Below are 214,080 nucleotides of genomic sequence, written 5' to 3' on the forward strand. Positions count from 1 at the left end.
AAAAGCCAACTGTGGAGATGATGTTTTTTTGCGTGGAGGGTGTGTTTGGCGTTGTTAGTACAAAGCACTGCTGTTATTAAATGACACCGCTGATACTTAATAAAGTGTTATAAGCTACCTCTTAAGATCTGCTGGGGACAAGAAACTGGAAGAGAAAACTCTAGCACTCCCTAGCTCCATTACCCAAAGCCCAGCCTGCTGAGAAAAACTAATAAAAGCATCACCCGATCCGACAAAGGGACGTGTCACCCAGTTCCACACCTTGCTGGACGGAAAGGGGCCCTTTATTGCAGCTCTTTGGGAGACAATTCAAAAACTCTCTGAAGCTGAAATGTGCACTTGATAGTCGGTCATGACATCTGCTCCTCTGGTCTGCAGCAGAAACTGGCTGTCCATGCTGCACCTGCAACCCGGTGTTACCAAAGCTTCATTTCCAGAGAAGTCACGATTTAGTCTATTGCTGCCTCAGGTGTAAATCTTGTGTTTTCAAATCCCTGTCGGGGTGGCTGCATTTTTAACCATATGAGTAACAGTGGATGAGCTTTGTTTCCTGGAGAAAAACAAATCCAGGGCCAGTGAAAAGGTACAGTTCTTTCTTGGCTTTCTGGTATGTTCTGAGGTATGAGCTGGTGGTCCTTGGTAACCAGATACTTTGCTGAGGAAGGATGGTCTAAGCAAGTAAGTGTTCAGAAACCTAGGACTTTCTGGGGAATGGTTAGAACTTCTCTTTCCTCAGTGGAGGCATCAAGAATTCCTCACCTGTTAAATGATCAAAGCACCTTTTTCTCTCACCCGTCTTGCCCCCCGGACAAGAATTCGTTTTTTTTCCTTTCTCCTTCTCTCTCTTTTGAGATGATTGTAAATGGATGTCCAGTTGTAAAAAATAACCAAGATCCTGTCCACACTTTGCCCACCTTCCCCCTCTGGAAACATTTTGCAAGACCAAAGCACCAGATCAAAACCACAACATTGAAGGGACAGTCAAGATAAAGAACATTTCCAGGCCTGCAAGAATCCCTCCGTTCTCCCCTCTCCACCCCACCCCCTCCTACCATTATAGTCAGGTCCCCAAGTCAATAACTTTATCAATTTCTAGAATGTTCTATACATGGACTCAAGTGGCCTGGGAATTTTGGGATGGACTTTCTTCACGCAGCATAACTCATCCCAGGTATGTTGTGCCTCCGTTGTTCATTCTGTTGTATTACTGTGTTGTATCCCCTGGTTTGTCCCTGAGTGTATGTCCACGTAGAAGGACATCTGGGCTGTTTCTAGTTTGGGATTAATATGAATTAAGCCTCTATGAATGTTCTCATACAGGTTTGGTTCTCATACAGATTTTTATTTCTCTGGGGTGAATGCCCAAGAGTCCTGTGTGATAATTCCCTGTTTAATTTGTAAGAAACTGCCAATTGTTTTCCAGAGTGTCTGCACAATTTTACATCGCCACCTACGAGTGACCGAGTGACATGTTTCTGCGAATCCTCGCCACCATTTGGACACTATTTTTTATGTTAGCGCTCCTGGGAGGGGGCGACATCATCGCTCTGTGGTTTTCAGTTGTATTTCCCTCATGAATAACGAGGCTGGACGCCCTCGTATCTACTCATTCTCCATCTGTGCATCCTCTGCTGAAATGTCTGTTCATGTCTACTGCCCATTTTCTAAGTGGATTGTTTGTGTTTTACTGTTGAGTTTAGCTTTCCATTTTCATAACATGGATCTATGGCAGATTGCAGTTTGGAGCCCTGGGAGATTTCCAAAATTCAGCCATTATCCTGTCGCCTGTGGCTCATTCCTTAGGTCGGGATGGGGCTGGGGGATCCTTGTTTTCTGCTGTGAATGGGACGCGGGTGTCTGCAGGAGGAGAATCTGGCCTGTGTGTATTTACAGCACTAAGAAGCAGAGGTGAAAGTCTTTCCTTCAACCTGCTATCTGAGGGAAGGAGATGAAGCAAGTTTCGTGTCCATTTCCTCAGGTCCAGGTCAGGAGAACCAGCACCGGCTCCTTCCGTGTCATCCTTCCCTGCCCCTGATAGCTTTAGTGTCATTTTGAGAGAGAGGCTGGTAACAGCTCACAGTGAGACAGAAAAAGGATTTAGCAAAACGAGCATTTTTTAACAACACTTGAGACACATTTATACAATTCGTGTGTCTTATATATAGCCTCCAAAGCTGTAAGAGGACAAATTTCTGTTGCTTTAAGTAGGCTTTATGGGAAGAGCCACGATAGATTAAAAAGGTGAACCTTCGCAATCTAAGGGGGGCGGCAGCCAGGGATGCAGGTAATTAACAAACAAGTAATCCGAGAAGAGCAGTGACTGAGCTCAACCTTCCCAAGGCCCCACCTTTTAAGGCCTTTTTTTTTTTTTAAAGATTTTTATTTTTATTTATAGAGGAGCTGGGGTACAGGCCAGAGTCATGGGAGGGTGAGAGGATTCACCAGAGACAGAGTGGGGAACAGAACAGGCAGACGGACCGAAGGCACTGCTGAGAGGAGCAGCGGGCAAAATAGGAGAGGTCTGCCGCGCCATGTGGGTATCTCCTTGGCTGGCCAGGAATCGAACCAGCACTGCAGAGTCTGTGGACAGCTTCACAGCATGGCGCTCAACCCACTGCACCACTGGGGAGGCCCTTAAGGCCTTTTTACTTTGCCTGGATTCCCCATCCTTGAAGCTCTTCCAAAGCTTCTGTGCGTTATCCCAAGCAGCTTTTGCGCAAAGGAATAATTGTTGGCACAAGCTGTTTCCATGGAAGGCAGATCCTCCCATCTGGGCTTGGATATTCTAACTCATAGGTAGATCAGTTAATACACTTTGGGGGGTGGGGGCAATATGGGCTTGATTAGGGAAAAGAAAAAGGTAAAGGGTCCTGGGTAGATGTTATGAATTGACTATGTCCCCCTCCCACAAAAATATGTTGCTATCCTAACCCCCAGAACCTCAGAACATGGTCTTTTTTTTTTTTTTAATAGAGGCATGTTTTTTTTATCCATTCATTCATTTATTTGTCTGTTCATTTTTGTTCACACATGCACTGGGTACAGTCAGAAGCGCGGGAGGGTGAGAGAATTCACCAGAGCCAGAGCGGGGAGCAGAGCAGGCAGAGGGACCGAAGTACACTGCTGAGGGGAGCAGCGGGCGGCAGGAGAGGTCTGCGCGCCATGTGGGACCCTCCTCCGGTGACCGGGGAGCAGCCAGGGATCGAACCGGCGCCGCAGAGGCAGCGGGCAGCTTCGCAACCCAGCGCTCAACCGCTGCGCCACCGGGGAGGCCCCAGAACATGGTCTTATTTGGAATAGGGTCTCTGCCAGTGTGAGTAGTGAAGATGAGGTCAGAATGGAGTGGGCTGGGTTCTAAGCCAGCATGACCGGTGTCCTCATAAGAAGAGAAGGTCACGTGAAGACAAGGACCCAGGGAGGCCATATGATGACTAAGAAGAGACCACCGGGCTGCAGCTGCAAGCCAAGGATGCCAAGGATGGCCAGGAGACCAGGGGAGGCTGGGACAGGCAAGGAAGGATCCTTCCTGTGGGGTTCAGGGAGCCCAGCCCTGCTGACACCTTGATTTTGGCCTTCTAGTCTCTAGAACTGTAAGAGAACAAATTTCTGTTGTTCTAAGTTACCTAGTTTGTAGTTTTTTTTATGACTGTCCTAGAAACTCACAGGGGAGGCAACCAATACATCCTTTGGGCACAGGGAAATCATCTGTGCCCCTCTGGGTCCTTCTAGGCTGGCAAAACAAGCATCACACGATTGATAAGAGAAGAAGCCAAAAGAAGGTGGATAATAACAAGTCTACCTCCTGTGTACGTGGGAGGGCCCCAGTGTGCTAAATAGCTGACCCACGTGACTCCAGACGCCATCTTAAATCGCTTAGCTAAGACCAGGCACGTTGGGACAAGAAAGAAGAGGCTCAGTTGGGGAGTTTCCCAGGGAAGGCACAGCAAGCAAAAGCATGTAGATTTGAATTCTGCCTTCTCCACTGAACAGAGACAAGGAGACAGGTCTTCCTGGGACAGGCCCTTACAGAGAGACGTTTATTTATAAGTATCTTTTCCAAAGCAACCTCCTTCCAGTCTTCAGATCCCCTCCCATATAATCAAATTTTACCAAAGGCATATTTTGGGATGACAGAGTTTTGCTCCCCTACAGTCCCCTAGGCAGCAAGTAGTGAAACGTGCTGTAAAGTGGGGGCAGAATTGAAATAAAAATATCCATCTGAGGGAGCTCTCGAGCTTCACTTCCCTGGTTCTAACAGAGGTCGGGGCTGATGCACAAATAACAGCTGTCTCCAAGAGGCAAGTCTCTCAACCACCATTGAGAGTGATTTTGATTATTTTTAGTCTCTGTCCTATTGAGATGCAGATCCCAACCAGGATGGCCTTTATTACTCTGAATGCCTTGGCCTGAGGTGGGTTTGTTTTGTTTTTTTTTTAAGATTTATTTATTTATGCATACAAGAATTGGGGTATAAGGGGTATAGGTGCAGGGGGTGAGAGGATTCACCAGAGACAGGGTGGGGAGCAGAACAGGTGGATGGACTGAAATCCACTGCTGAGGGGAGCAGCGGGGAGACAGGAGAGGTCTGCTGTGCCATGTGGGTCAGCTCCCTGCCCGGGACTGAACTCATGTTGCAGTGGCTGGTGCTAGCTTGATAGCGCTGTGTCTTTAACCCCTGCGACACTAGGGCCTGAGGTGGATTTTGGCTGGAGGTGCAGGAATCCAAAGTAAGGCCTCTGGCTGTCTAGACATGGCTGGGGGCTGGGCATCATGACAGCTTTCACTAAGAGGACCCACCCAAGCTTCCAGCAACTTCTGACAATAGGGTATTCCCAGGGGACTGGAATGATGATTTTTTTTTTTTTGGTGTTTTTTTCAGAGGACAGGAAGCAGCAAAATCTGCTATTCTCTGAAAATTGACAACAGAGAAATTTGTGCAATCTGTCCATTACTTCGTGCCAAGCTTCTGAGGTATTTGATTTTTTCAGCTCCCCACTCCTTGAAACTCTGCTGCCTCTGTTGTTCCCACATCAGCAGCATCTGTATCACCTGAGGACCTGTTAGAAATGCAGATTCTCAGGCTCCATTCCAGCCCTTCTGGGTCAGAAACTCCACAGGTGGGGCCCAGCAAGCTGATCTTTAACAAGCCAGAACTGCCCCTTGAATCTACTGCGCCTGTGCCAAGGCTCTGTCTTACCTGTCTTTCTAGGTGCTTTTCACTGTGTCCCATATTTATTCTGACCTCCTTTGTCCTCCTGCTTGTGTGCCTGGTGCACGCGCATGTGCATGTGTGCATCCATCATTCAGTCTTGCATTAGACACACCTTCCTGCATTCATTCACACTTGCAGGGGACGACAGCCTGTAACCGATTAGATGGGTCTAGATGGGTCTGCAACATGGATGTTGGTTAAGCTCCTTCAGGGTGTAAGGAGCAAAGACCCTTTCAGGTGTTTCCAGGTGACAGTTCTGGCCGTTCATACAAGCTCCCCTCTGTCTCACGTTCAGAGAGCTCACAGAGAGCCTTATGGGGTCTCCAGTGTCCCTTGTCAGTATTGAGCTCCCCCTTGGGGTGGGACCGGGCCACAGCCTGTCTAGAGGTGACTGTTCTGACCACAGCCCCAGTCCCTGGTGGGTGCACTGTGGCCAGGACAGGTGGGGCCGCAGAGGGGGTGACCGGGTGTGACGGGCGTGCAGGCGATGGTTAGAAGAGACATCTAGGGGAAGATACCGATGGCAAAGGCATGACCCTGGAAGAGTAGGTGTTGGTAAGGCCTGGTGGATGGTGGCATTGCCCAAGGAAGGTGCTAGAAAGAAAGTGGGACGGGGGGCCTCCCTGGTGGCGCAGCAGTTGAGCGCTGGGTTGCGAAGCTGCCTGCAGCCTCTGCGGCGCCGGTTCGATCCCCGGCTGCTCCCCGGCCACAGGAGGAGGGTCCCACATGGCGCGCAGACCTCTCCTGCCGCCCGCTGCTCCCCTCAGCAGTGTACTTCGGTCCTTCTGCCTGCTCTGCTCCCCGCTCTGGCTCTGGTGAATTCTCTCACCCTCCCGCGCTTCTGACTGTGCCCAGTGCTTGTATAAACAAAACAAACAAACAAACAAATAAATAAATAAAACATGCCTCTATTAAAAAAAAAAAAAGAAAGAAAAGAAAAGAAAGCTGGACGGGAGCCCAAGGTCAGCAGCAGCTGCCCAAGGGTAGGCGGAGCACCGAGCACGGTTGGGATGTCAGAGCTAGCATTTGTTGAGCACCTACTGTGTGCCGGGTTCTGTGCTAAATAAGGTCCTAAGTTACCTTATTTATTCTTTAAAACAATCCTTCCAGCTAGGCAGTGTCCCGGTCATTGCAGACTCCCAGTTGACAGAGGAGGGTCGCAAAGGTCAAGGTCGCATCGAAGCTTGCGGAAGGCAGAGCTGGGGGTTCCGGCTGGGCTGGTCCCACCGCAGCGTCTCCTCTGGAACTGGCTTCCAAAGGATTAGTCTGCGAGCTGGGAAGGGGACCCGCGAGAGGGTTTTCAGGAGCAAGCGATTCAGAGAGAAGAGCGCTGAAGCGCCCGGCGCCAGGTGGGACCAGGTGGCGCCAGGTGGGAGCTCCTGGGTGAGGCTCCAGGGTCAGTTGGGCGGCGCTGGGTCAAGACCGGCTGAGGAGCCGGTGAGGTCGCCGCTGTCTGTCGGGACGGCCCCGCCAGGAGACGGCAGCCCCCCCAGTCGCTGTTCAGAGTCGCCCCCAGGAAGGGAGATGCTGGCCTTGGGCACCCACGGACTCCAGGGGGCTCCGCTCAGCTGCCCTCCAGAGACAGCCTGTCCCCACCCCATCCAGTGATTGTGGGGTCAGATCTAAGGGCTCAGACGACATGATTGTGACTCCTCCCTCTCCCTTTCCCTGTCCCCATCTCCTCTTCCCGCCCTGCTTCTCTCTGCACCTCAGCTGACTTGCAGTCTCTCCCCCAAGCAGCCTAGATGGAAACACCATCAGGCTCTGGGCGTCCTTCTTAGTCTCGTATCACAAGAGGAAAAGACCCCTTTTTCATCAAACCTCCACATCGATCACCCCAAAGCGGACTTTGACTGGGTCACCTGCCGTGTCTGAGCCAATCCTGGTGGCAGAGAAGGGGGTCCCGTCAACGACAGCCACCCCAGCTAGTGGAGGGGCATTCCCGAAAGATGCTGGGCAGACCCCTCGGACGTCGCCTCCACGTCTACCTACCGGACGCTCCCCCCCGCCCCCCGCCCCTGAGTTCCATACAGGGAGACACCGAGGCCCCAGGGTCTATGCTACTTGGAAGAACCTCACCACTTGCAGGAGGCCAAGCCAGGACCAGCGACGGGTTCTACGTCAGAGCAAAGCTCGTCCGGCTCCAGCAGGCTGCGGCAGATCTTACCGCGGCTCCTTCAGAGCCTCCTGGGCGCAAAGTGAGCTCGTCATTTTTTATTTTTTTTATTTTTTAAAATAAATTTTATTTTTATATTCCCCATACAATCGCAACCCCCTTATTTGGACCCCAATCCCTCCCCTCCCGCCCCCCACCCCCCATAGAGTGTCTCTGGTTCATAGTGGTTTGTCGATTTTGATATTTTCTTTCTTATAGTTGTTCTTTTTCCTGGTCCCTTATTTAGGTTTTCTAGATTCCTGCTATGAGTGAGACCATCCGGTATTTTTCTTTTTCTTTCTGGCTTATTTCGCTGAGCATGATCCCTTCCAGCGCCATCCATGTTGCTGCAAATGGCATGTGTTTATCTTTTTTGAATGCTGAGTAATATTCCATGGCGTATATGGACCACATCTTCTTGATCCAGTCATCTATTTTTGGGCATTTGGGCTGTTTCCAAAGCTTAGCTATTGTAAATTGTGCTGCTATAAACATAGGGGTGCAGGTGTTCTTTGGAATGGATGTTTCTGTGTCCTTTGGGTAAATACCTAGGAGTGGAATTGCTGGATCCTGTGGAAGCTCTATGTTTAGTAGGTCCAGAAATCTCAAGCTCATCATTTTTCCTAAAATTATGTTCAAAGCTCAAAATCTCCCAGGTGTGAGGATTTGCCACCCTCTCCCACTGATTCAACCTTTTCTTCCACCCTCACGTGCACCCTCCGTCCATCTCTCCCCATTTCTTCTCACACCTGCTCTCATACATCATTCACAGGCTGATCTCTGACGTCTGGGCTGCAGAAGTGTCCCCCCTTCAGTCTGCCGTGGACACAGCCACATATTAGCAGGGTTTTTAAAAATTACGATTCTTTTTTTACTTAAAAATGTGTATCAATTTGTGTATCTGTAATAATAGGGCACAGCCAAGCACACCACGACTGGGCCTTAGAACAGTGGTTATCTTTCTGAGGTTAAGAGAGATGGAGGGGCCTCCCTGCTGGTGCAAGGGGTTAAGGCGCAGCACTGTGACGCTATCCACAGTCACTGCAGCCCAAGTTTGATCCCCAGCCAGGGAGCTGCCCACATGGTCTCCCCGCTGCTCCCCTCAGCAGTGTATTTCAGTCGATCTGCCTGTTCTGCTCCCCACTCTGTCTCTGGTGAATCCTCTCACCCCCCACACCTCTGGCCTGTACCCCAATTCTTGAATGCATAAATAAATAAATATTTATAAAAAGGGAGACATGCAGGTGGGAGAAAAGGCTCAGAGGGGTACAAGAGATGGGTGGGGGGAGAGCAGGAAACACTAGAAAAACAATAGAGGAGACAGGTAGAGAATATTCGGTGATGGCCAGTGTCCAGGGGCTGCTGGGACTTGGTTGATCTGGTTAGGCTGCAGGCTCTGCCCCGTGTCTGACCCCAGGCCCGCAGGCAGCTCTGTTCTATGGGCCTCTCCCCTTCCACGGTTTGGTGGGCTTTGCCAGGATGTGCTTCTCAGGTGCTGGCAACAGTGCCAAGAGCCACCAGCAGCAAGTGAGGCCTCTGAAGAACTGGAACTGACCTCGGCACACAGTCACTAGCCAAGCTCACAGTCAAGATGTACCCCACAGAGCCAAGGCAAGGGCTGGGTTGCCGAGGAGGGAGAATCCGCGTCATTCATTCAATCCGCCACGCAGACGCCAAGTCTACACCCCACTACCTGCGTTTCACTCCAACCTTGCCTCGCTTCGGCTGCTCCTGCGGGACATAGTTCATGGACCTGGGGATGTTTGGGAAGCTGGACGGGACTGGGTGATTCCAGGCAGCAAACCAGAGTCCAGCTGTGTATTCCCAACATCGCCCTCCCCCTGCTTTCCCACCGCACACGACAAGGAGGAATTTTATGGGCTCATTTGTGATTGGTAGTTTTCACAAAATAAATAAATGTTCAACAAAATTTTCCTCTAGGAAATAAAGCCAGTCAGAGATCTTCTTTATAACTTTTTTTTTTTTTTTTTAGCTCTTGGGGGAAAACATCTTAAGGAATTATTTTCTCAATAAACAATGACAACGGTTTATTTTTGTTGGATTGACTTGGTTCTACCCCCACTTTCTGTTTTGGGATGGAGAGCTTGACTACAGAAATGAGAAAAAGATCATTTTTTTGTTCTTTTTTTGTGTGTGGTTTCTCTGGCTAGAAAATAAAAGCTCTGCATTCTTTCTGTATTCAGTGCACTTCAAAGATATAAAAATTTAGATAAAGTACATCAGGGTTATGGTTGTTCTAGATTCTAGTCTATTTATAACTTCCTCATATTTCACATTTGCTTGACCTGAGGTTAAAAGAATGCTTTTGAAAAGTATAATGATTTGATCCTAGCAATAGATGTAGCAAAAATACTGGGGTCAAAAAGTTAAATTAAAAGGCTTACAATAAAAAAAGAAAAAAGAAGCAGCAAAAACTAGATTTTGCAAACTTTAGGCTAAGGACTGCATGACAATAGAATTTCCCAACTGTATTCATATAAAAAATTTATCATGTGAAAAACATTTTTCAAAGTTGACCAAAGTAAAAAAGTTTGAATTTCAAGAAACTAATTTCCAATACTCTGAACCCATTTTCATAGCTTATATAGGTCCTTCCATGGGTTTCTCTTTAGTATTTTCAATATATATTTTGAGGTTTTAAATATGTATCTAGTTTCATTTTCCACAAAAGTTTGAATGTCTCCATGTGTCTTAGAGTTTTCCAGTAATATATAAAATAAATGCTTGTGAGATTTATTGAGAGGAGAAAAGTAAATTTTAAGACAGTATGCATATGTGATGTCATTTTTCTTGAGACATGTATGAATGGTGAATTGATGTATATCTGTCATTTATATCTCTACCTACCTATCTGTGGAGAGAGAAAAAAATGTAAGAACATGTCTACAAAGGAGACATCAGAATATTAATATTACATTTGAGTGTTGACTTTTCCCCCCTTCCCTAGTTGTTTTCATATGTTTCAATTTGTCCATAATGAACATATGTCATTAGCTATATAACACCAAATTAGATTTTTTAAGAGACAGACATTTAGTGATTTGCACTTTCCCTTAAGAATCCTAAAAAACTCCTCGAATTTTAAGCAAACTAGTAACAAAGCCTTCTGTTGAGGACTGGTTTGAACGCTGGAAATTATATGGCCAGATGTAGTCACATTAAGTAGAAAAATTAGAATGAAGAAAAATGGAAATGGGAAAATTGGAAATCCTAGCAGTTGTCTTTTTTACCAGCAGGTCCCCATTGTAGCCAGGGAAGTGTGGAAGAGGGGGTACCCCAGAGTTTCCTATGAGTCTGGCTTGTGTGACAGAATTCCATCTGCAACTCACAGAGGCAAGTGGTCATAAGGCCAAGGGCCGACAGATCTTGCTAAGTGAGATATGAGTTTGGGCTAGAAAATTTCTTCTGGTGTTGGAGAAAGCATCACAGTCATAGTGATGTGATGGGTAAGATTAAATGCCAATGCTAAGCCCAGGTTTAGGATATGGCAGATGGCATTTTACTTCTTAAAAATCAAAGGAATCAAAAGGAATTACAGATTTAATCTATATTGATATTTGTGTTTCCAAAGGTAATCTGCTTCCATTTAGATACCTGAGAACATCTCATTGGAGAAATGATGAGTTTATGAACAAGGCAATCCCACAACCAATTTTGAGAATATACTGTGTGTTAGTTCCTCTACCTGTTGCTGGGGATACAGAGATGAAGAAAGGAATGGGCTTTGCATTCAAGGTGCACATGTGTTCACAGCAACAAGTTCAAGACTTGCTTTGTTGTTTTATCTGAAATAATTTGTAGGGGATTCTACGAAGCGACGTTAGCCAGAAAGATAAAAACAAATATTGTATGATTTCACATATAGAGATAATGTAAGGAAAGAAAGTGGATGAACTGACAAAGCTAAATAAAAACAAGTTAGTGGACATGGATAACAGAACTAAGGTTACCAGAGGTGAAGAGGTGGGAAACAGGTGACGGGGGGGATAAGGATTGTGTGGGTATTTATTTAGTTTTTGCTTTGTCAGTAACAAGGCTGGTTAATAGTCTTCTTGTCTGGTGCATTAAAGATTAGTCCACAAAGCCCAGAGGAGCTGAAGTCACCACATTTTTGATGTGATTTTGCTTTTATTTTCCTTGAAAAATATATATAGAAGGGATAAATAGATAGATAGACAGATAGGTAGGTAGGTAGGTAGGTAGATAGATAGATAGATAGGTAGATAGATAGATAGATAGATAGATAGATAGATAGATAGATCTTAGAATAAATAAACACATGGAAGAAGGGTGATTGGAGAATCTCTGCATCATGAGCAATTATGAGGCCTCTTTCCTGGATGGGCCATTTTGTTGTACTGGATCAAGGCTGCAGGGCCCATTGTGGGCAGGGGTGCAAGGGTTAGCAAATGGCTAACCCTGCAAGAACAGCCTAGAGCAGTGAGCTCACATAAAGTCCCAAATGTCTAGTTTATCAGGATGAATCCAAGTTTGGTTCCTGTTGCTAAAAGAAAAAAATAAAAAGCAATGCCTGTGTCACTTACAAGCAGACCTGAGGGCATGTCATCTATTATCAGCTATAAACAGATTTGAGTCTTTTGTAAATGAGATTGACAGGGCCTGGGGGATTTGTCAGCACCAGGATAATCCTCAAATCATCTGCCTGCCCTGCCACTGTAACAGGAAATTGTCAGTAATAAGGCTGGTTAACAGTCTCCTTATCTGGTGCATTAAAGATTAGTCCACAAAACCCAGAGGGTTTGAAGCCACCAGGCTTATTGCTGCGGTTCAGCAGGACTCGGCTTCCCAAGCATCCTGGCCGCGAGGCTACGAAGAACCAGGACTGTCCTGGCTGTGGGTCACCAGGTCCTCACTTCCAGCACAGGCAGAACCTTGGGAGCTTTTGATCCAGCGTGGAGTATGGAAAACAGACAGAATGAAGATACCCAGATGCTGTGTCGCCCCAGCCCCACCTCCCAAGTCTGTGCTGGGGTCTTGGGTCAGCTAGGGACCCACAGCTTCATGAAGGTGAGGCTGCGGTTTCTCTTTTCTCCTTTCACCTTATTGTTCATAGGATGTAAATTTAGTGTTTTACAAAAGTCACATACATGCAGCTCCAAGGATTTTAAGTTGAACCTGGGATACTGTGGACATCTCCTTCCCTTCTCTACCTACTCTGCACCTCCCTTCCTGACAGGGTACCCCTGGTCACAAGCAGCTTTATTTGATCCTTTCAGAGTTTTTAAATAATGGGCTACAAAAAATATGAAATACATTGTTTTATTTTGCTCTTTTTTAATGCAAAATGTAAGATCTAATACAATTGATCTGTGCCATGTCTTTTTTCCTAGCAATATAACTTCTCTCATACGTAACAAAATATTTTCAGAGTGAGTATACGAAAATAGCCTTTTTTCCTTTTATAGTGGCATACTGTTCTGTAGTTTATGTACCATACTTTTAAAAATTAAAAAATCGGGCCTCCCTGGTGGTGCAGGGGTTAAAGTCTTAGCGCTCTCAAGCTATTGCCAGCCACTGTGGCCTGAGTTCAATCCCCAGCCAGGATGCTGACCCACATGGCACGGCAGACCCCTCCTGTCTTGCCCACTGCTCCCCTCAGCAGTGTATTTCATCAGTCTGCCTGTTCTGTTCCCCGCTCTGTCTCTGGTGAATCCTCTCACCCACCGTACCTCTGGCCTACACCCAGTTCTTCCATGCATGAATTCTTTTAAAAAATTAAGAATCATGTTCTCTGGCTGATAGACATTTAGATTCCCCCCCCCAATATTTTGTAATAACAAGCAATGAATGCTGCCATGAATAGCCTTGCAAATCAATCCTTTGACAGTTCATGATGATTTAATTTTCATAGGGCTGCCCAGGAGTGGCCAAGACAGGGACTTTCCTCCCTGGTGTCATAAGCTAATAGCCAAATTCCTATTGAAGTCATGTAATAGGCAAGCATCTGTTTTTATTTCCCAACACTAGACTGGTTTTAACTCCCATGTCTGTTTCACCCTCACCCAACTAATCTTCATCAATTCTCGCTCACAGCTAACAACCTCAATTGCTTGGTTATTTGTTTGTTTTTAATTTTATCCTTTTATTTATTTTTTTATTTATTTGTTTGTTTGTTTGTTTTTGTTTATACATGCACTGGGCACAGTCAGAAGCACGGGAGGGTGAGAGAATTCACCAGAGCCAGAGCGGGGAGCAGAGCAGGCAGAAGGACCAAAGTACACTGCTGAGGGGAGCAGTGGGCGGCAGGAGAGGTCTGCGTGCCATGTGAGACCCTCCTTAGGTGGCCGGGGAGCAGCCGGGGATCGAACCGGCGCTGCAGAGGCTGCGGGCAGCTTCGCAACCCAGCACTCAACCGCTGTGCCACGGGGGAGGCCCTAATTTTATCCTTTTAAACTGCATTTGAATTGCCTTCACTTATTTCTTCTGAGAATTAGGACAAAATGTGGCTAAGAGACTTCTTGCCTCTTCTTAACAATCAACTTCTCAGTCATTCACGCAACAAATGTTGATTTAGCATCTGCTGTCTCTCAGGCTTGGAAAACATAGCAGCAAACAAATTTCATTCCCACCCTCAGGAAGTTTACATTCTAACGGAAGCAACACACTATAAATAAACAAAGTTACAGTAATAGCAGGTAATAAGTAAATAAATGTGTAATATAATTTCTAGTGATAAGTGTTCTCAGTCTCTAACTCAGTTCTAGAGTGAAGAATCAGGCCTCCCCAGTGGCGCAGCGGTTGAGCACTGGGTTGTGAAGCTGCCCGCAGCCTCTGCGGCGCCGGTTCGATCCCCGGCTGCTCCCCGGCCACCCGAGGAGGGTCCCACATGGTGCGCAGACCTCTCCTGCCGCCCGCTGCTCCCCTCAGCAGTGTACTTCGGTCCTTCTGCCTGCTCTGCTCCCCGCTCGGGCTCTGGTGAATTCTCTCACCCTCCCGCACTTCTGACTGTGCCCAGTGCATGTATAAACAAAAACAAACAAACAAATAAATAAATAAATAAAGCATGCCTCTATAAAAAAAAAAAAGAATCCTTTCACAGCAACATACAGAAAAAAATTCCAGTTCTACCTGGAAAAATTGCTGAAGTGAAACTCTTTAGAAACTCATACTCAAGGATCTGGATTTGTCTTAAAAAACTAAAAGTGGGGCCTCCCTGGTGGTGCAAGGGGTTAAGACGCAACCCATGAAGCAATTCGTAGCCTCAGCAACACGAGTTTGATCCCCGACCAGGGAGAAACGCACATGGCACAGCAGACCTCTCCTGTCTCGCCTGCTGCTCCCCTCAGCAGTGTATTTCAGTCAGTCTGCCTGTTCTGCTCCCCACTCTGTCTCTGGTGAATCCTCTCAACCCCCGCATCTCTGGCCTGCACCCCAGTGATTGTATGCATAAATAAATAAATATTAAAAAAAAAACTATAAGTGGAACTACTGCGTGGCCCAGCAATCCCACACTCGGGCATCCATCCAAAGAACATAAAACCATCAACACAAAAAACTATATGCTCTACCATGTCTATTGCAGCACTATTTACAACAGCCAGGACATGGGAGCAGCCTGTGTCTATCCATGGAGAACTGGGTCAAGAAGATGGGGTCTGTCCACACTGTGGGATAGTATTCGGCCATAAGGAAAGATGAAATGCAGCCATTAATAGCAATATGGCAGGAGTTTGCGGGATTGGCATGAAGTGAAGCAGGTCAAAGTAACAAGTACTGGACATTTACATAGCAGATGATGGGACAAAGTAAAATTCTTACAAAACTAGACATTAGTAAGCACAGTGAGGGCTCGGAGGTTAAGGGAGGAGAGTTAAAAAGGAACAAGTGGACACAGAGGGTGGGGACTAAAAATAAAATAAAAATAAAATCACCCAAACAAATAAAAGACAATTCTTATTTCTGCCCCCGCCCCCAACAAAAAAAGAAGAAAGAAAAGAAGCTTCATACTCAAGGGGACTCTGGCCAGAGCGAAACTTGTCCATTTCCGCGTGGAGGCCTCTGAACTATGCCAATCACCTTGGACTTACACATGGCTTTTAAAATGCTCTTTAACAGCCCTCTTGTGTGTAGGGTGTTCTGGGGAGGTTTTCCTTTTCTAGAGGTATCACTTTCTTAGTGCTTCTCTGATAAATGATCACAATCTTGGCGGCTTCCCACAACCAGTTTCATTATGTTACAGTTCTTGAGGCCACAAGTCTGGGAGAAAGTCAAAGTGTCGGCAAGGCTGTGTTCCCTCTGGGGACTGGAGGGAGAAGCCTGGGGTCATCTGTGTAGCTTCTAGAGAGACTCGCCGGTGGCTTATGGCCCCTCATGGCTGTAATCTTGATCTGCGGTCACCGTTCCCTGTTCTGACTTTGGCCCTCTTGCATCCCTCTCCTAAGAACCCTGTAATTCCCTGAGTATAATCCAAGATAATCCCCCATCTGAAGATCCTTATTTAATCTCACCTGCAAAGTAACATATTCATAGGTGCCTGAGATTAGCATGAGGAATGGGGCAGGAGGGCTTGATTCCATCCAGCACACAAGCAATTTAGGAGCAACAGCTGGGGAGCAAGACAGTGATGAGCCTACAAAGCAAATTAAAATAACAGGGGGCATTATATAAAGAATAACCTGCAGAGCTCAAGATTCAACTCTGAATTTACACAAACATGTTTTCAGCATTACCATGTGCTAGCCATTGTGCCAGGCTTGGGATAGATCAGTGAAGAAAGTAGGCAAAAATCCCTGCCCTCGCGGGGCTTGCCTTCAACAAAGACATCACCAAGGAGGCCAGGATCCCCCGATTTCAGACCTGGATTAAGAAGTATGGGGGGGTGAAAGAAGAGAGGGTCAGAAAAAGCGAGCGGTGAAGCGCACCCTCGCCTGCAGGCACTGGGGGGAGCTGCAGCATAGTGTTGGGAGCTGAGATTGGAAAAAAAGCTTCTGAACAAGCAGCAGCTGGGCCCAGAAGAATCGGAGAGGTCAGCTGTTCTAACTTCCTCAGTTTAGAAAGAGAAAGCCAAGGCTCAGAGAGCCCACAATGTGGTTGCTAGTTATTCTGCATTTGGCCTAAATTTGAGAGACATTCTCCTCCTCTCTCCCCAAGAAGGCCAGACATAGTCATCACGCTATCAAAGGCAGCACCGGCCAGGAGGCGAGGCCGGGAGGGTTTTGTATCAGAGCAGCGGGAGGCAGGGATGAGCTCAGAGTATAGTTCTATCTATGCCACCGTTGGAAAATCACTCCATGGAACTTCTGTTATGCCTCTTTCTAAGTGCAGCATTCTGAAGTCTTAAATCAGTGACACTGGCCCTTCAGCCTTTGAGACTCAACTTTGGTGAAAATAACCTACATCGGCAGCCACGGAAAGGCAGGGGAAAATGGAGCGTCATAAAAGCTGCTGGTGTTTGTAACAAAAGGATAATGCAGCTTCATTTTCCTGTGATGCTTTCGGTGGTTATTTAAACTTTAGGTTATTTGAGTTACTTAAGCTTTGCATGGTTAGAGTTAAGCCATAAGTTGATTCAATATTTTTATCCATTTCCTCCTTGGGCGGGACCGTTGGCCAGAGGTGGTGTTGAATCAAGACGACAGCAGAGGGTGGCCCCTGGTGGAGGATGCTGGGGGCGCTGGTGGTGGGCGGGGTGTGAAAGCACAGGTGTGTGGAGGTTGAAGCTGTAACCCCGGAGCAGATACAAAGCTATAAACCTACTTTAGCTCAATAAACATGATTTGGAGAACTAAAAAAGCACCGTGAGTTATTTGAGTTTCATGAATTACGAGGCCAAGGGGGAGCGATGTAACATGTTTCCATTCAGGTTCATTTTTTTCACATTGAGTGAGATTTGAGCATTTAGGTGGTTTACAGTCTGGCCCCCAAAGTCATCACACTTTTCCCTGCGTGTTCTCTTGGCTTGTTCTACTCTTCCCGTTCCCTGCAGACTCACTTCCCACGTCCCCGGTGGTGACCCCGTTCTCTGCAAAGCCCCTCTGGTTTCCCTGGCCCTCTCACAAAGAAGGAATTGCACCATCCTTTCCACCTCCTTGTTCGGGAAGGATTCATCTCCCCCAGATATTCAGGAAGGTCCCCCGGGGGGAACAGAACAGGCCTCCCTAAGTTGTGTCACTTGGGCATGTGGATTATCTTGCAGGCTGGTGAGAAACTCAAACCACTCTCTTAACTACCTAGAAGAATGAAAATTCTTGGGTATTACTCAGATTTTGTTTTGTTTTGTTTTTAATCAGAAATAATGCTTCTGTGAGAGAAACCTCTTTATGTAGCAGGGCCAGTATCTAGTATCTGGCCTAAGTCCTGTGACTCACCCTCTCTTCGTCAGGTGAGTCCCCCTCCTTGAAGGCCCAGGACCCTTTTCCATTTCTTAGTCGCCATATATCCCCTCCGTGGCTTTGGAATCTTTCTATGTAGATCCCGCATACATATGCAATTTTAAAATCCTACTACTTGATGTTAATTTGATTGCTTGCCTAGCCCAGAAGAAACCTCCCAGTCATCTGTCACTCCTTTCCACATATCCCAGCAGACCTCGGGACCCACTGTTCACCTGCCTGTCTTTTTCAGTAGACTGATAGCTTCTTCTTTAAATCTTTTTTCTTAACAACATAGAACCTGCCACTTTACTCGTGGGGCGTGAACAGTTCCACAGGATCCGGTGCCTTCACATGGCCGTGCCGCCATCCCCAACCTGAACCTGGAGAACTTTCTCATCTTCCCAAATGGAAACTGTTTCATTATATGCAAACTCCCCACCCCCCAACCCCTGGTGACCCCCATTCTCCTTCAGTCTTCGTGAATTTGACAACTTTGGGCTCCTCGTAGAAATGGATTCACATGGTATTTGCCTTTTTGAGCCTGGCTTACGCCACTGAGCACGATGTCCTCAGGGTGCATTCAACAGCTTCTCCAGGCCAGGAATCACGTCAGTAATTGTTTAAGTTCGTTTCAATTGGGAAAAAAAGGTGAACGTGAGTGTAAAGTCATGAGACCTCTGGACTATCTCTAAGGGAGGAAATTAGCCCTGCCTGCCCCTGTCAATAGGTGAGCCCACAGATCAGCAGCTGCACACCTGACACCCCATTTTTTTCAAACGCCATTCGCTGCTTTATATCTATTGCTCAGAACTCCTGACCAGAACCACAGGGGCAAGGACCCATGGGAGACATGGTTCCAGGTGAGCTGGTTCCACCTGGAACCACCATGATGCTGCTAGGGTGCCCCAGCGAGGGGGGGCGCTGTGGTATTGAGCAAAGATAAGAACCAAAGCCTCTGTTTGCAGCTTCACCATACATTTCAAACTGTTTCTTTTCTGCCACACACATATCTGGTGCAGAGGGCCTAGGGGCACATTCTGGCTGGGATATGACTCCTCCCCTTGCACCTTTATGCAGGTGGGACAACACAGCAGGCAAGAGCATTCCTGGAAGCCGTTCCTAAACTAGGACAGCTAATAATAACGAAACATGGAGGACTGCAAATCACATAAACAGATAGATACCAAATATATACATCCAAATATATCCCAGCTCAATTTCTCCTTAGCTGAACTCCCCAAATGGCTACAGCTTTTCCAATGTCACCCAACACAAGGGAAGTTCCAGAGAGGGGATCAGGGCATGAAGGAAATCATCCCCTAATTCCCTGGATTTTTCTAGGCTGGCAAATAATCAAAGAGTCATCAGACATATTGATAAAAAAACAGAAAAGTTTAACAACAACATATATACCTCTTATGTACATGGGAGGGGGCCTCCCTGGTGGCACAAGGGGTTGAACACCACAGCACCGCACTGTGGGCCTGTCCACAGCCTCTACAGCATGAGTTCGATCCCCGGTGGGCCAAGGAGGAGCCCACATGGCACAGCAGACCTCTCCTGACTTGCCCGCTGCTCCCCTCAGCAGTGTACTTCGGTTGATCTGCCTGTTCTGTTCCCCACTCTGTCTCTGGTGCTTTTCACTGCCTGCATCTCTGGCCTGTACCCCAGCTCTTGTATGCATGGATGAATAAATCTTTAAAAAAAATAATAATATACATGGGAGAAACCCAGCATGCTGACTAAGTCACCCATGTGGTTTAGACGCCTTCTTAAATAGAGAGGGCAAGGGAGGTTGGGTGAAGAAAGAGGAAGTCAGAGAGTTTATGGGGGAAGGCACATTAGACAAAGACATGCAATTTAATTTCTACCTTCTCCACTCATAAGAAAAAAGGAGATTAGGTTCCAGGAAGAGGGGAGGAGACAACTTTAAGGGAGAGAACTTCTCCTTTATACTTATGTCTTTCACAAAACTATACCCAAACTTCCGCCTCCCTAAATCAACCTTTTAAAACAATGTTTTTTGGGGGTGGCAGGTTTTTGCTCCCTTGCAAAGGAAAGTTGAGGGGGACTAAGAAAGTGTCTTAATCAATGACAGCTAACATAGCTTACATTTGTACAGTTTATAAAAACAAATGGCCTGTTATTGCATTGGTGGGGACTTGCCAGGGGCCAGTGCAAATCAAGGACCCAGGGGCTTAATCTGTGGCTTTAGGTAAATTTGCCTCTGGCACTTTCTGTGCAAACATTAGTTGAATTGATTTTTGTTTCTAATTTTTTTAAAAAAGAGTATTTTCCTACATACAGATAAGCCAAGGAACACATGAACCCCAATCCCTTGCCATGTACCTGCCATCAATCATCCACAGTTATCAGTTTTGCTTGATAATTCTAGTTGCCCCCAAAGCAGCCCTAAGCCGCTATGCCCTAGAGGTGTGATGTTTCTGGTTCCTGTCCTTTCTCAGATCTCTGCCAGGCTCTTACCCCCACACCAGACTGTTTAGCTCAACAGGATAATAGGTCTCAGAATTATTCACCCTGCTAAATTTCATATTTTTTTTAAAAAATGCCCTTGGGGCAAACATGTACTTTTATTTTTAGTTTAGAAGCTGTGAGTAAAGACAGATTGGACTAGTATCAAAGGAAGAACTCTGCATCCCTTTCTCTGTTATATCTGGAAATCTGTTCTACATAAATACCTATGCTATGTAGGAAAGTTAACCAAACTTCATTTTAAATTATACCAACACCGGGAAACAGTTCTTGAGGGGGAATAGGAGGGATTACAGTCAAAATAAGGGGGGTGGGAATTGAATGGGGGCTATAACCAAGATGAAAATGCATACATTGTGCAGAAATGAAAAATGATGTAAAAATATATATAATTAAATTAAATTAAATTAAATTAAATTAAATTAAAAGAAAACAGTTCTTAAAACCTATACACTAAAATCTGGTGGAGATGCTCCGCAAAACCAGCACAGCCCAGGCAAGCATGGGCACAGCTACAATTTCTTCAAACACAATGTGAAAGAAATTGAACCAGTACGTAAGTCAAGGAAGGTACAACTTCACCTGAAGTCATAAGGTGCAGGGCGTTTCTAATAAGGCTATGTGCCAGTTCTCAGGGTATAGGGAGGTGGGACACGGATGTTAGGGCAGGTGCAGAGGGAGAGGTCACCTGGTGGGACCAGGCCCGGTGTGGAGAAACAGGGGGCGTGGCCCGGGCCTAGGGGCGTGGCCTGTATGAGGGGCGTGTCCTGGTCGAGGGGCGTGATCCGGTCGAGGGGCGTGGCCTGGATGGGGGGCGTGACCGGGCTGAGGGCCGTGGCTGGGCCGAGGGGCGTGGCCGGGCCGAGGGGCGTGACCTGGACGAGGGGCGTGGCCGGGCCGAGGGGCGTGGCCGGGCCGAGGGGCGTGGCCAAGAGCGCTGCGGGTGGCGCGCGAGTCGGCAAGATGGCGCCGTGCGTGCTGCGCAGTGTGGCGTGTGGAGCGGCGGCGGTGCTGCCCAGGCTGTGAGTGCAGGTCCCCAGCCCCTCGTCGTCCCGCCCGGGCTCGCCCGGGGTCGGCTCGCCCCCGCGGTCCGGCGCCGTCTCCCCGACCCCCAGCGGGCGCCCTGGCGGCCGGGGGCACCGCGCGACCTCGGCCAAGGTCGCGCACCCGGGGGGTCGCCCCTCGCCGGTGCGTCTCTGCGCGGGGACCCTGGCGGGGGCCGGCGAAATGGGCACAAGCCCGCGATCTGTCAGTCCCCGAAACAGAACTGGCCGCCCCCACAGGCGGGAACCGCGGGCGCGCGTGGAGGTCCCGGGGTGCGCCTGTGGGGGCGCCTCTCCACCCAGGCTCCCGCGCCTTTGCTCGGCACCGCCGTCCCCGAAGTGTTGGTCCCCGGACCCCGTTCCAAGCCGAAAAGTTGAGGGCCTTGGAAAGCTTCTGCTCACACTTACTAATTTTTACGGAATTAAAACACAATTTTTAATGTTTTTTTCACTTAAAAATAATGAGCCCATTGTATTTGAACACAAAAGACATTAAAAAAAAAGATTTTATGCATACAAGAGCTGGGGTACAGGCCAGAGAAGCAGGGGCCGGGTGAGAGGATTCACCAGAGACAGAGCGAGGAGTAGAACAGGCAGATCTACTGAAATGCACTGCTGAGGGGAGCAGCGGGCCAGACAGGAGAGGTCTGCAGTGCCATGTGGGTGGCTCCCTGGTGGGTTGGGGATGAAACTCGTGCTGCAGAGGCTGTGGATAGCTTCATAATGCGGTGCTCAACCCCTTGTGCCACCAGGGAGGCCCCCACAAACGACATCTTTAATGAGAAATAACTCTCACACCCCCCTAAATAGAAGAATGGCATGGTTTTATACTTGTGAAAATCTTTGAATAAAGGACAACTGGAGTCTCATACCAGCTATTGGCAAAGGCAACACAAATAACTGCGGCCTACACATGCAGATACTAGTTGGAAAAGGCAGGACCTCATACACTCCGAGAGGGTCTCAGGACCCCCAGGTGTCCCCGGACCACACTTTGAGAACGCTGGTTTAGCTAGCACTAGCTCACTTGCCAGCTGCCTTGGCATATGTATGTCTCCTTTGATTCCCTGACCACCAGAGGGAAAAGTGAGGTGACTTGTTTGTGAAAAGGAACTGAGGCTCAGATTGACTAGTAACTCTCAAAGGCCTGTGGCCAATAGTGGCAGTTTGGTTTGAAATTCAAGTCCAAATTCCTCCTTCCTGACAAATCAATACCCCCTGCAGCCCCCACCTGTTGGTGTGCTTCCCATTTCCTAAATGACGTAGCTGGTACAGGGCTCTGGGCTCAGGAGATCACCCCTGGAAATCCAGAAGATTCCTTTTCTGGGCTGTGACGGGTCCAGCCTCTGTGTGGCCTGCAGGTTGAGTGGCCACATGCAGTCGCCAGCTTCTAAGTACTCAAAACGCTCTTCACCTCCCCGAGCACAAAGACTTTTGCAACAAGCCACACACTGCATACCCTGCCAGGGCCATGGCAGCGGGTTTTCATGCTTCACGGACTCAGCTCTTCACGAGCTCTGCTCCCGACGCTTTCAGAACACAGCCATGGGAGAAGGACTAGAGCCAAATGTCAGCTTAGAAATCTGCTTGGAGATGCCTTAATCTCAACCCAAGTTGGGTTGCACATCAGCCTCAAGCCAGCGGGCCTGCTGCTAGGGGCATTTTCCTTGCATTTTTCACCATTACTGATAGGCAAGGGCCATTTCTGACCCCTCTTCCCAGCTGTTCCTGTTACAGTGCTGCCCACTGCTTTCCTGAGGTCTGGTCTCCCGCCCTGCTGCTCTCTGTGGCCGCTGCTCTGTTTCTGTAAATACCCTGCTTTCAAGTTGGGGAGCATAACTCCCCACTCCTGTGTGTGCTAGGGCTATCTTTTAGGTTCTGTCAGAAGACAGCAAAGAAATATAGGTTGAATAGTAAGCCCTGTGTATGTGCACACATCTATAAATCTTTGTGTAGGCATCTGTATATAAGCTAAACATGAGTTCATCCTGATATCTGCAACTTTAGTCCTTCACCACATGGATCATTCTAGATGCCTCCCTTATTTGTAAATTTTCACTCAAACCGTGAGAAGCCTAGCTCCCACCATCTGCCATCCCTGTACTTAATTGTTCAGTTTCAGCATCCATAGAGAGCATGAACTATCAGACCAAGCTCCACAGAGAGAACATGATCAGCCAGAGCACAGCGCTGTTGCGTTCTTTCCCCTTCGGTCCCGCAGGCGCCGCTCATTCCCAGAGTTACGTAGCTTACTGTCTTTGTCGCTCAACCCCTTCAGTGAGGCTGTTTCCTGATTTGTAATACAGTTAGATTCTCTTGTCACACTATGTATTTTTTTCCCCTGAAATCCTTCAACCTCGCAAATTATTTTTGTTTTATTTATTTATTTATATTATTTTTGTTTTAAAGTGCATATATTAGGGTTCACTCTTTTTGCGATGAAGTTCTGTGGCTTTTGACAAATGCGTCATGTCATGTATCTATCATAACAGTATCACATGAACAGTTTTTCTTCTAAAACCCTTTATGCTTCACCTATTCATCCTTCCCTCTTCTTCCCAAACTCCTGGCCAGCACTGATCATTTTATTGTCTATAAATGCCTTTTCCAGAGTGTCATATAATTCGAATCATATATGTGCCTTTTTATATTATGTTCTTTCATTCAGCAATTTGTGTTAAGGTTCCTCTGCGTTTTTTATGGTCTCATAACTGATTTCCTTTTATGCTGAATAATATTCCACTGTACTGATAAACTGTAGTTTATTCATTTCTCTATTGAAGGACATTTGATTGCTTGTAGTTTTGTTGTTGTTGATTATGAGTAAAACTGCTGTAAACATTCATATGTTGGTATGTAGGGACATACGTTTTCAATCAATTGGATAAATACCTAGGAGTATAGTTGCTGGGTTATATGGTAAGATTATGTTTAGCTCTGTAAGAAACCAGCAAACCATCTTCCAAAGTGGCTGTACCTTTTGCATTCTCACCATCAATGAATGAGCATTTCTGTTGTTCCACATCCTTGTCAGCTTTCAGTAGTGTCAGTTTTTTAAAATTTTTAGTCATTCTATTAGTGTGTAGTGGTATCGTTTTAATATGTTAATATTTTTAACTTGAAATTCTCTCATGCCAGCTGATATGCTTATTTGACATGTGTATATCTTTTTTTGTAAGATGTGTATTCAAATCTTCTGCCTCTAAATTGGGCTGTTTGGTTTTTTATTGTTGCATTTTTAAGTATTGTTTGCATATTTTTTAAAGATTTTTAAAAATTTATTTATGCATACAAGAAACTGGGGTGTAGGCCAGAGGTGCAGAGGGTGAGAGGACAGAGTGGGGAGCAGAACAGGTGGATCCACTGAAATCCACTGCTGAGGGGAGCAGTGGGGAGACAGGAGAGGTCTGCTGTGCCATGTGGGTAGCTCCCTGGCTGGGGATTGAACTTGTGCTGCAGTGGCTGCAGAGAGCTTCATAGTGCTGTGTCTTAACTCCTTTCGCCACCAGAGAGGCCCCCTTTCTACTCTTTTGGTGAAAGCACTTTATAATAAATTTTCCTCTTACTCTTATTTTAGCTTCCGCTGTCATTTATGAGATTTCTAATACCTATAATTTCATTTCACATCTTGAAACTCTCTTTTCTTTTTTTTTAAGTGTTTTTTTTTAAGATTTATTTATGCATACAAGAACTGGGGTACAGGCCAGAGGTGTGGGGGTGAGAGGACTCACCAGAGACAGATTGGGGAACAGAACAGGCAGACTGACCGAAGTACACTGCTGAGGGGAGCAGTGGGGAGTCAGGAGAGGTCTGCTGAGCCATGTGGGTTGCTCCCTGGTTGGCTGGGGATCGAACTCGTGCTGCAGAGGCTGCGGATTGCTTCATAGGTTATGTCTAACCTCTTGCGCCACCAGGGAGGCCCTTGACATTCTCTTTTCTGAAGTAATTAGTAGTGACCCTCTGAAAGGGAAAGCAGAGGGGCGGGAAGGGTTGGATGGGGAGCTGTCTCTTGCCCTGTGGTGCCCAGTGCCTGGTGTGGGGGAACCAGGCAAAGACAGCTTAAGAGGCTAAGCAAGAAGGGACGGTGTGTGAGAAGCGACAGGGCTGCGGTGAGTGGCCTGAAGGGTTGCCTGTCGCAGGTCCTAGCAGACCTTTTTATAGTGCTGGCCTCCTTTTGGAAACCTTCTGAGATGCTGCTGCAGTCTCTGCTGTCCCTCTGTACCCCGGGGCCTATTAAGGGAAGAGGGAGAGAAGGGACCCAAAGGGGGGAGCAGGGGAGGCATCAGGGAGAGAATGTAGGACAGAGAAGAATGGAAGCAGCGAGAGAAACGGGAGAAACCTTTAGAAAACTGTAGAAAGAGAGTGCTTAAAGGGAGAGGCAAGTATAAAAAGGACTGAGACATTTAAAAATGATCATTTCCAAAAGAACTCGTTTAGAATAAGAATGAAGGTGTGTGCTTGTCCCTTGATCTGGGGTTAAAATGTCGGTGTGAAGTGTTAGGGACTTAAAAATGTTGTGACATCATTAGAGGTGGACTCTAATTGCCCAAACCCATGGTGAGATGCTGAAAGTGGGTGCAATGAACAAAAGTGGGGTTTTGGGATGTGAGGCAGCAAGTAACTGAGTCATCCAGGGACCAACCATCTCAGTTTGCCCAGCATGTCCCGGTTTTCACAGCAAAAGTCCCCCATTCCAGGAAGCCCCTGTGGTCCTTGCAAAGCAGGACCGTTATTCACCCTGAGCCTGGGAAATGCAGGGCTGGACGATGTAGAAGTGGGGTCGAGTTTAGGGCTTAGAGAGGAAAAGAAAGTGCAGACGGAATACACAGCCCAGAAAGAAAGGACCTGATCGCAGAAGGCAAGAGGAGACTGGGGAGACAGATGACAGAAGATGGTGGACCCGGGGTTCAAGAATTGGAGCTAGAACCTTCTCTATGGCTGTCTCAAAGATCAGGCTATGCTTTTCAGGATGCCTTAATAAAGGTTTCTGTTAGAAGCAGGCTGAAGAGCAGAGAAAGGAGGGTGGGTGTCTACTTCGGGATCTGCTCTAGCTCAGGGGCCTGTTTCCTGCTGACTGGAACCGTTGCTGTGCGCAGACTAGGAGGAAGGACATCAGGCAGCCCTCAGGGTGTGTCTGGGCAGGAGACCATGGAGTCAGGAGGAAAGGCTCGGACCTACAGGTGAACGCCTCCCCCTCCATCCCTCTTCCCTGTAGATCCAGAGAAGAGTTGAGTTTCATCTCGTTCTTTTCTCGAATACCTGTGGCCACTGAAGAGTCTGACCTCATAAGGAACTCTTCCAAGTGTCCCTGTTCTGCAAGTGTTGGAGTAGCGTAAGCACGTCATGCTTCCAGAAACACTCCTCAGTGGTGTGTTGCTAGTCACAGGGAATCTGAGGATGGAGATTCTCCAGAGAGATTAGCAGCGCAGAAGGTGAGCGTGTATGTTGGTGGTGGGTGGCCCGAGGACGGCGTCAGACGTGGCGGGTGAGGTCCTCTCCGCTGCCGCTTTGCTGAGGTGGTTATTTCCCCAGCGATGGCTTTGCAGAAGCCCAGGTCTGATGGACATGTGTGGGTGTAGCGTCCAAGGCTCCTTTCAGATTAGACTACGTAGGACGCTTGATCGCCCTGGGGCAATAGGCCTACATGCCCAGGTGTGACCGGGAATGACTGGGGGGGCCTTGCCTAGTGTGTTTTGCACCCCAAGGACTGATCAGTGGAACACCTTGTTAATAAGGTGGGAGCCATGGATGAGGGCTGGGAGTATATCAGCAGACTCACCCTCCCAAGAGCCCCAAATCCAGTATTCACTTTGATCCACCCTTTTCTCTGTCAATGAAAAGAGCAGGATCTTGCTCTTGAACAGCATGCTGTGTCCTACAGCCCGCTCCACACTCCTGTTTCTTTGCTTTATCAGTGCGGTATTGCTGACACAACACATGTGATTTCTGGAAACCGCCTCTGGCCAGTTTCTTTACTAGGTGATGCATCAAGTGCTCTGTGGGACCTGCCATCTCGGGGTCTCCTGCGGGGCTCCCTGTAGGTGGGTCTGCAGGTGGGGTGGCTACAATTTTAGGGAGCCAGGGAGGAGAATGCTGGGCTCGCTGGGGAAGGGTTATCGGCAGATCTGATGACTATTCTTGAGACTGGAAGAGCTGTTAATTGTAAGAACAGTGTGCTCTCCTGGCCCTGGCGGCAGCAGGAGCTCTGTTCTGGTGCCACACATGCTGCTCTGTCCCTCTGTGCTCTGCGCATACTCCTGACAGGTTCTGTTCTGAATTTTATTAGGCAATAAAGACAATATGAAGGGATTTGTGTTTTCATACAGCTTACTTGGATATGAATTTAAATTCATTGTAATTCAAACAGGTTTAATTTATTTCATGCCGTTATTGATACTTGAATGTTTTATAGCTTATCAACTAAATAACTCACTGGAGTGATGTAGGTAATAAATGGGCCCCAGAGTTGCATTCTCTCTCCCACACCCCTCCTGCCTTCCCTCCCTCCCTCCTTATAGGAGTTCCTTCCCAACTACACGCCAGGTTAAGATCGTTTTTTACTTAGTTGCTTTGATTTGATGTTTCACTTTTAGGATGGTGATCTGATCACAGAGCAGCAAGATCCACTGTTCCATGACCCTCTTGGGTATATATGTAGGTGTTGGGCCACAATTATTCATTTAGTCCATTACCATGTTTTCTTTGTTGGGAAATGTGGAGATAAATATCTGTGTACCCAGATCTCTGTGGGTACCCTTAAGTTCTTGCAGGTAAATTTCTGGATGTGAGCTCACTGGGATCATGAGTATAGAGACTTTTAAATTCTTTAGGTGCTTGTTGTCAAATCACCCTCCAGAAAGGGTGTGCAGCACCCTGGGTGCCTGTGGAGCTGTCTGCCCTTTTACCTCAGCCTTACAGGCCATGCAAGGAAACGTCAGCACAGACTGTCTCGGTGACCACACAGCTGGCAGCACCAGACTGAGAAGGAACCCCATCCCCTGGTGGGCAGCTCCAGCGACTCTTCTTTCCTCTTTGACCTTGGCCATCTCACAGGTCCAGCCTAGAGGGCTTTCTACCAGTGGCCATGAAGTTTTACCTCTCCAGCTGGTCCTCGTCAGAACTACGCCCTAGGTCACGTCTCCCTCTTGCTTAGGCTTTTGAGAGAAAATTGACAAGATGCCTGATCTCATAGGAGAAGAGTCAGAATCCATCTCCATGAGCAAGTAAAGATTCTGCTGGAACAGCAGTGAGGCCTGGGCCGGCCTGGTTTCCAGGCTCTGGGTTCTGACAGTAAGGCAGAGTGATTGCTCTGTGGGCATCGGCAGGACATGCTTCAAGGATCAACATCAGATCCCAATATTGAAAATTTTAAAGGTAACACTTTCTACTTTATTGTTCTGCTCGCCACCCCCAGTGAAATGAGGGTCACAATTTAATGGAAGACTATTCATTGTTTAATGGAAGTTCTACATTATTAAAAAAAAGTGGTATATTTTGAAAATGCACCCCTCCATTGACCTCTAGCAACCTTTAAAAGTTTGCACAGCCCTCTCCAGGGGTCTGCACGCCTGTGCCACGCCGCACCCCTGGACTGTTGGTGCTGGCTTATCTGAAAGCTCTTGCACTTGACTTGTTTTCTTGCCGTTTCTCCCAGTATTCTTGGTGAGAAGGATAATATGCCCACTTTATTTTTAGGTCAAATGCAAAAGTTTAGGAAATTCAAAAGAAAGAAATTCCATGCCAGATGCTGCTCTCCTAGGGAGGCACTGGAGGGCGCTCTAGCAATGGGAGATGCGAACTGTCCCTGCACACTTGCTCTTCAGAGAAGATGGGGAGTGGGCTTTCCTGTCTTTTTAAGACAAATAAAAGACACATAGATAATAGGAAAATATTTCTATACTCACCTCTAAATGGTCCCTTGAGAAATTGGTAGGGAACTTAAGAAGGAACGCTGTGCCCCAGGCCTCCTCCTTCCTGCCACACAGGCCTCACTGGCAGAGAGTGTCCCAGCCTGGGGCACTCTGCCCTTCAGAGTCCGCTCAGATGTCACCCGTGGGAGAGCCACCCTGCACCGTGCAGCACCCGCCCCCGACTAGCCCCTGCCCTCTGTCCCCTCACTCTGCCTCGTGATTTTCACACCTGACTGATTGTGCATTTGTCCGTCTGGTGTCTGTGTGCACCATCCACCCCCACCCCCCTCCCCCGCCTCCCTGTCTTCTTGAGAGCAGGGACTTGGTCTCTTCGTCCCATCACTGCTGTCCTGACTCTAAAACAGTGACTGGCGCCTAGTAAGCATCCAGCACAAACCTGCTGAAAGAAAAAAGAACAGATTTAGTTGGGAAATGACATTTTTAAGATAGTATTTCTGGAAATAATGTCTTTCTTGTTGTGGTAAAATACAAGTAAATTTGCTGTTTGAGCCACCTGTAGTGGCCAGGCCAGCGGCGGCCAGCACACCCGCGCTGCTGTGCCGCCCCAAGCGCCAGCACCTCCAGGCCTGTCGTCAGCTCAGACTGAAACTCTGTCCCCATCAAACACTCACTGCCCAGCGGCACCACCTCACGCCCTGTCCCCACTCTCTTACTTTGCCTCTACGCATTTGACTGTTCCGTAAGCTCATTTAAGTGAAATCATGCAGTATTTGTCTTTTGTGGCCAGCTAATGTATTTGACATCATGATGTCCCCAGGCTTTATCCACATGGAAGCGCCTATCAGAAATTTCTTTTTAAGGCTGAGCAACGTCTCATCGTGTGTCTGTACCACATGGTGCTTATCCGGTCACCCGTCTGTGTGCGTTGGGGTTGTTTCCGCCCTTTGGTATTGTTGGTGCGTGTTCCATGCAGAGCATGGGAGTGTGGTGTGAAAGTATTGAGCCTGGAGAGCCTTTCTTAGAAACGATAATGTCTTTAAATTATACCAGTGACTCACGGGTCACCCTTGGGTGATTTTTACCTTCAGGAAAATACTTTTATGTCAGCTAACAGTAGAAGCGTATTCAAGTTCCTAAAAATCAGGCTTGGTTTAATATCCCCGTGGATGCTATTCAGGTTTTTCTTACAAATATAAAAAAAAAAAAATCACAAAACCAAATTACTGGCCCCTCGCTGTAAGCAGGAGGGTCCTGGGCAGGTGCTCTGGGGGTCTAGGCGGTGTGGCCTCCAGCTCTCCCTTGACCTCGTTCAAGGACTTCAAGGCCCTGGTCCAGACTGAGCCTCCTTCTCACAGTTAAAACAAGGACGTCGGACTCCATGCCTCCTGCCGTCGACGTTCCGTAATCTAGAAAGGAATGTGACCTAAAGGAAGAAGACTTTGGAGAATTCAGAAATATGAAATATATGGTTTTGTAAGCTTTGAGCTATTTTGGTCCGTTTCAGCTCAATTTGAGCAGAGGTTGAAGAGAATGAAAGCTCTGCCTCCCCCGCGTTTACGGGGACAGTCTGCACTCACTTGATCTCCACTCCTACCATCTTGGGAGACGTTTTTGTTCCGCGTTGTTCAGCCTCGTCCTTCAGATCCTCAGAACAGGCGGTGTCGTCGTGGCTTTGCTGTCTGCAGCGGGAGCAGCCACCAGGTGCCGTGCTCAGACCCTGTTCCCGAGGCCGCTGCTGCTGCTGCTGCTCGGCGGCTGTGATTTTGAAGTGAGTCAGGCGCCAGCCATGCAGACCGGGAAGGCAGGAGTGAGGAGAGGCGAAGGCCCTGCACTCAGCCTGTTTCCCAGGGTAGACTCAGAAAAGCCGAGACTGGCTTCTGCCTACGCCCTGTCCCCTGCTGGCATTCTCCTGCCCTCCTCGGGCCCTCCTGCAGACCTGCAAGTGTCCCTCCTGTCCCCATACCCAGCAGACCCCCTGGGGTGCCCGGGGAGCCTGAGGAAGCCGGCACCTACTCATGTCGCCTGTGGGGTCCCTCCCAGATTTCGTGGGCTTTAACGAGCACCTTCCCGAGTGCCCCCTGCAGGAGTTGGCCAGTAAAGAGTTTCCTCTGCCAGGGAAGCACACTGCACCCAGGAGAGGCTGAGGCGCCACCTCCCACCCCAGCCCCTAGGCCAGGTCCAGGCTGGGAGTTCAGGTCATTGGTGTCCCCCTGTGTTATATGCCAGGTGACCTGGGGACAGGCCTGAGGTGAAGCTCCTGATCGCCTGCAACTGTGCAGCAAGTCGGGGCCCTCGGTGTGGCGTGCCCCCCCTCAGGCCTCATCCCTCTGGTTGCTCCCATTCTTCTCCTGCCCCTCCTGCTCCTCCTTCAGGGCCACTTCTTCCTAGAAACCCCAGGGGGTCTTCCTAGAAACCGTTTGTCCTTCTTGCTGAAGCCCCGGTCCCTCGATCAGCTCTTCTACCTCCTTCACCTTGGTCCAGGTTGATGGCTTCCTCTCCCTTTCCCACCTGCTGCTCTGGTGCCAGGTCTGTTATTTCCCCTTCTCAGCTCTTCCCACCGTGTTTGTTTCTAGGGCTGCTGCGGCAGGCCACTCCATGCTTAGAGGCCCGCCTTGCACAAAGCTATTACCCTACGCGGTAGGGGTCTCTGGAGGCGCCCTCCACTCTCCCAGCCCCCAGAGGCCGCCCACATTCTCTGCTCATGGTCGCAGCCTCCTTGTTCGGCGCCAACAGCAGTGGGTTGAATGCTTCTCCCTGGTTCTCTCTCTTCTGCCTCCCTCTCCACTTGGCAGAAAGCTTGTGGTTACGCTGAGCACAGGGGACATGCCAGCTCTCCCTGCACCGCCAACGACTTGGCACTGTGATCCCACTGAGGTCTTCCCAGGTGCTGGACGAGGGCGTCGCTGCTCTGCTTACCACCCCTACTCCCAGAGCGTGGCGGAGCTGGCTGGGGCTGCCCGCTCGCCCAGGTCACCTGCGTGAACATCAAGACGTCTGTTCTGTAGCAGCTCGGTGCTCTGTCTCCAGCCTCATCTCTGGGGCCTGGCCCTCTCTCTTGTCATTACTTTCGCCCTCCCAGTGGTTGTCTGCCCTCCGGACACCTCTGTAAGTAAAGGTCTTTGACATCTCCTTGCACACTTTCAAGCTGTTTTTTTTTTTTTAATTGAGGTGAAATTCAATTAACATGAAATTCGCCATTTTGAAGCACACAGTCGGGGCATTGAGTGCATTTGTAGCCCCTATCTAGTTCAGAAAGTTTTCGTCGCACGTAAGGAAAAGCCTGTGCCCATTGCAGTCACTCCCACCCCCAGGTCCCCCAGCCCCGGCAGCCGCAGTCTGCTGTCTCGCTGCTTCTGCCTGTTACGGATATTTCATATGAATGGACTCACCCACTGTGTGGCCTTTGGGGCTGACTTCTTTCACTTAGCCCAATGTTTTCAAGGTTCGTCCACACAGTAGCATGTATCACAATTCACCGCTTTTTATGACTGAGTAATATTCCACTGCAGTTATGGACTGTTTTGTTTGTCCATTCCACAGCTGGTGGACATTGTTCCCCTTCCACAGTCCACGGGTCGTTCCCACCTTTTGGTGATCATGAGTGCTGCTGTTATGTGCATTGTCCAGATGTTTGCACACCTGTCTTGACCTCTCACCTCTCATCTTCCTCCACCCACATCACCCACACCGCCAGCATCGTGAGAGAAGACCCCAGTCTCCTCTTGTTTCCTCAAGTGAGGAAGGCAAAGGCCTGGGCTTTGAGGCCACAGGGGTTCAGACATGACCCTGAGGTCACACAGACCTGAGCCGGAGCGCTGGCCCTGCCACTCACTGGCCTCTAGATCCTTGTCTGTCCAGGGCCCAGGATAGTTACTGCATCAGGTGGTCAGAATTAAATGAGATGCTGCATCGAATGCTGAGCACACACCTGGCTCATGAGAACCCCAGTGACCTCTGGACATACAAAACAAGGCAGTAAAACCACCTCTGGGGGGGATGCCAGCTACATTGCTCCCCCTAACCCCCCACTGTGTTTCCCTCCTCAGAGCGTCCTGTTCTTCATCACATGGGGTAACCCGGTGACACGACTGCTGTGTGTGGTTGCCCTCACCAGATGGAAACCCCACGCACACCCCTTTGTGCCTGACACATAGTAGGCACTCACTAAAAAATTCTCGAATGCGAAGAGTCATCATATGGCCACAGTAAACAGGATTCATTCCTAATTATCCACTTGACATGAGAGGGTGGAAAGGCAAACTTCTCGTGTAAGAGTGTGGGTGTGTGTATGTTTTCCTAGATTATAGATTTGTCTAAACATTCCTGCTAATTTAAGATGTCAAATCTGAAGGTTCTCGCTTGGCTTGGGTTTTTGAACACAGTCCAGGGCTTTTTTCAGATTCCACAATAATCTCATTTTTTCCCCCAAAAGTTTTTGAAAGCGTAAGGGGGGCGTCTTCTGTACGGTATTTTTTCTACATTATTAGTTTGCACCAGTGAGTTGTGGGTCACAGGGGGGCTGTACTCCAGCTCTGAGGAGTCACCAGGGGAACCTGGTCAGCCACCTTTGAGGTCGAAAGCTGGTCCCAGCCCAGTTCACTCCAGGTGCAATCTGCTTATTCCAGAATTTCTCGTCTGGGGAGCACACGTCTTTCCCTCGACTCAGTGTCCTGAAGGTGTGTTTAAAAATGTTGTGGTGTTGACCCAAAAGGTAAAAGTCAAGTATTGGCTGATTTCACATATATGGGGAGCACAGGGTAACAGCCGAAGAGCCGACACAGCAAAGTGGACTTGGATGACGGAACCGAGCTTACTGGAGGCGAAGAGGTGGGGGTGGGAGCAAGGGCCAAGGGGCGATAAGGGGAGGGGGGTGTAGGGGCAGGAAGGACACAAGGCAGGTTTTCTGATCCAGCAGACCGGGCAAAGGAGGAGTCAGAGGCCTGGAGCCCTCAGTGGCTTTTGCAGGCCCCTATTGGGATTACCAGGTACGCGGCAGGCTGGCCGGCCTCCCGGACCCCAGCAAATCCTCACTGTATCTGGGCTCTCCGGTGTTCTCTCACGTTCTCTCTGCTCTTCTCATGGCTCTGCTTCTCTCTCTGCTTCTCCTCGTCCGTTTGTCCCCATGACGCCGCCCTTAAAAGTCCAGTCTCAGCCCAGGTGAATCCCATCTCCATGTGCCCACACCCCACTGCAGGTGCCGCCATCAGGCATGCATTCAGGACCGCAGGGTTCTGGCATCTAACCTGATGGCGGGAGGGCAGAAAAGCCTGATACTTTTTACCTTACCCTACAGGGGGGTATATATATTTTGAACTACTTAAAAATAAGTCACTGACTTTCAGTTCAGGAATCTTAGCAGGATCCAAGCAATCTCCACTTTCACTCTGAAAATCTCCGTTCTGTGTTTGTTCACGCCTGACTCTCTCCTTCCCCAGAAACCCTAGACTTTACTAGAATGAGGGTGGCCGGACGCTGCACGTTGGTTGTGGGCCTCTCATGGCCATCACTGGTGTGCGCACCGTTGGAGAAGACCCCTCTCCCCTTGGCATTCAGTCCTGACCCTGCAGTGACTCGGGACAGAGATCTGCTGATGGGCTGAGGCCGCCAGCCAGACGCTCCTTGAGAGCAGAGCCCCCCCCCTTCTGCTGCCTGTCCGCCTGGAGGGCTGCTGACTAGCCAGCTCCTGAACCAGCTGGCGGCCACTCTTCTGCTGTGGGCACCTCCAAGCACCAGCAGCTCGCTGGTGACCAGCACTGGCCAGCTGGTTCAGCTGGTTTCAGGAGATCACGTGCTCCATGAGGATGCCGGCCTCAGCCAGAGAAGCGTCTTTTAAAGATGGACGCCTTGACGCAGGTGCGTCTCATCAGTGAGTGCGCTGTGCTGAGGAATTCACCACGTTACCGTTCCGGGATCATCGTGAAGAAGGGGTAGGAAACTTCTCTTCTTTGTCTTCACAGCCGCCTGCCCTAACTGCTTAGTGTGCCTTTTCTCTTTCAAGCATTTGTACATTTGGTTTTTATTTTAAAAGGACAAAACTTTTCTTGCTGGACTCACCGTTGATTTCACGATGCAGGCAGGTGGGGAAATAGAACATAGAACAGTGTTGTCCAGGCTTCGAGAAGGCTGGTGGTGTGCTTTCAAGCAAGACGCGCCTGTCATGCACTTCTTTTTGTTGTTCATTTGCTTGCACCGCCTTCTGAGCAGAAGGAGCTCATGTACCCGCTCAGTCTCAGTCGGGCAGCTGCTGGGAGGAGGGGAGAAGACTGTCTGGAGGCGCTTCTGTGTGGCCCGTCCAGCATAAGGTGCGGACTCTGCTGTCTGAGCTGTGCCCTCAAGGGGCCGGCCGGGGCAGAGGCCTTGAGAGGAGTGACTTGTTCTTGGAGAAGCCACCCGGTGCCGTGGCCCGTCCGAGGCGGCCAGCAGCACTGACTAGGGCCTGCCGTGGGAAGTGGCAGAACGGAGGTGGGCTGGCTTTCGGAGGACCTGGACTGTTCCCAGGGAAGCCGGCCACTGAGCAGCGCTGCAAGGGTGACAGGAGAGTGAGGGGCATTCCTGGCCGGGCCTCTGCAGCCCAGAGGTGCACAGTGCAGAGTGGGCAGTGCTTCGTGGCAGAGGTCCCTGCGGGAAGCTGAGGGGGTCGTGGAGGGCTGCTAAGGCCAGCCGGGGCTTCCCATGCACATCCTGGTGGCAGCGGGAGGCAGCAGAGATGGTTAATCTGCTCCAGCCTCCGTCTCGCGCGTTCTGCACTCTGCTCGGGTCTGGGTGGTTGTCCCACGTCACTTAACCTCTTGCCTTCCTCTTTGCTTTTAATTACATTCCAAATGTGCTGGGAAAACTAATTAGGGAAAAAGTGATGGAACTCTGTCCCCGACGGGGCAGGACGGCTCACCCGCTCCTTCCAGAGCACTCACTGCGGTGAATACTTCAGTTCCAGGGAGCCTTCAGGTGACTCCGCTGCTCTGCGTGCGTGCACTTAGCTCCCTACATCTGCAGTTAATTTCTTTAGAGACCTTAATGAGAAACTTCAAACAGTTTAAATGTCAATTACCCAAAAAGTGAGGTTTTCAAGTTCCAGTAATCTGCCCATATTGGTCATCGGAACGTAATCCCAGGTGGAGGTAATTTAAGACAGATGACATTCCAGAGCTTTGGGTACAAAGAACTTATATATTTGCAGGACTAACAAGCCCGCCTGTGGCAGGACTGTCTCCATGACGACTTGTGCGGGACCAGCTCCCAGCCCGCTGCCCTCGCCGGCCCGCATTTGGGGTGATGCCTCCCAATCTGAAAAGACCCCAAGGCTGCTGTGCACGTACGGCTAGGGGGAGACTGTAATACGTGCCGTAATGACAGCGGGGCCTCGCCCTCCGCTCCCGAGAGGAAATAAGTATTCCTGATGTGTTTATGAGAGGGTTGTCCTGGAAGAGAGGGTTAATCCTGAATTTCCGCTCTGGCCGCTCCTGCTTTCTTTCCTGTGTTACTTCCTTTGCCGCTACTTTGGATTATGACAAAACGCACGAAGGAAGAGTAGAGTATGGTGATGAGGTGGTGGTGGTTTTTGTTTTTTGTTTTTTTAACAGAAAGTCAAACTGAAAGCCTGCTCCCGGAATTAACCTTGCATTTTCTCTCAGGTCACTTAGTGGTCGTTTGTGCTGCAAAGTAAATAATTTCTGGCAGCTGGTTTAGTTTTCACCACTTCTAAGACTATGACAAATGATCTTAGAAGATGTTTGGTCTTAAAGAGGACAACTTTTTATGTGCGTTTTGTTGTTTTATATGTAAGCCATGTATGTGGAATTTCGTTTTATTTGAATTTGAAATTTTAAAGTTTGAAAAGTAGAGTCTGCCATATTGAGCTGTTTCTCACATGTTTGACATTTAGTTAATTTGGCCTTTTTATTTTTAAAAGATACTGAGAAAATAGTTTTCCCCAGCAAGCGTTCATTACAAGCGTTCATTACTTGTCAACTGCTTTTGCAAATGGAGAAATCATCTTTCGTTGCCATGGTTTTAGGTTCCTCCCCTCCCCCCAGTTACGTTGCTAAATACTTTTAGACCTACTGTCTGCCCATTTTTCCATTTGGCCCGCCTCAGGTCCCTTTCAAAGGTGAGCAAATAGTCATACAAAGTTAAATATATCCGAGCATGTGAATTCCACGTATTTTCTGGCGATCGGCGCGGGTTTAAGGATTTCTAGGCGTTCTTTCCAAAGCAGCTCCTGGGCGCTATGCTTGGCGCCTCGAGTGTTGTTGAAAGTACCTGTAGATGCAGAGATGTGGCCCCTCCTGTTTGCGGAACCCTGAGGGTGTTTTCTTGTCCTGCTAACAGGGTCACCTGTGTGAGCACAGTCATCCTTGTGAGATCCATGTCCTCTCTGTCAAGTATGCACAACTGTGTCTTATCTGAAATGTGAAAGTTAACACTTTCACGAGTGACTTCCAATATGCAAATCGGCAGATACCCACCCAACGTATAGTTAACTCAAAATAGAAAGAAAGGCTCAGTTGCTTGATCAGCTTTACAGGTGTAAAGTTAGGGTGGGAATTCTTGTCCCCTGTCTCCAGGGAGTTCTTGATTACTTATCCTGCTTTCTCCAAGGCACCTGGCAGAGCCCATAGGGCCTGATCAACATCTTGGGCGTGGGAGCCGTTATTGGAACCATTGTGCAGAAAAGTCCCTTGTACTTGGAAAGTCAGGAGGCCAGGAGTGAGAGACGTGTCCTCATCTTTCCCCTGGTGGCCCCTCACCTGTGAATTCGCACCAGGATGGTAATAAAATTGTAGGAGCTCATTTTATGTGAAACCATTAGCAGCCTGAGAATTTGGGACTAGCTGCCTCTCATGCTTTAAGACATTGGAAGGTGCCATTTATAAGCATGGAGGGCCTGAAGGAAGGCAGAACAGGCTTGTAAATCTTAGTTTTAGGCTCTGGACGGTAATCAGTTTGTAATATAGTTTTAAAAAGTCTTAAGTTATCAGAATCACAAATGTGCTCAGTATCGTGGGCAGATCCCATGATCCAGCTGCCTAAATGCGGAGCCAGTGGCCGTCGTGTCTACTCATTCTGGCGATGTTATGTTCTTGTTCAGCCTTTGTAGCTGAGGGTGGGGGGCACAGGGAGCTCACTGCAAGGAGAACAAGTCCAACCGTGAATATTTTTGTTAGTTTAAGGCGGGGGGGGGGGGGCTGTGATGATGGCTGTGTCACCATGAATATGGAGGTTTTGCCTCGAAACAGCTACTCCTGCACACGTCCTGTTTCTTTGTGTGCTGCCTGGACTCAGCCTGGGGTACGCGGGGGGCGTGGGACAGGCAGAGCCCAGGGCTGGGGAGGTGTTGGGGCTGGAAGACGGTTTCCAGCCTCCTCTTGGCTGAAAAAGTGGAGGGCCCTTGAGGTGGGGGGGGGGGCATGGAGGCTGGACTCGGATTCCAAGCCCCCCCGGGAGTGACAGACGACCCTCTGGGAGCCTGCCCTTTCCGTGCTTCTGCTGCTCATCCCGAGTGTGGCTCTAACTTAACACAGTGAAAAAAACAGGCTAGGGGAGAGGCCAAGAACCCGTTCCGTAGAGGAGAGTGGTCTGCAGAAGGGGCAGGCACGGTGGCGGGTGCCATGTACACCGGCCGCCCCGGCTGTGCCTCCTGATCAGCGCAGACGCGGCTGTTTGTCTCTGCGCCCCAAGGGGCCCGCCGGCCCTGCTCCAGGACTTAGCGGTCTCACCTGAAATGCTCCTAACTGGTCCCCCTTTGGGTCAGAGCTGTGCCCACCACGTCAGGGTGACCTATGTCCGAGGTCCTCTTGGGGCGAGAGGAACTAGTTCATCTGCAGCTCTCTCACTGGCCTCTTTCTCGAGCCGGTAGGAAGTACCCCTTCTGATTCTCATGGCAACTCAAAGGGTCTCCCACAGAGGAAATTGTAGCGTTCAGTAATATTTCCGTTCTTCACACCAGTGGCCTCTAGCTCCTTCCAGAGGGCACCGAGAGGGTGGTCCCATGCCAAGAGATCAGTATTATCTCGGAGAAATCACTGCTCCCTCCAGGCCCTGGGTTCTTGTTGGCACAGGGGTCTCTTTAAAATGCCTTCCTTTCCCAAAGAGACCGTGGGCTGGGCCTCTGCTGACATCAGCACAGTCCCGTGTGCCCCTTTCTGCTCACAGCGTTCTTGCTTGACTGCCATTTCTGTTGATGCCCCTGTGGAGCTTCCCCAGGCAGTGTCTCCTCCAGCCGTGTGGTTGCCCCCGCTGCTCTCAGAGGCGCCCGGAGCTGGTTGGGGGTGGCGCCTTCCTCGCATCCCTTGCTTGATGCCTCCATGCCCCACGCCCCGACCAGGTGCACAAGTGTCCCTGGATGTGGCTCCACCTCCATTCTCTCCTGCAGAAGCAGCTCAGGGCGTCCTCCCATCATTTATGTCTGCCCCCCACCCCTTTCTTTACTCTGGAACCCCTGTAGAGCAAGTGTGGGTGTGCTCGGGACAATGAGGTTGAGGGAGGTCTGGGGGGGGGGCTGCTGGGGAGTACAGTCCCTGAGAAGAGCCCGTGCTTCTAGCACGGGCTGCTGGGCACCAGCAGGTGCAGAGAAGTGCTCAAAGTGGAAGGGTTGGTGGCAGGGACTGGCAGGGACTGTGCCTGCTCACAAGTGTTGGCCAGAGCACTTCTGAAGGAGAAGCGCTTTGGATGCCGTCTCACCTCCTGCAAAAACACGTTATTTTTGGCCTCTCTTTTTCTTCTCTCCTTTCTTCTTTCCCCTCACCTGGTGACCTCCCATTCCAGCTGAGCCTCCTGTCCCCAGTTGCCCTGTTCTGTCATCTTCACCCCAGCTCTGCTGTCTCCCGGGACAGGTTCTGATTCTTGGGGAGGGCTACACTCTGGGGAGCTCTTTCCAGCGCCAAGCACTGTGCCTTTATATGCTCATGTTAGCCGGAGAGAAGTCTTCTTTTGCCTGCCTTTCAGAGTAGGAAAGTGACATGCAGGGGAGTTAGGTGACTTACCCACAATTGCATGCCTACCTTGGAGTAGAGCAGGAGCCAAAACCCCTATTTCTGAGGCCTATTTGTTACATCATTGCGTTTAGTCCTCCAGCCTGGACACTTCTGGAATGGAGAATTCTTTTACTGTTACCAAAAGAGTTACTAATATAAAATTCCCTACATTGCAGATTTGTTAAATAAACTACAATATAGTCATACCATAGGAAGATGTAGCAATTAGAAATAATGAGGCAGCTTCCGTGAGTGATGGAGCAGTTTGATTACACTAACCTCCCTGTAATAGATAGCGTTGTTAGAATCTGCACAAAATATTTTTTTAAACCAACTATTTTAAGGTGCTAAAACCCAGCAAAGGCATGCAGAAATTGGAGCAGACTCTACCTTGAAAGGCAAACTACAGTGGGTAAGGTCTGAAAGTTTGTGGCTTTTTACCCGAAGACAAGTCCCAAATTCATTTAACTTAAGAAAGCCACAGCCTTTCTGCAGTGACGTGTTAGAAGGTAGAAGCGGAGACTGACTGAGGAGCCACAAAATTAGAGAAATTCCTGAGGGAAGGGAGCTACACAGAGGGTAAAGCCCAAAATCTGTACACAGAGTGACACAAATCCTTGAGGGCCACTGAAATGTGTGGGAAGACCCTGGAAGGACTGGTCAAATGCAGCAGCTGGGAGCTGAGAAGATTAAGAAGTGATGTTAGCTGTTCACTAGAGCAAAAGTAATTCTTTAGAGAGATCTTCGGAATCTACAACATGAAGTCATGATGTCCAATGTGCTGTCAAAAATTGTTATATAACATCTATCAAGATATGATGTCATATACCCTAAATGAATATAGTGTTGTATGTCAATTATATCTGTAAAACTGGGGGGAAATCACAATGTCGATGACATAACGGGGGTTGGGTGGGTGGGAGGAGAGGCCTGGCTCTCTTCTCTTACTCTTTACTCTTGTACCCTCACCTTCACATAGAAACTTGTTGTCACCTCAGAAATACCTTGTCCTAGAAGCACACCTGTTCCTTACCAAGCTGGACACAAGGTTCCTCTTCTCTGTCCCTGACTCTTGTGCGTGCTTCTAGCCTGCCCCTCCAGAGATGGTGCAGGCTGATGGAAGATGACAGGGGTAGGAGCTGGAGAGATTTGGTTCCAGTTCCAGTTCTTCAACCCACTGGCTATATGAACTCAGGCAACTTAGTCTCCCCCTGCCTCAGTTTTTTCATCTGTACTCATTTTGCCATGACTAAGGCATGACTAAGGTACTCATTTTGCCATGACTAAGGATACTATAGAAAAAGTGCGTAGCTTGGCATCTGATCAGCTGTTATTCTTACAGTACTTTCAAGGTTATATCGAATCTTCCTGGTTAAATGTCCTTCTTGCTTGCTAGATTCTAGATTCCTTAAGGCCAGCGTTGAACTCTTGACAAAGTTTAGATTTTAAGAGAATAGACCTGCTAAGTTAAAAGGAGTGATGGTCATTAATTTTAGCTGTGGGATTTCATGTCACACAAAATGCAGAGTTTTATGGATATTTTCAGCAGAAACTCCTCAAATTTTATTTTTAAAGAAGTGACTTAATCTCCCCAAGCAAATGCTAACCCCTCCTTTCACACTTTATTGTAGATATCTTAACCTGTCACCCAGTGCTCCCCTTTGCTGCAGGTCATTAGCTGTCTGGATAAATAGGAATCTCAGATTTTACAAGGCCCAAGTCTTGGTAAGAGAATGCTGATGGAGTAGTCTTAAGTGAATGATCTCCTGTCATTCGAGATGTGTGAAAGCAGGGATAGGACTTGCTGGCTGAGCTTCAGCTGATGCAGTGTCAACAAACTTCTGAACAAGGTGAGTTGACCGGCAATGCCTGGCCAGTGAGAGCTGCCCCCATGCACCTGGACACCCTGTGCCTGAACCCATTCCTCTTAACAGAGTTGTTTGGGTACCCATCCTCACACTTTTGAGAGAAATGTCCAACTCTAAGGGTTTAAAATGTAAAAGAAGGGGCCTTCCTGGTGGTGCAAGGGGTTATGGGTCAGTCAGCACTATGAAGCTATCTGCAGCCACTGCAGCACCCCCCCAACCCCGGAGCTACCCACATGGTGCAACAGACCTCTCCTGTCTCGCCCCCCTGCTCCCCTCAGCAGTGTATGCCATTAGATCTGCCTGTTCTACCCCCCACTCTGTCTCTGGTGACTCTTCTCACCCCCGCACCTCTGGCCTACACCCCTGTTCTTGTGTGCATAAATAAATAAAAAATAAATCTTTAAAAAAATACAAAATGTCCAGAATGGATACGGCCCAGCTGATAGTTTTAGCCTATTTAAAAAAAAATGTAGGGGCCTCCCTGGTGGCTCAAGGTGTTAAGACGCAACCTATGAAACTATCTGCAACCTCTGCAGCATGAGTTCGATCCCCCAGCTGGCCAGGGAGCAACCCACATGGTGAAGCAGACCTCTCCTGACTCGCCCGCTGCTCCCCTCAGCAGTGTACTTCAGTCAGTGTGCCTGTTCTGTTCCCCATTCTTGTCTCTGGTGAATCCTCTCACCCTCCACACCTCTGGCCTGTGCCCCAGCTCTTGTGTGCATAAAATAGAATAAATCTTAAAAAATAAAAAATAAAAATAATTTAAAAAATTAAAAATGTAAAAAGAAGGCATTTTATGGGTGGCAACAGGTGTGGGTCACTCTGTAGTGCAGGGCATGTCTTGGGTCTTGCTTCTTGGCTAGTGTACAGAAAAAAACGATGGTTCTACTGGCAAATAAGGAAACAAGTGGTTTCGGATTCTCTCCATTACCATCCTAGTGGTAATCTGGAGCATTCTTAGCAAGTCAGGTCCTTTGTCTCATTTAAACCTTTCATCTTTGAAGTGCCAGGGCTGTGGAGGCTCCCCAGGTTGCCAGTGTGTTCACCTGAATGGGAAGGTACCACACGTGAGTGGAAGAAATCCCAAGCAGTAAGTGGCTCCTCTCTGGGTTGGAAGGACTCCATGAAAACCCCCGCTTTGGAGTGGAGTGGGTCAAGCACTGTCATCTTGGCTCTGTGCCATTTCTGCCAAACCTGGTGTTTCTTATGGGCTGTGTGATATCTTGCCAATAAGATATGATAAAAAAGAAACAGAGCTGGGGCCTCCCCGGTGGCGCAGCGGTTGAGCGCTGGGTTGCGAAGCTGCCCGCAGCCTCTGCGGCGCCGGTTCGATCCCCGGCTGCTCCCCGGCCACCAGAGGAGGGTCCCACATGGCGCGCAGACCTCTCCTGCCGCCCGCTGCTCCCCTCAGCAGTGTACTTCGGTCCTTCTGCCTGCTCTGCTCCCCGCTCTGGCTCTGGTGAATTCTCTCACCCTCCCACGCTTCTGACTGTACCCAGTGCATGTATAAACAAAACAAACACACAAACAAATAAATAAAGCATGCCTCTATTAAAAAATTAAATAAATAAAAAAAGAAAGAAAGAAACAGAGCTGGCACAAAAATGTCATGCAAAATCTATACAGTTCCCAGAGTGTGTATGTGTATCTGTGAATGTGTACACACACCTTCATTCATATTTCTGAGAAACTTCAGACAGTTTTTAAGTCTAGCAGATAATTGCACACAGAGAAAGCTCGTTACAGATCCTCTCTCTTTGGTGTTAAAGTCAGTAACACCAGTAACCTTCTACTTGCTCCACCTGGTTCAGAAGTAACTGTCAGGGCATTTCTTTCAAGCCTTTTACTACTTCAAAGAAGGTTCTTTTTCCTTATTCCAAATTATTGAGCATTTTATTAATACATACACACACACACACACACACACACAATATACATGAGTGAGTGCACGCCTTGCTCATTTCCTAAGATCATCTGAACAAGTGTTGCTTCACCACCACTGTGTTCCAGACTCCGCTGATTGGAGGGTTTAATATGATCAAGGGGGGCTGCCTGCTTGCCCCTGAGACAACACAGCTCTCTTGAGACAGTCCCTTGACTACAGCAGGTCAAGGGAGAACAAGTCGGCAGGTCTGGGCTGGAGGAGTGTCACTCCCGAGCCTGGAGGAGAGCAGCCTCTCATCCAAGCCTCCGTGTGCCGCCCTGGCCCTGGCTCCTTGTGTTGATCAGGACTTTTTCTGTAGTCCAGCCTGTCTATTTGCTGTCTCAAGGCTGCGATGTATTTTCCTAGCGGTTTGGTTTTTAAAAATAAATAAGGCTTAAATTTTTTTCTCCAAAAAATGACAGAGCCCTTGCTGTCAGGGAGCCCATGTCCACCACAGACGGGAAGGAGGAGGTCGGCACCCTGTGTGTGCTTCGGGGAGCGAGCTTGCTCTAACACGGTCAGCAGTATTTCCTCGGTGTTCTCAGCAACCTGCGGGCTAAATTTTGCTCACTGCTACTTTTCTTAGGAGGAAACTGAGGCACAGCGAGGCCAAGTTCCCTGCCCAGGGTTACTCAGCAACTGAGCGGTGGAGGCAGGATTTGAAGCAGCGCTGGAACGCATGGTGTCCTGTTGGTTAGCCCCCACCCCTGCCCACTCTCATTGCTAGACCCATGAACCCAGGGGCATCAGGGGAAATAACTCCCCCAATAGCCAAGTGAGAGGCAGAGCCGGGCCCCAAGCTCAGTGTGTTCCAACAAGGCAGGTCTTTGCCGTTCACTCTGTCACCCGAGGCTAAATTTTAGTTGACGACCTATTGAATTTTGAAAAATCACCTACATGAGCACCCTGGTGATGATAGTGATAAATGCTAGTAAGCGGCCAGCTGCAAATCTTCGCATGGATGAACAGGGTCTAGAAGTCCTTATCCACACCCAGACAATTCTGAGTGAGAAGGAGCGATTCATAGGGGTGCTAGGACATTCCAGACTCGGCCAGGACCATAGGCAAGCCAGGGCTTGTATCTCTCTAGAGACACAGCATGTTAGTTAGGGCCCGTGTGTGTGTGTGTGTGTGTGTGTGTGTGTGTGTGTTGATTTGTAAATTCCATTACCTTCTGGAAGATAAGCCTCTTAAATGGCAGAAATGACATGGTGATGCTTTCACCATACACAGTTTCATAAATGTTGGTAACCATAACAATAAATACTTGGCCAAATCCAGTTCTAGAACAGAAGCCTTTGTAATCCTACATGAAGTGTTCCACTGGCTTAGCAGTCATATAAATGAATTTACACATAGCAAATGAAAGCCAAAACCAAAAATCAGAATCAAAAATAAAACATCCTTATAAGCCTACACAAGGTAACTGTATTTTTAGAACCACAAGTTGGTGTACACCATCTGAGCACAAGATTTAGTACAATTATGGAAATGGATAATTGGACAGAATATTTTTTTTAAATAATAAATTTTATTTTTATATTCCCCATACAATTGCAACCCCCCCATTCTGACCCCAATCCCTCCCCTCCCGCCCCCCACTCCCCAAAAAGTGTCTCTGGTTCATAGTTTTTTGTTGATTTTGATTTTCACTTTCTTCTAGTTATTCATTTTCCTGGTCCCTTATTTAAGTTTTCTAGATTCCTGCTATGAGTGAGACCATCCGGTATTTTTCTTTTTCTTTCTGACTTATTTCTCTGAGCATGATCCCTTCCAGCGCCATCCCTGTTGCTGCAAATTGATGAGTTTATCTTTTTTGAATGCTGAGTAATATTCCATGGTGTATATGGACCACATCTTCTTGATCCAGTCATCTATTTTTGGGCATTTGGGCTGTTTCCAAAGCTTAGTTATTGTAAATAGAGCTGCTATAAACATAGGGGTGCAGGTGTTCTTTGGAATTGATGTTTCTGGACAGAATATTTGAAAATGAAATTGGGAAAATTTCAAGCATGATTCCTACATGTGTAGTTGAAAATGAAAATTTCTCTGCATAGCGTAGAGTTAAAGAGATAACCTGATTTTAATCTCTTATAAGTTTTGAATTTATTTTTTTCATCATGAAAATGAATGCTTAATCACCTATCAACTTAAAAGATTTATTATTTCATAATAAATATTTCATTTATTATTTAATAAAGTGGACAGTTGAATGCTTAGGTATTTAATTTTTTTTCTAGTCTCATTGTGTATTTTATTTTATTTTTATTTTTTTAAAGATTTATTTATGCATACAAGAACTGGGGTACAGACCAGAGGTGTGGGGGTGAGAGGATTCACCAGAGACAGAGTGGGGAGCACAACAGGCAGATCTACGGAAATACACTGGTGAAGGGAGCAGCGGGGATTCAGGAGAGGTATGCGCCATGTGGGTAGCTCCCTGGCCAGGGATCAAGCTCGTGCTGCAGTGGCTGCAGGTAGCTTCATAGGTTGTCTTTACCCCTTGAGCCACCAGGGAGGCATCATTGTGTATTTTAAAAATCGTTTAGCGTGGAGCCAAATACGTTTCACAGTGGTTCTCGTGCGTTAGCTCGCATCGGCTGTCAGCTTCCACTAGCTTCACCTTACTAAGCTGAAGCTATTTTTTGTTGTTGTAGCAAATACCCCTTTGTGTCTTACTTAAATCCATATTTACTTGCTCTGTATAGCTAGAATTAGGGTTAAGGCTAGCGGAAAACATCTTAAGATAAAAATGTGGGGTTTTTTTCCTGCAATGTTCTTTTGAGTAGCTGATAAATGTGAAAAGCATTTAGCGGGTCCCCCCTTTCCATCCTCTATTAAGCTGTGCTTCTGAAGAAACAGTCTGAGTAGAACACGCTCCAGTGTGGCAGAAGCTGTACCGCTGTGTTACAGATGCACAGCATCGAAGAGGAAAAATGGAGTGTAGGTTTGAAGTTGACAAGTGATGAAAGTATCCTTGAAGTTGTCAATTAGAAAGTGAAGGCCTGGAACCGATAATTTAATGGGCAGTGCCCCCTGCTATTTTGTCTTAAGGCCTATGGGATTTTTACGGCTCTGGAAATACATATCACGTGCCCGATACAGACATGTACATAAATACACATGTATGAGGATGTGTGGTGGGTGGTGCAAGTTCAAACTGCTTGTGCTGATCCATTTCCTAAAAACATTCCCTTTGCGGGTGGACTTAACAAACAAAATCAGTACCCAGTTTTGCTTTATTTCACATTTATTGTTTTTCTAACATAGAACTTCCTTCGGTCGGTTTTATGAACTCTGTTGCCATGTGCAGATGTGAAAAAAATGTAAATTGTTTTCTATAGAGTTTTCTCTGAAAGAAAGTCTCGCCTGCAAGCCTACTGGGAATCTTTTCTCAGGTCATCTGTGTAAGCCTACAATCAAAAGTTGGTTGCAGTTGGTACTACCCCAATAGACATAATGTGCTTCTTGCTGATTTTAAATATAAGTGATTAGTCATTGCTAGCCTATATGTTAGAATTAAGTGTAAGTGTAGAAAGCTATGAACCAGATGAGCCAAAGCTATTTCTGTCATGGCACTGACATTGTGTACATATTCCCTTTATTCGTTTTTAAAAAAACAGTAATCTACCCCATTTTATTTATTTATTTAAATTTTTTAAAGATTTATTTATTTTTATACAAGAGCTGGGGTACAGTCCAGATGCGCGGGAGGGTGAGAGGAGTCACCAGAGACAGAGCGGGGAACAGAATAGGCAGACTGACAAAATACACTGCTGAGGGGAGCAGCGGGCACGACAGGAGAGGTCTTCCGCGCCATGTGGAACCCTCGCTGGCCAGCCAGGAATGAACCGGTGCTGCAGAGGCTGCGGACAGCTTCACAGCGCGGTGCTTAAACTGCCTGCGCCACCAGGGGAGGCCGCCATTTTATTTCTTATAAATAGTCCTACACAAGAAAAAAAAAATGAAAGCCCAGAAATGAAAAGGCCAAGTTGAAGTCGGGTGGGTGGATATTTCTGAGGTGTGTACACTTTTCTTTTTGAAAAGACACCTTTAAAAATTGAACTAGGAAGTAATGTTGCCCAATCTTTTGAACACAGTTTTAAAATAAATGTAGCTGAACAAACAAGTGCATACCTTGATATAGTGGTGGTGAGAACCCATGGCACACATGTCAAGGAGCTCCTTAGAAAGACTCATCATTTTACAACCTCTGACCAGACTAGGTTTGGGGAGGGGTTCTTTGAAGAAAAGGGTTCAGTCCATAGGCAATCTGACGCCCAGGATTACAGCCTTGACTAATGTGCACCTCTGTGAGGCTGCCCAGTTTTGGGCACTGTCAACCGAAGTCCCATGTGGGAGTGTGGCAGTGGCCATGGCTGGTTGCTAGAATCTGCCTGGAGATAAAAACAGAGTATGGACTCATCTCTAATCTACACCAGTGTCCCTGGGCTTGGCCTCCCTGAGGACTCTGCCCTTGGGTCCACAGGTTCTTCCAAGGAACTTAGTTGTCCTTCAGTCACCAGAGTCACCTCCACCAGGAGTCTTTCTCCAGAAAGAAGATGCTTTAGGTCTGTCCCAGGGGGCTGCGAGGCTGGGGGCACTGTGCCCCCTCTGCTTGGTGACAGCAGCCCCTGGATAGCAGTGACTGGTTCCCACTCCTGGCGGCTGTTCACAGGTTACTCTGGGGGTAAAAAGGCATCATTGAACAACATCCCAGCATTCTGAAGAGCCAAGAATGCTTTTTAAAGTTTAGGAATCTGGGCCTCCCTGGTGGTGCAGGGGATTAAGTCGCAGCACTATGAAGCTGTCACCAGCCACTGCAGCATGAGTTCGATCCCCAGCCAGGGAGCTACCCACATGGTACAGCAGACCTCTCCTGTCTCAACTGCTGCTCCCCTCAGCAGTGTATTTCAATAGATCTGCCTGTTCTGCTCCCCACTCTGTCTCTGGTGAGTCCTCTCACCCCCTGCACCTCTGGCCTGTACCCCAGCTCTCGTATGCATAAATAAGTAAATCTTTAAAAAAGTAAAGTTTAGGAATCTTCAGGCTTTTCATCAACATGGTTTGCAGTCTTTGTCTTTGTTATCTAGTATCTATAATTATCTGTATCCTCAGCTTCTCTGCCAACACCTACATCTTTAACAAGATAGAATACAAAGGAAGAAATTACTTAGGTGGCAGCCCCAACTGAGGGACACGCATGTTTCTGACACACTTGCAGGCAATCAGCTCATGTGCACCTTTTTATTCATCATCGTATTAAGATCTTGTCGAGTGGTGTAAGCAGGAGAGGGGTGCCTATCACCAGCCCCACTTCCTGCCCTGGGCTCCTCAACCTTGGCTGTTCATTACTGGGGTCCCACCCAAGTTATGACCTCAAAATTAATGTATTGGGTCATGAGAAGCATTTAAAAAGTGAACTATATCAGAACAGCAACTGCGCTATTCAGGATAAATCACATGTTAAGTTTCCTTTTATAAAACCGCTTCTCTTACTGTATGGTGTGTGTGTGTGTGTGTGGCCTCTGAGCATAAAATATGTTTCTTCCTGTGGGTGGCAGTAAAGCATTTTTGAGAAAGGCTGCCTTCAGGAAATTTCTGGTCCAGGGAAGTGGTTTCTTTGAGGTGTGAGCCATTCAGAAGCTGCCACTAGTGCCCTGGGTATCTTTCCCCTGTGCCCAGGAGTAGGCTGTGACAAAGAGGGCTGGGGGGAAGTGACCAGGACTCTGGGGCATTGTGGGGTGCAGAGGATTTCCTGAGCCCTCCTGAGGGCCTAGCCCTCATTTGTGTGACATCTTTTCCATTGGGGGAAAAATCACTTTCCGTTCCAAAGAAACAGCCTTTCTCGGTGAATGTTTTTGAGCAGAACCCGGTCATAAACGAGGCACTGCTTTTATACCCTTTGTTTTATTTCATAGGAAAAATTGTTTGCACCCTAAGTGGGCAGTCGCGCCCCTTTAGCCGCTTTTCTTTCTTTTTTTTAAAGATTTATTTATGTATACAAGAAGTGGGGTACAGGCCAGAGCTGTGGGGGGTGAGAGGATTCACCAGAGATGGAGTGGGGAATAAAACAGGCAGATTGAAATCCGCTGCTGAGGGGAGCCGTGGGTGAGGCAGGAGAGGTCTGCTGCACCATGTGGGAAGCTCCCTGCCCGGGGATTGAACCCATACTGCAGTGGCTGCTGATAGCTTCATAGGTTGTGTCTTAACCCCTTGTGCCACCAGGGAGGGCCCTATCCTGTTTTCATTTCTGGCAGAGAGGAGGCCTTGGGAGCTGAGGGGCCAGGGGTAGAGGATACTACTGGCCACTGCCCTTCTGGGGGCAAGGCAGGCAGCCCCTGGTCAGACGGCTGGCGCCCTTTTCAGGCCTTCACGGGGTGGAGAGGGACAGGCTGAGGTCTTCAGAGAAGGCTGGTCCTCAGGGTGCAAGAGTGTGCCTGCTGTGGGGCCTCCACGCACTGGGCCCTTTGCTGCCCCAGGAGTGGGGCCAAGCTGGGCGACAGCTTTAACCTTCCTAAGTCCCCACTGGGCCTGGACACTTTGTCCTCCAAGTGGAGCTGGTGTTGTGTGTGGAAGACTTGCAAGAGAAGGGCATTCCTTCATGAGAAAAATGCTATAGGTTCTTTCAAGACACAAACTAAAGTGAGATTTTGAGATATCCCTCCCCCGCAAAGGCAATAGTTGGGGTGAAAGCTTGCTCATAGACAGCAGTCAGGGAGGACAGCGTGTATCGCATCAAGATCCACAGCTCTGGGCTCTGAAAACCTTCTGGGGTTTGTAAGGAAACACCTACCCCCACCTCTAGCCTCCCAACCCCGTGGTCTCCATACCCTGCAGAATCTATCCCTGTTCCCCGGCCACCCCACCCCCTTCAGCACCACCCCAGAGTAGGAAGAACTTGTTTCACTGCCTATTTTTCCCGAGGTTGGAAAAAACCAAAATGTGTGAAGGAAATGTATGCTGATTCTCTTGGGACTAATTAAACAAACAGATTCAGGCAAAGAAAGCAGAGAAGATTTAGGATAGTTCAGATGTAAAAAACGCAATTTTCGGGATAACAGCCGTCACTTTCTCCACTCAAGCATTTTTCCAGAGGGCAGAGGGCAAGAAGCATCTTACGTCCTCTCAAAGCTGAGACACATTTCAACATGGAGATATTAGAAGCAAATTTGGTGCCCAAGACAGGTGCCAGATTTTAATTACACTTGGCATTTCTGAGCACGCTTTTGGCAGAGGTGGCCATCTTGTTGGAAAAGCCATAGATTTTGACACTAGCAGTATGGGTGCCCAGTTGAATATGATTGAAAATAATTTCCCTCCTATTTTCATCATGTTTGAGAAAACTTCCATGGTTAATATTTAAACAAGATAGTCTCTGTTCAGAGAAAACAGTTGCTCATTGGAATTGTCTTAGTGGTTTGGTGTGTTAGCTCTGAGGGTAATAATTTCTATCTGAGAGCCTTTGAAAAACCCAGTTAAAACAATAAAATAGGATGTTTCATTACAAGAAATGAAGTTGGCATACACCAGGTTTTCCATTAAGTTCCAGGTCACAGACAAATAAAGAAAGTATGTTAGGGGGAAAAAATCCTTTTTAAAAATAATTAGGGAGCTGTCTGTTTTGTTCACCAGATGGAAAATCCGTGGTTGTGGGTGGTCTGTGTTGGAGAGGGCATCTCACAATTGGCAGGACATGCCTTTAACTTTTCAAGTTCGAGGACAGAAATCTGAACGCCACGGACTGTTCAGAAGGCTCCATGCGAATATGGATTAGCCCCTAGGTGCTGCTTCCTGAATTTTACCAGTTTTCTAAAAGAGCGTGTAGGTAAAATGGCTGTGGCGTGCCAAAATAAGCAGTCCATTGTTCTTTAAATATCGGGACAATCTTCCTGTCAGTGCTTGTTTTCTGTGATTTCTCTCACTGTCAATCCATTAGGATGATAATGTGATTAGTGGGACTGACTGTTACTCTTAGGAGCCCTTTTTATTCCATTCATGTATTCCGGAACAGGTAGGGTGGACAGACAGACGTGCTTGAGAAATCGCCCTGAAGTAGTTATTGAAGAATGATATTGTGCTGAAGTCAATGTTTAAGGCCTTCTTATAAACTTGCTTTGATAGCCTGATAAAATTAATTCATTCAAAAGAGAATGCTTTTCTTACTCCTTGGGAAGACAATGGAGCTCACCGTCAAGCCTCGCTGGTAGTTTTTAAATATAGTTTTTTTACATACCCTAAATACCATTTTTTTATCCCAATCTTACGTGTTACATGTAAGATTTTAGATCTGCACATTGGACTTTGAAATGAATGTTTCACATTTGAATATAAGGATATGTGTTTGTATTAATATTTCATTGGTAAATTAACCTCCCCCCCCACAAAAAAAAAAAAAAACCAAACCATTAATGGTTTCAGGAGAGTCAAATTAATAGCATCATTTCAGATGCCTACATGCATAAACTTTCGAATCAAGTGACAAAAAGCCCTGGAACGTAAATCGTTTTTCTCGGACAGCAAATGTTTGGCTCTGGCTGTGCTCTGCTACCCTGCCTGCGCGTAGTGAAATGGCAATGCCTTACCAGTTCCATACCCCCGGCACAGATGCTGCGCAGTCTGTCCCTTTTCTGGGCACTAAACAGTGGGTTTTCAAAAACATAATTTCACCCAAGTTTTCCGCTTGCGTTCTGTGTTGGACTATTAATAGCATCCCTTTGTTGTCCGTGCCAGCTCGCTTGAGCAGACAATGGTGTGCGGGGACCGCTTCTAACTACAGCGCTTCTTCTCGCTGGCCCCGCTCCCCACACGGTGGCCCAGGTGCAGTTCTGTGGAGACGGCAAGACCCTTCCAAACGGTGTCACGAGGTAAAAAGTTGCCAGGGGCGGGACGGAGACTTCCAGGGGCTGGGCCTTCGGCCTTTGCACTGTGGCGCTTTCTTTGAGGAGTCGTGCTGGTCTGCTGTGACGAGGGGATGAGGAGTGAGGGAAATTCGAGGCCGAGAGGAAGGACTTATAAGCTGAATGTTCTGTGATTCTTCATAAGGAGCTTTTCAAGTGGTAATAAAAGGACAGAGCTAGAAACCTCAGCTGTGTCCCCCTGTCTGTTGGCGTCTGGCTGGGGTGGGGTGAGGGGTGTCCCGACTTGGCCCGGGTCGTGGATGAGCTCTTCGGAGGGGCGAGGTGAGTGGGGAGGTGTGTGCCTTCAGCGTGTGCTCTGCTCCTTGACAACTCAATGCCACATTTCCACCTTTCGTGGCTCATCTTTGGAGTTAGTTCTGCGCCATCCAACCCTCCGAGTCCGCGCAGCTCCACCGTGGCGCCCACCTTCCCTCCTGTTGCTGTCTCCTCTCTCGTGCTGGTCCTGCCTTCCTCTTGTCCAGCTTCCATCTGAACACACATCTCACTGCTCCACTTCCCAAAAGTTTCAATGGTTCCCAGTATAGGAGAATGACCATTCCACGGCCGTACAATGTTCTTTACACCCTGACCCCAAATTACCTTTCCAGAATCTTCTCCTTACCACCCATGGACTTGACCCTCCTCCAGTCCATTAACATTCTTGTGATGAGATCCTCCTGGCTCTTGCCTGTCTCCTCACGTTGCTCATGCTCCTCCTGCCTGGAGTGCCCTGCTGCCCACTTCCCACCTGGTGAGGTCCCGCTGGCTAGACGTCACTTCCTCTCACGGCGTCTCACCCACGCTGGCAAACAAGTGTCCATCCCCAGCACCCTGCCCAGCCTTGCAAGTGTGTGATGATTGTTCTGTGCACCCTGTTCTATCCCCCACTTAGATGAACTCTCCCGAAGGTTGGTGCAGTTCCAAAGCCGTGACTTGTCTTGCTTCTGAGCACCTACTGAGAACTGAATAAGCAGCCTCTGAGTGCAGTGGCATCCTGGCTGTGGCTGTCGGGTAGGATTCTAGGTCAAGTGCAGCCACCACACCGAAGCTGGCCCTTTTAGACAAATTGAGATGCACTGCAAGGACCTGGCTTACTCTGTGATTGGGCAGGCGGGCAGCAGCTCCAGCCTCTGCATCGCTGCTCCATCTTGTCCTGGCTCAGCCGCTGGCTGCCAGCACGTTGGGTCCTCAGCTCTGCTCAGGGTGGCACTCCAGGAAGGCACACCTCACTGTGTCCAGGGCCCCGCCGCGGCTGTGGGGGAGCCTGGCCTGAAGACTGTCCCAGTGGTCTGTGGGTAGGGGGGCGCTCTCCAGGCAGGGGAGTGGGTCAGGGCAGTCAGCAGCCCACGAGGGCACCCTGGAGCCGGGTCTTCTATTTGGAGCCCCTGAGCACACCTCGTTAGGGGTTCTGAGCCAGCTTTCAGACCCTGAAGAGTTGATTCATGGGCAGGGCTGTTGACAGCTCAGCATCCGGTTGCCAAGGGTAGACCCCGCGGCTGCTGGAAACAGGCGGATGGAGACAGGTGACGTGAGTGCCAGCAGTGGCACCTCCTCTGTGGGGTCACTCCTCTTCCACCTCCACACTCATGGCACAGGCCACTCGGGGGCCTTTGTGTTGAGAAGACCACTCTGGGTCTTAGCCAGGCCCTGGACCCAGGCACCCCAGAAACTGATGTCTCTCTATAAATCCACCAACAAATTTCGTAAACGGCTCTGCCAAGTGGAAAGGATTGAACCGCCCCCTCCTTCCCAGCACGGATGGAAGGTGGGAGAAGCCGCTGTCACGAGCTGGGGGGACACACCTCATGAGCAGGTGGCCAGCAAGTAGCATTTGCACGATGAGTAGGTTTTTATCATGTGAGTGGGAGGTGGAGGACGGGCGGGGGGACTAAAAGGAGGAAATTGTGTGAGCAAAATCAGGTGGGGGCAGGGAAGTGTGCAGCATGTTGGGAAAAGACCAGTCAGCCACCAGAAGGCAGCGCTTGTGGCAGGGAAAGTGGCCTGAAGGCTCTGGACTTGCAGCTGAGGTGGCTTTGTTGGCGGGTCCTGCAGGAACGCCCGTGGTGTGCAGTGGGGCCCCCACACATGTGGGACTGAGCCGTAGCACAAAGCAGAGGGGCAGCCGGGGTGGACTGTCCAGGCCAAGTCTTGCCCCGCCCACTGTGATAGCTGCTTCCCACCCCAGTCTCCTAAGCAGTCCCATCAGAGCAAGGGATGAGAGTGAGCCTGGGGCCTCCAGTCGCAAAGCCAGTAAAGAGCCACGCTGAGGAGGGTCATGATTATTAGCTCGGGTTGTAGCAACATGAGACTATCCGGGTCCTCCCTGCCTGCTCCCTGTCAGGGAAACCTATGTGCAGAAGCCTGTCTCAGTGATAAGAGAAAATGGTGCGACACTCATCCTGCAGGGCAAGGCGGTGCTGCTGTCTCCCAGGCGCTGTACTGGGCGCCTTGCCTACTTTCATGCCTTTTACCTGTAAGCTTGGTTCTGTCTTCAACCCATTTTACAGATTAAGGAACCTGTTCACTGAGGTTAAGAAACTTGGCGAGTTACTGAGAGACCAGCTATACCTGTGTGCCTGGGTCTGTGGCCTCCAGAACCTGTGTTCTTAGCACTAAGCTCTGCCCAGCTGTTCCCCTGCACGTGGGCAGGGGGCGTGCAGCAAGTGGCACGGAGGCCTCAGGGTGGCCAGAGGGTGGTGCGCACCCCCTCCCAGACATTCCCTGCAACCTTCTCCACCTCCTCTCTGTCAGCTAAGGAATGTGCTTGCAACCTCAGCCCGGCTCTGAGCTTGGTGAGTACATGGCCTCACTGCACTTTGAGGCCAGGCCATAGAAGGGGGGGTCACGCTCCCTCTTTCTCATGTTGGGTGAGCCCCTGACCCGGAGAGTTAAGCTTTATCTTGCTAGGACTGCACACTGATGCAGCGCAGCGGAAGCAGGATTCTGGCCCAGTCTGTCCTGAGAACCCCCTCCCCGCCAGGCCTAAGTAGAGCTTCCATGTTATCAACACACACACACACACACACACACACAAATGGTAATTATGTGAGGAAACAGATGTGTAACTGACGGTTGTGGTAATCATCTCATACCTGCATGTCATGTTGCGTCATACACCCTCAGTGACGCTGGGGGGCGCTGTGGGAGTATGTCCTCTGGTGCTGGAATAGTGCAGGCTCTTTGGGGTTCTTTGAGTGACACTGGCAGTGCAGGCCAGCCGGCTCTGTGCGTCCTGGGGCTTAGCCGGAACCCACTTGCGTCCCCTCGGGGCTGAGTCTTGACAGAGCAGGTTCACACAGATGATCTTGTTGCACTTGAGGCTGGTATTTGGTCCCCCTTACAGAGGGACACCCTGCTGCCCTGCGTCCCGAGGCTCCCCCGGGGCAGCATAGTGTAGACCAGTACCCACAACTTGGCCTCTTGCCCTGCATCTGAGAGGCGCCCCCCCAGGTCCCTGGACACGGTCAGCTTTCGGTGCCTGTGCCCACAGTCCAGACGTGCTCCCTGGCCACCAGGCACTAGCTGCCCCCGCTGTCGCTGGTGTTCTTGTCCGTCTCATCTGTGAACTGGGGTGATGGTAACAGTACCCCCTCAGTTTCTGTGTGGATTTTCCGATATGAAAGTGAAAGCGTGTGGACACAGCGTGATGTCACCATGCACTGTTAGTAAAGTGAAAGGGGCGGCGGGGGGGCCATGATCTGAGGAAAATCAGTCTTTACCAGTCAGAAGACCCGGTGCCCCCCTCCCCCGCGGCCTGTGACGAGCCCCCTGTCCCATGCGCCCCAGGAAGGGACGCTGCAGCAGTGTCTGCAGAGCTGCCCTGATCATTCTCAGGGAGCCGTCCACCCTCCCCTCAGGGCTCCCTCTAGAAGCCGGAGGGAGTGGTGAGTCGGTCCCACTGCGTCAGCCAGGAGGAGCCCTCATGGTTCTCAGTCACTGGAGCTGGAGAGTGAGCTGGACAGACACTTTGCCTCTGGCAGACACCCCCTCAGCCTCTCAGCACCCACTGAGGACTTTTGAGGCCCAGTCATGGCACTAACTGCTTCCTCTAGAAAGATGAACGTTCCCCAGAGTGGGTGCATGTGGGCCCCTGGGCTCCCTGTTTGTTCATCTGACCCTTCAGGTGCGCTCAGGTGCGCTGATTTAGGTCAGCCTCTTGGAGCTTCACCCCATGACGGAGAGGCAGCCCTCCCTGGGGAGACCTGTGCTGGGGAACCTGCCCCTGTTTTTCGGATCACCCCCCCCCGTATTGTTTTGTTTTCTGAGACTTTTACTTTTGCAGTGAGGGCATAAAAGCGGCAGTTATTGGGCATTTAGTGGGGTGTGCTGGAAAGAGCCAAATGGAAATGGGGGTGGGGAAACCACAGTTCCCAGGAGGCAGCGTTTCTGGGTGTTGCTAGACGAGGGTGCAGTTCCAGGAAGGCCACTAGATGGCACTCACACACTGGTGTTCGCACCGTTCCACACTTGCCACTTTGGCTTTGTGAGATCGCTCAGGGACTGACCAAACCTTTGTATCTGCCATCTCCATCCATCCGTCCGTCCATCCATCCATCCGTCCGCCCATCCATCCGTCCATCTATCCATCCATCTGTCCATCCATCCATCCGTCCATCCACCCGTCCATCCGTCCATCCACCCGTCCGTCCATCCATCCACCCACCCGTCCATCCGTCCATCCATCCATCCTCCCTCCCTCCCTCCTCATAATCTCTTGTCTGCAGATAGGGAGCTATACCTGCCCGCCCACCTCTGCTTAGTGACCTTAAAATCTGGCAAAAATGCCATCCCCTATCAGCTTCAGTGCTCTTTCTACTCTGCTAAGCAAATGTTTATGTGGCAGTAAATCCATTTTTAGAGCGGGTAGCAGGGAAGCTTCGTGCTCTCTTCATTCATCCCGAGGGGTGTTCAGTAAATGGGATGGAGTTGAGGGGAAGGAGTTATATTCAAAGAAAATAGACACTGAGGTATTTAAAACCATCTCCATCCACAACGATGGGCTAGTGACTTGTCATGACATAAAAAGCACTGAGGGTTAATGAGTCATTTTAGCAAATCTCTTTCCATGGTTCGAGAATTTTCCGGAAGCCGGGATGCAGAGGTGAGGTGTCCCATGGAACACTGCTGGGGAGGGGCGTGGGGGGGGGCAGGAGCCACAGCTGATCGTATTGTTCATCAGTGTGCATGTTATGTCCAGGCAAGACCATCTTAAATTCATAAGCTCTCCCCGTATTTCCAAAAGATAAAAATATTTTTTGTTACTCCACTGCGGCCTGGCCTGGCTGGCTGCGCTCTCTTGGCTGCGGGGACATCTTGCGAGGAGCTCGGTGTTGAGCTCTCTGCGCTCCAGCCCTACTGCCTTGTTAACCTGTGTGCCGCAGAAGGGCAACCCGTGGAAATTCTGGTTCGCAGTCACTGCAGAAAAATAAAAACATGTTCCAAAGGGAAAAGGATCTTGTATTTCTGCGTTTGAACCTTTGATCCGCGCTCACATCTGAAGGGAAGGCTGGACCTTTTGGTGGAGACACATGGCCCCGCATCTGTGAAAACACAGCTGTATATGGCCAAACAAAACGGGTGGAAACACAATGGTTTTGCTGTGTCAGGCGAGCTGCTAATGCTCAAATTCTGTACAAATATTGTCTTTTGATAGCACCTTCAGAAACCCTTCTTGACTCTGTGTCACTGTTTGATAATGTTTATTCTTTTAAATTCAGATTTTGAGTATCTTAGAATGGAGGCACTTGGATCTCTTTCTCCTTAGAAAGAAGCAGTGAAATGAATGGCTTGCCTTTACAGAATAAGAGTGTTGCCAAATTCTGACCTCATGGGGGGGTGGCGGGGGGAGTGGAGGAGGAAATGGAATTCTGGAAAAAAAGATTAAGGTAAAGTTCTGACTTGGTCCTTGAGCCTGAAAATCTTTTTTTAAAGCAACTATTGCTGCTGTTGTGCTGCAGGGTCTGTTCTGAAAGGCCTCCAGGCGCACCCAGCTTCTGGGCAGTTGAGATCTGTCATGCGGGAGGGAGGCAGCCCTGCCTGCCTTGTCTTGAAATAGTCCTTTTCAGATGGGGCTGCCCGGTCACCTCAGCCAGCCTGTTCCTGAGGAGGCTTTCACCTTGACCCTCCACCTTTCCTCCAGTCCCGGACCCAGAGCCCAGTGGCCTCCCGTCCTGCCCACAGGGTCGGCTTCCTGCTGTAGGGTTGGCCACCTTTGTCCGGCCCTCCCCTTCCCATGGAAGCTCTGGCCCCAGGTCCTCCCCACCCCCATGGCGCCCCATGGCAGGAGTGGGTGCAGGGAGCCGGTGGAGAAAACGTGGGGGGGCGGTGGAGAAAACGTGGGGGGGCGGGTGCTGGTTTGTTGCTCAAGCCCCCCCTCCCCCCTTGTTCCTGACATTCTGAAAGGGCCCAGTGCAGAGAAGGCTTTTGTGCTGTCAGCCCTCCCCGCCCCCACCCGACAGCTTCATTGGCAGGCCCCTCGGGAGATGAGAAGTGGCTTTCTGCGAGAGGGATCATTTTATTTTTATCAATAATAACAGCCACCTTTAGGGCTCACGGGCCGATGGGCCAGCGAGCTAACAAGTCCTTCCACGCAGCCAGCCCCGAGAAAGTTGCCCCTTTGAAGTGCTGGGTCCCTCCTCTCCCTTCCAGGAGGAAAGCAGGGGAAGGAAAACAAGTGTGAAGATCTGAGGCCACGGAGGAATGCCGAACTGATGTCTTTGCTGCCCCTCCAAGGTCCTCCCCTCCTTTCAACTCTCTGCCCTTTGAGACGGCGGGGCTGGGGTGGCCGGCAGGGCCTGGTAGCTGCGCCCGAGCCACGGGCCTTCTGTGGGGCAGGCGCGGGGAAGGAGGCTGGAGAAGAGGAGGAGGAGCGGAGGAAGCCCAGGAAGGTGGCCGAGAAGCCTCCACCTAAGGCTGTGTCCGCTGTGGGGCAAGACAAGCAAAGGCCCCAAACCCCCACACAAACAAAAAAAAGCCCTCCCCCCACCCCGGCCCCCGGCACAGCTGCATTTTGTGCCTGGAACTGTTGGTGTCACTAGAGCCTCTTTTTTTGCTCTTCTCAAAGATTGTCAGGGACTTGTCAAGCCTATTAATTTTTCAGGCAGAACAGATCAAGCCTGCCTTTGATGCCGCTGTTTCCTAATTTAGCATTCAAAGGTAAAGAATCCTACCTTCTCTCCGCTCTTTACGTAATTAAAAGAGGTGGGTTTTTTTTTCCTCCAGTGTCAAAGAGCTAGTCATGTGTAGTATTTTTTTGAAGTGAAAGGTCTAACTTTTTCTGTAACATCTGTTCTTTCGCTCTTTCTGAAATAAAACCAATATTTGCTTTTCTGCTTTTTTCTTAGTTGCATATCCTTCCTCCCGATTTTAATTTTCAACAGATGGGGTTATAAACAGTGTCTTCCTCCTGCAGCCCGTAACCCTGCTTTTCAAGGTGGTTGTTTCTGTTCTGACACGCTCACTAATATCACAAACCCGGCTCAGAATCGTCCTTCGTCTTCACCACTCGTGCTTCCCTCTCGATTTTATTTTGTGCAGGCGCGTTCTGAAGTTCCCTCAAGTGGACTTGCGCATGTTTCCATCTGCCGTGTTTACCAGCAAATTGTGACCCCCCCCAAAGCCACTTCAGAGCCTTTTGTGTTCTTATCTGCGCATTTCAGTACCTTCTGGGAAGTGCCTTCGGTTTCACCTCATATGCAAAAGACCCGGCTGGAATTTTTCGACACCCCCCTCTCCATTTGTCCGCGGAGTCCTGTTTTCCATTGTTTAGTTGTTGATGTTGGCAAAAGTCATTTATTTAACCATGCCAGGGCTACCCATACCTCATTCTTTGTTGGAACAAACTCTGAAAATATCCCAGAGTATTTAAAAAGCCCACGCCTGCCGCTGGAGCCGGCCTATTTTCGCAGTTTTCCCATCGTAAGGTGGATAATATTTTGAAGGGACTAGGAAGTCAGAGTCACCAGAAGCCAATTAAAGCTGCTAGGATTGTACCCAAAACCTGTTTGACGGCATAAATAATTGATACCTGGAAAGAAAGCAGCGGCCGTGGGCGCAGGGGCCTGCTGTAGGCGACCGGGCAGCGGTGGCTGCCCTGAGCTTGCAGGGACCAGGAGACAGTCCCAGGCAGCATCTCGTCGCAATAATAAGGCCACATGCAAACAAATTAAACAACAAAATAATCTCCTTTGCTGGTGGCTAGAAAGCAATTGTGACATTATTTTCAGGTGTTTGAGCTTTTTAGAGAAAAGGAACAAATACCCAGACTCCTCCCGAGCTAGGTGTGAACGGAATAAATTGAGGCATGGTAGCTTTTTTTAAAAAATGATGTGATTAAAAAGGACATCTGAGAACACATTTATGAAGTTGTTATGGCAACTGAAACACTGGGATTGAAATGTGTGTATCTGGAACAGGAAGGATTGTAGGAAGCTGGAGAAATAAGCAGTGCATTGTATTTAGGCAAGGCGACCGAGCCGTGTGGCCAAAGACCATCCCTCTGTCGGTCATCACGCAGGTTCCTGCCTCGACTTCCACTCTTTAAAACGCACGGTGAGGGATGCTGCTTGGAGTGGCCTCCCTGGTGCCTGCCTTCGCTCACTGTCGCTGGACCTGTTGAGAACCTGCTTGTGTGTGTGCAGGAGGGAGGTTGCCTCAGCATGTACCCAGAAATTACATGTCTGTGTCCTCACCCTGATGTCCATGTCTGGGGGTCATCTCCGTAGTCTCCGCATTCACCCTTTTCTCTCAACGGCCACACTCAGGACTCAGAGTATTTCAGTATTTCATGAGTTCTCTGCTCACTTCTCACAGCCAGCTGCATGTCCTTTCTACACAATTTGATTCTGTCTTAATCTCTCAGACTTAAATTTTCCTCTCCAGTACTGGCAAGAGTATTAAGTCTTACCTTTAAATCACAGGCCCAGGACATTTAAAACGAACACCTACAAATTAAGCAAATATGTGTTTATTGTGTTGGAAAATCAGCGTCTTAGCCATGCCCGCCAAGCTACAAATGTTTCACTCACTAGATTTTCCTGTCAACAGTGTCCAGAAAATTGCTTGAAAAAAGATTATTATAAACTCTGCAATATATTTTTGTCCTTTTTTGCATTAAAGGAGAATACATAGCCATCCTAATAATTTTAGTAGACTATTCCACAGACATAGGCTATGTTCATTGAAAAGGAAAAAAAAAAACTTCACACTAAAATATATATTTACACGGAAAAAAATCAAATGAAAATCTCTTCCTTTGCAAAACCTTGCTGAATGTTACTGGTTATGTGCAGCTCCTGGACTAGTAGCAAAATACTTTGGACTTGGAATAATGTTAATCCCTGAAAGTAAGCTAAGTGACGCAAAAGAAAAAACCGTAAAGGAATTTTTAGAAGACTTAATTTTCCTTAGGACACACATTGGAACCTTTCACTCTTCGTGATATTACTCAACACATTTTTCGTTGGTTGTGAGGGTACAATACAAAAACTCCCCTTACATAATGAAGTGTTTTCCCAATTCTTTGAAGACTGGGATCAACACATTTTCCTATCCTATTGCAAAATGAACTTTCAGAGAAACACTTCATTTTACATATTTGATCAGTCCCGCGCAGTTTTGTTTTTCAATCCCTGTTTGCACTTGCACAGGGAAGCGATTCTATTTTGATATCCCTGCCTTATTTCAAAAACTGAAAGATGATGTCAGAGTAAAAGAGAATGTTTTCAAACTATTCAACCTAAAAAACTTGGGGTCTTTACATACAGTTTATTGATAGATTTCTGTTTTCCTTTCTTTAGTCTTTTGATTTTAAGGATTAAAAAACAAAGTATGATTTTGATGCTTCCCAAGTGGATACTATTTTATTTCAGGTGGGTCGTTGAATAGTTTGTTGCTGTTTTCAAGGTCTCTAAACAAAGTCTGATGTGTTAACAGTCTTATTAACGATGTTAAAATAGAATTAACAGCTTGTGGATGCCTCCTGAGCACAATGGCCTGTCAGCCTCCCCTGCCCCCTTATAAATTGTACCCCTGCTGTCTTCCCTTTGTTTCATGCCCAATCAGCAAACTAAACTTTTGTGGCGAGAGAAGGCAGTTCAAGTGTTTCTGCTGCAGCTGAAGGGAGGAGCTAATGTGGAATTTATTGGAGACCAATCAGTGCTGGGAGGGAGAATGACCCCGAGTTGGGAAGAGGGATTTTGTGGACCTGCTTGGCTCCCTGACCTCTCCTGGCTCTTTGGTCTCTTTAAAGAGCTTTATTCTGGTTGTCATGTACTGTAGGATGCTTTTACTAAAGCCCCCGAAGTTTTAGAAGTTTGGGATTATTTATCTTTCGGTGCAGATATAATCAGGCTGTGTAATTTTTAGTCATTTGATTAGATGTTAGCACTCAACTTCATTAGGAGGAAATCTGACATAGCTGTTGGTTTGTTGTTGTTGGTGGTGGTGGTGGTGTGTGTGTGTGGTGTGTGTGCGCGTGTGTGTGTGTGTGTGTGTGTCAAAGAGATCATAGAACTTCATCGATTATCTTGAGTCAAAGCAGATTTTAATTCTCTCCTGGTATCTCTTCCTTGTCGTTGCCACTTTGATGGAGAGAATCAGATCAGCTACTGAAGTTACATCCTAGGTCCTATTTTGTCGAATTTCTGCTTTGAACAATTAGGTTTATAACTTCTGAGTCTTTGAAACATTTTCATGCAATAGTTGTAATGAGTCAAAAGGAAAGATTTTTAAGAGAAGGCTTATTTTTCTCATTACTATTGCTGATTGACAAATCGTCATATTTTAAAAAGTGGTTGAAGGGATAACCTGACAAATGGGAGATGCCATTTTATCTTTGCCACCATCTGATTTAATAACTCATAAAACACAGCACAGTGATAAATATTTCCCAGCTCCCCGAGCGTTACTGCAGCTTTGTTAAGGGAGGAGACATCATTGAGAATTAAGTTCTCTTTTGACTGCACAAGCAAGCGTTTTCCTTCTTCATTTATTGGCGTTGTTCTCTCTTGTAATGTGGGGATTATTTGTTTATATTTACTCTTTAATGGGCCACTGTTCAGTGTCAAAATAGACTGTGAGATCTGAGGTAGTTAGTGGGGGTACAAAGAGAAACACCTCAGGCTGGAGCAGGGTCCTGGACATTTTCTTTTAAGCTGGATGACTCAGATGCTTCTTGACACGGGAATGAGATCCAGTTAAGTAAACTCTGGTTTCAAAATCTGATTATTTAGTCAAGGAACAGGCCAGAACTAGGACGGGCAGGTCAGGCTCATCACTTCTCGCTCAGGTTGGGCTCCTTAGCTGAGCTCAAGGGGAGTATTTCTTCCACTTGATCACCCCGAGAGTCAGGCGCCTGTGGATGGGACATTGTTGGCAACTGCAGCGAGCACAGCCGCTTTTGACATGAGCTGAGGTCTCGGGAAAAACGGCTAGGATTTCTGGGGCACGTGCGCATGGGCACCCTCGCCAGGTCGTTGTGCATGGCCGAGAAAGTATCCCCTGGTAGATCTCCCACAGCTGGGAACGTTTGTCATTCCCTGGAGGATGCACCCCCAGCCCGCTGCCCTGTGTGGCCCCACTTTCCTCTGCTGGGCAGCAGGCCTAGCTCATCACCAGGTATGTCCACCCTATAGGCTGTTGGGCCCCGGGATGGGCATGTATTCACCTGGGGCTGAGGAGACCGCACTGTCATGGAGCCCAAACCTCAATACAGTGTCCAGGGTGTGTCTGTCTGACTTGGGGGGACCAAAGAAAGCCAAAGGGATGAACAGCCAACAAGGAGAGCTCGTCACCTTTGTGCAGAGGCCAGCTGGCACCTCCCAGGGACAGTCTGAGCTGCTCACCTGTCACTGACGCTGGGTTTGGTTCCCCCTGTAGGGGCCCAGGCCAGGTGAGCCAGGCGGGGCGGGCGCCCACTGCGGCTATTGCAGGGAGGCTAAGTCTGCAGAGGCAGTGAAATTTGAACAATCGGTACATTTGGCTCCCTAAGGATTACAAATAATAGCATTTATCCTCTGAAAGTTCTCTCTCTGATTTACTTTGTAAACTTGAAGGGAAAGGAGAAAAAGTCCCTGGCCCCTGGCGTTTGCCTCAGTCCCTGACCTAAATGGATTGTAACTCTTGCCACTGACATTTACTGCGATAATCAGGCGCGTAGGCAGCCAGCTGCCACCCCCTTCGGCTCTGGCCGCTCCCCACCAAACCCAAGATTTCACCCCCCGTACGCCTAGTGTTCTGAATTATCCACAGCAAATAAAGGATGTAAATAATGTTTCTGACCCATGGGCTGTTGGCTTCTGCTTTCTATAGGGGTGAGGTTATCAGCCCTGGAAAAGGTGAGATGATCTTCCTCTGAATTTCTGTTTTTCCCTGAAACTGACACCTGAACGCCGTAGGGAGAGGCCGTTTAAGGAAGAGCCCCCGCAATCGGGCGTCTTCGGTCACCGGGCACGTGTGAGGAAGGATGTTTGACCTTCCCTTCGTTTTTTATTCCAGAAGAACTTGAAATTACTTGTTATTTATGCCTGTTGGCGCCGTATGTTTGAGCAGCACTTTACAATTTTTAATGCACTTTTATAAACATTCTAAATAAGCCTTGAAGGAGCGCTACAGGACGGTACGATTGCCCTGGTTTTATAGAAGAGGAAACAAGTCAGGCACTTCCTCCTTCCATCCCCGCCGTGCCAGATTTGTGTGACCAGACAACTCTGTGTTTTAGGAAATATGTTTGGTATGTAAAATGGCTAGAAAATGCAGACCTAGGACTGAAGAAATTATTTTGGTTCCACATCATATCTATTAAAGCCGACTGGCAACAGCTACAGACTCATGTGACACAGCAATCCCCGTATTAATGCAGCGACTGGAGTCTTGGTTTTATGATTGCTTTGTGTTCGTGTGTTTGTAAAATGCTGTCATTTGCTATCTAATTGTAGCATGACCATAAAATAGGAAAATTATCCCCCTTTGTATTATTAAAGACAGAAATGATCGTCACAATATCATAGTAGAAGAATGTGGTTCCTAACAATTAAAGGACAGTCTGGTTTATAATGAGGTTTTTCTTATGAAATCTCAAAATGGTTAAAGTATATTAACTCTTAAAAATCATATTGGCCCTCCCTCCCCCACCTTGTTAAAGACCAGGTAGCCAGGATTTATTTTGGGGTGATTTGCTGTAACTGTTTAGAAACAGAACTTTATTATTGAGTACCAGGAACATCTGATTAGTGTTTCTAAGAATGACTCCAGCACAGCAAGACAGGGAAGCCGTCCAAAACGCTAAAGGTTAAAGGCAATGTATAAAAGCTAGGGTGAAATTCTATTTATTTAAAAGAACAAAACAAGAAGAAACAATGCTTCTTAAGAATAACTGAAATCGTCTAAGTGATATTCTGGACTACTTTTCATTATAATACCTAAATTTTTTCTAAAATGTTTCAGAGGAGGGGAGCAGAGGAGGAAGGATTCAAATGAGAAAGAAGACCCTCCCCTCCCCAAGTCCTCTTTAGTAGGATCTAAAATCTTACCAACAGAGTTTTTACCAATCCGTGTTGGGGAGAACATAAATCAGACATAAATGGATCCGAAGAAAAGTCTTAACATAGGGCCCCAAAGATTTTTAAAAAGTAAAACTCTGGGGAAACCATCATTTTAGGTAAAGTCATTTTAGAATTCTGGAAACTGGGCCACTGTGAGAATTAAGTCACGCTTAATCTCTACCTGTCATCGTGATCCTCCAGCGCACATTTTATTTTGCATCCTAGAAGTTTGGTGGGGGGGGGGTGATTGGTATTTCTGTGTCCCGGGTTTTCTTTAAGCAACTCTAACATCAAAATGGCCAAACGGTCGGACTGATTCATGTTGGAGAAAACAGATGGGATCCCCAGATCGTGCTCCGTTCAGCCGTTTGATGGAATTCGCGCCACTCTGACCAGCGAGCCCAGATGGCGCTTAAATCTGTCACTCTTTAACGACCCGACTGTTTTTAAAAAATATTTTTATATTTGAGCCCATCCAGTTAATCTGAGAGATTAATCATTTCCAAGATACGTCTGGGGAGGGATGCCTGCGGGTTCCTTCCGAGGAGCTGAAGGGGAAGAGAGGGGAGAAACCACTCATACGTGGGTTGAACCTGGGGGAGAGGCCCGGTGGGCTGTGGGTACTGGGACATTTTCTAGGGGCCAAGACTGGGCGGGCGACTGAGAGTCACAGGGGCCGGAAGTATGGGAAGAGCCTGGGGGTTGGGGTGGTGGTTGCATTGCCACCATCAGGCCCACAGGGACCTTGGCTGCTGCGGCTGCCCAGGCTGGCTTCAAGCAGCCTGAAGCTTGGGCCACTCTGGGTTTGCCACCTGGAGCAGCCCCCCAAGACTGGTTCCAACATGGTGATCAGCCTCCCCAAGATGGTCTTAGAAAGAACCTGTTCTGCATCTGAACGCTAATATATCTCATGGGGATTTTCCCTGAAGGTTTGTTTTTTTCCTTTTTCCTTAAATTATCATTTTGAGTGGGTCGTTGTACGGAAATGCTTCAGTGATTTGGGGCAGGCGAAGGCTGGCTGGCTCCTCCCTCCCAAATCTCCAACCTTGGACACATTTGCAGAACGACTTGGAATGACTTTCTGTTCCTGCTGGGATGGGGAAGGGAAAGATGAATGGTTCCTCATTACTCAGACTCCATTTGTTTTTTGGTTGTTTTTTTTTTTTTCAATTTCAATCAGATGTAGCAGGTGTTAAAATATAGTGCAGAATATACACCGCTGATGTGACAAATTCCACCTCCCTGAAAGGCCACCAGAGAAAGGCAAGCCCACCTACAGCAACAAAACTGAACATCCCGCAGCCATCTTTGAGGGGTTCTGGGCAGAAGCCGGGCTGCCTGGTGGTGGTTTCCTGTTTGCCACGTGTGGCAGCCTGGACTTGGCAGTGTCCCAGAAGGCACACCGATGCTTCTTGCCCCTTGGATGTGTCAAGGAGCACAGGGAAGGGCTCCCCATGGCCTGGCCCCACCTGAGTAGATCTGTGTACCAAAGACACGTTAGAATCCAGCCTCACAGCATTTCCAAAGTCAGTGAAGCCCCCTTCAGGTAGACCCCAAGGGATGAGGGGGGCTACTTGTATTCAGATGTTCTTTTGGAACCTTTAGCATTCTGGGGGGTCTCAGGGAATTGGGGCCTGTCAGAAGTCACTGCTTCTCCAGAAGTTGGCAGGAGTTGACATTTGTAACTGATCCCTGTGGGTCACATCCCCTGGGGCCAGACCTGGCAGGTATTGAAAGGAGAGGGAGAACTGGGAGCACACCTGAAACCTTCTGTTAGCACGCAGGCCTTGGACCCAGCCCCTGGACCCGGCCCCCGACATGGACGTGCACGCCCGCAGCCAGATGCGGGAAGGACTGCTGCGGGGGCCTGCGAAAGGATGTTGCTTTCATGGACAGTAAACTCGCTAGGAGAGGGGCCTCCCCGCAACTAATTTTAATCAGTAAGACACAGTTTTGTGTGTTAACCTCGATGTCCTCGCTGGTCTTTGGGTGCTCACCAGGACATTTTAGTGGAAGCAACTAATCCCCACACTTAAAAATTACTTTCATGAAGTCGTATGATGTATCTGGTATTAACTTAAAAACTAATTCTTACTTAAAAAAAAAAAATAGATATTTAGGGCCTCCCCTGGTGGCGCAGGCGGTTGAGTGCTGCGCTGTGAAGCTGTCCGCAGCCTCTGCAGCGCGGGTTCAATCCCCGCCGGCCAGCGAGGGTCCCACATGGCGTGGCAGAGCTCTCCTGTCTTTCCCGCTGCTCCCCTCAGCAGTGTATTTCGTCAGTCTGCCTGTTCTGCTCCCCGCTCTGTCTCTGGTGAATCCTCTCACCCTCCCTGTACCCTGGTTCTTGTATAAATAAATAAATAAAATCTTTAAAAAAATATTTATTTCGTAGAACTGGGGTGTAGGCCAGAGGTGTGTATGGGGGGGGGGTAACAAGATTTACCAGAGACAGTGGGGAGCCAAGCAGGGGGATTTACTGAAATACACTGCTGAGGGGAGCAGTAGGCAAGACAGGAGAGGTCTGCTGTGCCATAAGTGGGTCAGCTCCCGGGCCGGGGATCGAACTCAGGGTGTAGCTGTGATAGCGCTGAGACTTAACCCCTAGGCCACCAGGGAGGCCCTAATTTCTTACCTTTTGACCAGAGTAGTCATTCTAATTGTCAGAGTGAACATCCTATCTCTTAAAGCTTACCAGTGAGCTCACTCCACACTCGCCTGATTCCCTCAAAAACTGAAATTTCCCTAACATTCCAGTTGGCAAGCAATCTGTTTTGGAACAAAAGGATATATATTTGAAGAATTCTGTGGTTGCCTCAGAAATAAGGTTTTTGGCCTTAATGTTTCATTAAATACTTGTCAAATAATTGTGAAAAAATGAGGAACAAAAACAAAGCTTCAGTGTTAATGAGCTGTCAGTCCTGTGGACTGGACGACTGTGTGTCTGGGAACACGGGTAAAAGGAGAACACACATTCCTCATTGCCTGTGTGCGAACTTCTGCCTGTGTGTGGGGGGCCTGGCCACTCCGGGGCAGGGAGCTGGGAGAACTGGTTCAGAGTGGAAGACACGAGTGGAGCCCCCAGAGGTGTCCCCAGCTTCTGGGAAGAGCCCCATGCTTTTATAGGGCCTCGACTTTGAATAGGGACAGAGGCATCAGGGCCCCTGTACAGCGAAGGGCATGAGAGTTGCCCTCTCCTGGCAGAGCCTTTGTGCCATTTACAAAAATCCCACACGCCCTCTTCACAGTGTCCTATAAGAATCGGAAGGAAAAGGAACCCTGGTTTTCCAGCTGGAACTGTAGGACTGGACGGGGGCTTCAGGTGAGCGTTGCGTTTTCTTTCCCTCTGAAAGATTTCCTCCCTGAGAGCCTGCCTTCCGTGGCGTGGCTGCTATGAAGTCTCTTTCTCTTCCCCAGCCAGATCCCTATATTTAGCTTTTAAGAGCCGTTACCACTGAGATATAAATGGTAGCCTGCACCCCACGCAGCGCATGCGTCGGCGTCAGAGGATCCCCAGGACGACAAGACAAGTTTGGTCTTAGTCAGCCTGTTAGTTTCCTTACAGGCGAATGTTCGCCTCCTATTACTTTATCTTAGGGAATTTCACTTCTGTTCTGAAATATCCAAGTGTGTAAAGGAGACTTGTGAAGGTCTCACTGCCCGAAGTACTCAGTGTGGAATTCCCCACTGCTCTCTGCTCTTCCTGCCGGCAGTTTCATGGCCAGATCCTGGTTCTAGAAACAGGCATTCTTCTGCCCCACCATTAATGGGATCTGTACCCTGCCTGCTCCTGCTTGCAGCTATTCCACTACAACATAGGGATGTTTGAACCTTTCGCGTTGGTGAAAATTCCCTGTTAGTGACTTTGGGGAACTATGGTTTGTTTTGGTCCAAAACAACAACAAAAGCAAACACTGGCTGATTGCAAACTTAACCCACTGCCCCCAAACTTAACCCTGCGTTACCCCCATGGGAATTCAGTGTCTCCACTCGCTGGGATGCTGGACCATGAAAATCTCAACAATGTTAGTGTTCTTCTTCTTGGTCTTGCTTCCCTCAGCCAGTTCTTCAAACAGCAAACCAGGGTCAGATCATGCCACTTCTCTGCTTAGAGTCTGTCAAAAGCTTCTGGTTGAACTTGGAATGAAATCCACAATCCATACCCTGTCCAGCAAGACCCGCATTTCTGGCTCCTGCACCTCTCCAAGTTTATCTTTTGTGGTTTGCTGCCTTGGTTGCCTTGCAACCCCCAGCAATCCTTAAGCCACACGGCTCCTTTCAGCATCTCTGATAGCTGGCAAAGCGTTCCCAGCCTCAGGATCTTTGCACAAGCTGGCCCCTCTTCCTGTTTCTGACCCCTTCTTCTCTACCATCCTATTTTTAGTACTCTTCCTTGCCCCTCTCCCAGTCTCTGTCACAGCATCCCACTCTTTTCTTCCTAGAATTTATCACAATCTGTTAATTTTTTTGTGTTGTCATTGGCCCATTTACTTTCTTATGGTTCTCTTCTCCACTGTCACATAAACTCTCAGAGACTCGGGGCATGTCTGTCCTGTTCTATGAAAATATCTGGCACATAATAGGTGCTCAGTAAATAGTTACCGAGTGAATAAATGCAGTGGCCATGGAAAAAAACCCTGTGCTGCATGTGACCCCGGGAGCCCCTCGGGGAGTGGACCTCCAAGGATGCTGGGAGCCACTGCATGCTGAGCTCATGGGCAGCTGGTGGATATTATGTAATGGGCATTAGGGGAAAATATAATTAGCACCTCAAATCCAGGATTTCCTATAGATTATTGCTGAGACAAGGCTAAAAGAATCTATGTCTTTTAAGAAGTGAGTTGCTTGAAAGGAAGACGGTGCAGCAACAGCACAAGTATCTATGATGATGGTAGACGCTGCCAAGCGTGGTGAGTCTGGATTGACCGGAGGTAGGTGGGGACCAGGTTCTGAGGGGCTTTGGACAACTAAGCAAGGAGCCTCTGAGAGTTTTTAAACAGGAGGGATATGATTGTGCTTTAGGAAGATTAATCCAGAGTAGTGGGCAGGATAGATGCAAGGCTTGTTGGAGGCCAAGAAGAGACTGGAAGCAGGAAAACTGAAGCTCATAAATGATTGCAAAAGACCGCGATGACAGAGACCCACACTTGCAGGTGGAAGCAACGTGTGAGACTTCCCTTCCACTGGACTCACTTCCCTTCCGCTGGACTCACTTCCCCAGGTCTGACCCAAACCCACCCTCGCAGCCTCACCTTCTTCCTCCACCTTCACTTGTCAGCTCCTGTCCTCAGGGCTGGGCTGCCCTTTGGGAGACCAGGATTTGTGTCTTACTCTAGCCTTCTCATAAAATAGCTGGCACAGAGTTGATGCGCAAGGGATGCTTCTGAAGCAAATCTGAAAGCAACTTACTGTGCAGACTTTTAGTAATTTACATTGTGACCTGGAGCAGTTCATGCACATTCCTTTGCTTCCTGGTTTTGTTTGCTGGCAGGAGAGTGTAATAATTTCAAGTTATCCTAGGGCCTGGAGGTTGAAATCTGTTGCCTTGCAACCCCAAGCAACCTCTTCAACTTTGCTGAGTCTCAGTCCTGTCCTTTGAAAAATGAGGGTGATGTCATAATTATCAAATGAGGTGGTGATTCTAGACTTCTAAGGTCGTGGGCCTTCACATAGACAGAACTCACTGATGTAGCGATTCCTCATTTATTATCTTTGTAATTAGCATTGATCGCAGTCATTTATAAAGAAATGTTTCAATGCATTTAGATTTTGGATACAAAGTTTAGTGATAGTGAAACTTGTGGACAGCCATTAAAGTTTGCCTGACATGTATTATAAAGATCATATTGAATATATTAAAGGCTTTATAATGAGCTAGTGCGGAGCTCAAAAATGTTCACTCATGGGCCAATTTTAGCCGACACAAACTCCTGTGGTTTCAGAGTAGTCTGGGCCAGTTCTGGCTCTGCTCCTGACCTAGTTAGTATGGGGACAGGATGTGGGCTTTTTTGTAATGATGCTTAGATGCAAACCAGAGGGTCTACAGGTATAAATCATAATCGATCTCTAATATTTTAGATTTTTTAAAAAATATTTATTTATATATAGATGAGCTGGGTGTAGGCCAGATGTGTGGAAGGTGGGGTGAGAGGATTCACCAGAGACAGAGTGGGGAGCAGAACAGGCAGATCCACTGAAATACACTGCTGAGGGGAGCAGTGGGGAGACAGGAGAGGTCTGCTGCGCCATGTGGGTAGTCCCTGACCCACAGGCCGGGGATCAAACTCGTGCTGCAGTGACTGCAGATAGCTTGATCATGCTGTCTCTAACCCCTGTACTACCAGGGAGGCCCTCAGATCTTTTTCTTTGGGAATTTTTTTTTTTTTTAATTTTTATCAGAGTAACATCGGCTGACAACTATGTCTGCGTTTCGGGTAGACAGCATTACAGTCTGGTGTCTGTGTATTCTACATGGTGCTCTCTGCCAAGAGCCTAGGATTTCTCTCACCTTGCTCAGAAAGTAGCATATCAATAAGTTTTGAGTATATGCAGTTTTGATCAGGTTATATCAGTTTTGATCAGTAGCGTTTCTACCTCATCAATGGGAAATCTCATGCAGTCTGAAATTGCTAATCGTGAATGAGATCCATGTGTGGAAGTTTCTAAACTTGGCAGAGCATTTTGCTTACAAGACCAGCATTAGGCTGGCCACTTTAACTCCCTTCCAGGCATGGGCTGTTTTATGCCCAGTCCGGCTCCCTTGTTTAAAGCCACCTCCCATATCGCTGCCTCGGGAGCTCTGAACACCTGGAGGACCGCTCCAGTCTGCTGGACATCTCCGGCCCTGCCTTTTGCTCTCTGCTGCAGATGTGGCCGCTGAAGCTCCTGGGACATCTAGAGCGTGTTCTTTCCCTTTTCCTGCCAATTTCATTTGCCAGGCAAGTATAAATACCTCAACATCCACAATTTCATTGTAAGATCCGTGGGGTCAAGAATATCTCTGTGTCACCTCGTGTGACTCAGGGCTCCAGTAAATATTAAACTGCAGCGCTAACACTTTACCTCAATTTTCTCCATTGTTCATTTTGTTTAAAAATCTGTGCTGCGAAATTTTATGCCCTGTACTTACGGTCGCCATGAAGCAAATACTGGCAGCTGATGGGTCCCGGGGGTCCCTGCAGTCTTCCGTTCACCCAGCAAATCTGCGCTGAGGCGCGGCCCCGGCCCCCGCACTCCGCTCCATCAGTGGACACAAGAGAGATCCCCCCTCCCTCTGGGCGCTTACATGTTAGCAGCCTGACAACGAACAATAGAGATGGTAGATGTTAGGTCAACAGGATTTTAGAGGATGGTGAAAGAAAAGGGGCGGCAGGGCAAAGGCAGTGGGAGGAGGGTTGATTGCCATTTTTAAAACATAAGTGGAGGGGGCCTCCCTGGTGGTGCAGGGTTAAGGTCTCAGCACTGTGAAGCTGTCCACAGCCTCTGCAGCATGAGTTTGATCCCCGGCCAGGGAGCTACCCACATGGCCCAGCAGACCTCTCCTGTCTCCCCGCTGCTCCCCTCAGCAGTGTGTTTCAGTCAGTCTGCCTGTTCTGTTCCCTGTTCTGTCTCTGGTGGATCCTCTCATCTCCTGCACCTCCGGCCTACACCCTAGCTCTTGTATGCATAAGTAAAATAAATCTTTAAAAAATAATAATAAAATAAATAAAAAACCGGATGGGGAGGATAAACCCTCAGCGGAGGTGGAACACAAGCAGAGGAGTGAAGCAGCAAGGGACTCAGCCCTGCTGAGGGGAAGAAGGTTACCTGGGGGAAGAAGGTTCTAGGCAGAGGGCACAGCCCTGCAGTCCAAGCATAGAAAGGAAACTGAGTGGGGGGGCTGGTATGGAGTGAGAGAGAGGTGCTAAGCCATAGGGGATGAGATGAGAGAGGTAACGGACATCAAGGATTTGGCTTTTCCTCCAAGTGAAGTGAACAGTTTTGAGCAAAGGAGAGACATGTTGGGCTCGTGTTTCAAAGCCGTCCCTCTGGAGGCTGGACTGAGGGCGGACTGCAGGGGACAAGGGTGGAAGTAGGGACCAGTCTGGAGGGGGTGGCCCTGAGCCAGCTGACAGCCGGTGGCGCCACCAGCCCAGGTGGGAAGTGGTGGGTCTGTTCTGAGGCAGAGCCCACCACGAGACCAGTGGCCTGGCTGTTTCTTTGCTGGAAATAGGAGCTGGGTGACCGGAAGGAAAGCATTGGCTTTCAGAGAGGGCGCCAGGCTGTAGTGGAGTGTGGTTTTTCTGCGTGTTGAGGGGAGGGGAGGGGTTCTATTTGTGGCATGTGAATTTGAGTTTATCTGTTAGCAATCTAAGTGGGGTGCCAAAGAGGCAGTGGACTCTGACTGCATAAGCATCTGGGAGGGGTGTCTGCATGTGAAAGGGGTCAGTGGAGCAGCCGGACGGGTGGGACCCCTTCCAGATCTCAGGGCCAGGGCCACCTGTGGGCCATTCCCGCCTGGGGGGGGGGTGAGGTGGGAGGGCAGAGCCAGCAGAGGAGATGGAGAGCGAGCGTAAGACAGGATGCTCTCCCCAGGCTGGTGTGTCCTGGAAATCCAGTGACAACAGCATATCCAGGTAGGGGCGTGGGGGTGGTCGTGCCTGGTGCTGCTGGTGCAGAGATGGGGAGCTGAGCAACTGGATTAGTGGTCTCAACAAGGCAGATCTGGAGGAAGTATGGGTTTTTTTCCTGTCCCCTCTTCAGAGGACAAAATGTAAATAAAACTGTATTTGGAACAATTGTCAATCTTTATGGTGGACACGAAGCTGCCACTATAACACATATTAAAAGGGACTCAAAATCACAAGTGATGTCTACCTTTTAAAAGGTGTCTGCGTGGACTTACGAGGTGTGTCCATGTGTCCGCGTGTGTAAGGGTCACTTCTCTCACGGCTGGATGATGGCCGTGTGTGGATACGGCACTTCTGCTTGTCTGTCTGTGGGCTGCTGGACATTCCGGCGGTGTCCACTCCGTAGCTATTATGGGTAACGCTGCTACACACCTTGTATACAAACCTTTGTGTGATGGCTACACTTAGGCATAGAATTAGATTCCTACTTTCTGGCTTATACCATCAAGTAGCCTCTCTCAATATTGCTGCAGCTTCTGGGCTGGAGAGATGGCACCCAGGAGCACACGTTGTCCTCTTTCCTCGGTCTGGGATTCCTCCAGCAGCATCAAGCATGGCCACTGGGGAGTGACAGCCATGTTGAGTGGGTGGCTAGCTCCCTTTTTTCTGTTTAGCATCATGATGCTCTTGAGGGCCATATCCAGAAGGGCAGAGATGAGGGTACGAACTCACCTGCATCAGCCTGTTAGAAAAACACGTTGCTTTCGGAATCCAGATCATTGTTTACTTTTAGCCGCATCCAAATCTTCAAGTAGATTTTCATACAGTATCTCCAAAATAAAGATGCCAGGAAAGGCAGCCAAATACATTGGCTTCAAATACATTTCCTCTTGGTCCTTGGATTTACTTTTAGGGGAGCACCAATTAAAACCCTCAAACATGTGGCTTTTGACATGTAGAATTATATCATTATGAAAGGGTTGCATCAAATATGAGTACATGTGTGCATGTGTATGCGTGTGCACGTGTGTGTGTGTGTGTGTGTGTGTGTATGGTTTGAAACGTTTCCATAATGAGTTCCCAAGTGCTTTTTTGGCCGTGGTTATTAAAGCTTGTGTGTTTGCGATTTATTTGGCAAAATGCCTTTGGTGAAGAAAGGATATAGTGTTCTCTTGGTTCTTTGCCCAAAGTAATTTTGGAGAAGTCTGTGACTGTGTTTAGTTCATGTCATTCATTGGAGACAAGTTGTTGTAATTACACTTGATCACAATCAGTTTACAGTTGTTTTATCATGTTTTCATGCTGAATATCTACTCAGACATCATAGCAAAACTTAATGGCTACTGTTTTATTTATACATAAAATGTTTTATAGCCTTTTTTTTTTTGCGGTACACATCGGGTTTCAATCATCACTGCTGCATGGTGAGAGGAAAGCAATGGATAAAGAACTATCAAAAATCTTTTAACTACATAAAATTTTATTTCGGGTCACCTTGCCATAAAAGATATTGAATATATTTTGTGGCTTTTTCTCCTGACATGTTAACCATTGTAGATGGCTTACAATATTGGGAGGAAATCATATGAAATGTGGAATTTAACTCAACTAAGATGGTGGATATTTGCATGCTGTTACCCAGTATTTTCAATGACTCCCTAGGTCCGGGGGTAAAAGGCAGCCGGTCGTCATTCGTGGGATGGGAAGGGAGTGAGCTCGTGACCTGCAAAGCTGAGCATTTTGTCCTTGTTTCAGAAAACCTGCCCCCACATGTGCACACCGTGGCGGGTTGCCTTACAGGATGTTATTAGAGCCACCAAATGCTGGGGGCCTCCTGCATGGGACTGTCCTTGGTTTGCTAATTGGGGAAGTTTTGCTTCACCAAGTGTACGTGGGCGAATTCACTAGTTACCTCTCAAGTGTCAATTCGCACCATTCCTTATTTTCCCCCTTCTGAAAACTGCTGTTGATTTATGTTTGTGTCTAAGTGGTTGAAGAAGCTCCTGTTAGAAAAGTGTAATTAATGGGAAACTTTGACATCCAGCTGAGAAAATTAGTTTGCATCAAAAAAGGCAAGATAGAGGATTAAAGAAATTTTAGTCCTAATCTAATTAACACCAATTAAAAGATGCAGATGAATTTGCACCAACAAATTGTTAATTATGCACCAATTTGCCTTTTCTAGTATGACCAAACCAAAATTAGGAGAGTATTATTACCTTTTTTTGTTTTAGGAGACTTCCAGAGTGGGTTTGTTACAATCTTTTGTATAATTAAAGAAAAAGGTAGGCGGGTAAGAGTTAGTGTGATATTTTTAATGTAGGTTAACTCTTCAAAAACGAGAACACAGGATAATTCTCCTCGCATCCTTTCACTTCTCAGACATGTACCGAGGACCTACTACGTGCTGAACCCTTGCTCCCTGCAGTGAAGATCCTAGCATGGGTGAGCAGCAGTTAGATTTTCTCATTAATTCATTAATATTTTAACTGTTTGCTGACACACCGCTCCCCAGGACAAGGTCTGTGACGTCAACTGTACAGCTAATTAACCTCCTCCCTGGCACATGTCATAAAGAGAGAGCTGAACTTTCAGGCCTCAGGAAATAATCTTTAATAACAAAATAAAGGGACAGAAAAACTAAACCAAAACAAACCGTAGAAATCTGACAGCAGCATTGAAGTTGGGGGAGGGGGAGAAGCCGGTGGTGGAGAAGGATGTGAGTGCTTTGGTGGAGGGGCGGTGTGGTGGTCTGAAGAGGGAGAGCAGGGAGGGAAATGTCTAGTAGAAACCAGAAGAAAGCCAGCCACAGTGCATCTGCCCTTGATCACCTACAAAGTTCAACCACCACCATCAGCTCTCCAGGTGAGGCTGTTACCTTCCTCCAAACAAAACGTTTGGCCAGCCAGGCCCTGAGGATTCTCGGGAAACAGGATTCCGAAGAGCCATGTGTGCTTACCTCGGGTGGGCGCTGAGGATAGCACCCACTTTGTTTTATTCTTGGGGTGGTGGTTAATACAAACATTTAGGGCGCTTGGTTTGCATTTTGCATTCAGGGCTTTGGCTGGAAGCAAGCTGCTATCAAGTAGCTTTTGCTGCTGGGTGTTTCTGTGGGTAGTGGCAGTTTGAAGTTGGTCTACGAAGGAGAATGTCAATATGGCGTCGCCTGGGCCCACCCAGGGGAGCAGTCTTTGCCAAGGTCTCCGGTCACACTTCAGGAGGGAATGGCGACCGACTTCTAGAGTACCCCTTTTACTTCTCTGCTGTCAGGACTGCGGACTCTGAGGATGTGGGGCACCCTTCCATAAAAGATATGGCCCCGTTTCATAGATTCCGCATGAAATGCTCTGTGAATCAAGTTAGAGGGTGAGTGGGGTTAGGAGAGCAGTTGCCTGGCAGATGTTGTGTTGCACTGAAATAAAAGCTTGAGGCCTGTGTGGACCAAGCCTGACAAAAAGGTCGTTTTGGATGAGGCCTCCAAAAGTAACCGGTCAGCTAACAAACCTCTCACTGCTAATTCAAAGCCTGAGGTCGTCGCCACTCGGGTTAGGGTGGGATGGGAGTGCGGAGTGCGTTCCTTGTGCTGCTGATGCTGCAGGTTTGAGGCAGCCTGGGCCTAAGATCTGGCCTCCACCCTAACCAGCAGCGCAGATGTGGGGTGCCCTTGGGACAGGCCTCTTTTTCCTCTCCCAGGCCTGAAACCTTGGCATCCTTCTGAACCAAATAAGCAGCTTAGTTGTGAAAATGAGTCACATTTTTCATGATTTTTTTGCTCTGGCCTCTCTTACATGTTCTCTCCTATCCATTGGGGGGGGGGAATAGAATTTTTTTCCTAAAAATTTTAACTTTTCCTTGATGATTATTTTGGACCAGTGCTCCAGCAGCAGATTATGAGAGGAATCCTTTGTCCGTGAACAAAATCTTTAGGAAGGATGTCATATTGCATTTAAGCGACTAAAGAATCGTGAAAACTAAACGAGCCAAGTGACATGTGACAGATTATGGATCACGGCCCCCCAATTGCACACCAGCCACCTGATTGGAACACTGGCATAGAATACACAGCAGTGTAGCATCAGCGGTCCAGTTCCTGGTTTTCAACATGGTCATGTGGGTGGTATACCTATTATTGCACTTGGCTTTGCTGCATTTTGCAGATTCTGTGTTTTTCAGAGTGGATTTTTGTGGTGATCCTGTGTCCAGCTGTCTGTGAGCGCCACTTCCCACCAAGCAGGTGTTCACTTTCTGTCCATGTCACTTTTTTTTAAAAGATTTATTTATTTATGCATGCAAGAACTGGAGTACAGGCCAGAGGTGTGGGGTGTGAGGATTCACCAGAGACAGAGTGGGGAACAGAACAGGCAGACTGACTGAAATACACTGCTGAGAGGAGCAGGGGGTGAGTCAGGAGAGGTCTGCTGCGCCATGTGGGTTGCTCCCTGGCTGGCTGGGGATCGAACTCATTCTGCAGTGACTGCGGATAGCTTCATAGGTTGTTTCTTAACCCCTTGCACCACCAAGGAGGCCCCTGTCCATGTTACATTTAATGAAAGCATGTACACTGCCTTTTTTTTTAGAAGATGTATTTATTTATGCATACAAGAATTGGGGTACAAGATAGAGGTGTGTGTGGGAGAATGAGAGGGTTTACCAGAGACAGAGTATGGAGTAGAACAGGCAGATCTACTGAAATACACTGCTGAGGGGAAGTGTACTTCGGTCCTTCTGCCTGCTCTGCTCCCCGCTCTGGCTCTGGTGAATTCTCTCACTCTCCCGCGCTTCTGACTGTACCCAGTGCATGTAGAAACAAATAAACAAACAAATAAATAAATAAATAAATAAAAATACGTACTTCTTAAAAAAAAAAAAAAGAAAAAGAAATACACTGCTGAGGGGAGCAGTGGGGGGACTGGAGAGGTTTGCTGTGCCATGTGAGTCAGCTCCCCGGCCAGGGATAGAACTCGTACTGCAGTGGCTGACGATTGCTTCATGGTGCTGCGTCTTAACCCCTTGCCCCACCAGGGAGGCCCCTACGCTGCCTTTTTTTATGACATAATACTAATGCTTTTGCACACTTAATACACTACAGTGTGGTGTGAACAGAACCTTTGTATGCACCGGGGACCTCAAACGTATGAGTTGCTCACTGTATCACACTACTTGCTCTGTGTGATGGTCTGGAACTAGACCTCCAGAGTCTCCAAGTTATGCCCATATCCTCTGTCTGGGGGAGTATTTAAGGGTTCAAGGGGGCACAGTGAATACAACTTATGAATGGTTCAGGGAAAAAATGGGCATCAATAAATAGATTTGATCTCGCATACGGCAAAGTATTAACAGCTGGTGAATCTGGCTAAGAGGCAGTCAAGGTATTCAGAAGTTTTTTGTGCTATGCTTGCAGTTTTTCTATTGGTTGTAAAAATTTTTTAATTAAAGTAATGCTGGGTTCTTCCCCTAAATTAATAAACCTTCTGGTGCATGATTCTGGAAAGAAGTCAGAGGTTTTAATAGGACGGGGATCTCCACGCTGCACTGCATCAAGCCGGAGGGCCAGTCAGAACGCATTCTTGGGAGAAGTGTTCACCAGGGCAGATTGGTTATTTTCAACAGTTTAATGTATTTCTTCAAACTCTACCAGCCTGACAGGGCAGCAAGCTAAATGATCCCTTCTGAGACTACAAATAACAAGATAAAATGTCCCGAGTCCATTTATTTCTCCCTGCAAGATTGAGCCAGGGGTTTAAGTGAACTCTAGACATGAAGTTCACTGTATTGTATGTCCCCTTTCAGGCAGGCCTTCACAAAGACCCTCTTTATAAAGAAAACAACCAGCCAATAAAACAGTATTAGAGTACATTATATATGTGACCATCCATTTTATAAAATCTGATGCAAGCCTTCAGGCATAATTGGAGTTCTTAGCAAAATACTTTGGTTTTTAATATTTCTATGACCCTCTAAGGGGGACTTAGCAATTACTCTTAAATTTTCAAAGTGGTGCATGGAGTTTTAGCTGTGTGACTTCCATTAAAGCCCATAGGAGTCTTGTAGCTAAAACACCACACAACTCATGAAAATGTGCTCCTCCTTGTGAAATTGTTAGAAGTAATGGCTATGGAGCTAGAGCCCAGGATTTCTGGTACATTTACAGGCTTTCTGCACTTGTTTCAAATTTTATACTTTTATAAAAACGCAACAGTTTTATAGGAATTCAAAAAAAAAGAGCCTATTATGTGAAGTCTAAAAGTAAAGGGTAGAAAAATATAGAACTGATAAAAAATCTAAAATAATTCAAGTAAATGCAAATATTTAAAAATATTTATCATCTTCCAAAAGTAATATGTCAGCTCCCAGATTTTTAAAAGTCGGCCTTTAAATAATACCATTCTCTTTTTCAAAAAAAAAAAAAAAAAGACATTTAATGACAGACTTTCACTATAACCACATACAAGGTGTTTGGGTTTTCAGCCACCTCTTTTATAGAAACCTACATAACATCAGCTTTATCTGAGCAAAAATTCACTCTTCAGGTGGGGGGTCTGCCCAGGAGATAAGCCTTAAGGTTTGCTGAGACCCCCCCTCTGCCGGGAGTCTTCCACGTAGCCGGGCTCAGCATCAGCTTTCAGGGGGTGCTCCAGGCCCTCGTAAGGCAGGAACATCTTCAGAGTCCTGTTTCCTCAGCCCTTTGGGGGATACTTGAGACCAGGAACTGGCCTCAGACAGGGGAGTGTTTGTTTCAGTACATTCAGAAGGGTGGGGGGGGGGACACTCAGCGACTGCTTGAGTTAATTATTGCTGGCTGAGTTTCAGAGGCGCGCTCTCACTGTAGGTTCTTTTACTAGCAGCACTGAGTGATAATGTTGATTCATGATTGAATCTCGGGAAGACCCCGCAGGCATTACTTTCTCCTGAAACCACTAGTAGTGCCTGTCTGGTCGACTTTAGGGTAGGTTCTGAAAATGGACTTTTCAGCGTCACGGCATTGAAGAAGCAGCACCAGTGAGGCTGAGCTCTCCCACCCATCTGAAGTGCCCCAGTGGGCGGTCAGAATTAGGGACTGTGGAAATCAGGACATTTCAGAAAGACCCCAGGGGACTGCAGGTACACAAGGGGAGTGTGGGGCAGAAGCCATTGTTCCTTTTAAAAACATAGTAACCTCGATAATGAGAGCCTATGAAATAGTTCTTTTTATAACAGTGACTTCTTTAACTTCACAGCCCTAAGAGCTCCCCGGGGTCACTGGCAGAGAGCCCCAGGGCCACACCTGCCTTGCATAGATTAGGGCCTGCCCAGCTGTCTTCATTTGCAAGACTAAGGTATAGCCGTGGAGGTTGGTGGGTCTCTGCGGGGAGCACCCCCCCTCCATCTCCAAGGGCCGGTGTTTCAGATTAACATGGCCTTTGCTCGTTGGGCTCAGAAACCGCAAGAGGAGGCTGATGACTGTTTCCTGGGTTTTATGTATCAGAGCTGGGTGGTGTGAAGCAGCTTCCATCTATACGGCTCCCTCGGCGCCGGCATGCCTTCCCCAGCAGCCCCGCCGAGGGGCAGCTGCCTAAACTATCCAGCAGACCCAGGAGCCCACAAACTTCTTTGTAAGGAGCCCGCGGATGTATAGGATGATCTCTTGGTGAGGACAAAAGGAACCCACACCCGTTAGTGTCGGCCCGTGGGTTGGAGACGCTTTCTCTGTAATGTGCATTCGTTTCACAGAAATACAATTAGGATCATTCTTGTGTGTTCTCTACAGGAAGGAAGTAGTATACTGCTTGGGAATGGTAGGCTAAATGAGGGAATCATTAAAGGGATTTTAATAGACTTTTGAACCAAAAGACATCAGGGACTACAGTTATGTTGCCTTAATTGAGAAATATTTTGCAGGATGAGGAGACTTAATCAAATTTTCATTACATACCTGGTCAGGGACTAGGCTGAATGTTTCTTGAAGCAATTTGATGAAACGCACATGGAAGACTGGTTAGTTCTGTGAGAATCGTGTGAAGGGCTGATCATCGCTCCTGTGGGTGCCCGAGTGTCAGATATTTGGTTTACTGTGTTGGGTTGAATGCTTCTGTTCTAATTTCTAATGAACTTTACCACCAGACGACTTGATCATGACTAAACCCAGGAACAATGCAAATGGAATTGCCCCCTGGTGGGGAGGAATGGGCCCAGATGGCCCTTAAAAGGTGATAATTAGGAAATATAGCATATCTGAGTAGCTAGAGAGAGAGAAACTTGTTAAAGACAGTCAATCTGTTTGAAGCGATGGTCTTTCCCTTAATTATATGCATTTTCATTTAGAGTTGCTTTAAAGTAAAAATTTTCCCAGGAACATTTTTTTATTAGTGACTAAATCCCAGAAACCACGCGCACACATTCTGGGTAGAGGGGCTACTTTGTTTCGGATTTCTGGAAAAAATCTTTCCTTCGTATATTTTTTGTTTTCTAGATCTGTGTAACAGACTTGCTGCGTGTGTTTTAGGGGATCGTTTTAGGTGATTTTAGCTCTTATGCTAAAACAGTGGGGGAGTGATTAAAAGTGAGAAAAATATTGGTATATATTTGTAAACTGAGCTTTTAAAATTAAAATAGTTGCGGGGTATTACAGTCTGTGATTTCATACACTTTGTAGGATTGCCTTAAATGTATCGCCTTCCTGGCAGCCTAAGCTTCAGAGTCTTCTTGAATATGTCATTAAAATGACTTTACATGTGACAGGTTAGACTTTGTGAGCGTTATATGTTTATCTGAATTAGCATGTTTGCACTTGCTAATGATATTCTTCCTTTGGCTTTGCTTGAGCCACATTTTTTTTTGAAGTGTGTGCTCACTTGACATTACTAGAGGAAGAACAAGTGAACTGGGAAATAAAGTGGTGACATAAAGAAAGAAAAAAATAGGCTCCCTAGATCTCTCCCAGTTTGTGCATGGAACGAAGATGGAGAACACAGCTGTCCCCGAGAATTCAAGCATAGAGCAAAACCTGTAATGGCCAGAAGGCAACTTTTTCCTTCTTTGTAAAATCAGAAAGCAAAATTACATTGAAGTGCTAAATCACATCACTCCAAATACCTTGGCAGTCACATTTTGGCAGAGTTGCTTCCCTGAAATTACTCGACACCATCATTCATCCTGACAAAAGCCGCTGTTTACAGATGCACCTTTGGGGCTGAGGCCAAGGGAAGACCTGCTTTTCCCAGGTCGCCCACTCAGGTTTTGAGGGGCTGTCCATAAACCAAGCTTCACACCCCAAGCTTGCCTCCCCACCCCCATCGTTAGCAAGCAGTCTGGCTGAAGACTTGGGGTCCTAGAATCTAGTCTTGTGGCTTAATACCATTTCATAAAGTATCTTTTCCACCAAACTCCTAGTCTTTGACATTTTAAGTCTAGTTATTGAGAAATGCAAAGAGTTCACTCTTGATTTCAGGGCTCCAGAAGCACATATTAAGAGGGGGTGGGGAGGCATTATGCTCATCTCCAGCAAGCTTGGGGGGCTGGGGAAAGGGATGAAGAATGAGCCATGAGCACACTCTGTAGGATGGTCTGAATTGTCTCCTTGCCATCACTGAGAGGTTGTTCCAAAGGAAATAATCTGGCTTGAACTTCTCTTGTTATCAGTGAAAAACCAAAACTTATTCAGTGCAGGCATGCTTAAGGGAACAGAAAGTCAAGGGGGAAATGAGATAAAAATCATCACTATCTTAAATTCCATGGTTCACAGCAAGGAAAGCGCTCCGCTTCATACCATGCCAGGGATGGTGACACAGAGATCCCGCACTGTTTACTGAAGCTACATATATTTACTGTTGCCTTCTACTGCACACTTGACTAGACATCTTTATAGCTGTGTGACATTTGTATCCATCCTAACAAGCTAAGGAGAAAAGCAGCTTCAACTTTCCTAGTGCCTTTTAAAGGGGGTAACACTTGATCAAAACCTAACTTGCCTTTTCTTATGACAAGTAAAATACAGCTATAACAATTTTTAGAATTTAAAGGCAACAGTAAAAAACTGAGTTGAAACAGCCCAGGAGATAGATGGCAATTAACTCTGCTTTCTTTTTTAGACGGTTTTATTAATTAGCTCTCTAGACTCAAATAGGTTACTTCGTCTGAGCAGTAAATTGCATTGCCTTTGCTAGCTCTGTGGATGAAATTTGCATGTGGCCTAAATGCTATCCACATTGTTGTGTTAAGTAGCATTTTCTCTCTCTGGACCCTCCTCTTCGCTCCTAGTGGAGAGCTTCATCCACTTCTCTTGCTGGAAGAGAAGGTCGCCTGTAGTTTGGTCCTTTGGCGCCATCTTCTTTTTTATTGTTAAATCCACTAAAGCTGGTCGTGCCTGGCAGTACCCAGCAAGCTCTTTCCGGTGTTCTGGTCTGCTAAGCATTTGGAGTTCTTTGCTGTTTATTTACAGGGAATGTTTTCAGCTTCTGTCTTTGCTTTAAGAGCTGATTAAAAGGAACCTTTAAAAAAATGAAAAAGAATGTGATTTTTTAGTGTAGCTTTTCCTTTCTGAAATCTTCTCCTCCTACCCTCCCCCCCAACCCCCATCACCTGCTTCCCCTAGCTCAAATAGTGTGCACTTAAAAAAATGCATCGATATTTTCAGGACGCATATTAATACTGCACAGCTTGGAGGATAAGCGAGAACTGGATGAAGTATCAGTTGATCAAATGATCAGTGTCTCAGTTCTATTTATCATTATGATCTGAGAATGTGCCTGAACAGCTGCCCTTCGAGGGTGTTGGTACTTAGATCCTCCTGTCATCTAGCTGACTGCCAGGCACAACTCTTTTGAAAGAATTCATATCAAACTTATGTACGAGAATCTACCATTTAATGGGATGAATTCCTTTTCAACACATACTTTTCAATTCAGTGGGGGAGGGGTGTGTGGAGTCCCATCTATTTAAAAAATCATTAATCACATACTTCTGACATTTTCTCTTTGAATTTCCGTAGGGGGAAAGGTTATTTGAATAACAAACAAATAAACAAAAACCTCTCATCACAAATAGCTGTCAACCTCCTACTTCAACAAAGGCTTTCTGCCATACTGAGACCTATGGGGTCCTGTTTGGCTAGAGGCAGCGGGGGTACAGACAGGCTGCAGAAAGGCTTGGGTTAATAAGCACTTTCTGGGTTTAGTGTCTCTTGATTAACTCTTGGATTACTGCTTTGAGTTTCTAACCCACTGTCACTGCCCCAGCCAGAATCTCCAACATGGCAGCCTCCTCCTCGGTGCCTCCTCCTTGATGCCTCTCCTCGGTACCTCTCCTAGCTGCCCTGCTGGAAAACAGCATTTTCATTTGTAAGCGCGATGGTTTTCAAATGAACTGAAAACAAAAAGCTTAAACATTTCTTCTGTGTCCTTGACCTAAGGAACATTTTCTTAATGAACTCCTGAGTTGATCTAGAGTTGTCATTTCAGGGTACAAACTGATTTCCTTTCATTCAAACCACACTCCTCTGTAGAAACTTGGGTGGTTAATTTTTTTGGAGGAGGTAGCTGAAGATCAGAAACGCTGCCTTGGTTCCCAATTGGTGTTCCCTGAAAGAGTTTCCTGGGCCCCCAGTTTGAAACACATTTTGTGTAATGAAGTAGTACCAACACTGTTCTTCCTTGCGATTATGTAGTAGAGTGAGCCATGTGAAATTGCCACCATCCAGTTCATTCTGATCTGTAAAAATGGCACGAGAGTAGCAAAGTTATTTTGGTGTAATAATACTTCTTGATAAGGAAACAGAAATAAGAAAGCTTAAAGAATTAGACTGTAGGGCCTCCCTGGTAGCGCAGGGGTTAAAGACACAGCTCTATCAAGCTACCGCCAGGAGCTGACCCACAGGGCTCAGCAGACCTCTCCTGCCTCTCCACTGCTCCCCTCAGCAGTGTATTTCAGTGGATCTCTCTGTTCTCCCTACTGTCTCTGGTGAATCCTCTAAATGCCCCCCATCCCGCCTACACCCCAGTTCTTATATACATAAATAAATCTTAAAAAAAAAAAAAGAATTAGACTGTAAGTTCATTATAAGCCAAAAGTAACTTCCGCCCTTCCTTCCCCACCCTCTTCCACTGTCACCTTTTGAGTCCCTTCTTTGTGCTGCTGGTTCTGGGGATAGAGATAAAAGGGATGGTCACTACCCCCAAACCACTTCAAGGACAGATTAGTCCCCGTGATGGTGCAACAGTCCAGGGACTGGGGGGAGCACAGCAGAAGTTACTAGAAATCTCCAGAACCTGAAACCCCCCTGTACAGAGCTCCACGTCCCTATGTTTCTAGAATGAAAATGTTATTGCTGTGCACTGTAAGGCAGTGAGAGTCGCTCAGAAATTGAGACACAGTGTCCACACCTCCTAGTCAAGAGGTGTTGGAGTGTACAAGGAACCCTTCCCCCTCTTTAAGAAAGTGCTGAGCATACTGGCTGTTCTTCCAGGGACCACATACCCCACCCCTGCCCCCATAGTCACGATGCTTCCCTCAGCATCCATGGCTAGCTTCATAAAGGACGTTTTTCTTGAGCCACCATTTACCTAACATAAAATTCACAACAAAGCTGTGCAGTGGTCACTGCTAATTCCAAAACATTTTCTGCTGCAGGAGGCCTTGTTGCTCCAGCCAGATAGGATACTGACAAGCATTACAATACAATAATTATAATAGGTCCTTCTATTTTGTTTTCTCTTGAAGTTTCTTGGAAAAGTTTTTAATATAAAGCTATTTGAGTTAAGGAATTTCTAGGTAGAAAAAGTTCTGATAGCTAAGCAATAGCTGGTCTCCGGCTGAAGGTCATGTGAATAAAATAGTCCTTTGATGCTTAGGCTTTAGCTGATAGGGATGCACTGGCGGTTATTCACTATTTTAAATAATTGTCTAAATGAAAAAATAAGTAGCTTTAATGTTAGGTCTGGTTTATTATCTATTAACCTTGAAAGCTGCCGTCTAGCTGAGACCTGTAGGGGCCAGTAGTCTATGGAAAACATAATATACTAATTGTTTTTGCTTTACACATGATAATGTATTTCCTTATTATTATTACTAATAATAAATAAAAAAAGACCTGCTGAGTCTCTCGGCAGAAGACACTAGCACCTCACCAAGTGTCAGTGTCTCCTCATTCTACCTCATTTCCTTCCCCCTCAGCCCTTAAGTTTCAGCCCTTTCGTTTTCGCCTAGGCCATCTCATCCTTTCAGGAACCCCTGGCAAGACGTTTTGCCGGAGGCTGGTCCCCGGCAATTTTCCTCACCCCACAAAGAAACCCTGTGCCCAGTAGCATGTTCCCCACTCCCTCCCCTGGCCACCGGTCTGCTTTCTGAACAGATGAACAGATCTGCCTATCCTGGGCGGGTCACACACATGTACTGTGGGACTTCACTTTGTGTGTGTCTCTCACCTGGCATATTGTTTTCAGGCGTCCTCTCAATTGTCGCTTGGACCCTTCTTTCTTTTTTACAACCAAATAATGTCCCATGACAGGAATAGACCACATTTTCTTTATCCTCCAGCCATCCCCACACTGGGACACTCTGAGTAAAACTGCTGTGAATGTCCGCATGCATCATGGACATGATCAGGCTGACCTAGGAGGGGCCCTGCGGGGCACGTGGCACCCAAGTAGAGGAACTGGGACTTGCAGCCTGAGTCATGTGGAAGCAACTTGAGTCAGTTACCGTCAGGATTGTCTCTGTCACTAGATGTGGCGTTTCTTGAGGCAGAGAATGTCCTGTTCATCGTTGTCCCCCTAACCAACCTCCCCCTAATCCAGTACCTACCAAGGCCCTTGGGTTGCTTGACTATGTTTTGGTCAACATTTGTCACGTGGCCCTCTTAGGCCACGCCCGTTGGGCCTAGGTGTCTGGTAGGCTGTGCCCTCCGGGTTTGCACGGTGACCGTATCACTTAGCACCTCAGTATCCCTGTTGTTAAGCCACTCTTGACTGTAGTGGTTCTCAGAAAATTGGTAAGCACGGATGGCCAATGTCGTGCCCTCTTTCCTGTGACATCACTGACACATTTGGAGCACATTCCCCAGCCCAACCATCCACCTCTAGCTCTCTTGCTGTCCATCGGCCTTCCAGCTGGCTGCTGACCCTCCTTAGAGCCTTCACCAGGATCTTGGGGTTTCTCCAAGGGCCTGGTCCCCACAGCAGCATATGGGACCCATGCAGGCTGATGCAGATACTGTCAGAGAGGTTATTTCAAGTACCAGTGACCCCCAAGCAGGGCTGGTGGACACCCAGCCTATGGGGGTACCCCCTCCTGTTTGACATGGCTCACACATCTACTTTAGGGGGATTTGGACAAGGAGGCTATAAAAACCCATGCAGGCTATGACTCGGGAGCACTGCACAAGAGGTTTAAGAAAGCTTATTTTAAGACTTCCTCAGAAGGCTGGGCGGCTTTATGATTTATTCTGCTACCTTTCACTCAGAGCCTGTGATTTCTAATAACATCTATTTTAGGTTGGATTTAAGAGACAGAGCCAGCCTCTACTGAATTGGCCACCTTTGATGTTACAGTACCGAGGAGGGGAGAGACAGATGGAACAAAAGTCTTAATTGCCAAAATTTACAATAGCTTCCCAGCAGCAGCCGGCACAAAAGAAATGTTAATGCAATAAACTGTAAATGGAAGGAAGCTAAGCAGGATTTATGGCTGGCTGGCACAAGCCCCCGCTCCAAATCGCTGGAACCTCCTTCCTTCATCCGGGAGGCATTTCAATAGTCACAGCAGAATTGAGCTCCTTTGCAAGTCAGTGACCACTCTGCCTGCTCCCTCCCATATGTGTCCTGCTCCCCCTAAACAAACCCGTTCCTGCAAAACCCTGAGCACGCATCAGCTGTAAGCATGTGCGTTTACAGCTGCAGAAAAGCCTGCGTTTTTCTTCTCCCGAGTTGGGGGTCTCGGCAGATACGACAGATGGCCAGAGTGTTTCCGTGTTTCAGCCACGCAGTGAGAGGGTGGCATGTCACTCGCCAGTCGGGCACTTACCCATCCATCAGGGCGACTGCTATAAATGGCTGTTTTTCACATTTGGGTTCCTGCAGCTTTCACTCCCGTTTAGGCTCACACCTACCTTTACCTGTGTCGTCACGTGTGGGGTGTTCGTTGTCTCCTTGTCCAGATTGCTGGCCCGTTTCGTTTTTTAATTAGCCGAGGAGCACAGTCTAAATGGAAAATTGCCTTCTGATATCGCGTGTCCTGGTTCCCTGCTGCGAGGGGCTCCCTGTAATTAAACACTTTGGACGAGTTGTTCTCTTGCTGACCTGCTGCGGATGTCAGTACCTTTCCTACTGATGGGGGTGCTGTTTGGGGCTGTGACTCAAATATTAATACTAGGTAGAATTGAAAGGATGCTTGTCTATGAACCTATGAAGTGGGGGGGGGGCTTTCCTCCCCTTTGATAGTTAGGGGAAAGAATTCCTTGGTGGGAGAGTCATTTTTAGTCTTCTTAGGACTGGGAAAATGGCTAAACCTGGTGGAGGCCCCGAGAGGTAACTGGGTAAGAAGCCAGAGCAGGGGCACAGAGACCAGTCCACAGTCTCGGGATCCTGGTCTCCACAGAAAGGAGATGGGTAGGGCTAGGGTACCCCACAAGGCCTGACAATTCTAGCATTCATCCCAGACCCTAACTTTAAAACTAAAGTATCTGCCACTGGTTCATGGACTTCACAAGAATGGGTCAGACCTTGAACATGGGGGAGTGCACGTCATTGGGGTCCCTTCTTTATGGGGAATCACCTCACTGGCTAATTAATAAAGGATGAAGAAAGCCTTTATGAGGAGTTTGCACAAAGGCTCGGGATGTAAATGCAGAGCACCAGTCAGGTCCGGTGCGAAGGCCCAGAGGGCTGAGGGGGGACAAGCCCTCCTGCAAGTATCTCCTGCCAGAGGCTCGGCCATTCTCTCCAAATGAACACATGGACAAAGCTATGGGCCAAAAAGTCTGACACCAAAGCCACAGGAGAAAGACCTTTCCCTAGGAAAAATTAGTGGGATTAAAATCCACTCTTTGGTCCTTAATATGCAAGACACATGGCGGTGGGTAAGAATCAGTTGGCTCACTTTCTAGGAGCCTGATTTTGGGGGGAAAGGAAAAACTATGGAAAGAAAAGATGAGGAAAAAGAGGTATCTGTGTAGCGGAGCTGCACAGACCCAAGTCTGTTCCCCTCAGGCAAGGGCCCCTGAACCTCTATCCCCTTCCGACCCCATCTGTGTGTCATTTTATCTGGATGTCACATTTATCTGGATTCCTGCTGCCAAGTCTTCCCCAGACCCTGGGCAGTTGTTCGCAGATGCCCTGACTCATCCTGCCAAGCTCTTTGTGTATGTTGTTGTATTTCTTTTCAAATCTTGTGGCTCTCTGGGCTGTGTCGTAACAGAAAACGTGGGGTTTGGATGCTATTTGGAGAACCCTGCACAGCGATGGCCCCTCTGGTTGCCCCTTCTGTGAAGTGGGTACAGAGTGTCTTCAAGAGAGGTGCAGCAGGGGAGCTTACAACACTCTTCCATTTCCTTCTCTCTGCGGATGTGTCGAGCTTGCGAGTCACTCTCACCGGCTTCCGCTTTGGCACTCATGTGGCCTGGGCCTAACTTTGGAGTGTGTGGCCCTGGCTCAGCAGGTGTCCCTGGCACCGTGCTTTTGGGATCTGAAAGAAATGAATGGAGGCTGTTCATGAGGTCTAAGCCGCCATCTCACGCACTCCTGCTGGGCCGTATTGCTTGACATTGTTGATCAGGTGGGCTTGGAAATGCCTCCGTGGCGCCCCGGGTCCGGGCTGAGGGTCACTTCCGGGGCCCCGACTGGGCTGAGCATCATTTCCTGGGCTCCTCTAGGTTGAATGTCACTTCCAGGGCCCCAGATCTCGGCTGAGCGTCACTTCCGGGCCCCGCCAGACCCCACTGCAGGCCCCCAGTCGCCACACAGAGTCATAGGTTAAATGATCGGGGAATAAAATGTCACTTGACGTGACAGAAATGAACCTTGAGCTCCGCCTTCCCCTGGGACTCGCTCTCACTCACAGTTCTCGTGTTAAGTAATTTTATTAACCGAGGCAAGGAGGGGCATGAGGTGACAAGGGAAATATTTTTTTGCTAACATTTTAATCCTAATCACAAAATTTATTGTGTGTGGTGGCTCCCGAGGCGTGGGTAGCTGTAAAACCCCGGAAGACGATGAAAGTATAAATTAGAAAGCGTTGTTTTTCTTCCCAGGTGTTATTTAAAGCATTGTATGAATTGTCAAAAAGATTAATTGTGGGTGCTTGCCGCTAAACAGATGATAAATTTTAAAATGATATTATTACTGTGTGTCAGCATAAAAGCTCAGTGTCCCAAGTGTGTCACCTCTTTCTGTTGCTGTTGACAAGGTTCACGTTTTATAGCACACCGCCAGAAGGTGTTGACACATATTCAGATCACTGATTAAATGTTTGAAAAACGTGCCATTCAGAAACTAACCCTGATGTTCTAGGAAAGAGTCATTTTCGAAGTAAGATTTTTTTTTCTTCATCATTGACACGGAAGAGATTTTCAACATTGCCATTTTAGAAACAAGCTAACGGGATGGCGTTTTCCTATTTTCAATTGCAGCAGAAAAGGTTTTCCACAGTCTCCTCTTCACAAGAAAGGCAACAACAAGGTGGAAAAATAGTGGGTGGAAGGTGCTAAATGGCTACTTGTAAACACCCCTTGTTGGGCACAGGACCCAGGATGTAGGGAAGCGAGGACAGTCACGAGGTGGCTTTGGAGTTGTGAAGTGTGGTGTCGTGACTCCTCTGAGGCCCGGCACCTCTGTGCTAAAAAGGATAACCGCGGACAACTTGGACACCGCAGTCAGCGCTCAGATGCTCCCTGTTCCTTTTCATACCCAGCGCTTGAAGACATGACTGGTCGTGGCTTTTTGCTTTTTGTGACTGGAATGGACTGGCCTTTAGCCGCAGGCTTCCCTGAACCCAAATATCGATTTGCTACAAAATCGACATTTTATTTTATATTTTAAAGATTTATTTATTTATGCATACAACAACTGGGGTATGGGCCAGAGGTTTGGTGGGGTGAGAGACTTCACCAGAGAGAGAGTGGGGAGCAGATAGCTTTGTAGGTTGAGTCTTAACCCCTTGCGCCACCAGGGAGGCCCCGAATTGATGTTTTAATACCCCTGTTTTGGGAGTTCAGGTAGGCGTGGGATACTGTCAGGATAGTCTCCAGTCTCCCCAAGCACGGCACAAGGACTTCAAAGTGAGTGATTTGGGAATTATTTTGGAAAAATGGGATTACTTTCCCTTTCCTTGGTGGTTGTCAGTATTGGGGTGAGAATTTTTGCTCTCTTACAGAGGAAGTTGATATTTCTTTCTTTTTTTTTTAATAGAGGCATGTTTTATTTATTTATTTGTTTGTTTGTTTATACATGCACTGGGTACAGTCAGAAGCGCGGGAGGGTGAGAGAATTCACCAGAGCCAGAGCGGGGAGCAGAGCAGGCAGAAGGACCGAAGTACACTGCTGAGGGGAGCAGCGGGCGGCAGGAGAGGTCTGCGCACCATGTGGGACCCTCCTCTGGTGGCCGGGGAGCAGCCGGGGATCGAACCTGCGCCGCAGAGGCTGCAGGCAGCTTCGCAACCCAGCGCTCAACCGCTGCACCACCGGGGAGGCCCGAGGAAGTTGATATTTCTTCAGGGATGTTGCTGAGGATGATGTGAGCCGGCCACGAGACTGTGCCGACTGTCACTTCTCTCCAGTGTGGTGCGAGCTTAGAGAGGTTTTAGTGACAGCCATAGGTGCCCTCAAGGACCCAATTGCCCAGTGACCTGTGTGACCAAAAGCACATGCCCACAAGGATGCCATGCCCGCAAGAGCCATAGCTGCCAGAATGCCATTAGGACCTCCAGCTACTGCCCACCTAACGTCTCATTTAATTCCAACAAGGTGGGGCCTTCCTAGTGGCACAAGGGGTTAAGATGCAACCTATGAAGCTTACTGCAGCCACTGCAGCACGAGTTCAATCCCTGGCCAGGGAGCTACCCACACGGTGCAGCAGACCTCTCCTGTCTCCCCACTGCTCCCCTCAGCTGTGTATTTCAGTAGATCTGCCTGTTCTGTTCCCCTCTGTCTCTAGTGAATCCTCTTACCCCTCGCACCTCTGGCCTGTACCCCAGTTCTTGTATGCATAAATAAATAAATCTTAAAAAAAATTCCAACAAGGTAAAGCAGCTGTGTGAGGAGGTGTGTTTATCCCCATTTTAACAGAGGGGTAAAGCAAGACTCCAGCACCCCCACCCCCAAGTGGAGCCAACATTTGAACCTAGTTATGTCATGTATTCACATCATGACTTGTGAACAGCGAAACCAAGAGCCACAGTTTAGTGCCTTGTATGCTCCAGACACTCAGTAGCCCCACAATCCCAGAAAGGCCAGGTCCACACCCAGGATTGGGGGATGTCTCACAGCTCTTAATAAATATGTTGTCTAAATTGATGGAGTTAGTATGAAAGGAAGTAGCACACTACAGCAGGACATTCCATTGTCCTAGATTTTTAAGCTCTTTGTTGTCTCACTTCTTGCACGTTGGGGTTTAAGCTTAGTCTTTTATCCCCCAGGGCATTGTGTATGCAAGATCTCAGAGGTGACATTGGGTTACCCAAGACACTTAGAAACTCCCTTCCCTCATGCTCAGCACACTGCAAGTGTGCCTGCTTGTAATGTCATGGTTACAACTTGTACAATCTTCATAACATTACAAGTAAGCCACACACAATGAAGCCATTAAATACAGGATCGCCATGTGAGCCAGAAATCCACTTCTGGCTGCTTCCCCTGAAGGATTTAAATCGGGACCTTCAGGAGATACACACACAGCTGTGTTCATAGCAGCATTGCTCATGGAGCCAAGAGGTGGAAGCAGCCCAGCATGCGTGGACAGGTGAGCAGAGAAATACAAGGCAGGCTGCACGATGTTAGTCAGCACCGAGAGGTGAGCCCCAAAGACGCCACGCTTGGTGAGACAGCCAGCTAAAAAGGACACATCCTGGACAACCCTGGTACGTGAGATGCTGTAGGGCAAATGAGTTTAAAAATCAGGCTTTTACGCCCTCCTGGCATTAGCATCTACGACTGGCACCTGTGATTAGGGACACCTGGGCCCAGAGAGCACAGGGCATGCGCATATGCAAATAGGCACACCTGTGCCAAGGGGCCAGGGGTTATAAGAGCCTCACTCTGAGGTGGTATGACAACACCTACACAGGGAAGGGACAGCCAGAGAAATAGAAAGCTGGTCTGTCTCCTGGTTCAGCATTAAAGGCCTGTAAAAATCTACTGAAGATTCCAAAATTACCTTTTTGTCTCCAAGCACTAAAGATGAACCTACCTGGCCTGGGATGGTTTCACAGATGCCCGGAGTAGTCAGACTCATAGATGTAGACACTGAGGGTCCCCTGGAGCTGGGGGAGGTGCTGGGATATTTGAGTTTAAAGGGCACAGACTATCAGTTGAGGAAGATGATAAAAGCTCTCAAAATGGATGGTGGTAAGGGCTGCACAGCAGTGCAAATGCCTTATGCCACTGAACGAACCCTTAAAAATGGTTAAAGTGGTAAATGGTAGGTGCAAAGAGCAAGAGAATGAAGGCAAAGTCATCAAAAAATAAATAAAAAAAGAAAAAATACAATGTACCCAGGAGCCAGGTATTCTCAGAGAAGCAAAAACAGGAAAACATCTTAAAAGTGTGTGGATTCCATTTGCCTCCCGCCCTGTGAGACTCTCCTGATCCCCCCACCAGTCCTCCTGGAATTGCTGAAGCCAGGTGACATCAGCTAGGGGCTGCCCTGTGGCTAAGGCAGTGTTGGGCCTTGTTGTCATTTTGGATTAATCTGTGCTTGTATTTCTGAGGCAAAAACTTACCAATAAGCCATCATTGTGTGTGGGGGGAACATGCAGTAATGGCATTTTCTTTGGCATAAAGACATTTGGTGAAGGAAAATCCCATCCAGTCAGTTCCAACTCTTAAAAGGCCCCGTCAATTAGGGAAAAGAAGTGTCACTTGCACAGACACCGGCGGGCAGTCTTGGGACAGGAGCTGCGCAGCTCTGCGACGTCTCTGAGACCCACATGTCACTTGCTGAGCACAGATCTACTTACCCTCTGGCAGGGGAGTTCTCCATTTTTGTAGCGAAGTGACAGAAGGAGGTGGTGGCTACATTTAGCGTCAGACTCTTGGAAAAATGCATATTACGAAATTTGATTTGACACATAAGCCTCACACTTAGCCCCTGGGACAGGCGGAGAGGCTGGTAGGACCCGGGAGACTCATAGACCGGTAATTGTCCTTCTTCCTCTCCTCGGGGAGTAAAAGGGCAGACGCAGGCCACCATATTTCTCTTTCTCTTCAGACAGTTTTTTCTTCCAAGCCCATGCAGTTGAATGTGAGCACTTTAAGGACAAACATGAGGTGATTTTGTGAGAGGTCGGCCTTTGGTTTTGGATTAAAGGCTTTGAGTGGTCATTCCCGTGCAGCTCTGTCTGTGATGCCAGTTAATCATGTCGACCTGAGGCCCAGCCGACCCGGTGTGAGGAGTTAATAAAGGCCGGTGATGTGATCACCACCTACTGTCTTTCCCAGGCTAGGCGCTCACGTCTTATCATCTCCTCCCATAGGAAAGCCATTCCAGAATTGCTTCGGTGGAGTCAGGGCACACTCGAGTCATGAGTGCCTGTGTCTCTAGCCACCGAACACGTCCCACAGGCTCCAAAGCCTGTGTGTTGTCTTCACGTCCACCCTGGACTTGAGAAGAAAGTTGCTAGTGAACCTGTTTTTGACCGTGGCCCTACGTCACCGGGTAGAAATTCTCAGCCACCAGCCAAGATCATTCATTCCCCGTGCATGGACGTCATCCACCTGTTCACCTCGACAAAAACATCTGGATGGGTGGAACGCCGTCTTACTGTGTGCAGAGTAAAGGACAGTGGTCAGCACCTTGGATTCTTAGGAACCAAGTTCTGAAATCCTAGCTCTGTGATCCTAGCTGTGTGATCTTGGGCAGATTACTTAGCTTCTCTGTGCCTCATCTTCCTCATGTCTAAAATGAGGGCGATAGGTTTAGAGGATTACATGAAGTATGCATTGCCCCCAGGAGGAGCCCAGGAAATACTAGTCACTGTTATAGGTTGAACTATACCTACTCCATCCCCAAAACTGTAGGTTGAAGTCTTAACCCCCTATATTCAGAATGTGACCTGATTTGGAAATAGGGCCGTTGCAGAGGTCATCAGATAACATGATGCCGGGGCGGGGGAGCCCAGCCAGGATCCTTAAGTACGGGGTAAAGCTGGACCCAGAGGCAGATCTGCTCGCAGGGAAGAAGATGTGAAGGGACGCGAAAGAAGATGACCCTCACAAGCCAAGGCGGCAAGCCGGGGCCATCTCTGTCCATCAGTCTCTGAAGGACCCAACCTCACCAGCACCCCAATTTCAGACTTCTCAACTGCGAGATGGCACGTTTCTGGTGTTTCAGCCACTCCATGGAGGCTCTTTGTGATGACTGCCCCACAAAAGAACACAGCTGATGATCTGATCACCCCCGACCTAAGTTGCTGCTCATTCGCCCTAGAACCTGCACTGGCTTCTTTCCTGGCCGATGGGAAATATATTTGCTTCTTTTCAGCTTGTGCTTTCCCCCCTTTGCTACATTCTTTTGAAACAGCGCGCAAAAAAGCGCCTAGCTAAAACAGGTGTGTCAAGAAAATGCCCGAGCCCTTTCATCCCTGAGCCTCTTCCTGAGAGGCTGTAGTTGAAAAGTCCATTTTCTCTTGCCTCCTATCTTCTCACCTACTCAGCGTGGTTTTCCTTTCTTTGAGAAGAGCCTCGCTGCCTTGTAAGTCGCTCGCTCCTAGGGATTGCCCACCCCTCTCCCAAGCCCTCCGCGAGAGGCAGGAGTTTATTTTGTAGGCTTTTTCGGTGAGTTCTTTCCATACAAAGGAAGTGCAGACCAGCAACTGCATGAGATAAAGCAATAGGAGCGATCTTGACCAGAAGGGATACTACACCTCAGGAGCTGACTTCCCTGCCTGAGCTTTATTTATTTATTTATTTATTTTAAAAAGATTTATTTATTTTTATACAAGAATTGGGGTACAGGCCAGAGATGCAGGGGTGAGAGGATTCACCAGAGACAGAGTGGGAAACAGAACAGGCAGATGGACTGAAATACACTGCTGAGGGGAGCAGTGGGGAGACAGCAGAGGTCTGTCCCGCCATGTGGGTTTCTCCCTGGCCGGCCGGGAATTGAACTCATGCTGCAGTGGCTGCGGATTGCTTCATAGGTTGCGTCTTAACCTCTGCGCCACCAGGGAGGACCCCTGCCCGAGCTTTAAATGGCTGGCTTGGGTTTTTCTTTGCTTTTAAAGAAACTTGAGTTTGGCCCCTGTGTCTCCTTCCCCTCCGGAGGCCCAGAGCAGTGTGGCCGGGTTGTGCGCTGGGCTGGGCAGCCGTAACATTTGCTGTTCCCGGGACCGTCTGCTGCTTTTCTCTGCCCCAGTGGAGCTGGGGGGATAATAAAGCTGTTATTATTTACACTGCGCAGCATTTTTGTTGGCGGTCTTTGTCATTGAGACTTAGGAAGACAACATGGGGTTGGAGGGAGCTTGTGAGTTTTTTTCCCAGGCAGAGGGGAGGTAAGGGGGGGGGGTTGCTTTTCTAGGGGTGTTGCTTTTCCAAACCCCTCTGGTTTTCCCAGCCCTTTGCTTGCAATGTCCTTTCACGGGCTTTATGGTGACCTCTGAACTCGCCACCTCCAGCCCCTGTCTCCCTCCTGCCCTGATTCTTTTGATGTGCCTCTTCTCATCTGTCACCCTAGCTCCGGCCAGCTTCCCTGCCACTGGGGATATATAAAATCCATATTCTCTTTATATATACATAGAATATTTTTAATTGAAGTCACATTGCAGTGTGACCTTATCTAAGCTGCCAGTGCATTATTAAAAATCACCATCTGTTGACACTATATTGACCTCACTACCCGAAGGCCAGTCTGTCCTTCACCCCCTAACTCACCCCTTTTACCCCGTTTGCCTACCTCTTCCCCCTTCCTAACTGATCTTTTAGTCTGAAAGTTTGATTTTGTTTGTATTTTGTTCATCTGTTTTTGTTTTTAAATCCATATTCTTCACTGTCAAGCTTCTCCATGGTTTACCTCTAATGTTCCTCTCATTTAAAATGTCCTGTCCTTTCAGGCCCCGGCCTGGACTCAGTACCCCACATCTCTCCATCTTGTACCCTCCATCGGGACAGGAGCTCTGTTCCTGCCTCCCCGACTCTACTGTGAGAGGGAGTGGTTCTTCCCCTCCAGTGCTGCCTTCCTCGTTTCCACCTTCTTCAGAATCTCTGTCACCACATAAACCCTGCGCTCTCCTGGGTTTGACCCTGGCCCCCTTGTGGGATTCCTCCCCACACATCCTGTCAGAAGTGGAGTAATGCGTAGAATCCCCGGGTGTGTGTCTTGAGCTGCTGGCATGTCAGGGGAGTCTACGTAGGCCTTCCCTACTTCCCTGTGCATCCTACTGGGTTCTCCGCCCACTAGGAATGCAGTCATCCTCCTTGACTCTGCCCCCTGTGCTTTCAAAGGTCTTCAGAATTTACCTTCAGGCCAAATGCGAGGCCATCTTGAATCCTCATCCCACGCATAGGTACTGAAAATCTGTCTTGCTGCTCAGATCTCCCCTCCCCATACAATTACACAATTTTTTTCTCATGCTGAGAACTTGTAAGATCTACTCTCTTAGCAGCTCTCAAACATGCCCTGTGGTATTGTTCACTGTCGTCACCATGCCGTTCACGACATCCCCAGGACTGACTTATAACAGCAAGCATGTACCATTTGACCACTTTTCCGATTTCCCCCACCCTCCCACCCCAAGAATACTCTTATTCTTGATTTTTATTTCGATTGTAGACATGATCCATTGACTTCATCCTATGGACAATGAAGACATAGTTTGCTTCTGTTCTACCAGACCTTGGGGATATACATCAGTGTGTAACATGCCATGCCAGTCTGTTGGCATGTTCACAGCTGAGCCTCATGGTTCACCATCATTGCTTCCTCTCCTACACAGCTTTTTCCTTTCTCATATCATGTTGTTCCCCTAGAATTAGTCACTGATTGAAGTGACTAATTTTTTTTACTAATTCAATTTTCAGTTTAGGTAAAACTCATTTTTTCCCTCCTATTCCCGACAAAGTTGCCCATGTTAAGCAAACTACTTTTCTACATTAAAAAAAAAAAAGTATTGATTTTGTAGGACTCCTTTCTGGAACCTTCTATCCTGAACTTGTTGCTTTCTAGGCCTGCTGCATTTTTAGAATGTACTTTACTATAATGATGGTTTTTGCCCTTATGTCTCTGGATGTCCAAACCACACTGTTCTTTCTTGGTTCATGTCTTCCTTTGGGGTTGTATATCCTCTGGTAGGTCTGCAGAAAAGGTACATTAAAGGTAATTTTTTGTCACTTAAAATATCTGAAAATGTCTTAGTCTTCAGCCTTCGTGGAGAAAGTGCTTGAGAAAACAACTTCCATTAAATGTTAGACACAGATCCTGTAGCTCTTTGCTTCTAATGTTGCTCTTTTGAGTTTTAATCCCTTTGCTCCTCTTGAAAATTCTAAGATCTCATCCTTCATCTTCTCAAACTTTGCAATGGTGTGCTCAGTGGGGGTCGTTTTCATTAAAGATAGATGTTCAGTCTGGAATCCCATGTCTCTCATTCTGGGAATTTGCCTCCAACTCTGCTGATCAATTCCCTTTCTTCATTTTATTCTAGTTCCTTTTCTCCAACCCTCATTGCCTGAATGTTGGACTCGTAGTCTCTAGATTTTAAAATCTTTTCTATTTTCTATCTTTAAAAAAAAAAAAAAAAGATTTATTTATTTATTTATGCAAGCACTGGGTACAGTCAGAAGCGCAGGACGGTGAGAGAATTCACCAGAGCCAGAGCAGGGAGCAGAACAGGCAGAAGGACCGAAGTACACTGCTGAGGGGAGCAGAGGGCAGCAGGAGAGGTCTGCGCGCCGTGTGGGACCCTCACCTGGCGGCCGGGGATCAAACTGGCGCTGCAGAGGCTGCGGGCAGCTTCGCAACGCAGTGCTCAACTGCTGCGCCGCTGGGGAGGCCCTATTTTCTATCTTTTCATTAAACGTTTGGTAAGTTTTCCAACTTTCTTACCACATAAAAAAATAATACACTTCCATAGTCTCATTTCTAATGACTTTTCCACGTTCTCTGATGTTTCTAAGTGACATATACTCTTGTTTTTTAGGTGTCCTATCTTCTGTCTCTTAGAATATTAATAGGAGTTTTGTTAGTTTCCTTAAAAATGCTTGCTGCATTATCTCTGTTTCTCAAGTGTTCTGCCTGTTTGGTGCTTTTGGTCTTTATCTTCCGTATTAGTGGGTTGCTTCAAATGTCTGGTGACCTGTGCTTATCAACCCGTATTTAAGATTGAGGCACTTAATCTATGGAGAGTTAGTCTCTGTGTGCTAATTGATGATGTTCCTCACTGTAAGGTTATCAGATGGGGAGACCTGACACTTTTACTAGGGATCCCCAAGTATCCGTGTTTAGGGCTTTGCTCTTCTGTTTCTCAGGCAGGCTTCTTCCAGCCTCCAACTTCCAGGACAGGGGGCAGGATTCTGGAGGCTAAGGGAGAAAGGCCCATTTGTTGATGTTCACTAAAACCTGATTTTTAGCTCCTTCACTAATTCCTCCCCACTGCCATGTGTTGTATCCACAAGTTGGAAGTGGTTTTGATTCCTTTTCTAGAGACTCGTTACCTCCTTTGCCCTGCTGGAATGGGGAAATAGGAAGGGGGAGTTCTATGTGCTCTTTATATAGATTTTCTAACAATCCTTTTGTTCAGACCCACAACTCCGCCCGCAGAGGTTCCAGAGTTCTGTTGTGGAAATAAGTGTGATTCTTTGACTAGCCACACCACTTGGCCCCAGTATTGTGGACAGTGAGCACTTAGCTTTTTCACTTTTTAATTTATGTAATGTTTTCCAAATGTGTTGATCTCTCTTCTGAGGGGTTTTCATCTGATCGTGTAGCTTCATAATCCTCCCTCCTTTAATGTGGGTTTTGAAAGGAAGCAGATATTAGCATGTACATTGAGTGTTACATTCTGCCATGTTCTGCTTTTGATTTTGGTGTTTTAATCTAGTATCCAGCCAATGTTAGAAATTTTAGTAATTTTTGGAAAAATTTAAATGATTTTTGACCTTTTTTCCATTTTTATTGTGGTAAAATACATGTAACATAAAAAATATCATCATCATGTTTGTGCAGCCATCTTCTCCAGCCACCCCCTGCCCTGTTCTTCTGGTAGAACTGGAGCTCTGAACCCAATAGCCGCTAACCCCCTCCTTCCTGCCTCCCTCCCCGGGGCCACCATGCTACATTCTGTCGTTGTGATTTTGATGACTCATAAGTGGAATCAGACAGTACTTGTCTTTTTTGTGACGGGCTTATTTCGCTGAACATAATGTCCTCCAGGTTTATCCACGTTGTTGCCTGTGTCAGGATTTCCTTCCCTTTTAAAGCTTACTATTATTCTGTCATATGGATATACCACAGTTTGCTCATTGTGGACAGACATGGGTGGCTTCAGTGACTTGGCTGCCGTGAAGAATGCTGTTGTGCACAGATATGCAGGTGTCTGCTCAAGACCCTGCTTTCAACACTTTGGGGTTTCTCCCTAGAATTGGAACTGCTACCTCATGTAGTAATTCTATTTTTAATTTTTTGAAGACCCACCATACTCTCTTCTGTAGTGACTGTGCCATTTTACATTCTTACCAACAGCATAAAAGTCTCCCAATTTCTCTACATCCCTGCTGACATTTAGTTCCTAATTTTTTAAATATAGTAACTAGCCAATGGGTGTGAGATATTTCAGCATAATTTTGATCAGTGAGGTTGAACACCTTTTCATGTGCTTATTGGCCACACCAGAGGCTGGATGAATGAATGAATGAATGAATGAATGAATATTTCACCTCCAGAAGCAGGTGGAAGCAATGTAGCAGTGAATAACACCTCCCATCTCCAGGAACTCTGAACAAGCAGAAAAGTCCTTACTTTTTCAGTGAGGACATACATGAGAAGCATTCCCAGTAAACAAAAGGAAGCGGGACTAGAGCGTCTTACACACTTTCACTTTCCGTCCTGGAAACTGACAGCTGAATAATACTCTATCTCGCTGCTCTGTAGACTAAGATGAGCTGGAAGTGGGCCTCATGAGTGCCCACACTGTTGGCTGGTGGCTTCACACAGCATCATTACCAAGAAGAAAGACTAGGGATGCGGAGAATAGGACCCAAGGCCTGTTTATTTCTCCCTTTCTTCCTAGTTTCAAGAAAAGTGTGCCTGTGATGAGGTATAGCCGCAGGTTCTTACTTTATATTTTACGTCGCCCACCTTTGTTAGCAACTGGTTATTGACGTGGTGCCCTGTTTTAATTCACACTTCTCTGGTAATCAATTACAGCGTTGATCCATTAATCAGCATTCTGACAGGGTCAATAACTGCTTTTGGGGTTTTGTGAGGGGCTGCATGTTATCAAGCAAGGACCGAGGCTCAGCAGCTCCCTTGAAAACTGTGTGACTTTCCCAGGCTGGTGGACTTCCGGAGCAATAAACCTCCAGTGGGGGTTTCATAAGGGAGGTTTTTTAATATATTTGGTCCTGGGATTTTCTCACTGAACACTTCATTAGCAGGGCTCAACATTAGTGAAGTGTGGACAGGTGTGCCTCTGTGTAAGCACAACAGAAACATCGAGAAGGTAATTATCCCCATCACATACAAATGGCTGCATTTACCTACATGCAGCCTTAAAGCCTGTGCTTCCTTCATTCCTATTAAGTGTTTACAAACATTACCTTCTTGGCAGTGAGTTTGAGAGCAAAGAAACTTAAAGCCAAAATGTTTGGAGGCGCTACGAGAAGAAAAGCAATCCAAAGTCTAAATCACAGATCTCTATCATTGTACTGTGTGTCAAGGGGGAAATATTTTATAAACAAAAGCTGGGGTAGTACATGCTTTTCTGAAGCCGTATTTACCTAGAGTGTCTTAAACCTTTGCCTGCATGTCCCCACACATGGGGACGCACACATTTCCAGTCGCCCTGAACAACTTCTTCCAACATAATCAGATGGCAGAAATTGTCACCAAAATTAAAACTTCATTTTAGCCAGGGTAGGAAGCGGAGGTGGCCATGCAGTGGAGAGTTTACGGTCCGGGGAGTTAAGCTGACTGCACAGAATGATGGTAACAGGTTTCGGTGATTTTTTTTTTTTATGACAGATGTACCAACATTTAATTGTTTTTCATCCAGGGTGGAGAGAAAAGACACTTGTGTGGATTTTTCAATTCTCCTGCGTGTCACTTAGCTGTCCTCGCCATTGTCTGCGCCCCTTTCTCGAGCCCTCTTTGCTGCAGCGGGCTGTGTCATTCCCTCATGATCAGCACTTTTGTTGTCTTTGTTTTTTGCTGTACCTCAGAAGTCCATCTTTCCTTTCATCTTCTTCCCATTCATGCATGAGGGAACAGTTGTGCCCTGTTGTGGGGATGTTCCGCTGGGTTTCAAACAGCAGGATTTCTTTTTCTTCTCTTCTGAGTAGTACAATGGGGCTGAATGTCTGCTGCAGAAAGCGCAGGCTAATATACCAGGTTATTTGGTTTCTAAGAAGTCAATAAAAATACTACATTTAGGCTCAGTGCCTGGCTTGCTTTCTCCGTTTGCCTTCCGAGTCTTCGGTTATAAATCTGTCTGTTTGTTTCTGATCGTAAAATATAATCTTCCATATTAAATCGAAGCGTGGAATCAACAAACACTTCGAGAAAAATGTTACTGGCGGTGGAGTATTTTCACACTAGCAGATTTGGCAGTCTGCACCCTCCCTCAATGAGAGCCTCCCAGCAGCCGCCAGAGCTAATTAATGGCAGCTCCAACTCGGAGAGGATGCAAAAGAGAGAGAGAGACAGAGAGACAGAGACAGAGAGAGAGTCCCAAGTTGGTCTTGGCGAAACTTCCCGCTGTAAGAATCTGGCACGTCTCTGCTCTGCAAGGTGTTTTCCTCCAGATCACTTGCTTACTAGTTGTTGTGGGTTTTTTGCGGGGGGGGGGGGGGGTGTGGGGAGGGGTGATGAGTCTACCTAGTTATAAACACAGACCCAAAGGCCATCGCAGCAGCAAAAGGCTAAAGACATAAAAAGCTCGAAATGTCTTAAGACACTTTGTTCTCATATTCAGGGACAATCTTCAAAATCCTCCTTAATGAGGTCATAAAGGGAAAAAATGGAACAAGTGTCCCTTGTGTATCTCGCTAGGGCCTGGCATCAGGGTCACTTGCCACCAGTGTCCTATTTAAAAAGGGATTGGGGTAGCTCAAGCATTGCAAGAGGAGAGAGACTTTGATTAATTCCTTCTCTTTTCTTTTGTGCCACAGATAATTTCAGTACATTTGCGATACTTTCTGCTTAGCCATTGTGGAGGCTTAAAGTTCTTGATGCGTCATGCTGAGTATTAGCATTTATCGGGCCCGCTTGGCTATGGGGAGAGGAGCGGATGCCGCAGACCATTCTCTAATCTTTGACAACAGGCCGGTCTTCCAGGAGGACGGTTATCTGCCCTCCTGGCTTAGGGAAGACCCTGCCCTCAGGTCGGTGGCAGAAAGAAATCCTGGTGCAAAAGGACAGCCCTAACTTGGGTAAGACGGTGTTTTGGCGTGGCTGTTTGGAAGGTGCTGGATCTGCCACTTAGAAACGCACAGCCTGGTCAGTGTCAGGGATGGTGCTCCAAAGAGACAAAAGCCAAAACGGGCCAGTGGGGCCGCCGCCAGTGCTTCGCGGAGCTGCCTGCCATGGAGAGTGGGAGACTCGCCTCGGGCTGGTCAGAGCAGGTAGGACACTGGTCTTGCTGTTGACTTTTCTTTCACCACCGTGTGTTGAGAGGCCTTCCGAGACACAGGGGACATTTAGTGCTCTGCCGTCGAAACTCAATGGCGAACTTCACTCTTTTGGTGGTTTGGATCCGAAAAGTGAGTTAGGGTATAATTGAAGCACTTAGTTAAAAAGCTCAGTCGCATATCTGTTGTATTTTATAGCAGCTGAATTGGGAAATGTGCACGGTGTTTATTCAGGTACAAGATAACATATGTTAGGAGTCGCTGAAAAGTTGAACTTGGTCCTGCGGGACCCCGGCGCCACCCAGGAGGCCTGGTGGCTTGTGCGAACCCCGAATGTTGGAGGTTTACTCACTGGAGACGGTGGGTGGGTTGGTAGGGGCCCTGATTTCTGTCCCATTGATGCAGCCATTGCACATGCGCGTAAAGGCAACAGGTTAATGGTCCTGACTCCAGCTACTTTGGGGTGTGGGTAAAAAGAATCCCTTCATTTCCCCGATGAAGTTTTGTTTTTTGGTAGGAAACCGGGCATTTAAGTTCACAAATTTCTACATCAGATATGTTTCTGGAAACAAGGCAAAATTTCAGAATTAATTTTAGAGACTGTGACATGATAATTGCTGCTATCCTGCTAAAGATTTAATAGCCAATCATAACCATCTTTTAAATTATTATTTTTAAGCTATCAGGCTGTTAGATTTCTTGTTGATTTTTTTTTTTTTTAGTGTGTTCCTAGGCTAAGGATCCAAACAAAGATGAACTCGTTCATCCATCAAGTATTATTTATTAAACTTCCACTTTATGCCAGGCCCCTAACATTGTAATACCATTGGTAAATTGTCAGCGTAATTGGTTTTGAATCTATATTTATAATGATGATTGTGGATTCTGGAAGCCCCTGAGTGTCCTGGTTTCTGATAATCAGCTTTAACTCTCTGCGGGGGTGAGCTTGTTCTCTCTGAAGTGTTTACGAATTGATGACTTAGCCTGACCACAGTTCTCTGCGCTAACTGAAGTTACACGATTCATAGATTTTTCCAGATTCAAAACTGGAGGCACAGTGATGCCGCAGACGAGACAGAGGCTGCCTCTACTTTCCCTAACCTGAAAGGGAGCAGCCTCCAGTCCAGGTTGTGGTGTGAGGCTTCACTGCCCAGATGTGTTGCAGCCAGGCTGGGCCTGGGCCGACAATGCTCCATAGCTGTCCCTCCCCCACCCCCTTGTTCCTCAGAAATCAGTCTCTTAAGGCCTCAAGCTTTCCAGTCTGAGCCCATCACCATGATGAGGAGAGGGGAAGTAAATGGTTGTTATTGCTCTGGGCCACAAAGGGTTCCAGGATGTATATTCAGAACCTCATTCCTCTGGAAAACACCTGCAAGACATTTAAGCTCTGGGCAACACCCACCTCGTTGGCTTCTTTGAAGCGCATTTACAGACACTTAAAAATATTTCCTGCAGAAATCTTCCAAGTGTTGCTTTTTCACAAAATCAGCATGGTGGTTGCTGAGCAGAATGAGGCCCAGCCTTCACCTCTTCAGCCCAGTCCATCTCCAGGGGCCAGATAAATGTCTCCGAGGGCAGGCAGGGAGGAAGGTCTCTTGTTAAAATCAGAGGTTTGTGTCCCCGGCCCCTCATCTTCTGAAACGATGAGGAAAAAGGAATGAAGGCAACATGTTGCACCCTCCCGCACACCTCCTTGTCCTTCAGGCCGACTAGGGGTCCAGCGAGAAGTAAAAGCGGCCAGTGAGCCTTCCCTCCCCACGGCCAGCGGGGCTGAAGAGGTGTGCTCCCTGCCCGGGAATAGATCTCACAGGAAGTGATACCTTCGAGCTTCTCTCTTACAGAAGACGTCAGGATGAACCTGGCGTTCCCCACTATTCTGCTCTACTGCGCCCACGATGGGTGTTCCCCCCATCCTGTTCAGTGTAAGTCAGGTCCTCTTCAGTGCTTCATTTCTGAACACAACTGTCTTTATAAAGTAGTAACTGACAGTTGCTTTGCTTTGGAGTGCCGGAAGCTTCTTGCTGCATTGCTGTGTTCGGGAAGCTCTGTGGGCCTTGACTGCCTGAGAAGGGACCGCGTGGCGGCCCCGACTTCCCGTAGATCAGGGCGAGGGCTGGATCACACCTTCGCCCTCGTCCTCAGCTGGAAACAGGTAGCTCTGGAGCGATCTGGACTGACTTCTCTGTCTTTGAGAAACATGAACCCTAAGAGAGGGTGTATGGGGGGGTATTGTTTGTGAGCGTGTGTGCCTGCCCCAAATCTGGGCCATCTGGGGTAGCTCGAGTATGCTCAGCTGTTTCTGTGCAGAGAAAGCACACGTGACCTTAGCCAGCGGCCCTGCACTTACCAGTTGGGTCCTAGACCTTTCTTCAGCAGCCTTGTAGACCAGGCTCCTTTGTCAGCCCTCTGGCATCAACTACGCTCAAGGAAAAGCCTTAAGCATGGGGGTGGCGGGGTTGCCAGAAATGATGCTGTGTGCTGTGGTTTCATCCGGGCATAGGTGCCCTTGGACACATGGGTCTGTTTGGGCCTCTCTTGGGGCTGGATGACCTTGTACACAACTGGAAGGGGGGAAAGACAGGCAGAGGACCGGTCCCTCTTCCCCCGACTGCCCTCCTCCACAGGGGACCAAACAAAGTGCAGACCGCCATGGCCAGGCACCAAGGGTCATTGAAAATATGCTTTTGCTTTTTCTCTGTCCCTGGGCAAAGCGTGATTTTCTCCTGTGGTGAGGTTTAGGAAGGGGAGGAGGAGAATCCCGTCCTAGATTGCTTCCAGCCTGTAGAGCGCCTCACCTGTGTGCCTGTACCAACCCCAAGTGCCCCTCATGCCCCCCGTTACTGCTGAGTTACTACTGTTGGTGCCATGGCCAGGCCAGCTGCTGAGGGGGACAGGGCCAGGAGTGCTGAGGGCCCCCCTTCCAGGGCTTTTCATCATGGCTGTGACTGGCTGTGACTCTCCAGGAGACCCACAGGCACTCGCCGCTGAGAACTCACTTTCCTGAGTTGACATATCTCCTTTGATATTTGGGTTCAGCTTTTAAAATTTGACCTGCAGATGTGGAAAACTGGTCACCACCCCAGCCTGCAAGCACATGGGAGGGGGAGCCGGCAAGGTGCAGCATATGGGCCCCGTTGGGGTGGTCCTGGTGATTTTGTGACCTGGACCCAAAGCATCCCGCTGTGTCGCTGACCTTGGTGAGGAGCTGGGACTGCTGCTGGAGCACCGTCTCATGTCTCTCCTCAGGACAGACCGTGCTAGGCTCTGAGGAGGAACTGGTGGTTCCCTACCCCTGGGGAGATGTGGCGGGACTGGGGAACAGCTGTCTGAAGGAGTCTGGCCACACAGAGACTCCAGAGGCCTGAGGACCCCAGAGGTCCAGGGAGCAACAGAGACGTCCATAGGATTTGGCAGGGAAGCCGAGGGACAGAGGCCACTGCTTGGAGCCTGGTGGGGAAAACCAGGGAGATGCTGGCAGGAGGGGGCAGCACAGCACGGGGCCTGCCAGAGAACCCCAAGGAGCCCAGCCAGCTTCCTTGGGAGGAGCCATCCTGGTTGTACTCTGCTAATACAAGCCGACCTTGGGTAGCTTGCATTATATGAAGAAAAATACACTTTGGCAGACAATTAGAAAGACGGATATAACCAAAATAGGGCCAGTTGAAAGCTGAAGATAACTTTAATTTCTTTACTGAAATAAAAAGCCTAGCAGTAGAAGAAAGGACTTTCTAGCATGCTTTAAGAAAAAGGAAGAACGCCTCTTATTTAAGGCACTGGGAACAAACTTGCTGATGACCCCATCGAAAGGACAGAAACGTCTGCAGGCAGTCAGGCTGCGAGGTGGTGGGGAAGGAGTTTGGTGGCTCAGAGGTGGGCGAAGACTGAGGCTGAGGGTGGGGAAATGTCCGCGGGAGAGTTCTGAAGGATGGATGTAGCCTTTACAGCGTGGGAAACACAGGCAGTGGCAATGCAGAGTGTGATGGGAAGGGGAAAGAAGGATCTAGAAATCTGATAGAAAGGTCTGTGCTGTCACTTCTGACCTCCTTGTTTTCTAAATTCAAGTCAACAGAACAGGCAGTTCTGCATCAGCATGGCTTCACACTGCTTTAGCATTTCAGGAAGGGGTACATCAATCCTCTATGAAAACTGTGGTTGCCTGCTCCCCCACAGGGCCAGTGGCGTGACGTACCTGGAGACAGGAAGTGTAGGTACACTTGCAGGAGGATCAGAAGCTTGGGGCGTTTGCAGTTTATTCTGCTGGGGCTTTGTTTTTGTGGGGGGCATATGTTGTTGTTTGTTCCTTTTCCTCTTGTCTGGATGCAATAGGTTATGTAAAGACTCCTCCTGCATCTTCCAGGTCAAATTGTTTTAAAGAATTTCAGCATTATCGGGCAGCAGTTTAAAGGGCTTTTTTTTTTTTCCCTTTGCTTTTTTAGAGAGAAATCAGTTTCCCAAGTATCTTAAGCTATGTCCACAGAAGGATTATGATAATGAGTCACTGTTTTGTAATTTTGCTATTTTAAGTGAGCTTTAAATAAAACCTGTAGCCGGTTCTTGAACACTGGGAACAGATCCATAAACTTTAGATCCTATAAATATCTCGAGAGCTTAGAAATAGAGCTAAAATCTGAAGCCACAGTGCTGTGATAAGGGGGCGTTCTGTACCTTCTCCCCACCCATCAGTCTCAACAGGACCACTTTATCCTCATCCGGAGATATTTAAAAGCACACCAGTTTGCTTAGGAACTTCCTAACGACACCAGTTCATTTCAGTGATTAACAGAAGCAGATTGGTTAGTAGAGAAATCGTGCGATTCTCCGTGCTCTTCTAATTTAAAAGATTCCTTACAAATATTTAACTATTATCAATATCATACAACAAAGGAAGAACAATTTATAGAAAGCTAATTTCAGGCATTTGCTTTTGCATTCCTGCATGTATTCTCATTTATATGTTTCATTAGCATCTATTATATGCCAGTTGCGCTGCCAGCAGAAATTCTGCGTCTGAAAATCCTGACTCCCCAAAATCACGCCTCTTAAAATCAGTTATTTGTGTCTCTTTCCCCCCACCCCCTCATATTTTACCTCCTGGTCGGCCCTGTGGTTGTGCTCAGAAGTTTAGGTTAATTGTTGAGATCTTATAATCCCAAGGATGTGCTGTGTCGAGGGATGGTCAGAGAAGAGACTCTTTAAGAAATTTTAATCACTGGGGAGTTGACTCTCCCAGGGAAATTAACAGACTTGTCTGTGCAGACCTGGGGGGCTGCTCAGGCTGACCTGACCCCCTGTGGTAATTTGAACGCTTGAAACTCTTTCACTTTATTGTCAAAATTACTGCCTAACTTCCTGCCTCTCCCCATTTGCCTATTTCCCTTGCTTTTTATCTCGTGCACTACCAGTGTGCAACATAGCGGTGTTTAACTACTTCCTGAAGGCATTATTAGTCATCGGGGCGCGCTGGTTCCTTGGAGAGCTAGATAAATGGGCGCCCAGCCCATCAGCTGCAGGCTGGACTAATTTGGAAAATATGGTTCCTTCCCTCAAAAGAAAACAGCTAGTGCTGACACCTTCATAAAATAACACTGTGCTGTTCCCTCAGTCGAAGGCGCTCCCGAGTGGCTGGGTGCTGGCTGCTGGAGTCGCGCTCACCCTGGCAGGGACGCTGTACCTAGAGAGGCGGGGAACGCTGCCCACCTTCTGTCTCCCTTTCGACTTTTCTTCCCCCGTGATTATTACTGGGTGCAATGTAACCCCCAGTCTTTCACCAGATGTTGTCTGGCCATCTTAAAGGAAAGAAGAAAATCAGAATGGATGTTTTGAATGTGTTCCACTCTTACTTTGTTCAGATGCAAACGGAATGAGGCAAAGAGGTTAAAATCTTTTCTTGTTCCATCTGAGTAAGCATGAAAACCTACAATCCTTAATCTTTTAAAAGAAAAATAACCCTCCTCTGGTTGGGGGATTTCTGATTCATTTCTACCACCCTGCTCCTCGGCTCTGCATTTTTTTTTTTTTTAGTAAAATACTGTCTGGACTTTTGTGAACCGGGGCCCCTCCCTCCTCACCTCGCTCTCTCTCCTCCCCGCCCCCGACCCTGTGGTCACACAAAGAGCAGGGAGCCCACAAAAGACTGAGTTTCTGGGTTTTGTACTTTAAAGGGAGGAGGAAATGCTGGATCTACTTAGGAACACAGAACTGAGCTGTTAAAACTTTACCGAAAAGGACATTAGTAGCACCAGCATTGGGGGCGGGGGATGAGGAAAGGGAGAGAAATTGGCATCTTTTTTAAATGCCACAAATAGCAGAGCGTATTAGGTGACTTCACTGTGATTCATCCACCCTGACTTTTCTCTAGCACGACACAAACTAGTAGGTGTGGCAGCGACTTCAAACCTCTCAAGTTAACAAGTGACAAAAAGATTAAAAAATAAATATGTGGGGATGGGGGTGGGGTGGGGGGGGTGAGGGTACGGAGGGGCCCTGGACGCTTTCTTTCTACCCGTTGAGTCTCTGAATACTCTCTAGGCCTGACTGAGCTCCACGGCTGAGGACCTGAGCCCTACCATCCCCCACCATAGGGCCATGTGTGACTGGGTGCTGGTCCCGGTCTGGGGTCCCGTGTCTGTGAAACTCCAGGCCTCAAGGTATACAAGCTTGTCTGTGGCTAAGCCCTCAGAGAAATATTGTAACTGGGGTGCACGGACCAAACCCTACTAGCATCTATTTTTTGCACAGCCCTCCAACTAAGAATGGCTTTTCCAGATGAATGATTTGAGGAGAGGGGACATGACCTTTGAAGTCCAATTAAGCCAGATGCTACCCCCTCCCCAAAGAATGCCATCCTTCTCAAGAGCAGACCTTGGAACCAAAAAATTGCACTCAGTTTTATTTTGAATTGCATCCATACCAAATGTGTGGAAGTTTGCATCTCCCTTGTTATGTGCAAGTCCCTGCCTAATAGCCCAGTGTTTGTCTCTTGGTTCACGAAGTGGGAAACATTTGTGAACTGGCCTTTCCTCCGAGTTGACTGAGCCCTGCTCTAAACTGACAGACACAGACATCATTTTGAAAGGGCAAAAAAACATGGGGGTATTTCTTTTTTTTTTTAAGAGCAAAGTTTTTCTGGCCAGTGTGGCTGGGAGTTGGGCTGTGGCGGGTGCAAGACCCCGAGAAAACCAAGACCTCTGACGACATGTGGGATAGTATTGTCAGCACCTGCTTGTTTGAAAATTTAGTTACCAAATAAAACAAGCCTGCACTGCTCTATCTCAAATAGGTAGTGATCCTGGAATATTTGCAGGATTTTCAAAAGGGTTAAGTGCAAGGATGCAAATAAAGGCCTCCACTGATATGAAAACGAAAAAAAGAAGAAATCTACCGATGAGACTTTGGGTTTGTTTGCCTTTGTGTGGCCCAGGCACTTCTCATTTTAGCATTTTGAGTCTGTATGTGGACAGCTGCCCGTGGCCGGGAGGTCCCCACTGTGCTGCTCACAAGACCCAGGGGATGCAGAATGTAATCTCTTTCTAGCTCTTTCCACGCCATTCTGATTTTAAAGGCACACTGTTTAAAACAGAATTACCATTTATGTTCTATGTATTATTTCTAAGTTAATTTGCAAAGCCTAAGTCAATCCAGGGAGAAAAAAAAAAGGAGTATTTTTGGTTCAGAGTTTTTGGGGAAGGTGGGGTGTCAGTTTCGCCACCATCTAGCTGTACGCCACAGGGCTACAGGAGGACACTGTCTTGGCATCACTAATAATCGGGGTTCATACCCAGGAATCCCCCACAGGTGAGGCAACAGGTGAGAGGGGAGTTGGGCACTGGCCAAGGAGGAAAACAGTTCTCTGACCTCGATGGGCCACCCTGGTGCTTTCTCACTCAGCTGCTCCCCAGCCCCCCACAAAGCACTTCTCAGCTTTGGAGTTTGTCCTTCCTGCTCCCACCTCTGAGATTCCTTCTCCACATGCCCATCCCCCCCTGGATTTCAGGCCGGGGTGTTAGCTCCTGCTTCCTGCCCTAGAAACCCCTGTCTTGGGTCTGTCTCTTTAGTTTCAGCTCCCCTAAGGCAGAAAAGAGTTCTCTCCTCCTCACTGGCCTCCTCAGGGCCTGGCTTCAGTGTCCAATACCAATTAGTTGAATCAATGAAATACTGAATGAAAATTTACCTAACGTCAAAATAAAAGGAATGGCGAAGTCCTTTTGATTTTCCTTTTCAGATGTAGATTAATATGTATAGATAATCATGAATTGTGATTATAGAGCTGGTTAAAGATTCACAGATAAACTAAAATTCATATATAGCTTGTCCAGCTTTTCAGTTCTGAGGAGATGGGGAGCAGCAGGGAGGAGGTATAAGTCCGATGTCTTTATTTTCTGCCTCCCCTGTCCTGTGGGCACCGTGTGTGTGTGTGTGTGTGTGTGTGTGTGTGTGTACTCACATGCCTGTGTACTGTCCTGGGCAACACTCCATTCCACACCCACATGTCCACCTCACCTGGGATGGGGAGACGGAAAGTCTTCTCTTTAAAAACAGGCATTCTAGGGCCCCCCTGGTGGCACAGGGGTTAAAGACAACCCTATCAAGCTATCACCATCTACTGCAGCAAAAGTTCGATCCCCAGCTACCACATAGTGCAGCAGACCTCTCCTGTCTTACGGCTGCTCCCCTCAGCAGTGTCTTTCAGTGGATCAGCCTGCTCTGCTTCCCTCTCTGTCTCTGGTGAATCCTCTCACCCCTTCACACCCCCTGTACCTCTAGCCTGTACCCCAGTTCTTGTGTGCATAAATAAGTAAATCTTAAAAAAAAAAAAAAAACCACACAGGGGCATTCTAGATGGACTTCTGTGTGTGAGGCGCCTTATCAAGAGTTACCTTTGTCCTTCCACTGACTCCTCTCATCAGCCCATGGTGCATCTGACTCATTATATGAATCTGAGGCGCAAAGGAGTGAAGTAAGATGCTTCCGGTGTCACGGGATCTGGCTGCTGGATTCCTGGCCCAGGGCCTTCTGTGCTAGGTTTCCTTGCCACTCACTCCCTTCACAAGAAAAGAGGGGATGTTGCAGCCAGGAGTTTGGGCTCTCGTGCCCCTTGGTTTCTCCTCAAAGCACAGAGTAGGAGAGCATGTGGGTGAGTATCCTGTTAATCACTGTCCTGCCCCTTTTCTGAGCTCTGGAGTCAGGCATTGTGTCCTGGGGCTGGCTGTATCCCCCTGTTTCCCTCCTGGCTCAGGAAGTAGAGTCATAGCACATGCATGTGCACACAGCACGGGGTTACACTGTAAGTAGAAGGTGTAAGCGAGGCCAAATGCAACACAGTAGGGCATCCAGCTTGTAGAAGAGCAGCCCCGTGTCCTTCCAACCTACTTCGGTGGCCTCTTTGAATGACATGCGAGTTAAATCCATTGAGTACCACGGGCTAGAAGTTCCAGGCAATGAGAAATGAGCTTCATGGTAATTGAGAATGAAGTAAAGGGAGAAAATTTCATTGTTAATCAAGGGCTTAATTGCCTCTGGGACATTTTAAATAAATGCCATGCCGTACTTAAGGAGCGATGTTCTGTAAGTGAGATGCAGAATTTCTTTAATTAAACCATCGTGGGTATTCCCTGATTGAAATATCTGCCTTTATCTTCATAGTTAGGCCTCTCTGATTCATGTAACAGCTCAATCAGGGATTGAGTAAATGAAGGGCACCTTGAAAGAACAAATCAATTGTATAAAATTGATTGAAATTATTTCTAGAACAGTCTTCACTGTGCTTCATTGTATTGACTGGAGCATATTTTTGGTGCATTTTTGTCTTTCCTGGTCTCAGAGAGGAAGCTTATCAGCCTGCTGGGGCAGATACTGGCCATAGGCTACCACAGGGCAGACAGAAGTTCTTAGAAGAATTTGTCCCAGGAGTCCAAAAATGTGTGGTTTCTTGATCTTTGAGAAACCTAGTGGTGATGACTCGGTGGGCCCTAGGATGAGCCAGGAAGGAAGTGGTGAGCAGGTTGGTGTGTAGACACGGCTGTGGTCACATGCAAGGCCGGGCGCGAGGTGCCGATGAACTTGCATCAGCAGCCAATGTGCCAGGCGAGCAGACTCAGACCCATGAGGTTCAGATCCAGAGAGTCAGCTGCAGAAACAGATGAAGGAGATTTGCTGGCTCTCCCATTGTACATGGGAAAAAAAAACAAACAAAAAGAAAACAGAGACTCTAAAGCTTCAACTTACTGGATTGTTCACTTTGAGTGGCCCAAGTGGCTGACACCGAACTCAGTGAATTTTTGTGCAAAGAAGGAGGGAAATTGGGGGATGGAGACTGTGCCTGGAGGAGGGGGAGCCAGGGTCCTTGGGTGTCACTGGACCCCCAGCATTCTCTCCCTCTGGGCCCTGCTGCTCATCCTCATGGTGCCCTTGACAGACGTCATCACGAGCTCAGAAAGAAAGTGGAGAGACTTCTTTTTAAAAGATTTATTTGTATTTATGCATACAAGAGATGTTTTTTTAAATGCAGGAGGGGTTTTTGTTTTGCCAAACTAATGCTGTGATTTCATTTAATTCCATTCGTTGTCATATGTATTATTTTATTTACTTGTCATTATTATTTATTTTGATTGACGCACCATTGGTTTACGCCTTTGTTAGTGCTTTGCAGGTGGAAGATCTCTCCCCTCGGGTGTAGTTCATTTCATTCTCAAAAAGAGAAAAACTGCCACCCCAAAGTCACCAAACTCTCCAAACATACCTCGCTGTGATTTGTATTTGGTGGAGCGATCAGTGAGTATCTTGACTAACTCACAACAGCATGTTCAAGAACAGGCTCCGACTGAAACTCACCTTATGTACTCAGGGTTCTGGATGTAAAACAATGGAGCCCTTTGAAAATGGCTTCATTTTCAAATAAACACACTTGCGGGACCCACCTGTGAACCAAGTCCTGGACAAAAGGAAATGAGGGAAGGAAGAAAAATACCGGTGCTCACATCGTCAGCACGTGGTAGGCCACGCAGCCCAGCCTCTGCACGACAGGTGGGGTTTCCGCCTGCTGGCCCAGGACCACCCTGGTGTGTGTGTCCCAGCCGGCCCCTCACCCCCCAGCACCCATTTTGTGCACATGGGAGGCCGGGTGGCACTGCTGACGGGTCCCGGTGAAGGAGCAGGCCCAGCTCCTTTGCCGTGGCCAGGACCCTGCCGTGTGAGGTCCCTGTGGGCAGAGAAAGGTCTTTCAAATTCTACCCGATGATTCACAGCAATTAATTTTGTTCTTGTTTTCATGCCCTGGAAAGGACTGTCTGTGTCGTCTCGGACAGGGACAGACACACCTGCACATTGTCTGTAAAGAAAGGGAGAGGAGCCTCGTAGTCAGAGAAAACCAGCTGCCTTCCCAGAGCCAGAAATGGTTCCTGCTCTTCAGCCTATTTCCAAATGATTCAGACTTATTGAAAGAAACATTTATGAGCCCAGGAAAATGAAATATCGTGGCAGTCTCTCAAACCAACATTTTTGATGCTACGATGTCATATAAGATGACGTTGAGGGGTACTGGACACAGCTCGCGTGGATACTAAGGGGCTCAAGGCTCTTAGGAAAAATTCACCTTTGCCCTTCCTGGAGCAGAGATGCCTGTGAGCATTTTCCCCTCAGCACCGCGCCCCTCCGGATTGGGTTCCGAGGGTCTCAAGGGCTCGTTGTTGCTGTTTAGGGAGCTGCGTGGGTTCTGTTTGATCATTTCCGTTCTCTGTCCCCCTGGTGCATCCTGGGTGCTGGGCTTGCCTTAGTTCACAGGCTTTAGGGGAAGAGATCATGAGCGACTTGATGCCATGTTACAATTTAACGAGCTGGAAAGTCAGCAAGTATAGATTCTGCGCCTCTCAAACTGAGATTTTTGATTCAGAGACAGGTCGCCTGTAGACTCCTCCTGGAGGCTTGGGCTGCTTGAGACACAGATTGTAATCACAGTAATTAGCACTGAATTTTCAAGTCCTGCTCTCCAGCTTGACCTGGCAGCATTAGCCAGCGTGCACACAGCTGGATCAATGGCAAGAATTGAAGGGCCCGGCAGTGCTGCTGCTCCTGGCAGCCTGCGGTGGGCACCGTCCCCGGAGAATGCCAGGGAACATCAGGGACAAGGGAGCTGTACAGAGACCTGGGGCGAGAGAGGAAGGAATATGATATTGATGCAGCCCCTGCCAGTGGGAATTGTGCTAAAGATTGTTCCAGGAGCGAGATCAAGTACCGACTTCTGCCTGAAATTCATTATCAATGAATTGGCTTTTCTCCCTCTAGCTTGGGTTCGTTTTCAGTATCCCTAAAATGTCCTTTGTTAAAAGTTTGCACCTTCTTTCCCAAGAGAAAGTACCTGCCTATTTCATCGGAAAGCTAGTGGGAAAACGACAGGATATAAAACAGATACTTGGATGGGCCAAAATAGTTTTTCAAACCTGGAAACATGATGGCAGGATTGCAGCTCCCAGGGGGCTCGGAGGGTGGAGGGAGCAAAGAGGGGAGGGGGTCAGTGGACTTGGTGAAGGAGTGTGGGCATCTTGGTTGTGGATGTGATTGGATAACACACACTTGAGAAGGTGCTCCTAAGCCACACGCGGTGCTGTAAACCAAAGTTACCTTGGTAAAAATAATATAGTTTAATAAAATAAAATTCCTTAAAATTTGAGCCTTGCCTTCAAGTAGCTGACCCAGAGCTGCACCATGGTGGCAAAGGGGCACCACTGCCCAGTTGTGAAAGAAATTACCTGGGAAGACTGGCGGTGTGTGCGGACAGGAAGCCAAGCTCAAGTAGACTGTGGGCACTGTCACACCTTGGCTTTTCGCAGTCCCACCGACTGGGTCACTGGGGCAGCTGGAAGGTGAGGGTGATGGGAATATGGCAGTGGGGAGACTTCAGCCCCCCAATTCCCACCTATTGAGGGCTGATGTTCTTCAATGAATATTTGAAGGCTGACAGAGTCCTGAGTGATAACACAGAGGTTTAGCCTTTTTTTTTTTTTTTAAGATTTATTTATTTTTATACAAAAACCGGGGTACAGATCAGATGTGCGGGAAGGTGAGAGGATTCACCGGAGACAGAGTGGGGAGCAGAACGGGCAGACTGATGAAATACACTGCTGAGGGGAGCAGCAGATGAGACAGGAGAGGTCTGCCAAGCCATGTGGGATTGTCACCGGCCAGCTGAGATCGAACCTGAGCTTCAGAGGCTGCGGACAGCTTCACAGTGCAGCGCTCAACTGCCTGAGCCACCAGGGTGGCCCTAGACTTTTTAAAAAAATATTTATTTATTTATGCATACAAGGACAGGGGTACAGGCCAGAGGTGTGGGGGGTGAGAGGATTCACCAAAGACAGAGTGGGGAACAGAACAGGCAGACTGACTGAAACACACTGCTGAGGGGAGCAGCGGGCGAGACAGGAGAGGTCTGCTGCGCCGTGTGTGTTGCTCCCTGGCCGGGGATTGAACTCGTGCTGCAGTTGTTGCGGATTGCTTCATAGGCTGCGTCTTAACTCCTTGCGCCACCAGGGAGGTCTGGTTTAGACTTTTAGGAAGTACTTAATTCACAACAGAAAGCCATTTGAGTATACAGAGAAGTACCTCCAACACAATGATCACTACAGTTGAAAAAGGACAGCGGACAGATTTGAAATTTTCTATTGTTATATATGTTTTGTAATGTAAATGCAATCATGACCTATGTGTATACTTCTAGAATTTCTAATTTTAGAAATTCTTATGTTGGGGACAGTGCATGGACATCATCATCATGATTATTATCATTAGTATTATTTTAACTAATATAGGTGACTCTCAATTTAAAAAAAGCAAACCCTGGTATGCCTTTGGACAAGTTTTAGAGTTTCCTTGAAAAGTCAGAATCAACATCATTACGTGAACACCTGGGACCTGTCAGTGCTTCGAAGCACAAAGCAAGAGAATAGGCGGCTTTTTAAGAGCTGGGTTCCCTTAGAGGTGGAAATACCTTGGTTCCATTCTGCCATTTTGCACTGCAGTTAAACTTTTTGAGAGGGTGTGTTTGCATTTTTTAGTGGTAGACTTTTGCACTCAAATGGCTAGAATATTTGCGTGGGAAAAAAGGGCCCTTCTGTGTTTAAATGTTGTTGGATCTCTCACTTGACCTGGTTTTATGGCCTGAATGTTAAATCAGGTATGTAACCCTCACATGCTCACACGTGGTACTTCCCAGCCACATCCATAGCCACTAATCGTCGCCAGTCCACATCTGGCCCCTGAATGCACATTCTCCTGGGGGGGTCACCTGGTATCTTTCCTGAAAATTCTTTAATATCCAGAAGTCCATTCTGGCTGGTGCAAAGCATATTTTTCCCCCTGAAATTCTTGAGTAAATCAACAGGAAGCCTTCTTTCCCGTTTTTATTATAAAGGGGGAAATGATGGTAAAACTTAAACACACTTTGTTATTTTAACATCTAATCTTACATCTGTTGAGGAGTTGTGTTTTTACTTAGAAATACTTGAGCCAAGAATCAAAACCAGAGAATGATGCCCGTTCCCAGCCTCTGTCTCCAGCTCATTGTTAACCCCCCAAAACCGCCCCCTCCCCGCCCCGCACCCAGAGAAAACACTCTGAAATGCTTGTTGGCTTAAAAAGCCAAATAAGAAATCGAAAAGCCATAATTTAACACTTGATAAAAATTTTTTGATCAAGTAGATCGCTTTAGAAACCTGTGCCAAGAGTTCTTTAAAAAAGAACTCTTCACAATCTTGCCTGTATAAATCACCATGGCTGAGACACATCATAAATTTACTTGTATTTTCTTAATAAGTCTGAATTTTTCGATAACCTCTGCGTTTATGTTCTGGATCCTGCCATGCAGCTTCATTGCTCTGAGAGCCCAGCCAATGTTATGACATTTTTTTCCCTTAAGTGCCGAAGTTGGATTGGAACAGGGGCTGCTGAATTTGGAAAACATCAGTTATTTTCTTTTTCCCCCTTCCTGTCCTTCTGTTTATTTCATTCTGTAGCTGGGAATGGTGTTTTTTTTTTTTTTTTTTTTTTTTTTTTTTTTTTTTTTAATTTCAGATTTTTGCTCTCCCTCCTCTTTTACTTTGATTTTACAGTTTGCACTAGGAGAGGGGTGATGGGCACTTTTTTGCTTGGGTTTTTTTTTTTTTTTTGCCTATTCCTTCCTTCCCTCCAGATACTGTAGCTGACCAAATTTAAAACACTACAGTGTTTAGGATCCCTGCCGGGCCATTTTAACTATTTGGACCCCTAAAGGCCCCCAAGCAATAACTACCTGAATTGCTTTTAATTACACCGTATAGTTGCATCATTTTACTTCAGATTCTTTTTGATTGATGCTGCAAGGCAATTGTAACCGCGCATGATGGGATTAAGTGCCTCTTGAAGTGACTTTAGCTTCTTGTGGGAACAAAGGGACAGAGGAGAACACTTAGTCCCTTTTTGCCTGAGCTGCCTATTTCTTCGCTTGCGTAGAAAGAAATACAATTAACAAACATTATCCCCAGAGGTAAATTGAAATGTACATGCAGACAAGAACCGCTCTTGACTGCAATTAGACATATATGATCTGAGGTATTCTGACCATTCATTAGTGCTAATTGTTTGAGAAACAAGCCCAGAACAAATGATTAAAATGTAGGCACCATAACTGGGATTATTAGCATGTGTGATAAGACGTGAGCCCTGCAGTTGTGCCAATACGGCTCTCTGGAAAGTGGCTGTGATTAGGCAAATGCGCGCCTGGGCTCTCCGTGGTGAGCTGGGTGTTTGCGCAAGACCTGGTGGTGTTTACAACAAACAACTTATATCTTTCTTTCTTAATTAGTGGGAATTACTATGCAAATGTTGGTATTTTGTAATTTAATATCCTGTCGTTTGCCCTGCCTTAGGCTTGCTCCTGCAGTCTGCTGGTTTTGTGGGAGCCTCGTTGTGTTTTTTTTTTTTTTGGTTTTTTTTTGGTTTGGCTTCTTGGCTCTGCTTTCTTTAAAGGACGGGGCTCTGGGACCACTATGGCCGAGTTTGCACTCTGGACCGTTGTTCGGGAATCACATCTAACCGTGGTGAACAAGGTTCTGCTGGATCCTTGGGGTTCTGATCCAATCAAGGTGATCTAGCAAGGGTGGCCTAGTCGGCTTAAACTGCCTGGCAGCTGGTCAGCGTTTTGCTAAATCCTCTTGACTAACCCAAGCTGAGCCAGCAGAAGCAGGGAAGAGCAGGGCCAGTGAGCGGGAGGGAGACCGAGGCCGAGGGACATGGCAGTTGAGCAGGAAATGCATTTAGGAGCTTGGGTTTGGCAAAGAGAAGCAGAGTCAGCGAGAGTTGCGGGGGGACATACCTGGGGTGGAAAGATGGAGGACAGGAGGTGGCAGGGCGGAATCTGGCTGCCCAAAAGGGCATGGGCGAAATGCGAGGGCAGCCCAGCTGAAGTCCTAGGCTGGTCTGTCTGAGGATGGCCCTTCCGGGGCTCTTAGCCCGGAGCTCAGGGTTCCTGTCCCCTGCTGATCTCTCAGGGAGCCAGAGTCAGAGGAGGAACCATCAGGAGGTGGTCCCTTTGGTGTCCTGAAAACCAGGGACAACTTTTCAGTCTCAAATGGTCTGTCCTTGTCATCAGCAGATCTCCAGGCCACCTAGCTCTTAGCGGATCATTAGCACATTCCAAAGGAAGCCAAATGCTGATGGTATCTGTTAGAATTTCAGATTAAATTAGCTTTTAAAATTAGTCCACGCATCCCAAAGGCAAATGCAAAGGGTCCTTGGGTTGTCTGGCTCTCTGGATCCAGCCGTTATCACAGAAAACCATGACTCAACTCACAAAGAGAGTCTCACGTAGGCTGTTGTGGACGATACAGTTTGAGGAAGGATTCATTCACCTGTTCCTTTTTCGTATTTCCTTTGTATTTACAATACAAGTGTTATTCTCTGAGCTCCACCAAGAACTAAGGAAAAGGTCATATTCCATAGGAGTGGGTTTGGGGGGAAAATAAAAATGAAGGGGAAGAAGCTGTTCTGTGCTTTGAGCGACCACATGGCTAAGGGTGGCATGGAATTAAGAAAAACATCTTAAGCTCCCCTAAAATTAGGGCCAGTTCTCGGAAGTCGAGGTATTTAAAGGAATCAGTGCCTGCAGCACACTAAACATACTTAAAAAACAACAACGAGGTTAGAAAAAGCCTTCATGATCACATCCATATGTTTAGTTTTAATTTTCATCACACTTAGCTCTGAATAATTAAGAAGGAAAAAAACAATCTTAATCTTATTGTGGATCCCACACAATCAAAGCCACATCCACGTGATTCGTGATCACAGCTTGTATTCACAGCTTTCGTGTGTGTGGTTTGGGTCTGGCAATTAGACTCAGACTGTGGTGTTTTTTTTTTTTTTTCTAAAAATTATTCAGCGCTAGAGAGATCAATATTAAATCATCCCCAAATCTACAAATTGTGAAAATCAAGCAACTGTGATTCACAAAATATCAAAATTCTAAGCTCAGTAACATTTTGGCCCCCTTTCATTGAGATTGACACTTGAAAGGAATTTTTGAAAGAATCAAGGAAGAAAACAGAGATTGCATTAACCTAGGTTGTTTTCGTGACAGTTACAAAAAAAACTAAAAATAAAAATTAAGATGTGGAGAGAACTGTTTTCTCAAAGTCAAACAACATTTTTCTGGAGGGAAAAAAAAAAAAATCTTCCATGATTACTTTCATAGCAAAGAGCCCAGTCATGGGGGAGAGACATTAATTTGACACATTTAGCTGCCTTTGAGCTTTTGAAGAACTCTGTAAAAGAATCCATGGTTACATCCGTCAGCCTGACAGTCCTCTCCTGACCTTTTAAAAAAAAAAGTTAAGGAGCAATTGATCTTTCTAGTTCACATTTGCTCAGTTACTTCTAAAGCCCTGCTCAAACCAGGAAATAATCATCTCAGCTTTCAATTTATTCTTTTTTTGAGGTAGAATCACCCAGTCCTCATGGACTCTCTACAGGGAAAATTTTTGTGAAGGTTTCTGGTCGCCCTTATGGTAATTATATTCCCTGTAGCCTCCATGGACTGTTTTGAGCCACTAACTACTACATATTGTCTTTTCCGCCACTGGTTTTAGAATCAGATCTTCTTCCACTGGAACAATCTACCCAGAAGTCTGTGCTCCTTATGGTCACCGTTGACCAGGATGGACTGAGTCACCTCTTTATTCCTCACATGCAGAGTTTCATGATCCCGAATCCTAAATGTTCTCTTCAGGGGCAAAGGCCTGGCCTTAGGGCTTTAACTACAATTTGCCCCATGTTCCCATTCTTTGCCCAACAGCACCTGGTGCCAACACTGGGGATTCCCTTGGGAATCCATCCATCAAGCCTCTCTGGACAGAGGGTGTGGAGCACATTCCCGCACTGCGTTCTCAGCAGCATCCACAGTTAACTATTAATGAGCGACATCCTTGGGCTGCTTTGTGTTTCCAGGAGCCCCGGGTGGAAGCAGCCAGAAACAGGAGAGATGCTAATGGCATTGTGTTCTTAAACATGGTGAGCCAGGAGCGCAGGGTTCCCTCTTGACCTCAGTGTCACTCCAAGAAAAAAAAAAACCCTCCAGTTTCCCATTCAGATAAAACCTCGGCTCCTCCTTCTCTTACCAGAAGTAGAGCGAGAGAGTGGGATTATGGCAAATACCCACTAGCGGCGCATGTCCTATTGTCATCCCCACTTCAGCACAAAACCAGGAGCTTTGCAGAAAAACAAAGCTCCTCTCCTCCCCCTGGCCTTTCCCCCTGCGCCCTTTCTTTCCCTCACCCCTGCCTTTTCTGGCCTCCCATCATCTATCCACCCCACTTTCCACCCAGCCCCCTGCTTTCCTTCTCATCCACTCAAATCCCCTCAGCCCTCCCCACCCCCCCCCGCCCCTCCCTTCCCTTCAGTGAGGGAAGAACGCCAGTGTTTGCCCTCAGAGGTGGCACTGGGGCCCACGTGCCTCGGGGAAGTGCAGCCCAGATGGAGCCACTGCCACGTTTATGGAAAAGACCAGGCCCTGTGGGGTGAAACCATGGGCCTTGATTTCATGGAAAACTCACCCTTTTCTTTGGGATCCATTGATGTGCACATAGTTGTCTGGGGTTACCCCGTTCCTGGACTCACCCAGACAGGTGCACCTGGAGAACCAGCCTTCTGCGGTGATAACAGGCAGAGTCATGGGCATGGCGAGGGTCTGCTGGGTAGCTTCTTGTCCGTGTTTGCTCACCCACTGCCCTTTGCAAACAAGTGCCAGATGGTGGTGGACTTGACTGGTGTTTGCATGATCGATGCTGAATGTGAGCAAGACATTGGTGTTTTTTGAAACCATCCCGTGGATGTGACAAGGGAAACAGGTTTAGTAGGTTTGTGTTTTTTCTTGGTGGCCATGTCTCCTTCTACTCATTTCGTGTGGCGTTGAGCCTGCTCTTAAGTTGAGCGGTCATGCCTTCCACCCATCGCCAGAACTTGTTCATCGTCCCAAGCTGAAATGCTATTCCTGCTGAATCCTCACTCCCCAGCCCCGGCACCCATGTTCTCCTGCATGTCTCTGTGAGTGTGACGACTCTGGGCATGGAAGTGGCTTAGTGCAGTATTTGATATCTGGTGTCTGTCCCTCAGCATAATGTGTAACTCTAACTTTTGATACGGACACTTGTTTGCTTCCTCATTCTGCGTCAAAAAAAACCCAAAACCTTTCTTCTGGGGGCCCTTGGCACTCCAGTGATCCGAGGAGGCAGACATCTGCCCTAAACAGTGTGACCCAGACTTTATTGGGTGAAAGAGGGATCTGCTTTGCTCTCTTCTGCAAAGTCTGTCCCTAATCTGATGCCAGCGCCGCCTCCGGGGGGGGGGGGGTGGGCCAGGAGGAAAGTCCTCCCCAGCACCCCTCCTTGTATAGGATGCCCCACAACAGCCAAAAGGCCGGCCCACACCCTTGGGGTACCCCATCCTGTGCCCTGGGTGCTTCCTTAGCAGGGAATCCACTGCGGACCTCAAACTGCTGTGCTGTGTGTGTCTCCACGTCAGTACACAATAGAGCACGGGATTAAAGCGCGACAGGATTGCTTCATGACTAAGTTTGCCCTGAAAATGGCCTCTTAGTTTTTTGGAAGCCAGAAACCACACAGATCTGTCTGCCCCATGGCTAATCTCACGAAGGTCCCCGTTCTGCCAATGGGGGGGACCAATGGCTGTTCCCTTGCTCTCGTGCCCATGAAATCTTCCTCCATGCCTGTTGCCATGGTAACCAAAACATAGTTCTTCAAAATAGGGAAGGATTCTCTTAGGGTACTTGGGAACTTAGCAAACCGAGCACATAAGTACACCTTAGTGATTGCAGCTGCCGGTGTAAGCCTGCTTATTCGTAGCCCTATGCAGGGTTGACATTTATAGCAGCTTGACCGCCCCTTGCCGAGTGGGCTTCTTCACCCCGTTCCATTTTCTTCCTGCAGCATCAGAGTTGACATGCACGTCAGACCCACAACACACAGACCCATGACAGAGAACTCATTTTGCCCACTATGTAACCTTAGAAGAGGCGATAACAGAGCCCTTACCTGCCCCCACCCCACAGAAGGTTCAGCCCCAAGCGGCGGGCTCCCCAGGAATCCACCACACACCCTGGGCTTGGGCTCACTTCCACGCTAAGTTGTTCTTTCAACCTTTATCAGCTCTGAGTGTCAACTTTTTTAAAAAAGAGTATTAAGTGGAGAAATTACACGTGGTATCCTAAATGGAAAGTTGTTGGTATACTATTTTAAAATGATGTATTTTGTGTTTTCTTCTTCTTATTTCTTTATGAGCAAATGGGAATTGACTGCAGTTCATTAGAATTTGTGAAGGCAGTTTCTAAAGGGTAAAGGCAAAGATGATTCCTTTTTTTCTGGCTCCAAATACTCCTTTGGGGGTAACAAATTTGAATGCAGCATAAAATATTTAACAATAATATTGGGGTGGAAATGTAAAGTGATATAGCCACTGTGGAAAGCACCATGATGGGTCCTAAAAAAATTAAATATAGAATTACCATGTGTTCCAACAATTGCACTTCTGGTATAGACCCGAAAGGATTGAAGGCAGACACTTGAATCTGTTTGTACATCCATGTTTATAACAGCATTACTCACAATAGCCAAGAGTAGAAACAACCCAATCTCCATCAACAGATGAATGGGTATGCAAAATGTAGTATATGGTGCAATGGAATATTACACAGCCTTAAAAAAGAGGGAAATTCTGATGTTATACATTGAAAGTTACCAAAGGACAAAGTCATGTAGAGAATGATGCCACTTAGATGAGGCACCTGGAACTGTCAGTTCCATAGAGACAGGAGCTAGAAGGGTAGTTGACGGAGGCTGGGGAGAGGGGGAGATGTGGACTTATTATTTAGGGGATCCTAAGTTTCATTTTGGGAAGATGAAACATTTTGGAGGTGGATGGTGACGGTAGCTACACAATGATGTGACTGTAATCGATGCTACTAAGTCACATGCTTAATTCACAGGAAACCTGCTGCTCATGAAAGAGAGCAGCCCAGCCTCCACCCTCGGTCCACTCTACCTGTCCAGTGCTCTGGTGCTTGCTGGGTTGTGGCAAGCACTTTGGGAGTGCTCTGAAATGCTGGGAGCAGCAGGCACTACACTGACCCCAGCAGAGCCAGTCAAGCAGCAGGTTCCTATTGAACAGGCTGGATGTCCTCACCCAGGGCCTCCCCCGGCCTGGGAGAAACTGAGCTGGCCTCGCAGGTCCCCAGGTTCCACTCTGCAAACTTGCCCATCCCCTCTGGCTGCCTCTTCGGAGCTGGTTGGTGTGAGCCCCTAGGTCCTCTGAGTGTGGTGCTGCCGGGCCTGGGAGAGGTTGCCTCAGACTTAAGATGGGGGAGGGAGCTCAGAGGTGCTCAGAGGAGCCCGGTGCCTCCTCTAACATGGGGCCTCCCTCCTGCACTGGGTTCTCTTGCTGGCACACTGCAGAGGGGTCAGGCAGACAGGGACTTCTGGATTTCATCAACCCCTTGGGGATGGGGAGCATCTCTCTACCCTCCAACATTCCATGTCCACAACACCACCTGTCTGCCCCCGCGCCGCCCCGTGCTGGGGTAGGGCTCCCATGAGGAGTCTGCCAGCGTAAGGAACAGCACGTTGACACGATCCTTTTCTGCTTTAGCCTCCACCCTCAGCTCACCTTGGGTGTCCCTCACCTGTCTAGTGGCCTTGGCCACCCTGTAGCTTCTGGAAAGGCAGAATCTTCCCCTTAGAGCTCATCAGCATCCAAAGCAAGGGGCTTCCTTCTCTTCATGTCCCCCAGCCTTTTCCACGCCTCCTCCTGCAAGCTCTCAGTTTATATCTGCTAGCTGGAGATGAGCAGACGGCTTCCTTCTCTGGTTAAAAAAGAAAAAAACAGGGCCTCCCTGGTGGCACAAGCGGTTAAGCCTCAGCACTATGAAGCAATCCGTAGCATCTGCATCTGTATCCGTAGCATCTGATCCCCGGTCAGGGAGCTACCCACATGGCGCAGCAGACCTCTCCTGTCTCGCCCGCTTCTCCCCTCAGCAGTGTGTTTCAGTCAGTCTGCCTGTTCTGTTCCCCACTCTGTCTCTGGTGAATCCTCTCGCCCTCCACACCTGGCCTGCACCCCAGCTTTTGTATGCATAAATAAAATAAGTCTTAAAAAAAAGAATAAACAACTTGCAAGTTTGTCATCTCACCTTGGAATTGATGTAAGAATCTAGTTTGAAAAGCCAAGTTCAGCAAGGATTTCTCAGTGTTCACTGACCAAGCCCCTGCTGAGGCAAGTGATTGTGAGTGGGGAATGCACTGTAGAGCATCAAGGTTTCCAAGCAAGGAAACCATCTCTCCTCGCAGTCATTATCCCCTAATCACTTGATTAGTGGAAAGTTGCATAATTGCTACCCAGCTTCCTTGTCTGAACACATGTAGGGTAAGGGAAAATGTCAGGCTTTTCTGCCCTCCCGCCATCAGGATAGACAATGGATCCTTGTGGTCCCGAATGCATGCCTGATGGCGGGCACCTGGAGTGAGGTGTGGGCACATGAAGATGGGATTCACCTGGGCTAAGACTGGGCTTTTAAGGGCGGCATCATGGGGACGCCAGTAGAAGCCGAGAAAGAAGCAGAGAGAGAAGGAGAAGCAGGAAAGCAGAGAGAACGCGAGAGAAGGCTGGAGAGCCCAGGAAAAGTGAAGACTTGCTGGGCAAACCTCCCGGCACTCCCGGCCCCCCTACCTGTCCTGTACCCGGTAAATCCCAATAAAAGCCTGCAAAAGCCACTGAGGACTCTGATCCTCCTTTACCCATCTGCTGGATCAGAAAACCTGCCCTGTGACTGTTCCTGTCCCTACAACACGGTGAGACTAAATTCTAGCACTCGTTCATGTCCGAGGACCCCAGTGTTTTCTAGGACCGTGGACACGGGTTGTATTCGCAAATGCTGCTGTGGAGGGTCTCATCCTTGGCTCCACTTTGAGTCTCCCTGGAAGCTTTAAGAGCTCACGGCAAGGCTTAGGTTTAATCCCTTTGGGGTATGGCCTGAGGCTTTCTCTTTTTCTAAGTTCCCCAGCTGTTTGTAATATGCAGCCAAAGTAGAGAGCTCTCTGTGTTGGCATTGAGTGAAGAAAGCATGGATTTCTGCTTATAAAGTCATATGCCAAAGTGTAGTTCTTCAAGTGGACGTCGTCATAGTTGGTCGTTACTGCTATTTCAAATATTGCTAGCGTTTGAATGTTAATTTTTTTTTTTTTTAGCAGAAAGACTTCTTTAGACATGCAGTCTTTTCAGGTTTGCTGCCTTTTCAGTTCCAATCTTATTACTCGTACAGCATCCACTTGTGTATAGTGGTAGCACATGGCTCTTTTAAAGGAAAATTTCCTGCTTGGGGGCAGTGGCGGCTTGCTGGTGTTATGGGGCAGTGGCCTTCCAGCCTGGCTGCGCAGCAGGACCAGAACAAGTCTAAGAAGTCGCAGAGCTTGGGCCTCACCCCAGACCAGTGGTACCAAATTGTCAGCATGTCTGAAATCTCCCCAGGTGATTCAGGCTTGCCCTGAAGTTTGCATCCACCTCAAACAGTTTCTTAGACACATGTGCTCAGCATCCCCTAGGGACTTGTTAATATGCAGCTTCTGATACAGTGGGTCTAGGCTGGGGCCCCAGACTCTGCATTTCTAACAAGCTTCCACGGGGCACATGCTCCCTGAGAGGAGGAGGTGCTCACAGGAGCACAGACAAGAGAGCAGGGTGCTGGTCTGTAAGCAGTACCTTCCGAAGGGGTATGAGGGCTTAAGGACCTAGAGGAACTTTAAAAAATTCCTGAGCTTAAACCCTGTTACCTGGGAATTTACTCTGATTGCACTGGGTGTCCAGAACTGGATGATTATAAGGCGCTCCCGAGAAGAGGGTGGGCTCTGTTGACTTCAGGTGGAGAGGCCTACAGCGTTAGGAACCAGCCCTGCCTCGAGCAACAGAAATAGCATATGCAACCATTGGAGGAGGAATGAGGGCCCGAAACAAGGCCAGGCGAGGCCCCCTCCAGCCACAAGAACCCCAGGGCCCACCAAGGGGCGTCTTGTCTAGAAAAAGGTCCCTCTGTGGAGAGAACTCACCATAAGGCTACCAGATTTTTCGACTCATCTTAAGCCCCTGTTTTGCATATTGTTTGAATACATTTACATGTTGACTATCAAGAGGCCCTAACTCCAAATATGTAAGATAAAATAAAATAAGTTAGATCTGTCACCTACTGCAATTGTATTCATACGCGGTAGTCAGTGCTTCGCACAACTCACGTAGGGAACAGATTTTGAAACAGCCGGTGATGGGGGGAGGAGGGGACAGGCCAGCTGCACGGGGAGGAGGGAGGCTTGGGGACGCCTCGACGGGCGCCTGCCGCCTGCCACCTGCCCAGTGTCAGCCCCTTCCCAGACCTCAGAGTCTGCAACAGAACCTGAAGCCCGAACACCCTCTACATCTTCTTTCTTTTTATTATTCCAAACACTTGTGCCATCCTTGACCTTTCCTCTCCAGCTTCGTGCTCTTGGGGCCTCGGCCTTCCTGACCCAACTTGCAGGCCTTTCTTCTGGGTGTTCCTCCCTGGACCTTCTGGGCATGTCCTGTTTCTTTGGTGCCACCTCCCTGCGGTGCTGAGCACAGTGCAGGGCAGGGCCACTGCAAGCAGCTGTGAGGGTGTGCTCTGACCAGGGGCGCCCGGTAAGGGGCATGAGGGGAGGTTGGGCTGCAGCTCAGCTCCGGTAACCAGAGCTTGTTGTAGCAGCAGCAGGGGCTGCCTTTTCGTGCCTCCATCTGCTGGAAGGTGCCTGGGAATGCCATGTGTGTTGGTGTAAGCCAAGTGCTGGACACTCAGTGGTGGCTTACTATTGCTCACTAAATCCTTGGCTGGCTGGCTGGCTGGCTAGATGGCAGGATGGCTGGATGGCAGGATGGATGGATGCATGCATGCATGGATGCATGGATGCATGGGTGGATGGATGGATGGGTGGGTGGGTGGGTGGATGGATGGATGAACAGACAAGTGAAAGAAAGTGGGGCAGTGAGGATCAATAAGAGGCTTCCATAGTCATCTAGCTAAACTGGGATGTGAACTGTCTTTATGCAAAAGAAAGGGTATACACCTAGGAGAAACAGCAATATCTTAGGTTTGATTGAAGTGCAGGGCAGAAAAGGAGAGAGGGAGTACACATGACTTCCTGCCTGTTATCACTACTAACTCTTTGTGTGTGGGGGTGAGGGATTGTCTAAAAATCTAACAGTCATATAAAGTCAACTTGCTCTAGCACTCAGTATAGCTGATCGTCTATACTGGACCCCCAAACCTATGCACTTTAAATGGGTTCTGCCATTTGCTGCATCAAGACATACATACTCTTAGTGTGTAAGACTGTCAGTGGAAGAGATCTTTAACAAAATTAGCGTGCAATAGAGAGAATAGAAAGAATATAATTAAATAGTTTCCCCAAGAAACACCCAGAGTTACCCATCTCCTCGTGTGTAAATGCCCAGCCAAACAGGGCTGGCCCAAAGTAGGGCCACGGAGGCCAAAAGCCTGCCCCAAGCCTAAGGCACCTTCAGGTGGGGACCCCTAGGACAGGCACAGAAGGGGCCAAGCACGTCTAGAAGAAAAAGAGCAAAATCAGGATAAAGGCTGCCACTGTCAGCCTCCTAACCGGTCTTTCTCCCACATCTCTTCCAAGTGTCGCCTTCTGTGTCCCCCCAGTCCATGGTGGAAGCCTATGCTGAGAAGCCAGTGCAGCTTCCTCACACGTCTCTCTGCTCTATGTGCCTCTTCCAGTCTTCTTAGTCTTCTCTCTCCACTTCTTCCTTTTCCCCTCCCACTCTCTTCTAGCTTCTCCCTGATGCTCAGCCTCACCGTCCTTGGGTGGGGCAGGGAACCTGGTTTTCTGGCACCATGAACTATGGTCTGGGTGAGGGGTGAGGACTCTGCTGAGCCAAAGCTACTTCTAACCCACTCCTCCTGTTTGCAGGGAGGCTAACTTGAATCAGTTGGGGGTCAATAGACCTTTCTTGGCATGGCCTTTTGTCTTCTAGAGCCCACTCAACATCCTCCATTCTTGGGGCCTGGAACCTTTACCCAAAGAGAGCCAATTGTTCTGTATGGAGAGCAGTGAGGACCCTGAAGACTAGAAACTTCGTTCCATGGCTAAGTCCTTGGCCCCTCCCTAATTAAAGAAGAGACGGTCATGCCCTAAGCTTCTGGTCCTTTTTTGATTGGAGAAGCCATCGCTGCTCCCTGGAAGGATGTACTTTGGGGGATCTCATCCAGTTGTACGTTTGTCAGTGAACATGTCCACTCTGAGAATCTCATCTTTATTCTCAGAGTAGAGATGAGGTCACCCCCTCTTTGTCATGTTTAGTCCCCCTATAATGCCCCCCCACCTTCTTGATGATTAGGTCCCTAAATGCAGGAAAAAATATGCCTATTCTGTTGTATTATTCTTTAGAATTTACAACCTTGTAAATGCTCCATATGTCTGTTGTTAAACTGATTTTTCCTTTGCTAATCTAGCTGATGATAAATGTTTTAATAACTCGTTCAGCCTAAGACGAACCCAGAGGGGCAAAGGGTGGTTTTCTTTGCACCCCAACAGTACAGTGGGGAAGGGAAGGAGAAAGCAGGGCTTCAGAGCAGGCAGGGGCTCCTGACAGCAAGAGTCTCCATTAATAACAACAGCAGCTGCTGTTCTCGCTACGCCTACCACCATCACGCTTCTCTGCCAGGCTCTGGCTAAGTGCTTCGTGTGCAGTAATTCCGTGAACTTAATCCCCCCCCAACAACCTGTAAAATGAGTACTCGTCTTACAAAGGAAGAATCTGAAGTTTCTAGTAATTAAGTTGTCCACAATTACAAAGCTAGTAATCATAGTCTTTTCTCATTCACTGTCCTCTCTGCTCACTTAAGAAGTGGCCAGCCATCCTGATCTATTGTGAAAGTTGAACTTGAATCACTTATTTGCTTCCTTAGAAAGATTCGTTGATGGGGACAGCCGTAGACTAATGCTTACCCAGATTATTGAATTTTTTAACCTTCACACCCATATATTTATACACACACTACATATACATACAGTTTTCTTCAGGTCATTTGATATAAACCTCTTTCCTTTTTCTCTGTAATGCTACCTGACACTATACTAACCCTGGAAGTGCTTTTTTCCAAAAATATATAGGTATGCCCACCTTCTTTCCTCAGAAGATTATATCAGTAAACAGTGTTGTATATTTTGTAAACTTCAGCAATAAGGACATTTTGTTTCTCAGTTATCTCGGTTACTATTGTTTTCTTAATTGTTAGGGATGGTCTGCTGTAGGGAAAAAAAAATCATGCATGTTTTCTATTTTAACTGCATTAAAATAAGTTTTTTTTAAATTACAAATATAATAAATTCTACTCCGACTCACCCTAGTCATGTCCCCTGCAGGAAGGCACCTCCACCAGCCGCCGTGTCCAGGTGTGGCTACAGTTCCTCTCCTGCTCACAAGTACACCCCCCGGAGGGCCGTGCTCTACATACCTGGAAATGATGAGAAGAAAATAAAGAAGATTCCGACCTTGAATGTAGACTGTGCGGTGCTTGACTGTGAGGATGGGGTGGCAGCGAACAGAAAGGTAACGGCATGCGTCTTCCTGAGGGTGGGAGAAAGACAAGGGGCATTTAGTGCAGTTCTGGGGTGTCACTCACTGCTGGAAAGGACTTCCTGGTACAGGCATACCTCGTGATGCTGCAGGTTCAGCCTCAGTCCAACCCAAGAATGTTTGTTTTCTCAGTGCATAAAAGTTATGTCTACACTCTATTGTAGGCTGTTAGGTGTGCACAAGCACTATGTCTTAAAAAGCAGTGTACATGCCACTGAAAAATACCTTGTGGCCAAAAAATGCTTACTGTCATCTGAGCCTCCTGCAAGTAGTCATCCTTTCGCTGGTGGAAGGTCTTGTAGAAAATGCCTTCTCTGCAGAGTGCGATAAAGCCGCATGCAATAAAACGAGGTGTGCCTGTACCACCTTTTGTGATTACTATGTTAGTATATTCTCAATCTAGTCCTCCCAAGGGTTTTGAATGTGTGTGTTTCCTTTTCTAAAAGATGGGGAAGACCCTATCAAATATACTTAAAATCACAACTTTGAGTATCAGTGAGTCTGAATGCTTACAGACAAAGAGACTATCCATTTTGGCTGTGGTATTTGTTGGCTGGGGTAAATGACTTACTCCTAGAATTGTGCTGTGTATTTTTCTGACCAATAAGATGCAATTAGGAATTTCTTTTTCTTTTTTACTACTGAGTATATTGAGTGGTGGCCTTATCTCTTTTGACACAGTGCCAACAAAATAAAAGATAGTCTTCTCTGGATAAATCACCATTTTCCCTACTTAATTAAAGACCCTTTTAAGCCTTTTAAATACATGGAACCATAGGGTTGCATCTTTTGGCCGATTTCCTCATGGCCTGCTCAGAGAAATGAGTCTTAGAAAAATATCCAATTTGCACACAGGTACAAAGGGTTCTCTTACTGGGTGGTGACATGGTGAGTGTTTTCACGTTCATTTGGGTTTACTTTGTCTCCCAGTCTTATGTAATGAACATACATTTGTTCAATAATTAGATGAAACGTTCATCGGTACAATCATTTATGTTTACATGGACCTCTTTGCGTTAAAAACATGCTTTCACTTGGTTTTTATCTATCCACTCCCTAAACAAAGAGTTTGAGCTGGGAATGGATGGCGGTCTGGGGCCAGAGGGAGCTGGCCATCTGGATTTATGCCTACTTAGGTAATTCCTTGTACTAGGTGATGTGAAATCCTTTGGTGGTACAATACAACTTTCTTAATTAATTGCTTTCCTTAGAGATTTTAGCAAACAAATATTTGCCTTTTTTTTTTTTTGCCTTCTTTTTTTTTTTTTTTTTTTAAAGCTAGTTTCCAGCTTCTTTCTAATGGTCAAAATTAGGCTTCACAAGTATTTGGGAAAGGATTAGATTATTTATGCCTGTAGAATCTAAAGAACCTACTCAACATCTTTGGCAGATGCCAAGGAAAATACAATTAATCTTTCTCCCAGAGATTAAGGTAAATAAGCCTTTTTTTTGGGGGGGGGGATATAATATGACTCCAGTATGCTTCCATCCAAAACTCATGCAGTGCCCTGCGAGAACAGATGAATTTCCAGTTCTGTGTTTCCCAGGGCAATTCGCTTTGCTTGCATTTCTTATCTGTACTGTGGGATGACAACACCTTCTTTTGTCAGACTCAGGGATTATTACAGGGGGTCAGGGGGAGAAATTTGATAAAATGCCTGGGAGTAGGAAATAGATTAGATAAATCCTATAGCAATCATGAGTACAGGGGAATTTATTTAAGTATGTAGCATAGTGAGCCATTATCAGATGCCCTGATAAACTTCGGATTTTATTTCTTCACCAATCTTGACGCTATCTTCCCTAATCACCTGAGACTGTGTCCTGTCACCCAGGTTACTTGGAAATATGGTTTTTTCCTGCCTCACATTTCCTTGCTGCTTATCTGTGTTCTGAAGTCCATCCTTACTCAGAACCACTGCTTGGGAGAAACCTGAGGCAGGTGGGGACGGGACAAAAGGGCTTATGATGGGGAAGCTGGCCCACCCCTTGGAGTCTATCTAGACGACTTTATCAGGGACACACTCCAGTTATCTTGCCTCAGTTACTAGGCATACTGTTTAATGATATTGATCGTGACATCCACTAAATTTTCCTTTCTTATCCACAGAAAGTTTGGTAAGCCAGGCTGTTATATATATAAGACAATTTTTTTTCCTTAAAAATCTCTATCCAGAACTAAATTTCATCTTCTTTCATTTCATAGCCCTGCTCTGTTCTAGCTTTTGTGGCTTATGGTTTCATCATCATCCAACATTCATACCATCTGAGAATTCAATCAGCACACCCTATGGAAATTTAACAAACTTCGTTGGAAATGTTGAGGAGGTCACAGCCAAGTGCTGCATAAGTGCACCACTAGAAACTTTTGTTAAAGATTATTGATCAAACACCCTGTGCTAATTAAATGCCAGACACTATTCTAAGGGCAAGGTACTATTTGCATACTCCTCCTACAGATAAGGAAACTGAGGCACAGAGAGGCCAAGGTCATGAATCAATACTGTGCATATGGTCATTCAATCACCCAACTCTCTTATCATTTCATGGGGAGAAGAGATTTCATCTAAGGCCATTTCAAGATGAAGAGGCCTTCTCTATTTACCTGTATAGAAATGCCTTCTTCCCCTGAACCTCAGCCTTGCCAAGACAGTGAGATTAGGTACAAAAGCTTGATCCATGTAAGTACCTAGTTGTTGCCACCTTCATTTTGAAGTGCTGACAAGACAAAAAACGGTCATCCCCACCAGTTCCTGAGGTCACTATGTAACCCATGTTACATGAAATGCTTTATGTATGTTAACTCACTTAAGCCTTAAAGTTCTGAATCTGATTAGTTCAATAATTTTATCCTCTGAATACCTCTTTGTTGTGAACTGATTCATAGTATCAATTCATATTGATTAGAATTAATTTATGGGAATTCTAAGGGCCCAGAGTAAGTAGGCTTTCCTCTAAGGAGAATTTGTGTTTACTTCTTTGCTGGGAGTCAGGAGCATCACTAATTTGGAGTCTCAGCTTATTTTTCTCAACCTTGCAGTGGTCTCAGGCTTAGTATCCTGGTCTGTTACAGGCATGTGAGTCCTCGCTTCCTATCATGAAAAGCAAGAGGACCCCATTTGCCTTCTAAGCTGCAGTCAATGCTGTAGAAATTCCATAGGCTCAGCCACCTCCACCAGGCCTTGTCCTTTGAATGCTGCTGCTCCCTCTATCCATTGTGCTTCCTAGGACATAGGTGAGGCCCAAAGGAAAAATAGCGATTGTGGAGGAAACAATTCGAGGCAACAGCACAGAGGCAGGGAAGGGGGGGGGGCACCTATGTCCCCCAGAGTAAGCCACTTGCTAAGTGCTTCTTTACAGTCATTCACACCACAACTCCTGGAGTTCCCTGTTGGACTCGGCCAGCCCAGGAGTTGTTGCATTTTCAGGTATCAGCTGTTCATTAAGAAATACCAAACAGCAATCAAGGCTTGTTATTGATCTTCAGTTAATATAAATATGATTTCCTGACACTCATTGCTTTAAACTGGTTAAATCTTGAGTTCTTCTGTGATGGCTTTCCTTGCCACACAGATAGAAGGTCTTTTTCTATCCTGAGCATATATATTCGGTTGCATTTGGCTTCCTGAAGTGCATGCTTGCGCACACGCACACACATAGCAAAGGATGCATGCACAAATCCTTTCGGATGAATTTTACACACCTCAGTACTGTCACTTTGGCTGAAATAAATGACTAGAGTAGCGAGGTGTATTCTTCCTACAGGGAGACAGTGAATGGCCATGCAACGAATGATTAAATGTACACGGGGCGTGGGGAGCTAACTGTTCTTCAATAGGGGTATGAAATTAGGATGGGGAGGCTCCTCTCCCGGGGGCCTTGCCTTTATTAAAAGACTTGAAAGCTTGGAGATTTCTTCAATAGGAATTGGGGTGTCTGTAAGTCTTTTTTGGAACTGTGTGGAAATCTGAACTGCGCTTAGAAACTCTGCAAGGTCTTTTTGATCCTTAAAGGTTCTGATGTAAAAATCTATCCAGGTTCCCATAAAAGTAGTAAAGTGTTTTCTGTCTTTTATTAACACCTCATACTTTTAAGTAACCTTCCCCTCTTATGGAGTGATTGTTTAAAAAATCCAAAGGTAAAAAAACCAAGTCTACCTTTTTATCCCCCCTCATTGTTTATTCAGCAAATGAGGCATCAGCTTAATTCAAGGATTCAAATATCTCTATTAGTCAACAATTTTAATTTAATGAACTCAACAAAATCTCCTTACCAAAATATGCAGGCTTCAAATTGCCACTAATTTCCTTTTCTGCAATTCCCAGGAATCTGATTAAGTAAGACTGAGAATGATCTATATAATATGACATACCCGATTATGGGAAGCCCAGGCCTGAGAAATAAAACAGATCCTTGAGCCCCAGCTCAAAATTAAGATGGAGGGGAAAGAACCCAGCTTAACTGAACTGAACTTTATATTATAAAGTAGAAACTAGTCATTTCCTATGAAATGAAGTAAGAGATAGCTTGGAGACGATCATGAAAATCATTAACCTTACTTACTCCAAATTTAGCTACTAATTAAATCAGGGGACCACAGGTAATTTTTAGAAAATAAACCCAAGCGGTTTCAGTTTACTAAAACTCTGCAAGCCTGGTGTACCTGGCTCACCTGCTTCTTTAGACGCCACAAAGCAAAGGGAAGAGGTTCATGTGCAGTCTTTTTTTTTTTTTAAAGATTTATTTATTTATGCATACAAGAGCTGGGTACAGTCCAGAGGTGTGGGGCGGGGGTGAGGATTCACCAGAGAGAGTGGGGAACACAATAGGCAGACTGACTGAAATACATTGCTGAGGGGAGCAGTGGTGCTGCGCCATGTGGGTTGCTCCCTGGCTGGCCAGGGATCGAACTTGTCCTGCAGAGGCTGCAGATTGCCCCATAGGTTGTGTCTTAACCCCTTGTGCCACCAGGGAGGCCCTGCAGTCTTGCAGAGTAACACACTTGATAACCAAAGAAGAGTATTCTGTCTCAGGTTTTCTTATTCTAGTGGCCATATTCATAACAGAATACCAAATACCACCATGTTTTCACTAATAAAGTAGTGGGTATGACTTAATTTTCTGATACAGAGAGACAGTGAACTACTCTCATATTTTTGCCATTTATTTTAAAATACACCAGAGCTTTTCCTGTAGTAATGATAGTGGTAGTGATGGTGTGATCTTTATTCTACACCTGCCATACAGGTTGGGGAAGATGGTTATTTAATGAGAAAAGAAAGGGAGAGTGTGCCTTCTAGGGCAAATGTCAAGTCAAGAATTAATCCAAGGCAGAACCTACTTTTCTACTAAAGATAAGCTATCTGTTTCAAATATGTTTTTATAATTTTTTCCCACTTGATTCAATTGCACAAGCCATGTCTTGGTCATATATTAACCTCCAAAAGTCTGATATTGGGCCCTGAATTCCCAGTTGAGTTTAGTCTAAGAAGCAACATGTTCTTGGGCAAGGTGTTGATTAGCCTGAGATAACGAGGCCAAAACAAAGCAAAACAAAAACCTCTCCCTAGACATCTGTCCAAAGTGCAAGAACCTAGAGCAAAATACGAGCCCACGATCTGGCCTGAGGTCTGAATGGGCTTCCTAAAGACCTCTCAGTTTTTCCAATAGAGGGTGCACCCTTGGGTCCTTCTAGGGTAGAAAAATGAAGCTTGGGTTGAGCTCCATTAGGCTACTGCACTCAACTTTCATCCATGTTGCTAGCCACCCCCCTTCCCTAATATCAGGGTAAGAGTGATGGTCTGGGTCAACTGGTGTGAGTTTATAGGAGACAGGTGGTATCCAGAGCTTCTCAGTCCATCCAAGAGTTGTGGATGGATAGATACATGGGCAAAGGCAAAATGGAGAGTTAGGGACAATAAGTGGAGGAAAATGTTCTAAATAGGCTGTCAAAGCAAAGGGAACTTGAATTGGGTATGAAGAGTCCAAGTTTGGAGGCAAGACAGGAGAAGCTTAAGAGAGCCCCATCAAGAACCCGCACTGGTCAAGGCAGTCAGGGCTCTCTAGGATAAAAGAGGGGGTCCAGGCATTATCAGATCCCCTTCATGGGTTTGTCTGAAGGACAGTGACATTCTTGAATTTGGTCCCATCCTGAAAGCAGTTGGCCACAATCATTCTTTCCAGCCTCATACAATACTTCATTTAGACTGAGAAAAATATACTGATGAGCGGAGAGAACAGGGGAGGCAGGAGAAAAGAGGCATAGGGTATTGACACAGGAGGTTTTTTGGTGGAGGGTGAGTGAGACATGTGCACTATGGAGGTATAAAAATGTAATCCCAAAGGTAGGTAAATGCCTGACAAATTAATAAATTTAAAAGAAGTGGCCTTGGAACTGTCCGTGGTCCTGACGGTTTTCCAAAAACAAAACTAGAGAACCTTCAGTGAGTACTTCTTGTGTGCTGGCACTATTTCTAAGTGATTTGCATGGATTAACTCATTCTATACTCTCAGCAACTGTCTGAAAGACATGCTGTTCTCATCCCAACATCTGTTGTTATCCCCATTGAAAGATAAGGAGAGTGGACACAGAGAGGCTAACAAACTTGCCCAAGGCCACACAGCTAAAAAGTGGGGAAACCAGACAGTCCACACCCTTGATCTGCACTTTAGTTATTGACAGTGCCATACAGAACCTACTAAATTTCACTTGTCCAACTATCACCCTAGCATCTCTCAATTTCAAGTTGCCAGGGCAGGTCGCTGTGGTTGGCATCTTGGAGAGCCAGGCATAGCAGTGAAGATGGACTGGGTGCATGTAAAAGTGAGTGGCCAGCCCACTCATCATAACAGCCATCACCCATTAATATAATGACCTCCATGTCTGCTTCCCCGGTGGACTATCAGCTAGGTGAATCCCATTGTATCATTCACCATGGAGATGCCACTGTATTTCTCACAATTGACCATAGTGACTGGTACAGAATAGGTGCTCAGCAAACATTTGATAAATAAACAAGTTATGAGCAACCAATATAACAATGACTATTGTAACACATATATTATTTCAACATTAACAGAAGCACCGCAAATCTGTTAAAATTTGAAAAAAAAAAAAAGTAGAAGCACCCTGTGGTGGAAATCATAGTCCCTTTGTATTTTATATTTGCCATTCCCCATCATGTGGAGGCATGTGGAGTTTGGAGTGCATCTTCTTCTCTTACAGATCAATCTATACAGACAAAATAAGCAAAGAACTAAGGTCGCGATTTGGACAGTTTGAAGCCAAAGCATGTGTGTGATTGAGTTTTTGTATATGTGAGATTCAGAATCTTACAGCATCTAGGAAGGCAGCGGCACTTAGAGGATGTGCAGGCATTCTATGGTAGCACAGCTTGTGGTGCCAATGGCAACATTTCCCAATCCCATTTTTCATTTCAGAGCTGATATTATTGCCTATTTGTTGTTTGATTTTATTCAAACCATGTTTTTGTTATGTTGTATTAACATGTAGGAGATTTCCATAGCTGCCCTGTCAACTTTTCCAGTGCGTGTGTGTGTTTTCCAACGGCACTCCACAGCTGAGCTCTTGGAGAACCGGGCCTATTTTGACAGCTCCCTTTAGTCCGTGTATCACCAAGCTCGTTCTCTGCCAATATGTTTCACATGATTCTGTGGACATGTGTAGCACGCCTGTGCAACTTGCAAACACCCATACATTATTACAATAATAATTGGGTTTTGATGCAACTGGAACTCAGTACTACCAAGCTGCCAGCATTTCCTTTTGGCTACCAGTACGAGGCAGGAAAATTATAGTCTAACTGTCTTCCTGTTTATTGATAAACAAAGTGGCCAGCCCAGCAATGGAGCCTGATTAGCAGTTTGCACCCTTTGTGAAAGGATAAACAGAACCCTACTGTTTTCTGTGTTTGACTGCAATTTGCATCTTTAAAGAGGTTGGACTGCCCTGAGATTTCATGTTCAACTTCCGAGTGCCTGGATGGTCTTTGATATGTTACATGTCAGCCTCCTTGTTTTCTTCCCCTTCATCTTGAAACAATATTTGCCAGCATATTTCTGTTCCCATCTGGCCCACCATAAGCTTCTGGAGAGTCACCTGTCTGGAGGGGGGAGGGGAACAGGAAAAGAAAGATGTCTCAGTGTCACCATGCTCAAGTTCACATTCCTGGTAAACCCTTTGACTTCCACGCAACTCCAGTTTTGAAGAGAGAGCAAGCCAGGGGTGAAGGGTTCAAGACAAAGGGGATCTATTTAGCACGTACTCTCTGGCTCCCAGTATCATATATGGGCCCCTTTCTTTTCCCTTATCTAAACCCACCTGCAGCAAACCCCCTCATCCTTTGTAAAGTAAAATTAACCTTCTGCCTTAAGTTCTGTATAGCGTTCCATTCAGAAATTTATTCTGTTGATAACTTCATTAGGTTTTCCCACCAAGTGGTAATAGACCAAATAGTTGATTCCCCCATAATGTTTTTTGGATAGAAGAAATGAACATTAATATATGTAAACATAGGTTAATCTGTTTAAATAAACTCTCCCCATAATCCTTACCGGATATAAACAACATTTGTTCTGCCTTAGAGATATTGCATGATTCGACCCACGGGCCTCCAATTATCTCACTGAACAGTTTCCTTTTATAATATCAAAAGAAATAGATATTTATTGGAGGTTGTCGAACACTAAGGATGTTAAACATAAATTGTAGTTCAGCTATTTCCTTAGTGCCAATAGGGATTAAGTTAGATTTTATAGCTGTTGTAGAAGTCTGTTTGGTAGCTAACAAGTGGGATTTTTAAATCCTGGAAAACATAATCCTATTATAAAAACAGGCAGCAGCTGAATTAACATTACCCAGGATGGTTCTCTCCATGGATTAGCATCTTTTGACAATAACAAAGAAAATCATCACATTCTATGGGGATATTACATGCTCTTCTCAAAAGTCAGAACAGTGAATTGGGGAAAAGAAGCAAGATAAATCACCACACCTGCTCCTGCTTGACTGGTTTTTGTTTGTTTTAAAGATGTATTTATTTATGCATACAAGAGCTGGGGTGTAGGCCAGAGATGCAGGGGGTGAGAGGATTCACCGGAGACAGAGTGGGGAGCAGAACAGGCAGATCCACTGAGATACACTGCTGAGGGGAGCAGCGGGCAAGTCAGGAGAGGTCTGCTGCGCCATGTGGGTAGCTCCCTGGCCAGGGATCGAATGCATGCTGCAGTGGCTGCAGATAGCTTCATAGTGCTGTGCCTTAACCCCTTGGATCTCCAGGGATGACTTTGACTGTTTCTATGAAGAGCATGAAGAGCAGCGGAGGCTGGATATGAGAGCCGGGCGGCCCAGCCTAGAACACAGCATGCTCTGGCATGGGAGCGTGACCTTGCTCAGCGATGAGCCTGAGCATTCCCCCCAGCTGTGCAGAGTAATTCCCTCCCCTGGTTTCCTTACCTGGTCACTAAGGGGCAGAAAAGTCACTGAGACCCAAAGTCTATTGGTTAACTACAAATTGCTGAGAGAATAAAGACCTGCTACCTTCTGCAAAATCAGTAGTACTTTTTGTTATTTGTTAGACCCCAGGATCTGAGAATCTGAAAGCTGGAAAGGACTTGTACTTTTTTTTTTAAACGGCAACTTTCTGACTTCTCCTTTAAACACTACAGAATCTCTCATACACATTCTCACACGCATGCGAGTGTTTGGGTGGCCTTTTTAAAGAACCTTTCTGCATTCTTAGCCATTGGTTTGGGCTTGCTGCTGAGGGTTATTATTAGAGCTCGCAGGACTTGCCAGTTTTCATTTGCATGGGTATCATCTTAGCAGATAATCACATGGGCATCAATCACTGGCATATCATTGTGTTAGATAATTGCACGGGCATCAATCACGTGTGTATGTGGAGCAAGTCATCACGTGGCAGCAATTCCATGTCTACGGAGGAAGGTAATTGCTTTAGAAGTGGGGAGGGGCGTGTCTTCATGGCAGATAACCACATGGGTATCAATCACCTTAGGTACCGAGGTAGATAATCCTGTGCGTGCCCATCATGTGGACTAATGGGCATAATTATGTGTGTATCAATCAAGTCAACGCCCTGGTTTCCTGCTGGAGGTTTACGTGTATGGCAATCATGGCATGTGTCTGCTTACGCTAGAAAAGAGACCGAATGCCCCTTTGGACACACCAGTTCAGGTGGCTTGGCCAGGTGAACAGAATTCTGGAAACTCCATGATTAGAAATCCTTTTGAAGCTCTGCTGCTTCAAGGCTTCTTCTGCTAAAGTAGAAATACCCCTGGGAAGAATATGAATGGCTGTTGAAGACATTGCGATTGAACATCTGTTTGTCCTTTCTTCAGGGTCAGCCCCTGATTTCCCTCCCCAGTGCATGTGGTTGGCTTTGGTCCTGGGAGTCGGGGGTTAGGGCCAGCCAGTCAGCATGTTGCATTTTGCTGACCACAGTGATTGGCTCAGGTCAGGATATGTGACAATGGCCAGTCCAATCAGAGTGAACCTCAGGGACTTTTGTGGAAGAAAGGAGTAGGGTTCTTTCTCCCTGCGCCTCGCCTGAGAAGAGGTGAGCCTGGTGCTGCTGCAGCCATCCCTCCAGGGACCCCCGTGTGCCCAGTGTCCACTCCGTGCGCTAAAAACAAAGCCTCCCCAGAGAAGTCTCAACGAGAGGGAGAGGAACTCAGCCCTGTGGACTTTGCCTGGGCCTGATTCCAACAGGCCCCAAACAAAACCCCTGACCTGAACATTCACTCAGCCAAGCCATTAACATGCTTTTCAGCAGAAGTCCATCGGCGTCGATGTTCTGCCCTTGCTTTAGAGTGAGTCCTGGGGCCTCCCTGGTGGCACAAGGGGTTAAGTCTCAGCACTATGAAGCTATCCACAATCCCTGACGAGGGAGCTACCCACATGGTGCAGCAGACCTCTCCTGTCTCGCCCGCAGCTCTCCTCAGCAGTGTATTTCAGTAGATCTGCCTGTTCTGCTTCCTATTCTGTATCTGGTGAATCCTCTCATCTTCCACACCTCTGGCCTACACCCCAGTTCTTGTATGCATAAATAAATAAATCTTTTTAAAAAGAGTCTTAATCCACAGGGTACATTTAGCAGATCTAGTCTTGAGAATAAGGGTTCATCAGAGCAGGCCCTGGAGGAGAAGGAGCAGCTCTGGGGGAGGAGGTGAGGGCCGTGGAGCCTGGGCTTGGCTATAGAGAACATGCCCTCATTCTCGCCTGGGCCTGTGGCATCTCTGGCTGGAGCTGCAAGGAACCTTTTTATGAAGACCTTTAAATGCAGCCACAATGCCCCCCCCATCCTATTCTTACTGCTACCTATCAAATCCAGTATACAAGTCACACACTGTGTAAGCCCAGTCACACCCTTAAATGGCCTTACATGAGGAGAAGGGGAGAGAGGAGGTTCTTACAGATTTCTTTATTTTTTTTTAAAGATTTATTTATTCATTTACACAAGAACTGGGGTACAGGCCAGATGCGCGGGAGGGTGAGAGGATTCACCAGAGACAGAGCAGGGAAAAAGAACAGGCAAACTGACGAAATACACTGCTGAGGGGAGCTGCGGGCGCGACAGGAGAGGTCTGCTGCACCATATGGGACCCTCGCCGGCCGGCAGGGATCAAACTAGCACTGCACAGGCTGTGGACAGCTTCACAGCGCGGCACTCAACTGCCGGCGCCACCAGGGGAGGCCCAGTTTCTTACGGATTTCTAAAGAAATGTCAGGAAGCAAAATACGACCAGGGTTTGCTTTGGGGTGAGGGGGTCAGGTGTGGGTCTACTGGGCATGTAGCACTTCCTTACATAAGCATTTGACTCGGTTTTTCATACCAAGGACCCTGAGGTTCAGTTTGAATCTGACATCCTAAGAGTAGCTTGACCAGACCACCCTTTAATAGCTGGCGTGTCTGTAGGGGGGCAGGACTCAGCTCTCCTTTCTAGATGCCTAGATGTTTGTGGAAGATCTTAGAATAGCTTGCCTTGCTTGCTGGGAAAATCAGGTGAGAAGTGGCCTTTAGGGACACTTACTTAGAAAACCATGCACAGGTCAAGTCTCAACACATCGAGCATTTGCTTGTTGAAAGCAACATCACAAAGTCAGCTAAGATTAAACATGTTTTATGTTTTTCCTCACAACATAAAAAACACAAGGGAGAACTTAACAGGAGATTTTCCAAAGGTAAAGGTTTTTCCTCTCAGTAGGCCTTGGGTAGTTTAGGCCTGAAAAGGTTCCACTTTTTTTTTTTTTTTTTAAAGGCAAGTGCAGTTTCTTTTTCTTTCTTTCTTTTTTTTTTTTTTAAGATTTATTTATTTATTTATTTATTTATTTATTAATTTATTTATTTATACAAGCACTGGGTACAGTCAGAAGCGCGGGAGGGTGAGAGAATTCACCAGAGCCAGAGCGGGGAGCAGAGCAGGCAGAAGGACCGAAGTACACTGCTGAGGGGAGCAGCGGGCGGCAGGAGAGGTCTGCGCGCCATGTGGGACCCTCCTCCGGTGGCCGGGGAGCAGCCGGGGATCGAACCGGTGCTGCAGAGGCTGCGGGCAGCTTCACAACCCAGCGTTCAACTGCTGCGCCACCGGGGAGGCCCAGGTTCCACTTTTTGTGTGTTTCTTTGAACAGGGATTTGGGTTCAAAATTTTCTGTTTTTAATGCCAGCTTCTGCCTACCCCCTCTGGCAGATCCACCGCCTCCACACCACCCCTCCTTGCTGTACTGCAGCTTAAACTGCCAGAGAAGTCACTGGAGGGCCCCCCTCCCTTTCCATAGATGGGGGAGCCCTGTTTTGTCTGTCAAACTGATCGTGACCCCTTCAGTGGAGATCACTGTGGCTGCTGTCTCGGCTTCCACCCTACCCATCTCGAGACCTGCTGTAATCTTCCAGGCATTGGTCTCCCCCAACCCCTCCCCTCAAAATGGCTGTGCCCTCAAGTAGGTGGAGCGCTCCATGAATACCTGGTGGTGCACAATCTCGCAAGAAGTTGCCTGATGGCTGCTTGAATAGCAGTCTGTAGTAGACTATTCGTCATCTCTTGGGGACAAGTAAGCATTTCTTCAAGAGGGCAGGGGTTCCTTTTGAGGTGGGCCTCCATAATAACTGTGTCCTGCATGGGGGGCTCTGCCTCCCGTTCCACTGCTGCTGCAAACTGGCTCTGAGAGGAGGACCCCCCCACTTCAGGGTGGGGGTCCCCTTTTTACTGGAAGTGATCCCCTGAAAAGAACACATATTAAAATTCACGGACTAGCCGTTATCATGTGCCTTTGCATGAGGGAGGCCCAGCTTCCCCAGCTCCTTCCTCACCACTAAGACCTCTTGGAGGGTCTCTGCGTCTGGAAGGTGGTCCTCATCTCCTGCTTTCAAATGATGGTTTAGTGGCCGGTTCTACCTTCGTGGCTTTCCCATCAAAGGACTTTCCATTCATGCCTCTAGCTGCTTCTCTGCTAGGCTCTTGAAGGTGACCAGAGCAATCCTCTAGGTTTGTTGGTTTCACAGTCTTGCATCCAGAGGATGTCCACTGTTCACCCATATTTGCCAAGTACTACTTCAAGGGCTTTCTGGTTGTTTCTGTATTGAGCCAGCCAATGAAGAGCTTTCCTGGGCGATCTGCTTCACCCGTTTCCCTGCTGGTGAGACGGGGCAGGGACACCAGAGCAGACAGCCTCCCACAGCTGGCAGACAGAGGTGCTGCCCTAGAAGCTCCACTTATAGCAGAGGGGGTGCTGCCGGACTGAGGACGCAAGGAAGGGGGTGCAACCAGTGGCAGTCTTTCTTGACATTTCAGTAGGCAGTCACGTTTTTTTAATTGGACATTTATTGAATGATTATTGATCAATTAGGAAAAAGCCAGGTGCTTTGGATAAGGATATATAGACATAAATAATTCTCCTTTAAGGGCCTCCCTGGTTATGCAAGGTGTTAAGCACAGAACTGTGAAGCTAACCACAGCCTCGGCAGCACGAGTTCGATCCCTGGCCATCCAAGGAGCTGCCCACATGGCACAGCAGACCTCTCCTGTCTCACCCGCTGCTCCCCTCAGCAGTATATCTCAGTAGATCGCCTGTTCTGCTCCCCTTCTGTCTCTGGTGAATCCTCTTACCACCACACCCCACACCTCTGGCCTATACCCAAATTCTTGGATGAATAAATTAAAAAAAAAAAAAAGCAATAGGATAACTATTGAGCAGGAGGGAGAGAGTGAAAGTGTATGCAAGCTTGGTTCATTCCCAGACTAGTCATCTCTTAATCAAGTGTCTTTGCTGGTGATGTACACATATTCTTACCTGGTGCTGGTAGATATTTGGGAGGTGAGTGCATGCATGGTTGATTAGGCTTTCCCTGGGAAGCATCCAGGGACTTAAAGTCAAGTGTGAGAGTGGTCCAGCTTGTTTTCCTCCCCAGTCTTCCTCTCCTGCCCACCCTCGGCCCGGCTTCCCTGGAGACACCAGGAGCTCTGCCCCCAGGAGGCCTTCAGAACCACAGGGGTTCAGTGATTGCTGTGTTCTGCAGGTGTTGTTGTTTCTTCCCCTGCCATAACATGTATTGAACCTGCAATACTTGTACAATGCTTGTCTTTCATTCTTGGCTGGAAGGCCCCGAACAGCAGAGATTGGCTCTGGATCCCCCGCCCCCAGCTGTGCCTGGGTTTGGGGCATGCATCCCAACTCAAGGGCTAAGTTTAACTAGGCCAAGGCAGGAACATTCAGTCCTCCTGGCCAGCAGTCACTCTTGTAGCTGATGAGCTATATGGAAGTAGTTTGCTGAAGGATTCTAGTAAAGTTTTGCTCCCTCTTAAAAGAGAAATCAGGCAAATCAGTCTTTCTTTCCCGCTAACAATGACAAAGGAGCATGTCACTGCAGTGACTTCGGAGGACTGCCTGCCTTAGGACAAAGGCAACATTGTGGGTGGCAAAGTGGGTAGAGGAGAAACGGGCATCCTTGACATTGTTAAGCTGCTGGCTGCACCAACCAGAGGCTCCCCCACCACGTGCGTATTGTCACATAATGTCCTTAGTGTTTAATTGAGCCGGTCTCAATTGCAGCCCTAATGTGTCCTGAAATGGGACTGTTGTGGAAAGCATATGGGCCCTGGTGTCAGATGCACTGGATTTGATTCTTCTCAGTGGTTTGAACTTAGGCCTGACTTTCTTAATATATAGGGTGGAGAAAGTAATACTTCTCACGTGGGGTTTATGTGTGGATTAAATGAAATTCTGTATGTAAAACATCTCCCTGAGTGCCTAAAACGGATTAAGTACTCAACAAATGTTATTTCTTTTCCAATTAGATGTTTCACATGTTGATCTTGGGGGTCCAATGGGTTGAATTAATGAACAATGAAATGAATAACCCCCCAGGTCTTTTGCACATGAACTGTCAAGTAGTTTATAACCTAGCATGGGAGTGAGACACGCAGAGTCATAGTTATGGGGGACTCGACAGCCGCCCTAATTGGAGAACAATACAGCTGCTGCAGGAGGAAGGTGAGGACTGGGCGCAGCTCCTGAGGAGGCTGGGGTTCAGGTCTCGAGGATATGGAGCAGTTGAAGATGCTGAGGATGTTCATCCAGAAAAGACTTCACAGAGAAGAGGGGGTGGAATTGTTCTGCACTGCTTCAGAGGGCAGAATGAGGCCAGACCTCATCAGCAGTTGACTGGGATGTAGGTTTTCCACCCAACAAGAGGGAGAACTGTGGAAGAATTAGCGATGAGCAAATGAGAATGAGCTGCTGTGCTCAGCCAAGCAGCCGCCCACCTGAGCACCCACTCAGCAGGAAGTGGGGCCACCTGGTCCCCCAGGCTCTTGTGGAGATCTGGACTTGCTGCTGAAGTGCTCAGCTAGACCCTGTCTTCTGACAGCGGGTGGATTCAGAGAACTCCTTTGTTAGTTTCTTATGGCTATTGCTTTTCTGATTTCCCTCTTTCCTGATTTCACCTCTGCCATCGTGAGTAAGTACCACCGGCCCTGTCCTTCAAACTAATCTCTCAGCTCTAATTGCTTTCCCAAGCTCCCTTGATGGCTGGTGATCCTGGACATGCAGGCAGAGCAGAGGGGTTGTGGAGGGAGATCTACCTCTCTACAGCCCCTGTCTCACCTGCCACAATTCCTGAAATATCCTCACTTCCCACATCTTTTACCTAAGACAGTGTCTCCAAGAAGTAAGATATCAGGGAGACTACTAATATCCTGCCCTTTTCCTCATAATTGTAATAAAATGTGCTTGACTTAAAATGTACCATTTTTAACCATTTTTTTTTTCAGTGTACATTCAGTGGCATTAAGCACAGTCATACTGTCCTACAGCCCTCAATACCATCATCTCCAGAACTTTCTCATCTTCCCTAACTGAAACTTTTTTTTTAATAAATTTTATTTTTATATTCCCTATACAATTGCAATCCCCTTATTTTGACCCCAATCCCTCCCCTCCCCACCCCTTACTCCCCATAGAGTGTCTCTGGTTCATAGTTGTTTGTTGATTTTGATATTTTCTTTCTTATAGTTATTCATTTTCCTGGTCCCTTATTTAAGTTTTCTAGATTCCTGCTATGAGTGAGACCATCCGGTATTTTTCTTTTTCTTTCTGGCTTATTTCGCTGAGCATGATCCCTTCCAGCTCCATCCATGTTGATGCAAATGGCATGAGTTTATCTTTTTTGAATGCTGAGTAATATTCCACAGTGTATATGTACCACATCTTCTTGATCCAGTCACCTATTTTTGGGCATTTGGGTTGTGAAACTTTTTTTTTTAAAGATTTATTTATTTATGCATATAAGAACTGGGGTACAGGCCAGAGGTGCGTGGGGTGAGAGCGGATTCACCAGAAACAGAGTGGGGAACAGAACAGGCAGACTAACTGAGATACACTGCTGAGGGGAGGAACGGTCAAGTCAGGAGAGGTCTGCTGCGCCATATGGGTCAGCTCACTGGCGGGGGATCGAACTTGTGCTGTGGTGGCTGCAGATCACTTCATAGTGCTGCATCGTAAGCCCTTGTGCCACCAGGGAGGCCCCGCCCAAACTGAAACTCTGACCCATTAAACACGAGCTCCCCCTACACTTTCTTTCTTTTTTTTTTTAAAGATTTATTTTTATTTATTTATTTATGCAAGCACTGGGTACAGTCAGAAGCGCAGGAGGGCGAGAGAATTCACCAGAGCCAGAGCGGGGAGCAGAGCAGGCAGAAGGACCGAAGTACACTGCTGAGGGGAGCAGCGGGCGGCAGGAGAGGTCTGCGCGCCACGTGGGACCCTCCTCTGGTGGCCGGGGAGCAGCCGGGGATCGAACCGGCGTTGCAGAGCCTGCGGGCAGCTTTACAACCTGGCGCTCAACCGCTGCGCCACCGAGGAGGCCCTCCCCTTGTCTACTTTCTGTCTGTGAATTTGTCTATCCCGGGACCTTATCTTTGTGGGTTCCTACTGTATTTATTTTCTCGTGGTATGTTAATTCACTCAGCGTCCATGTCTTCAGGTTATACCCAGGTTGTAGCCTAGACCAGATTCCCTTCCCTTTTAAGGTCAAATTCACATTCTGTTGTCTGTACACCCCACGTGTTCTTATTCACTCACCTGTCACTGGGCACATGGGTTTTTCCTACCTTCTGGCCACTGTGACTAATGCTGCTATGAGTGTGGGCGGACAACTGTCTCCTGCAGTCCCTGCCTTCACTTCTTTTGGATAGAGCCCCAGAAGTAGAATTGCTGGATCGTCTGGTAACTCTGATTTGCGGGGAACTGCCATATTGTTAATACGCTGTTTTTCTATTCTTTCTTAATTATATATTTCACATTAACCAAAGGCAAGAACGCATTTATGCTGATGAGAGAATCAGAAAGTGTAAGTGTCTAGAGCCTGGTGAGCTCCCGAGTCATCAATGAAAAGCAATAAAAAGTGAAACAGCCGGAGAGAGCCGGGCAGAGGTGGTGTTGATCCTGCAGCCTCAGGATACGGAGCTGGAGGAAGCAGGGGAGGCGGCGAGGGGCAGGGGGACCCCATGGAGGGCCTGCAGGGACTGTTTCTAGGTGCTTTTGCATCCATTAACTTATTTAATCATCAAAACAACTCAGCAGGTGCCCTTATTTTTATGGACAAGTCTTGTCAGCTGCTTCAAATTTTTAATTTTTATTGCTTTTAACAGCAATAAAGAATATTTTTAAAAGTGAAGAAATCATTTTGAATCCACCAGTCTCACACAGAATTCACATCAATGTTTCCCTGTTCTTTTGCAGTCTTTGTCTCTTTGCAGCCATAATTTTTACATGGCTGCACAGTTATAATTTTATATTCTGCTTCTTTATTGCTACTAAGGTCTTTGTGTGTATGATTTTTTTTTAAAGATTTATTATTATTTATTTATACAAGCACTGGGTACAGTCAGAAGCGCGGGAGGGTGAGGGAATTCACCAGAGCCAGAGCGGGGAGCAGAGCAGGCAGAAGGACTGAAGTACACTGCTGAGGGGAGCAGCGGGCGGCAGGAGAGGTCTGCGCACCACGTGGGACCCTCCTCCAGTGGCCGGGGAGCAGCCGGGGATCGAAGTGGTGCCACAGAGGTTGCGGGCAGCTTCGACCCAGCGCTCAACCGCTGCGCCACCGGGGAGGCCCTTTGTGTGTATGATTTTAATAGATGTATGATATCCATCCAGTGGTTTCATATCTGTTCAGTTAACCATTCCCCTACTGCTGAACATTTAGATTGTCTTCAGTTTTTCACTACAATTTTATAAGACAGTTATATAATTTAATATGTAACTTACAACTTTCAATCTTAACAATAAGAGCTACATGTATGTCCCATTTTCTCTTAGACTTACTTCTTTAGAATACATTTCTGGGACTAAGATTACCAGATTAATGGGTTGAAGCAGTTTTATGGCTTTTGTTATCTATTACTCCAGTTTTATGTACAGATGGGATATATTGGGTTATTTTTAAAGATTTAATTATGCATACAAGAGCTGGGGTACAGGCCAGAGGTGTGGAGGGGGGCGGTGAGAGGATTCATCAGAGATAGAGTGGGGAACAAAACAGGCTGATTGACCGAAATACACTGCTGAGTGGAGCAGCGGGCGAGTCAGGAGAGGTCTGCTGCACCATGTGGGTTGCTTCCTGGCTGGGGATCGAACTTGTGCTGTAGTGGCTATGGACAACTTCATAGGTTGCGTCTTAATCCTTGCACCACCAGGGAGGCTCCCCAGATGGGATATATTGAAAACTATTTTTCAGATACTGATAATACACCAACAGCAATATTGTAGTGTAGCAGTGTCACCACGTTGTTACCTTTAACTTTGTTTTACTGTTTAATATATGTGAAATTATGCTTTATTGTTGCTTTTTAAAAATTACTTGTATGGCTTCCGTGTATTCAGTAAGTGTATTTGCACATGTATTTTGTCGCTTGATACCCTTTGCCCACTTATCTCTTTGGCAACAAGGAGGGCTGCATCATGGCCTTAGTACTGGAAGCAAAGATGGATTCACCTCCTACCTTTGGTATGTCCCTCAAACCTCAGATTTCTTCAGAAACAACAACCGTACCTCCCTCATTGGATTATTGTAAAGATTAAATGAGATACTACGTACAAACTACTGTAGCACGGTTCTGGCATCTGGAATGTACTCAGTAAATATCACATGTCTTCACCATCATTACTTAGAGTCCTCCACCTACCTAATTTCGCTCTTCTCTTCATCTAAAACTTTCATTCATTACCCCTCGCCCTTGAGTGGATGTGCTGTTGAAGGTCAGCAGTGAGGCAGCAGGTTGTGCGGGCAAGGCCTGCCGTCCTGTTCACACCACGCGTGGTCTGGTCTGAGCCCTTCCCTGCAGATGTCAGTCTCTGTTCTTGCGTTGAGTGTGGCGGGTCGGCGCTGAATTGCAGGGCTGGAAGGAGGCGCCGAGACGCCACTGTGGCTGCTGCTGTGCTGCCCGGGAGAGCACCTACACCTTCAGTTCCTTCCCCCTCTACGCCTACACCCCTTGTTCCAAAGGACAGAATTGGGGGGTTCTTTTTCTTGGAAGACCTTTATGGTTTTCTGAGTAAAATTCCCTCCTCCCCGCTATAGGGAAATGCCCCAAAACACCGTGCCCACAGCTCTCCAGCAGATGAACGTGGGGGAGAGCACGTTCTGGCTCAGGGGCCCAGTGCCTCCTCACAAAGGCAGCAGAACCCCGTGGGACACTCCACCCCGACCCAGGCCCATTCTAATCCCCAAAGTGATTCCATTTCCAGTGATCAGAGAGCCAACCCAGCACGGTCACGTTCACGGGACCCCTCCCGCGACAGCCCAGAAACAGTGCAGACACATGCAAGCTCCCCGGACGGCAGCCCCCTTTGGGAACCAGGGGATCAAGTGCCCACTGCCCAGACAAGCAGGCTGTCCCTGGGAGGCCAGAAGTGCACGTGGACATGCCAGGCAAAGAGGGGCTGGCAGCCCAGGGGCCGCCTGGGAAGGAGGCCTCAGCCAGGCAGTACTAATAAAACCGGACAATGCCACGGAGCTGGCGTGGCTAAGCCGGGGCCAGGGGAAGAGCGGGCTGGGAGAGGCAGGGCCTCCCTTCCTCGGAAATCAATGTCCCTGTTAACTTGGGCAGAAGAAAAGCTGACAGCTCTGGATGCCTGCCCATCTGACGAGAAGGGGGAAGCTGAGAGCGGTGGGAGCCCGAGGCAGCCCTGAGAGGCGGGCGCGGCCCTTGCCCATCGGTACAGTGTTGGAGCCTCCTGCCTCTGCTTTTACTGGAGCCGGGGGGGGCACGTGCGCTGCTGGCCCCGCCACCATGGCCCAGCTGCCTCCTCGCGTGCCGGCCTTCAGCCCAGCTGGGTGTGTCTTATAGCAAGTCCAAGAAACTGGGTGGGCGGCCCCTGGGGTCTGTGGGGTGGGAACCGGGGTGGGGGAAGCCCATTTTGTTATCTGGGATACACCTGAGAGGCAGATGGAGTAACTGAGATCTACAGAGAAACAAAAGACTTGCCGAGAAGGTTCTAGTGACTCTCTTACTGACAAGAGACACTCACCACCTGGCCCATGGTATTTACTGAAGGCCACTTGTGTAAAGAGAATGGTAGCATCCAGGTCCTTCATCATTCCAGAGTCCAGAGAGCTCTGACAGCCTGGTGCTTTCCGTGGGCAGCAAAAAACCTGACCCAGGCTGCTGTGGAGTGATCTGTAGGGTCCATCCCCTTAGTCAGACTCTTCCTACGCTTGGCCCCAGGCTTCAGGGAACAGGATCTGAGGCTGGCAACGTACCATTTTACCATCATAAAGTCCGAAAGATGGTGAGGGTGGAGAGCTGTGGGTGCTCTGGGGGTGGGTGTGATGTGGTTACATATGCCAAAAGGGGTGGGTTCCTACATACCCCCAATCATATACTGTGTTGTAAACAAGTATTGCCTCAAAAACAAATATACAACTAGAAAAAAAATCTTCCTTCCAAAATATCTTTATCTCTGAGGTTTTCTGAGAAAGGGTTGTAAACTCGTAGTGTTCTGGGCTTGGGGATTTGTTCCAGTGGAGAAACAAGAGGCCAGACCAGAATCCTTTGCACTGAAAATATTTCTAGACATCTAGACATCTGGGGTGGCTGGAATTGCAGAGTTCCTGTCCTGTGTAGTCTGCATCCAGATTTCAGTGGAGACAGCGTGTGGGGGCAAGAGTTTGGGAGTCAGAAGTTGCTGGGCCCATGATTTAATGACACAGGTAAGCTTGGGCAGGACTTTGCTCCTCCCTGGGTCTCACTCATAAAACAAAAGACTTGGACAAGCTGATCCGGAAAGACATTGCCTGTTTTCAGGCTCTGTGATTCTATAAAGTACCCGTAGAAGGAAGGGATGAGGGGCTGGGTGCTGGGGTGTTCAAAAGACCCTGAAGGGGGAAAAGTAAGAACAGGGCTCATGTTCTGGTCTGACCCACTGGGATCGGGTGAAGCCTGCCTCCATGGACGGGCCTCCTCACAGACCCTCGGAGGTCTGGGGTGGGTGCCCCGGGATTTTGGGGGGAACATCCCTGGCACCAAGTGAGGCCAAGGATGAGCCCCGTCGAGCTGAGGCTGTGACATCGCATTCTGCTGAAATCAATTTGGCTCTGTTTCATGCCTACCTAGCAGATTTACCAGATTGTGAAAATGAATGTTTTCTCTGCGCGTGGCTGATTCTTGCATGCATCTGTTCACTCATCTAAACCTTAGTTACATGCTGCTCGGAGAATGAAAGGCTATAATTTCTCCTTTTTGAAGCAGGAGTGGTAGAGGCATCACGATTACTGCTTTACTATTCTGCGCCAAAATGGTGAGCCACTTTCTTTTCATTGTTTGAAAAAAAGTGAGGAGGTAACAGCCATACTTTCTTCTGGATTTGCAAATGATCCAGAACCAAACGGGAGCCTGGGGGGGAGGGGCTGGGTCTCCAGAATTGAAATAACCAGTGGATTGCAAACATGGCCACTTGACTGTGTCTTTTTCGAGTGACACTAATAAGCCCTTGCTGTCTCGCCGCGTGGCCATTTGACGTGACCGTGCCCACTCGTGGCGGGCAAGGGCTGTGCAGTCCTGGTCGCATTTATTCAGCACTTGGCAATTCTGGGATGCTTTGATCACTCTTAATTGTCATAAACCACAAACCATTGCAGCTCTAGAGCTTGGTTGTATAGTCTTCAGAGCTCACAAGGCCACTGTGCTCTAACAGTAATACATGGGGTGGGATTTGAAATCCGTCAAGCGCGGCTGGGCTCTCGCTGGCTGGGGGCTGAGCCTGGGCAGCTCTGTGTCCTCACCTGTAAGATGGGCGTCATGGCTGGCTTACCACACAGCACGGGTCTAAGGATTATATCAGAGTGTGTGTGTAAAAGGCATAATCTTGTGGCCTGGTATATAGTGAGAGCTCACTTTATTTTTTTTTTAATGATTTATTTTCTTTCTTTATGCATACAAGAACTAAGGTCTTAGGCCAGAGGTGAGGGGAATGAAAGGACTCACCAGAGACAGAGTGGGGAAGCAGAACAGCATCCCAAGGATGAGGCTAGATGTGGCCATCCCAGAAGGGAGCTAAACCCCATGAGCGGCAAGATGCATCTTGTGTGTGTGTGTGTGTGTGTGTGCGTGTGCGCGCGCACGTGCGCTCGTGCGTGTGCACCGGTGGGTGTGGGTACTATGTGTGGTGGTGTTGTGGGTGAGGGGCTGGGCACTGCTCTGGAAGGTTCAGAGCAGGGCAGCCTGGCAGCTGACCTTTGCTCCATGTCCAGTTATCCATGCTCATTTAGAGTTTCTGAACTATGGTCAAACCAGTAAGATAATAATCACATGCATGACTCTCAACTCAGTGTTTATCAGGTGCCTGGATATTCAGAGCATTGTACTGAATATAAAATAGCCATTTTATATTTATCTAATCTAAACTTGGACTGTAACTTAGACATTTGCCGTAAACAACACTCCCCAAAGCCCCATCAAGAACCAGTGGGGTCTGGTGATTTATTCTGACTTAATAGATTTGTTCACCCAATGAGAGCATTTGACACCAAAAATGCAGATAACTGTGGGGGAAGGTTATCTGTTTTCCAGGATGCTGAAACCTACAATACACTAATATTTTAATGTGTTGTTTTACATGTTTTTGCTTGAAAAACGGGTCCCAGTGGCCTCATCCTTACTTCTCTTGGCCACAACCATAGTGGAATGGACCTGAAAATAGAACACGCCTACTAAGACCTGCGCCCTACAGCAGAGGTTTTCTAGTGCCTTTTGGCTGGATTTTTTGGGATGTAGTGGGGGTACCTCAGGCAGGATTTGGATTTTCCTCCCATCCATCGATCATGGGATAATGTCTAATAAAAGATGGGAGTGACACAGAAAGAGGAGGTGCAGGTAACACTGTTGGCATTGACTCATTTTCTCAACCACGTCGTCAGGTCTTAGCCAGATGCTCTTGTCCCAGGACCTGGATTATCCTCGGTAGCTGTCTCCTTCTCGGGGGATGATTTGCATTGTGAATGTAATGCACCTCCTAAAAGGAATCAGATGTAGAACAGCTGTCTTCTGTGCAGACCCAACGCCTCGGTCTAGCTCTCTAACGGACAGCGGGTGTCAAACCTCCCTTTGCTCTGCATCATTTCATGGTAACATTTCTAAGAAAAAAGAAGACCTGGCCCATGTTGAGCAAAGTGACGTTATTCATAGGCCCAGACTCGTCATGGGTTTGATGACATTAAGTGAGGGGGGTGTGTTTGGGGGCGGGGCTTAAGGTAGGAGAGGAAGACCTGGATTCCTGTTCTTGCCCAACCTCAGTTAGAGGTCACCAACCCATCTCCACTTCCTCCCAGCACCTGGTGATATTTCCTAGCCTCCCTTGCAGTTGTATATTGCCACGTGACTACATTTAGACCCACAGGACATGGTGGAAGTGACTATACTACTTCTAGCACTCACCCATAAAAACATTTCACTTTTCCCCATGATCCTTTCTTTCCTTGGGCTCATTGCTCAGTGTCCCAGAGAGACAGAGGCTTGGGGGTTGAAGATATAGCCACTGGCAGTGGGTTCCTGCAGACTGTGGAAACAGGAGGCACAGGCCCCCACACCACCCGCCTCAGATGAGCATCCCCTGGAGAGAACAGGTGCACCTGCTCTTTTGGGGTGTGAGCCTGTGGTTGGGGGGCTTTTCCATCCCAGCAGCTCACACTGCTGTAGCTGAAGTATGAAGTCCTTCACCTGCTTCATGTCTGTAGTTGTAAGGATGGATTTGCCACTTGTAAAGTTCCACTTATTCCACTTGACATGGAAATACAGTATGTACAAAGCATACTTTTCTTATCCTGTCCTTCTCCTGCATTTGATTTAGTTGTAATAACAATTTACATATAATTTTATATTTAGCTCTCTTTCACTTAACACACCACAAGCATTTTTCCACATCCCCACAGTCTTCATAATTATAAATGTTAATGACTGCTTAATATTCCATCAAGCGATGTGCCATAATTGTCTAAAATGTGTGTGAGATGCTACTGTTAGACCCTCTCTTGAGAAAACCCAACTTATCAAAAATTTATCAAGTCCACGGGGGTCGCAGGAGAGGGGCAGATTGCTCCTAAAGTTAAAGGAATTTTTGTTCACTAAAAGAATTCTCTACAAGAGGCTTTTAAATACTGGGTTCCCCTTGTGTTGTTTTGGTGGAATTGAAACTACAAAAATTTAGTGCACCCTCAGAGCTCTACAAAGCAAAGTACTTGTGCTATATGTCTTTGTAGCTTACCAATATATACATCTGTACTACATAGATACACACACACACACACACACACACAGAGTTCCATTCAGGAGTTGCAGAGAACCCCAGCTCCCCCAAAGTAGGCATGAAACAGGTGTTCTTTCCCGCGTTTGTCCACATGCGCTGTGGTTCTATAAGTGAATAGATGTCATAATTTACCCAAAACTACTCTGGGTATTGCTTTTTGTTTTTTAAAGATTTATTTATTTATGAATACACGAACTGGGGCATAGGCTAGAGGTGGTGGAGGTGAGAGGATTCACCAGAGACAGAGTGGGGAGCAGAATAGGCAGATCAGGTCTGCTGTGCCATGTGGGTCAGCTTCCTGGCTGGCCGCAGATCAAACTCACTGCAGTGGCTGCAGATAGCTTCACAGTGCTGTGCTCAACCCCTTGCGCTGCAGGGAGGCCCTACTCTGGGCTTTGGATGAACATAACTCTAGTTTTCATCTTCTGTGGGAAACTGAGCTTGTGGTTCTCTGGGAAGGATGTAGCCAAGGAACGGGGTGTGTCATCAGCAGCCCTCCATTCCCTTCCCTGGCTGTCCAGGGGGTGACCTTGTCCAGTCATGTGGAGCTATCACAGGGGACTGGGTCCCATCACAGAAAGCAAACTGCCTTTGAGCTCTTCCACGGGGGAGCATAAAAGAGTGAAAAATCCTCAATGAAATTACATTCTTCTTGGAGAGAAAAAATGGTACATCTCTTTATTAGAGGGATACCTGGTTTCCACTGAGGGTTGCCGGCTAGAAATCAAGCAGGAGCCCAGGGCACAACCAGAGAGAATGATCCGGGCTTCTGGTCTGCACACCCTTTGTAGTCCCCTCTGGCACAGACTCCCGTTTGGGCCACATGACTTGTGCTGGTCAGTGCAGTACCCAGGGGCGTGCCTTTCTGGAACCCTGCCCACTTGTAATGCAGACCCCTGGCTCTCTCCCTGGACAGAGGCCTAGTCATAGCCTGCACCCACCAGCAGATGAGGGTGGGACCATCTTTGATCATCCGGCCCCAATCAAGTCACCAGATTAATGCACGTAGGTGACCCCCATTAGGACCGGCAGAACAACCACCAGGTGACTCCGTGCAAATTCTAACCCACAGATTCCTGAGCAAAAAAATGGTTCTTGTTTAAAACCACCCAGTTTCGTAAAAGTGTGCTGTTAAGAGATTGCTGGATGGCTTATATCTTTGGTCTAATTTTTCTTTTCTACTAGCCTGAAACCTTTCAATTAACAGCCCCTTATCCCATCTTTTTGTAAAATAATTTGAACTGGCCAAATGTCATGAATGATTGAGCACTGGAAATGTCAACCTTTGTGTGTATGTGTGTGTACACATAAACGGATATATATGCATATACATAAAATAGCATAATAATTGTTATATTCACTTATTAATATTTCTTGCTCCACTTTTGGACTGAAACAAGTGCAGAATAATTAGACAGAGATTATTTCTGGCAAATAAAACAGTCAATAGTTGGAAAGGTATGTTTCAGTGAAGATTGTTTATAAACACACCTCTTGCTGCCAAGATCTTAAAGTCTAATTAATTAGCCTCACCCAGCTTCCCCTTTCCTCTTCTCACGCGTGCTCCCATCGTCCTTCATTCATGCACACGCTCACACAAGCTCACACTCCTTATTCTCTTTTCCTCGTTATCTCAGGCTGCACAAGTTTTCACACAGAATTGGCTCCCTTCTAGCTGTTTCATCCCTGCACTCCATCAAAAAATATTTTCTGCATCTCTAATTTCATCAAGCTATGCCTGACTGAGGATGTCAAAACCACTGAACAGGAGTGTTTAATCCAAAGTTGGCTCTGCCAGTATTGATCAGCACAGTAAACAACCTCAGATTTCTTCTTAATTATTTGTTAGGATGTAAGTTTTCACTTGATGGAAGAGAGCCACATCTTCCTTCTCATTCCTGCTCTTTATTGTGCAGAGACCTCCCACCAATTCCCAAGACAACTCTGTGCACCCAGGCGTGGCTACCTGGCCATCCACGGGGCACTACCTTCCACTACCACCATAGCACATCGTCGCTTCACTGTGTTTTTTGAGTCCGATTCTGGCCGCGCTTATGTAACTCACAGTAAGGTTTGAGCATCAAGCTGGTCACCTGCAGTACGTGCTGGAATATTCTACAGCTCACGCTGTAGCCGTGGCAGAAGGCTGCAGCTCCAACCCCTGCTCGGCAGTCTGGCGGCTGTACGATGCAGGCAAGTCTCTTAACCTCTCAAGCCTTCCTGCCGTCATCCATGAAAGGGAATAATGCCATTGACGTCCCAAGTTTGCTACAAGGATGTGTAAAAATAAGTGTATGTGCCCCAATGGAATACTACTCAGCTATTCAAAAAGAAGAAGATAAACTCTTGCTATTGGCAACAATGTGGATGGAACTAGAGAAGTTACTGCTAACTGAAATAAGTCAGGAAAAAGACAAATGCCTGATAGTGTCACTTGTATGTGGAATATAAGAACCAGAACAAAGGGTCAGACAACGCCAAACCAGTAACAAATCCTAGAAATCCGACTGTAGAATTGAGGCTACAAGACAGGGAGAGAGAGGGAGGAAAGTCAAGTGGGAAGGGGGCCCGGTGGACTGCCGGAGGCCCGTGGGCTGGTGGCGGTGGGCGTAGTGACAGCAGCCGCAGGGGTGAGGTGCGACCGGTGCCTCTGATCCGCAGTGTTGTCAGCCCACATTATCTCAGGTACTGAAAAATGAATGAATACATTTTGAAGAAAGACATGAGAAAAAGTGTCCAGAAAACAACTTTAGATAGATAATTGCTGAAATATTTAGATAATTTTGAAAATAAATGCAGGCTAACTTTTTTGGACAGTGAAATCAGCTTTTCGTGATAACTCTGACTCCCAGGTGGTAATTTCCATGTTCGACCTTGTTCTCTGCAGTTAGCAAATTCCCATGTTTTGCACTTTGAATAAACCAACTGTCCAACTTGGAAAAAAATATACGTGAAAACACTTTAGGGTCTCCGCTGGTGGCGCAGCGGTTGAGCGCTAGGCTGCGAAGCTGCCCACAGCCTCTGCAGCGCCGGTTCCATCCCCAGCCAACAGGGAGGGTCCCACATGGCGCGCAGACCTCTCCTGCCGCCCGCTGCTCCCCTCGGCAGTGTATTTCGTCAGTCTGCCTGTTCTGTTCCCCATTCTGGCTCTGGTGAGTTCTCTCACCCTCCTGCGCTTCTGACTATATATACCTAGTGCTTGTATAAATAAATAAATACATCTTAAAAAAAAAAAAACAGGCACTTTAATGGTAAAATACCATATACACGTAACTTATTTGACCTTCGAGATAAGAATTCCCTTTTTTGTACCATGATTTCCCCCCTTTTGATGCAATCCTCTATAACAGAAGGATGTTTTGTTGTTTAAAGTATTTCATAAATATAAAAATTATGAGAGGAAGATTTTATAATATGGTCAGTAGAGAGGGAAGCTTATGTTCCTCTGGAATGAGAGCGCCAACAGCACATGCTGATACTCTCATCCTATGAGATTTACCCACGAGTGGGTAACGTGCCTCACTCAGAGGGGACACTGGGGAGCCCTAGAGAGGGAGGGTTTGTGCCAGGACCCTTGGGTGGTGGCCCGGACAACCAACTGTCTTACTGCCGTCGGAGTAACTGCTCAGAGACAGTGAGAGAGCCAGAATGGGAGCTGCAAAATAGGTGAGTCTTCCTGCCATCTATTTGGCTTGTTTGCGTGCCGTCTACCCCAGACTCGGGATCTGCACCCCTTCCAGGGGATACCTGGTGAGGAAGCTGCTCGAGCTCAGCCCACTGTGTGCCTCATTTGATGGGGTATGGTTTGCAGGCCCCTCCCAAATGGAGTGGTGGTCATGGCCTGAAGACTTTCATTATTTTCTCACAGTTTGGAAGCAAACCATGGGATGCCCTGAATCATAGGTTAAGTCATTTAACCGATAGTACATAGTTGATTATTCACGCACCAATCTGGTTTATACACATGGTTAACAATGATCTGCCGACCTTAGAGGGAGGACATTGCCCTGGATAACCTAGGTGGGCCTCACCCTATCAGTTGAGGGCCTTATGAGCCAAAACTGAAGAGGATGTTCCGCCTGGGGCTAGCACTGGCCTAAGTTCCAGCCTGCCTTAAGGAGTGTGACTTTGTCGTCAATAACCTTGTGAGTCAATTCCTTGAAATAAGCCTGTCTCCCGCTGGTCCTGTTTCTCTGAGAGCCCTGACGGATATAGCTTCTCCCTATCTAGAGAGCTACTTTTTCATAAAATTCCATTATGACCCAAGTGTCAAGTCCAGGGTACAAAATGCTTTTCTTCACTAGGAAAATCGAATGCTTTCCTGAACAGCAAACCATGTAAATTCGTCCCAAATTATAACCCAACTCTGATCTTAAGACCTAAATTCTGATGGTGCTCAAGTGCATGTTTTTATCCTTATGGACTTTACCTCTCAAGTCAGAAGTTCAAAATGCCTGCATCGTCTACCTTCCCTGCTGGCCCTTCTGACTGGACACTGGCTAGTTACCCGTGTGAGCTCATGCCCACCCATAGGAATCCTGATCCACAGACGAGGGGGCGGTCATCTCTGACTGCCAAAGCCACAGAACTCAAGTCGTAAACTTTATGTTTCATGGAAGAAGTCTTTGCTTTGACAGCAGACTTGAAAAGATGGTGACCTCCTAATTCAAGGGTTCAAGGTCGTGCAGGAATAAAGAAGTCGTCCCTGTGGAAGTACTTCTTTTTATTCTCAAGGCGCGTTCCAGAATCCCAGACACCCGTCCCTGTCACCAGAACTCCGTGCATCACAGATGTCATGAACCTCACCCCTGGCCGCTCCCAGGAGGAGAGACGGGTCTGGGTCCCCTGAGTCATTCATCACAGGTGACAGGTTGAAGCAGTTCCCAGTGGGGCATGTGTCCGCCTCTTCAATTGTCCGTGACTGTGTTCTGCACACACATATCGATCGCCCTCTCTAATTCCCAGACTGGATGTCTTGTCTTCTGCCTGGTGTGGGTGAAGCAGCATGAAGGCCCCATGCTGGCCACTGAGGAGTGGGGAGAGAACCCAGCATCCCTGAGCCCCTCAATAATAATCCTCCAGTGAATCCCTGGCCTCTGTAGTGACCAGGAATGTGGCCTTGTGGAGGAGGGAAATAGATAGAGTCTATATCCTGAGGCTCTGCCTCAGGACCCCGGGCGTGGCCACATCCCCACTGGAGAGAGAAACTGGACAGGGCCTCCCTGTAGGAGCCTGTCAGTCCTCATCACCAGTCAGCCCAGGGCTACTCAGAGTGACTGGAGACATTCACGGTCCCTCCCACCACACTGCCCACCTCAGCCCCCACCACCAGGAGGGCCCGCGCCAGGCCAGGGCAGTCACGCTGACTCCTGCATGGCAGTGCAGAGCTTGCCTGCAGCCAAACTCCTGAAATATTTATGTTGATACATGTAGGCCTCCTGCCCCCTTTCTCCCAAAGCAGGTAAGGCCTGGCTATGACTGGGGCGAGTTCACTCAGCCTGTGCGAGCAGACCTATCAGCAGTGGCTCACCTGGCTGGTTGGACAGGACCTCACCTACCAAAGAACCAGACATGGCCCTGGTCCCAATCTGTGCCGCGGGAGAGACGTGTACCGGGACTTCAGCTCCCTTTTGCTTGGGAGATTTGATTTCTGTCATACGTGGGGACGTTCAGCGCCTCCCTCTGATGGACGCCCCTCTCGACGCCCCTCGTGGTCGGTGGGCGAGCATGAGTGTGTGTTTATTCCCAAGACCACCTGACATGACACCACAGAGCCTTCACGGCTCTCCAGGACTTCAGAGCCAGGTGACTGCAGAGAAAACCTGTATGCGAAAGGGAGGCAGGAGGAGCCACACTCCAGCAAGGATGGACAGGTGCACTCAAGCCTCAGTTTGTAGTTACCCCCAATATTTCAGCGACCATCCCCCAGTATTTCAGCCAACACACCGTAGACACAGGTTTTCTGAGAGAAGAAATGATAAAGGCCAGAGGGAGGGGAATGTCCCTGGGGTGGTGACAACTGTCCCCACAGAAATGGCTGAATTTATCTCCAAACTGAAGGTTTGCCTTCAGTGCCTCTCACCAAATGGGTTCTGCACGCATGGGAATTATTTTTAAGTACTCTAAAATGATATCATTTCCTAGTTGCAAATTATTTGGGTATATTTTGAAGCTAATTAAAAGGGAAATGTCCTATTTTGTAAAGAGCAGCAGTTCTACATTTTAAAAATCAGATGTTCTCAGTGGGGAGCAGGGTTTTATCTTTGTCAGTGTTGGCTATTGCTAAGTGCATCCCAGATTGAAAATCTAAATGAAATAACTACAAGGAGAGGCATGGGGGAAGTTTATGTTGGAAGAGCAGGAGGGAGACGCACACACATATATATAATACACGGACAATTTATCTGTGAGTTTAGAAAGCCTTTTTGGGTCTTTTTTCCCTCTCTGTCTTGTGAGTTACTTGTTATTTCACTGTGAGCGCTGCAAACACGGAGGGCTCGGAGGTGCCAGGTTCCATCATGGTGTCCAGAAATTGGCTTTGTACATATGCTGGATTAGAGATTGGCTGGCAGAAGCAGTTCACAGATCCTGGGTTGGCAGGGACTCCACGTGAGAGAAGAGGGGGCCGCACGCCCGCGGGGCTCCCTCTCCAGCCAGCCAGTCAGCGTGAACCTATTTGAAAAGAAAATCTGAATCTTCATCAGGCCTCAGGTCCAGCGCAGTAACGGAACCCACAAACGTCCAGCCCCCTCTCCTGTTCCAAGGGGAGAAGATGGCATTGAACCACGCGCAGGCTAGAGCTTTGAGGTTTTCACCAAGACCCTTCCAGTTGCCTCGTGCACCGAGGAGGCCACTTCCGGGTCAGAAGAGGAAGGTAGGAATCCTGCAGATGAAAAGCTTTCTGTTTTTGTCTTCCTTGGAAATAAGCAAACTGCCGTGATGGTTCGGATGAAGAAGAATTAACGCAGCGAAGAAACACATTAGACAGCCGGAGCAGAGAAGTCTGTGCCAAAAGGATTCGCCATCTGGGTCTTTCTCACTCACTATGTCAACCAGAAAGTGCCTCTCTCGTTTACGAGTAGCTGCCTGATAGCTTTACTGTTCCCGAGAGACAGACTTTATTTTACGGACAATGATGAGTTGTTGACCTTGGTTCCCTGCATCATCTTAGGCTTGAGGACTAGAGAGGAAGGGAGGAGGCTTCTCTCCTACACCAACAGGTGCTTTTTTCTTGTTAGATTACATCTGACAAGAGAAGGAGCACTTCTAAGGGGATACTGACTCCTGCCACTGTACCTTCCCTCCAAGGGTGGCATCAAGAACCAAGAGCTGGGCCTCCCTGGTGGCGCAAGGGGTTAAGCAAAGTGCTATGAGGCAATCCGCGGCCTCTGCAGCACAAGTTCAATCCCCGGCCGGCCAGAGCAACCCACACATGATGAAGCAGACCTCTCCTGGCTCACCCGCTGCTCCCCTCAGCAGTGTACTTCAGTCAATCTGCCTGTTCTGTTCCCCGCTCTGTCTCTGGTGAATCCTCTCACCCCCCGCATCTCTGGCCTGTACCCCAGCTCTTATATGCATAAATACATAAATATTTTTTAAAAAAAGAACCAAGAACTGAAAAAGGTGATCTGAGGCCCTGTCAACACCCCAATGTGAAAGCTGGACCCAGTCTTGCAGCCTCGGGGTACAGCCAGTCTCTCTCACCTGTGTGAGCTGTGACAGCTGGACCTTGTCTGCCAGAGCACATGCTCAGTAAATTCCATTGAGTATATTCATGGGGGTGTCTTAGTCAGGTCGGGCAGTTAAAACAAATACCATAGGCTGGATCTTTGCCTCATCTGTTTCTCATCACTGAGATCAAGGCGCAGGACCATGTATTTCCTGGTGAAGGCCCACTTCCTGGCTCACAGGTGGCCACCTTCTTTTTTATTATTATGAAATTTATTTATTTTCTTACATCATTTTTGGACAGTATTTTATTTTCCCCCTCAGGTGTAGTTCCTGTAGTTGTCCCATCACCACAGCAACCTTGACCCATCACCCTTCCCTTCCCTCTCTCTCCCCTTCTCCTGCTGGATGCCTCAGATCTATGTTCAGCTTGCAAGTTTTGTCTTTTTCCTGACCCTTTGCTCAGTTTCTCTATATTTTAGATGTGAGTGAAACCATCCAATACTTATCTTTTTCCTTCTAACTTATTTCACTGAGCATGATCCCTTCCAGTTCCATCCATGTTGCTGCAAATGACGTGAGTTTATCTTTTTTATTGCTGAGTAATATTCGATTGTGTACATGTACCATATCTTCTTGATCCAGTCATCTATTTTGGGAGCATTTAGGTTGTTTCCATAGCTTAACTATTGAAAGTAGCTGTCTATACATCCTACCTTCTGAGTGAACCACCATTTTCTTAAATTTTTGTTTTACTATTCCTCGGGCTCCTGCTTTGTTTGGTTATTTCATTGCCAAACCAGGTCCACACTCGATAAACTTTCCATCTCTGCTTCAAAGAGCGATAGTGTCTGTGAAATTCTGCTACTTTATTATACATTTATCAGTGAACTCTTAGGTCTTTCGGCCAGAATCTGTGACCAACAAATTCCCAGAGCTCTTCCTCAATACATCTTTTCCAACACTGTCCTTATTTCAAATGTAGAATGTGATGCTTGCTAATCAATTCACTAGCTTACAATCCAGGATGAACAGCTTACAGTGTTTGTGACAATATTGGATTTATTTTTTTCAAAATGGGTGATTTTTAAATAACAGTACATTGTATGCTTATTTGCTTTTCACAACCCAACTTTAGTATCTGAGCAACTTGGCCTTGATGGTTGACTTCTGTTAGGAAAGCTATGAAAGAATTTACACTGTGTTTGTCCTGGTGCTCACCCCCAGATCCTCATTCCATGAAGCCAGCCGCAGACTCGTGCCACGCGTGTCTCCTTCCACATCCAAAGATGATGTCTTCAAAGAATCCACTTTAGACCCCCCTGTTACCTTACTTATAATTCCTTTCCTTATTATTCAGTTCAGTTCAGTGAGCAATTTGTTAAATACTACCACATGCTGGTGAGGTAGGAGAAGCCAGCATAGAGAAGGATCATTTCAGTAAATGATGGCAGAAACTGATGGGATAGGCACATAACAATGCCTACTTAGATTGAGTGTGAGCCAAAGTGTCCAAATTTACATGAAAACTGAGACACCCTGGAAAGAAGCTTATCGTCAGGCGACTTCTGTGTTCCTGAAGTTGTCCTGTAAGCAAGCTTAAGAACTCATGCCTTGCGCAGTGGACCGTAGTGAGGACTCTGGGTCCTTTGTGGTGGGAGAGCTACAGTGGCCACACCTGAGGGGAGAAATCCTGCACTGTCAAAAAATGAACAAGGATGTAAAATAGTGGTACTTCATTTAAAAAATTAAAAATCAATCAATTAAGAAAAAAAGAGCTCAACCCTTACATGGATGGGGCCAGCTGGCCATCTACTATTTTCACAATGGAAAATGAGGAGCTTGAATTTCACAATAACTTCTGGTTTATGTTGGTTATAGATGGAGCAAAATGTCAGTAATGGCTCTGTTATGACCGTGAATGGAGGCCACCTGAATGTGGCACATGTCACATGAAATCCGTTAGTGTGAAAGAAAGAGGAAGGGGGAGAATTGAAGACCGAGAGAATGCATTATGAACCAGGATATTGGGAGGGGATCACCTCAATGGCTTCTCTTGAAGGCTTATAATTCCCATTCCACTCACCTCTCTTTTGGTTCCCCCCTTCAGTGCACAGATAGAAACAGAAAAATAAGAACTAATGCAAAAATATGATTCCAGGTTTCTGCAGCAATAATATTTTCCAAGAGTGCCACAAATAGAAATGTCACTTGGTAAAATGGAGCTAACTTTTGAGGTTTTATGTGATAATTAAGACCCTCTGAAGGGCTCAAGTGCTAAGGGCCAGGGGCTTTGCTCTTCACCTGTGCTCTGGGGGCTCCTTCTCTGGCAGACAAGGCCTTTACACATGGGCCTATAGTAGGGGTACTCAACCCTGACAGTCCAGCAGAAGGATGTGGCGGGGCCTGCCAAGCCAGTCAACTCAAGGAAGCCAGATATCAAGAAGAGCAAGAACTTCATGGCTAGATACTAAAGATGTACTTTATATAGCTTCCTCACTGATAAATGAGAAATGTATCTTAGATATTATTTCTTTGCTTGATTTTGTGATCTGCCCTCCTCTAATATTAACTGGTTTTAAGTTCTCAAAATCTCAGTGCCTTTATATCTATGAATACTGCCTTAAGGTAGTTTAAAGATGGTAGGCATTATCTGTTCTTTGCATTTGCATAAATAAGAGATATTAGATAAAGGCAAATTGTACACTAAAGCATTTAAAAAGATTCCATCTCAAACAATAAAAATTAATAACTTTTCTATTTATTTCTTTAAAAGATTTATTTATTTATGCATAGAAGACCTGGGGTACAGGCCAGAGGTGTGGGGGGTGAGAGGATTCACCAGAGACAGAGTGGGAGTAAAATAGGCAGATCAACTGAAATACATTGCTGAGGGAGCAGTCAGGAGAGGTCTACTGTACCATGTGGGTAGCTCCCTGGCTGGCTGGAGATTGAACTCGTGCTGCAGTGGCTGCAGATAGCTTCATAGTGTTGTGTCTTAACCCCTTGCACCACCAGGGAGGCCCAACTTTTCTATTTAAAGCTCAAGGATTCTAAAAACATTAGGCAATTCACATTTTTTCCACCATAAAATAACATACTCAGTTGAAACATGAGGTCAACAACATGCTGTTATTTCTACCCAAAAGGTGCATATTTCTACTACTTGTAGGAGGGGGTTTCCTGGAGACGGTTGACCAGAATATGGAGAATTTAAACGTTAAAGCCAGGAAGAAACTCAGAACTCATCTTGAAGATGTGGAAACTGAGGCGGCTGACACCGTGAATTTTTTCTCAGGGCTACCACTTGGGGAATATTTTCTGTGGCAGATAAAAATAAATTGCCTAAAAAAAATCCTTCTGAATATACATTTTATTGTTTAGCTTTGGAAGAAAGCAAAAGCTGACTTTTATGAAACATGGTATTCTCTGCATATTACTTTGTTATTAAGCATTTAACATCCTTAAACCCTCTTGAAAAGCTGATATTGAGAATGGCTGAAGCAAATAAGCCCTGATCTGATGCACAGTATAACCAGTATACATGGAGATACTGAGCACTAATGACGTCACATGATGACTGTCTCATCCGTGGCAATCTGATGACAGAGCATAAATGTACCTAAGGGACATGCTGTACACTGACATTTACAAAAATGTCACACCTCAAACTTATCAAATTTAAAAAAACAAAAGAAGGGCTGATTTCAGAAGAGACAGTGAAAGCCCATGTGGTTAAGCACCCTGGGTGGATGAAGAGTTAGTCTAACATCCTGATCGATCAAAACCTTCTCCCATCTTTCCGTGAGCCAGCTGTGCAGACAGACAGACAGACAGATGTAAGGTCTCCCCAGGCTGGCAGGGCATCTGGATACAGAAAGGTGGGAGCCGTTGTTTTGAGGTTCGAAGGCGCATCCTTCCACCCAGGGATCCCCAAAGGAGGGCACCTCAGAGGACAAAGGACGCTGAATCTGTATCACAGGCCTCAGAAGGTGTTGGAGGACAGAAGATATGGGGACATCGTGACCATCCTCAGGCAGCCGAAGGGCTGTCCCATGGGCCACACAGAACCAGGCTGAGCACCTGCTGAGGGGGAGGGCCTCTGCCCTGGACAGAGCTCCTAGCAGGTCCCTTAGAAGACCCCCTTGCAGGGCCTCCCCGGTGGCACAGTGGTTGAGCGCTGGGTTGCGAAGCTGCCCGCAGCCTCTGCAGCGCCAGTTTGATCCCCGGCTGCTCCCCAGCCACGGAAGGAGGGTCCCACATGGTGCGCAGACCTCTCCTGCTGCCCACTGCTCCCCTCAGCAGTGTCCTTCAGTCCTTCTGCCTGCTCTGCTCCCTGCTCTGGCTCTGGTGAATTCTCTCACCCTCCTGCACTTCTGACTGTACCCAGTGCTTGTATAAATAAATAAATTAATTAAAAAAAAAAAAGAAGACCCCTTGCAACTCGGAGACTCAGATCTGTGTGACTCTGACTCCAAGACCTAAATTACCAACCATGTTTACAAAATCTGAGAAAGAAGTCACCATACCTGAGGATGGGCGCCTGCTTCTTGATGCAGGAAGCTGACAGACATGAAGAAAACTCTGTGTGTGTGTGTGTGTGTGTGTGTGTCTGTGTGTGTGAGAGAGAGAGAGAGAGAGAGAGAGAGAGAGAGAGAGAGCTCCCTGACCACGTGGCAGCCCCATGCCCCACCTGGGCTTGGAACTCTGAGGGTTCAAATCACCAGGCCTCTATGGGAGACTCTGGGCTCTTTCCTCGCAGTCATCCCTTTCTGTTCTCCCTATTCCTGACTCTCCTTTAAAAAAAAAAAAAAATCAACTCATTGTATATAATTCACTGTCTTACCCAGCCACCTCCACTCACAAAGGTGACATGTGCGTGCATCCTGAAAAAAGGCAGAAAAGCTCTCGATCCTTACTGCCTTTGTAGTCAAACAGGACCAAAGTGGTGGCTGCCAAACATATTAAGTGGGGCCTGAGAATCAGCGTGCCCATCGTCCAGATCCAAATCTTTACGATCCTCCTCACCCTGGACCATAACCGCAGCAGATGGACAAAGGAAGAAATGGAACATGGTCACATTTGGTGCCGACGGAGTAGGCCCTGCAGATTGCACTGAGTCACTTGCCATCTGCCAGCCAACCCGTGGCCTTCCACCCCGCAGAGCCCTGATTCGGGATTCCTGGTTTGGCCTTTCTGAGTTAGAGCAAAAACATTCAGCAAGTTGTTATTTGTGGTTTTTATCAAGCAGGGACCAAAACACCAGCTACCCACCCCCTGAAGAATCCAGCAACCTGAAGGCCACGGCGCCCAGAGGAAAGGGTCTGATTTCCTACCCAGTGGAAGGTGGGTTCTGTGGACAAGGTAGCACCCTATCTCTGCAGGAGACTGGCCCCGTCCAGATCTGCTCAGTCACCTGTTTTCCTTTCGATCAGGCACTGCGGACTTGAGGACCCCCAGCTATGCTCCCTGTCCTCACGTGGGGGCTGTGCTGCTGTGAGGACACTGGGTCATGCTGGCTTGCGCTCGAATCAGCCCTCTTGGCAGCCCCAGAAAATAGGAGCTCCCATGTGGACCATGTCCTTGGAAAATGAGTGAGCAGGTTTTAGTTTTCAATCTAACATGGATAGATCACTTCTGTTACACCAGTTTCAAGCCTCCCCTTTTTTCAAGTGAGGGAACAGACACAGTGAGGTTAACAGACCTCTGCATCTCTTACAGCATCGTCCGGAGGGCACTGGGGGACGCTGACCTGCTCCATGCTGGGCTAGAGGGTGGTGGTAGGAAGGGGGCTTTCATGGCCTTGGCTTTGGAGCCTGCGTGAACATGCCATTCTGCTGAGCTGTTGCACTTCTAGGCCATGGCCATGGGCTGGACAAAAAGGGCGTTCGTTCAGCAGTTGTGTCTGCTAAGCTTGCCCAACTATCGTCTTCAGTGTGACTTCAGCCATGAGTGGCCTGTGCCTCTGCTTCTGGCCTGTCCTTTTCGCAAAGCTCAATTAGTTTGCCACATGCAGGAAACCTGCTCCTCATTTCTGGGATCCCCCATGTCGCTGCAAGGCTTAGCTGCTTCCCCGAAGGTCTGCCCCAAGCAGCTTCTCATGGCAGATACCTAGAGCAGCCTTCCGGGTCAGGTCCACCAAGGCTTCATGCGTGGTTTTGGCAAATGGCTTAGCATAGAGCAAAGGCCGGATCCAATGCATTTTTTTTTATTTCCTTATAATTTTATTGCTTGCGTGTCTACTACATATTTAAAAAATGGTTCTCATTGCCTACTTACCATTAGAGAACAGCAGTGGACTATGTTGGAATTTTGATGAGGTGCTGATCTCATTAGGAAGACCCTTCGTGTTCCTGAAACAGGTGGGCGTTGCAAGGGAGAGTGACCTCGCAGTTCCTCTGTCCAGAGGATTCCCTGGCAGAACTCCTCGCCTTTCATCTCAGCCTCGCGTGGAGGGCGCAGTGTGGTTCTGGTGCGGGTGTTAGAGCGGCGCCAAGTGTCCACACAATCTGCTGTGCTAAGCCACACCTGGGGTCCACACAGGGACATCTCTGGCAAGTGGCCTGGCCGCCAGGGCCCAGGCCTGTGACTCTGGCGCCAGAGCATGGCAGTGTGGCCCAGCAGCCTGCTAAATTAACCTGCTTGTTCTCACATCGAGTGTTTTATGAACATTTACCGGACGCAAAAATAGGGAAGGAAACCCAAGTGGCTCCGCAGTGAGCCTGCCTGGTGCCAGTGAAGGGGCAAAGCTGCTGGGAAAGTCAACGTGATGGGCTGGCAAGAGGGAAAGGTGTAAAACGCACCGACGGGCAGGTGCAGAGCCGGCCTGGCGTTGTCTTATTAGCATTTTCTGGAGGAAAACATTTAATTAGAGAAGAGCTGGTGTTCTGGAGCCGGGTCAGATGAGCCACTTTCTCTAGTCCCTATTCATGACGGTGCCTTGGAGGGCGGGGGGTCCAGTCCTGACTGAGCCCAAGCTGGAGCTCACGGGGGACAGACGCCACCTTCTAAATAAAGTGTTGTGGCGGCCACCGGCCTCCCCCATTCTTGGGCTTTCCACACTAGATTTTTCTTTTCTTTATTGATTTTCAAATAAAGAACATAGTAGAAAAGTCCTACTCTTTAAAATCCCTATAAATGTGCCACCTAGCACAGGCAAAGCCTTTTCAATTACCCTTTCCTTTGGGAAATAATTAGAAAGCAAGACAAACAACAACCAAAGATGAAAAATAAACAATTAGCTGCTATAAAATCAGCGTGGCTGTGCATCAGAGCAACAAATCAAAATATCCAAAGGCAGAACTTCTGGCAATATTGTGGGGGGAGTTTGTCGGTTCCTGTTGGTTGTAAAGCCGCGACACCCTCAAAAGTATCTCGTGCGCATAACCAGTCCCATTTCATGTGCTGCCGACTCGCCTTCGCCTTCTGTTTCTGCCACCACGAGCCTGTTCGTTTGCTTACCTGATTCTGCATTGTGTCTGCCAGGAAAGCTAATTAACACTCTCCGGAGCCTAGAGAATCCTCCTTCGGGAAGGTGTTCTGCTCCTGGGAGTAAAGCTTCCTCCCCAATGAGAAGTCAAGGCCTGTAGCCCATTGACATTCGCACTGGCCTGCTTGTTTGATAGCCAGGCCTCATCACAGACCTCTAAGGTTCTCTCTGGGAACTTGTATAACCTCTGAGTAGGGAAGCCAATCCAGAATCTGCCTGGACAGTCCTCTCGAGAAGCCGCCCGCCCTTGCTCCAGAACTTGGTGATGGGCAGGGAAACAGCTTCTCTTCCCCAGACATGAACAAGCCTTTTGCTTTTTAAAAAAAGAATCGGTCATTGATTCCTACACGAAGGGGTCCATTTGCATCCATTCCTGGCAAAGAATCTCAAGTCAGTTCCAGAGAAAAGCAAGTCATCAGCCAAAATATGTTGTGTGCATCTCGGGACACTTCTCCGGCCAGGCCAGGTGACACCTACCTGCTGGACACGCTGCTACCCGACGTGGCCTGCAGCCCTGGCGAGCCTCATTAAATTACGAGGCTATCACTCTTGATTTGTCCTAAAAAAAAGAATGAAAGGCTGGAGACCCTGCCCGCACAGGCGAGCCGTGGCACCTGTGGCAAATGGCAGCATTTTCATCCTTTTAATGAAGCCAGGTAGGTGCACAGTCCTTTGATGACACTGCTCCCTTCCGTTTGTTTACTTTTATTCTCCCACGCAGACTGCAGCCCAGCAGGAGGGCTTTTAAACCAAAACAGTTAATTACCACCTCTAACCCAGAGAAGTCTCCAAATACAAATATAGCGAGTTGAGAGGGAGAGGGCAGCTTTGCTTGGGGCTGTGCTTTGCACCAGGTGGGAAGGGAGCCGCCTTCCTGTCCTCAGAGGGCAGGGTTGGAGAAAAAGCAAAAGGAAGGCGCTCAGGAGGGGGTGGCCCAGTCCCTCGTGTGTGCACTTTCCGTTCTCTTTCAGTGCACTGTTCTGTGAGTCCCCCAGATCAGAGGCCCATGGCAAGTGCCAGGGCTCCCCGGATGGAGAAGGAGCACGGGAGCAGGGCAGGTGGAGAAGCACCTTCTCTCCTCTGTGCTCCCCCGCCCAGTCTGGGCCACCCAGCCGCTTCCACTACGGAAGATGCTTTCTCCACCGCACCGGGCTCCTGCCCAGTCCGGCACCAATCACCCTCTGCTCTCCCAGGGACCAGGACTCGCCCATGAATTCCTAAATCGTGGGCTCACTCTTGCCCGCTTTGGGCAACCCCCTGTCCTCTGCCTGTCTCCTGGCTCCCCCGCCATCCCTGCCTGGCCTCACAGGTGCTGACTCTTTTTATTTACTCGCTGTTCTAGCCTCTGGTCTTGCCCTTGCTGGATGCTATCCCCCCTCCTCTTTGGGCTGACCTGTTGAGACCAGGTCAACCCAAAGTGCTGCCCCCCATCTCAGCCCCCCAGCCTCAGAGCCCCACCGGCTATTGTGTGTTCCACGAACTTGAACTGCGATTTCACTTCATCTATGGGTCTGTCCTCACCACCGCTAGATGGTAGTTCTCCCCTGAATGGAAGGTGATTTGTTTTCCTGCTCCTCCCACACCTGTCCACAGCCGCTGGCATAGTGGGTAGCATTTGATCGCTCCCTCTCCCTCCTGAGAAGACGTTTCAAATGGGTCAGGCCAGGGACATCAAGCAGAACCTGGGGATGGTATTTAGAAAGTTTTCTCTTCAGATTCACAGTCTTGAAGAAAGACATCCTGTCAGTTAGCTCAGTGTTTTCAAGTATCTGGAAGACTGACCTTAAATAGAGAAAACACTCCTGAGAGTGACAGCGTTGTTTAGTTTCCCATGGTCCTTCCCCAACATGGATGTGGCTTGTGGCCTCCTCGGGAGAGAGCAGAGCACGGCACCCCATTCCTCTACTCACAGATCGCCCCTCCTGAGCAGCGTCTCCTGACTCCTTGTGTCTCTGCCTCCCTGCCAGGAAAGAGCAATAGAACAGGCCCCCCAAGGTTGTGAGAACAAAGGAAACTGATACTTGTGGATCCTAGAACGCCCAGAAGGCTTTGGGCATAGTGGTGGCTGTTGGCACTGAGAAAGGCAAAGCAAGCTTTTAGTGGGTAAATGTGCTGTCTTTTTAAAAAGTCGTTTACGGGCCTCCCTGGTGGTACAAGGGGTTAGACGTAACCTGTGAAGCTATCTGCAGCCACTGCAGCACAAGTTCCATCTCCGGCCAGGGAGCTACCCACATGGCGCAGCAGACCTCTCCTGACTCGCCCGCTGCTCCCCTCAGCAGTGTACTTCAGTAGATCTGCCTGTTCTGCTCCCCACTCTGTCTCTGGTGAATCCTCTCACCACCCCCACCTCTGGCCTGTACCCTGGTTCTTGAATGCATAAATAAATAAATTTTTTTAAAAAGTTATTTACCATGTGTGCCTCAAAGTTACGTAATGAAATGAAATGAACAAGAAATGTGAAGCCCATAGGCAGCGAGGGCCCACGAGGGCATGTTCCTGGCACTGAGTCTGCAAAACCCTACACGTTTCCCTCTCAAGCCCAGGGGAATGCCCAGTAAGTTCCTCAGGGAAAGACATGCCTGGCACAGAAAGTTGAGGAAATCCATCAGGAGCAAGGAGGGGAGCAGCAAAGTAAAAGAGGGGTGCATAGGACTAAGGCTGCAGGAAGAACCAGCCACCAGCCACTCATGGGCATGGGCACAGCAGAGCCAAGTGGGGATACTGCTGGACAGTGGGGACACTCCCCCCATCATGCACACACATATATACAACACCTCCCCATGTCTGAGGTTCTTTGTCTGTGCTTCAGTGGCCTGTGGTCAGCTGTAATCCACATACTACCTGCAAGGAGATAGCTGGCGAGAGAGTGGAACCACATTCACCTATCTTTTATTATAGTAGTAGATTGTTATAATTATGCTACTCTGTTAGTAGTCTTTGTTGTTCACCTCTCACTGTGTAAACTTTTTTTTCTTTTTTAAGATTTATTTATTCATGCATAAAGAACCGGGGTACAGGCCAGAAGTGCAGGGAGTGAGAGGATTCACCAGAGACAGAGTGGGGAACAGAACAAACAGACTGACTGAAATACACTGCTGAGGGGAGCAGCGGGCGAGACAGGAGTGGTCTGCTGCGCCATGTGGGTAGCTCCCTGACCGGGGATCAAACTCGTGCTGCAGATGCTACGGATTGCTTCATAGTGCTGAGACTTAACCCCATGGGCCACCAGGGAGGCCCACATTGTGTAAACTTTTTAAGGGTACAGTTCAGTGCTTAATAAATACATTCACATCTGTTTAGTTCTTAATAAGCATATCCTGGATTTTTTTAATCTATGGTCAGCTTTCAAGGATCAGTTTTAAAGTTTGATCTTCTGTTTGTTTCTCTATCTTCCACAAATAAGTGAACTCTCTGATATATATCTTTCTCCTTCTAGATCACTTCTCTTAGGATAATCCTTTTCAGCTCCATCCATGCTGCTGCAAATGGCATGAGTTTATCTTTTTACAACGCTGAGTAGTATTCCATTGCGTATATGTACCACATCTTCTTGGTCCACTCATCTGTTCCAGGACATTTAGGTTGTTTGCATATCTTGGCTGTTGTAAATAGTACTGCAGTAAACATAGGAGTGCTGCTTTCCTTTCAAATTAGTGTTTTTGTGCTCTGTGTAGATTTGTAGGAATGGAACAGCTGGGTCACATGGCAGATCCATTTTCAGTCTTTTGCAAAATCTCCACATTGCTGTCCTTCGGGGTGGAACTGGCTGCGTTCCCACCAGCAGTGTGGGAGGGTTCCGTTCTCTCCACACCCTCACCAGCATTTGTTGTGTCTGGTTACAAATTTCTATTTCAGACCAAACTTGATCTTATAGTTTTAAAAAGTATATTTCATATAATGCTGATATCAGGGCCTGATGCCCAAAATTTGTTCCATCCTATGCCTGCAACACCCTTTTAGGAAGTAGCTAAAGTGAAAATGAGATGAGATGGCAAATTCAGGAGAGACGGACTCCGTTCATATTTTTAAGTCAGTGACGTGGCCATTTGCCTTTTGCAGGTTGGGACATTTCATACATATTTAAAAACCACAGTGTTGCCTGTCTCCCTGGAGTCTACAAAGTCTTCCCCATTTCTTCATTACCAGACCTGGGGTGGGCCTCCCAGCTTCCACCTTTCTCCCGTTGAGCCCAACGTTGTCTTTGGATTTCCTCTGGAAACCACCCTCCGTCACCCACGAGGCTGAGGAATGAGGGGAAGGGCAGGGTGTTAACGCAGATGTTAGGAAACTGAGATGTTGCTGTTATTTAAGTCACTTATTTGTGTATGTTTGTACTCGGTAGTTTTATAAATAAGCCCAAGGGGCTCCTCCTGGCGGTCACCATCCTCTTGAACCCCGTGTCCTGTCTGTCTCTCCCTATCCGACAGTAGAATTGATGCGGCTCTAATCCTTGGAAGTTTGGAACTAATGAACTGACTGCTGAGCCGCCGCCACGGAGCTTGGTCCCAAACTATACTGTACTTCACACCCGATTTATTCTCCAGATGGCGAGACTGTGCTGCCCCGCCGCGAGGGACCACCTCTTCCACTGGAGTGTAAAAGTGGACGGATGTTGTTTTCTTTGCAGATTTGATCATTCGGAGCTAGAAACTTGTGAGGATGATTAGTTATTAGCTTTAATGGGTGCCAATTGAACCAACTGCACGCAGATTTTCTCCTTTAATTTCGGAGTCTGCGGGTCTTGGTGTCAGTGGATTTCTCTGCTGCCTGACGTCACTGGAGCGTGGCTCTTCCCTGGTGACAAGAACCCGGTCTCTGAAATCATAGCAAGCCTGTTCCTGGCCCAGCCTGGGTCCCATCACACGGTGGCTTCCGTATAAGGACAAGTTCATTAGCCACAACTCCCCGGCCCAGAGCACCAACTGTCGAATGGAGGGGCCACTCTGGTGGCCTGTGAAGATTCTGATCCCTGCCCAAATTCACTGGGACCTTTGCAGAGCCCCCTCCAGAATCAAACCTGCTACAGAACCCACTCGGGAACGAGTCCCTGCAGAGACCAATGTGCTGTTCACAAAGGCCTTGATTCCACGACTGTCTCCCCAAGGCTGTCCTATCTTAGGGGGACAGGTTCATCCCACATTGAGAAGCAGTTCCCAAGGCTGTCCTGTAATGCTCACACATTTAGAACACAGTCCTTTTAACTCTCCTTTTGAACAACCTGTTTTGTTACCAACATATAAAATATCTCTCTCCCACCTCACCCCCCCTCAGGAAAAAAGATCTTTTTTTAGATGACCTCTTTGCTTCGTTTTCTTTTCCTTCTTTCTCCAGGGAGTGCATTTACCTCCCAGTAATCTCAGCACATGCCCAGATAAGTCTTCTGAGGAGACAGTGTGGGCCAGGCCTCTGGTAAGACAGACATTGGAGGGATAGCAGAGCCAGACAGGAGCCCAAGAAAAAGGGTGTGAAAGTAAGTGGAAGTGAAGACAGCAAAGTGGTGGGGGAGTGATGTCAGGGAGGCGGGCTGAAGGAGGACAGAGAGGGAGGCAGACAAGAGAATGAACAGGATTCCTTTCTTCCCTCAACGGGTGGACTGAGCCTCTGTCTAACACAATGCCCAGAACTAACTGGATTGTTCTTAGAAACTGGGCTGCTGTCACCCCACTGATGGTAGTGTTCGCTCACACAGAAACATAGTTCACCATTAAAATAGCCAAAGAGGGGGGCCTCCCTGGTGACTTAGGGGTTAAAGTCACAGCATTATCAAGTTATCCACTGCGGTCTGAGCTCAATCCCCCATTCCCCAATCCCAGACCCCCCCCCCCAGGGAGCTGACCCACAGGGCACAGCAGACCTCTCCTGTCTCCCTGCTGCTCCCCTCAGCAGTGTATTTCAGTAGATCTGCCTGTTCTGCTCCCCACTCCGTCTCTGGTGAATCCTCTCGCCCCCCGCACCTCTGGCCTACACCCCAGTTCTTGTATGCATGAATAAATAAAAATAAATCTTAAAAATAAATAAATACCAAAGGGAAGAAAAGTCAACATGCTTGTCCGTGGTGTAGTCAGTGAAGCTGGTATTTCAGAATACCTGGCAGAACGACGCGCACTTAGTTTATGTCTGTTGCAACAAGCAGCAGCCCAATAATGAGTCATTGTGTAGCCGCAGACCTCAAGAGTCATCCTCTTCATTTGGGGAAGGTGCAGAATGATGGAAAGAGCTTGGTCTTTTCATTCTGAGCCAAAACGGGGAGGAAAAAAAAGTCCAATAAAATGCTGAGTATTCTCTGCTCATTATTATAACATGAAAGGTACTAATCAGATTATGCCTAAAATTGGAATTAGGTACTTCATTTGCAGCCAATTTCACAAGGGTTGAATTTTACTAAGTAAATCGGAATGTGCTGAAACCATGGCAATCTGACTTGGGATAAAAATCACAAACAGGTTGAGAACATGGGCTTTGAACAAACAGTCCCCTGCAAACCCAGTGAAGCAAAAAAACAGCTTAGAGGTCAGATTTTGTTGGGCACCTACAGTGGCAACCGAGGAAGCAGATCTTGACAGGAGTCCTGTGTCAGGCGCGTTGCAGGTGAAGTGAACGGGCATAAAGCACCCAACAATTCCGTTTTGAAAGGCACTTCGGCCTAAACGATCTCATCCGCTCCCCTCCATTTTCCATTCACTCTATGCCAACGAGGACCCTTGGCAAGCTGGAGCCAACCCACATGGCTTGCTGTTCAGGCTAAGGGGTGCTGGGTCCACACTGCCCAAGAGGAAGCAGCCCGTCTCCCCACAGCCCAGAGTCCTGAGTGAGCTCACACTTGCTCCTCACCTTCGGGTACGTTCACATGTAGTAAGGAGTCCCAAGAGGGCCGGGCTGAGAGATGCAGGAGAGCCTGAAAGCTGCGGGGTCGCCAGTGGCACCCGCAGGCTGACACCCTGGCTTTGGCTGGCCTGAGTACGGCCTCTGTTCTCCAGGCCTGGCCCAATTCTTGGTCCCCAGGGCCCCATAAATCAGGACCGGCGAGCTGGCTTAAATGGATCCCCCCGTGCTATTACCAGCCCTGCTGTCGCTCTCAGCCACCGCTGCCTCGCCCTGTTGAGCCCCCTGCACACTTGCAGGCCTCGCCTGCTTCCAGCGCTCAGACCTAGTCAGTCCGTCTGGCTTAATCTACTGTCATTGGACTCAGGCCCTCCATTGGCCCAAGTAATTCCTTTTTGTCTCCGCTCTGGTTTGCTGTTTTCCCCGATAAGTATGGCTGTTCAAATCCTTCTATGTTGTCAAGACTTTTTTTTTTTTTTTTTAACCACATTCATCAGCAATGAGGAGCTTTAAAGTTTTATTAGGATCATAAACTCCCTTCCCAAATGAAACTGCTTTTGATACGTGTTCATTCTGACAATGAGAATTTGTTGAGGGCTGTTGGCAAGTTGGAGGAATTTGTTTTTGAAACTGAAATTGGCAGGAAGTAATGACCCCAAGTGCTTTCTTTCTCTTGGCGCCATCCCCCACCCCCTCAATGTACTCCTTTCTCTCCCCACTCCCCCTCCCCAGCCTTGTCACCCCCAACTCAAAGCCAATAAATACGAGTTTGGTTTAATACCATTTTTCCGGGGACAATTCAAATACTGAAGCGGGCATGCAATCGCTCAGCTTTACGGTGGAGCAAAGAACTGTCAAATCAAAGGCAAAACTGTATTTTCTGCCACTTTACGAAGGCATTTCTTGGTGATAATTTTGCCTACTGAATAAGTTGGAGCTTTTTTATAGCGTGGAGTGACATTTTCCTGAGTGCCTTCCTAATTGAATGTCAAGATTCAACTCAATTGCAGAAAAAGAAAAAGAGAAAAAAAGCGAGTAAAAAACTGTGAATGCATGTGAGAGAAGAGAAATAAATCCTTATTTTTCCCCAAATGTGAATTTGCTGACAGACGAGATTACCATTATCCATAGATTAACCAGTTCTGATATTTGTTAAATGAGTAAATGCAGGCTGAGGACTTAGAACCTTGCCTGGCACTTATAAATGCTCAATAAAGTCTCCTATTTGTGGCTTTTCCTTTCCATTTGGAAAGTAAATCTAGTGAGCTAGAGGTACCCCAGTGTAGCCGTCACCTCCGTTCTGGTCTCCATCAGTGAAATTTGGAACCTCTTGCCTGTCGGATAGGTTACCATTGACTCGGTGGACAGAAAATTTGCAGATACAATAATGGCACCCAGACGCTGAACCCCTGTAGTAGTTTCACACACTGTTCAATCGTGTTTCCTCTCGGTTATCAGTAAACTGAACAGCTACATTTTACTGACACTTCTAGAGTGAAGCGCGACTGAGAATAGTAAAAACTCTTGAAGACTTTGACCTGGGCCCCACAGAAAAGTGCGTGCGAATCAACTCCGTGTCCAGCGGCCTGGCCGAAGAGGACCTGGAGGCGCTTCTGCAGTCCCGGGTCCTGCCCTCCAGCCTGATGCTGCCCAAGGTGGAAAGTCCTGAGGACATCCAGTGGGTGAGTAGAGGACACTCTGATTTAACTGAAGACTCGAGAGGTGCTGAGGAGGATGTAGCAGAGAGGAAGGTCTGGGCCCTGCAGGTTCGGGAAAGGTGTACTCAGAGCAGACAGGCAGGGCCTGGAGACAAGGGAGACATGGCCCCAGAGACCACGCCCGTCCCCCAAAGCGTCCTCAGGAGCAGCTTCGCCTTAGACATGATGCTTCTGCTCTCTGGGGAGCTTTGTGGTTTGGACCCAGTGGCTCACCAGCCCTCAGGGAACCACGCCTGGAAAGCGGTCCAGCCTGGATGGCGTCTTGCACCCCGGGCCCCCCCCCCAGGAGGGGCGTTGACGTCATGGTTCTCGCCCAGATTCCCTGGAAATCATTCTAGACAGTGAAAGCACATTCGCCGCCCATGAAACAGCGCAGCTAGAGACGAAGAGGGAAAGGTCACTCGTTAGGGCAACCAGAGGGACCAACAGGAAGCTTTTAACTAGTGGTTTTAATTAGCGCAGATATTATTTCCTGAGCAGGTCTCTAGCCCGTCCTTTCTAAATTGCTGACAGGTGTGTTTGTGTTTCAAGGCCGACTTTTCAGCCAATAAAAAGCTGACATGTAAAGTGGTTGGCATGTCACATTACTTGAAAAAACTTTGAAATGGGTCTAATTATACTGCGATTGTTTTCGTTGTTAAAGGGAAGGAAGGTGGGGAGCGAGGTTTTATTCTGGGGTTGCCAGGATCCTCCAGGTCTTTGCTGAATAAAGTCACAGCCGCAGGGCAGAGGGGCTGCGAGTGCCTGGCAAGGGGTGTGGACAGCCACACGCGGAGTCCTTGTCACCCCCGAGGGGACTGCTCCCCGCTCAGTGCGGGTAGATGGGTCCATCTGTGCCGTGGCCGGCCACACGTGGCAGCTGAGCACAGGAAACGTGGCAGGTCCAAATTGAGATGTGCCGCGAATATAAAATCCATCCAGGGTTTTGAGGGCTCGGTAGTCTTCCACCCCTACCCGCGCCCCCCCCACCACCAAAGGATATAAATTATCTCAATATTTTTTTAGAGTGATTACATGTTGAAATGCTAATATTTCAGCTAGAGGGGATCGCATAAGCATATGATGCAAATTAAATCCACCCGTTTCCTTTGACCCCTCTCTTGTCGCCACTAGGAAAGGTGGGCTCACAGATGCCACCTGCTCCTCTCCCGCCGGACAGCGCCGAGCTGGCGGCCTCTCGGAGACCCCGGTGGCCCGGCCCGTTTTACTTACTAAGCTGGAGTTGTGTCCAGGTCACCCCCCAGGCGCCGGGAGAGGCTGGTGACAGGCGCTTCCTCGCGGCCCCGGCTCCCACCCCCTCGGAATGTGTCTCAAGTTGATTGAAATAGAACCCGAAGTCGCTGTTTCCCTTTGGTTTCTTAGTTCATGCCTATTTATCCCCGCCAGCACCCTTCATCTGAGCGGCGAGGCCCCACCCCAGCCTTCAGCCCGGGCTTCTGTTCGAGGTTTTAAATCCTTGGATGTGAGGAACGTCCTGCCACCTAAATAGGATTTCTAGTTAACAGAAGTCTTTCGGGCTGTTTATTTTTTCCTCTCCGTTTGTATTTATGTGGAGCATAAAACCCAGAGCCCGCCGCACTACTGAAAGATGGGCTTCCTTGTTTTCTTTTGTGTGAGAATCTCTCGCTGGCCTTTTGTCACTGGTGTGGGTTCTTGTTTGACTGGCACGGCTTTATTGGACTATAACAAGCGTGACTCTGCCTCCTTTGTCGCGGGACAATTCTCCCACAAATCCCGAACCGTGTGCATTCTTCCCGCACGCTATTGGGTGTGCACTGCCATTGAAAGAATCGCTGAGCCCTGCTACTTCATCTCCTCCCCAATCTCTTTGTGATGTGTCCCCCCTTCTCGCCCCCCCCACTCCCCCCGCCCCCAGTCGCCTCCACCTCGCTGAAATGAACACTTTACCAGGCCGGAAACATTTAATCGTCTCCTTTTGAAAAAATTAATTGAAACTTCTCCACTAGTTACCTTTTGTGTTAGTACTTAATGCAATTTTTTAAGAAAGAAGTGGGGGAGGAAGAGGAGGCTGGGCTGGCATATTTCATTTTAAAATGCCCCTATTTGGCTTTAAAAAAAAAAAAGAAGTGCCATGAGAGATTTTTCTATCCCTAAGAACAGGGACTATGTTGTGCCAAGGGCTTGCCGAGTTTTAAACTTCGTGGATTTGTAGTTAGAACTATTATCACAAAAAATGGGATAAGTAGCTCTGCAAGTTTTTTTTTTAAGGAGGAAAAAAACTCCTCTGGCGCCTCTGTAACACCCAAACCACTGATATTTCACTGCTCGCTTCCCTCCCCCCGCCAGCTTCCGTGTGAAAAATCATGTTGTATTTTCCTTTACCGGCACTACTGTAGATTTTGTCCCCTCAATTGTCGCGTCTCCTCTTCTGTGCTCTTTGGGCTGAGTTATGCCTTCCCTTGCAAAGTTACTAAGGAGGTGATGATGATGGTGCTGAGAGGGAGGGGCAGGGGAGCAACTGGGAATAATTCTTCATTACTGAAAGCTGTGATTTATTTTAGCCTAATTGTAAAGTTACTGCAAATTGCTCAAAAGCTTTTTAAAGATCCCAGTGATTAGATTTTTTCGGGGGGTGGGGGCAGCGCAGGCAAGGAGGGGGCAGCTAAAAGGGGAAATAACACCTCTAATCCTGCTTCTGGTAAATAGGCTGCCAGCTTTTAAAATGAGTTTCCTTTCTATTAGTCAGAATATTATGCTAAGCCTTAAGCATTAGTTTTTTTATGTTGCCATAGCAGCCCTATTCCTGCAGGGTGGTGACCTGCGATGATTACAGTACAAAGCTTATAGGGTCTTGAAACCCCCTTTGAAGATGAAAAGTCTTTGATGGTTTATATTTATGCAAATCTCTTAGATATGATTTACCCAACTGAGACTGAATGGAGAGATGATTAAAATTCCCTTTTCCTTTGATATCCATTAATGGCTGAATATTCCTTAAATTTAAAATGGATAGATATGGTTTCATCTTTATTTACAAAAATATCTTTATCATACCTGTGTGGTTTGGTTTTTGTTTTTTTTTTAATCTCCCCACATCTTATTAGATCTAGATAGACATAATAGATTTACAATTTAGAGTGTGGTGTTGTTTTTTTTTTTTTTTTCCTTTTGAAAGGGGGGGGGTGGGGGGATTCGTGCAAGACCTTTTGTATGTTTCCAGATGATAGATTTTGGAATTTGGGCTACCCCACTGGCAGCAGAGAGCTCGCTGTGAACTGGTCTCATGGAAAAAATTGGCGAGCTTTGGTCTTCAAAGAATTAAACTTCCTTTTTAAGGTCTTCCTAGGTAAGCTAAAAATTATGAAGAAAAACCTTTGGAACAAAGGGTGGTGGTGCTCTGATGAAAAATATGAATTCCACGTGGAAAGCTGCCGAGCAGCCAAGCCGATGTCAGTGCTGTGCTGGGCAGGAAACAAAAACAGAATAGTGGCAGGTAGGGCTAGTCCCTATTGTTTTAGGGGCCCACCACTTGCATTGAGCGGAGTGGGAACAGACGTCTTCAGTGAATATGTTTTCACGGAAAGCATTTGAACTCGAGAGCCTCTCCTTCCAGTTCTCACTCCTAGGCCTCAAATTGCTCCTTTAGGGGAAAAAAAAAAAATTATAATGCTTGGGGTTTTGCTATTTAGTTTGGTGGGAACTTTGTTACCTTTTTTCTTTGGTCTTGCCTCCTTTTTTTTTTTTAATTCTATTGTGCGCCTGAAAGAGGCTGGGATAGTACTTCCTCAGGTCAAAAAGACTTAAATACTGCTTCTCTGCGTCTACATTTCAGTGATTGTACATTTTCCCCCCACTAATCACCTATGACACTTTTGATTTTAGTTTTCAGACAAATTTTCGTTCTACTTAAAAGGCCGAAAACTTGAACAACCAATGAATTTAATCCCTTTTGTGGAAACTGCCATGGGTTTACTCAATTTTAAGGTAAGAAAACCTTAGTGGGACTAATAAGTTGGAATTTAACAGAACTTTTGTTTTCGATTTTAACATCTACTCAAAATATTTTTCTAGGAAGATTTATAAGCAAAATAAAACTCAGCACCATTTGTTAACTGTAATCATCCAAAAACCAGGTTGTGGGAATCTTAAAAAAAAAAAATGGCTAGCTAGTAAAAAAACTTCCAGTCCTCAGTGTTTCAATGAAGTATTTTTCTATTCCTAGCAATAATTTGAATTAATCACTGTGTGCATATATACTTTGAATCATTATATTTATTCTTTTGTATAAATTGCCTTTTCCTGGGGGAATTTTCTGACCTCTGTGACAATATGATATCTGGTAGAAAAAGATTGCTATTTGTAAGTTAGTATACACAAATAATTTGTGGTATACTATAAATAATAATGTTATTTTGATTTTCCATACTCATATATAAAATATTTTCTAATATGCTTTCAGGAAGGTGAGTTTTCCTCCATTTTGTGGTTGCCTTAAAACTAATATAAATAATCCAGTTAGTTTGATCTAAAAATTCACAGCCAACTTGTTCTTTTCCCGTTTATCAGTAGCCCTTTAAATTTTTTACGAAATAAGCCTCCCCTGCCACCTGACCTGTGAGCATCAGTGTAACACCCCACCAAGGACCCAGGAGAAGACACCCCAAAAGCAAAGCAAAAAGAGAGCCGGACTGCTCTGGAGAGATAATAGGGGCAGATGCTCGGAAGGAAACTTGGAGCCCTCTGGGCCAGGCAGAGTGCAAACGTTTGGGGCATGTTTCAGACCTGGTGATGAGTGTGCTTGCACACCAGCCACACATCCTCCCGGCCCGCCCCAGCATTCTCAGAATGCGATCAACGAGTATCCCTTCGATGCAACTAGATTCATACAGTGGTAGAATTTGGGGCACTGTTTGGCCATTTTATTCCATAACATTCTTAGAAATACTTGCAGCCCCTGAAATGAATCAACAGTGTCCTCACCTATTTCTCATGCTTCCCCCCAACATATGCTGCCTCTCCACCTTTGTGCAGTCATACTTATGTCTGGAACTGATGCTATTTGTCTTTATTTTCACAGAGAAATGTCCAAGTTGCATATTAATACATCTTGGCTGGCTTGTTTTATTTTTATTTTCCCCTCTGGAGTTCTCGGTTTTTGTACTGTATGCTTTTAATCCTGAGACCGTTTACCAGGAAACCTCGATCCTAATACAAATAATCCAATTAGTTTGATTTAAAAATTCTTTCCTTCTCTCCTGTGGTTTTCCATTTTTTGCTTGAGAGTCTCTTAAAGCAAAAACAAATTTTGGAGAACAATAACTTATAGTACAATCAAAATGAGTTAACTCCAAGTTTCTCTAGAAGTGGCCTGAGCAACGATTTGAACTTTAAAATTCATAAACTGCATTCAGCAAAAAATATGTACACTGTACTTTTGAATTTGGGCTGCATTGTTAGGGCAGCTTTCAGCCAAACGGTTAGGAGTTGGATCTTTTCTGTTACTAAAAAACACCCTGTGACTTCTCATGCGTGCGTGTCTCTGAGGTTTGGTTCTGTTCTGCTCTTTTGCAGGCGGTGTGTGAAGAAGCAGTGAGGACCGGGCCTCCAGCAGGTCTTTTTCTAGATGCAGTTGTTTTTGGAGGAGAAGACTTCCGAGCCAGCATAGGTGTCAAAGACTAAACTCTCTCCTCTCTCCATCCCTCCATCTTTCTCTCCCTCTCTCCCCCTCACCCTCAGTATATGTGTGTATATTTTTTCTCTGCCTCTTCACAAATGTACATTTACATGACAATGTATATTTGTCAACCCTGACAATGGTGTTTCAACTCAGTGGGCAGCCCTTCCTGATAATTCTGTTCTCCTCCCAGCTTTCCTGTGTCCACAGCATCACAGCATAACTTCTGCTCATTTATAAGATAACTAATAAAAAGCCTGTTGCAGCCTCACACATATTGAGCAACATCCGGCATCTACTTTCTTTGTAATAAGTATAACATGTGGACTTCCTCTCTGCTGCTTCAGTATTTTGTTTTCACATCAGTCTGGGCCTCTAACTCAAATTTAAGGCAATTTCACATTTGCTTGAGTCACTTGCTACCTTAAATGAATATTTAAAATAAGGCTTAAACTGTATCTATCACAACTCTTCTTTATGGGAAATATTTACTGGGAGAGTGAACTTGTGATCTCTTCTCTTCTCCATCCCTGCGTCATTCTGCCGCTGGCCTGGGCTCTGTGGAACTAGAGACTGTGGATGCATCTAGAAAAGAGGCCAAGACCACAAAGCTTTTACAGAACCCCCGTCCCAGGGACCTGAGCAGTACCTGGGCAGATAGTAACAGAGACACCCCCTCCCCGGGGTGAAAGGCAGGAATTTATTTCAATACCGGTCTTCCCAGGAGACTTTAGCATAGCCCTTCAGTGAACACTTTCCCCTTTCTCAGAAGCAGCGCCCTACATTTCTCCATGGTCCCCCTCCAAACCTGAAGCTGCAGCACTTGGCTCAGGCCCTGTCTGGACAGGGCAGCTCAGCCAGAGCCCTGGGATCGCCCTGTTCTGCGAGGAGTTAACCCCTTCCCTGCACAGCTAATGGTTGCCTTTTGTGGTGCTATCTCTGCACTGACACTTTCTAACACAGTGGCAGGAAGGAAAAGATATGCCCAACGTCCTTTGTCACCTCTGTGCTATTTGTGATTCTATCTCCTGAGAGGAAGAGGGGTTTTTCTTAATACACCCCCAAGAAATTATACTGGAAGATATAGGCAGCCCTGAGGTTTCTTTAACTCTGTCCCACACGGCACACTCTGCACTTATCTTGGAGTCACTTTTGCTGGGAAGCAGTTTCCAGGAAGGCCGAGGTGTCTTTACAAACTGTATTCTTAGAGGAAATAGCTGGGTTCAGTTTCCAAAGCGAACCTCTCCTTTTTGTGTCAACACCCCTTTTGCAGGTGCAACAAGTAGTAAGGGAAGCCAAGACATTCTCTATGCCCGACAGAAGATCGTGGTGGTAGCCAAGGCCTTTGGCCTGCAGGCCGTCGACCTGGTGTACATCGACTATCGGGACGAAGAGGGGCTTCTAAGGCAGTCACGAGAAGGCGCCGCCATGGGATTCACTGGTAGGACTCTCCCCACTGTCTCAGAAAGCAGTGTCCAGTCAGCGAACATTCCAGAAAAGTAGAAATTAACCAGAAATGACTGTTTCTACTGTCGCAGGTGCCTCATAGACTCATCCCACTATTTGAAACACGAAAAAGCCACCCAGAGCAAGAACCTGCCAAACAAATAGTCTTTGGCTCTGCAAAGCCAGAAACAAATTCCACATTCCATTTTCTCTTTTTTCTTGGCAGTTATCTTTTTTTTCCTGCCCTCTTACGTATTTTGTCTCAGCTTCTACTGACCCGGAGGAAGGGAAGAGGCTGCTGTGGAAGTGTTTGGAGTGAATTGCCATAAAAATTTGGGTTGATGGGGAGAAGAAAAATTTCCTGAAATACTTAAATTATTCATTTATTTCCCTCCCCCCGAAAAAAATGGTGATTTCTTCTTTGATTTATTTTTTCACTGATAACTAGTTTTTTATTCTGCGGGCACTCCGAGCCCCTCCTTTCTCTCCCACCTCCCAGGAAGCGTCTGTGCACCTGGCGACACCTGAGGGCATCGGCTGGCGCTAAGAGCAGCCAGTCCCTTGCAGTCCAGTCCTGGGGCGCAGGCGGATATCTGTTGATTGGTGTGCCCCATCACTCATCTCCCCAGGAGCCCGGGGGGGCAACTGAAAATTGTGTTTTTGCAACAGAAATCTATTTTTTGAAAAACTACAATAGGCTTCTGTGCACAAGCACCCGTCGGCAGCGCGCATGCGTGTGCACACGCACGACCAGATTAGAAAGCACCTCATCTTGCTTGTGCTGCTGCCAGTGCCAAGAATATCATTATCAGGAAGGTACCCAGAGAATAAGGGAAAGAGACAAGCATCCTTGCTCTCCCTCTTGGGCATATGCTGAGACCGTCCAGCCAGGGGGTACTGGCAGAATCATTTCATGAGGTCCCCTTCAGTGTAAAAGATAGCAGACTGGACGACGATATCACCGACATAAAAAGGAAAGACGCCAGAGACAGTGTTAGTGTTGTGCTAGGACTCCATAAACCATCAACTTTTGCTTTTGTGTTTTTAACAGAGTAAAAAGAATCAAAAGGAGATTGCCCCAAATTTTTAAGTAAACAAATAAGTAAATAAATGAGATCTTCTAGAGAAGTATTTGTCAGTCATCGGAACTCATAAAGGAGTCCTCCCTGAACTTAGCAGTGACTGGGATGGACGGGTCCCTTACGCCTTTTCTCTGGGTCCCCCTGGTCCTTGGGGCCTATTACACCTGCCTCCTTCCACCCACCAGTTAGGAGGAGGCCCAAAAGGAAAAGTCGGGGAAAAACTCCATGAAATCTATCTAATAGATCCCAATATTGTTGGTCTAAAATGTGTGGCATCGGCTGCCAAGCAGCCAGATGTTGCTCTAAAATGGGCACTAATTCAGTCAAAACTGGAAAACACTGACTCGATGCCGGCCTGTCACCATCGCGCGCCAGAACCCAGGCGTCCTCAGCGTCCTCAGAGAAAAGCGTTTGCTCCACAACTTCTAAGGGAGCTGGAGAGTTTCTCCAAGATACAGCACTGAATAAAGGGGGTCCCCTAATTCAATCGCAGAAGACAAGTTAGTTCAAATCAGATTTAAATTTCTACACTGTGCCCAGCTCAGCATGAGGAGCTTATGGTCCTGGCACCATTGTCTCTCAACAACAGGGAGTATTAAGTCACAAAAAATGGAAGCGGGGGGGCACGGGGAGGCACCGAGGGTACAGTGCCTGTTCGATGTTCAAGTCAGCAAAGGGGGAGCTCCACTCTCATAGCTCATAGCCACTTCGCAATTTTCAAAAAGAAGGTCTTTGTTGTCCCCCTTGTAGAGTTACAATGCCAATTAAAGGTACTTGGTCTGATGACAAGATATAAGATTATTTGTAGTATTTTTTTTAAATAAATGCTTTCATGAGTATTGTAGACCACACATGATCTGTTTGTCCTAAGTATTGGTCATTTCATGGCCATACCTTGGGCTGTGAACAAGAAGGGAGGAGAGGATGGAGAGAGAGGAACGGGAGATGGGGGGGGTCAGTGAGGAGAAAGGCACACCCCGTTTGAGGAAGGTGGCTGAAGGTTTAAAATCTAACGAAAGTATGCTGTCCATGGCACTGCTGTGGAAACTCAGTCTGTGCTACCAGGAATGCTCTGTACTTTTGAAAATTCGATATATTTTGAATGAGTTGCAGTTTTTTAAAGTTAGCCGGGCATCCAACAGTGGGTTGTAGTTTCTGTTCTGCAGTCATTGTTTCACAGGCCACGATCCATGTAGATTGATTTTAAATCAATGCATTGACTGTATGAACGCTATTAACTTTAGGAATTATTTTTATAAAAAGAACCCAAAAATAAATCTTGGAAGAAAGCTTTAACAGCTGACTTAGTCATCACAGTTTCTTCAAGGCTACATGCTGAGAAGGATTATAAATATGAAGAGCTATAGGTTTTCTTCTTTTTTGCAGTCTTTTGTAGAAGACAAAAATGACACCATCATACAGTTACCTAAAAGACTTGACAGGTATTGATTTAAAACACGATCTATCAAGTGGTACTGTAAAAAGGATTTCATGGTCATAAATTTTAATGTCTTCCAATTTTGCACCCTCTCAGTAACTTGTCAATAACAACTCTTCTGTATAAAATATTTGCTCCACTCCCACATTGCAATAAGGTCTGGTGTTCAGTTGCTGGGATGTGTAAGAAGTGACAAAAGATAATTTCACATATGGATGTTCAGAAATTTCGAAAACCTAGCACATAGCTTAGAGTCAGCCTCATTACCAAAATTGGGATACTCAAAAGCCATCCATTGGTTCAGAGTATTTTAAATTGTTTGCTCCCCAAATGATAATGTCCATATCATGAAGTTCCCGTGAAATCTCGCTTTTTTTCACAGCAGTGTAAATTATGTACATAAATTAGAAAATTCCGAACTCACAATTAGGAAAAAATGACACCAGGACTGACATCCTTTATTAATAATATTGTAACAACTATTAGATTACTTAAATATCCTCTCAATGCCTACTATCCAAAAAGCTCTTATTTGTTATCACTGATGTTGTTTGTTCTCAGAGATGATTCCCCAAATAATTTGAAGCATCTTTATTTGTATAGGTTTTTAACATATGCTAATAAGGTAATGCAGTAGCGATGTGAGAGTTTTCCTTATGCCACCGTAAAGGAAAATATTGTTATATTTTTCCACTTAAACTTTTTCATACTAAAAATATTTTTTTACAAATAGTGTTCTTTTTTCTATTCAATAGACTAATAATGACAACAATAGGAACTGACATTTTATAAATCAGAATATTCTTTGTTCAAGCTAAATGTTAACACAACTATTTCAAAATCAAAGCAAATTTGACATACCAACAAATACATTTAGCCGAGGAAATTTTCATTAAGTGTACATTCATTTTTAAAGAAGCAAATATGCCCATAATTTTATCATGTAATAAAATATAATTTCATCATGATCATAACATTAAATTATGTTGCATTTTGTTAATGGGCTGATTAGATTCTGCTCTTTCCTCATTAATTTTTTTTAAGACCGTATGATTCTTAGAATCCTGTGACTCTTATCTTTATATAATGTTTTACTTTAGATTTCTAAGCTCTAAAAGAAGGTAGAAAGCTTTGTTAAAACCATTACTAGACAGAGGAGATTTCTTCTGGGGTGTCTAGGTATATTTCTAAGAAGGAAATATGAAGTCTTCATTCTATAAGAAAAAAGGAAAAATTTGGTTATGTTTGTGGACAAAGAAACTGTCTGTAATTTATTTAAACACTTTAAAGTGCAATATTCCAGAAACTACAGTGTTCAAATCTGCCTTCTGTTTTCCTGTACTGAAGACAATTTTTTCATTGAAATCCATTTTTTAATAGTGGTTAGAAAATGACACCCAATATTCATCTAAAAGACAGAAAATTAAATCTATTACTGTAAGGCATGATGTGATATTAATACAGTTGTAATGTCTGCTGTTGTGAGCTTGATGAAGACCACAGACCACTTTTAAAAGAAATCAGAAAATGGGATAATGGCCCCAAATAAGTAAAGGACATCGTCTTTTAAAATTTGAATTAACATATCATTTTTGCCTGCTTTAACACAAGATAACAACTCTGATTTACAGACATTATCCTCTAAAAGTTCAGCACAGGAGCTGCCTGCTCCGTCCACCTGTAACTAAAAATGAGGGATTATCTGTTCGAAGGTGGCATTTCTATAGGATCAGAAACACAATTACTCCCATTGTTGTATTTGTTCTTATGTGGTATTCCGGAAAAGCCTGCCCAATTGTGGGTTTTTTTTTTTTCTTTTTAAAATAGTTCTAAAATAATTAGTTATTTTACATACAGTCTGCGAGGCACTCAGGAGCCCGGCGGGGGCTGAGACATTTTGCTTGAACATCTGTCTGTTGTTTTTGTTTCCGGTGTTATTAATCTAGGTAAGCAGGTGATCCACCCAAACCAAATTGCAGTGGTCCAGGCCCAGTTTACTCCTTCCCCTGAAAAAATTAAGTGGGCTGAAGAGCTGATCGCTGCCTTTAAAGAACATCAACACTTAGGAAAGGTAAATGTTTTGTGAATGCCTTGGGTCGAAGTTGGTGTTTAAAAGAACCCCCGGACGGATGAATGGGTATAAAATATTGTTTGAATGGTTTTTAAAAAACTCGTTGTTTTGGGGGGGAGGGGTGGGGGTTGTGGGGACATCACATTCACCAGTGAGAAATTCACTTAAGGTCAAGGTGCCCTTCCACCTTCCTAGCAGTTTCACTCACTGCCTCCTAAGGCTCACTTTAGTCTTTTCATAAGCTATCTTGGCAGCCTTGGAGAAAATCAAAGAAGTCTGTTTAGTTTTTCTCTATAGACTCTGATGAAAATAAGATTCGTATGAAAATAATTGTAGTTCAAAGCGAGAGCAAGTGGTAAAGAAATAAACACAGTTTGATCAAATGGTTCGTGTCGCGAGACGAAATAAATTTCAAGTTATTTTAATTTGGGGTGGGGGGAGTACAGACGTCTCCTCCGGTTTTCGTCGTGTCAGAGTGGGAGGTTGTATATGTGTTTGCACCCATATCTGGAGCCGAGATTTGGATAGAATGGAAAGCAAATTAACACACTGGAGTTGTTCCTAATTTAGTGCATCATTGAGTCCCGCGCTTCCTGCTCTGTGGGTTTCTGCTATGTAAATATTGCAGCAGCGATGCGCAATCTGTCTCCACTTTGTGCCAGTAACACTTAAATTAGGTGTCGCCTGAAGGAAGATTTTATGCTAGTTGCAGCATTGTCAGCTAATTATCTTAAAGGTTATTTGCAATAATACCGTTTGCCTCTTTTTAAGGGAATGGGGGAAAGTTGCATTTGTAAATCTATCCTGAAGGTAACAGCTGAACTTGGCTTCGTTACTTTCGTAAGGAGTGAAGTTTCGATACCTCCGGTGCAAAATTACTTAGGGGAGAAAGAATGTCCAAGGTTCTAGATGCTAAACAATTCCCTCCCCTGCAAAAAAAAGGGGTGGGGGGCAAAGAAGAACAAAACTGGTTTTCAGTGGTGGACCCGTGGGTCAATGTGAACCGTGTCACGCTGTCACTGACTGTAAAAATCACCAGAAAATCCTAGGATTTTGCAAAAGTGGCTAGCAGTATGAAAATGGTCACTCCCTTCCTCCTTCTCTGGACACCTGAGCGGTTTCCAGTGTGCAGTGGCAACCTGGCGCGTATCTGACGTGAGACCGAGTTGAAGGGGCAGTGGAGGAGGCTCGCCCAGTTTGCCTCAGTTTATTGTTTGAGTCGGAAGCATTTATCACCCACCACCTGAGCTGCAAGCCACAGGCAGCTCACCCCCCCACACACACCAAGCTCACCTCTACACAGACCTGCACTTAAATCAGAACACAGAATATGTGACATGGAGACGAGCCCTTGGGACAGGGCACCCGTTCCAGGATGAATAGCATCCTTTCCCGTCCCATGGAGAGAGGCCACCGGGAACACAGTGCGTGTCACAGAAACAGTTTTGCGCTGACCTTGTGTTTTATATCCACCTCTATATCTTGACCCAGAAATCCTGATCCTCCATGAATCAACACCGGCATTTACCTGCAGGGAAAGAGCCATGTACTTCTTCATCCTTGCGAATAACCTCATCCACACCCTCTCTTGCCTGTGCACACACTCACAAAAATGTTCTAGGCTTCCCTATGCACCTTCTGCCAGCTCAGGTTGTAGGTGATAAATGCTTCTGACTCAGATAATAAACTGAGGCAAACTGGGCGAGCCTCCTCCACTGCCCCTTCAACTCGGTCTCATGTCAGATACGCGCCAGGTTGCCACTGGGCGCTGGAAACCGCTCGGGGGATAGGGGAGAGGTCACCCTGAATTTGAGTAGCCAGTAGAGAGAATTCAAACTAGAAACATACTCTCAGCTTGACTTTTAAGTTCTTGAATGAGAAAAACAATACTTTCCCATTGTATCTTGAAAATGCTGTTTTCAGGGGAAATGGTCCTAAGGTGTCCTTGAATTTTGATGATGGCGACTTCAGTGTTAAGTTCTGAACTGTTGTATTTTGTTGTTGTTGTTTTTCTTGAATAACAAATGGTCTCTTGTTTGGCATAAGCTTTCACACCAGCGGAGCAGGGCAGCTTTTCTTAGCACAGAATCACAGAAATTAGAGCAGAAGGGACATGAACTATTAGGTCATTTCTTCCCTGCCCTGTTACTGGAGATTTGTTTCCTCCAGCACATTCTCCCGGCACTTTGTCCAGCAAGGTTTAAATGATTCAAGTAATGGGGCTTCCAGTGGGGACATATGGTTATTTTATCCAGTTCACATGTGCCTTTCACTTTGCCTATAAATTGACTGGTCACAAAAATTGGGTCTGCAGGTAGGTGACTCTGGGTTTTGAGGGATCTTGGGGTTTAAATAATGTGGGTTCTGTTTGTAAAGATTTAGTATAAATAGATTGCTCAGTAGTATAAAGTATTGCTTTCAACAAACATCTAATCTGTTTTATTTCAAATGTGAGTCACTGATGAAAACAAACGTCGGATACTTTGTCCACAGTGCAGGTGACTCTCAGAGATGGGAAGCGGATGGTTTGTGTCCTGGGGAGACACAGGTAAATTTCTAAAAAACCTCTCCCCCCGCCCATGAAAATTTCATTCAAATAATGCTTTTAAGTAGAAATGACCCAAAAAGACAAATGTATGTATCTTTGCTTTTCTTCCCACTCCCATCTTAAATGATACCCTGTCCTAGGGCCAAAGATACAGCTGAGGTTCACGGTCAGTGCTGCAGAGTCTGTTCTGTAGCATTGTTGTCATTACTGTGATTGTTGTTGAAGAGTAAAAGTCCTACCTTTTTTCCCTGTCCCCTCCAAATAACGAAATTCATGGGAATACTTAGATCATGCACAAGTAAATTATTGGTGTTCCGACTTTGTCATCACAGGAATTTTTTGGTCCTATTTTAATTACAAAATCTAAGGAAATGGAGGTTTGTTTAATATCAGCTAAACAATACTTATATTAAAAAAATGATCTGCTCATATAATCTGTCACTGTTTGGCAGGGTGATATGTGTAACTGCTTTATTTGAGGAAACTAAAAATATTTTCAGGCTTAAGAATTTTGCCTGGCACAAAAGTGCCTACTAATAAGAATTAGGTGTAAAGATTGGCCTTGCAGCCTCTAGGTGATCTGCTCTTATTAAAATCTGTTGGAAAAATTTTAAACATTCCACATACTCTATGCTCCTATTTTCATCCCCATAAGTTAAAATCTTTCCAGGTAAAGCTGACATCCAGTATGAGATATGTATCACAATATTAAACAAGCTTGATTATTTCTTCCATCCTTTCAGAAAAATATTTATTGGTATTATTTTTCATGTCTATTTTATGAACACAGTGCAAAGTTATTTCTCTTTCTGTTACTTCTTGGACAAAAATGACTACCAAAGGAAGTAGTTGCTTTTTTAAAGGGGTCAGTAATCCCAGGAATTAATGCCAATCTACATGGCATAATTATTTTAGCCAGGAGGAATCACTTCTATGTGATTCGTTTTAAATTGAAAGGATATTCTTAAGGTTAATTTTCTTTTCAATGCTATTTTTCATAATGGTGATTCCAATAATATTTGAAAGTTCTCCATTCAGAACTGAATTTAGTATTGCTCATTTTTAAAATATGATTTTAATAGTTGTTTTTATCAAATAAAAATTATATGAAGTATGAAAATTAGACCATGAAATGAAAGCACCTCCAGTAAATAGTTAATATTAGCTGATAGCAACGAAATTTATAATTTCTGCAAGTGTATACAACATACATATTTACACAAAATATAAACATTCACCTATCTGTGATAATGCATATTTTTCATGTCTATATTATGAACACAGTGCAAAGTTATTTCTCTTTCTGTTACGTCTTGGACAAAAATGACTACCAAAGGAAGTAGTTGCTTTTTGAAAAGGGTCAATAATCTCAGGAATCTTAACATAAGAATTTACCGTTTCTTTCCAAGTCACTCTATAATGACTTATATTTTTCTGACTCCACCAGAAAAAAATCTACAGTAGCACAGTGTATCACATACCATAGATTTTTAAAGGTGCTTTGCTAGACTGGTCATCTTTCTGCAGTGTCTGGCTAGATAGGGTTGGCTACAAGTTCGGCTTCCCAGCACCCTGTTTGCTGTGTTTTATTTGGTTCTGGGAGGATTTCACTTCACATTTTCCACTGTTTTCCCTTCAATTATTGCTTCACAATCTGGCTAAACACCAAGGATGGGGAAGTGTCCATCTTTAAAATCTAGATTCAATTCACAATTACAAAGGTCAGACCATGGTCACCACCTGACTAACATCACATACCTGAAACATTCTAATTTCACTCATGAGAGAGTGATAATGCAAATTCATAAATTCACATTAGCCAGCAAATTCTCTACTGTAAAATAAATTAGGAACTCGTATCTTAATAAGAAAAGAAAAAAGACATTTTTCCCCCTTACATGTCTTCTCATCTAGAAAATGACAAAGAATGATACCCACTCCCTCACCCCCAAAATATGAAAGCAAATTATTTTCATAGGTATCTGATTACAGCTCACACACCTTTCATTTGTGTTTCCAAATGCAGGGCTTTACAAAAAAAATACTGTTTGTCCAGATGGCCTTCTAGAAGGCTCCCTGAGAGAACTCAGAAATCTCTGTAGCCAAAAAATATTGTTTCCGCTTATTCAAGTGCCAGAAATCCCACTGTCACTCTCACGCAGATCAAATAAACCATCGAAAGATTTGGTTGTTGTCTTTGTCAACTGAAAGGGTTGATTCCACTAATAGACAACACTGTAACCTCCCACACACCCGTGCACCACACCACTCACAGCCTCCCCCCTTTATTAGTAAGCAAGAATATGAAAATCAGAACTGAGTGATTTCTAGGGGAAATGAAAGGAAGGACATAAGTCTTACTTTCGAGCGTTACCCATGCCGCTTTCCTGTCATTTCCTTCTTCATTTCATATTTTTAGAACTCTGCCATAATTTTAATTTTAATAAGTCAGTCTTAGAAAAGCTGCAACCACAAGCTGCGGATGTTTGTAAACAGTTAAGGCAAGGCAGTAAGAATCCACCCTGGGCTGGACACCACGTCACAGGGCAAGTTGCTGGTTCACTACTAGAAAATCAGACATTATGTATGCAGAGTAAACATGATAACTTTTAAAGCTGTTTGCTCTGCCCTGAATTTACAGCACATTTGTAAGTATATTTTCATCATCAAAATATTTTTATCTGGTTTATATTGAAGATTTGGGGATCTTAATTTTCTATTTTTAAAAATCTCAATTTTTTTAGCTGGCCAATATCTCCAGGATCTTCTAGTCAGATCCCTTTAGTTTATAATTGAAAGACCCAACAAGAGTTTGGAAGGTGCCTGAGGTCACTCACTGCCTTCTGAGGTCACTCTAGGTGAGGCTAGAGATTCTACCATAATTCAGGGCTCACCTCCCCACTGCATGAACTGGGGGTGAATGGGTCACACGCCCCCTCGCTGAGCTCTAAAACTAGATAATCTTAAAAGTAGTCAGGTCAGTCACGACCAGAAATTAATTTGACTTGCCCCATCACTCTCATTTTCCTAGCCATGCCCCTTTTTTCTTTTATGAGCAGAAACTGACGAGGAAGAGAGAGCGCAGGGATCTACCTTCCCAGGGGTTATTCCCCACCTTGCCTCACCTTTGCTAGTCTGTCCAGCTCTTGTCTCCACTCAAAGATACTCCTGGCTCTGATCCCTGCAAACCCCATTCTGTGTGTTGTCATCACCCCAAGGTCGATAGGAAAGTCTCAGAGCAAGACTGGGCAGCTTCGGCCAAAGCTGGCCCCGGCTTAGTTTCAGCTCCCTCTGTGAACAGAGTCCCCAAGTCATGCTTCGGGTACACCTGCGGTCACGCACCAGGGCCACGGCGGTGGGGGGCGGGGAGCTTCGAGGCCACGGACCTCTCCCTGTCCACTCCCAGTGTTTCTTCCCCTGGAGTACGTGGGTCTCCCTCTTCCTCCCTCTTTGGCTTTCCCATGGGTTCCTGTCGATGTCCTCTTTCTCACCAAGTCGTCTCCACCCTCTGCTCTCCTCATTTTCTCCTTTAGCTGATTATAACAAAGTGCACAGTGTCCGTTTAATTTTTTTTTGCATTTCTTTAAACATTTTATAATTCTCTTATAGTAAAAGATGGTAGATGCAATTCTTACTTTATTGAAAAAAAAAGATAACTTGGGTGTTTCTGTCACTCCCTACTTTTTCTACTTTAGGTTACTGGACCTCCATGAAAAAAAAAGCGTGTGTGTTGGTGGGGGGGGGGGGAGGGGTTTCTCACCACCGTCCTGGGGAGTAAAGAATCCTCTCCTCTGTATTTCATATTTCCCTGCACACCCTGAGCAGAAATAGGTGCAGGACATACATTTAATAAATGCTATTTAGCTAACTGGTGTCCAGATTTCTGACAGTTCAAAAAGGAGATTATTCCATAGACTATACATGAGGCTAACCTTTTTCCCTTTTAGAAAAATTGAAAGAAAATTTTTACCAATTATTTCATCAGTTATTGTTCATCAGCTATGTTTTGGTAAATCTCCTAAACTCGAGGTGCCCTCTAGTTATTGCTGTTCATTGAGATCTGTTTTCCAAAGGAAGGCTAAGCATGTGGTATACGAAATAGAAGTCATTACCGCCCGTAGCTGCAGACTGCTACAAAATGGCCTTTAGTCTCTGCCTTCCCCTAGGCAATCCCAACTTAAATTTGGCATATTCTAAATTAAAATATTTTCACACTTACCACAGCGTTAAAATTTTTTTAAGATCTTAAGGCAAGATTTCTAGTTTCAAGGAAAACCTAAGAGGAAGGTGACCGTTACTGAACTCTAGAATTGCTGCAGATCAATAAATTACACATTCAACCATGAGTGAATTTTATGGTTTGCAAATTATACCTCAATGAAGGTATTAAAAAAAATAGAAAATTTAGCACATGTCTAATTTGCTAGCAAATATAGAAACTCCTTTAAGTTACTATACGCTTATAAATCCAGTTGTTTAACCTTGCAGGGGCCTTTCATGTAGCACACTTGACCTGATTTTTCCAGATTTCCTTCTCAAAAGATAAGCACTTGTCTATTGCTGTCTGACCATTCTGCCAGAATATTTTTCAAGATAAACCTGGCTGCCTACATTTTGTGGGCCCTGAGAAGAATTTTAAAGCTAGAAGACACCTTTGGTGTCTCACCCACTTGTGAAGTAAGAATAACTGTCTCCACCTGGGCCCGTGGGTGCCTGGGGACTGGTCACGATTAAGGTCATGGACCCCACATCGACCTCAGCTCTCCCCACCGCTCTTCTCCCACCTCCTCCTTCCCTGCCAAGTCCATCTTCCAAACCTTCTGCTCGGCTTCTGTTCTCCCAGTAACGCCTCGAGTCAGTCTTGCCAATGTGCAATCCGTGCACGTTTCTACTTCTGTGTAAAGCTAAAGCGAGATGATCCCATGCTTCCTTTTTAAAAAGCAGAATGTTCATGACGTCTGGTCATTTTCACCCACTCCATTTCCAGATTCCAAGGAATTTCCTCTTATTTACAAACACATCAGGCCTTATGCCTTGGCTCCAGCTCTTCCCTGTCCTGCTCCTTGTCTGCAGAAAGTCCTGTCTATCCTCCCTGTGTGTTTAGTGCCAGCAAGGCCCCCCCATTCGGATCGCCAGCATTAGATTAGTATCTCCTGCAGCTGTGAGTTTTAAATGTATTTTAAAACCTATGCCGTGTCAGGTGTGCCATACCCCTGCGTCCAGTTTCCGAAAGGGCTAGTGGGACCTGTGGCTAAGGTCAGTTCAGAGGCATCTTGACCTTCTCATGGCATCTTGGACAATGTCGATGACTCACTCTCAGAGCCCAGAAGCTGCTCTGAAATCTCAAAACCCGTCATGATTCCACTGCCCTGCTGCTCCCTGGGCCTTCCTGTGATCAGCTAAGTCATCTCTGCTAACAATTGAGCAGCAGTAACAACTCCGGGGCCGCCAGCATCTTGGCGATGCAGTGACCATCAGTGGCAGGGGATGGCCTTGGGAACGGAGTGGCGACGGTCTGTGGGGGCCATAGTGGTGGCAGCAGTTGTGACCAGGGAGCCTTGAGGTGATGGGCTGTGGCGCGCCTTATTTTATTGGATCCTCACAAGGACTCTGCCAGGGAGGTATTATTGTCCCCACTTTACAGATGAGGAAACTGAGGCTCAGGAAGTTCACCTTATTGGCTGTGGATCACACACAGCTAAGAAAAGGCAGAGCCTGGACTCAAGTTCAGGTGGCTGACCCCAGAGCCCTGACTTCTGCTCTAGGGCATCTCAAACAGGAGGACCCAGAGAAGTGAGCCCTCCTGGGGTCTCAGTGTGTACATGTCAGCTCCGCCGCAGGCTACTGAACATCTCTGGGCAGTAGCCTATGTCTGTCCAGGGAGGGGAAGCCACAGAGGGACCTCTTGGACAAGCCAGCATCCAGGAAGGCCAGCCTTGACCTGGGGGTAAGTGTGTCCACCATTGCTTTCTCCATTGGTGGCTTGTGCTCTTTTTAAAGCCAGAGCTATAGGGGAGAGGATACGAGAGGTGAGGAGGGAGCTTCTCCAACCTTGTCCACCTTCAGAACTAACCCCATGCCAGACCCCTATCGCTCACCCTCGAAAGCCAGGCTCAGAGCCAGGGGCCAAAGGGACCTCCCCAAGCAATTGGGCAGGCCTGTTTGTCACTGCAGTCCCCAGTCAGGTGGGAAACCACCCCCCTTCAGACAGTCCAACTGTTACCTTCTCATGAATCATTTAAAGGGCGTCCCCATCAAAGGCCATGGAATGTCATCTGTCGGAACTTCAGAGCTAATAGTAAGGCAGATTAGTCCAATGCGAATTGTCGCCCATGTGGAGTGACTTCTGTTGAACTTTTAGGTATTTCACGTAGAGAGACATTAGCATCTGTAAATTATCTGGCCATAGGATGGACGGCTATTGAATTTTAATTCAAAGTATTACCATACCTATGAAATGATGAGCCCAGTTGAAAGTGGTCAGAAGAGAAAGATGTTTTCTGTTTCTAAAGGCTTCCTTCAGTAATATTCTTCTACTATCTTCGTGACAATTTTTAAAGATGTTTTTCCTTAAAACAGTTGTACTGATATATCCAGAAGCATGTAGAAGAATCAGATGTCACCTCCCTTAATCCTTTTGGTAAATGCTTTGCGGTTTTCTTTAGGATTTCAGATGTGATTCACATATATACTACTGAATTTTCTTCTCACTGTAAATATCCTTCCGTGTTTCTGTTGTTATAATTATAGAGCTTTTGAGTGGGAATGCAGGATGGCAAGCATGTCACATGTGAGTTGTTCCCATAATCAAGCGTTATCATTACCTTACCTAGATATTATTATTTTTTCAGTGTCATCCTAAGTAAAAATAGTTCTAAAACAATAAATACGTGAGTTATTTCATAACTCACATCCACATCAAAATAATAGTTTACAGAATATCTATAATAAACATACATTCTATAATTTTATATGTAAAATTTTTTCTATCTTCTCAGGTACGTCAGTTACAGTCTTACTTTGGGGTACACCAACTTTGGGGAAGAGCTTGAGATTTGGGGTGAAAGACCTTAGGTTCTACTCCTCTCTGTTTCATAAGTTCCTTTAACAAAGTGAACTAATATGGAACCACAGTTTTTGCATCTGTAAAACAGAAATAACCAAGGGCCTCCCCTGGTGGCGCAGCAGTCGAGCGCTGGGCTGTGAGGCTGCCCGCAGCCTCTGCAGCGCTGGTTCGTTCCCCGGCCACAGGCCAGGGTCCCACCAAAAAAACAAACAAACACAGAAATAACCAAGCCCTTCCTACTACAAGTGAGAAAATATCTAAGAAAATATCTTGTAAAAGTTCTGTCAGATGACCCACATGGCGCAGCAGACCTCTCCTGTCTCCCCCTGCTCCCCTCAGCAGTGTATTTCAGTCAATCCACCTGTTCTGCTCCCCACTCTGTCTCTGCTGAATCCTTTCACTGCCCCCTACCCGGCCTACACCCCAGTTCTTGTATGCATAAATAAAATAAATCTTTAAAAAATAAAAAAGTTCTGTCAGATGGAACCTCCTATATGGTAAGGGGTCTTCCTCATAAGATTTCTCCCGTCCAGTTTTAGCTTGGAAATGAAGATGGACCATGGTTAGAGAGCGCAGGCTGCACTTGGTGAGGGAATGCACTTCCTCCTGCAGGAGATGAACATCCATCCCCCAACCTCCTGCCCTGACTTCTGCTCAAAAGCCAGACTAGGCCCCGGCCAGAGGAGAAATACTCGGAACACAGCACAGGAAGCAGGCACTCAGCGTCCTCCCCTGGGGGTCCAGGAAGGAAGAAGTCTCCGTTCTCCGGTGCCTGCGGCCAGGACGCAGAGATTCCAGCAGGTTCCAGCCCAGCTTCATCCAGTTACATGTTAGTGTTTGTCCTTAGAAAAGTCTAGCAGCTGATGAGTAGAACCAGTGTTTTTCTGTGTTGTCTCACGTTGCTTTCGGCCAGATTAGGATCTGTCCTCAGGCCACAGAGAACCTCCTTCGTCCACAGACAGATCCATGGCAAGCTCTGCCATCACATACTGTGGGCCTTCATTTTGCTTGACCTCTGCTCCCTCTCTCAACGCGTATCTAGCACCCATGACCTCCTAAACATGCCTTTCGACACCCGTCCCTGGCCAGCCACCCTGGTTTCCATGACGCCTCCTGGCCATGGAGCCTCAGTCCCTAAGCACCCCAGACATCGCACTTTCCCCTGCAAGTCATTGTATGAGTTAACCCGACTTTCTTTGCAGTCACTCCCTGTGTCCATTTGGAGGCTTGGCAAGTGTTGACCCGCTAACCAGTATTGCCAGCCCAGGGGGAGGTCAAGAAGTGCAGAAAGACACTTGGAGACGAAGGAGAGGAGAACAGGAAGAGGGGCTGGAAAGGCTTGTGGGAACTTGGGGTGGCTGCATCTGCCCACACACGCTCTCCTGGGTCTCCCAGCTCCATCCCCCAGAGAGGGAGCTCTTCTCCCAGCCTTGAGTTCTGGGTTCTGTGGATTCAGAGACAGATGAGACCCAACCCCAAGGGCTCCCACACAGGGAGAAAGCCCAGCATAAACAGAAGGAGAAGGAACGAGGGAGGGGCTGCCCAGCACCCTCCCAAGTGTGAGGAATGGGAGAGAGAGGCGGGTGAAGCAGCACAGTCTCCGTGGGAGCAAACCCCCATTCCAAGGAGCAGCCGGGATTGCTGCCTGAGGAAGGAGGCCGTGTCGCGGGCAGTCACAGCCGGGCCGGGGAGATTTCAGCAAGTGGAAGACAACACCAAGATCTTGAAGAGGAATCTCATCATGGCTGGGGCTGACTCAGAAAATTAACACCGGGCTGGGAACCGTTGCGAGGGAAGCAAGTCATGTGTTGGGCAGAAGACTGAGCACCGCAGAGGAGAAGAGTGTCACCCCAACAAAGAAGGACTCCAGCACCCGTGCTCAGATGATACCACTCATGCTGACAGAGCACTCCCTCCCCGGGGAGTCCCAGCAGCGCCGTCCTCAGGATGTGCCAGAGAGAACTCCCTGGATGCCCAACTAAGTTATTTTAGAAGCGAGGGAGTGGGCGGAGAATTAGCTTGACCTGCGTTTCTAGAAATGTTTAGTGTCTAGACTCCATTCTCAAGTACCAAGAGCCAGAGACAGAATTCGCTGGTATTTCCCAGAAATGCGATCACTGTTGTCATCCACCACCACCACCACCACCACCACCACCACCGCTTTGGCCACCAAACTGCAAGTCACATTCTCCCCCGTGAAGAACTTTGGTGCCTGACGGAGCTTGTATTGTTTCAGTGCCAGGCAGCGGCCACGGTGTGAGAAGCTAGAGCCCAGAGTCAACTGCTTTCCTTCCTGTGCAGCAACCGCATCTGCTCAGGTGACACTGCCCTTCCTTCCAGGAGGCCGGGGCCACCGACGGGTGTGGGGTCAGGTGTGCTGCCGTGACTGACTGGTGAATTATCACCGAGCTAACCCAGTAGGACTATGGAGGAAGAGGTCCTCGCACGAGCCAGGCGTGCAGACATCACTGCAGGTACCCAGCGCCACACCTGTGCGAACAGGCCCAACGGGACAGGATGTCCAGGCTGGTAAAAAGCAGCCATCTCAGACCCGCTCACCTCTCCACACCCATTCCACGGACATGCTCTGATCTGTGTTGCAGCTGTGGTGCTGCTGCCTTTTCTCCCCAGTCTCCTGTAGCAAGCTGTAAGCTCCTGTAAGGGAGGGGTCAAGTCATACCCACCTCAGTGCCATCTAATTGTTTCTACCCAGGGGAGCTGAAATACAGACATTCTCGACATGAAGGTGCATTGGAATCATCAGAGGGTTCCTGGCCAGTCCCCCAAGGCATCTGCATCAAACCATAGAGCACTGTGCCCAGGAATCTGTATTTTAACCAGCTTGCATCCTCTCCCCGCTACGACCACGCCGTAGGGGGGACACTGATTCAGGCAGTCAGAGAACCCACTCAGAGGCGACCTTCAGGTGCTGAGCAAAGAGTCTGCTCCTGCAGCACATGCTTTGGATTAGGGAGATCCAGGTTTTGTCCAGTCCTAACTTGAGAACTCCAGGGCAGTGTTTGCATTTCTTAAGCATTCTGCCTCAGTTTCCTCAGACATAAAGTGGAGACAGAGACAAACTCATGGAAACAGAAAGTAGAATGGTAGCTACGGGGGCTGGGGGGGATGGGGAGTATCTGTCTAATGGATTCGAGGTCTGGTTCTGCATGGCCAGAAAGTTCTGGAGCTCCGTTGCACAGACGTGTGAATGTGTGTCCCTGACACTGCTGAACTATGCACTTAAACATGGCTACAATGGTCATTTTTATGTTCTGTGGTTTTTTTCCCCACAATTAAGAGGTAAAAAGGAAAAAATGCTCAGTGGGGGTGGGTAATAGGCTGTACCTCGCCGTGGTGTTGTGAGCATGCGTGAAATGAGCAGGTCAAGTTGAAATAAGGCGGTCTCTGAAGCAGCAACTGCTCAAAACAATTACAACTTCTTACTGCTGTGGTGCTGGTGGTTAAGGTAGTTAACCAGGAACAAGTTACCACTGAAAGGCATTTTAAATCAAATTACAGTTTGCATCTTCTGCCTGATGGAAGTGCCCTGTACTTTTTGAAACAGTTTGCCAAGTTTTCAGGAGAGCATTGGGCTGTGAAACCAAAAGTTAGCTCTAAGCCTTCATTATGGGATGATTCAAACCCTCTCTCAAATCCAAGTAGCTTTTGACAAATTGCGTTTTTCCAAATATGGATCAACAGGCGCTTCCCCGTGCACCTGTAGATCCTGAGGTTAAAAAATCAGGAACCATATCCTAGGTTGATGTGTGAAAGTAGGAAATTCACATTAAAGCATCTCATTCTTAGCACAGAAATCGTGTTTGCAGAGATGAGGGAAACAGAACAAAAATGCTGTTTTCTGGCTTAAGTTGAATAAAGGAAGTCAAGCAAAACCTCACCGTAGCACAGAGAGATGATCTCCCCATCTTGAGAAGCTACATGAATATCGTGCGTCTTTGCTGTGCAGGTGGAACCCAAAGCAGATTCGGGGGACATGACAGAGCCCCTCGGCTGTCACTTCGATTGTCTGTGTGTCCCTTGGTTTCATGCCCATCTGGGTGCCCATATTGGTTTCATGCCCATCTGGGTGCGCTTCGTCTCTGTTACGGAAGCCGGAGCAGGACACGTGCGCAGTTACATGGGCCAGGCCCCACTCACTGGGCGCACAACCAGGGACCTCTGGTTGTCATCATTTACTCCACTAAAAAAACCAGGCTGCTGCCTGCAGCACAGCGTGACCTCACAGCCTGCTCCCACACGTCATGCTGACCAATGGAACCTCCTTGGAACCTCTGACCAAGCTTGTGATGTTCATGAGGATCCCAGAGAGACCGAAATGAGGGCCAGGCCGAAGGAAATAGGCCAAGGCCTATCTGAGGTGTAAGAAGTGAAACAGGGCTGGGAAGTGACTCAGGCGTCAGGATTCGGGGCCATGGCAGTGTCCCCTGAACTGGACTTGTTCTCCTAAGGCTGAGAAGGTTGGTGCCGCTGGTGAAAACACTAATGCTAGTGGCTTTTCAGTCTTCATGATTGAAAAATTCCAAAGTCTTGATTAAGGACTCCCTACTAATTTTTTTTCCATCCTCTGTGTGACTCATGTTTTGTGGGAGATGAGGGTTTCCAAAGAGCCCTAGAGACCCAGCCTGGGGGTCCTGAGTCATGGCAACGTGGAGAGGCGCTGAGGGATGGCACCAGAGACAGGTGTGTGGCAGTAGATGCTAAGGGCCCACGAGCCACTCTGGTCCCCCTCCAGGTCACCAAAGACCACCTGTTCCCCCTTCACACCAGCTTCTTCCCAGCAGGTGGGCGGAGGGAGACAAACTGCAGAGCTGTGATTGTAACCAGCAAAATCAAGCGAGTCATAGAACATGACTGACCAGATATTAACCAGCCCTCAGATAGGCCTTGGCCTATTTCCTCCAGCCTGGTACTCATTTCAGTCTCTCTGGGATCCTCATGAACGTCTCAAGCTTGGTTAGAGGTTCCGAGGAGGTTCTGTCGGTCAGCATGACGTGTGGGAGCAGGTCGTGAGGTCACTCCGTGCTGCAGGCAACAGCCTGGTTCTCTTAGCGGAGTAAATGATGATGACCAGAGGCCCCTGGTTGTGCATCCAGCGAGTGGGGTCTGGCCCGTGTAACCGCGCACCTGTCCTGCTCTGGCTTCCATAACAGGAGACGAGGTGAGCCCAGATGGGCAGGACACAAGTAACCAGACCTGTCAGTTCAGGTTCTGGGCATGCGGCCTTCTGTCCATTTAATTCTCTTTTTCTGATCCATGAAAGAAACTTCCCTGCTCTCTTGATGGGCATGTACGATGAAGGCTTGAAGCTCAGACACCCAAGTGTCAACTCCGGTTCTAATTACTCTTGTCATGTGACCTTGGACTACACCTTGACCTGTCAGGTCCTCGGTTTCCTCACCTGAAACAGGACCTACGTCATATGACACAGCCAGGAAGAATTGGCAGGAGGTTAAAAAAATGAATCTGTGCAATGAGAGTAGATCGGGAATTCTCAGAGGTGCCTTCCAGTGTCACTGTTCAGCAGACCAACAATTTCTTCGTCACACTCCTGCCCTTTGTCATTCAATCTTCTTCTGCAGGTGACCAGCCGAGGAGTCTCTTGTTGATCAGAACAATCCTAGCTGACATTTTCTCATCACCAGCAAGCGTCACGCTTCAATTAGTTACAGCAAGAAGGAAGCATTTTGTTGGGTCTCCCTGGTGGCGCAGGGGGTTAAGCACCACACTATGAAGCTATCTGCAGCTTCTGCAGCACGAGTTCGATCCCCGGCCGGCCAGGGAGCTCCCCACATGGCTTGGCAGACCTCTCCTGTCTCGCCCGCTGCTCCCCTCAGCAGTGTATTTCAGTAGATCCATCTGTTCTGTTCCCTAATCTATCTCTGGTGAATCCTTTCACATACACCCTGCACCTCTGGCCTGTACCCCAGTTCCTCGTGCATAAATAAGTAAATCTTTAGAAAAAAAAAAGGGAAGCATTTTGCCATGAACCTGATCATACAATTATTTTTTTAAGTGCTGAGTTGACAGGGCATAGTACTGTTTTTAGAAGTTCACTGCAGTGCTTCGAAACCTATATAAGGAAGTATTTCCATTTTCTTTCCACCGTTGTTTTCTGCTTGATTCCAAGAGTTAAATGAACAGTTTCTAATACCTTGGTGTCAGAGGTTTTTCCTCTCTATTAAAGTGTAGAAAGTTTTCCCTCCTCTCTTGGGGGGAGGAAGAAATCATTCCCCTATAATTTACTTGGGCTTTCTCAAAAGTTGGGTAGGAAAGTTAGTCTAATTCAGGTGGAATCTAACATGTTCTTGTTGTACAAGTGTGTGCAGAAAGGAAGCCTGTAATTTCGGAGCATTCTTTCAGGAAGTTTGTATTCTGTTTTCCAGGGAGCCTTTACTTTCCAAGGGAGTATGATCGACATGCCTTTACTGAAGCAAGCCCAGAACATTGTTACGCTTGCCACATCCATCAAGGAAAAATGATCTGTTAAATGAAGCTCTCATCAGGTGGGCTGAACATATACAGCGGGCTTCTTAAAACACAAACCCTAATACTCCAAGCGACTTGTTAGTATGCCAGGTTGGAGCCTTTCTCCCTCACAACTCATGTAAATCACTTTTTGTTGTTTCTTCTCTCACTGGCCGGCTACTTCTCCAAACATGAAGTCCTTCTTTTTGGTTCCAAGCTTACGATTGTACCGTTCATGAATGTGTTATAGATACTGACGCATGATTTCACGGGGAGATAGGGTGGTGGGGGAATCACGGGCTGCCAGGGGGAGTGGGTCATAAAGCAGATCTCCCCCAAATCCATGCCCTCCCTTTGCCCTGCTAACGCTAGTAAATGTCTCCTATGTCGTTCATTTGTGTGATCAACACCACAAATTATTTTAAGAAAAGCCAGGCTTTTAAAAAAACCATCACTAAACAAAGGGGTCAGGTTTATTTCACGAGGAATCTGATTACACAGGCGAAAGGCATAGGGAAAGTGGCGTACCAGAGTGGCCTGTAAAGATAGTGTCTAAAAATAAATCCTCAAAACTGATTACTTTGAAGCCCGCCCCCCAAAGCGAAGCCTCCTTCGCCCAGACGGAAGCCCTGAACGACCTCATCCTGGAAGACCCTGGGTCAATACCAGCCGTTCAAACCGCTATATGCGGAAATGCAAGACCATCCCTGCTCCCCCGTTATTTCCCTGCTTCACTCTCTGCCACGGAGGCTGCTCTCCACCCCCCTGTCAAAGCGCAGCCGGGACAGGGCCGGGAGCGATAAACTTGTAGCCTCTGAGAAGACACAGGCCGGAGGGGCCCGGCATAGGGTCCCCTCCGAGATTTGCATCCCATTAGAGATGCAGCTCCAGGTCATCTGGGTGGTGTGGTTAACGGGCTTAGTAAAGCTGTTTTGAAGAGGTGAACCCAGCTTGCGGGAAGGGTAAATAAACATAACAACCAGCCATTCTTCCCTATTCAGCGTGTGCTCTTCTAGTGGAGGCGAAAGGGTATTGAAGCTGGGAAGGATCAACTTGTGTTTGCCAGAGGACGCCAATGAAATTTGAAACACCAACAATCAGAGATTTTGTTTCTGCTCCTCATTAAATCACGAGCTTTTGTGTTGAGACTTTGGACAACTGTTCTTTAAGAAATTAACAGAATGGGAAGTTTTAAACTCTACACCAACCTTTTCATGACCTACACAGCAGCAAAGCCGCGACTCTTAGACAAACACCGCGGGGAAGGCTGTTCTGTTTATTTAAATTTGTAAATAGAAAACAGTTGTTTTTTTATTTTCATTTTTCACCTCCTCCTACGCCCTTTGTTTATTTCCTCTGTGGCCCCTACGCTGTGCCCCAACCAGGGGTCTCTCTGCCCCCCTCTACCTCTTCCTACGGGGGGGAAGTTCCTACGGGGGGCCTGAGAGGTGAGTGGAGTCGAGGGTTAGATACCAGGAAATCTGAAGTGACCCCAAGCTATCACGCAGCGCGCCCCCCGCCCCCCCAAGGCACGGAACCCTCGAGGAAACGGATCCCAGAGGCGCGGTCCCGGGAAAGCACAATCTGGCGACACCAGCTAATGTCCCCAAACATGGGACCCGAAGAGCCGTCCTGGCCTGCCGTGGGCACATGTCCCCCCCTGTCCTCCACACACCCCTCTGCACCCCCGTGAGAGCATCATTGCCTTCACCTTGCTCGCCTGTGCCACCCAGAGTCAGCTGCCCCCGGAAGGTGGGAGCTGGCCCCATCCAGCGCGGGAGCTGACCGACCTCCGGCCACGCTGGACGGCAGGACAGCATGCGGGGCGGTGTGCCAGGAGAAGCAGCCCAGCGCCTTTGTCTCGGGGTGCCCACCCAAGCTGGTGGTCAGGTGTGTGTCCAGGACCACGGGTGTCCCCAGGGGCGCCCCGCTCAGAAGACTGCTCGGAACCCAAGGGGAGGCCGCCCCTCTTTCCCACCTGTCCTGTGCACTCCCCTCACGGTGCTGGAAGGAAAAGCCAAGGCAGGACAGGTCTTGGGCCGAAGAAGCAAAGGAAAACCTCTCCAGGCCTGCTTCCGCCTCGCCGCCTCCCCCGCCTGTTGGTCCAGAGGAACGGACAGGCATTCCCACTTCCACCCCAGTTCAACGGGCACCCCCAAGCCCAAAAGTGGCCTCCAGGGGCCACTGAGCCAGGGGCGCACTGAGAACCCAGCCCTCCCTAGCAGGTGCCTCCGAGGCCGGCTGGAGGCCTGGGGACAGCAGTCCCCTGGGTCTCCGGGTGGCCAAGGGCCTGGCCCGGTCGAGGCCCCCACATTCACCCGCAGCCCTGGGGTGGGGGCCAAGTCCCCTGCCAGGTTGCACTGGGCCCCACACCCTTGTCTCTGACTGTACTTTGCTCAAATCCGACCACCCGGTTCGAGTCTCCCCAGTGTCCCATTGGTCACCTCGCTCGGAACCCCATGGCCCAGTCACCGTGGGACTCCCGAGGCTGGGGCCCCTGCAAGAGCGTGTGGGCGGGTCACAGACCCTGCGCCTCATTCCTCCCGGACAAGACTGCAGGACAGGGAGAGGCTGGGAGCCCCGATTTCCCTCCGCAACCAGGGCGGGTGGCGGTGTCCCCGGCCGGGGCCCCCTGGGACGGAGAGCCCAGCGGCAGGTCTCACTTGGCCTCATAGGAGCGGCCAGCATGGCGCCCCCACGCCCCCAGCCAGGAGGGGCCCAGAAGAGGGGCCCTGGCAGCCATCTGATTAATTAAAAACCATACCTGTTTACGTTTTGTGGAGATCACCGCAAGCTGCTTGGCCCTATCACCCCCCTGTTATTAATTCTTAGGGGCTAAATTATGGGTAACACTATTAAAACATTATCAGAACTAATGAGAAACAATTACTTAGAAAATGAGCCAGGACAAGATTGAGCCGAGAACATCAGCGGCGATCGCTGCAGATTAGTTTAATAAATCATCAGGTGCTCCGGCGCGGCCCTGTCGCGGGGAAATGAAATTGAGATTTTTTTTGCATAATTTTTTCATTAATCTCAATAGGACCCGTGCGGTGGAGATTGTTTTATTCCCCTAATACCTTGCCCGAGGGGGGAGGTGGGCCCCATAACGTCTTCATTGTTTTACTGAGGTCTTAATGACAATCTGTGACAACCTCATTTTAATGGAGAGGGGACGCGG

General features: G+C 47.2%; 1 protein-coding gene across 1 annotated transcript; it reads left to right on the forward strand.

Moving 5' to 3' along the window:
- Positions 1–21,178: 21,178 nt before the first annotated feature.
- CLYBL (citramalyl-CoA lyase) lies at positions 21,179–210,913 on the forward strand (the record flags this gene model as incomplete). Its single annotated transcript, XM_084235796.1, has 8 exons — positions 21,179–21,237; positions 133,881–134,067; positions 182,903–183,091; positions 186,971–187,072; positions 188,660–188,753; positions 190,036–190,203; positions 194,675–194,799; positions 210,818–210,913. 8 exons carry the CDS (start codon positions 21,179–21,181, stop codon positions 210,911–210,913), a joined length of 1,020 nt encoding a protein of 339 aa, XP_084091922.1.
- Positions 210,914–214,080: the final 3,167 nt, after the last annotated feature.

Source organism: Talpa europaea (genome assembly GCF_964194135.1).
Source record: "Talpa europaea genome assembly, chromosome: 6".
Classification (NCBI taxonomy): domain Eukaryota; kingdom Metazoa; phylum Chordata; class Mammalia; order Eulipotyphla; family Talpidae; genus Talpa; species Talpa europaea.